The sequence below is a fragment of the Macaca fascicularis genome, chromosome 10 (assembly GCF_037993035.2).
Source record: "Macaca fascicularis isolate 582-1 chromosome 10, T2T-MFA8v1.1".
Taxonomy (NCBI): domain Eukaryota; kingdom Metazoa; phylum Chordata; class Mammalia; order Primates; family Cercopithecidae; genus Macaca; species Macaca fascicularis.
Genome location: NC_088384.1, coordinates 16,236,289 through 16,499,275, shown reverse-complemented (window position 1 = coordinate 16,499,275; position 262,987 = coordinate 16,236,289). Strand labels below are relative to the sequence as shown.

Genomic DNA, 262,987 nt, shown 5'->3' with positions numbered 1-262,987 from the left:
GACCCTCCACAACCCTCACTGCTTTCTCGATGTGTGACCTTGGCCACACTGGATGGCCCCTCTGAATCTCAGTCTCTTCATCTGTAAAATGGAAAATGGGAAACGTTTTTGGAAAAAGTAAAATGAGAAAAAAAAAATTGCAGAGTGGTCGAGAGCACCAAATTGTTTAGCACAGTACCTGAGATGCACACCTGATGCTACAGCCACAAACACACAAACACACACACACACACACCAAAACACACACAAACACACACACACGGAAAAACACACACACAAACACACGCACGCGCAAACACACACACACACAAACACTAACACACACACACAGAAACACAGACACACACATGCAAACATATGCAAACACATATACATGCAAACACACACACAAACACATATACATGCAAACACACACACGCAAACACACACAAGCAAACACACACACAAACACACACAGCTTGCTGTTCATCCATCCAGCTGCTGTTACCTCAGGCCAGAATTCCTTCCACTTCTTCATCCAGTGAAATCATATTCCTCCTTCAAGGCCCAACCAGAATGCCCCCTCCTCTCTGAAACCTGCCTGATTCTCCAATATGACATTATTCCTCTGCCCTTTCTCTGCACTCATCCCATTGAATTTTCCCCTATTTCTCTTTGTTCCACAAGCCTTGTTTCCTCTGTGAGTCTGTAATGTCCTTGAGTGTGAGACTGAGCCCAAGACACCTCTGTCACCCACACCTAGTGCAGGGCCTGGTATCTAGTAGGTGATTAATACAAGGACTCAGAAGGGGCAAAGGCAAGCTGAGCAGGAACCTAGGGCATAGGCAGGAGCCCAGGTATATTCTGGTGAGCTCTTGAGAACCAGAACACACACAGCACAGCCAATGAGGAAACCCAAACATGGGTGTGACCTATCCACACGCAGCCACCTGTCCCTTCCACTTTATTTTCATCGTCTCTTTATCCCCATCCTCTGTTCTGATTCTGCCCTCAGTCACTAATCCAACAGCTATGAATAGATTCCCACAATATGCCAGATGCTAAATATGCACAGTGAACCAGAGACAGCCCCTGCCCTCATGGGCTTACAATCTAGTGGGGACTGTAGTACACAAAGAAGCACACAAATGAGTAATTACAAATTTGAGAAGAGCTAAGAAAGCCAAAGAGGGAAGTGAGAACTGAAACAGCAGGGAAGACCTACTCCAGAGAGGATATTACGGAGGCCTCTCCAAGTGTCTTAGTCTGTTTGCTGTTGCTGTAACAGAATACCTGAAACTGGGTGATTTACTTGAAAAGAGGTTTATTTAGCTCATGATTCTGGAGGCTGGGAAGTCCAAGGAGCATAGCGCTGGCATCTGCTTGGCTTCTGCTGAGGGTCTCGTGCTGCATCACAACATTGCAGAGAAGTTGAAGGGAAAGCCAGAGTGTCAAAGGGCAAACACAAGAGGCAGCCATTCTCAAAGGTAACTATTCCAGACCCTTGAGAATAAACCCAGTCTTAAGAGAACTGCATTAATTCATTCATGAGAGCAGAGCCCACATGACCCAAAGGCCTCTTAAAGTCCCCACCACCTCTCAGTACTGTAACATTGGCAATTAAATTTGAACATGAGTTTTGGTCTGGACAAACCACATCCAAACCACAGCATCCAGGAACTAGCATTCTAGCTGAATGGTGAAAGGAAGCAAGGGTTATTCATAGTCAGGATACCAGCCAGTCTATGTGGCTTTGTGTGAATCAGGAAAAAAAAGGCGCCCTTCTCCAGGCAGACACAGCCATGAGCAAGCACTCATCATGGGAAGAACGCAGGCTGATTTCAGTCACCACTTGCCCCCCGTGGTAGGAGTGCCCTTGTACAGTGTACAACCTACACAACTGAACACAGTGTATGAGTGTCCCATCTCTCCATTTCTGGATTTGATGACCCCATTGAATTTCCTGATTTTAACCTTTTGGGTGTCTGAAGGTCTAAGTTCACATTTGCCATTTGTCCCCTCCCATTCCTGGCTGCCCTGGATTACACCCCACCCCACAGATCCAGCTGTTGACTCTGGAAAGCAGATCTTGATTTAAACATCTGACTGTTGTTTCTAGGAACTCCTATCAGCCAGCAAATAAGAGGATATAGACACCAAAGCAGAAAATTAATCATCAGGTTATAAGTTAGCACACAGAGAAAGCAAAGAGCACTGACTAGAAACCCCCTAAGGGCAGGGATCACAGTAGATCTCCAGCAGCCACACAGTGCGTGGCACAAAGAAGGCACACCGTTGCATGAGTAGAAATAGACATCTGTCAGATAGATAGCTGTGTAAATACATCTGTAGTTCAAATTTTTCCAGGCAGAGGATATAAACTGGAAAGGAGTCAATGTGAAGAAGTCCAGGGGTAGGGCAGCCTTTGGAAACTGGAGAAGAGGAAGAGCCAGACAAGGAGAGTGAGTGGAAATGAGTAATGGGAAGAAAACCAGGAAAATATGGTTTCCTGAAGCCAAAAGAAGGGAGTGCTTCTAGAATGACAGAAAGCTGTCGAGAGGTCAGTTAAGACAATAACACAAATATCCACCAGATGTGACTGTCTGGGAGTAATGTTTGTGGGAGAGTAGAAAAATGCCTGATTAGGGTGGATTCAAGAGCAAATGGGAGACACGGAATTGGTGACAGTGAGCATAGTAAACTCTTTCAAAGAGTTTAGCTGTAAAAGGGAGTAAAGAAAAGTGGGAGCAATGGGAAGGGACGTGGGGTCAAGGAAGAGTTTGGTTGAAGTTGGAAGATATTACAGCCTGTTTGCATTGTGTGTTCATGGGAAGGATCCAGAGCTTAGAAGGAAACCTGATGAAGCAGGAGAGAGAGAAGAGAGTGGCTACAGCGATGTCCTTGAGAAGCACAGGTGGAGAAGGTGGCCTTAGATAGGAGCAGGGATAGCCCATCCAATCTGTTACCAGGAAGGAAACAGAATAAATGGACAGAGACACCAGCCTCACACACATAAGATGCTCAGTATATGTGAAAATTACACTATCCCACCCGCCTGATCCCAGGTGGCTCAGCTGCTTGCCACCTGTCTCCTTGGCCCAGACCCACAGACCTGTGGCTGCCTGGCCTGATTCCTCTGTGCCTCCCAGGCCCGCTTTTTCTCACTGCCCCCTCCTGGCTTTTCAAGAGCTGGCCTCCATTTTTAGCATGCCAGCAAGCAGCCTCCTGGACATGCACTGACAGACAGAAGAACGTGGCCAGGCCCTTGGCAGCCACCGTGGAGCTTCAAGAAGCTGGCAGCCTAGGCACTGGGCTGCCTGCACAGCCACACAGAGTCGGGGACCTTTTGCCAAATGTTGGTGAAATGTCTCAATGGCAAATTTAATTGTGCCTGAGTCTCCATTCTCTGTTTCCTCTCCTCTCTGCAACAAGCCCCTCCACTGCCATGTCTCCCAGAAATTAGAGAAGTGAGGCTGGGCAGGGATGTCTGCCAATACCAGGCGCAGACTTGATGGAAAAGGGAAATTGCAGGGCACTGAACATCTCAGGAATACTAGGAAGATGAGGCCAACCTCCTCTGTGGAGTCTCAGGGTTGGGGCATCCACACGGGCACATCTAAGTGTCCCGCACTGCACAATGGTAGAATGGCTGGCAGAGTGGTATAGCACATTCGGGGAAGCTCCCGGTGATTCCAAATGGCAGGTGATTCCCTGTCTTCCTTATAGGGAGCTGCCATAAACAACACACAGCTGGCAGGGGAGCCCAGATGGAGCGAGAGTTACAGGCAAGCACGGCATCTCCCCACCCACCCAGGGCACCACCGACTCTGGGGCCAGCTCTGGGAGGACCATTCCCCGGCCCGGTGCAGGACTCTGCTGAGGTCAACCTTGCAGCAGTGAGCAAGAGCCACGGTTATTTTGTCTGTAGATATTTCAAAATAGGGAATGATGGTACTGAAATCCCTGTCTTTAGTGAGTCTGAAAGAACATGGTTCCTGACTTATCTCTCATCAGAGTTCAAATGTATCTGTCTCTCTATCTCTTCCTCTCCTCTTCTGCTCTCTCCCTACGTGTCTTTCATTCTTGTTCTCTCTTTAACTTACCTCTCTTCTGCCTCATCAACCTTCCTCCTTTGACTATTTCTCTTTCTTCACCATCATGCTTGTGCTCCCAAAATAATCAAGATGGGACAGTATATTCCTTAATATTTACTAATGAGCCTCTATTCCATGGCATAACTGTAAGTATCAATAATTGAACTAAAATCATTAGATAATAATACATATAGAAAATAACACTATATACATTTATATATACAGTCACACATTGCTTAATGACTGGGATATGTTCTGAGAAATGTATCACTAGGCGATTTCCTTGTGCAAACATCATAGACTGCACTTACACAAACCTAGATGTTATAGCCTACTACACACCTAGGCTATATGGTATGGCCTATTGCTCCTAGCTACAAACCTGTACAGCATGTTACTGTACTTTACTAGTCCAATCTCGCATTGGTATAAAGAAATAACTGAGACTACCTAATTTACAAAGAAAAGAGGTTGAATTGGCTCATGGTCCGCAAGCCGTACGGGAAGCATGGCAGCCTCTGCTTCTGGGGAGGCCTCAGGGAACATACAGTCATGGCGGAAGGCAAAGCGGGAACAGACATGTCTCACATGGTGGGAGCAGGAGAAAGGGTTGGGGGAGGTGACACCCACTTTTAACCAGATCTCACGAGAACTCAATTACAAGAACAGCAACAAGAGATGATGCTAAACCATTCATAAAGGATCCACCCTCACAATCCAATAACCTCCCACCAGGCCCCACCGCCAATACTAGGGATTACAATTGAATATGAGATTTGGGTGGGGACATAGATCCAAACTGTATTATGTACTGAATACTGGAGGCAACTGTAACATAATGGTGTTTGTGTATCTAAATATATCTAAACATAGAAAAGGTATAGTAAAAATACAATATTACAATCTTATGGGACCACTGTCATATATGCAGTCTGTCATCAACCAAAATGTCATTATGGGGTTCAGGACTGCATATAAAATCTGTATCATAACCCCACAAGGCAAAATAACATTATTAATCATTATAATAATAACCTACATACTTACTGTGTTTCAGAAACTTTTCAAGGCCCTGTCACAAGTAATAATATGTTTAATCCTCTCAATAACCCTAAATCCAGGTACTATTATTACCCCTATTTCACAAAATAAAAATATCGAGGCACAAGTAATTTGCCCAAAGTCACACCATTATGTATTTTGAAGAGACAGAATTCAAATTCAAGTAGTCTAGATTCAAAGCCTGTGCCATTGAAACTCAAACTGAGTGACTTGTGTAAAGTCACACAGCCAAAAATGTGTAGGAACAGGATGCAAGCTCAGGAATGTCTGATCCCAAATCCCAATTTTTCCCTCCCATCAGAACATATTGTCCCCACTTCTAACTTGGAATGCAAGAGATGGACATTTTACACATTACTTTCTAATTCCTTGTCAAACTTCCAATGTTTCTTTTATAAATGATGCTGGATGAATTATTTTCTCCCTGTGGATCCCAGATTGCCACTACAATTAAAAATTCCCCACTCCTTAACCTACCTGAATTACCTCTCTTCAAAGGACCCATACAACGAAGTACACTTCCTACTAAAGTTACCATGAACAGGCACTAATCTTTTTTTCCCCCTCTGAAGATTTATAAGTCCCAGTGGTTCACATGAATTAAATCACTTAACCAACATATTTTGAGTATTCACGATGTGTCAGAAGATGAAGTGTTTCCCAGCCCTCAAAAAGCTCATAGTCGGCCGGGCGTGGTGGCTCACGCCTGTAATCCCAGCACTTTGGGAGGCTGAGGCGGGTGGATCACAAGGTCAGGAGATCGAGACCATCCTGGCTATCACGGTGAAACCCCGTCTCTACTAAAACTATAAAAAATTAGCCGGGTGTGGTGGCGGGCGCCTGTAGTCCCAGCTACTCGGGAGGCTGAGGCAGGAGAATGGCGTGAACCCGGGAGGTGGAGCTTGCAGTGAGCAGAGATCGCGCCACTGCACTCCAGCCAGGGCGACAGAGCGAGACTCTGTCTCAAAAAAACAAAACAAAACAAAAACAAACAAACAAACAAAAAAAGAAAGCTCATAGTCTGGTAGGACAGAGAAGTCAAGTCCATTAACTCAAAGTCAAGGTAAGAAAGTGATATGAGCCCTAAAAGTGGAACAGATAAATATTACAATGGGAGCTGGGGGAGCTAAAAGGGTCTTAGAAGACTTTCTAAGGGAGGAAGCAAGATAGCTGGGAAATCTATAAGAATACACTGACTGGATTTGGAAGGTAAGAGTCTTGCAGCGTCTCAACACCACCACTGGAAGCCCTGCAGATACAAGGACATAGAAGGTTGTAAAGATCGGACATACTTTACATCATGCTCTGAGAGTTGGATTTTTATTACTGTTATCCCCTCTATGACCATCTGACCCACATCACTTTATATAAGCTAATTCATCTCTTTTTTTCTGAAAAGAAAAGCAAAAAAATACATTTTGTTGTTGTAGTTCTTTGTGTGTTTGGGGTTTCTTTTAAGCTTCCTGGTTGTCTCAATACCAGAAAAACAAAACTAGTCTTCTTCAAACACCATTTTTATCAAGCCTCTTCTAGGCTTAAAACTCTCAGTGCCTCCTCACCCCACATGCCTGCAGGATCTTGTCCAAAAACATCAGCTTGGCATTGAGGTCTTCCATGATCCAGTTCCAAATGACTGCTCTGGCCTTATCTCCTGCTATTTCTGCACATGCATTTCCTCTAGGTATACTGTGGAAGTAACCTACTCGCTGAAAAAGAATACAGACTGTGCTGAAGTTTGATTAAGAAGGAGAGTTTAAAAGTGTTACTGGATCTAAAACCAGAAATACCATTTGACCCAGTAATGGAATTACTGGTATATACCCGAAGGATTATATATCATTCTACTACACATGCACATGTATGTTTATTGTGGCACTATTCACAATAGCAAAGACTTGGAACCAACCCAAATCCTCATCAATGATAGACTGGATAAATAAAATATGGCACATATATACCACAGAATACTATGCAGCCATAAAAAAAGGACGAGTTCATGTCTTTTGCAGAGACATGGATGAAGCTGGAAACCATCATTCTCAGCAAACTAACACAGGAACAGAAAACCAAACACTGCATGTTCTCACTCATAAGTGGGAGTTGAACAATGAGAACACGTGGACGCAGGAAGGGGAACATCACACAATGGGGTCTGTCAGGGGGTGGAGGGGTAGGGGAGGGATAGCATTAGGACAAATATCTAATGTAGATGACGGGTTCATGGGTGCAGCAAACCACCATGGCACATGTACAACTATGTAACAAACTTGTACGTTCTGCACGTGTATCCCAGAGCTTAAAGTATAATTTTAAAAAAGTGTTCCTGGTAGTAAGGGGCAACACTAAAGACCTAGAATATTCCCCAATGAGCTTCCCCTTCCCCATTGAATTTTCCCAACCGGCTCCTCCCTAAATCACAAGTAGTGGCCTAAAAACATCAACCAAGCACTGAAATAGAACATGAATGAGGCATCCGAAGACACAAACCAGTGCAACTTTTTTTGGCCCAATAGGTCAAAAATGTCAACCATGTGTTTCCACCATTATGAAACATCTAATAAATCACAGGAACAATAAAATATAATACAACAGATAAAGAGACTTATGAGGCTTGCTTAAAAAATTGGACAGACAAGGAGGACTAGAAAGTACAAGGTAAAGGGCATAATATCCTAATAATAATAATACATAAAAACCCTAGAAGAAAACCTAGGCAATACCATTCAGGACATAGGCATGGATGGGCAAAGACTTCATGTCTAAAACACCAAAAGCCATGGCAACAAAAGCCAAAATTGACAAATGGGATCTAATTAAAGAGTTTCTGCACAGCAAAAGAAACTACCATCAGAGTGAACAGGCAACCTACAGAATGGGAGAACATTTTTGCAATCTACTCATCTGACAATGGGCTAATATCCAGAATCTACAAAGAACTTAAACAAATTTACCAGAAAAATGAAAAACATCAAAAAGTGGGCAAAGGATATGAACAGACACTTCTCAAAAGAAGACATTTATGCAGCCAACAGACACATGAAAAAATGCCCATCATCACTGGTCATCAGAGAAATGCAAATCAAAACGACAATAAGATACCGTCTCATGCCAGTTAGAATGCCAGTCATTAAAAAGTCAGGAAACAACAGATGCTGGAGAGGATGTGGAGAAATAGAAACACTTTTACACTGTTGGTGGGAGTGTAAAATAGTTCAATCATTGTGGAAGACAGTGTGGCCATTCCTCAAGGATCTAGGACTAGAAATACCATTTGACCCAGCCATCCCATGACTGGGTATATACCCAAAGGATTATAAGTCATTCTACTGTAAAGACACATGCACACATATGTTTACTGCGGCACTATTCACAATAGCAAAGACTTGGAACCATCCCAAATGCCCATCAATGCCAGATCGGATAAAGAAAATGTAGCACATATACACCATGGAATACTATGCAGCTACAAAAAAGGATGAGTTCATGTCCTTTGCAGGGACATAGTTGAAGCTGGAAACCATCATTCTCAGCAAACTATCACAAGAACAGAAAACCAAACTCCGCATGTTCTCACTCATAAGTGGGAGCTGAACAACGAGAACACATGGACACAAGGAGGGGAACATCACATACCGGGGCCTGTTGTGGGGTAGCGTGCTAGGGGAGGGATAGCATTAGGAAAAATACCTAATGTAGATGACAGGTTGATGGGTGCAGAAGACCACCATGGCACATGTATACCTAGGTAACAAAACTGCACGCTCTGTACATGTATCCCAAAACTTAAAGTATAATAAGATTTTTTTAATAATAATAATATCAGCAATAATAGTCATCATTACAGATGAAATCACAACCCAAAAACTCAGGGATATAATAAACAAAACTTTTATTTTGCCATCACTTTATTTACTTATTTATTTTTATTTTATTTATTTATTTATTTATTGAGATAGAGTCTCACTCTGTTGCCCAGGCTGGAGTGTGGTGGCGCAATCTTGGCTCACTGCAACCTCCACCTCTCAGGTTCAAGTGATTCTCCTGCCTCAGCCTCATTTATTTATTGAGATAGAGTCTCACTCTGTTGCCCAGGCTGGAGTGTGATGGCGCAATCTTGGCTCACTGCAACCTCCACCTCTCAGGTTCAAGTGATTCTCCTGCCTCAGCCTCCCGAGTAGCTGGGATTACAGGTGTGTGCCACCACACCCAGCTGATTTTTGTATTTTTAGTAGAGATGGGGTTTCACCATATTGGCCAGGCTGATCTCAAACTCCTGACCTTGTGGTCTGCCCGCCTCAGCCTCCCAAAGTGCAGGATTACAGGTATGGGCCACCACACCCAGGCTTATTTTATTTTTTTGAGATAGAGTCCCGCTCTGTCACCCAGGCTTGAGTGCAGTGGCACGATCGTGGCTCACTGCAACCTCCGCCTTCCAGGCTCAGACGATTCTCCCACCTCAGCCTCCTGAGTAGCTGGGATTACAGGCACATGCAGCCACACCCAGCTAATTGGTTTTGTATTTTTAGTAGAGACAGTGTTTCATCATGTTTGCCAGGCTGGTCTTGAACTCCTGACCTCAGGTGATCCACCTTCCTTGGCCTCCTAAAGTGCCGGGATTATAGGCATGAGCCACTGCGCCCGGCCCACCATCACTGAATTTAACTACTTTCTTAAACTTCATTTTGCTTGGTGGCAAAAACTGAACATCACTCAGTTTCTGATCTACTTTCCTGCTAAGGATTATCTAAATTCTCAAAAATTTAGTAATGTCAAAGTACAGAGTACAGAGAGCAGAATCTGATCCTCAGTCATTACCTTCTGGCCACTTGACATCTTCAAAGAGTCTGTACTACTGTGTGTCTTTGTCCCAACAGCAAAGCCTCCAAGCTTTCTCACAGCTAACTTCCATTCAGGTCCTTCATCAAGCTCTCTGAGGATGACTAAGGCTTTTCTTGACATCAGGGCTACAATTGGGTTCCCAAAAAAACAGTCATTGCTCTGCTTTCCAGGAATTTTATGAGGCTCACCCAATAATCTCTGTCTGGACACCTGAAATCAATTCTATTCAATTCTTCCGACCAAAACAGGGCAGAGAGAATCATGGATCTTGCCATGTTCCAAAGTCTTATGCAGGAAAAGGGGCACATGTTTCCTCTACTATGAGGCACAAAAACTAATTGGGAAATTCTATCGCCACCATTATTTCCCTTTTATTCTTTCCTAGAAAGAAGTAGAGGTAGAGGTCTTTCTAGGGACTAGACATCCAAACCCCAGTCTTCACTGACTATTCTCTCTTTCTTAATTCCAGAAGATTTGTATCTCTGCCATAGTGGGAAAAGTTTTAAATCATAATGCATTTTTTTCAATATATTGAGAAGAGTGGAAACTTTATGTGATGATTGGTGAGTTGATCAAAGTTTAATTTTTTTATTTTTGTTTTAAACTTTATCTCCATATGAAATTCAAAAGTTTATTATAGGCCCACAGATCCAAGAAGAACAGTGAATTCTAATCAGAATAAATATAAACAAATCCTCAGTGAAGCACATTATGGTCAAACTGCTGAAAAGACAAAGCCAATATGCTTAAAATTTGATAGAGTGTAAAAATACGAGTATCTTAAAAAGAGAAAAATGTCACATCATATGTAGACAATTCATAAGAATGACAGCTAATGTCACAGTGGAAACCAAGGTGGCCAGAAAACAGTAGAACTGCATTTTTGTAGTGCTGGAAGAAAAAAAAAAAAAAAAACTGTCAACCAAGTCAATCAAGATTTCTATATCTAATGAAAATACCCTTCAGAAACAAAAGTGAAATGACAACATTTTTAGACAAGAAAAAAGCTAAGAGAATTTGTCTCCAGCAGACTTGCACTATAAGAAATGCTAAAACAAGTTCTTCAGGCTGAAAGGCAGATGAAATCAGACGTGGAAAGGAATAGAGACATAAGAATAATAAACATCAAGGTAAATATTTATATGTTAACTATATTTGTTTTATATATTATATATTTTAAATTATTTTAAAAGACTGTTTAAGGCACAAATAATAACTACTGTGGGATTTAGAATATACAGAGAGGAAAAATATGTAAAAACAAGAGCACAAAAGGCAAGAAGTGGATAAAAAGAATTGCTTTAAGGTTCTTACATTGTTTGTCAAACAGTATAATATCCTTTGAAGGTACAGTGATGAGTTAAAGATACATATTGTAATCTCTAGAACAATCCCCTCCAACAAAAGCAATTATAGCTAAGAAGTTAATAAAGGAAATTAAATTGAGTAACAAAAATTACTCATTTCATCCAATAAAACTCAAGAAAGAAGAAACAGAGAAACAAAGAACAGATAACTCATCAGGCAGGTCCTCCAGGCCTCGGCCTCCAGCCACCCCCCACCAGAGCTATCAGACCAGTAGCAACTCAACAACTTCCTGGACAGAGCCTCCAGGGGCACGTGAAAGCCTCTCTGCCACTTCCTCTGCGGTGGAACTGCCCTTGCCACCCTTGGACTAATGAAGGAGCAAACACCCTAAGTTCTTTATCCACACCTCCAACCAGCTGCCATCGACCAAAGGAGAGGAGGCCAGTCTATTTTCCATGAGTCCCTCACATCCCCAACTGCTCATCACCACACAGGGAACTCCTGGCTTGGGTCCACCGCACAGACCCTCCATCCTGGGTTGACTGCACTGAGTGATTACTGACCTGAATCTCTCTGAGGAGGAGCCCCCAGGAGACAGGCAAATGACCCTTGGCCATAACCACTACTAAGATCCCTTCCTCTGCTGCCTCCAAGTTGAGGAAGAAACATAAACACTGAGATCACCCCAGAGCTGCAGCGGGCAGCCCAGGAGTGCCAAGTCACGACCTACAGCTAGCACTCAAGGGAGAGAGAAACCCACACCTTCAGAGCATTGAGAGGGAAAATGGCTGCAACTGTGAGGAAACACGGGGGAGCCACATAATTGAGCAAGAGTTTACCAACTGACCAATAAGCCTAAGTGTCACCTGCTGAACCACACCCCAAAGCTTCCGCACCAAAAATACCTCACTAACAGACCCCCTCTGAAACCAGAGGAAAGAAGACAGCTTCAAATGAAGACCCTGAATAAAACCTCAGCCCAGTGAAAACATCTAGAAAAGAAGTCTATCAACTGTACTCAATCTACACTGCAGTTAAAGGAACACTCACACGCAGAGGTGTAAATGAACCAATGCAAGAACTCCAGTAATTCAAATGACCACAGTGTTGTATGTCCTCTGAACGGCTGCACCAATTCTCCAACAAGAGTTTTGTTTTTTGTTTTTGTTTTTCTTCTTTGCGACAGAGTCTTGCTCTTTCGCCCAGACTGGAGTGCTGTGGTGTGATCTTGGCTCACTGCAAGCTCCACCTCCTGGGTTCACACCATTCTCCTGCCTCAGCCTCCCAAGTAACTGGGACTACAGGTGCCCACCACCACGCCCAGCTAATTTTTTGTATTTTTAGTAGAGATGGGGTTTCACCGTGATAGCCAGGATGGTCTTGATCTCCTGACCTCATGATCTACCTGCCTCGGCCTCCCAAAGTGCTGGGATTACAGGCATGAACCACCGCACCCGGCCCCAACAAGAGTTCTTAACCAGACTGAACTGACTAGAATTACAGATGAATTCAGAATATGGATAGGAACAAAGATCATCAAGATTCAGGATGGCAAAACCCAATCCAAGGAAGATAAGAATCACAATAAAGTGAAACAGGAGCTGAAGGACGAAATAGTCAGTATAAAAAAGGACCTAACAGGTCCTTTTTTGAATAACATAATATGTATAAATAACATAATACAAAAATTTCACAATGCAATCAGAAGTATTAACAGCAGAATAAACCAAACTGAGGAAAGGATCTCAGAACTTGAAGACTGGTTCTCTGAAATAAGACAGTCAGACAAAAATAAAGAAAACGGAATAAAAAGAAATGAACAAAACCTTTGAGAAGTATGGGATTGCGTAAAGAAGCCAAATCTATAAATCATAAACAACACTGAAAGGGTGGAGGAGAAAGCAAACAACTTGGAAAACATATTTCAGGATATCTTCCATGAAAACTTTCCCAACCTTGCTAGAGGGGCAACAGTCAAATTCAGGAAATATAGAGAGCTACTGCAAGATTCTACACAAGAAAATCATGTCCAAGACACATAATTGTCAGATTTTTCAAGGACAAAGAGAAATAATGTTAAAGGCAGCTAGAGAGAAAGGGGGCAGGTCACCTGCAAAGGGAATGCCATCAGGCTAACAGCAGACCTCTCAGCTGAAACCTTACAAGCCAGAAGAGATTGAGGGCCTACATTCAACATTCTTAAAGAAAAAAAAATCTTCAACCAAGAATTTCATATTTAGCCAAACTAAGCTTCCTAAGTGAAGGATAGATAAGATCCTCTTCAGATAAGCAAATGTCGAGAGAATTCACTAATACAAGACCTGCCTTACAGGAGATCTTGAAAGGAGCATTAAATACAGAGGAAAGACTGCTACCAACTAACACAACACTCTTAAACACACAGACTAGTGTCACTTTAAAGCAACCACACAAACGAGCCAACATAATAATGACAGCTAACAGCACAATGACAGGATCAAATCCACAAATATCAATATTAACCTTGAATATAAACAAGCTAAATGCCCTACTTAAAAGGCACTGAGTGTGAAGCTGTATAAAACAGCAAGACCCAATGGTATGCTGTCTTCAAAAGACCCATCTCACATATAATGACAAATGAGCTCAAAATAAAGCTCAAAATGAGCTCAAATTAAAGGGATAGAGGAAAATCTACCAAACAAATGGAAAACAGAAAAAAGCAGGGGTTGCAATCCTAATTTCAGACAAAACAGATTTTAACCAACAAAGATCAAAAAAGACCAAGGAGGGCATTACATAATGCCAAAGGGTTCAATTCAACAAGGAGATCCAACTATTCTAAATATGTATGCATCCAACACAGGACCACCCAGATTCATAAGGCAAGTTCTTAGAGATCTACAAAGAGACATAGATTCTCACACAATAATAGTGAGAGACTTCAGCACTCCACTGACAGTATTAGACAGATCATCAATCAAGGCAGAAAATTAACAAAGATATTAAGGACCTAACAACAATGTATACATTCTTCTCATCACCACATGCCACATACTCTAAAATTTACCAAATAATTAGACATAAAACAATCTTTACCAACTGTAAAAGAACAAAAATCATACCAAACAAACTCTTGGAGCATAGCACAATAAAAATAGAGGTCAAAACTAAGAAAATCGCTCAAAACCATGCAATTACATGGAAATTAAACAGCATAGTCCTGAATGACTTTTGGGTAAATAATGAAATTAAGGCAAAATCAAAACGTTCTTTGAAAATAATGAGAACAAAGATACAACATGCTAGAATCTCTGGGACACAGCTAAGGCAATGTTAAGAGGGAAATTCACAGCACTAAATGCCCACATCAAAAGCTTAGAAAGATCTCAAAACAACAACCTAAATTCACAACCAAAAGAATTAGAGAAGCAATAATAAATCAACCCCAAAGCTTGCAGAAGACAAGAAATAACAATTCAGAAATGAATGAATGGGAAGAATGATGAAGAAGCTATATTTAAAGAATAAAAACAAAATGATTAAGATTATGCCGGCACTGATAAAAGACATGAAACTAAAGATTCAAAGAAACCAAGAAAGCCTTAACCAGGATAAATTTAAAGAAATCAATCTCTTCATACATCAGAGGCAAAGTTCAAAATGCCAAAGACCCTAGAGTGTAGGTTCCATGATGGGAGGGGGTACCTAGCACATAATAACCATCAATAAATACTTGTGCAATTAATGAATTAAGTAGGAAATCTTAATTCAGAGAAAAGGGATATATGGTATTACCTACAAAGGAGCAATTAAACTGACAACTGACTTTGTAGCAACAATGAAAGCCACAAGAAAATAGATTAATATTTTCAAAGTGTTGAAAGTAACTACCAGGTTAGAATTCTGTATCAAGAAAAAAACTATATTTCAATCAATAAAGGTGAAATAAAGGCATTTGTAGAGAGAAAAAAAGACAGAGAATAGACTATTAACAAACAAGGACATGTTTCACAAGGAAGGAAAATGATCTCAGAAGGTTTAAGATACAAAAAGGAATAGAAACAAATAAATGGTAAATGTATGGGGAAATCTAAACAAACATTGATTTTATAAGACATTCACAATGACATGCAATATGTGAAGTTAAAAAACCAAGAGAGAATTGGTGCAGCACACCAACATGGCACAAGTATACATATGTAACAAACCTGCACGTTATGCACATGTACCCTACAACTTAAGGTATAATAATAATAAATAAATTTAAAAAAAAATCAAGAGAGAATTAAAATACAAAACAATAACAAATAAGTCAGGAGGCAAGTAATCAAAGTATTCTAAGGCTCTTGCTTTGTTCAGGAGAAAAATAAAATTGTTAATTAACTTTAGAATGTTGATATATACATAAACTTACATACTATATATTATATTCTTATATGTGTACAATTATATGACAGTATATACTATTACATATATTTTATACAATTATGTGTTATAATATAATGCACATATATTTCTAGAGAAGCCAGAAAAACAGAAAATAAGTTTAGTATAACTTCAAAACAAGTGGAGAGAAAAGTAAAATAAGGAGAAAAATATCTCAAGGCAAAAGAAAATAGAAAATAAAAGAAAAAGCCTAGAAAATGTGGGTCACAGAAAAGTTAAAATCAGCAGAAATGAATCTAAATAAATTAAAAACCAGTCTGGGCCTGGTGGTTCACACCTATAATCCCAGCATTTTGAGAGACCGAGGTGGGTAGATCACTTGGGTCAGGAGTTTCAGACCAGCCTGGCCAACATGGTGAAACCCCATCTCTACTAAAAATACAAAAATCAACCAGGCATGGTGGCACAAGCCTGTAATCCCAGCTACTTGGGAGGCTGAGGCACGAGAATCACTTGAACCCAGGAGGTGGAAATTGCAGTGAGCCAAGATTGTGCCACTGCACTCCAGCCTGGGTGACAGAGCGAGATTTCATCTCAAAAAAAAAAAAAATTAAAAATCAAAATAAATGTAAATGGGCTAAACTCTCCAATTAAAAGACAGAGACTATAACACTGTATTAAGAACTCAATCATGGCTGGACATGGTGGCTCACATCTGTAATCACAGCACTTTGGGAGGCCAAAGCAGGTGGATCACCTGAGGTCAGAAGTTTGAGACCAGCCTGGTCAACATAGCAAAATCCTCTCTCTACTAAAAATATAAAAATTAGCCAGGCATAGTGGTGCACACCTGTAGTCCCAGCTACTTGGGAGGCTGAGGTACAAGAATCACTTGAACCCAGGAGGTGGAGGTTGTGGTGAGCCAAAATTGCACCACTGCACTGCACTCCAGCCTGAGCAACAGAGTGAGAATCTGTAAAAAAAAAAAAAAAAAAAAAAAAAAAAAAAAAAAAAAAACCAACCTCAATTATATGCTATTTATAAGAGGTACAAAAAGGTTGAAAACAATGAAAAAAACTACACAAATTCCAACAAAGAGATAGCTGTCAGACTGAGAAATATTAAGGCAAAAAAATGCTATCAGGAAGACACAACAATTCTAAACTTGTATGCAACTAATAACATGCATTCAAATACATAAAGCAAAATGTAACTATTAACCTAATATTCACCAAACACGTCAGTTAATATACCAAACATGAAAGAATACAGTACCACTTATTGAGCACTTATTGTGGGTGCTCATTTCCAAAAATCATTTTGCTTAGTCCTTATATCAAGCAGGTACCATAATTATTTCCATTTTATACATAAAGAAATCAAGGATTAGAGAACTTAATGTTCTCAATATCACATAGCTAGTAATGGTAGAACTGGTATTCTAACTTTAATCTATCTAGCCTTATAACTCAGAACCTTAAAGTGGGTAGTATACAGAAATATAAGGTCGGCACAATACTGCTAAATAAAACTTGCAGATGGCATTGGGGAATTTGTTATAAATAGGCGATTTCCAGCCAACAGAATGAAATTCTGGGAAAATGTCTTCTCCCTATACAGGAGACTGTCCAGAACAAGGAAGAGATGAGGCAGGAACACAGTCCAAGGCAGAAGAATTGGTACCATAATAGGGTACAGAGTAGGTTCACAGGGACTTACAACAACCAGAACTGGACATCTCAGTGGAGCTAAATCAGCAGCCAGAGCATGTTGGTGTCACCCTCAAGGTTATGGGGTTATAGCTGGACCAAAGTCCTGTTTCTCCAGTATAAGATGGGCCTGGTGAGTGGAAGATAAGACTGAGCCTAAGATGGGATCAAATGGTTCCAACTGTGAGAAAGAAACATTAAACAGGGGCTTATACCAAGACTGATCTCAACAATGCATAGAATAGTACTTCATAAATGTTTGCAGAAGTGAGTTAAACGCAAGAGAAACCCTGTGATTCTATCAATGTCAAAATCTTAACAAATTTTTTCCCCAGGATGTGTGTGCCTCTTGTGCCTCCCTTGCTAAAGGTACAACTTGGGTCATAAAGTAAATAGCTTCCATCACACAAAAGTCTCTCTGAAATGATGCCATGATGGTGTTACATGGTTGACCTCATTAATGAAAAGTAGCAATTTCACACAGAGCCAGCATGGGTGATTTCCAGTCGTGGAACGGCTTGGCCTTAGCAGAGTCATCAAAACTCTCTGGGGTCACTGAACTCAAGTATGCATTGAGACATGGTTTAGCTCAGAAAGCCACTTAACATGCTTAGAAAATCGTGGGTCTAAGTCCCTGCATAAAAATAATACTTACAAGGGGTGTATGAAATTATGCTCTAAAACCAATTTACCACATAATAAAATAGGTCTCATAAACAAACATATGACCTGGCCCCTACAACTTCTCTGATCTCATCTTCTATCACCCTTTCATCTTCTCATTTCCCTCTAACTCATTGCACTCCTTTCAGTTCATTGACCCTGCCAGAAACTCATGCATCTCGGGTTCTTTGCATGTGCTATTTCCTCTCCTTGGAATGTTCTTCCAGATGGCCTCATGGCTCACTCCATTCCTTCAAGCCTTTGCCCAGTGTCTCCTCATCAGCAAGGCCTTCCCTGACAGCCCTGAATAAAATAGCAACCCTATCCATGCCATTTGCATCCTGACCTTTTCCATTCCATTCTCCTGTTGTATGTTTCTTTACAACACCTACCACCATCTACAGGACTGCTAAATAGGGGAGTGTGGATTGGGCCTGGGGTAGCAGAAGAGTGACAGGATGAAGTTTTCTTTTACAGTCACCAAGTGCCCACTAAACTGTGAACCAGCCATGTTTGCCATCAGGGAGGCCACGTCTCTAATTTACACAAAAACAACAAATGGGCTGTCAGATACCCTGACCATCTACTACATTGTATGTATCTTTGTCTATTTGTTTTTATCTGTCTCCCTGTACAGAAAAGAAAAAAATTTTAACCTAGCACTCACAACTGCCATCCTTCAGAAGCCCTGTTTATAAGGTTGGCCCTTGGCTGGCATCAGAGAATTTGGAAAGCAGAGTCTGAGGCAAAAGCACATGTGCTATGACTTTATTAGGGAGTGTCACCTAGGGTCATTGGCATGGCTGCTGCTTGTTATCAAGTGCAATGGATTGCTCAGTCGCGTGGGGCTGTCACTGGAGAAGGAGGAAAGATGTGACTGAAAAAAGTCCACTTGGGGGACAACAGAGGAAGCCCTTATGGCTGGTTCCCATCTCCTGTTGGTCAAAGGCTTGCACCAAGTACAACTTTCCTGTACTTCTGGGCAGTGTGGGCACCAAGAGGGTCCCACAGAGTCTGCTGTCACACAGGTGTGGCTGTCAGAGAAGCACTGCTGGATTGTGCCACTTGGAGCCAGGCAGAAACCATACATAGCTGGTTGCTACAGCAAGTGGAGCAGACCAAGTCTAAATGCATACCCTCTCTGATGTCTGGCTTGACCCAGGGACAAAATTGATAAGAAATAGGTAATGATTCTTTACTACTTACGAGTTGTGGGCCACTCTGAGAATTCAGTTATAGAGGTGTGCCTAAAACATGTCCTGAAAGAGATAACACATTTTCTGAGTCCCAGTTCCAGTTCCCAGGAAGTCCTGCTGTATTGATATATTATCCTGGGATTCCATTAGAGCAGAATAATAACAATAACAACAATGACATTCATAATAAATGATAATAATAAAAGCAGCAAGAACAAACACTTATATAGTGCTACGTAACAGGTTTGTTTTTAAGCACCTGGATGAATTTTGTAAACTCTTCCCCCAGGCACACACTCATTTTTCTTGAGCAAGCTTGTGCAGATTTTCTTTCCTTAGGCAAGGTGTAGGCATATCTTTTTTTTTTTTTTTTGAGACAGCCTCGCTCTGTCGCCCAGGCTGGAGTGCAATGGCGCAATCTCGGCTCACTACAAGCTCCGCCTCCCAGATATATATATATTTTATATATATTACATTTATATATTATAGATAATATTTATGTATATATTGTACATATTATATACATGTATGTATATAATATAAATATAATTTTGTATTTATATTTATAATTATAATATATAAATATATGTATAAACAGAAGCATTAAGAACATCTGATAATTTGATGAAGGGAGCTGTGGAGAAGGAAGTTAAATATAGGTGTCCTTGCATACGTTGCTTTCTTCTGGGCTTCAGTCTCCCCATTTGTAATACAAAGGACTCAAACAGTCTCTGATTCTCTAATAATATGAGCTAGCACTTGGGAGCAGAGGCAGTGCAATAGTGGGTGATGTTATTGTGTGTTGATTGATTTAAATTGCTGGCCTTGAGGTGCTACAAGAGCCTTCTGAACACAATGGAAAGATTAAATTACAGTCACTCCAGCTTTGTGGCTGAGTGTCTTTTCTTTTTTTTTTTTTTTCTTTGAAAGGAGTCTCACTCTGTTGCCCAGGCTGGAGTGCAGTGGCACAATCTCAGCTCACTGCAAGCTCCACCTCCCAGGTTCACACCATTCTCCTGCCTCAGCCTCCCAAGTAGCTGGGACTACAGGCACCCACCACCATGCCTGGCTAATTTTTTTTTTTTTTTTTTTTTGTATCTTTAGTAGAGATGGGGTTTCACTGTGTTAGCCAAGACGGTCTCGATCTCCCAACCTCATGATCCGCCCTCCTCGGCCTCCCAAAGTGCTGGGATTACAGGCATGAGCCACCGCGCCTGGCTCTTGTCTTTATTCATCAAGAAGTTCTAGAAAGGCTATTACGTGCAGTACCCTGAGCTGGGGACTCAGATAAAGATGTAGTCCCCGGCCTGGAAGAGCATCTAGGCTGCAGCCCCTACCTGTGGGGGAAGAGCAACGTCCTGCAGGTGCTCAAAGCCCAGCCTAGAAGACAAACATACAAAGAACCAGTGGAGACCAGACATGGGTGAGCTGCCTGAGCTTGTACCTGGGCTCTGGGGGCTCAGAAGAGGGTCTGATGGATTCTAATGCTGCTGCTTAGAAACAAGCTGTTGTTCAGTGGAAAACAGGAAAAACCGTGAAGATGATTTCATTCTCCTGAAAACAAGTTAAATCTTGAAACCTTATTACATGGGGAGAAATGTCACAGGGATTTGAACGCCATTAAAAAATAATCAGGGCTCTTAAGCACATTTGGCTTTTTTATTGCCTATGTTCCAGCAACCACAAACTTCTGTCAAAAAAGAAATAAATAGCCAAATGCCAATGTCAACTTTAAGAGATGGCCTGGTGGGGCAGGAAGAAAAAAGGACAGGGACTTCGTCTAGTCTGTCCTAGGCAAGTTATGACAGCTCCTTGGATTTTAATTTCCTTGAGCATAAAGTATCTGTAACTATTTCTGCCCCACTTCTCTCATAAGCTTCACAACTACCATTTATTGAACACATATGATGAGGCAGACACCGTACTAGGAAGTATGCATGTATTTATCATCTTGATTCATCTCCACAGTGTCAGAGCAAGGGCAGGTGGTCATTATTCCGCTGTGACCAAGGCCACAGAGGGTTGATGTAACTCTCTGAAGTTCAAAAGCTGTGTGGGGTAGAGCTATGTTCTGAAGCAGGGCTGTCTTGCTTCAAAATCTGGGCAACTGAAGCCATCTTTGGGAGTCTGGAACTCCAAGAAAATAAACCTGGTGGATCCACCCTAATTGTGAAGCACCTTGACCACAGAGCTGAGGAACATGCCTGAAGCATGTCCTCTCCTTACCTAGGCAACTCTGAAGATGACACTAAGGATTCAAGTGTCCAAAGAAAGACATAGGTTCTGGCGAGGTGCAGTGGTTCACACCTGCGATCCCAGCACTTTGGGGGGCTGAAGCAGAAGGACAGTTTGAAACCAGGAGTCAAGACCAGCCTGGATTCCACCTCTACAAAAAGTGAAAGAAAAAAAAAATTAGCCAGGCATGGTGGCACATGCCTGTAGTCCCAGCTATTGGGGAGGCTGAGGCAAGAGGATCCCTTGAGCCCGGGAGGTGAAGGCTGAAGTAAGCTATGATCATGCCACTGCACTCAATCCTAGATGATAGAACAAGACCCTGTCTCAAAGGGAAAAAAAAAAAAAAAGACATAGGTTCTTAGCACTTGCAACCAAGTCAGCAGGTGCCTATGAAGTCACAAGTGGATGGAGTTGGATGAAATATTACCTCCCACCTCCACTGCCCTCCCTCCTGCCTCAGCCCCCTCTAATGGGAAGGGGCTGCGCTTTCCAGTCCAGCCCCCACCTCCACGGAACCAAGCATGCAGGCAGACCCACACAGGAATCCTGAATTAGCTCGACCTGCCTCCCAGCTGCTGGATGAGCCTAATTAGACCAAATTAATAATTTATTCAAGCAAAATGAGACATGCCAAGACACTCCAGGGAGGCTGTAAAATGATAATGCCTTCTTATTAGGGAAATGTGTCAACACCCCATGCAAACTCTGGGTCTGGGATAGAAGCAGGAGGCTTAACTTGATTCACCTTCCGAGGACAGTTCCTGGGTCCTTCCACCCGCATCTCCCCATGTGTGGCATCTCCTGTCTCACGACTCACTCCTCCTCCTTCTTCATCCCCCCTCCTCCTCCTCTTCTTCCTCCCCCTGGTAATTCTCCCCCTCCTTCTGCTCCTCCGCCTCTCTTCCTCCTCCTTCTCCTCCCTCTCCTCCTTCTTCATCCTGACACCTCATTAACCTAAACTTTCAAATCATTCTCCCCCACCAGAAAGGAAAGCCGGATGACAAGCTAATATTTCCATGTCACACACTGAGTGATTCTTACATAAAAATTAACAGGCACTTGACAAAGTCATAATTACTAACTAATGATGCATTATGCAATTTCCATAATTAGTGGTGTTATTGATATATCCTCCCAACCACAGAGATGGGGGGGCCACCTTTATTTATAGCCAGAGAAATGGCTAATCTGTGTGCAGGTTGTTGAGAGATAATCTATAGAAAACAGTTCCCTTCTCACCCATGCCCAGACCCAGCACCTGCCCCTCCAGTCCCCTCTGGAGCTGGTTTCTGTCTTCAGAGCAACAGGAACAAACTGATTAATCGTGAGGAAGGATTAATTGAGGATATTGAGATGTAGCACTGGGGCAAAGTTTTCAAGTATCCCAGCCACGCGAGGCATACCACAAAAGCAGATGTGGAGACTGAAAACTTTCATAGAACTTTGCAAACAGCCTCCTTCACCCCTCATCTCACAACGATCCTCCTGGAGGCTGCATCTATTAATCCATTTTTCAGGTGCGAAAACTAAGGCTTGCAGAGGTGAAACAATGTGCAGTGGGCATGCGCAAAGCTGGGATATTAATGCATATCTTCCAGTTAAAAGCCTGGGAGGCAGAAGCTGTAAGGTGGATTCAGATAGCAAGTTCAAACACTCCCTCCCAGTAGCTCTGAAGGCTTAGGCAAGTTACTAACTTCTCTCAGCCCTAGTTTCCTCCCTTTAAAATGAAGGGGGAAAAAAGCCAAAACAAAAACCATATCACAGAGTGTTGTTATGATTAAATAAATCCCTCACCATCACATAATTGGTATTACATGTGACATTATATGACCCTATATTACATTATATCATGTGATGTTTGCTATATATCTTTTTCATTGTTCATTGCTTGTCTTCCTCCCTAGACTGTAATCCTGTGGGCAAGTACTTGGGTTGTTTGCTGTTATAGTTCCCTGTCTAGAACAGTGTCTGGCACATATTAGGTGCTCCAAGAATGAAATAATAAATGAAATGCTTAGTACATTGCCTGGGCCATCATTGACACTCAGTAAAATAAGTCCCCTTCTTTCCCTGTTGCCACAGTCAGAAGCTTTGCCTGGCCATGGTCAAGCTGGACAGGGCTTGGATTTCCCTAACATAAACTGGCCTAATTTGAGATGAGGAATCTCCCAGGGACAAGACCAAGCCTCCAATCCAATCAGCCACTGTTTGTTTGATGACCATCAGCTCTCTGGATGATCACACAAGCAGATGCTGCAGGCCCCTTGTCTTTGCTGCTTACCCACAAGGGGACAGACTGCAGGTGAAGATCAAAAATAGCAACCACCGGGCAGGGTGCAGTGGTTCACACCTGTAATCTCAGCACTTTGGGAGACCAAGGCAGGCAGATGGCCTTGAGCTCAGGAATTCGAGACCAGCCTGGGCAACATGGCAAAACCCCATCTCTACAGAAAAAAAAAAAATTAAAAATTAGCCGAGCATGATTGCGCATGCCTGTGGTCCCAGCTACTCAAGAGGCTGAGGCTGGAGAATCGCTGGAACCTGGGAGGTGGAGGTTGCAGTGAGCTGAAATCGCACCACTGCATTCCAGCCTGGGTGACAGAGGAAGACTCCGTCTCAGAAAAAAAAAAATAGCAACCACCATGACAGGTGTGCAAAAGGCTAAGTGAATAACAGAGATAGTGAGTGACCTGAGATGCTGGGAGGGAGAGACAGGGACAGTTAGGTTTGATCTAGAAAGGTTTTATGCCACGCAGAGACAGTGGATTGGGGTTCCCAGAATGCACCATATTTCTTCATCTCCACACATTTGCACATGTTGCTCCTTCTACCTGGGATGCCCTTGTCCTCTTGTCTACCTGCTGAACAACTACTCAACCTTCAAGATTCAGCTCTGATGGAGCCTCCTTTAGAGAGAGTTCCTTGAGCCCTCTAAACACAGATAAGCACCTCCAGTTGATGTAAACTCAGATCACTCTATAGGAAGATGAATTATCAAAATATACACATGCAAGCATCTACTGTATGCACAGCAGTCTGCTAAGCTTGGTGAAGAATATCATGACTGCCCTCAAAGAACTTACCAAAGTACTCTAGTTATGGGGCAGGGCAAGGGATGCAAAACCTACTTTTAGGTGGAAAAATATTAGATTAAATCATATGAAACTGCCATTTTAGTAGGTGATATGGTTTGGCGTGTCCCCATCCAATTCTCATCTTGAATTGTACTCCCATAATTCCCACATGTTGTGGGAGGGACCCAGTGGGAGATAATTGAGTCATGGGGCAGTTTCCTCCATACTGTTCTCATGGTAGGGAATAAGTCTCACGAGATCTGATGGTTTTATAAGGGGTTTTCACTTTTGTGTCTTCCTCATTCTCTCTTTGCCTGCTGCCATCCATGTTAAGATGTGACTTGCTCCTCCTTGCCTTCCACCATTACTGTGAGGCTTCCCCAGTCATGTGGAACTGTAAGTCCAATTAAACCTCTTTCTTTGTAAATTGCCCAGTCTTGGGTATGTCTTTATCATCAGCATGAAAACAGACTAATACAGTAGGTCAAAATGGCTGAATATTGGTAATTCCATATGGTACAACCTAATAATTAACAATGCAAGCTTACCTATAAGCAATCTCATTTTCTAATATCTGCACAGCATTTTCACTTTGCAGGATGCTTTCATGCCCATGATCTCATATGAGCCTCACACTCTCTCTGTGCCTTAGGCACTTTCATTTATTTAGAGATGGGGTCTCGCTCTTGCCCAGGCCAGAATGCAGTGGCACAATCATAGCTCACTGCAGCCTCAACCTCCTGCCCTCAAGCGATCCTCTTGCCTCAGCCTCTTGAGTAGCTGGGACTACAGGCGTGTATCACCACACCTGGCTAAGCTTTAGACACTTTTGTTGTCCCATTTTACAAATGAGAAAACTGACGCACAGGGTCAGTGACTTCCCCAAGGTTCCTGCAGTTAGTAAAAGGCCAAGACAGAACTTGATCCCATATCATCTGAATCCTAATATGATGCTCATGTGTATTGCTCAAAGTTAAACAGACTACTCATGTTGAAGGGGCTGGAGAAGGTATACAAGGAGGAAACCAGAAAAATATAGGAAATATCATAAAATTGAGAATTGTGCAGGGATGGGAACTCATCAATCATTCATTTGGCCAACACTTATTATGCAACTACTAGATGGTAGGCCCTAAGCTAGATACCAGAGAAACAGAAGTGATCTAGGAAAATAAGGTTTCTACCCCCACGGCGGGCAGGGAAGACAACTGTACGCAGGTAAATAAATGATAAGACACACTCAAAAAATCATTAAGTGCTATGAAGAAAATAAAATAGAGTATGTAATGAAGAGTAGGGGATGGGTGAGTGAAGGAAGCCTGAGAGAGGTGAGCAGGGAAGCCCTCCTAGGCATGTTCCCTGTGTGCCAAAAAGTACGGAACCAAGCAGAGTTCTAAGGGAAGAGCATTTCAGGGAGGGTAATTGATATGGTTTAGGCCATGTCCCCACCCAAATCTCATCTTGAATTGTAGCTCTCACAATTCCCATATGTCGTGGGAGGGACCTGGTGGGAGGTCATTGAATCATGGGGGCAGATCTTTCCCATGCTGTTCTCGTGAGAGTGAATAAATCTCATAAGATCTGATGGTTTTTTAAAGGGGAGTTCCCCTGCACATGCTCTCTCTTGCCTGCCACCATGTAAGACATCCCTTCCTATTCTGCCATGAATGTAAGGCCTCCCTAGCCATGTGGAACTTTGAGACAATTAAACCTCTTTCCTTTATAAATTACCCAGTCTCTGGTATGTCTTTATCAGCAGTGTGAGAACAGACTAATACAGTAGTCAATGCAAAAATTGAGGTTAGAATGAGTTTGGTGTCCAAGGTCAGAGACAAGGGCAGTGTGACTGGAGCAAGGGACAAAGAGGGAGTGGTATGAGATGAGGTCTCGGCTTGCATGAGTCAAGTCAGAGAATAGTTCCTGGGGAAAGTAAGCTGTAACCCACACTGCAAAGATGGCGTAGGATTTGGAGAGGGAGCAGGCAAAGAGGGAGACAGCTCTACCACGAGCATCGTCTCTGATCCCTGGCTAGTCCACTGACTCAGTAGGGGCAGTGATCCTCACCATCCACAGTTTCTTGACGAAGAAATTTCATCAGGATGAAGTGGTTGGATTTAGACTGCAGAACAGACACTTCTAGGAGATTCAATCCTTGTCTTCATCTTCAAACCATAGAAGAAGAATAAAGTTTGTGGCACTCCAAAGTGTTGAATCTGGAGCCTTGACCAATGGGTGGAAGCTTCAGAATAGCAAATTTGGATGCAACAGATGGAGAAACAAGCAGAGCTGAACTCCAAGACAGTGGGCTTATGCAGAAAGCAAGGAGAGTTCCATCCTTGGAGGCATGCCAGCCAAAGCCCAAGCAGCATCTAACAGGGATCTGAGAGAGAGCTGAGTGTCAGAGGAGGTTCAAAAAGGATGACTTTAAGTAGAGTGATCCTGTATTGCAGTTCACCCAGCAGGCCCTGTTATGCTTGTTGTCCCCATGTAGTTGTCCCCATGTAGTTGTTCCCATGTAGTTGTCATTACTGCTACCTTCCTTCATGGAAGTGTCCCAGAATGGGAAATAAATATATGGACCCCTAACTGTAAGGCCTCTCTCAACTCTGACACTCTGTGATTCTCCTCCCTACCACGTTGCCTCTCTCCAGCCTCTTCAGCTGTCATCCTACAAGACTTGCTTAAATGTCCCTTCCACCAGGGGCCCTGTCCTCGGTCCTCTGAGCCTGCAGGGAACACCTGCTGGTTCCATCTGCCCAGCAGTCCTTCTGCTGTAATGCCAGCCTGAGTTTCCTTTGGGAAACCTACTCTTCATTCTCTGGGAGTGGGCACAGGACTCCACCTGGCCAATCAGAGCATGCTGACCATCCTCCTGACCAGGTCATCAGTGTGGGGTTGATGACGCCACTTTGACAGTCTGCTGAGAACAAAGCTCACACAGGGGCAAACTGAGCAGAGGCATCGTGCTAAAACCAATTTGAACAACAGGATGCAGCCATGCCTGAAGCCAACCCCAACCCCAGCTTGTCACTTACCTGAGCCAGTAACAACCCCTTTTGGTTAACCCAGTTGAGTGGGGTTTCTGTCATTTGCAGACGAAAGACCATCTGGCCCCTACCCAGTCTAGCCCCCCTGCTGTGTGTCCTCAGAGCACCCCGCACTTTTCCTCTGAATATTTATGTCATCCTTCATTCTAAATCCAGGCTGCACATCTGACTCCTACAAAAGCAGAAACCCCATGAGGGCAGGAACATCTGCCTAAACCCTCCCAGTCCAGTAGGGAGCATGGTTCACTTCTTCCCATCCTGGAGAACTCCACTCAGAAGTGACCTCCTTGGAGAAGCTGCCTCTGAGCACCCTGTCTAAAATAGCTCCCCCAGTGATGCTTTTCTTCCCAGGCCACCAGCTTCTCTTCAGAGTGCCTTTCTTGTCACTTTGCAACGTGTCACTCTAGATTACCTCTCTGTTAACCTATCATCTTTCTCCCCGCAAGAACGTAACTGAAGTCACTGGCTCATAGCAGGGACCTTGCTGTTTGATTTTCCACTGTCTGCACAACGCCTGGCATAGCCAGAGCTTCTGATAACCATGGTGAATGAATGAGTGGGAGTGAATGAAGGAATGAAGTGTCAGCTTGGGAATTCGTTGAAATCCTGGGTGGAACAAGCATAACAAAGTGCCTTGGTAAAGGTGAGGGCTCAATAATTGTCAGCTGTTCTTTCTACTACTTCTACTGTAGTCATTCTTCCTGGGCATTAACCATACCCCAGGTCTGTGCCAGGCACGGCACAAGAGCCCTGCTCCTTGCTCTGGAATTGGCAGCCCAGTTCCTTGGTACCAAGTGGTAGGCTGGAGACTCTAGAGCCTAGTTTGAGAGGAAGGGAGTTCAGACCATAAGAGAGACTAGGGAATCAAGATTCCTGGGTTCTCTTTCCTTGTCCTAACACATTAAGTACTATAGCTTTACATACATCATTTCACTTAAGCTTCCTAACAACCTCAGGAGGTAAGTAGTAGTATTATTCCTGGTTTACAGATGAGGAAACTAAGGCACAGAGAGGCATAATTAACTTGCCCTGAGTCACACAGCCAAATGGCAGAGCCAGGGCTGGGATACAGGACACCTGGTACACCATCTGTCACTTAATCACTAACTAAATGGCCTTTGCATCATGGAGGTTACAAAAAAAAAGGCAGAGCCACTGCTCTCCGAGTAGCCCAGATACATGAAATAGTGTGAGTGCCCTGCACATAAGTGCTTAATAAATTAATGCATCATTCATTGAATTGAGGGGAGGGAGAGAGAGCCAGTCTGACCACAGAATTCAAACCTACTTTGTCCCCTCTCTGGTCAGCATACATTTACCCTCATTCAAGCTAAGAGGTCATTGACGCCATAATTTCAGCTTCCTGCAACTTCAGAAGAATCGATGGAAAGGCAGCCTTCCCTAAGATCTTTTCCTCTGAAAAGAGACGTGGGAAGAGGTGGGCGTGCAGAGAGGAGGCAGAAAGGAACTGTTGATTATATTCAAGATTATATTTGAAATAATTTATAAAGTGTCACATGGTAAATGGGCCTTTAAATGGAGCCTGATACTCCTTCAAACTGCCATTTCTCTCCTTTCCATTCATGAGAAGTGTTCTCGCCTCACTCCCTCCGCCCCCAACGTCTGAGCAGTGTATAGGCACATTTCAAGAGGAGCCAAGAATTAAATCACAATTACATTTCTCTCACCGTCTCTTGGACAAGTGCAACGGTTCATTCTTACTGGCTCCTGGAGGCTCAGGGGGCCAGGGGAGGGTTAATAATAATGCTGTGTATTCATAGCCCACTGTTCAGCAAGGAGGGCCTGCAAGCATTATCTTGCAGCAGCCTGTGTTATTAACTGGTAACTGAGCTTTCAGCCCTAAGTCACAGGCTGGAATGAGGCCCCTGAGGTGAGTGAGAACCGAAAGCTGTTTCTAAAAATGGCTAGATCAGGCCAGGCACAGTGGCTTATGCCTGTAATTCCAGCACTTCGGGAGACTGAGGTGGGAAGATTCCTTCAAGCCAGGTGTTTGAGACCAGCCTGGGCAACAAGGCAAGACCCCATCTCAATTAAAAATAAAAAAGAGAGAGAGAGAGAGAGAGAGAAATTAGCCGGGCATGGTGGTGCATGCCTATAGTCCCAGCTACACCGGAGGATGACTTGAGCTCAGGAGCGTGAGGCCGCAGTGAGCTATGATCTTGCCACTACACTCCAGCCTGGGCAACAGAGCAAGAGCTTGACTCTAAAAAGAATAAGAAAAGAAAACGGCAGGTTCCCTCTCCTGTCTGAAGTTTCTCCTGTAAGATGGAGCCCACAAAGGGACAGGCAGAGAGGCTGTAGCAGTTAGGAATGCTTTCTGCTGCCAGTAACAGCACGTCTGACTAATACAAACAAGGAGCTCACAGGTCGATTCAGTAGCTCAGTGATGTCAGGGCAGCGTCCCGCCAATCCTCTTGGCCTTTCCCTCGTGGTTATTAGGTGGTCACTATAGCTCCAGACATCACACCGAGGTTGGATGAAAGGGAGGGAAGAGCTAAGACAAATCCACCCATCCCTTTTACCAGTAAAGCAAAAGCTTTCTCAGAAGCCCTACCCTCACCTCCCAGCAGACTTCCACTCACATCCCACCGGCCAAAATGGGGTCACGTTAACATACCAAGCTGCACTCTAAATTAGTTATTAAATGAGAAATAGTGGGGAGAGGCTGCTGGATTAGCCAGCTAACAGTGCAGGGGAGTGAAAAGAGCACTGACCCAGGAGGCAGACAGTTGGGCTCTTCTACCATCTAGGTCCACGATCCCGGTCTGAGTCTCAGTTTCCTCACCTGTAAAATGGGAAGCACTGAACCAGATGAACTATCTCTCTGACACCGAGTCAGTTTATGACTTCTACAGAAATGACCGTGCTGACCTCATGGGGGCCTCCACTCAAGGGTGACCTCCTTGGAGAAGCTGCCTCTGGCCACCCTGTCTAAAATAGCTCCTCCCCTGCTCCTTGCTCTGGAATTGGCAGCCCAGTTCATTGGTACCACCTAGTTTGAGAGGAAGGCAGTTAAGATCATAAGAGAGACTGGGGGATCAAGATTCCTGGGTTCTCTTTCCTTGTCCTAAGATTTTGAGCAGGTCCAGAATAGAGTCTTCCAATCAAAAGTCATGTAACCTGAAATAACAGTAATAACAATAATGATGCAGACTTTGAATGAAACTTTACTATGCACCAGACACTATGCAAGAGCTTCACCAGCATAATCTTCTCAGATTCCAACAATCCCACAATGTAGGTGTTATTAATACACCCATCCGATAGATGGGTAAACTGAGGCTCCACATCATGCCCTCGCCTGATCTCACACAGCTAGGAAGTGGAGGAGCTGGGGTTCAGCTCAGGTTCTTACCAACAGCCCAGGTTCTTAACAGAACATTTTATCCTCTACCCATTCCAGCAACTCTACCGTTATCCTGCTTATCCTTCTTCCCATCGCAACCCTAGAAGGTTGTTTTAGTCCTTTCAGGGTGCTCTAATAAAATACCTTAAACTGGGTAATTTATAAACAATGGAAATGTATTTCTCATAGTTCTGTAGGCTGGGAAGTCAAGATCAAGGGACCAGCATATTCCATGTCTGGTGAGGGCCCATTCTTGGATGGCAACTCCTATATCCTCAAATGACAGAACGGCAAAGAGGGGCAAACAAGCTTTCTTGAGCCTCTTTAATAAGGACACTAATCCCATTCACAAGGACCCCACCCTCATGATTCATTCACCTCTGAAAGGCCCCACCTCTTAATACCACCGTATTGGGGTTCAGGTTTCAATATATGAATACTGGAGAGATGCAAACATCAGGCCATTGCATTCCACCCCTGGCCCCCAAAATTATGTCCTTCTCACATGCTAAATATATGTCATCTCAATAGCCCCAAAAGTCTTACTTCTTTCCAGCATCGACTTTGAACTTGAAGTCCAAAGTGTCATCTGATTATCATCTAAATCAGATCTGTGTGAGACTCAAGGTATAATTCATCCTGCGGCAAGTATCTCTCCAGCTATGTGCCCACTAAATCAAACAAGTTGTGTGCTTCCAAAACACAAGGGTGGGACAAGCATAGGACAGACATGCCCATTCCAAATAGGAGAAATAGGAAGGCAAAAAGGGATAATTTGTCGAATGTAAGTCCAAACCCCAACAGGACAAACAACATTAAGTCTTAGGGCTGGAGAAGAATCTTTGACTCCGTGTCTTTGGAACATATTGGGGCAGGGGTTGAGCTCCCAAGGTTCCAAGTGGTCCTGCCCCATGACTTTGCCAGGTACAGCTCATGCAGCAGCTCTTACAGATTGGAGTTGCGTGCCTGTGGCTCTCCCAGACTGGAATCACTGGCCAGTGGCTCTACCGGTCTTTTTCTTTTTTGGGGGAGCTGGGGGAGGTCTGGGGTCTCAGCCCCACCCCCATGGTTCTGCTAGGTTTTTCCCTAGTGGGGATTCTCACAGGTATTGTTCTGCAGCAGTTCTCTGCTTTGGCCCTGAGTCTCTCTAGGGAATACCTTGAAATCTAGGAGGAGGTAGCCATGCTGCCACAGTTTGTGCACTCTGTGTGGCAGCAGAGGTGGCACTATGTGGACATTTATAAGGTTTACCACCTGAACCCTTTGTAGAGAGGGAACAAGGCACACCTAAGGCTTCCAAGGAGTGCTGCACCAGAATGCAGGCAGCAGAGTCCTGAAATCATTCTGCCCCTAAGGCCCTAGCATTCTGGGCCTGAGGTAGGTAGTGTAGCCCCAGAGATCTCCAAAATATCTTCAGGGTCATTTTTTCCACAGTCTTGATGAATAGCACCTGGATTCTTCTGAGTCATACTAATCTCCTATCAAATGACAGCCTTGGCCACACACTCCATGTGCTCTCCTGAACATGCTTTTTCATTCTTTACAATATGGTAAGGATAAGAATTTTCCAAATCTTTAAGTTCAGCTTCCCTTTTGATTATAAATTCCATCTTTAACATGTGTCTCTCTTCTTGCATTTTACTATTAGCAGTCAAGAGAAGCCATGCCACATCCTCAACACTTTGCTTAAAGATTGATTCTACCAAATATCCTATTTCATCACTGTATTCATCCATTTTCACACTGTTATAAAAAAATACCTAGTCTGGGAGCGGTGGCTCATGCCTGTAATCCCAGCACTCTGGGGACCGAGGTGGGCAGATCACGAGGTCAAGAGATGGAAACCATCCTGGCCAACATGGTGAAATCCAGTCTCCATTAAAGATACAAAAATTAGCTGGGCATGATGGCACATACCTGTAGTCCCAGCTACTTGGGAGGCTGAGGCAGGAAGATCGCTTGAACCCAGGAGGCGGAGGTTGCAGTGAGCCGAGATCATACCACTGTACTTCAGCCTGGCAAGAGAGCAAGAATCTGTCTCAAAAAAAAAAGAGAAAGAAAAAGAAATACCTGAGACTGGGTAATTTATAAAGGAAAGAGGTTTAATTGACTCCCAGTTCAGCGTGGCTAGGGAGGCCTCAGGAAACTTACAATCATGATGGAAGGCAAAGGAGAAGCAAGGTGCCTCTTACATGACAGTAGGCGACAGAGAGTGTGCGCAGGGAAAAGCACCAGACACTTATCAAACAACCAGATCTCATGAGAACTCCCTCACTATCATGGGAACAGCATGGGGAAAACCACCCCCATGATCCAATCCCCTCCCACCGGGTCCCTCCCTCGACATATGGGAATTATAATTCAAGATGAGATTTGGGTGGAGACACAGAGCCAAACCATATCAATCACTCAGATGTTCTACCTGCCACAAAGCACTAGGACACACGCACAGTTCAGTCTCATTCTTTGCCAGTGTATAACAAGGATGGCCTTTCCTCTCATTTCCATCTGAGACCGCATCATAATGCCCTTAACCATTCATGTTTCTACCAGCATTCTGTCACAACCTCTTCGGTAATCTCTAAAAAGAAGGCTTTCCCCACAGCTGTCCTTTTCTGAGCCCTCCTGAGAATCGCCCTTAATGTTCCATTCACAGTACTCTAGGCTTTTTCTAGCTTGCACCTCCACCTTCTTCTATTTTCTATCCATTACCCAGTTCCAAAGCCACTTGCACATTTTTAGGTATTTGTTAAAGCTGCACTTCACTTCTCAATACCAATTTTGGTCTTAGTCTGTTTCTGCTGCTATAACAAACTACCATAGACTGGGTGGTTTATAAATAGCAGAAAGTAATTGCTCATAGTTCTGAATGCCAAGAAGTTCAGGATTAAGGCACCAGCAGATTCAGTGTCCGGTGAGGACCCGTTCCTCACAGATGGTGCCTTCTGTGTCATCATATAACAGAAGGGCAAAAAGGGACAAACAAGATCACTTGAGCCTCTTTTATAAGAGCACTAATCCCATTCACGAGGGCTCTGCCCTCATGACCTAGTCACCTCCGAAAGGCCTCAGCTCTTCATATCACCACATTGGGGTTTAGGTTTCAACCTATGAATTTTCTAAGGAACACATGCAGGGGTATGTATCATCCTCATCTTTTACAGAAAAGCAAGTCTCAGAGACATTATGTGATTCATCTGAAGTAACTGCTGCTAAGTGCTAGAGGCACTCAGCTAGAGGCCACGTTGGAATGGAGCATTCAGTCAGAGCCATGCTCTTCCACAATACCATGCCATGCAGGCGTCCACCCAGGCAAGGGCCTCTGGGAGGCTCCTCATCTTTGGAGCTGCTCTATATAAACCCTTGCCAGCATGGCAGGTTCCAGAAAGCCAATCAATGCTGACCCTGCTTGTCTTTCCTGCAAACTCTGGAATTTGTGTTGTCAAGAAGAGCCTGGGAGGGGCATACTGAGTGGGCTTTGCTCCTGTGGGGACTCCTGGGGGTGAGGGGATGGTCTTTGAAGCACTGCATCACGACCAGAGGCTGACTAACACCATGATTCAACCTCTGCGGCAACCAGTTGTTCCAGGGCTCAGGACAGCTGGTAATGGGGTATAAGAAGGGAGACTCTGAGCCCCACAGTCCCCTCTGTTTCTCTCAACCTACAGAAGCAGAAAATAGGATGATGGCCATAGGTTCCCAGATGACAAAACACCAACACACTGACTTGAGGACTTCTGGAAGCCTAATCCTTTGGGGCCATACTCAGTTCCAAGGTGGAAGGGACAGGAATATTTCTTATGCGGACGTAGTATCACTCAGATGCCTTTGGGAGTCAAGAGGAAGCTTCGGAGATCTGCTGTGCTCCATCGCCCCTCTAGGCTGCACATTCCCATGAAGCAAAGAGGGGGCCCTGAAACAATGCAGGCTCCTGACAACACCCCTACTTTTCTCTCCCTTGGCCCAACACCACCTCAGACTACCAATTGTCTGGAGACCCCCAGGAACAGTCCTGGGGGGACTGTTCCCATCAAGCCCTCGATCCCTGTTTGTGTCAGCCCTGGTGAGCAGCCCAGGACTCCCAGGGTAGCCTCATCCTCTGGACTCATCCTCATTCAGTTTTACAGAGAGGAGAGGTCACGCCCAGGATCCCCTTCTTGACATTATTTTTCTCCACAGCACCCATCCCCATCTGAAATTCTCTATGCCTTACTGGTTTGTCCCTTTCTGCCTCCCATGTCATGAAAGTAGGCTCCAGGAGGGAGAGACATCACGGCCTTATCCCAAACCCTTGGAAGGTCCTGATACATAGTGGGACTTTGACAAGTATTTCCCACATAAATGAACTACTGAATGAATGATGAACGGCAAGCTAATAGATGCCAAACTAAAAGTGGCCTTCTATGTTGGATCAAATAGCAGCTCCATGCTGTGAGGTGTCTCTGTGGTTCTCCTGGCTTTCCCATCATGCTTGTGAGATGGCTGCCCCAACCCAAAGCACTGCACCTTCATGTGACAATGCCCTAGGACAGGAAGGACAAGTCTCTGCCCTCTGCCCCTTTAGAGGGATGAAGAAAACCTGCCCAGTAGCCCCCAGCAGCCTCACTGGGCAGTTTGTGTCACATGCCTGTGCCTCAACCCATCACTGGCCAAGAGAATGGAATTCTGTGTTCTGTTTATACCAATCAGCATTTCCTGCCCCTCCTCCAGTAAAGGAAGGGACCTGAAGCACCCGGGCTTGAGGTCCCTTGAGCAAAGCCTGGATGCTCTAAGAAGAGAGGAGGTGGGAAGACATTGACTGTGGGGAGGCAGTGCTCCAAGTCTGCCATGAATGCCTTCATTTTAAGTGCAATCTTTTCTTTGAGAGGATGTTTGTGTCCCTCCAAAATCTCTTCCTTAAGAGCTTTATTTTTCTGTGCTTCTTTCTCTTCCCAGCATAAACAGGTCCAGCCAGCCTCAGCAGCTTTCTTTCCTTCCCCCAACTCATTATCGCAGCCCTGCACAAGGGCCGAGGAATCCACCTGACAAAGACAAAATGCCCTCAGCAGCTGGAAGGCAACAAGGCTGTACAGTTTCACATGGTCAGCCATGAGTCAGAAGTTCCGAGAGCGTCTCCTGCCAAAGTTGCTTCTAGGAACACCTGGTGAGGAACTGCTGGCTCAGAGGAGAAGGATCTGGAGGGCATGGTGAATGAGAAAACATATATAATCTTCCCCCACATTCCTGGTAGCTTCTTATAGTCTAAAAAGAAGTTTGCCTTAGATTTCATCTAACCTTTATTAGAAGCCCAAGAGGTGACCATTATGTTCACCCCCATTTAACAGATGCAGAAATAAAGAATCAGAAAAGTAAGAGTGGGTTGCCCAAAGCTAGGATCAGAGACCTAGAAGGACCCTGCCACATCACCATTGCACACATGAATGCCTGCTTGAGTGCGCACGTGCATACCTGCATCCATGAACATATGCCTCCAACACATATACATTTTTCAACATTTCACACTGCCCCCAAGGCAAATACTACTTCTGAAACCATCCACAAAGGACCCTTCTCTGAATTTCCTTCTCACGTCCCCTAGCTGAGATGGCTGAACTGGATTGGAGGTGATTCCCTGACCAGGAATTCCAGAAACCATTTTCGATGGTGGCATGAGATTAGTCCTGGGGCTCCACCAAAAAAACAGGTCTTGGTTTCTTGCTGGGGTCCCAATCCATAGGGCTCTCCTCTTTCCACAATTCTGCCCCTGCTGTGAGTTCAGCCCCCATCAAAACAGACACAGAGTAAGAAAAGAGCCTCAGCAGGGAGGACGTAAGTGCTTGAAACTCAGTGTGGTCCCTAGACTGGCAGCATCAGAATCACCTGGGAGCTTGTTAGAACTACAGAATCCCCGACCTTCTGAACCAGAATCTTCACTCTTATGAGATGCCCAGGGAATGCCCAAGAGACAGCAGCCTCCAACTTTAAGATGCAACCTCCAGTTGCCCACACGTCTTGCCTGAACCTTCCCCCTGCTGACTTGTGTAACTAGAGTATTGCATACTTTCCAAGACAAATTCCTACCTGCATTCCACTTATGATAACTATATACCTGAGATGTTCCCTGTGACTAAATGCTTTTACAGGGGTTGGGAGGGCTGTCTACCAGCCCAGGCTGTCTGTGACCAGGAGCCTCAGTCTAAAATCCCACTATCTCATCAGAAAAGAAAGGATGCTGCTGTGGTATATAGATCATGGAGAGACTTTGAGATTAAAAAGACTTGAGTTTGAATTTGCTTGAAGTAAACTGCAAACTTCCTGTGTCCTACTTATGAAATGGAAACAATAAGCCTCCGTTGCAGGACTTTATGAGATCACATAAGAAAAGGTGTTGGCCCAAGGTAGGTGTTCAATATATCTTAGTACTTCTTCACTGACCCACCCATAGATGGTTGTGGCAAACCTTCAGACAAACCTCTATAATCTTGACATCACAAACCAGTGATTATTCCCCCAAATCTGTTAGAATGCTCTGGGCTACAGGTAACAGAAGACCCAACTAAAAGTGGCTTAGATGATGATATGGTCTGGTTCTGTGTCCCCACCCAAATTTCATCTTGAATTGTAATTCCCACGTGTTGGGGAAGGGACCTCGTGGGAGATGATTGAATCATGGGAACTGTTCTCATAATAGTGAGATCTCACAAGATCTGATGGTTTGGGAGGGGCTTTTCGCCCCACTTCACTCTACACTCCTCTCATTCTTCTCCTTCCTGCTGCCAAGTGAAGGACATGTTTGCTTCTCTTTCCACCATGATTGTAAGTTTCCTGAGGCCTCTCCAGCCATGCAGAACTGTGAATCAATTAAACCTCTTTTCTTCAAAAATTACCAAGTCGCAAATATTTCTTCACAGCAGTGTGAAAACAAACTAATACAGATGATAAGAAATTCATCATCTCACATAACAAGCTGTCCAAGGAAATCCAGGGTTGGTTAACTCAGTGGTCTGACACCAGCTTCAAGGACTCAGGTACTTGCCTTCTTTCTGCTCTGTGAGCTTCAGCAGGCCTCATGGGCATAAAAAGACTACAGCTCTTCTAGGCATCACATACTGCATCCAGCAAAAACAAGGGAGTTCCCTACAGCAGACTTCCTCTCAGTTCCTTGGGCCAGGATTGGTTCGTACGTCCTTGCCTAAACCATTCACTAGCCTGGCCAATCTTGATCTCCTCCCTGAGGCTGAGAAAGGACCCAGCATCTACTAAAGCACATGGTTTCTCTGAGAAAGAAAATAAGATAGGAGAAGCTATTGGCTCCTCAGCCAACAGTGTCTGCCACAGGCCTGCTACCCAGGGCGTGCCTTTCTGACATTGCCTGCTGCACTAAGGCAGCTTCTGGGGGCTGGGGGACCACACTCTTGATAAATCCATTCTTCCCATAGCACTGGTTCTCAAACTCACCTGCACCGTGGAATTGCTTGGATAATTTTTTTAATGCTGATGCCTAGGTCTGTATCGCAGAGATTGTGATAATTGGTCCAAGGTGAGGCCGACGCCTGGGGATTATTTAAATCTCCTCAAATGAGTTAATGTTTGAGAACCACTTGTCTAGATCAGTGGTTCTCAATGTTTAAGGCACCTCAGGGTCATCCAGAGTTTCTGATTCAGCAGGTCTGATGTAGAGCCTGAGGGTTGCATTTCTAAAAAGCTCCCAGGTGATGTGATGGTACTGACTTAGGGACCACACTTTGAGAACTGCTGGTCTGGATTAGTGCTTTATAAACTTCAATGTGCATATAAATCAGTTTGTAGTATCTCATTAAAATGAAGATGTTGGTCCCATAGGTCTGAATGGGGTCCAAGACTCTGCACTTCCAACAAGCTCCCAGGTGATGCTTGTAACCCAAACTGTGTAGCAGGGTCTAGAACAGACAGAGGTCAGCAAACTAGATCCCAAAGGCCAAACTCAGCCTGTCACCTATTTTGTAAATAAAGTTTTATTAGAACACAACCTCAGTCGCACATGGTGGCTCATGCCTGTAATCCTAGCACTCTGGGAGGCCAAGATGGGAGAATCTTTTGAGCCTAGAAGTTCGAGATCAGCCTGAGCAACATAGTGAAACCCTGTCCCTACAAAAAATAAAAAAATTAACCAGGCATGGTGACACTTAACTCCCAGCTACTTGGGAGGCTGAGGCAGGAGGATTGCTTGAGCCTGGGAAGTCAAGGCTGCAATAAGCCACTGCACTCTAGCCTGGGCAACAGAGCAAGATCCTTGTCTCAAAAAAAAAAAAAAAAAACCACACATACACACACACAACCGCACTCATTTATTTACACATTGTCTGTGGCTGTTTTCACAACAACGGCAGAGTTAAGTGATTACAACAGAGATTTCATGGCCTAAGCTGAAAATATCTACTATCTGGCCCTTCACCAAGAAGATATTTGCTGACTTCTGTCTACAGTGATCACAGGTTCTCAAATGTGGCTGTACATTGGAATCACCTATGGAGTTTTAATGTCTAGATCCCACTCCTAGAGATGTCTGGTATCTGATGTCCGATGTCTGATGTCCTGTGTAGCTGGTGTGGGATTCAGCTGGGGCACTGGAATTTTTATAAACTTCCCAAATGATGATAATGTGCATTTGAGACTCACTGGTCTAGCAGACATCGCCCTAGCCCCTGCACCCACACCTGTCCTTACATCCAGTGAAGACTTCACTTTAGCAGAGGCTCTGCTTCCAGATGTCTGCCTTTATCAGCTGTTCTAGGAAAACAAGACAGGTCCAGCTCAGACCTAAGATATGTCCCTTTCCAAAGGGGCATTTTGGAGATGTATCTTAGTCTATTCAGGCTGCTATAACAAACAGCCATAGACCAGGTTGTTTATAAACAACAGAAATGTATTTCTCACAGTTCTGGAGGCTGGAAAGTCCTAGATCAAACTGTGGGCAGATTTGGTGTTTGGTGAGGACCCACTTCCCAGTTCCTAGACGACTGTCTTCTCGCTGTTATCTTCACATGGCAGAAGAGACATGAGAGTTCTCTGGCATCTCTTTGATAAGAACCCTAATTCCAGTTGGCAGGGGTCATGCGGGGGTGTGGGACACAAACCCTCAGTTGATAGCAGTAAGTTCCTGTGGATGTGTAAAGTTCGGCATGCCCATTTACAATAGCTCAGTATGCATTCTTGTCCCTTCCCAGCTAAACCTCACCAGGTTTGACTTTGCTAACAAGTCCATCTGGCTCCCAACCCTACTGAGAGAGTCTGAACCATTCTCTGGACTGAACCATAGCATGAAGCCACACACCAGATATCATCTAGAAAGAAAATGTGAATTGTCCTTTCTGGAAAAAAGGAAAAGAGAGAGAATTGTCAGCAGTAGAAAGTGGGTTTTCAGGCCTCAGTTTCCAAGTGCAGTGTATAGGTCCTTGGCAGCAAGTCCCAACTGAAGTACCCAGGAGTCCCCTGGTTAAAACACTTGCATAGTCCTGGCGGGGCACAGTGGCTCACACCTGTAATCCCAGCTCTTTGGGAGGCCAAGGCAGGTGAATCACCTGAGGTCAGGAGTTTGAGACTAGCCTGACCAACATGGAGAAACCCTGTCTCTAGTTAAAAAAAAAAAAAAAAAATTAGTTGGGCATGGTGGCGCATGCCAGTAATCCCAACTATTCAGGAAGCAACTGAGGAGGAGAATTGCTTGAACCTGGGAGGCAGAGGTTGCGGCAAGCCAAGATCATGCCATTGCACTCCAGCCTGGGCAACAAGAGCGAAAACTCCATCAAAACACACACACTTGCATAGTCCTTTAGAAAACCTCAAACATTAGCTTTAGAAGAAGAAACATTTTTTTAAAAAGTCAAATAGATGCTGCCGACAAGTCAAAGATAAAAATGGTCCTCCCACTTCTCAATGCACCCTTAAGCTCGAGGGCTTCAGGAGATAGTGGGTAGGGACACATTACTTTGTCTGAAATCACAGCTACATCCTGGAGGATGTTTCCATACCACCCAACCATGGGAGCTGCCACTTGCTCAGCCTTTCTGCTCCTGCTCTAACTCAAGGTGGGCCAGGTATAGGAGCTCATTGCCCTGGCCTCAGTCAGGGACTGGCCCAGAGTTGGCCTTTGATTCACACCAAGCCAATCAGAACCCTTCCCCTGGATACTGGGCAGAGAAAAGAAATCTCAGCCCCTGTCTGGTGGTGAAATTAAGGAACGATGGTCCCTACGATGGGGATGAAGCCAGCCTGAGGAATGAAACTGACAAACAAATGCAGCAAAGATGGGATGGGGAGAGACTCCTTGCAGCATTCAAAACCCCCATTCCTATTGTTCCTGAAGTACAACCGAACCCCTATGCTCCTTATGGTCATCTGAGCCAAATATTCCTTTTTCGCCCAAACTAGTTCGAAGTGAATTTCTGTCTCATGTGACTGGCTACTGTAAAAAATGCAGAGTGGTGAAGTGTGTCTAGGAGGGGTGGCTGTGAACCAGGGATCCCTCCAGTGGGGTCAAGTGTCACACTGTTGAGTGGGGCTTAGGGGAAAGAAAATGAGGAGTCCATGTTTTTCTGCTTTAATGTTATAGGAAGGAGGAAAAAGCATGTATTAGTCATGTTTCTGCAACAATAAAGCTGCACAATTAACTCCAAAACTCAGAGCCTTTATTAAGCATTTATTTTTTGCACACAAGGGATAATAGTGTTATTCCACCGAGATGGATTAGATTATTGTTCACAATTCTTCATGCTCTCCCTGTAATAAAAGTGCAAGCCCTTTGTTGTGTGATTCCTCAGGGCCTCCCTATAGAGTATATTTCCCCACCCCATTGATGTTCAGTCTCATTGTGTGACTTGTCTTGGCCAATGGAATGTGAGCAGACATGAAATGGACAGACTTTCAACATACTTGCAGGGCTTGGCTTGGCTTCTCGGGTTCCATTAGTGCCTTGAAAAGAGCATGTCCTTGGTGCTGCTAGTCCCAGAATAGACATGTGCAACAGGCCTGAACCTGGAGCCAAGCCCAGCTAACACCAGAAGAGCCCAGCAAAACCACAGCTGACCCTCAGGACCGTGCAAAAAAAGTAAATGCTTGTGGCTGTATGCCAGCAAGTTTGGGGAATGTTCGTTACTCAGCATTATTTCAGCAGATGCCTGACTACCGTAGGAAGTACACACTACACAGTAGGCACTGTGCTAGATGCTTAGCATGTGGTTTCTTATTCAGTCTTCACAATAACCATATGAGGTAGATATTATTATCCCCATTTGACAGATAAGGCGATTGAAGCTCACAGGGTTCTGTTCTTTTCCCAGTGTAACGCTGCCGATAATGACAGGCCAGATTTTGACATCGACTGACTCATTATTTTGAGGTCCACTATCATTTTATAACGCATGTGCATTCTTTTCATTTGAGTTAGGGGAAAAAGACATGTTCAAAGGGGTCCCAGCCCTGAGAATTGGGTATCTGTTATCATCAGATGCACTGCACTGCATTCCACAATGCAGTGGGAATCAATGGTGACGACAGCTGTCAGCCAGAGGGAGAAAAAGTTCCTTCTAGCTCCTGCCAGGCTGAAGTAAGAGGCCTGATGTGCAGGCTTAATGTGTGGAAAAGGTCATATATAACCCCCTGTCGACATGCAGTATTGACCTGGCAGATACTGACGGTGATCACTCTAGTTGTCATTTCTCCCCTCTTTCTTGCTAAGAAAACATCAGTTTTATTCCAGTAGCAAACTACCCAGCCTCAGGATATGAATTGTGATATAGTCCAAAAGAGTCCTGCAATCTTATCTCTCTTTCCCAGATACTAGGTCCAGGTATGGGCATTTGACCCAGTTCCGGAAAATGAGATGCTCAGGGAAGTCTGCTCGATGCTTCTGAGAAAGCTATTTCTCCCTAGTAAGAGAAAGACACCCTCTTCCTTACTGCTGGGTCATTGTGGTGAGGACCCGATGCCTCACTTAGAAGAAATCCCCTGCATGCTGAGAATAATGGAGCCAACAGATCAAGATCTGGGTCTAGGACAACATCACTGAGTGGTTAAAACAGTTCTGGAAGTATCTACTTTCCTGTTCACTAACAATCAACCTCCCTACTCTTTAAGCCACTGCTAGCAGGTTCTCTGTTACTTGCAGCCAAGCCTATCTGTATTAGTTATCTACTGCCACATAAAATGACTACAAATATTTCGGCCAAGAAGAAAAAAATGAATAGAATAAATGTGGTAAGGCCGGGCGCGGTGGCTCAAGCCTGTAATCCCAGCACTTTGGGAGGCCGAGGCGGGTGGATCACCAGGTCAGGAGATCGAGACCATCCTGGCTAACATGGTGAAACCCCGTCTCTACTAAAAATACAAAAAACTAGCCGGGCGTGGTGGCGGGCACCTGTAGTCCCAGCTACTTGGAGGCTGAGGCAGGAGAATGGCATGAACCTGGGAGGCGGAGCTTGCAGTGAGCCGAGATCGCGCCACTGCACTCCAGCCTGGGTGACACAGCGCGAGACTCCGTCTCAAAAAAAAAAAAAGAAAAGAATAAATGTGGTAATTATTTCATATGAGTGATGGATATATAAATGCTTGTACTATCTCAACTGTTAATTATATTCACATTTTTTATGATTTTTTTAAAAAAATCTGGCTACACTTTTCTGATCTGCATAGAGCTGATAACTCCACATTAAACATAGAGAGTTAAGGGAAACTATGTTGAGAACATCAAGAGTGGCTCTGAACTAGGGAGGGGGTTGCCCTCTGAGGTCTGCCGTTGCCTCCCCTCCACTGTGGCTCTGCGACACATATGCTCCAACCCTGCCATCCAAATACACACCCAGTTTCCCAAACAGACCAGGCTCCTTCACGCCCTACCCACATGCTTTTGCATTTTCTCTACCCTTACCTGGGAATGTCTTCCAACACCTTCTTCGATGCCATCTACCAGTTCCACCTCCAAAATTCAGCTCAGCAAGTATCAGTTCTTCAGTAAGGACTTCCCTGATGCCACCCGCTAAGCAGAATGGACCCTGCCCCCACCCCCACCCGGAACACCCATTGTTCCTTATGAAGATGATTATTATACGACATAATCACATTATGTTGCAACTATTCACCTTCTTGTCTGTTTCCCCCCACTAGGCTAAGAGCTCCTTGAGAAAGGGGTTCCCCATTCATCTCAGTATCACGTTGTTAACATAGAATTTGGCACGTGGTAAATGCTAGTTAAATGTTTGTTGAATAAATCAGTGGTTGAATGAAAAATTCATTAAATAAATAAATGAAAAAATCTAGCAGCTAGCAACAACATTTATACATCCAATTTAAATCTGTAGCTTGGACAGTGATGAGCCCTGAGAGATAGTCAGCTTACCATATGATTTCTGCAGCCCTACTATGCCCTCCCTAGACCTCTGAGTTTCCCTTGGTCTAAATACGAGATCACTACAAATCCCAACACTGAGAAAAGTCTCCAAGACACTAAATTAAAAAACACCAAGCTAGATTCCTCGGTGTGACTCAGAAATAAACACCAAAAGCAATTCCTAAAAGGAACTACAGCAATTGTCTTAGAATCCGACCTGGAGAGGACAGCTTTGCTGGCAGCTGCCATTCTGTGCCGGTAGGGCTCAGAAGGATGGAGCTATGTTACAGGAAGGCAGATTTGGGCTCAATGTCATGGATTTTCTTTAAAAGTTACAGTTGTCCAATCATGGCACAGGCTGCCTCCTAGAATCAAGAGTTCCTCATTCATCCAAAAGTCAACAATTGTTCACTGATCACCTCATGGTCCAGATGTGGGGGTTACTAGAGTGAACAGTATAGGAAAGGCCACTGTCCCCTGCAGATGATAGGCTGGATTAGCCAAGGCAAAGCCTAGGTAATTCCAGGAAGACTGCAGACGGGGGTCCTCTCAGTCTAGACCCCTGGATACCGGGCCAGATGACCTCCAAAGCTCCTTTCAAATATAAGATCAGGCCGGGTGTGGTGGCTCACTCCTGCAATCTCACCACTTTGGGAGGCCAACGAAGGCAGATCACCTGAGGTCAGGAGTTCAAGTCCAGCATGGCCAACATGGAGAAACCCCATCTCTACTAAATATACAAAAATTAGCTGGGCATGGTGGCGGGCACCTGTAATCCCAGCTACTCGGGAGGCTGAGACAGGAGAATCGCTTGAACCTGGGAGGCAGAGGTTGCAGCGAGCCAAGATGGCGCCATTGCACTCCAGCCTGGGCAACAGGAGCAAAACCCCATCTCAAAATAAAATAAAATATAAACAAATATATGATGATCCTTTCCAAGTTATCAATTTCATGTAAGACCAGTGGCTTTTAGGAATCTTCCAGGGGAGGGTGGAAAAGATACTAGATACCCACAACTTCAAAGGATATAAACTTGAGGAAGCAAGAACCATAACTCTGTTCTGTCATCATGTTCATCACACATCTTGGCACTTAGCAGAGACACAATACAAATTTAAACAAATAAAGAAGTAGTTTAACTACACAGAAGGGGGAAGCAAGAGTAATGACAGCTGGGAAGATGGAGTTAAGAAGGCTTTGTATTGGGGAGATATTAAAACTATGAGAAAGAAGGATAAAGGAGTTTAAAGTTTTTCTTTGCCTTTTTATGTAAATTCCCCACACCTTTTTTTTTTTTTTTTTGAGACAGTCTCACTCTGTCACCCAGGCTGGAGTGCAATGGCACAATCTTAGCTCACTGCAACTTCCGCCTACGGGGTTCAAGCAATTCTCTCGCCTCAGCCTTCTGAGTAGCTGGGATTACAGGCATGCGCCACCACGCCTGGCTAATTTTTGTATTTTTAGTACAGACAGGATTTTGCCATGTTGGGCAGGCTGGTCTCGAACTCCTGACCTCGTGATCCGCCCACCTCGGAATCCCAAAGTGCTGGAATGACAGGTGCAAGCCACCACGCCTGGCCTCCTGCACCATTCTTAAAAGGAGTATACTAAAAAATTAAATTGCCTTTTCAGTTGCTTTCTAGACTGAGGTTTCTTTGCAGTATGAGATTTGTGTTGAGCCTGGACACAAGGTGACCTACAACTCATATGAGTTATCAATTTTTTAACATTGTCAATAGTCAGTTGGAAGCAACAGCTTTGAGATGCGAGTCTTGTGCAAGATGGGACTGTTCCATACACGACTACTGCCATGCTGTAAACCCGAGCCACTAAAGACCATTCCTGAGGTTCATGGATCTATGGTTGGCTTGTTGTCCAGCCTTGTTGGCTTATCCAATTTTCCTTTTCAGGTTGCATTCCTACTCTTGCTAAGGAAGGAGTCAGAATGTACTCAACTGAGAAAGGACTGATGAGATTAGTCATGTCTCATTTCGATTGGCTGGTGGCACATACAACATCTTTTGATACAAAAGGCCCCCATAGCTCTTGCAGCATGGGTTGTCCACAGCAACAGAAGTGGAAGTCTTGGACAGGTTCAGTTAAAATTTTCGTACACACCTGAGTACTGACTGCTCCAGAGACTCTGTGGGTCACTGGGACAGGCAACCTCTTCACTCGTGGGTGCCAAAAATGCTCCTGTACCCCGACTGCTCTCCTCCTGCTGCTGTGAGGCGTGTCCTGCTCTATCACTTTCCCAAACAACCCCAGGCTTCAACATTTCCTGTCACTCCAACACAACATATTCCCTGGATTAATCCACACAAAAGTCCCAAGAGTCAGCCACTATTGACCTAATTTTATAGATCCTAAGGTCACACAGCTACTAAGTAGGGAAATATGCCATAGATGGAGTATTCCAGTGATTCTGTCATAGACTGAATGTTTGTGTACCCCCCCACAAATTATATGTTGATGCCCTAACCCCTAATGTGACTATATTTGGAGATGGGATCTTTAGGGAGGTGATTAGGGTCATAAGGGCAGGGCCTAATCTGATAGGATTGGTTTCCTTATAAGAAGAGAGGCTGGGCACTATGGTACATGCCTGTAATCCCAGCACTTTGGGAGGCTGAAGCAGGAGGATCACTTAAGCCAGGAGTTCAAGACCAACCTGGGAAACACAGTGAGACATCGTCTTTATACAAAATTTAAAAATTAGCCAGGTGTCACAGCATTCACCTGTAGTCCTAGCTACACAGGAGGTTAAGGTGGGAGAATTGTTTGAGTCCAGGAGTTTGAGGCTGCAGTGAGCTGTGGTTGCACCACTGTACTCCAGCCTGGGAAACAGAGTGAGACCTGTCTTTAAAAAAAGATAAAGAAGGGGCTGGGTGTGGTGGCTCACGCCTGTAATCCCAGCACTTTGGGAGGCCGAAACAGGTGGATCACCTGAGGTCAGGAGTTCAAGACCAGTCCAGCCAACATGGTGAAACCTCGTCTCTACTAAAAATAAAAAATCAGCCAGGTGTGGTGGTACATGCCTGTAGTCCCAGCTACTTGGGAGGCTGAGGCAGGAGAGTCACTTGAACCTGGGAGGCGGAGGTTGCAGTCAGCCAAGACTGCACCACTGCACTCCAGCCTGGGGAACAGAGTGAGACTATCTCAAAATACAACAAAAGAAAAGAAGAGGAGAGACACAGAGGTCTCAATTTCTGTTTGCACATGCACAGAGGAAAGGCCATGCAAGAACACAGCAAGAGGCAGCTGTCTGCAAGCCAGGAAGAGAGTCCTCACCAAAACGGAATTGGCTTGAACCCTGACCATGGACTTCTAACCCTGAGAACCATGAGAAAATAAATGTCTGTTGTTTAAGCTTCTGCCCACTCTGAGCCTTTGCTCATCCTTCCTCCTCTGCACTTCAGTCCCTTTCTTGACTCAGGTGCACCAACACTGCTCAAATCTCTAAATGAGCATCACCTCCTCCTCTGTCAAAATGTAACCCAGGGTCCCCGGATTTGGGGATACTCACTGTGAAAAAGTACCCACTTGTAACTGTTGCACTTTGAGTTTTTGTTGTTTCAAAAGTTTCAAAAAGAAGCCTAACCCTGGCAAAACAAAAACTGGTTGGCTCCAGAGATGCCTGAATTCGAGTGAACTTTGAGGAATTCTCCTCATCACCAAAGTAAAACACCCCACCCAGGGAGGAGCTTATTGGCCATCTTCTATGGCTGCAATGTCTGTAGAAGCATGCTCAGCAACTGCACCTGTACATATAATGACTCAGCTAATCAGCCTAATAAATGCCCTGTTTTCACCTTTGTTTGGGAAGGCACTGCTTTGGACACTGTCTCCAATGTCCTCCTTCCTTGTTGCAAGCAATGAAATCCCCATGTTAAATCTTCCTTTGCCTGTGGTCATTGGACTGTCACCCACCTGATGTGTGTATAACAAAAACATTCCTTACTCCTTACATTGAGCTCTGTACGGATATCAGTAACAGGGGTAGCAACAACTAATATTTATTGAGCACTTACTATAATCGGGCTCTCGGCTATGCTTTTTTTTTTTTTTTTTTGAGACAGGGTCTCACTCTGTCACCCAGGTCAGAGTGCAGTGACGTGATCTCGGCTCACTGCAACCTCCGCCTCAGGGTTCAAGCGATTCTCCTGTCTCAGCCTCCCAAGCAGCTGGACTACAGGTGCGTGCCACCACACCCAGATAATTTTTGTATTTTTTACTAGGGACAGAGTTTCACCATGCTGGTCTCGAGCTCCTGACCTAAAGTGATCTGCCCGCCTTGGCCTCCCAAAGTGCTGAGATTACAGGTGTGAGCCACCACGCCTGGCCTCTGCTATGCATTTTATCCTCACTATGTCACCTCACATCCACCCTTAGGCAGACAGTATTTCTTTTTTTTTTTTTTTTGAGACGGAGTCTCGCTCTGTCGCCCAGGCTGGAGTGCAGTGGCGCTATCTCGGCTCACTGCAAGCTCCGCCTCCCGGGTTTACGCCATTCTCCTGCCTCAGTCTCCCGAGTAGCTGGGACTACAGGCGCCCGCCACCTCGCCTGGCTAATTTTTTTGTATTTTTAGTAGAGACGGGGTTTCATTGTGTTAGCCAGGATGGTCTCGATCTCCTGACCTTGTGATCCGCCCATCTCGGCCTCCCAAAGTGCTGGGATTACAGGCTTGAGCCACCGCGCCCGGCCTAGGCAGACAGTATTTCTAGCCCCATTTCATAAACGAGGAAACCCGGGTGAAGCATCTTCCGCATCCAAGTAAGTGGCAGGGCCCAGATTCCAACGCTGCTGGTCCGGCTGCAAAGCCTGCAACCTTGCCTGCTTTTGCAGCATGCTAACATTCACCACCTGACCTGCCTGCTGCTCTTGTCCCCACCACCAGACTTTGAGTCCACAGGGCAGACACGTTGTCTGATTCATCTCTGCATCTCTGCACCTTCAATGCCCCGCACAATGCTTGGCACATCTGGGGCCTCACAAAGGCTTGAAGAATGAATGAATGAATAAAGGAATGAATGAATGCCTCCCCTCACACTCGGAGCCACCTGTCACAGTGATCAGGAAATATCCAGTTCCTTTGACTGTGGCTATTCACAAAGAATCTCAGTGTGGGATAACGGAAGTTAGAAGCATGTGCTGTCTGTCCACACAGCCTCCAGTCTCCACGTGTGCATGTCTGAGTGAACAGATAACTCATGCTGAGATTTACTTAGAAGGCATTTAACTCAGCTCACACGTCTGCCGACCAAGCCTATTACTTGCAGAAATCTATTCCATGCATTACCATTTTGATTTCCAGTGCTGAGACAGTGGTGGTTTGGTAGGATCCTTTTTTTTATGTTTTCTCCTCTCACTAGTTGAGTTACTGTCTGCGTTTGTGGAATAAATTGCTATAAATTGAGTTACCAGCACTCTAGAATGGGGAAATATATTCTCGATGCTCTATGGGCAGCTGACAACATTATGGAAATACACAAAGTGTGTGTCAAAGTTTATGTGAATGGTGATGAGTTGTGATGGATGTCGGAAGAATGGGGGGCAGAATGGGGGGTGAATAGCGGTGGCCTCAGAAAGAGTGACACTCTCTGTATACCCTTTTCTTCCCACTGCAGCTGGCCTCAGCCTCTCAGACAGGAGTTTTAAAGGTAGAAAGCTAGGGTCAGACAAACAGGAGGAGCTGGTCACTGGAAAAACAAGTTTGGACAATAAAATAAACAGCCCCCAGAGCCCAATAAGCATGATGTTGGGGACACTGTAGGTGCTCTACTTGTATTTTTTTATTATTATTATTATTATTATTATTTTTGAGGTGGGGGTCTATGGAGTCTTGCTCTGTCACCCAGGCTGGAGTGCACTGGTGCGAACTTGGCTTACTGCAGCCTCCACCTCTCAGGTTCAAGCAATTCTCCTGCCTCACCCTCCTGAGTAGCTGAGATTACAGACGTGTGCCACCACACCCAGCTAATTTTTGTATTTTCAGTAGAGACAGGGTTTTACCATGGCGGCCAGGCTGGTCTCCAACTCCTGACCTCAAGTGATCCGCCTACCTCAGCCTCCCAAAGTGCTGGGATTACAGGCGTGAGCCACCGTGCCTGGCCTTTTTATGATTCTTACTGGGTCCTGTGTGCCTTTGCTTTGAAAGACTGCAGCTGCTGAGTGTTTCTGGAAGCCGGCCCTTGGGCACCTTCACAGGCCCCTGGGTGCAACCCTGAGCCAATGACTGGGTAGTGTGGGAACATGAAAGGCCTGAAACCTCACTGAGTCAGAACGAACTCCGAGGTCTAATACACACCGCAGAGCTGCCCACAGAATCAGACTGACGCTGGGGCTTCACCTGAAGTGATTGCCTTGCTTGGCCTTTCTCCCTTCCCTTTCCTTCTGTCCCAATGTGCTCACAGCCTTCTCCTGGGAGCACCTCCTGAATACACCATTTGTCCATGAAACGTTCATCTCAGGGGCAGCCCCTGAGTGTGCCAGTCAGGGGATCTCAACCAACGGCGAGGGTCTCTGCATCTGTGTGAGTGGGTTCTGGAAAATCCAGCAGTTGGTGGGGCAGCAGTGCCCAGGGGCACAGGATGGGAGTTAAGGGCAGCAAGGGAATCTCCAGAAAACCCAAGTGCCCGGCGGACAGTCAGCTCCCATCTCATACCAAGTCAACGGATTCAGAGAGGAAAGAACGTCTTCCCCCACATAAGGAATACAGCAGGAGAAACAGGTTTCAGTGGTAAAATCAGAGGTGCGTCATCATCATGTCAATAAGCTGCTTTGGACCATGTTGTGTTCCCCCGAATTCCTCTATTGAAGCCTTAACTCCCAATGAGATGGTGTTTGGGGCTGGGACCTTTGGGAGATAATTAGGCTTAATGAGGTCATGAGGGTGGGGTCCTCGTGATGGGATCGGTGCCCTTATAAGAAGAGAAGGACACATCAGAGCTCTCCCTCTGCCTTATGACGACACAGTGAGAAGGCAGCTTTCTGCAAGCCTGGAAAAGGGTCCTCACCAGACCCAACCACACTGCACCCGTATCTCTGACTTCCAGCCTCCAGAACTGCAAGAAATTAATGTCTGTTAAGCCATTCCGTCTATGGTATTTCATTAGGGCAGTCTGAGCAGACTAATGCGTAAATGCTGTGCATTGCTAAGAAAACAGGTTTTCCCTATTGTCCCAAAATTGTGCATAAACCCCCAAACTACGGACAATGGACACGAAATCCTCTCGTATTCTAAAGAGCACAGTGACACAGCCATGCAAGATGAGCCAAGAAAGGACAGAAGCACCTCTGCTCCGTGGCCATTACCCCTTCCCAAGCCCCTCCAACCTTCATCAGCAAAAGACCTGGAGGAATTCCAGAGGACTCACGAGACAAGGGAGTATTTGAATTACGGTGAGAGCGCTGTGTCTTTTCCTTGCCTGCTGTACAGCCCTGGCCCCCACCCAAGCCAACTTCAAGAAGGCCATCTGCAAAGATTAGGGTTACGGCATCATTTGGGTTCCCCAGAAGGAGACCTTGAGGCAAGAATCCGAGGACAAGTGACTAACTTGAGAGATTATCCAAGGAAACTCCAGGAGGGGAATAAGAAAGAGGGCTGGAGAAAGAACGACAGTGAAAAGGGTGTGCTTGTTCAGAAGTGACTACTATGGATGACCGGGAATTCATCCTGCTGTGAAACGCTGGGAGCCAGTGAGGAACACGACTCTCAGAGTCATCCCACCAGGGGGGCAAGGGACCTGGGCATTTATTCATACGCGCCAACACTCACCGGGTCAACATGGAGGGCTGCTGCTGCGGTGTTAATTTCCTGGTACTTAGGTTCACTACTCTGGCTGGGAGCCTGGCCACTGTAGAAAGCCTTCAGGCAAAGAGATACAGGGGCCGCCCTGGAGGTTAGCCAGGGAGCACTTTAGCAGAGACAAGGAACGTAGGTGGGAGACATCACCCATGCCCCAGCATCTGCTAGGGGCTGCCTGAAAGAAAAGGACCCTAGATCTGTTTTCTGTAGTAGACTCTCTGATCTGCTCCTTAAGTCTAACAGAACAGGGGAGGAAAGACCTGGAGCGAGGCACAGGGAAGCAGGTGGAGGTGCAGTGGCAGGTGCTCCCGCTATAGCATGGCAAACATGCATGAGTCTCCCACAGGCAGAGAGAACACCACAGAAGGACCAAGGCTTGAGCAGTTTCCATGTCCAAAGATCTTAAACATCAAGATCAGGACTTCAAGACCAGGCTGGGCAACATAGCAAGACTGTATGTCTACAAAAAATTGTTTTTAAAATGAGCCGAGCATGGTGGTGTGCACCTATAGTCCCAGCCCCTCCAGAGACTGAGGCAGGAGGATCACTTGAGCCCAGAAGGTCAAGGTTACAGTGAGTTATGATCACGCCACTGTGTTCCAGCCTGGACAACAGAGTGAAACCCCCCGTTGAAAAAGAAATGTTCTATGTCATGATCATGGTGGTGGTTACACTATAGTATGCATTTGTCAAAACTTAAAATGACTGATTTTATATAAATGTTTGCCTACATAGAGCTGATAAAACTGTTGGATGCCTTGTGTTGAAGGTCTCAGGGGAATATGATGGCAGAGATGGGCCCGGAGCTCAGAGAAGGCATGTGGGCTGCAGAGACGCGCAAGTCCTAGGGATGTCTATGAGAGACACCTGGGAAGTGAATGAGGTTACTAGAGAGAGTTCAAAGGGCAAGAAGGGCAGAGGAGAGGAGGGTGCAACCTTGCAGAACCCCAACATTTATGGGGCAAGCTCAGGAAGGAGACTGCAAGAAAAACATCAGAGCAGTGGAAGGAAAATCAGAAGTAGTGTCCAAGAAGTGAGCAGGGGGGCTGTTATCTAAGTTTTTGGCTTTTCCCAGGCTGATGTGGCCTGCAAAGCCTGGTTACAAGATGGGAAGACGGGTGGAACTCATGGAAGCGGCAGAGATGGATCACGGAGGAAGGGAGCAGATCCCTTTCCAGTGGTGAGGAAAGACAGACTGAGCTAGCTCCCTCTCCCCTGCCCACTGCATTCACACAGTGCTATCCTTGGTTCCTCAAACACAAAAATCCAGAAAACCACTCCTCACTGAGAGCTCAAGACCTCCCTCTAAAGAAAAAGCTACACAGTTTGCTCAGGATCATACAGGCTATGCACAGCAGAGTCTAAATGCAAACTCGGGCCATTTTCATTTTGGTGCCTCGTTCATCAACTGGAAGGTAAATTATGGTATGCCCATGCAATACAATACAGTCAGTAACAAGAAGAAATGAATGACAGATGTATGACAGAACCTGGATGAATCACAAAAATATTAAGCTGAATGAAAGGAGGCAGACACAAAAGACTACTTTCTGTAGGATTCCATGTATATGAAATTCTAGAAAAGGCAAAGCACAGTGCCAGGGACTAGATCAGCAGTTGCCAGAAGCCAGAGACGGGAGAAGCAATGGGGCATGGGGAAGATTTTTGGGGTGGTAAAAATGTTCTATACCATGGCCAGATTCTGTGGCTTATGCATGCAATCCCAGCATCTAAAGGAGTTAGCAGAGCCAAGGAGACTCTAGCCGTGTGAAGGCATGGGCTGCAGAAGAGGACAGAACTAGAGAAATAAAATGAAATGACGGGTGGTACTGTTGAGAAAGGGATAGACAGGGAACAAATCCTAGAGTAAACATCTGACTGGAAAGAGACTTAGAGATGAACTCTAATCCAATGCCCACCCCCACCTTTAAAGTTGGGGAACTGAGACCCAAAGAGAAGATTGAAGCAGCGGCTGTTTACCTCTGTATTAGTCCATTTCACAGACTATAAAGAACTGCCTGAGACTGGGCAATTCATAAAGAAAAGAGATTTAATTGACTCACAGTTCCACGTGGCTGGGGAGGCCTCACTAAACTTATGATCATGGTGGAACGGGAAGCAAGCGTGTCTTACACGGCAGCAGAAGAGGAAGCTTGTGAAGAAAGTGAAGGGGGAGGAGCCTCTTATAAAGCCATCAGATCTCGTGAGAACTCACTCACTATCACGAGAACAGCATAGGGGAAATCGTCCTCATGATCCAATCACCTCCCACCTGGTTCCTCCCTCAACACCTGGGGAGTACAGGTCACTCTGAGGTATGGGTGGGGATACAGAGCCTAACCATCTCAACCTCCTTTGTTTCATTCATTCAACAAACATTTACAAACAGCTTGTTCTACATAGCAGACAGTCCAGGTCAAACAGGGCAGAGCCCCTGCTCTCCGGGAGTCCACAGCCAGAAGAGGGACAGCCAGATGCCCTGGAAATCCACACTTCATGATGCTCAAGACGGTCAGTGTCCCAGTCCTCCAGGCTGAGTTACCAAAGTATTGACATAAGCAGGGGGTACTACAGATTTGAGGAGCCTGCAACTTATTCAGGAAGCTCTCTTATGGGGAAATTATACAAAATTATAAATGCAAAGTTGGGTACAAAAGAAGAGGTCTGTACAGGTGAGAAGTCCTGAAGCTTAAGCTTGTTTAGCTTTTTTTTTTTTTTTTTTTTTTTTTTTTGAGACAGAGTCTCGCTCTGTCGCCCAGGCTGGAGTGCTGTGGCCGGATCTCAGCTCACTGCAAGCTCCGCCTCCCGGGTTCCCGCCATTCTCCTGCCTCAGCCTCCCGAGTAGCTGGGACTACAGGCGCCCGCCACCTCGCCCGGCTAGTTCCTTCCCTGACCACACCTGAATTCAATCACAAAAACGTACTTCTGAACTGGGCCAACAGCGCCCTCTAGTGGATCCACAGAGGAAGGCCTCAAGGAGTTCCGAGCTTCGGACACACCCACGCAGGCAGCGTAAAGCTAAGCAGGTAAATTTGGCCATCGGCTTCCTAGACACTTTCTCATCAGCCCATAGACCTGCCCTTCCTAACCCTAGAGGTATGCAATTACTATTAGAAGCTCAGAGCTCAGCGTCCAGATGGACAGTTCCTTGTAGTTCCTTGATTTGGGGCAAGTAACTTTACCCTTTCACGCTTTTTTCCTCTCCTGCAAATAAGTTGCGCCTTAATAAGATTAAATAAGTCCCTACTTCAGAGGATGGTTGTAAAAATTAAATTAGATGACTCACTTTCATGATGTCTCTAAAATAAATTTTAAAAAGACTCACTTCTAAGTGGTTTATACAAAGGGCACTTTGATATGTCTTTTTTTTATTTTTTATTTTTTATTTTTATTATTACTGTTATTATTGAGACGGAGCCTCGCTCTGTTGCCCAGGGTGGAGTGCAATGGCGCGATCTGGGCTCACTGCAACCTCCGTCTCCCAGGTGCAAGCGATTCTCCTGCCTCCGCCTCCTGAGCAGCTGGGACTACAGGTGCATACCACCACGCCTGGCTAATTTTTGTATTTTTAGTACAGACGGGGTTTCACCATGTAAGTTACTTTTCAAGGAAAATGTATTCACCTGGCCATATTTTTCTGCTTCTGCATGAACTCTTCTACACTTCTACAAATTACCCTTACTACACACTCACAAAGGACCACACAAGGCCCAGTTTACACAGTGCAGGGTAGAGACAAAGTGTGTGTCTGTCTCATCCATCACCCACAGACCCCCAAAGAGTGAGTTGGGAGTTTATTCATTTCCCCATTCCCCCCAGCACATCCCTGGCTCATGGTCCATCACAGGAAAAGTCACTTCACGGATGAATGTCTGGAGAGGATACAATGTTGGTGTGAGATTAATGAATACTGAGTACTCTTTATGTTTTCTTCTAACTTTATATTTTGACATAATTTCAGATTTAGAAAAAAGTTGCAAGAATAATAAATTATGAATTCTCAGGGGCTCTTCCTCCAAATCCCCCAAAACATACACATTAAACTCAGAACCTTCTGTGTCCTCTGCCCCTTTCTCTCTCGATATGCTTGAGTGTGTATGCATCATCTTCTGAACCATCTCCAGTTAGTTGCAATGTGGTCCTCTTTTGCCCCCAAATCTTCAGTACATAGTTCCTAAAAAGAAGGACATTCCCTTATATAACCACAATTCAATTATCAAAATCAGGAATTTGGCATAAATTCAATACCATTATCTACCCCACAAACCCTATTTAGATTTTACCAACGGATCCCAATAATGTCATCTATCCAAAAGAAAAATCCAAGATCGTGCACTGCATTCCACTATTACCTCTTTTCAGTCCGACCAGATTCCTCCCTCAGCCCCTGGGGGGTACAGGTGAAGATGAGATTTGGGTGGGGACACAGCCTAATCATCTTAACCTCCTTTATTTCATTCATTCAACAAACATTTACAAACAGCTGACCCTAAGCAAGCAGCTAGAATTGAGAGACCAGCAGAAAAGTAATGGGATATCAACCCTCCCTCATCACACCATTTGCTTTTTACTTATTTATTTGCAACCATAGTTTTACATATGATAAGTTCCTCCAAAGAGAAGAGGGAAGAGAACTCTGATCTCTCCCCTCTGAAGTTTAAAATCATTAAAATACACCTTATGGTCTGGGGTAGCCTCAACTGGAGCCCAATTGCTGGAAAGGACACGACAGACCCTGGGAGGAAGTCTGCCCTGGAATGGATAGCTGGGAATTAAGGGGCGTGATGATAGGAGCCTGGACAAGTAACCAGGAATCAACCCTGAGAATTCTGTCCTCAGAGAATTCTGATCCATCATAACCTATTCATGGTCCGTCCAGCCCCCTGGCACTGTGGTCTTGCCTTGGAAAGAAGATATGGCGTCCATCCTCCTCAAGGAGCTCATCACTGAAGAGCTCCTGGGACACTTGGGGACCATGTTTGTCGTGTGATCATGTGCTTGCCAGGTGACTCCCCTAACTAAGCAAAAGCAAAGAGCTGAGGAAGGTGAAGCTGCGCTCACAGGAGGTGGGCAGCTCTGTTGGAGCCATATCAGTGCAGATGTTCTGAAGATCACAAGGTCATCAGGGAAGGGTGCTTCGGGCAAATAGAGGCAGATTGAAAGCCAAATCCTGAGACTGCGCAAGAACCTCTAGGCACCTGGGAAAATTTGGGGAACTAGAGAAAGCTGGACCCCTTCTGAGTAAATTAAGTGAGGGCTCAGAGCTATTGCCATTTGAACAGGCTTCTGTAGGAGATTGTGCTTGGGTCCAGGGAATGGAGAACTTCAGGTACATTCCCTGAATCCCTGGTCATTGCAATAGAGTTATCAGCCTTCAGACAGAAGGAAAGGGAGAAACAAAATTTGTGTCTCGGAATCCGAGTTCCCAGACACCAGCCGAGGACCAAACCTACAAGTAGCCTTTTCTAAGGACAGCAGTCTTCACTTTTTTCTACATATAGATCTTTTTACTCTGGCTGTTTTTTGAGATTTTCTCTTCATCATTGGTTTTAAGCAATTAGATTATGATATACCTTAATGCAGTTTTCTTTACGTTTGTAGGTTTGGAAATTTTTGACCCATTATGTCTGCAAATTTTTTTTAGTATTCATTCTCTATTTTTTCTTCCAACTTTTATTTTAGGTTTGGGGTACATGTGCGTGATTGTTACATGGGAAAATTGTGTATCACAGGGGTTTGGTGTACAGATTACTTCATCACCCAGGTAACAAGCATAGTACCCACTAGGTAGTTATTTGATCCTCACCCTCCCCCCACCCTACACCTTCAAATAGGCCCCAGTGTCTACTGTTCCCTTCTTTGAGTCCATGTGTACTCATTGTTTAGCTCCCACTTGTAAGGGAGAACATGTGGCATTTGGTTTTCTGTTCCTGCGTTGATTTTCTCAGGATAATGACCTCTTGCTCCATCCATGCTGTGGAAAAAACAAACAAACAAACAAACAAACATGATTAACATGATTTTGTTATTTTTGTGGCTGTGTAGTATTCCATGGTGTAAATGTACCATATTTTCTTTATCCCATTTACCATTGATGGGCACCTAGGTTGATTCCATGTCTTTGCTATTGTGAATAATGCTGTAATGAACATATACATACATGTACCTTTATGGTAGAATGATTTATACTCCTACGGGTATATACCCATTAATGAGATTGCTGCATCAAATGGTGGTAGTTCTGTTTTAAGTTCTTTGAGAAATCTCCAAATTGCTTTCCACAGTGGTTGAACTAATTTACGTTCCCACCAGCAGTGTATAAGCATTCCCTTTTCTCTGCAACCTCGCCAGCATCTGTTATTTTTTGACTTTTTAGTATTAGTCATTCTGACTGGTGTGATATAGTATCTCACTGTGGTTTTGATTTGCATTTATGTAATGATTAGTGATATTGAGCATTTTTTCATGTGCTTGTTGGCCGTGTGCTACGTCTTCTTTTGAAAAGCGTCTGTTCATGTCCTTTGCCCATTTTCTAATGGGGTTGTTTTTTGCTTGTTAATTTGTTTAAGTTCCTTATAGATTCTGGTTATTAGACCTTTGTTGGATGCATAGTTTGCAAATATTTTCTCCCATTCTGTAGGTTATGCAGAAGCTCTTTAGTTTAATTAGGTTCCATTTGTCCAGTTTTGTTTTTATTGCGATTGTTTTAGGTGTCTTTGTCATGGAATCTTTGCCAGGGCTTATGTCTAGAATGGTATTTCCTAGGTTACCATCAGACCTGCCTTACAAGAGATCCTTAGGAAGTGCTAAATATGGAAATGAGAAACTATTACCAGCCACCACAAAAGCACACTTAAGTACACCATTGACACCATGAAGCAACTATACACTCAAGTCTCTCTCCTCATTCAGGTACTCAAATAACACTTACATTAAACTTAAAATTGTCCCACAGCTCACTAAAATTCTTCATTTAGGGGTCTTTCTTCTATGTTTGATTTTGGATGGTTTCTATTACTGTATCTTAAAAAAATACTTTTCTTCTTCAGTGTCTAAATGGCTATTAATTCCATTTAGTGCATTTTTCATGTCAGGCATTGTAGCTTTCATCTCTGGAAATTTAATTTGAGTCCCTTTTTTGACATTTTGACACCTTTATTGAAGTATATTTGACGTATATTTAAAGTGTGATATTTGATGGATTTGTAAACATCAATAAAATAATGATCACAATCAAGATAATAGACATATTTAATCACACCCAAAAGGTTTTTCTTTCCTTACCATTTTGCCATATTTGCTGTTATCTCCATTTCTTTCTCCATATATATTCATTTTTCTGAACCATTTGAGAGTAAAATACATACATCATGTCCCTTTACCCCAAAATAGTTCAGTATTTCTTTTCTGGAAACAAGGACGTTCCCTTACATAATCACAGTGCAGTTATCAAATTCAGGAAAAATAATACCGACACTGTTACTAAATCTATAGACCACATGCCGATTTTGCCAATTATTACCATCATGTCCCTTATAGCAATGGATAGACTTTTTAATTAAACTTTTTATCTTGAGATTATTGTAGATTCACGTGTGGTTGTAAGACGTAATATAGAGAGCTCCATGCACTCTTTACCCAGTTTCTTCCATTGGTATCCTCTTGCAAAATGAGAGTACAATATAATAACCAGAATATTGACATTGATACAGACAGGATTCAGAATATTTCCATCTTCACAAAGATCCCTCATTTTGTCCCTTTATAGCCATACCGACTTCCCTCCTGACACCCTTCCCTCTTTAATCCCTGACAACTTCTAACCTTTTATTCTATTCTTAATTTTTGAGGAGCCTCCACACTGTTTTCCATAATGGTTGTACCGATTTACATTCCCACCAACAGTATAAGAGGGTCCCCTTTTCTCCACATCCTCACCAACATGTGTTAGCTCTTCTGTTTTTGATAATGGCCATTCTAATAGGTTTAAGGTGATAACTACTTGTGGTTTGGATTTGCATTTATCTTAATGAGTAGTGATGCTGTGCACCTTTTTGTATATCTGTTCACCATTTTTATATTGGAAAAATATCTATTTAGGTTCTTTGCCCATATTTTAATCAGGTTACTTGGGTTGTTTATTTGCTATTAAGGTGTGTGAGTTCCTTATATATTTTGGATATTAACCCCTCATGCAATGTGGAGAAAGAAAAACAAAATTGGAGGCTTCACACTTCCTGATTTCAAATTATATTAAGCTATAGTTATCAAAACATATGGTACTGGCATAAACAAACACATAGACCAATGGAACAAGAATAGAAAGCCCAGAAATGAACCCAAGCATGCACAGTCAACTAATTTTTGACAATAAGAAGACACAAAAGGAGAGTCTCTTCAATAAATGATGCTGGGGAAACAGGATCCACATGCAAAAGAATAACACTGGACTCTTATCTTTTACCATATACAAAAATTAACTCAAAATATATTAAAGACCTAAACATAAGACCTGAAACTGTAAAACTCCCAGAAGAAAACAGGGGGAAAGCTCCTTGATACTGGCCGTGGCAATGATTTTTTGAATATCACAACAAAAGTTCAGGCAACCAAAGCAAAAATAATTGAGTGGAATTACAGCAAGCTAAAATGCTTCTGCACAACAAAGGAGACAATCAACGAAATCAAAATGTAGCCTACAGATGGGAGAAAATATTTGCAAATCATATAGTGTTGAGAGTTCTTTATGTATTCTATATTCTAGTCCTTTTTCAGATATGTGCTTTGTTAATATTTTCTCCCACTGTGTAGGCTGGAGCACAGTGGCAGCATCTCGGCTCACATATATACACACACCATAGTTTCTTTGTCCATTCGTTGATTGATGAGCATTCGGGTTGGTTCCATGATTTTGCAATTGTGAATTGTGCCGCCATAAACATGCATGTGCAAGTATTTTTTTTGAATAATGACTTCTTTTCCTCTGGGTAGATATCCAGTAGTGGGATTGCTGGATCAAATGGTAGGTCTACTTTTAGTTCCTTAAGGAATCTCCACACTGTTTTCCATAGTGGCTGTACTAGTTTACATTCCCACCAGCAGTGTAGAAGTGTTCCCTGATCACTGTATCCATACCAACATCTACTGTTTTTTTATTATGGCCATTCTTGCAGGAGTAAGGTGGTATTGCATTGTGGTTTTGATTTGCATTTCCCTGATCCTTAGTGATGTTGAACATTATTTCATGTTTGCTGGCCATTTGTATATCTTTTTTGAGAATTGTCTATTCATGTCCTTAGCCCATTTTTCGATGGGATTGTTTGTTTTCTTTTTTTTTTTTTTTTTTTTTTGAGGCGGAGTCTTGCTCTGTCGCCCAGGCTGGAGTGCAGTGGCGCGATCTCGGCTCACTGCAAGCTCCGCCTCCCGGGTTCCCGCCATTCTCCTGCCTCAGCCTCCCGAGTAGCTGGGACTACAGGCGCCGCCACCACGCCCGGCTAATTTTTTTTTTTTGTATTTTTAGTGGAGACGGGGTTTCATTGTGTTAGCCAGGATGGTCTCGATCTCCTGACCTCGTGATCCGCCCGTCTCGGCCTCCCAAAGTGCTGGGATTACAGGCTTGAGCCACCGCGCCCGGCCATTTGTTTTTTTCTTACTGATTTGTTGGAGTTTGTTGGAGATTCTGGATATTAGTCCTTTGTCAGATGTATAGATTATGAAGATTTTCTCCCACTCCATAGGTTATCTGTTTACTCTGTTGACTGTTCCTTTTGCTGTGCAAAAGCTCTTTAGTTTAGTTAGGTCCCAGCTATTTATCTTTGTTTTTATTGCATTTGCTTTTGAGTTTTTTGTCATGAAATCCTTGCCTAAGCCAATGTCTAGAAGGGTTTTTCCAATGTTATCTTCCAGAATTTTTATAGTTTCAGATCTTAGGCTTAAGTCCTTACTCCATCTTGAGATGATTTTTGTATAAGGTGAGAGATGAGTATCCAGTTTCACTCTCCTACATGTGGCTTGCCAATGATCCCAGTGCTATTTGTTGAAAAGTCTGTCCTTTTCCCACTTTATATTTCTGTTTGCTTTATCGAAGATCAGTTGGCTGTAAGTATTTGGGTTTATTTCTGGGTTCTCTATTCTGTTCCATTGGTCTATGTGCCTATTTTTGCACAAGTACCACACTGTTTTGGTGACTATGGCCTTACAGTATAGTTTGAAATCAGGTAGTGTGATGCCTCCAGAATTGTTCTTTTTGCTTAGTCTTGCTTTGGCTATCTGGGCTCTTTTTGGTTCCATGTGAATTTTAGAATTTTTTTTCTAATTCTGTGAAGAATGATGGTGGTATTTTGATGGGGATTGTGTTGAATTTTTAGATTGCTTTTGGCAGTATGATCATTTTCACAATATTGATTCTACCCATCCATGAGCATGGGATGTGTTTCCATTTGTTTGTGTCATCTATAATTTATTTCAGCAGTGTTTTGTAGTTTTCCTTGTAGAGGTCTTTCATTCCTAAGTATTTTATTCTTTTTTTTTTCAGTTATCGTAAAAGGGGTTGATTCCTGATTTGATTCTCTGCTTGGTCACTATTGGTGTATAGAAGAGCTACTGATTTGTGTACGTTAATCTTGTATTGGAAACTTTGCTAAATTCTTTTATCGGTTCTAGGAGCTTTCTGGAGGAGCCCCTAGGAATTTCAAGGTAAATGATCATATTGTTAGCAAACAGTGACAATTTGACTTCCTCTTTACCGATTTGGATGCCCTTTATTTCTTTCTCTTGTCTGATTGCTCTGGCCAGGACTTCCAGTACTATGTTGAAGAGGAGTGGTGAAGGCAGTCATCCTTGTCTTGTTCCCGTTCTCAGAGGGAACGCTTTCAACTTTTCCCTTTTCAGTATTATGTTGGCTGTGGGTTTGTCGTAGATGGCTTTTACTACATTAAGCCCTTGCATGCCGATTTTGCTGAGGGTTTTAATCATAAAGGGATGCTGGATTTTGTTGAATGCTTTTTCTGCATCTATTGAGATGATCATGTGATTTTTGTTTTTAATTCTATTTATGTGGTGTATCACATTTATTGACTTGCACATGTTAAACCATCCCTGCATCCCTGGTATGAAACCCACTTATCACAGTGGATTATCTTTTTGATATATTGTTGGATTCAATTAGCTAGTATTTTGTTAAGGATTTTAGCATCTATCTTAACCAAGGACGTCGGTCTGTAGTTTTCTTTTTTGGTTGTGTCTTTTCTTGATTTTGGTATTAGGGTGATGCTGGCTTCATAGAATGAATTAGGGAGGGTTCCTTCTTTCTCTGTCTTGTGAAATAGTGTCAAAAGGACTGGCATCAATTCTTCTTTGAATGTCTGGTAGAATTCTGCTGTGAATTCACCTGGTCCTGGACTTTTTTTGTTGGTAATTTTTCAATTATCATTTCAATCTTGCTGCTTGTTATTGGTCTGTTCAGGGTATCTAATTCTTCCTGATTTAAGCTAAGAGGGTTGTATTTTTCCAGGAATTTATCCATCCCTTCTAGATTTTCTAGTTTATGCACGTAAAGGTGTTGATAGTAGCCTTGAATGATCTTTTGTATTTCTATGCTGTCAGTTGTAATATCTCCTGTTTCGTTTCTCAGTGAGGTTATTTAGATTTTCTCTCTTCTTCTCTTAGGTAATCTTGCTAATGGTCTATCAATTTTATTTATCTTTTCAAAGAATCAGCTTTTTTATTCATTTATCTTTTATATTTTTTGTTTGTTTCAATTTCATTTCATTCTGCTCTGATCTTGGTTATTTCCTTTCTTCTGCTGTGTCTGGGTTTGGTTTTTTCTTGTTTCTCTAGTTCCTTGAGGTGTGACCTTAGATTGTCTCTTTGTGCTCTTTTGGACTTTCTGATGTAGGCGTTTAGGGCTATGAACTTTCCTCTTAGCACTGCCTTAGCTGTATCCCAGAGGTTTTGATAGGTTGTGTCATCATTGTTATTCACTTCAAATAAGTTTTTAATTTCCATCTTGATATTGTTTTTGATCCAATGCTCATTCAGGAGCAGGTTATTTAATTTCCAGGTATTTGTGTGGTTTCGAAGGTTCCTTTTGGAGTTGATTTACAGTTTTATTCCACTGTGGTCTGAGTGAGTGCTTGATATAATTTCAATTTTCTTAAATTTATTGAGGCTCATTTTATGACCTATCATATGGCCTATCTTAAAGAAAGTTCCATGCACTGTTGAATAGAATGTGTATTCTGCAGTTGTTGGATGAAATGTTCTGTATATATCTGTTACATCCATTTGTTCCAATGTATAGTTTAAATCCATTGTTTCTTTGTTAACTTTCTATCTTGATGACCTATCTAGTGCTGTCAGTGGAGTACTGAAGTTCCCCACTTTTATTGTGTTGTTGTCTATCTCATTTCTTGGGTCTATTAGTAATTGTTTTATAAATTTGGGAGCTCTGGTGTTAGTTGCATATATGTATAGGAATGTGATATTTTCCTGTTGGACAAGGCCTTTTACCATTATATAATGTCCTCTGTGTCTCTTTTAAACACTGTTGCTTTAAAGTTTGGTTTTGTCTGATACAAGAATAGCTACCCCGGCTTCCTTTTGGTGTCCATTCGCATGAAATGTCTTTTTCCACCCCTTTAAGTTTACGTGAGTCCTTTTGTGTTAAGTGAGTCTCCTGAAGGCAGCAGATAATTAGTTGGTGAGCTCTTATCCATTCTGTGGTTCTGTATCTTTTAAGTGGAGTATTTAGGCCATTTACATTCAATGTTAGCATTGAAATGTGAGGTACCATTGCATTCATCATGCTCTTTGTTGCCTGCATACTTTGGGTTTGTTTTTTGGTTTTGCTTTTTAAACTTGTATTTTTGTTTTATAGGTCCTGTGCGATTTATGCTTTAAAGAGGTTCTGTTTTGATGTGTTTTCAGGATTTGTTTCAAGATTTAGAGCTCCTTTTAGCAGTTCTTGTAGTGGTAGTTTGGTTATGGTGAATTCTGTCAGCATTTGTTTGTCTGAAAATGACTGTATCTTTCCTTCATATATGATGGATGTTTCACTGGATACAAAATTCTTGGCTGATAACTGTTTTGTTTGAGAAGGCTGAAGATAGGACCCCAATCCCTTCTACCTTGTAGGGTTTCTGCTGAGAAAGCTGCTGTTTATCTGATAGGTTTTCCTTTATAGGTTACCTGGTGCTTCTGTCTCACAGCTCTTAAGATTCTTTCCTTTGTCTTAACTTGGGATAACCTGATGACAATGTGCCTAGGCAAAGATCTTTTTGTGATGAATTTCCCAGGTGTTCTTTGTGCTTCTTGTATTTGCATGTCTAGGTCTCTAGCAAGGCCAGGGAAGTTTTCCTTGATTATTCCCCCAAATATGTTTTCCAAGCCTTTAGAATTGTCTTCTTCCTCAGGCACACTGATTATTCTTAGGTTTGGTCATTTAATACAATCCCAGACTTCTTGGAGGCTTTGTTCATATATTCTTATTCTTTTTTCTTTGTCTTTGTTGGATTGGGTTAATTTGAAGACCTTGTCTTCAAGTTCTGAATTTCTTTCTTCTACTTTTTCAGTTCTATTGCTGAGACTTTCTACAGCATTTCACATTTCTAAAAGTGTGTCCAAAATTTCCTGACTTTTTTACTGTTTTTTCTTTAGGCTATCTATTTCCTTTAATATTTCTCCCTTCACTTCTTGTATCATTTTTTGGATTTCCTTGCACTGGGCTTTGCCTTTCTCTGGTCCCTCCCTGTTTAACTTAATAGCTAACTTCCTGAATTCTTTTTCAGATAAATCAGGGATTTCTTCTTGGTTTGGATCCATTGCTGGTGAACTAGTGTGATTTTAGTGGGGGGTGTTGATGCGCCTTGTTTTGTCATCTTACCAGGGCTTGGTTTTCTGGTTCCTTCTCATTTGGGTAGGCTCTGTCAGAGGGAAGGTCTAGGACTGAAAGCTGTTGTTCAGATTTTTTTGTCCCATGGGGTGTTCCCCTAAAGTAGCACTCTCCCACTTTTCCTATGGATGTGTCTTCCTGTGAGCCAATTGCAGTGATTGTTGTCTCTCTTCTGGGTCTAGCCACCTAGTGAGTCTACCCAGCTCTGGGCTGGTACTGGGGGCTGTCTGCACAGAGTCCTGTGATGTGAACTGTCTGTGGGTCTCTCAGCCATGGATACCAGCGCCTGTTCCAGTGGAGTTGGCGGAGGGTGCAGTGGACTCTGTGGGGGTCCTTAGCTTTGGTGGTTTAATGCTCTATTTTTGTGCTGGTTGGCCTCCTGCCAGGAGGTGGTACTTTCCAGAAAGCATCAGCTAAAGTAGTGTGGAGAGGAACCGGCAGTGGGCAGGGCCCTAGAATTCCCGAGATTATATGTCCTTTTGAGAGGTGAAGCTGGCTGGGCTTCTGGGTCAGGTGGGGACTTGGAGAACTTTTCTGTCTAGCTAAAGGATTGTAAATGCACCAATCAGTGCTCTGTAAAAATGCACCAATCAGTGTTCTGTGTCTAGCTAAAGGTTTGTAAACACACCAATCAGCACTCTGTAAAAACGGACCAATCAGCACTCTGTAAAATGGACCAATCAGCGCTCTGTAAAATGGACCAATCAGCAGGATGTGGGCGGGGCCAAATAAGAGAAATAAAAGCTGGCCACCCAAGCCAGCAGCAGCAACCCACTTGGGTGCCCTTCCAGGCTGTGGAAGCTTTATTCTTCTGCTCTTCACAATAAATCTTGCTGCTATTCACTCTTTGGTTCCGCACTAGCTTTATGAGCTGTAACACTCACTGCAAAGGTCTGCAACTTCACTCCTGAAGTCAACGAGACCATGAACCCACCAGGAGGAACAAACAACTCCAGATGTGCCACCTTTAAGAGTTGTAACACTCACTGCGGCTTCACTCCTGAAGTCAGTGAGACCACGAACCCACCAGAAGAAAGAAACTCCAGACACACCATCTTCAAGAACTGTAACATTCACCACGAGGGTCCGCGGCTTCATTCTTGAAGTCAGCTAGACCAAGAACCCACCAGAAGGAACCAATTCTGGACACATTTTGGCGCCCAATGTGGGGCTATCACCAAGCGGTGAGTACCACCAGACCCCTTTTGCTTGCTATTCTGTCCTATTTTTCCTTAGAATTCAGGGGCTAAATACCGGGCATTTGTCGGCCAGTTAAAAGTGAATAGTGCAGCCACCGGACTAAAGACATGGGTGTCAGGCTTTCTGGGAAAGGGCTCTCTAACAACCCCCGACTCTCCAGAGTTGGGAGTGTTGGTTTTCCTGGAACCAGCTTCCACTTTTCCTGTACTTCTGGGCTGAGCTGAGGGTCGACAGAAAGGAAAGCCATTCAGCTCTGGGGTCCTTACAACAAGTTGGTTGACCCTGCAGCAGCCATGAGCAGAACTCTCAAAGTCATGTCGTCCAAGAGAGACTTGCCCATCTGTCCTATCTATCCTGACCCTTGCCTCCTGGATCCTAATGCCTGCCAGACAAACTTCCTCTCACCTCTCTTCTCCGATTCTAGTCCCACTTCTAAAAACCACTCCCTGTCTCTGGTGCTTTTCTAGTTTCTCCTATAAGAAAGATTTCTAGTATAAACTTCAGGACTCTGTTACCTTCTTTAGGCACCCAGGCTCACCAATCAGAAAGACATAATTTTTGCCCAAAGCCCCATCGTAGAGGGGACTATCTGGAAGTTTAGGATCCCTCCTCAGGCAAGCAGGCCTAACAAAAGCTATTCCTGAAGCTAGGATATGGGGAGCCTCAGAAATTGTATCCTTCCTATTCATACAAGTGAGGACAAAAGGCATCACTCTTCCAACTCTCTCGAATGGTTCCTAGTAGATACACAATGGTTTTTTCTCCAATGGGAAAATAGAACACAGGGAGCCATTCAGTTTGCTCCCAACACCCCTTTCCAGTCACTCACCGAAGCTACCTTGGCAAGTACTCTAGGAGTATGGGAAAATGAAAACAACAAACTCACACACCTTTTTAACATACACAACCAGTTCTATCTACCCAGCCAAGGTATATTCTTCTTATGTGGAATGTCAACTTATATTTGCCTCCCCACTAACTGGACAGGCACCTGCACCTTAGTTTTTCTAAGTCCCAACATTAACATTGCCCCAGGAAATCAGACCCTATCAGTACCCCTCAAAGCTCAAGTCTTTCAGCACACAGCCATACAGCTAATACTCCTACATAATAGGGTTAGGAATGGCTACTGCTACAGGAACCAGAATAGCCAGTTTATCTATTTCATTAACCCAGTACCACACACTCTCAAAGGATTTCTCAGACGGTATGCAAGAAATAATGAAATATATCCTTACTCTACAATCCCAAATAGACTCTTGGCAGCAGTGACTCTCCAAAACCACCGAGGCCTAGACCTCCTCACTGCTGAGAAAGGAGGACTCTGCACCTTAGGAGAAGAGTGTGGTTTTTACACTAACCAGTCAGGGATAGTACAAGATGCCACCTGGCCTTTATAGGAAAAGGCTTCTGAAATCAGACAATGCCTTTCAAACTCTTATACCAACCTCTGGAGTTGGGCAACATGGCTTCTCTTCTTTCTGAGTCCTGTGGCAGCCATCTTGCTATTACTTGCCTTCGGTCCCTGTATTTTTAACCTCCTTGTCAAATTTGTTTCCTCTAGAATCAGGGCCATCAAGCTACAGATGGCGTTACAAATGGAACCCCAAATGTTAGTTAGCTCAACTTACAACTTCTACCGAGGACCCCTGAACTGACCCGCTGGCCCTTTCACTGGCCTAAAGAGTTCCCCTCTGGAGGACACTACAACTGTAGGGCCCCTTCTTTGCCCCTATTGAGCAGGAAGTAGCTAGAGCAGTCATAACCCAATTCCCAACAGCAGTTGGGGTATCCTGTTTAGAGGGGGGATTGAGAGGTGAAGCCAACTGGGCTTCTGGATTGGGTGGGGACTTGGAGAACTTTTCTCTCTAGCTAAAGAATTGTAAATGCACCAATCAGCGCTCTGTGTCTAGCTACAGGTTTGTAAACGCACCAATCAGCACTCTGTAAAATGGACCAATCACTGCTCTGTAAAATGGACCAATCAGCAGGACATGGGCGGTGCCAAATAAGGGATTAAAAGCTGGCCACCCCAGCCAGCAGAGGCAACCCACTCGGGTGCCCTTCCACGCTGTGGAAGCTTTGTTCTTTCACTCTTCAAAATAAATCTTGCTGCTGCCCACTCTTTGGGTCTGCACTACCTTTATGAGCTGTAACACTCACTGCGAAGGTCTGTGGCTTCACTCCTGAAGTCAGCAAGACCACCAAACCCACCCAAAGGAAGAAACTCTGGACACATCTGAATATCTGAAGGAACAAACTCCAGACACACCATCTTTAAGAACTGTAACACTCACCACGAGGGTGCGCAGCTTCATTCTTGAAGTCAGCAAGGCCAAGAACCCACTGGAAGGGATGAATTCTGGACACACTTTGTCTATAGCTACCAGGTTGGGTAGGGAAGGACCATCAGGTGGGGGCAAGGCTAGGCATGTATGAGCTCAGACTCCCCTTGGGCAAGTCTTGCTCTGGCTGCTATGGGAGATGGGGGTGAGATTCCAGGTCACTGGAGTCGTGTACCTGGGAGGATTATGGCTGCCTCTGCTGAGTCATGCAGGTTGTCAGGGAAGAGGGGAAAAGCCAGTCACAGGGCTTATCCAGCTCCCATGCAAACCCAAGGGCCAGTCTCACTCCCACCGTGCCCCCTGCAACAGCCCCAAATCTGTTTCCAGGCGGAGGGTAAGTTGAACTTGAAAACTTGCCCAAGGCTTTCTGCCTCCCAGTGGGGAAAGAAAAGGGCTTTAGTTCTTCCCCTGCCTGTGAAGTCTGCAAGCCAGACTTGTGCCCTCCCCCGAGTTCTGGCCGAGAGGCTTCTTGCCCCGTTCAAATTGTTACAAAGTTCAGCTAGAAAAGTCCTTGCCCCTGTGGAGTTTCACTCCCTACTCTTCTGGCCACCCTCCTGATGGATCCCGGTGGTGCCAGGCAGGAATGGGCTGCTTGGGGATCCATTGAGCTCCCAGGGCCTCCCTGCTGCTTCCTCTACCCCTGTATTTCGCTCGGTTCAGCTCTCTAACTTGACTCAGCTCCAGGTAAAGTCAAGAACTTCCTCAAACAGACCTTCAGTTTCTCCCTTGGGGGTGTGTGTTCACAAGAGGGGGGTCTCCCTTTCCCACTTCTGCAATTGGGGCACTCACAGTATTTGGGGTGTCTCCCAGGTCCTGCAGGAGCAGTCCACTTCCTTCAGAGGGTTTGTGGGTCCTCTCAGGATTGCTGGATTGTTCTTGCAGTCGATCTGGGGCTAAAATTCACAATGCAAGCCTCCGCATGCTGCTCTATCCAGAGCTGCAATCTAGTCCTGCCTCTTGTCCGCCATGATCCCTTGTCTTGCTAATATTTTACTAAGGATGTTTGTGCCTATATTCACAAGGGATATTAATCTGTAGATTCTTTTTTTATACTGTCTCCTCTGGTTTTGCTCTCAGGGTAATACTAGCTTCATAAAAGAGACTTGAAAGTGTTCTCTTCTGTTTTCTGGAATATATTTTATAGATTTTTAAAAATTCTTCTTCAGACATTTAGGAGAATTCTCTAGCAAAATCATCTGGGCATGGAGATTTAATTTTTGAGAAATTTCAAATTAAAATTTTTGGTTTCCTTAATAGTTTGTAGGGCTAGTAAAAATATCTATTTGTAATAGTGTGTGTTTTTTGAAGAATGGATCCATTTCATCTAGGTTGTTAAATTTATAATTTCGATTTCTTAATAGTTATAGGGCTAGTAAAAAGATCTATTTGTGGTAATAAATGTTCGTGTTTTTTTGAAGAATTGATTTATTTCATCTAGGTTGTCAAATTTATGTGTGTAGAGTTGTTCAAAATACTCCCTTATTATTCTTTTGGTGTCTGCAGGTTCTGTAGTGCTATCTCCTGTTTCATTACTGATAATAGTAATCTTCTCTCTCATGCGTTCTCTCTCTCTCTCTCTCTCGCTCTCTCGCTCTCTCTCTGGTCTTATCAAGGAACTAGTCCTTTGTTTCACTGATTTTCTCCATTGTTTTCCTGTTTCCAATTTCACTGATTTTGCCTCTTATTTGTATAATTTGTCTTCTTCTGCCTTGGATTTAGTTTTCTCTTCTTTATCCAGGTTCTTGAGATGGGAGCTTCAATAACTGATTTAGACCTCTTTTCTAATATATTCATTTAGTGCTATATATGTCCCTCTCAGCCCACCTTTAGTTGTGTCCCATAAATTTTGATATGTTGTGTTTTCATTTTCATTCAGTTTAAGGTACTTGTTCATCCTTTTCAGACTCCCTCTTTGCCTCAAGGACTCTATAGAAGTGTCTTGCTTAGTTTTCAAGCGTATGGAGATTTTACTATTATCTTTCTATTATTAATTTCTAGTTTGATTCCATTTTTGTCTGTGAACAAAATTGTCCCTGTATGATTTCTTTTAAATTTGTTGAGATTTGTTTTATGGCCCAGAATGTAGTCCATCTTGGCATATATTCTGTTGGCACCTAAAAAGAATGTATAGGGCCGGGCGTGGTGACTCACTCCTATAATTCCAGCACTTTAGGAGGCCAAGGCGGGTGGATCACCTGAGGTCAGAAGTTCGAGACCAGCATGGCCAAAATGGTGAAACCCCATCTCTACTAAAAATACAAAATTAGCCAGGTGTGTTGGCTCACACCAGTAATCCCAACTACTTGGGATGCTGAGGTAGGAGAATTGCTTGAACCTAAGGGGTGGAGGTTGCAGTGAGCCGAGATCACGCCATTGCACTCCAGCCTGTGTGACGAGAGCGAAACTCCATCTAAAAGAAAATAAAAAAGAAACGCTGATCTTCTCCAGAAACACATTCACAGACACACCCAGAAATAACACTTTACCAGCTATCTGGGCATCCCTTAACTCAGTCAAGTCGATAAGTAAATGAACTGTCACAGATATTTAACAGTTGTTGTTGTTGTTGTTGTTGTTGTTGTTTTTGTTGTTGTTGTTGATGACACAGGGTCTCACTCTGTCTCACTCCACCCAGGCTGGAGTGCAGTAGTGTGATCTCAGCTCACTGCAACCTCCGTCTCCAGGGTTCAAGCAATTCTTGTGGCTCAGTCTCTCAAGTTGCTGGGATTCCAGGCATGTGCCACCACACCCGGCTAATTTTTGTATTTTTAGTAGAGACAGGGTTTCACCATATTGTCCAGGCTGGTCTCAAAGTCCTGGCCTCAAGTGAACCACCCAGCTTGGCCTCCCAAAGTGCTGGGATTACAGGTGTGAGCCACCGTGCCTAGCCAACAGTTCTTTCCTTAATGCACCTGAAAAATATTGCTCCACTTCCTTCTGGCCTCCATGATTTCTGATGAGAAACTTTTTTCTCATTCAGGTTGTTTCTCTTGTATAAGGAAAACATTTTTCCTTGGCTGCTTTCAAGGTGTTTTTTTTTTTTTTTTTGTATTTAGTTTTCAAAAGTTTAGTTATGATGCGTCTTGGAATGAATTTCTTTGGGTTTATCTATTTTGGGATGTGTTCACCTTCTTGAATATTTAGGCTTATGTCTTTTGCCAAATTTGGGAATTTTCAGCCATTATTTCTTCATATACTCTTCCAGTCCTGCCCTTTTATTTCCTCTCTCTAAGACCCATGATAGGAATGTTAGATCTTTTGTTGTAGTCCCATGAATTCCTGAGACCCTGCTCATTTTATTTTCAGTCTATTTTTTTTTCTATTGTTCATATTGGTTTATTTCTTTTTTTCTTTTTTTGACAACGTCTTGCTCTGTCACCCAGGCTGGAAGTACAATGGCGCGATCTTGGCTTACTGCAACCTCTGCCTCCTGGGTTCAAGCTGTAAAAAGTAACATAGAGGTTCCTCTTCAAAAACTGTCCTCCCCATCTAATTAAGAATAAATAGTAACTTCTCTTAAAAACAAAATGTATTCAAAGACCTGTGCTAATAACATTCTTAAATATCTACTAGCCGTAATAAAGAAATCAATGTACTTTATGTTCTTAACTCCCACAATTTAGCCTAAATATTTGCCCTGGCATACTTATAACTGGTCCAAGCAAGCATTAGGTCATAGCCTGTTCCTCTTCCTTACTTAAAGGTGTTTTTACCTTTCTCAGCATTCCACAAGTTACCTCCTCCTTCCTTTGTTCTCCTCTGCCTTTGCCTGTTTTAAAAAGTTCTAAGTTGCTAGCCAATCGGGACAAATACAAAATACGAGGTACTGTTCCAGCCAATGGAAACCGGACACAGCAGAAGGGTAAACACGTCAGGCGTCAGATTATAAATGACCCTGCCTCCTTTGTTCAGTGTACTCTCGTAACAAAACTGGTGGCAACTGTACCCTTTCTACAAAAAGTATAAAAATGACCTTACTGAGAACATTAAATTTATGTTCAAGTACTATTTCTTTACAGCACCGGGGAAGAAACATTTCAAACAAAGCGATTATCCTGCCTCAGCCTCCTGAGTAGCTGGGATTACAGGCGCCTGCCACCACGCCCAGCTAACTTTTTCTATTTTTAGTAGAGACGGGGTTTCACCATGTGGGCCAGGCTGGTCTCAAACTTCTGACCTCATGATCCACCCACCTTGGCCTCCCAAAGGGCTGGGACTACAGGTGTGAGCCACCACGTCCGGCCCATATTGGTTATTTTATAATATTCTGTCTTTGAGTTCACTTGTCCCTCTACTTCCTCTGCTCAGCCTCCATTCTGCTGTTGAGCTCATCTATTAGGTTTTTTGTTAGCTCTTCTATGTATTCTTTATTTCTTTTCATCTTTTATTTTATGAAACTTTCTCTTTTTTTTGCTGAGACTATCTTTTTTCTCTTTTTAATATTTTGTATTTATATCCTAGTTTTTTATTTTACTGCCTACAGCCCTCTTGAGAATTTTTTTCTTTTTTTAACTCATGTTCATAATTGCTCACTGAAGTATCTTTATGATGGCTGCTTTAACATCTTTAACAGTTAAATGTAACGTCTCTGTCATCTCGCTGTTGGTATCTATCAATTGTCTTCTTTCATTCTGCTGGAGATCTTCCTGGTTCTTGGTAGGATGAGTGCTTTTTGGTGGAAATCTGCACATTTGGGGTATTATGTTAGGAGACTCTGGATCTTACTTAACCCTTCAGTTTAGTTACCTTTTCCTGATACCACTCCAGCAGGGGGAAGAGAGGGCTGCTGCCTCATTACTGCTAGCTGGGGGTAGAAGTCCAGGTTGCCACCATTGACACCAGAGGGGGGTTCCTCATTACTGCTGCCCAAGAGTAGGAGCTTCGGCCCTCTGCTAGGCTTCTGCTGCTCTCTCCTGGGTGGGAGGGGCAGGAGCGCCTTGTTATTGATCCCCACAGGGTCCCACTGACACCAGGTCCAGGGTGACCTCATTACTGCCAGGCAGTGGTGGCAGTCCTGACTCTCTCCTTGGCCGCCTCTGACACTGCCCCAGCCAGCTTCCTCCTAACCTTCCCTGACACCACCTGGGATGGGAAGGGGGTGCAGGAGGGCAGGGTTGAGGTGCTCAAAGAGGGTGGAAGTCTGGGCTCCCCACTCAGCCTTTGCTGGCACAGGTGGTGTGGGTCCACCACCTATTCTGTGGTGTTTGACTGGAGTGGAGCAATTATTTTCTCAAAGTTCTCTGTCTTGCTAGGCTGCCACTTTTCTGGTGGCTGGCTAGAAAGAGCGCACTTCTGTTGGGCCTTGTGTGCCCCTGTTGGCTCTTATACGTTGCCCACTCCTCCAGCACCCCATCTGGTATATATCAGGCAAAAAGAAACCCCAAGGAACTTCTTCAGGTCCTGAGGTCCCCAGTTGTTCTGCCTTCTCCCCACCTTGAAGTATCGTCTTGCATTTGTTTTGTATATAAGGTTCAAGGTGTTTAGTTATACTTAGCAAGGATAGGAAGAAGCACACCCACGTCATCTTCCTGGAACTAGATGACTTCTTGAGTCCCATTTACATCTTCTGTGTCCCTGCTCGGCACACTTAATCTTCCCTCCCCCTTCTTGAACATATGGAATATAGTTATAATGACTGCGTTTATTGTCCTTGTCTTCTAATTCTGTCATCTGTGTCTTTTCTGGGTCTGTCTATAAGGATTGATTTTCCTCCCCATTGTGGGTCACATTTTCCTGCTTTTCTTCATTGCGTGGAGATTTTCTTATTGAATGCCAGGTATTGTGAATTTTACCTTGTTTGGGCACTGGATATTTGTATTCCTAGAGACTATCTTGAGCTTTGTTCTGTGACGCAGTGAAGATACTTAAAGACAGTTTGATCCTTCAAGGTTTGTTTTTAAGCCTTGTTGGCTGGATCAGAGAGGCCTTTACTCTAGGGCTAGTTTCCCCTACTCCCAAGTGCACCACCAGATGTCCGTCCTGGCTGATGGGAACCCAAATGATTCCAGCACGCCACAAGCTATGGAGATCGTTCCCTCCAGTCCTTGAGGTGGCCTTCTCCAGCCTTGAGTGCTATCTTTGCATGCATTCGCTGATCAGTATTTGCTGAAGATGCAAGAGGGACTCTCACAAGAGCTGGAACTGTCTCTCTCCAGTTAGCGCTCTCCTCTTGCATGTTCTGCGTGTGAATGCCAGCCACTGTGGCCTCCCCAAACTCCCCACTCCATCTCCTCAACTCAGAGACACCATGGGGCTCCAAAGAGGTCACTCCTTAATAAACTGTTCTGGAAACCCTCTAGGCAGTAAGCCAAGGCAGCGGTAGAGCTCACCTTGTTTGTCTCCCTGTCTCAGAGGTCACTCCCTTGTGCTGCCCAATACATAATGTCTGAAAACCACTTTCAGACTTTTTTTGGCTGGCTTTTTTTTATTGTTATTATTATCTCAGGCAGCAGGGGAAATCTGGTCCCTGTTACTCCAACTTAGCTAGAAGCCAAGTCTCCCAAAGACATCATTTTAAGTGAGAAAAACAAGTTGTTAACAAAATCACGTGTCACTTAACAACAGGGACACAGTCTGAGAAATGCATCATTAGGTGATTTTATTGTTGTGCAATCACCAGAGTGCACTTACACAAACCTAGATGGGATAGCCTATCACACACCAGGCTACATGGTATAGCCTATTGCTCCTAAGCTACAAATGTCTATAGCATGTAACTGCCCTGAGTACTTCGGCAATTGTAACATAATGGTATTTGTAACACGAATACCATTGTATCTAAAAGTATCTAGACACAGAAAAGGCACAATAAAAACACAGAATAAAAGGTTGCAAAATGGTACACCTGTATAAGGCACTGTGTTAGCCAGTTCTTTCATTGCTACAAAGAAATACCTGAGGTTGGGTAATGTGTAAAGAAAGGAGGTTTAATTGGCTCATGGTTCTACAGGCTTTACAGGAAGCATGGTGCTGGCATCTGCTTCTGGTGAGGCCTCAGGAAGTGAACAGTCAATCAAGGCAGAAGGCAATGGGAAGCCAACATGTCACATGGCGAGAGCAGGAGCAATGGGCAGGGGAGGTCCCAGACTTTTTTTTTTTGGAGATGGAGTCCAAGAAAAAGAAAAGAAAAAATTATTTTAATGGAGAGAGTCACCATGAGATCCAAATGTACCCATGGGAGGGAGAGGCAGCAGTTCTGGAGGAGAAGGTAGGGGCTGGTCCAGGTCCTTCTAGGTTAAGTATAAACCCTCAGCATTGTCCCAACCTTCCCTAAGAACTCTCAGGAACTGACACCACAGACCAGAAAATGCCACGGCTTGTCATTCCAAAGACACAAGGCAGTACTGACCCTCCTTCCCTCCTTCCACCCAGTTTCTCCCATCAGGAGTGTCCTCCCATCCTACCCCACCACACTCCAACCCACAGACAAGGACCAGCTCAAAGGTCCCCTCTTCCCTGAAGCTGCATGTCCTAGTTCATTTGCATTACTATAAAGGAATACTTGAGACTGGGTAATTTACAATTAAGAGGGGTTTATTTGGCTCACAGTTCTGCAGGCTGTACACGAAGCACAGTGTCGGCATCTGCTTCTGGTGATGGCCTAGGAAACTTATAATCATGGCAGAAGGGGAGTCAGCGTGTCACATGGAGAGAGCAGGAGCAAGAGAGAGGAGGGAGTTCCGGGCTCTTTTAAACAAGCAGATCTTACATGAACTCATAGAACAAGAACTCATTCATTATGCATATTTAGAGTGAGAACTCACTCATTACACGAGCACACCACCAAGCCATTCATGAGGGATCTGCCCCCATGACCCAAACACTTCCCATTAGGCCCACCTCCAACCTCGAAGGTCACATTTCAACATGATATTTGGAGGGAACAAGACATTCAAACCATATCACCTTATCAAATGGGAGGTCCTCTTGGTTCCAAATGACAGAGGAGCAAACCAGCCAGCTTACACAAAGGGGAGAGGGAGGAGATGCTTGGCTCACGTGACATAACACGGAAGGGGCAGGGGCAGGGACCTCAGGGATGACTTGAGACAGGCACTGAGCATCTCTGAGCCTCTCTCTGTGTCTTTCTCATTTTCACAGTCTCTCCCCACATGGCTTGGGGCAGCCTCAATTTCCTTATAATCCTCACCACTTGATGAGAGCTACAAAGTGCCTTTTGCCTCCTTCCGAAGTTTTCAAACACCTGCAGGAAAGCTCAAGTGGATGTATTGTGATTCCCTTGGCTGGAGTTACCTGCTCACTCCTGTAGCCTGGGCAGCGGCCTTTTCTGCTACAGACAATGGGGGATGGACTGGGCAAACCAAACCAATTGCCAATACAACTCCTATCACTTTCTTTTTTTTTTTTTTTTTTTCCTTGAGACAGAGTCTCGCTCTGTCACCCAGGTTAGAGTGCAGTGGTGCAATCTCGGCTCACTGCAAGCTCCGCCTCCTGGGTTCATGCCATTCTCCTGCCTCAACCTCCCGGGTAGCTGGGACTACAGGCACCTGCCACCATATCCAGCTAAATTTTTGTATTTTTAGTAGAGAGAGGGTGTCACCGTGTTAGCCAGATGGTCTCGATCTCCTGACCTCGTGATCCGCCCGCCTCGGCCTCCCAAAGTGCTGGGATTAAAGGCATGAGCCACCGCGCCCGGCCTACAACTCCTGTAACTTCCCAAAACAATTCTCTTCTCTCTCCTCTGAGTCCCAAGAAAAGTTTTTTGTCCCACTCTTCATTCAGTGACATCTAATCAAAAGGATTCATTGAATACTGTGCTTACCATGTGCCCAGAGGGACAAAGATGACTTAGAAACAGGCCATGTCCTTGAGGAACAGGGGAACAAGGTGTGTAAAAGGATTGTTGCAATGCAATATGGGAAGTGCAGTAATAGATGCATGTTACTAGGTGTGTGGGAAAATAAGATGACTTGGAGAGGGGGCATTCAAATTAGATTCTTTTTGTGGCTTTATCTAATCTTTTTTAAACAGTTTTATTGAGGTATAATTGATATGCAAAGAAGTACACATATTTAATGTGTAAAATTTGATGACTGGGACATATGCAGACACCCATGATACCATCATCAAAATCAAGGTAATAGACATGTCCACCACCTCCCAAAGTTTCCCTGGGTCCCTTTGTTTTTGTTTTTGGTGTTTTGGTTTGGCTTGGTTTTGGTGGTTAAAAAAACACTTAACATGGTAGTTTTGGCCAGGTGCAGTGGCTCATTCCTGTAATCCCAGCACTTCAGTAAGCCAAGGAGGGTGGATCACCTGAGGTCAGGAGTTAGAGACCAGCCTGGCCAACATGGTGAAACCCCAACTCTATTAAAAATACAAAAAAATAGCCGGGCATGGTGGTGCATGCCTGTAATCCCAGCTACTTGGGAGGCTAAGGCAGGACAATCATTTGAGCCCAGGAGGTGGAGGCTGCAGTAAGCCAAGATCGTGTCACTGCACTCCAACCTAGGCAGCCGAGAGAGACTCTGCCTCAAAAACAAACAAACAAAAAACACTTAACATGAGACCTACCGTCTTATATTTTGAAGTTCACAAGCTATATTGCTAACTGTGCACACTATGTTGTATAGCTGGTCTCTAGAACGTAGGCATCTTGCATAACCGAAACCTTATACCCACTGGACAACTTTCCATTTCTCCCATGCTCCAGCTCCTGGCAACTATTGAATTCTCTGTTTCTATGAGCTTGACTATTACAGAGACCTCATAGAAGTAGGATCATGCAGTATTTGTCCTTCTGTGATGGGCTTGTTTGACTTCGAATAATGTCCTTCCATGTTGTCACAGATGGCAGGATTTCCCTCTTTTTAAGACTGAGTAATATCCTACTGTATGTATATGGCACATTTTTCTATTTATCTGTCAGTATCAAGTTAGATCTTGAAGAATAAATAGGCGCTTTCTAGGTGCATGGTGCTAGCTAGATGCATGAGCTGGCAAAAGTGGTGGAGTGTGGGGGAACCATTAGAGACAAGAAAATGTGGCCAGGCATGGTGGCTCACGCCTGTAATCCCAGCACTTTGGGAGGCCGAGGCAGGTGGATCATGAGGTCAAGAGTTCGAGACCAGCCTGACCAACATGGAGAAACCCCGTCTCTACTAAAAATACAAAAATTAGCTGGCATGGTGGCACTCACCTGTAATCCCAGCTTGGGAGGCTGAAGCAGGCAGATCACCTGAGGCCAGGAGTTCGAGACCAGCTGGCCAACATGGTGAAACCCCGTCTCTACTAAAAACACAAAAATTAGTTGGGCGTGGTGGCACATACCTGTGATCCCAGCTACTCGGGAGGCTGAGGCAGGAGAATCGCTTGAATCCAAGAGGCGGAGGTTGCAGTGAGCTGAGATCACGCCACTGCACTCCTGCCTGGGTGACAAGAGCAAAACTCCGTCTCAAAAAAAAAAAAAAAAAGAGAAAGAAAAAAGTCATTAACTGGAGTATAAGCTCATGTTAGCAGTGCTTTATCCTGATGGCAATGGCAGATGGACTTGGAAGTGGGGAGGGGGCCCTGAAGATAAAAATCAGTTAGGAAGCTATTGTAATAGCCCAATGAGAGATGGGGCACATCCTGCTTTTACATTTGTACCATGGTAATTATGGACTTGGACTTGTTTTACATTGCCCACAAAACACATACACAGAAGATAATAAGTTGTTCAAAAGCAGGAAAACAAGTATCATTGCTTCACCATAGGGGACATTTATTATTTGTCTTCCCAGAATAGATCCCCTTTCCTTTGTGGAAGGACTAATGCCCTATTGCAACTTTGTGGTGTGCCAGGAACTGTCTATCACAATACTGAATGATCACATGACCCCATCCCAGCCAATTGGAATTCTTCTCTTGGATTTAGTGCGTGCACATGTATGTATGTGTGTGTGTGTGTGTGTGTGTGTGTGTTGCTCATGTGGGATCATGTTCTTTCCTCTCTGGTCAGGAGACTATAAAGATGTAAGCCTGAGCTACCTGTGGCCATGATTCCAGACCCCTAAGAACTGCTAGCCTGAGAGAACAGAGGGAAGAGGGAAGGATTTGAATCCCCGGACCCAGCTGTCCAGAGGGCCTGCTTCTCTCTGGCTCTGAGTGGGTTTTTGTTTTGTTTTGCTTTGTTTTGGTTTTTACATGAGTTACATATTTTCTACTGGTCTCTTTATTTTTTTATTTTGCAATTTAGGGCACACACACAGACTGAGTATCTGTGGTATGTCCCTCTCCCTGTCTCTTAAGGCAGTTTTAATTAGGTCCTGTCACTTCTGGCAAAAGGCCCTGGCCTAATGTATGTACCCAGGATGGCATCCTCCCATCAGACCTAATACAAAGAAGCTGCTCAAAATACATCTGGAAAGAAAAGAGCACAGAAAAACAGTCTGAGGGAGATGCCCAAACGAAGCACAATTTGATAGGCCCCACCTGTTGCTGCCATGCACCGGGCAGTTTTCCTTAGGTCAGGTGGACCAGAGAACAGCCCCACCCTTAGGGAGTGCCCCCTCTTCACATATCCTAGATGCCATCCTCACTTGCCATGGGAAAAGGCATTCTTACTCACAAACCCCACCATGACTAGGCCTGCCCAGGGAGTCCTCCTTTCTCTCTTTCCAAGTTTCAAACATGCAAGAGAACTGTGAAAAGATATTCAACAAGGAATACTTTTCCATCAAGGTACAGAGGAAGCACTTGAATCCATTCAAGTAACTATGACCTCCTGGCTCCCACCACCAACCCACTTCTAGCTGAGCTAGCTCCGGTGTGCACCTTAACAGAGAAGCCTCCCTGATTACTATTTTAAAGAACAAGCTGTTCCTACCTTCATCCCCTGCTGGTACTCTCTTAGCCAACCTGGCATTATTTTCTGCACCTCTGATTATCACTGAATATAGTATTCATATCTTAATTTTGTGTGCCCCAACCCAACCGGAATGTAAGCTCCCGGGGAACAGGGGCTCTCAATTCTCTTCACTGTTCTGTTCCCAGCACCTAAGACAGCACCCACCACATGCTGTGTTTTCGACAAATATCTGTTTAATAAATGGACGTGCAATGATCCAAGACTGGGAACAAGTTAATAGCATTTTGTGATTGAGAGAGTAGGCTGAGGAGAGATCTGACTTCAGGTCTCCAGGAGCTTAAAATGAGCAAGAACTTGATATGCTCCATCTTCAGGTGGACTAAAAGAAGAAATGGGACCAATAGGGCTCATTACACTTTTAGGTCCAAGCTAGTGGTACATTGCGTGGACAGCTACTATGTTTGCCTACTTAACATGCACTTACTCTTCTGACAGCAACCCCTGATTTTCCTGGTGTCTACCCCGACCTACCTTTGGAGGTAAGCAGGTGACCTCATTTGGCCAATCAGCAGACCCCACACCTTTGCTCACAGTGATTGCTTTTTGTCTGGGCACATGATCCAATTCAGGCAAGAAGAATCAATCCCATTGCTTTTGCCAAAACAAAAGGGAAAACGAAACCCCTTCCAGGGCCAGGCATGGTGGCTCACACCTGTAATCCCAGCACTCTGGGAGGCCAAGGCAGGTGGATTGCTTGAGTCCAGGAGCTTGAGACCAGCCTGGGCAATATGGTAAAAAAAAAAAAAAAAAAAAAAATCTCTACAAAAAATACAAAAATTACCTGGGCATGGTGGCATGCACCTGTGGTCCCAGCTACTTGCGGGGGCTGAGGTGGGAGGATTGCTTGAACCCAGGAGGTCGAGGCTGCAGTGAGCTGTGATCGTGCCACTGCACTCCAGCCTGGGTGACAGGGCAAGACCCTGTCTCAAAACAAACAAACAAACAAAACCTCCCTCCACAGGGACACTGCTAGCAGGAAAGATGATGAAGCTTGGAGCTGCTGGAGTCATCACCTGAATCTGAGAATAAAGGTAACTCAGAGGAGAGCACCACAGAGATGTCAAGGGACCAGCCTGAGTTATCTCCCTGGATGTAACCCTGTCTGCAGATACTGGAAATTTCAATCATGTGAGCCAATACATTTTCTTCTGGGGAACCACATGGAAATGGCTTTCTGTCACAACTGAAATCATCCTGACCAATGGATTTAGGGCTCTGAAGAACAAAAAGGAAATACATCATTAGGGCTCTTAAATGCCTCAGAGGAAAGCCTAACATCAGGCAAGGTGTCCCAGCAATGCAATCTAACACCTTTTGGTGAAATTCATTGCCTGTCTTTTTGGTGAGTAGGATAGGAGCTGCGGAGAAAAAGGCCATTCTACTTTTATTAAGTATGTGCGGTTACATTTTGCAAATGATTTCAGCAACTTTATCTCAGGTGTTTTAACATCGCAGCACCTCACAGTTGTAAGGAACAGAATCAATCTTGTACTCAGTGCACAGGGGGAGAGAGCATGATAGAGCAAAAAGAGCACTGAACCAAGAGTCCAACAATCTGGCTTTTCATCTTTATCTGATCACTGATGAGCATGTGGTCTTAGACAAATCACCTTGCTTCTGTTGGTCTCATGACTACCTCGTCTTCAAGCACTCACCCAACTCTGCAATGGAAAATCTGCTAGGACAGGGGTTCTTAATTTTTGATGGGGCCTGAGTCCCAGGAAAACACACATTGCGCACATGATTTTACGTTGCATGGGGTTGACAACTCTAGAAGCCAGTCTACATCTCTAACCTCTCTGCTTTACAGTAACACCAGCTTTTGCTTGAGCGCTCCTCCAGTGAGAGGGAGCTCACTTCTCACAAGGAAGCCCATTGTACTATTGAACTGTACAAGAAAAATAAGTTCTTCATATATATATATATATATATATTTTTTTTTTTTTTTTTTGAGATGGAGTCTCGCTGTGTCCCCCAGGCTGGAGTGCAGTGGTGCGATCTTGGCTCACTGCAACCTCCGCCTGCCGGGTTCACGTGATTCTCCTGCCTCAGCCTCCCGAGTAGCTGGGATTACAGACATGTGCCATGCACCACCATGCTCGGCTAATTTTTTGTATTTTTAGTACAGACAGGGTTTCCCCATATTGGCCAGGCTGGTCTCGAACTCCTGACCTCAGGTGATCCACCCACCTCAGCCTCCCAAAGTGCTGGGATTACAGGCGTGAGCCACCGCCCCTGGCGTTCTTCTTCATATTAAACCAAGTTCTATACACTGTAATTTCTACTCATTGGTCCAAGTTCTCCACGGCAAATCAGAAAACTTGTTTCTCGCCTGTAAATGACATCTCTTCCTCTCTCTCTGAAGACTGTTTCTAACTAAAAAGTGTAGATGATTCGCCATGAAAATTATTTTACTGTACATTGTCACAAAGATAAGTTCTTCCACCTCACCCCTAATATGCCAAATGCTCAAATGTAGATGCTGAAGTCTAAATAAGCACGCTGCTATTAATCTGCATAGATCTAGGTTTTGCAAAGAGGAAAACTGCTGTATAAAAATATCTTGAAAGAAAACAGCATAGTATTTTGGGGAAAGCACTGCATTCAGAATCAGAAGACTTGGAGTAATACTCGGTCTCATATTCCAACTACCTGTGTATCCTTGGGCACTTCACTTCTCCCAGCCTCGTTCTCTTCTGCAAAATGCGACAGGAATGCAGTGAGGATCAAGTGAAATAATGTTTGTAAGCTTCTAGCGCAAGGCTGGGAACGTAGCAAATTCTCAATAAATAAATGCCAGCTCCCGCGCTCAGCAAGCTCCGAGTTTTATTCGATGCGCTCGGCGCTCTTGGTCGAGCGGGATTCCCCCTCCGGAGCCCGAGTCTGCGCTCTGGGCTCGACTGAGGCTCCCTGGCCGCTCGCGCTTTTCTCTCCTTCTCCAAGATGGCGGCGATCGGCGGCGCTGAGGCGGGATCCGGGCGAGCCGAGTGAAGGTAGCGGCGAGCGGAGACCCCAGGAGACCGGGCTGGACCCCCACCCTGAGGGGGCAGCAGCCCCGCCCCGCCGCCACCTGCCGCCCTGGGCCCGCGACACCACCTCTGGGGTGCCCCAGGCCCGTCGCGGCCTACCCCAGGGGCCAAGCCGGGGACTGGAGTAGCGGCCGCAGCCGCCCCCAGGAAGGGGCTGGAGCGGGCAGAAGGAGGAGGGCGGGCGGGAGCTGTTCAAACGGGGAAGGCGGGAAAGCTGCGGGGCCGGGAGGGGGCGTGCGGCCGCCCCGGGGGCCTGCGGACCCGGGCCGCCCCTCCCCCTGCCCGGGCCGTCTCAGCCCTCGGGGGCGCCGTAAGGCCGCCGGGGACGCGGGAACCCGGGTCCAGGTCGAGCTGTGCGGCTCGGAACCCGCGATGCGGGGGTCCCTCGGGCTGTCAGGGGATAGGCGCTCGTGGCCGTGGCCACGGGAGGGCTGGGGCCGCGGCTGGCAGGAGAAGGTACGAGGAGTTTTCTTCTTTTCCTTTTCATAGAGCTTTGTTGAACTAGCTGTTGCTGCAGAACTGCCGGGAGAATCCCACTCGTTTGCCGTGGGGACCACAAAAATGGTGGTCCTGGGGGCTGTTTGTGTAAATCACCGGGTATTGTGTGTATTCTTTGCGTGCAACCCGGCTTGGCCATGCCTTCGTGGTGGGAGCCTTCTCCGTGCAGGCCCATTTTCCCTCCACCAACTACTACTTGTAGATTCACTTTATAGCGTGCAAAAGCGGAGAAACATCTCTGTCCCCTCTTGCTGAGGGCTAAGCTGGTGGCTGATTATATTTCCTCCTAATAGAACAAATTAAAAAAACTGAATCCCAAATAAAGCCTGTTGATTGGACAAGGCTTGTCAAAATTTCTATCGCTGGTCTTAGGGAATGTGTGTTGTCAGCCAATCTGTGCGGTGGTCGTGGTTCCGCTTAATTGCACTGCAATGAGAGGATTCCATCCCCATCCCAGGCTGTCGGGATCTCTGCAGCTTCCAGAGCTGGCAGGGGCTGGGAGTGCTGCCTAGGTAGGTCCCTGGAGAAGGGAGTGGCAAGAGGATTCGTAGTCACTGTGTTCGGAGATTGGAGGAAACCTGGACGAAGATGAGAAGGCATCACTTGCCTGTATCCTAGAAGTAACAAGAAAATTTCCGAAATTGCCAACCGGCGGATGTGCCTCTTCCTTTCCCTGCACTGACTGGCATTTTGAGTTATTGAAAGGAGTGTTGGAAGAAGAGAACGCAGAATCTTGGACCTGGCTCTCATCCTGGAACAGACCTGGATTTCAGAATTTCTCTTACTGCCGGTTTGCGGGACTCACTTTGTTTCCTTTTTTTCAATGCTCATTTACATTATGGGGTGAAGAAGCTTGTTGATTGCGGGAGCTCAAGTTACCTCAAAAAAACAAACATCTGAAACCTTTTTTTTAGTATAATTTGAAGTTGCGAAATAACAAAGTACTATATGTGAGGATTTTTTCCCTCCTAAATACTTTGGTCATCCCAAAGGCCTATGCCTGAACATAACTTGTATACTTGTCTACAAGAGAAAGAGCAACTCTGCCGCCTCCTTTTCATATCCTAAAGAAAAGTCCCCGAAGAGCTATTTAACAATTTGTGCATTTCATAAGTATACATTTTTATGGTACCAGTTTTTTACTTGTATCAGCAGTATGAAATAATGAACTTACGTTGTCATACCTTGGCACACTGAGACAAACAAAATTATTCCTGCCTCTTGGGAGTTGACAACATTGAATTTTATAAACTCCCAAATTATTGACTTGAGAATGGGTTAACACCTGTTTCACATTTGCCAACATGTAATGTAATTATGACCTCCCTTTTCTAATGTGAAAATCAAACCTAGTATTTTTCATTTTCTTTAATCCTCACAATCTACTCTCTACCCCTGGACTCTGAATTTTCACAGATCGTATTCAAGACCTGGAAGGAATACCAGGGGTTCGTCTGATCTTATAAATGTTGCCTGAACTCTGCCTTTCTTTCACACTGTTGCTTGAGATTTATCTGGTATCTTTCTTCTATGAGTCAGCAACCAAAACTAAACCCTGAGCTGCAATAATATCCTGATTTTAAAGAATGTAGAAATTCAAGGCCCATGATCTGCCCAAGCTGTGAGTGATAACAGTCCGTTGTGTTTAATTTTAGTTTTCCAACCTCTTGGCTGCCCCAGTTCTTTAGTGAATTGGACTTGTCTTCAGGCCTCATTCCTTTTTTTTCTTCAGGTTATTTAATCCAGTAAATTATAAAGTGCTCTTCGGTGTTTTAAAGAAAATGTAAACAGTGGCAGACCTAATCTAATATGTAATGCTAACACATTTTCTGTGTTGGCCTGTGCCTCTGAGAAGCAGTTCCTAATTTTCTATTCCCTTTCACACAACTTTTTAATCCACAAGTTTTTTAAAGCAGCCAGTAACAAGACCACGATACAGTCATCTTCTTTCTTTCTGTTTTCAGAGGTACTTATTTCTGTTCTGTTAAGTTGCCCAACTCTGTTTTATGTTGATTTTGACGTTACCAAAGGGAAGGCCTGTTTGTAAGTCTCAGGACCAGCCTCTGCTTATATTTACAAGTGCATTTTGTTGTTGACAAAACATTGATGACTGTATGTATGACATGGAATATTTAAGTTTTTTGCCATTATTTCTTAAATATTCTTTGCCAAAATTCATGCATGAAAATTCATGCACAGAAAGTGTTTAATTTGAGGTCTCCAGTGGTTCTTGGCGTTATCAGCCTATGAAAACCAATATAATCTGTATATTTTTCTTATACACTCAGTATTTTAGTGCCTTTGAGAGGGTATGCTGTTTTCAAATAAATGGATATAATTCCCTATATTTCCCTTGTCCTACCTGCACCCCTTTTGGAGTCAGCACCACTTGGGTGGAAAGGGGAGGACAGTAGTTTCCACTGAGAAACTTTCATCCTTAAATGCTGGAACATGAAAAACTGGCTACATTATGTATCTTGCCTCCTCACATTTTTATCTGAGGCCTGACCTTATGTCCCCTTCGTTTCCTGTGAAAAGGCCCTTCGAACAGGCAGTTCTCCAGTTTATCTTTAAAACAATCCAGTTAATGTAGTTTCATTACTCTAGCTTCTGTTACTTTGACCAAATCCATTCTTTATTTCACTTCTCAGAGAAGTGAAGAAATGCTTTATGTTTCTTTTCTTATAAATCGTTCTTCGTAATGCTTCATTTTCCTATTCAGGCCTACCTGTACATTGTATTTTATCTGATTTGTGCAAATAAGTCTTTTTAATGTAACTTATGAAAGCTTCCCTTGTTAATCAAATTCATCTTTTCTTTCACAAAAGTTCCATGCTTCAGTATTGTCCACAGTTGCCTGAAGGAATTAGTAATGTGTCATTTAAGTGTCCTTCAGTATTTCTAAGTCCCCTTATAATAATGAAGGTCAAATTAAATTTAAATAAATGATCAATTAGATTAACTTTGTAAGCATCTGACTTAACTGGATGAGAACATTGCCAAAATATTTAATATGTAATTTTAAATTTCCTGAAGGACTTGTGACATTACTTGTTCTTAAAACTTTTAAAGAACTTTACCTTGGCTGGGCACGATGGCTCACACCTGTAATCCCAGCACTTTGGGAGGCTGAGGCGGGTGGATCATGAGGTCAAGAGTTCAAGACCAGCCTGGCCAAGATGGTGAAACCCCCATCTCTACTAAAAATACATAAATTAGCTGGGCGTGGTGGCAGGTGCTTGTAATCCCAGCTACTGGGGAGGCTGAGGCAGGAGAATCACTTGAACCTGGGAGGCAGAAGTTGCAGTGTGCCGAAACTGCCACTGCACTCCAGCCTGGGCAACAGAGCAAGACTGTCTCAAAAAAAAAGAAAAAAAAAAAAAAAAACTTACAGTGCATTTTATAGCATTGTTATCGTCAAAGTCAAAATGGACATATAAACTCAAATGCCAAAAAAAGATTGTAAAAATTCAATAAAACTCAATACAATATCTAGAACATTTAAATTATAGCAATTCTTATTAGTGAAGATCTTATTAATCATAAAAGTTTTATGACCAGTGGACAAATGATAAATATCTCCATTTTCACCTAGCCTTTAAGAAAGCCTTGGTGGTGGTGACAGCTGTCACATGGTCAACTGATGTAAGGAGTGTACCTGCTTTTACAATTACATAAATTTGAACAAATTCATGTAACCCCCCCCCAAAATGCAAAAGAAATTATGCTCTAAAGATATTTAATATTCCTATACAGTTAATCATTTCTGTTTAAATTACAATGCAATAGATGTTACCAGTTCACCAATCCAGTTGGTAGGATTTTATGGTCTTCAAATGTTTGGTGTGATCTGTCTTCTCTGCATCTTGCTTTACCTGTGTATTTTATAACCAAGATTGAACCTATCCCTCTAACTTAATGTTGGTTTCTACCCTGTCTCAGTGTTGTCAGTCCTGTTGGCATTTCAGAAATTCTCATTAATTTTGAAAATATTTTTTGTATTGGAGGTATTTTATATACTTCCCCAAATGACAACTTTAATTCATGACTGAAATCTAATTAAGCCTAGTGTACTTCCTGCAGTATCAACCCCACTATATTTACAAAGAGAATGAGGAGGTGACAAGACACTCCTTTATTTCTTGCTGCCCTTCCAGTCGGCCCTTGGATCACTACACATTTCCATCTGGAAGGTTGCTTCTCCTCTGATTTCGCATTACAGGAGGGTTTTCCTTCTTTGTTTCTCAGACCTGGTCCTGTAGACGGGAAGGAGCCTGGACACAGTGACACATTCTCAAAGGCCCTGCAGGACCACCATGGCTTATGATGACTCCGTGAAGAAAGAAGGTATGACCCCATAATCTGAGAAGCATTCCAAAGGGGGTATCCTCTTCAATCCTTGCAGCCCATGGATATAGAGACCAGGACTGGGCACCACAGCCTGGACTCCCAAGTGATGGTCTAGAGCACTGTTATGACACTCAGCCTCCACGCCATCCCCAGACTGGGCCCATGGAAACGAAAACCAGGACAGGGGTTCCAACACGAGAGTCTGAAATATGAGTCTCTTAGTTTATTGGGGTGATCCCCTGCAGCACTCTTGGTCCTTGCCAGCTCCAGTGTGCAGGAGTCTGGGGATAGGAATCACATCCTGGACTCCCACAGAGAGCAGCACAGCACATGAATCATGAATCCTTATTCTTTTCAGCCTTTCGTCTGCAAGTCTGTGTCCACCTACCAAATCACAACTAAGAAATCATATCTGAGGTCGCACATGGGGCCTTTGCATAGCGTGGAAACATTGTTTCTTCAGGTTTGATTCTTGTATTTGCAGCCAGGTCATCAAGAAATATTCTGTTCCCCTGGGTCTAGCCCTGTATTTCAGTGGACTTGATTGAAACATTGTTTTAATTTGGAAATAGAGGAACTGTTGCATTACCTGCATGGTGATTTGGTCGTTACTTACTTGACTTTCTCATTTCCTTTCCCAAATAAACCTGTGCTTCTCAGATTGTTTTGATGGTGATCATACCTTTGAGGACATAGGACTTGCAGCTGGCCGAAGCCAACGAGAGAAAAAACGTTCTTACAAAGATTTTTTAAGGGAAGAGGAAGAAATTGCTGCTCAGGTCAGGAATTCTTCCAAGAAGAAGTTGAAGGTAAGTCCTAAAAATTTAAATTAGGAAAGTCTTAAACTACCTTTTTTTTTTTTTTTTTTTTTCTGATGCAGAGGGTTTTTTTGCTCTTGTGGCCCAGGCTGGAGTGCAGTGGCGTGATCTCTGCTCACTGCAACCTCCACCTTCCGGGTTCAAGCGATTCTCTTGCCTCAGCCTCCCGAGTCGCTGGGATTAACAGGTTCCTGCCACCAAGCCCGGCCAATTTTTGTATTTTATTAGAGACAGGGTTTCACCATGTTGGCCAGGCAGGTCTCAAACTCCTGACCTCAAATGATCCACCTGCCTCAGCCTCCCAAAGTGCTAGGATTACAGGCCTGAACCACTGCACCAGGAAAGTCTTAAACTACTTCTTACCATATTTCCTAATATTTGAAGAAGGAAGTGTTTTTTAATAACTTTAGAAAAGAAAAATAAAATGTTGTGTGCATCTGTTTTTATTATTTCTTGTGCTTTGTTTCCCAAAGTCAGAAATCATCAAAGACAAGAGTGGTTCCAAACTGCATTTGCCTCATCATCTTATTATTGGTCAATTCTTCTTCTTTAATTATAGGATAGCGAACTTTACTTCTTGGGGACGGACACACACAAGAAGAAGAGGAAGCACTCCTCTGATGATTACTACTATGGAGGTGAGGATGGGAATGGGCAACAGGTGGGATAAACACATCGCTGGTTCTTGGAGTCGGGGTAGGGGAAAGGGATCCAGATGTTGCTGACTCAGTGGCCTATTTAACAGGACAGTGGTTCTTGTTCTGAGTGCCGATAAACCAGTGTGAAGGAGGAGAGAGGTGGAGGGCTGGTATTTTGGAGGATTCAGCATAGAAGAACAGTCTGCATTTGTGATACACCAGGTACCAGGTTCCTTCTCCCCCCAATCATCCACTTATCTTGTGCCCATTGTTATCTAGCATCCCTTTTGCCATATGTAGTCCTCTGGCCTGCACCTGTGGGTCACTTCTCAACAAGTGTATATCCACTCACAGAACCAGTTTTCTTAGCTGTGTTATGCACGTAGCTGACGAGACTCAACTTTTCCCAGAATGGGTTTGTCCTGAACACAGAAACAAATGATACTCTGTCTGCACTCTGAATTGTTAACTTCCCACAATCCCACAACTATAGTCAATTCTTCTGGGTATGTGCTCTTTGGTTGCTTCTGAAGACTCAATGAAGAGAAACAACTTTAGTGGCAAGAACTATATCCAGGGTCAGAGGCAGAATCCACCAAGCCAGGAAGCACGAGGGCATCATTTCTTAATGTTAGGAATCAGTTAAAGGGTCTCCCTTCAGATCATTCCTGTTAGCCTCTTTCTCATGTTAGCTAGGTGCTTTTGATGAGAGAGGAAGCTTGTTAGAAGTTGCTTCCCATCATATTGACAGTACTTCTCCTGATTATTTCTAGACATTTCGTCTTTGGAATCGTCACAGAAGAAAAAGAAAAAGTCCAGCCCACAGTCTACCGATACAGCTATGGACCTGTTGAAAGCTATCACTTCCCCACTGGCAGCAGGCTCCAAGCCCTCCAAAAAGACGGGGGAGAAATCCTCTGGCTCTTCAAGCCATTCGGAGAGTAAAAAGGAGCACCACAGGAAGAAAGTCAGTGGAAGCAGTGGGGAACTACCCCTGGAGGATGGTGCCTCCCACAAATCCAAAAAAATGAAACCTCTGTACGTGAACACAGAGACACTGACCCTTCGGGAGCCTGATGGTTTGAAAATGAAACTTATTCTCTCACCAAAGGAGAAGGGAAGCAGCTCTGTTGATGAGGAGTCTTTTCAGTATCCCTCTCAACAAGCAACTGTGAAAAAATCCTCAAAGAAATCAGCTCGGGATGAGCAGGGTGCTTTACTCCTAGGACATGAGTTACAGAGCTTTCTGAAAACAGCCCGGAAAAAGCACAAGTCATCCTCAGACCCACATTCATCTCCTGGCCCTGAAGGCTGTGGGTCTGATGCCTCCCAGTTCCCAGAGTCCCACAGTGGTAACCTTGATCTTTCAGGGCTTGAACCTATTCTGGTAGAATCAGACTCATCTTCTGGTGGGGAACTAGAGGCTGGGGAGTTAGTGATAGATGATTCTTACCGGGAAATCAAGAAGAAAAAGAAGTCAAAGAAGAGCAAAAAGAAGAAAGACAAGGAGAAGCATAAAGAGAAGCGACACTCCAAATCCAAGAGAAGTTCAGGACTTTCTGCTCTGCCAGTGGGAGAGGTCACAGTGACATCTGGCCCTCCTCCCAGCATCCCTTACGCTGGAGCAGCAGCACCTCCCCCACCACTTCCTGGCCTCCACACAGATGGGCATAGTGAGAAAAAAAAGAAAAAAGAAGAGAAGGACAGAGAGAGAGAGAGAGGAGAAAAGGTAAAGCATCTTTTAAGTGTGGTGGGGATAAGAGATGAAGCAGGTTCTTCCTGGATAGTCAATGGACTTTTAAGTTAAGTAGTTGAGGTAAGCCATTGGGAATTAAGCACATTTGGGGGATATGTTGGAATGATATAAAGTATAAAATATTACCAGTGGCCCAGTCCGTCTGATACAAAAATAGGAGCAATCTTCTTTTTCTTTTATTTATTTATTTTTTTTGAGATGGAATCTTGCTCTGTCGCTCAGGCTGGAGTGCAGTGGTGCAATCTGGGCTCACTGCAACCTCCTCCTCCCAGGTTCACGCCTCACCCTCCCAAGTGGCTGAAATTACAGGCACCCACCACCACACCCGACTAATTTTTTTTTTTTTTCGTATTTTTAGTAGAGACGAGGTTTCACCATGTTGGCCAGGCTGGTCTCAAACTCCTGACCTCAAGTGATCCACCCACCTTCACCTCCCAAAGTGCTAGGATTACAGGCATGAGCCACCATGCCCGGCCTAGGGTTTCTTAATAGAGTTACTCTCCCATTGTGCCAGGAATAGGTTTAGTTACACTGTGGCTTATTCCAACTAGTTCTTAGAATTCATAGAAGGAGCTAAACCCAGTTTCTTTCACTTAGCATCACTGTCTGCTTAGGGCAGTTGGGAGATGTCAAAAGGTGTTCTTTGAGTTCATTTTGAAAAATAGACTATCGGCCGGACGCGGTGGCTCAAGCCTGTAATCCCAGCACTTTGGGAGGCCGAGACAGGCAGATCATAAGGTCAGGAGATCGAGACCATCCTGGCTAACACGGTGAAACCCCGTCTCTACTAAAAAATACAAAAAACTAGCGGGGCGAGGTGGCGGGCGCCTGTAGTCCCAGCTACTCGGGAGGCTGAGGCAGGAGAATGGTCTAAACCCGGGAGGCGGAGCTTGCAGTGAGCTGAGATCCAACCACTGCACCCCAGCCTGGGCGACAGAGCAAGACTCTGTCTCAAAAAAAAAAAAAAAAAAAAGAAAAGAAAAATAGACTATCAAAATTGGTAGAACACTGAGCAATCAAGTTAACAGAATAGCTAATGACTTTCCACCAGCTGGTGTTGGCTACTTTCTGGTATTCTTTTCAGTGTCGAATGTATGTTCTTTTACTGTCTGAGTGCTTACTGTATGCCAAGCTCAATGCTGTAGATAGTACCAGGAAGTAAAAAAACAAGCAGGACATAGTTGACTTTAGGGAGCTCACTGCTGATTAGAGAGATAGGAATGATAAATCAGTCACCTTCGTTTGATTTCTTTCCTCACAATTCAACAATTTCTAGCAGTGAACTTTAGGGTCTCGTAACTATGTCATTAAAGGTTTCTTTTTTTATTTATAGTTCTGCAAAATGCAATGTGAAATAAAATCTGGAAGAAAAGCTACTAAGAATGAGAAAATCAAATGTATTAAGAATCTGGGGCTGGATGTGGTGGCTCACGCCTGTAATCCCAGCACTTTGGGAGGCTGAGGCAGGTGGATCACTTGAGCCCAAGAGTTCGGGACCAGCCTGGGCAACATAGCAAAACCCAGTCTCTACAAAAAAAAAATACAAAAATTAGCCTGGTGTGGGGGTGCACATGTATAGTCCCAGCTACTCAGGAGATTGAGGTGAGAGGATTGTTTAAGCCCGAGAGGTGGAGGCTACAGTGAGCTATAATCTTGCCACTGCAACTCCAGCCTGGACAACAGAGTGAGACTCCCTGTCTCAAAAAAAAGAATCTGGGAATGGGAATTCTCTGCTGTAAAGGTTGCCTTTTAAGAAAGTCTGTTTATATCTATCTGTTTATGTCTCTCTATAGATCTATATCTGTTTATATCTATTGGTATGTATATACATATATATATATACACATATCTGTTTATATCTGTCTCAAAAAAAACAGGACTCTACGACTGAGCCAGGAATCAGTGTGAACATAAAGACCTGGATATTCCAATACTAAGTCAGGTGTTATTCAGTTGTTTATTTGAAAATTGCTTTATGAAATAAACACTATGTGTTCTTTATAAGATTCTGTTTATCCTAAGAATTTCCAGTCTAGTGACGTGATAATGCCATGAACTAATCATCCAATGCTGAATGTCGGAGCACAGGGTAGTCAGGGAAAGCTTGAAGAAGGAAAAGGTTTCAGTGGAAGTGGACACATGGAGGCAGAGAGATGTTCAGGAAGCAGCAGAGTAAAATAACTCTACCTATGCAATTCCAGCTGCCTGGTAAATATTTCTACTCGAATGCCTTGGGTACCTCAAACCCTTACTTATGTCACTAATGGACATAACCTGCCTACATCTTCTGTATTGCCAGTATCCCGCCAGTCAACCCAAACTCAAAACTGAATGCTTATCGCTTTTCTCAACATTTTATTATGAAATTTTTCAAACAAAAAGGATTGAAAGAATTGTATAATGAAAACTGCATATTCTCCACCAGGAGTTTACAGTTAATATTTTCTTTTTGCTTTATCATATATCTGCCCATCTTTTCATCCACCAGACCATGTTATCTTTCTTAATGTATTTCAAAGTGAATTGCAGGTAACATACACTTCACCCCTAAACACTTCAGCTTACATATCATTAACCTGAGTTTAATATTTGTTTTCAGGAATTTGTAAATATGAAATTTACATATAGGGAGGCTGAGGCAGGAGAATAGCTTGAACCCGGGAGGCAGGTGCTGCAGTGAGCCAAGATCACGCCACTGCACTCCAGCCTGGGCGACAGCGCGAGACTCGGTCTCAAAAACATAAAGATAAAATTTACATATGGTGAAATGCATAGACATTGAGTATATAATGAGTTTTGATAGATGTACTCACCTGTGTGGTGAAGCCTCTATCAAGATACAGACATAACCATCATCCCAGAGAACTCTCTCATACCCCTCTCCAATCCATCCCCAATCCCAGAGCTGACAACTGTTTGGATTTTTTCCAGTCTCATGGTTCACTTTTACATTTCCCCCTTCCCTGCTCCCTTCCAACTATTTCTGCACAAATATTAAGCTTGATGGTCTTCCTTCTTAATATATTTCAAGCCTTTAGCTCCTCCATTACCACTGCCACTGTCTTAGGCCTCATTCCCTTCTAAACTTACTGTAATAAGTGGCCTTGTTTTGTTTTTTTATTCTTCTACCGTGCAGTTAATCTCACACATTGATGCCAGAGTAATCTTAATCTTAAGTAGCACCTTGATGATGGCAGTCCTGTGTTCTGCATCTTCAGTGAATTCTTACTGCTTTTATGGTAGACTCTAAGCTCCAAGAGGACCAGGACCACGTCTGTCTTGGTATCCCTAGCGTTTAACCTGCCATCTGGCCTATTGTAGACAGTCGGTAAATACTTGTCAAAGGAGTAAATATCAGGTAAGTTCAAACCTTGGCCAAGCATTCATTAAGTGTCTGGATTTAGCCTAATCCTCCCTTTTCAGCTTTACCTTTTATTAGTCTATTGTACATACACTGTGTGGAAATCAGACTTGTTTCCCATACATTCTTATCTCTATTCCTTTGCTCATTTTTTACAGTGACCTTCCTCTTCTTACATATTGAAGCTCTGCCCTCTTTGCAAGACCTAATCAAATGCCACCTCTTCTAAGACATCCTGAACACCCCCCATTAGAGTTAACATCTAAACTCCCATATTACCTTGCTGTCTTATTGCACTTATTTTCTTTCTTGTATTGATTGGCATTATCTTTATACATATTCTCTTTCCCTTACTAAAGACTATAAGGGAAGACTGGTTCTTAGAATTCATAGAAGGAGCTGGTGCAGTGGCTCACACCTGTAATCCCAACAGTTTGGGAAGCGGAGGCAGGTAGATCACTTGAGGTCAGGAGTTCAAGACCAGCCTGGCCAACATGGTGAAACCCCATTTCTACTAAAAATACAAAAATTAGCTGGGTGTGGTGGCATGCGCCTGTAATTTCAGCTGCTCTGGAGGCAGAGGCAGGAGAATTGCTTGAACTTGGGAGGCGGAGGCTGCAGTGAGCCAAGATTGTGCCACTGTACTCCAGCCTGGGCGACGGAGTGAGATTCCATCTCAAACAAAATAGAATTCATAGAAGGGGCTACACCCAATTTCTTTAACTTCTCAGCGCTGTCTGCTTGGGGCAGAACATAAGCTCCTTTACCACCTTATAGTATCTTCAACTCCTCAATGTCCTTAGTAAGCACTTTGTAAGTATATGTCAAATGAGTGAATATGTGGATGAAAACATAGTACTGAAAAGGTAGGTCAGGAGCAAATTGTAGAGAATCTTAAATGCCAAAATAAAGGACTTGGCAGCGGGCAGTGTAGGGTTTATAAGCAAGATTTAGTTATGATCTAAATGATAAGAATAAAAAGATAGAATTGTACAAGGTAGATTAGACTAGGGAGAGACTAATAACCAAGAGAGTTATTATAGTCCAGAAGGTTAGTAATAATAACCTAAGAGACAGGAGGATCGCTTGAGTCCAAGAGTTCAAGACTGGCCTGGGCAATCAAGCAAGATCCAGGTGTGGTGTGTGACTGGAGTCCCAGCTACTCCTGAGGTGGAAGTGGGAGGATCACTTGAACCCAGAAGTTCCAAGCTTCTGTGAGTTTTGATTGTGCCACTGCACTCTAACCTGGTTGACAGAGCAAGACCCTGTCTCTTTAAAAAAGAATTTTTTAAAAAAAGCTTGAGAGAAATAAAATTGAAGAGATCGATTCAGGAGAGGCTCTGAAGGAAAAATTGACAAGATCTACCTAGAGCAGGGGTCCCCAATCCCCAGACCACAGACCAGTAGCCATACATAGCCTGTTAGGAACCAGGCCACGTAGCAGGAGGTGAGCGGCGGACAAGCCATAGAAGCTTCATCTGTATTTACAGCCACTCCCGTCGCTCACATTACTGCCTGAACTCCACCTCCTGTCAGATCAGCAGGAGCATTCGATTCTCATAGGAGCACAAACCCTGTCATGCTCTACCCTGTCGCAAACCCCAAAAGGCTCCTTATGAGAATCTAATGCCTGATGATCTGTCACTGTCTCCCATCACCCCCAGATGGGACCATCTATTTGGAGGAAAACAAGCTCAGGGCTCCCACTGATTCTACGTGATGGTAAGTTGTATAATTATTTCATTGTATGTTACAATGTAATAATAATAGAAATAAAGTGCATAATGTAATGCACTTGAATCATCCTAAACTCCACCCCTGCCCCTGCCCCTGCCCCTGCCCCAGGTCCATGGAAAAATTGTTTTCCATGAAACCGGGCCCTGGTGCCAAAAAGGCTGGAGACTGCTGACCTAGTGGGCTTGTATCTGGGAAGCCAGAAATATAAATGAGTCTAAGAAATATCTCTTCAGCTTTGAACCTAGATACGTTGGAAAAATAATAAGCTCTTCAAAGTTAAGGACTTACTTATCTATAATTTGCCCATGTGGCTAGCAGTTGCTAGTGAAAAATGAATTTTAGTTTATAGCAAAAACTTAATTAAGAGTTAATATTTGTGGCTGTCCAAAAAATCTGAAGTAGTCATAATCTGAATTTAATCATTTATTTGTCCAACAAATATTTGTAGTGTATACACTGCGGTTTTTAAACCTGATTTATGCATAAAAATTCCTGTAAACCTTTTTAAAAATATATTTTCCTGGGTTGTGTTTCAGTGTAGAAAAGAACTATATAAAAGTCAGGGACAGGCAGGCACAATGGCATGCACCTGTAATCCCAGCTACTTGGGAGGCTGAGGTAGGAGGATCACCTGAGCCCAAGAATTTGAGACCAACCTAGGTGATACAGCAAGACTCTAGCTCTTAATTTTTTTTTTTTTTTTTTAATTAACCAGGCACGGTGGCAAACACCTGAGTTTCAGCTACTTAGGAGGGGGAGGCAGGAGGATTACTTGAACCCAGGAGTTCACAGCTAGCTGGGCAATATGACAAGACTCTGTCTCAAAAAAATAAATAAAAAGTCAGGGACGAAGTTCACCCAGAGATAGAAAAGAATGATTTAGGAGCAGTGTTTCTTCAGCCTACAGTGAGCAGAGAGTGGAGAGAAAACTGTTAGAAATGCCACAGGCCTCTGTGGGCCCCTTCTACCTTCAATTCTAGGACGAGGACTCTAATAAAAATAGAGAAGGTGAGAAGAATAGCTGGTTTTGGGAGAAGATAAGTTACATTTAGATCAGGAGATTCAGCATAGCTAAGTGGTTGAGAGCATAGGCATGGAGCCCACCTGAGTCCAGTTCCTGGCTCTATTTGACCACTTAGAAACAATGTGATGTTGGATAAGTTACAGAACAACTCTAAGTTGAGGATAATAACAGACTTACCTCCTAGGGTTGTGAGGATTAAATGAGGCAATACATGCAAAAATGTTTAGGACCTGGGTGTGCCAAGGTGCTCTGGGATGCCACATCAAACTCACCAGGATAATGCTTGATATTTTAAATACATTTTGAGACACACAGCAATACTTGACATCTCTCAGATACCTTATGAACTACTAGTTCAAAGTAATTCCCAGTTTCAACGAGGTATGTTACATTCTTTTCAGTAGTGCCCTATCTTTTCAAAGCCAAATGTGTGTGCTCTAGAGGTAAAAAGCAACTACCACATTGAAAACCCACATGAGCACTGTGAACCAAGAACATTGGAGAACTTTGTCTTTGCACAATGCTCAGCACATTAGTGAGCCTTCAGTAAATACTATAATCATCTCAGTGGCAATGGAAGTTCAAGACCTAGAATTTGGCTGGAACTTGGGTGAGAAATTGGGTGTTCGTGTGTGATAAATGAAATAGGTAAATGGATAAGAGGAAATTGAGCCCAGAGCAGAATTTTATAGAACAGCTATGTTGGAGGAGAAACACAGAAGGGAGGAGAAAGACAGCTTCAAGAGTAGACTGATCTCATGCCAGAGAGGCCAAGGAGTTCAAGTGCGGTAGGTAGGAATGGAACTGGATCGGGGGTTGAGGAAAGAGTGAGCGGTGTGGAAGTGAACGTAGCAGCGGTGGGCTCTTACTCGAGGATTTTGACCAACACAAAGAAGGGAAATTGCACTATTTCCTGGGTGAAAAGTAGCCTTTCCGTTGTTTCGGAGGTGGTTTTTGTTGTTTGGTTGGTTGGTTGGTTTTATTGGTTTTGAGTCCTGCTTTCTAAGGAAGAGTAGAGAAATCATGTGGTAATATCTTGATGATTTCCCACTAAAAATCATCTCATTGAATTGGAAGCTTTTTGTTGGAACAGCAAGCAAGCCTGTAATCCCAGCACTTTGGGAAGCTGAGACGGGCGGATCACGAGGTCAGGAGATCGAGACCATCCTGGCTAACATGGTGAAACCCCGTCTCTACTAAAAAATACAAAAAAGCTAGCCGGTTGAGGTGGCGGGCGCCTGTAGTCCCAGCTACTCAGGAGGCTGAGGCAGGAGAATGGCGTGAACCTGGGAGGCGGAGCTTGCAGTGAGCCGAGATCCGGCCACTGCACTCCAGCCTAGGCGACAGAGCGAGACTCCGTCTCAAAAAAAAATAAAAAATAAATAGGAGGAGCAGGATACAGTTACATTTTAAATATACCTTACTTTTGGTTTTACCCCAAATAAAAGCCCATTTTTTATCACTTAATAGCCAGGTGCAGTGGTTGACACCTATACTCCAGCACTTTGGAAGGCCGAGGTAGGTGGATCATGATGTCAGGAGTTCAAGACTAGCCTGACCAACATGGTGAAACCCCGTCTCTACCAAAAATACAAAAATTAGCCAAGCGTGGTGGCACGCGCCTGTAATCCCAGCTACTCAGGAGTCTGAGGCAGGAGAATCGCTTGAACCCAGGAGGCGGAGGTTGCAGTGAGCTGAGATCATGCCACTGTACTCCAGCCTGGGTGACAGAGCGAGACTCTGTCTCAAAATAAATTAATAAATTAATTAATTAAAATCCCGTAATGTTGCCATTTCAGAGACTTGCCTTTAGTTATCTGTATGTTTCCAAAATATGCACATTTTCTCTAAACCTACAGCTGGGCCAGGTAGCCTAATGTCTGACACAACCAGACACTGTTGATCTACTAATAAACAAAAGTTTGAAACATAACTAGACTTGTGATGCTATTACATTAGTTCTCTCTCTGGCAAACCTGAGGCTAAGTAACAGCAACAATAAATGGTAGAAAGTAGTCACTACCATTTACTGAGTGGCCACTAGGTGCCAGGCTCTCCTAGGCATTTTCTGAATGTTACCACTCTTGATTAATAAGTAGTATCATTTGCCCCACTGACAGAGGAAGAAGCTGTAATCTCTCCACTATGCCACATGCCTTTCCACAACTTTAAGACATGGTTACTTGGTGCCATGATACATCTTTGACTCAAATTCAGCAGACTTGGATTCTTACTCTGGTCTGCTACTTACTAGGTCTGTTCTCCTGAGATTGCTTTCTCACTTCTGCTCATTTGTAAATTGGGGTTAGATTAAATTAGGTGGTACATGTAACCTGCTTAGCACAGGGCATGGCTTAGTAAATGTCAGCTGTTACAGTTACTTTCGCTTACATCTTAAGTTCTTCAAAAGCACAAAATATATTTGAAAACATTTCAGCCACTCATTTCACATATTAGACTAAGCAAAGAGACTATGTTTTATGCATATAATACCCTACCTTAATATAACCTCCCACCTTTAGGAACCAAACTCTGTGGTTATGTCACATATTTGGAAAATAGTTAAGAACCAGAAAGAAAACAGGGCCTCTAAGGGGCAAAAGCAGATGTTATAAAACCTACAGCTCATTGGAGAGCTTCATCGTCACTGGAGAAGGACCAGTGAGGTGAGTCATGTGACCTCTGTGCCTCTGTTCCTTTATGCTTAAAATGGGGAGCTAGCACCCAGCCTACTTCACTTACAAGGATGTTGTGGAAATCAGATGAGGTGCTACACATGAATACACACTTGGCCTCTTCACGCACAGTTCTGAGACTTTGCTATTCAATAGTACATATTTACTCTGCTCTTACATCCTGCCAGGCAGTAAGGACACAAAGATGAGGATACAGTGTCTGCCCTCAAAGAGCTTTCAGTCTAGTAAAAGAGGTTGGAAAGGACTTGGTGTGTTAAACCTCAACAGAGGCATGGGCGGAGTACTGAGAGAGTGCAAGGAAAGCCCGGAATGGCTGGCTTCCTGGGAGAGCTGTCGTAGGAACCAAATCTTAAGGCCAAGTAGGAATTATCAGGTGGAAAATAGGAGTAGGCACCTCAGTTATGGAATGGAAAATATTTGTGAAGGCCCTGAGACACCAGAGGGCACAGGACATTCAGAGAAACCCAGGAATTTGATACGACTGAAGCAAAGCCAGCAAAAGGTATGTAGAAGGCAGGAAGAATTGTTGCCAGACTGGCCTTCTAGGAAGGGGCAGGAGAACTGAGTAGGAATTGGCAAAGCACAATCCTAACAGCTGTACATGTAGAGTTCCTCGTATGTTCTAGGCACTGCACTAGTTTTTTTATCTACTGTATATCACTGAATCTTCTTTTTTTTTTTTTTCGAGACCGCCCAGGCTGGAGTGCAGTGGCCGGATCTCAGCTCACTGCAAGCTCCACCTCCCGGGTTTACGCCATTCTCCTGCCTCAGCCTCCCGAGTAGCTGGGACTACAGGCGCCCGCCACTGTGCCCGGCTGTAGTTTTTTGTATTTTTTTTTTTAGTAGAGACGGGGTTTCACCGTGTTAGCCAGGATGGTCTCGATCTCCTGACCTCGTGATCCACCCGTCTCGGCCTCCCAAAGTGCTGGGATTACAGGCTTGAGCCACCACTCCTGGCCTATCACTGAATTTTCACAAGAACCCAATGAGGTGTAGGTATTGTCATCTCAGTTTCACAGAAATAAGCTTAAATAAATGAAATAGCATGCCCCAGGACATACCTGTTACTGGCAGAACAGGAATTAGAACCCAGGTTTTTCTGACTACAAGAACCATGCTCATTTCAATATACAGAAAGTGGTTAAATTATATTCATTGATGTGGTATGAGGGAGAGCAGAAGTATAGAGTACATGTGGAAAGATTTTCATTCAATGTAGTTAAAATAAAAACTTTGGCATGGAAACCTTACTTATCTGCTATTTTTCCTTTTAGCCAGATCAGATTTGGGTATGTCAGTCAAGTTAGTTCAGAAGAGCATCAGGTGGTAAAATGGTTACAAGTCCAGGCTCCGAAGCCAGGCTGTCTGTGTTTAGTTGCCCTGCCACTCCATGGAGTTGTGAGTCTGGATCTCAGTTTCTTCATTTTTACACTGGCAGGAATGATGGAACTTACTTCATAGGGTTGTTATGATGTTTAAGGGAATTTCTATGGGTAAATGTCTTATAATAGTGGCTCCTATGTAATATTAACGTCACCAAATTTTTTTTTTCTTTCTTTTCTTTTCTTTTCTTTTCTTTCTTTTCTTTTTTTTTTTTTTTTTTTTTGAGAGACAGAGTTTTGTTCTTGTCACCCAGGCTGTAGTGCAGTGGTACGATCTCAGCTCACTACAACCTCCGCCTCCCGGGTTTAAGTGATTCTCCTGCCTCACACTCCCAGGTAGCTGGAATTACAGGTGCTGGCCACCACACCCAGCTAATTTTTGTCTTTTTAGTGGAAACGGTTTCAACACCTTGGCCAGGCTGGTCTTGAACTCCTAACCTCAGGTGATCCGCCCGCCTCGGCCTCCCAAAGTGCTGGGATTACAGGCTTGAGCCACCACGCCAGGCCAAAATATTGTATTCTTTAAAACAGGATCTTAAACTGGAGTTATGAGGAGAGATTTTTCAACAGGTTCTTGGAGTTCTATGACCCAAAAGAGTTAAGCAGGACACTTTATAAAGAGCATTAAGAAGTTGCATTTTGGGCCAGGAGCAGTGGCACACACCTGTAATTGCAGAGTTTTGGGAGGCCAAGGCAGGAAGATCACTTAAACCCATTCAGGGTTGCAGTGAGCCATAATGAGCCACTGCACTCCATCCTGGGTGACATAGCGAGACCCTGTTGCTTAAAAAGAAGTTGCTTTTTGAATATTCTTGATACTGTGACATACCTCATCAAATATTTAAAAGGAGATCCTGGCAGTAAAAAACGGTCATCTCATGAGTCACATGTAGTTAAGTGGACTTGTTGCAAGTAATTTGCTACTAATAATAAAGTGTCCAAGTTTTTAAAATACTAACATTTTATTCATGAAAGAAGCTTCTGTGTATCCCAGCTGTAATCTACTTCCATCCTGTATGTTTTCTTTCATGAGAAAATTTAGAGTGGAATTATTGACCTTGCATTTGGAATCTCATGGAAATGTTTTGTATTTGTAGAGATCATCCTTTATTTGTATATTTTTAATGTATAAAAATGTGCCATGGAAAATTTTTAACCCTTAAGTTTGAAATCTGAACTTTAGGTCCACAAACTAGAGTTGCATCTTACATAACGGTTAGGTTTTAAGTCAGCTTGTAAAGCGAACAGTGTAAGTAGTCAGAGTTTCCCTTGAAAGTCCTTTAGGAAGGCTCTACATTGAAGGCTGACAGAGTCTCAGTTCAACAGAATGTCATTCCAGCGCAGCTAGATTTTTCTCTCCACCACCAGATGAAGTCATTGGCCTTGTTCAGGAACCACGATTTTATTTCATTTTTTAAACTACCTTAGCTACAAACATCAGAATCACACTTGGGTGGTGAGTTGCCCACACTGAGAGAGACACAGAAACTATCTGGGGAGAATAGATTTATATCTCCTGTCCCACTCATTCCAGGTATAGGTTCTTAGAGTGGAATGAGTGGCAGGTGGAACACCCAGACTAATTAACCCATACCTCGCCAAATGGCCACGAGTACCCCTTACATGAACTCTTGTGCGAGCGTGTGTATGTGTTTGGGTGTGCATGTGGTGCCTCTCCATTGTATCTTAGGCCCAATAAAGGAGGATTTGAAAGAGGGGATCTTTAAAACACTTAAGATGTTGGGAAATAAAAAGCTGATACTAAATTAATAAATGAAATCCAGCACCCACAATATACTGCTTTATCATCTCTAAACAGAACTGGCTTCACCAGAAGAATACTAAAATTTAGTATTTTTAGTTTGGTTTGCTATTTCAGTGAAAAATTAAAATGGCTTGATACTATTTGTCTGATAAAGGTCAAATGATTTCACCCTATCCTCCTTCACCACAATTTTTATTTTTTCAAAAGCTTGTGTTGGCTTTTTGGGTGCCACAACTGCTATTTTGGAAAATGCATAGGGAATAGAAAAGAATTCATACTAGTTTTCTCTTGTGTCATAACAAATTATCACAAGCTTAGCAGTTTAAAACAATATCCATTTACTATCTCACAGTTGTGTAGCTCAAAGTCCTCCTGGAGGACTCAACTGGGTTCTCTGCTCAGGGTCTCACAAGACTGAAGTCAAGGTGTCCACTAGAGCTGGGTTCTCATCCAAGGTTCAAGCTCATTCAAGTTGTTGGCCACTTTCAGTCCCTTATAGTTGTAGGACTCATGGCAATTTGTTTTCTAAAAATTCGAGACCAGTCAGAGACTGTCGTGCCGCCTTCTCTCATTTTGTTTCTGTGTTTCTTAATGTTGGTTTGATGTGGGGTTTTTTTTTTGTTTTGTTTTTGTTTTTGTTTTGAGACACTTTTACTCATGTTGCCCAGAGTGGAGTGCAATGGCACCATCTCAGCTCACTGCAACCTCTGCCTCCCAGGTTCAAGTGATTCTCGTGCCTCAGCCTCCCGAGTAGCTGAGACTACAGGCACATGCCACCATGCCTGGCTAAGTTTTCTGTTTTTAGAAGAGATGGGGTTTCACCATGTTGGCCAGGCTGGTCTTGAACTGCTGACCTCAGGTGATCCACCCGCCTTGGCCTCCCAAAGTGCTGGGATTACAGGTGTGAGCCACCGCGCCCAGCCAGTGTGGTTTCTATTCATGTGAAATTTGTTCAGGAAACTCTTTTAAGATTTTAATTTTTTGCAGCAGCAGCAGCTTTAGGTTAACAACAAAATTGAGAGAAAAGTACAGAGGTAACCCATATATCTCCCATCCCACAGGTGCACAGCCTTCCACACTATCAACATCCCCCACCAGACTAGTACATTTGTTACAACTGATGAACCTACACTGACACATTATTATCACCCAGAGTCCATAGTTTACACTGGGGCTCCCTCCTGGTGTTGTCCATTCTATGGGTTTGGACAAATGTATGATGACATGTATCTGCCATTACAGTCTCAGGCAGAGTATTTTCACTGCTCTAAAAATCCTGTAGTCCACCTATTCATTACCTCCCTGGCAGCCACTGAACTTTGTACTGTCTCTATAGTTTTGCCTTTTCCAGAATGCCACATAGTTGGAATCATACAGTATCTGGCCTTTTCAGATTGGCTTCTTGCACTTACTAATATGTACTTAAATTCCCTCCATGTCTTTCCATGGCTCGACAACTTTCTTTTTTTCCTTTTAGCACTGAATAATATTCCATTGTCTAGATATAGTACTACAGTTTATTCATTCACTGACTGTAGGACGTCTTGGTTGCTGTCAAGTTTTGGCAGTTATGAATGAAGCTGCTATAAACTTCCAAGTGCAGGTTTTTGTGTGGACATCAGTTTTCACCTCCTTTGGGTGAATACCAAGGAGCACAGCTGATGGATTATATGTTAAGAACATTTAGTTTTCTGAGAACCACCAAACTGTTTTCCAAAGTGGCTGTACCATGGGATCTCAGCCCCATTCGGACAAAGATCTTGGTCTGTCTCATTTGCCATTGAGTCCCCAATACCTTCAATATTTCTTGCCTCAAAGAATGAGTGACTGAAAAGTCTACCCAAGAAATGTCATTAAGCCCCTTCCAAACCACCACCTGGGGTCTAGGGCTTTTAAATTTTATGTATTTTTTTTAATGTTATTATTTTTTTTAAGATGGGGTCTCACTCTGTCACCCAGGCTGGAGTGCAGAGGTACAATCCTAGCTCACTGCACCCTCGAGCTCCTGAGCTCAATCGATTATCCCACCTCGGCCTCCTGAGTAGCTGGGGCTACAAGCACATACCACCACACCCAGCTAATTTTTAAATTTTTTGTAGAGTTGGAGTCTCACTGTGGCAACACAGCAAGACTGCATTTCTACAAAAAAACAAAAAAAAAGTCAGGCATGGTGGCATGTACTCGTAGTCTTAACTACTCAGGAGGCTGAAGCCGGGGACTATGATCACACCACTGCACTCCAGCCTGCATGACAGAGTGAGAGCTTGTCTTAAAAAAAAGAGATTTTTGGATAATAGTTCTTTATCAGCTATGCCCCTTGTAAATATTTTCTCACAGTCTGTGGATTGTCTTTTCATTTTCTTTTTTTTTTTTTTTTTTTTTTTTTGAGACGGAGTCTCGCTCTGCCGCCCAGGCTGGAGTGCAGTGGCCGGATCTCAGCTCACTGCAAGCTCCGCCCCCCGGGTTCCCGCCATTCTCCTGCCTCAGCCTCCCCAGTAGCTGGGACCACAGGCGCCCGCCACCTCGCCCGGCTAGTTTTTTTTTTTGTATTTTTTAGTAGAGACGGGGTTTCACCATGTTAGCCAGGATGGTCTCGATCTCCCGACCTCGTGATCCGCCCGTCTCGGCCTCCCAAAGTGCTGGGATTACAGGCTTGAGCCACCACGCCCGGCCTGTGTTTTCATTTTCTTTCTTTTTTTTTTTTTTTTTTCTTTTTTTTTTTTTTTTTTTTTTTTTGAGACAGAGTCTCGCTCTGTCGCCCAGGCTGGAGTGCAGTGGCCGGATCTCAGCTCACTGCAAGCTCCGCCTCCTGGGTTTACGCCATTCTCCTGCCTCAGCCTCCCGAGTAGCTGGGACTACAGGCACCCGCCACCTCGCCCGGCTAGTTTTTTGTATTTTTTAGTAGAGACGGGGTTTCACCATGTTAGCCAGGATGGTCTTGATCTCCTGACCTCGTGATCTGCCCGTCTCGGCCTCCCAAAGTGCTGGGATTACAGGCTTGAACCACCGCGCCCGGCCTCATTTTCTTAAGTGACTTTTGCAGAGCAGAAGTTTTTGATTTTTTTTTTTTTTTTTTTTTGAGACGGAGTCTCGCTCTGTCGCCCAGGCTGGAGTGCAGTGGTGTGATCTCCGCTCACTGCAAGCTCCGCCTCCCGGGTTCCCGCCATTCTCCTGCCTCAGCCTCCTGAGTTACTGGGACTACAGGCGCCACCACCTCGCCCAGCTAATTTATTGTATTTTTAGTAGAGACGGAGTTTCACTGTGTTCGCCAGGATGGTCTCAATCTCCTGACCTCATGATCCGCCCGCCTCGGCCTCCCAAAGTGCTGGGATTACAGGCGTGAGCCACTGCACCTGGCAGAAGTTTTTAATTTTAATGAACCCCAGTTTATCAGTACCTTCTTTCATGGATTATGTCTTTGGTTTCTGTTTCTGGAAGGTAATTGCCAAGCTCAAGATCATCTCCTGTGTTACCATCTGGGAGTTTTATAGTTTTGTACTTTACATTTAGGTCTGAGACTTATTTTGAGTTAATTTGTGAAGGGGATAAGGTCTGTGTCTAGATTCCTTTTTTTTTTTTTTTTTCTTTTTTTTTGGCATGTGAATATCCAATTGTCCCAGCATCTTTTGTTGAAATACTATCTTTTCTTCATTGTATTGTCCTTGCTCCTTTGTCAAAGATTCGTTGACTTTATTTAGGTAGCTTGTTTCTAGGCCCTCTATTCTGTTCCATTGATGTATTTGTGTATTCTTTCGCCAGTGCCACACTGTCTTGGTTATTGTAGCTTCATAGTAATATTGAAGTAGGGTAGTGTCAGTCCTCCGACTTTGTTCTTCTTCAATACTGTGTTGTCCATTCTGGGTCTGTGGCCTCTTCATATAAACTTTAGAATCAGTTGATGTCTTCGAAACAGCTCACTGGGCTTCTTGTCTCTTTTATGTGCTCACCTGCTACGATCAGGCCCAGTCAGGATAATCTCCCTTTTGACTAACTCAGAGTCAACTCACTAGAGACCTTAAGTGCATCTGCACAATCCCCTAGCCATATAACATGACATGACCATGTCTTGCCCACCCTTACGGGAATGCAAACCCAGGAGAAGGGGTCTTGGGGGCCATCTTATAATTCTGCTTGCCACAGAAATAACATTGAGTACCTACTGAAGTGCCACACACCAGTGGAGTAATTCCCACCTTTGAGTTAAATGGTGTTATCCAAGTTTTACTTGTAGGGAAACGAAATGTCAGGCAAATGAAGCAATTCACGTAACTAGTAAATAGCATGGTCAGGATTCTAACGCAGATTTGCTGGTCTTCAAAGCCATTTTTGCCACACTATCTCTAACAAATCCTGTCACATCTTCCTCCTTCCCAGTTTATTTGCTTTACTCCCAACCCACTGTCTTGATTGCGGGTCATCATCATTCATCCCTTCCCCGCACTCCTGCAGCAGCCTCCTGATTGGTCTTCCTGCCTTTGCTCTTGTTCTTCTCCAGTTTGTTCTCCATAGTCCTTAAGTGTAACCCTGACTATATAACTTCCTGCTTAAAATACTTGTATGGCTTCTTCCAGACAGAATCCATACATTTTAATATGGGTTACATGGCCTCAGTTTATGGACTCTGCCTGCTTCTCTAACATCGTCTCTTACCTCTCTCTTCTTTGATAAATGTGCCCCCATGTTGTTTCCTCTGCCTAGAACACTCTTAACCACCCTTCATCTGCCTACTTCTACCCATCTCTCTGGTTTAGATTAAATGTCACTTCCTCCAGAAGGCTTTCTTTGACTCCCTAACTTGGGAACGCACTCCTACTACATGTTCCCATAGCACCAAATGCTTTCCCTATAATAGCACTGTGTTTTATTACAATGACATATTTAACTGCCTCATTTGTTAGATTCTACATCTGATCCTTATCTGTATTCCCAGTGTCTGGCACATATGGATACTCAGTAAATATTATTAATACATGAATAGTAGAATACTTTAATGGGTTACTTTTTTTTCTGCTTCCTTTGAAATCTTAGTCTCTGCTTTTCCTTAATTGCCATTGAAATACTTTTAATATCACTTATTAGAAAAGCTGTCCACTTCCCATGTGTTTTATTCAGGATCAAATAATTAGTATATGGGGAAGCTGAGACAAGATTGTGGGTCTTTAAACTATAAATTTCATGTGCTTTCCACTATTTTATGCAGCTTAACTTCCTTATAATTAGATCTAGTCTTCAAAAGCTTATCCTCCTAACTACTTGCTATACCACCACCCAGCACAGGTACTCAATAAACGCTAATCTGTTTTCTACATAATTGAATAAAATCCTGTGTAAGAGTCATGAAGGAAACCTTTTTCTTCAATATGTGAATTTGAATCTATAGTATATTAGCCAAGAATTGTGATTAGTGTGACAGCTATGGATAGCCTTATAGAATAGGAACATTAACCTTTTACAGTATTATATTGTGTTTGAGAAAACGTTGTTAAATGCCTTCCTTGTAAGTTTTATAATATGGCCAAACAAGCTATGAAATCTCTCAAGCATATATATTTTCTAATGTTCTCAGTATTTAGAAGTGAGATTGATTGTACAGTTGGGAAAGATTTGGCAGCGTATAGACTTCCACAAATTATTCTTTCATCATGTATTCTAGTAAATTTCAGGCATATAGATAAGCCATGATTAAAAGATTAGTATGAAATTTAACAAACATACCACAAATTTTATCTCAAATAAGTGCAATCTCATTCAAAGCAGTTACCTTGGAAAGTGTTCTAGGAATATTTCCATTCATCAAATGATTTCAGAATAGCTTTTGGAATTAAAGTCAGAGTCATCACATGAGCTTTTTACTGCCATCAGCCTCAGTCAGTCTTTGTCCTTTGAGGGTCGTTATTTTGTGGGAACAACATGAAGAACTAGGGCAGCTAGGCAGAGTGCACGATCGAGCTTTGTTTAAAGCAAGATACAACTCTGAAGTTATGAGACAGGACTGTGTGACTGGTTTAGTTTTCGTCCCAAAATCTCACTCTTAAGGCAAACAAAAGCTCCCAAGGGCATTGAAAGCACCAAACACTCATGTCTTTTTTTTTTTTTTTTTCAGGCAGAGTCTCACTCTGTCGCCCAGGCTGGCGTGCAGTGGCGCAATCTTGGCTCACTGCAAGCTCTACCTGCTGGGTTCACACCATTCTCCTGCTTCAGCCTCCCGAGTAGCTGGGACTACAGGCGCCTACCACCATGCTGGCCAGTTTTTTGTATTTTTAGTAGAGACGAGGTTTCACCATGTTAGCCAGGATGCTCTTGATCTCCTGACCTCGTGATCCACCCGCCTCGGCCTCCCAGAATGTTGGGATTACAGGCATGAGCCACTGCGCCTGGCCACGTTCATGTCATTTTAATAACTGTAGGGCCAGAAAGGACTAGGAATAGATGAAAGACTGAGAATCACATTTTGATGCTTCCAGATAAGTTTTTGCGGAAAGCCATACTGAAAATATTTGTTTGTTAGATTAAAATTATTAAGTGATAACCCTTTCTTTACGTTAATAGCTAACTTTTTCTGTAAGGGAGCAACATATATTCTTTCTTGGGCCCATAACCCTGAAAGTCAGGGCTACCTGGGTTGTGGTTATAACTGCCAGGGTCTAGTGTTACTACTAGCTTAGTGATGGTACCCTCAGCAAGTTACAATTTCTCTGACTTTATTTTTTCCCATCCTCACAATGAGAAATTTGGATAGATGAATCTAATTGCATGTCTCTTTCTTGATAGAAAAAACTTAACTTTTTCCCCTTAGACCATGTATAATTGTAAAATGGAATGCATAAAAATATAATCATCTGTTTTATATGTCTCTTATTGAACTGACTTTAAAAATAATTTGATTTTGTTTCTCAAAAATCATATATTCCTTTTCCATTGGGTCAGAATATAGTGAAGAACAAACATGCCTCAGGTAGTACAGAGCAGTTTGTTGAAGTGAAGACATTTCATCTGACAGTGACTACCAAAGAATTGTCTTCAGTTATTTATTCGCTTCTTACCTTGAACCCAAAGAATGTGAATAGTCCAATAATGAGAAGCTACAAATGACAATAAAAGCAGGATGATGGAAATTACAAGATTAGAAATCAAAACCAGAGAAGCAAAAAGAACATAGATTTGGCTCTTGCATTTCTGGCTCCAGAGTTTAAAAGGAAATTATATGGTTCAGATTTTCAAAGGTGAGAAAAATAGATACCCCAGGAGTGATAAAGATTTTCTTAACACTGAATTCTGAAAGAAATATGTAACATGGGATTGTATATAGGGAGAAGGAAGGTCTTTACAAATAATTTAGCATGTGGTTTTTACCTACTAAAATTAAAACTGATGCTCATCTCTGAGTGGTAAGTAACATGGATTAAAAATGTATTTTCCTGGCCAGGCACGGTGGCTCACGCCTATAATCCCAGCTCTTTGAGAGGCCGAGGTGGACGCATCACCTGAGGTCAGGAGTTCGAGAACAGCCTGGCCAACATGGTGAAACCCCATCTCTAGTAAAAATACAAAAATTAGCCGGGCATGGTGGTGGGCACCTGTAATCTCAGCTACTTGGAAGGCTGAGGCAGAAGAATCGCTTGAACCCAGGAGGGGAGGTTACAGTGAACCAAGATTGCGCCACTGCACTCCAGCCTGGGCGACAGAGCAAGACTCCATCTCAAAAAAAAAAAAATTATTATTCTGTTTAAGAAAGCTGGTTAGTAGTTTGCAACTCTTCCCTTGATGAAAAAGTTTAGGTATCCTTCTATTTTATTACTGTGGTTTCAGGGTTACTAAACTTGGGTTCTAATCAAGTCTTACCCTGTTGTATCTTCTATGTGGCACTAGCCAAAAAAGAAGAACATGTCGGCCTACCAGGTGTTCTGTAAAGAGTATCGCGTGACCATTGTGGCTGACCATCCAGGTATAGGTAAGAACTTTGCTGATCTGTAGCGCTTTTGCTTTCCATTTATATCTTGAAGCAGTGCAGTTAATTTCTTCTTCCTGTAGCATTAGAGCATAGATAATCTTGTTTCTTTCCTCAGCTCTGCAAATCACTTCAGATTTTGCCTTAGTTTACCTCATCTGTAAAAGAGATGAACTTTCTATACATATCTCTTAAACTGATAAGGTGGGAAACTACGTAAAAATAAATGTTATAAAGCACATACATAAATGCACAAAAATAGGCCGGGCGCGGTGGCTCAAGCCTGTAATCCCAGCACTTTGGGAGGCCGAGACGGGTGGATCACTAGGTCAGGAGATCGAGACCATCCTGGCTAACACGGTGAAACCCCGTCTCTACTAAAAAATACAAAAAACTAGCCGGGCGAGGTGGCGGGCGCCTGTAGTCCCAGCTACTCAGGAGGCTGAGACAGGAGAATGGCCCGAACCCGGGAGGCGGAGCTTGCAGTGAGCTGAGATCCGGCCACTACACTCCAGCCTGGGCGACAGAGCGAGACTCCGTCTCAAAAAAAAAAAATTGCACAAAAATATACAATTGTTTATTTCCAAGATTCTACAATTGGCCTTTTCCTTAAACTGCCCTTGAATATAAAGTTATAATGAGATGTCTTGTATTATATTGTTGTAAAGATGCTCTTCAAGTTACGATAGTGTTACATCCCGATAAACCCATTGAAAGTTGAAAATACTCTAAGTCAAAAATGCATTTAATACACCTAGCCTACAGAACACATTTAAGGTGGGCCTTAAATGTGCTCAGGACACTTAACATTTGCCTACACTTGAGCAAGGTCATTTAACACAAAGCCTGTTTTATAATAAAGTGTTGAATATCTTGTGTAATGTATTGAATACTGTACTGAAAGTGAAAAACAGAATGGTTGTATGGGTACTAGAAGTACAGTTTTTACTGAGTACATATTGAAAAATCAAAAGTCAAACCATCATAAGTCAGGGACTGTCTGTATTTGTCTCTGTATTAGAAGTTAATGAGGTGAGACACATGTCACTTAACCGCTACAGATTTCCTTTGCCTAATGTGTAAAATCGCTGCCCTACCAACTCCAAAAGGCCGCAGTGAGGCACACATGAATATGCTTTATAAAGCATAAAACTGTTATACAGTGGAAGAGTAAGATTACACATCTAGAGGATTGCTTCTGAGCTACTCTAGGGAAATCCTTCTTTGGTTCTAATTGTTCAGAAATTTGGTAAAAGCCTAACACCTTTTTTCAAATTCTACACATATTTTTTAACCTAAGTTGATAGGCCTTGTATTGTGGGATCAAATTAAAGACACCAGAGGGAGGATGCAGTGGCTCATGCCTATAATCTCAGCACTTCGGGAGGCTGAAGTAGGAGAATTGCTGGAGCCCAGGAGTTTGAGACCAACTTGGGCAACATAATGAGACCTCATCTCTACAAATAATAATTTAAAAAAATAGCCAGTCACAGTGACTCATGCCTGTAATCCCAACACTTTGGGAGGCCGAGGTGGGTGGATTACACGAGGTCAGGAGTTCAAGACCAGCCTGGCCAACATGGTGAAACCCTGTCTCTACTAAAAATACAAAAATTAGCCTAGCATTTTGGTGCACACCTGTAATCCCAGCTACTCCGGAGGCTGAGGCAGGAGAATCACTTGAACCCAGGAGGCAGAAGTTGCAGTGAGTCAAGATCACTCCATTTCACTCCAGCCTGGGCGACACAGCGAGACTCCATCTCAAAAAAAAAAAAAAAAAAAAAAAAAAAAAAAAATTTTTTTAAATTAGCTAGGTGTGGTAGGTAGCCCGTGCCTGTAGTCCCAGCTACGTGGGGGGGTAGAGGTGAGAGGGTGGTTTGAGCCCAGGTGGTTGAGGCTGCTGTGAGCTATTATCACACCACTGCCCTCCAACCTGAGCAACAGAGCCAGACTCAGTCTCAAAAAAAGACACTAGAAAGATGCTTAAGGAATAAATCCCTAGGGAATAGATGGGTTAGGAGTTGAGACTGTCTTGTGACCATCAAAACATCCCCTTCCCTATAGAAAAAAATCAAAGAAAAGCCATGGGATTGGGGTTGGTTTTCTCAAAGAATCTTGCAATATTTAAATCTGACCTTCAAAACCCTTTTCACAGTTTTCGCTCTCACCAATCTTCTGTTTTGTTAATGGCTAACCTTTTACTGTATTGAGTGTTTTACTCTTTTATGCCAGATTTTGGGGAACTTAGTAAAAAACTGGCTGAAGTGTGGAAGCAATTGCCAGAAAAAGACAAACTGGTAAGTACACTTTCTTACAAATGTATTTTTCAGTGCTTCTTGCCTTCCAAAATACCTAATTCTTCCATAGACCAGCCAGCCAGACAGCACTGAAAATAGTGAAGAAAATTACAAATCAATAGAAAATGGTTTAGCAGAGGACATAACACTGTTAGTGCCAGTTCACTGTACGTGAGGATTTAGCTATAGCAAGGCTGTCTTTTCTAACCTGGTCTAGTTTTTTCCAACAGTGTTACATTTGAGCCAAAAGATGTTCTAAGTTGAGGCATAACTAAAGTGTTAAATTATAAAATCACAGCCCTTTACTGAAAACACCTAGTAATCAGTCATGGTCTGAGAACTGAGGAAAGTTATCCACTTAGCAGTCACTGCAGACAATAAAAACATGAGAATGTGCTTACTAGGTAACCAGGTTCAAGGTCATTATCCTCATCAACCATTACCAAATAATGTACCCTACTGTCAAGAAGCTAGTAAGACACTGATAAACAGTCATATCTGGACTGGGCATGGTGGCTCACGCCTGTAATTCCAGCACTTTGGGAGCCTGAGGCAGGTGGATCACCTGAGGTCAGGAGTTCGAGACTAGCCTGGCCAACATGGCGAAACCCCGTTTCTACTAAAAATACAAAAAATTAGCCAGGCTTGGTGGTGCATGCCTGTAATTCCAGCTACTTGCGAGGCTGAGGCAGGAGAATCGCTTGAACCCCGGAGGCAGAGGTTGCAGTGAGCCAAGATCTCGCCATTGTACTCCAGCTTGGGCAACAAGAGCAAAACTCCATCTCAAAAAAAAACAAAAATCAGTCATATCTGAATCATTGAGACTTATGATATGAAGGTCATATAGGAGCAATATGTCATCTAGATGAACAACTATTTTTCACCCAGATAGATTATCCTTAGTTTTTGTTTTCCCTTAGTTTTTGTTTTCCATGTTATTGTTATCCTGCTGTTGTGTTGGTATTGCCAACCAGCAGATTAGAAGAACCACAGAGACATTATATTGAACCAGATGTTTAATCTGTGATTTTACATTTCAACTTACAGTGATCTAAAAATCAGTGCCAAGATTTGACCATTAGCATTGAGGAATGTTTATAGTCCTCTACTAAGATGTTAATGTAGGCCGGGCGCGGTGGCTTAAGCCTGTAATCCCAGCACTTTGGGAGGCCGAGACGGGTGGATCACAAGGTCAGGAGATTGAGACCATCCTGGCTAACCCAGTGAAACCCCGTCTCTACTAAAAAATACAAAAACAAAAACTAGCCGGGCGAGGTGGTGGGCGCCTGTAGTCCCAGCTACTCGGGAGGCTGAGGCAGGAGAATGGCGTAAACCCGGGAGGCGGAGCTTGCAGTGAGCTGAGATCCAGCCACTGCACTCCAGCCTGGGCAACAGAGCGAGACTCCGTCTCAAAAAAAAAAAAAAAAGATATTAATGTAGTCAGCTGTCTGAAGTCAGTTCAGTGACCCCCAGCTTAAAAGTTAGCATTAACCCTCTGTCTGCCTGCCTCCTACTATTGCCTTTCTTTTCTCCGTTTTGTTCTTTCATAACTGCTTTTCCTTTTACTTTTTTGTCCTTTTAAATTTATTTTAATTTAATATTCACTGATGTGATTGCAGATTTGGAAGCAAAAAGCTCAGTATCTGCAGCACAAACAGAACAAAGCAGAAGCCACAACTGTGAAAAGGAAAGCATCCAGCTCAGAAGGTTCCATGAAAGTCAAAGGTATTGACCACATCCCCATCCTGCTTTTCTCTAAAGCATGTGAATTTTGCTTCCTTGCTAAGAAACTGGGAAAAAAGCTTGCAGTATTAGAAGTGGACCTTGATTCCCAGGTATTATTACTGAATGTTACAGGCTACCAAAAAGAGATGTTCAAATTTTGAAAATGTAAATCAGAAGTCAGCAAACTTTTACTTTGCCAGAGAGTAGACCAGGCGCAGTGGCTCATGCCTGTAATCCCAGCACTTTGGGAGGCCAAGGTGGGTGGATCACCTGAGGTTGGGAGTTCGAGACCAGCCTAACCAACATGGAAAAGCCCTGTCTCTACTGAAAATACAAAATTAGCCAGGTATGGTGGCGCATACCTGTAATCCCAGCTACCAGGGAGGCCAAAGCAGGGGAATTGCTTGAACCCGGGAGGTGGAGGTTGTGGTGAGCTGAGATCGTGCCATTGCACTCCAGCCTGGGCAATAAGAGCAAAACTTCATCTCAAAAAAAAATAGGTCCAGAGAGTAAATATTATAGGCCTTGTGTGCTGTATGCATTCTCACATTCTCTGTCACATATTCTTTGTTTTTCTATAACCCTTTAAGAATGTAAAACTATTCTTAGCTCACAGGCCGTAAAAAAAAAAAGGAGACCAAGGACTGAATTTAGCCCACAGGCCGCAATTTTGCTAATGCCTGGTATAGTTCATAAAAAAGGAAAATCAGGAAGAACAATTTTGTGTTGTTCAAGGCTGTAGGCAAGTTTTACCTGTCTGCCTCATTGCTCTGTTCTCAGCCTCTTCTGTAGGAGTACTGTCACCCCAGAAGAAATCCCCACCCACCACCATGCTCTTACCAGCCTCACCAGCCAAAGCCCCTGAGACAGAGCCCATTGATGTTGCTGCTCATCTTCAGCTGTTGGGAGAGTCCCTAAGCCTCATTGGACACCGTCTGCAGGAAACTGAGGTGAATACAACTATCAGCAGTGTGACTACAGTTTCCCATATAATTTGGATTCATTCACTCATTTTACATACATGTATTGAGCATCTACTTTATGCTAAATTATGCCAGATACTCAGGATGCAGTGATATAGAAGATATAATGATAACAGAAATATCTATAGAGATATTCAATCTACCTATTAGCTCTCAAAGTTTCACTAATGATATCCTATTGAAACAATGGCACAAAAAGAAATTGGAATACCCTGTAACTTATTTTTATTTTTTTAAAATGCAGTGGAGACTGGGCGCAGTGGCTCACGCCTGTAATCCTAATTTGGGAGGCCTAGCTGGGAGAATCGCTTAAGGCCAGGAGTTCGAGACCAGCCTGGCAAGCATAGTGAGACTCCATCTCAAAAAATACATATATTCAAAAAATTTAAAAGAAATAAAAATGGGGCCGGGCGTGGTGGCTCATGCCTGTAATCCCAGCACCTTGGGAGGCCGAGGCTGGCGGATCACAAGGTCAGGAGTTCGAGACCAGCTTGGCCAATATGGTGAAACCCTGTCTCTACTAAAAGTACAAAAATTAGCCAGGCATAGTGGTGTGCACCTGTGGTCCCAGCTACTCGGGAGGCTGAGGCAGGAGAATCGCTTGAACCTGGGAGGCGGAGGTTGCAGTGAGTCGAGATCGCACTACTGTATTCCAGCCTGGGCGACAGAGTGAGACTCCATCACAAAGAAAAAAAAAAAAAAAGAAGAAATGCAGTGGCGGCTGGGCACAGTGGCCCATGTATGTAATCCTAGCAATTTGGGAGACTGAGGCAGGAGGATTGCTTGAGGCCAGGAGTTGGAGAGCAGCCTGGGCAACATAACGAGACCCCATTTCTACAAAAAATTTAAAAATTAGCCAGGTATAATGGTGCACACCTGTAGACCCAGCTACTCGGAAGGCTAAGGCAGATGGATTGCTTCAGCCCAGGAGCTCAAAGGCTGTAAGCTATTATTGCTGCACTGCATTCCAGCTTGAGTGACAGAGCAAGACCTTATCTCTTTTAAAAAAACAAAAACAAAAGGCAAGAAAAACGATGAGTACAAATTCCATAGCAGTTTTGATTACTTCTATCTACTTCTAAGAGACTTTGCATTTTTCTGTGCATTTCCAGCAAAGTCTTGAATAGATTCAATTGTATAGGAGATTAAGAGTTCTTCTATTTTGAAAATAGGTAGCAAATGGAGAAGTTAAGTACCCAGCTCTCCAGTACTCTGCACTTAAATTATACAGTGCTATGTGCCCTTGGGAGATTTTTGTCCTTTTAAGCTTCGATTTCAAAATCACTTAACCTGCACAGCTGTCGTGTTTTGCTTCTATCACCATATTCAATTTCTAACTATACTGTCCCCTTAGCTAACTCAGTAGTACAGTAGTCCTGCTTTCTACCAAGTTATAGTAAGACATTTCAGCAAAGAAGCCAGTCTAAGCTACTAAAGCCATTTTTAAGCTAAGAAATTAGTGTAGGAATGTAAAACTAATCACTTGCTTCAGTGTGGAAATTGAATTATTCAACAAATAAAATGCCAAAGGCCACAAGAGCTGAAGCTGTATCTAAATTCTTTGGCTAGTTTCTAAAAAACTTAGCAGGAGTCAAAAGAACTTCAGCACTTTCACATAGTCTCGATAACCGAATGGATATAGGTATTTCCAGAAGAAATATTCTGTGACCTTACTTATTTTTCATATTTAATCATTCTTAATTTCATAAGAAGTAAAAACGGTTTATTTTAAGCATATTCTGAATTTTCCCAGATATTTCTATTCAGTTTAGTAAGCACAAAGTTCACCCCTTTAAAGTGCAGAATTTAGTGATTTTTAGTATATTCACAGAATTGTGAATCACTACTATTTCATTCCAAAACATATTACTACCCCTAAAAGAAACCCTGTACCCATTAGCAATTTTTCCCCATTCTCCCTCTAATCCACTTTTGGCCTGAATTTAATCATTTGCAGAGATCCCCGTAATTTTACAATTTCCACATACCACTTACACTATTATTTACTTTACAGTTTTATTTAAATAAACTTGTCTGTGCTTTTATATGACATTCATGACATCTCAAGGGTTATATTCTATTTTTTTAATGTACATCATAATGGACATATAATTATCAAAATAATATGTTCAACAGTAAATTAATGTTCATCATTTTAGCAGTAAAACTAGAACATACAATGCATAAGTTAGATAATTAAGGCTAGAGGCTGAGCACTCTGGCTCATGCCTGTAATCCCAGCACTTTAGGAGCCAGAATGAGAGGATCACTTGAGGCCAACAGTTTTGAGACCCGTCTGGCCAACATGGCAGAACCCTGTCTCTACTAAAAATACAAAAATTCGCCAGTCGTGATGGTGCACACCTGTAATCCTAGCTACTTGTGAGGCTGAGGCAGGAGAATTGCTTCAACCGGGAGGTGGAGGTTGCAGTGAGCCGAGATCACACCACTGCACTCCATCCACCATCCAGCCTGGGCAACAGAGTGAGACCCTGTCTCAAAAAAAATAAAAATTAAAAAATACATATATATATATATATATCTTAAGAAAGTTAAGGCTAGAACCCAAATTGCAGAGGGACTTCATAGACATTCTGAAGTGTGTATACTTTACTGTTGGGGAGCTACAGGGGTTTTTAGAGTGGAAAGGGATGAGATCAGAGCTCTCATTTACTTTTCTCTGAGAATATCTTTTATTTTAGATTGGAAGTGAAAAGAGACCAGAATTGGGGAGAAGTTATAACAACAATCCAAGTCTAGATGTGACAAAGATAAATTAGCTATAAATAACTATAGGGCAAAGGTAATGGAATAATATTGCTAATTACTTACATTTTTGGGGTTTTAGATATTATCTTCCCTATATATTAACATTTTATTGAATGCTTACCCAACTTTGGTTCAGAGTGCTTAATATGAATTACATCATTTAATTCACACTGCAGCTTTGTAAGACAGAATTTTTGTTCCCCCTATTTTACAGAAGAATAAACAGACTTGAAGAGGTGAAGTCACTTTCTCTAGACTTCAGCCCCTAAGTGGTAAAGCAGAGACTTGAATTTGGAGTGTGACCTCAAGGTCCGGATTCTTAACCTCTTACTGCACTGCTGCCCTCAGAAAGTATAGAGGGGAGATGTTGACAAGGAGGATGAGGGAAAGGAAGAGTCATTGATGGCTAGGCCTTGAAACTGGGCAGTTATGTGAATGGTGGTGACTCGGGCAGAGAAGTGGATGCTAAAAGGAGGGCTAGATTTGGATGGGAAGGTTATTCTTCCTTACAGCATGTTGAGATGGAGAAATATCCAAAAGGAGAGACCCAAAAGACAGCCAGAAATGCAATTTTGAAGATCAAGATGTTGATAATAATAGTCATAATTACTGATATTTTTTGAGTACTTAACCATGTATTAAGCACCATCCCAAGTATAGTATATCTATTATCTCAATCCCATCTGCTGCAGATGCTGTTAGTATTTTACAGGCACAGCATAGTAAGCAACTTGCCCAGGTACAAAACAGTGAGTAGTGGAGCCAGGATCTGGACCCGGGCAGTCTTGAATCCAGAGCTCATTTTCTTAAGGACTCTGCTGTGCTGCTTCCCAACATGACGTATCCTCACAGTGTTTCTAGTTAAAGCAGATTATACAAGAACTGGGCAGTAGCAACAGTCTTTCTTATCTCTTTGAATCACAAATATATAACTATGAATTACATAAAATGTTAAAATTTGAACCAAATTCACCTCTCTTTGAGAGTGAACAACTCAACCTAGAAAAATTCTATCATCAGCTATCAAAAGCTACATACATGTAGGGTTGTAGGATTCTCATAGTAATCACATCTGAGCTATATTTGTGGAGTTTATAACAGAGACACTTTGCATACATAATCACAAATCTTACCAACAGCTCTCCAGAGTAAGTAAAGCATTTTTTACTATTCCTGTTAAAGAGACAGAAGTTAAGTATTTCACCTCTCCAAGGTCACACAGAAGGTAAGATGGGCTAGGATTATAGAAAGGAAACCTGGGAATGTGTTGTAAAAGTTTTCTTTCTAAACAACTTACAGAGTTATCAGAGTAAACTTTCCATTTCTGCTATAAAGTTTCGAATTGTAAGATTAGAACTGCCTAGGATTTAAAGTACTGTGTGAGGAAGTCAGCCCAAACACAGAGAGAGCATCAGGAGTGTGACTCAAGCAACAACCTCCTCTCCTTTTCAGGGTATGGTGGCTGTGTCTGGCAGTTTGTCAGTGCTTCTGGATTCCATTATCTGTGCCCTTGGCCCCTTGGCATGTCTCACCACACAACTACCTGAATTGAATGGCTGTCCCAAACAGGTCTTGGTGAGTTTTCCCTGGATTTTTAGGGTCAGACCCATTGGGCATCAGAGATGCCCTGCCTTAATGAACACTGTCAGACACAGGCTCATAAGGCTTTGTGACACATAGTGCTTCCTTTATCTGTTAGCTCATGGAACATGATGCTATATTATCAAATGCATGCTGTGCTTTCACTGAAACTAGAAAACAAGCCATTTACCAAAATAGTGCTTAAGAAAGAAGCATTCTAGCCTTCGAGGTACTGCGATTCCTGTGTTTCCTGTTTGCTATTCTACACCCAAGGACGGTACAGGAATTGTCTCCCTCTTTTTTTACTAGGATTAATGGGAGAAGTCAGCAGAAAAGTTCCTAGCATAACAAACAACAGGATGCCGTCTTCATTCTCACCTGTTTTTCTAACTCCATTTGATTTTTTTTCTCTCTCTCCTTGAACAAAGAAACATGTCAGGAAACCAAGGTAAAGTACTCTTCAGTTGAACATTTTTCTTTGTTTTGCAGTCAAACACACTAGACAACATTGCTTACATCATGCCTGGACTGTGACAGCAAAGAATCCTGGGACAGAAACCTTATCCTACACCATTGCTGGTTTGTGTATATATGACTGTTCCAGATTCCTTCACTGGCCTCTGGGTGTAGGTTTTAAATTTTTATATCTATACATACATATATACATATATATATAATGTACAGTATATACATAGGACTGTAACTACTTTGCTTTTAATAATTTTATGAAATGGCAAAGGTTTAGCCAAGAGGAAATTTTGGCATGAATACAGGCTTGGGATTCTTTTTTCTCCTGCGGTGGATAAATCTGCCTTAAAAATCAATGTAACTTGGGGGCTGGGGGCTTGTTCTGGGTGCCAAGCGCATCTCTTTATGGACAGCTAAAATGTGATTATTTTCCAAACTCAGTTGGACCTCCAGACCCATCACTGACCATTTGCCTTACCTGTCTTAGTCTGAAATATGTAATAGAAAAGATAACGGGAAGATGCCAGTTGACTGAAAATTCAAAGCCTTTCAATTTGAAGTGACCTAGGTGGGAGGTGATAAAATTTGTTCCCATTATAGTTAGGAAGGTGGCTTAGGTGAATTGAGTAGGGGGTTCATTCCAATTCCTACTGTATAGGTGTCCATGTCTCAAAATTTATTGTAATCATTGGTACCATTGGCGGCCTCAACAGAGGCCAAGGAGTTCTGTGAGCCCTGGCAGCATAAAACACCTTGGAGGGTGAAGCTGTCAGTGCCATCAGTTGGACCTCCATACATTCTGAGCTAACCCAGAATATTTAGTCTGCAGAACTAAGAGCTAGTGTCTTTCACTGGTGGCATGAAGTTAACCACCAAGTCCTCACAAGCCGTGCTGCTTAGTGACTTGGTGGTTATGGATAAACTTTGCCCAGCATGATTTTTGGATTCATCTTATCGGTTCCCCTGGTGGGCAGATACACAGTGTTCTGCATATTCCACATGTAAGTGAATTGCAAAAACAGAACAAAACTCACTCTCTTGTAGGTTTATTTATGTGTGTGTGAATGTGTATTTTAATTATGTGTATTTAACTCTTTAAAATCTCTTAGATTTTAATTTATCCTGTAAATTTCTGTATATATAATTTAATAACAAAAGCCTCCACCAGCAACAGCATGTGGAAGATACATATTTGTCATTTCTCCTTCCTTCCCTCCCTTCCTTCCTTCTTTCATTCTTTCTTTCCTTCCTTCCTTCCTTCCCTCTTTCCTTCCTTCCTCCTGATCTGTTCCAAAAACTCTGAATCATCTACATATTAAGGTATTTTACCTCAAAAATGAATCATTGTGTTAGGATTCTAATTCTTTACAAAGAACTTCATGGGCTTCAATAATGTCTAGAAAGTAAAATAAAGAGGAATGTTACCATCCCCAGCTGCCCTCATTTCCAGAGAACCAGACTTTTGCTTCCCAGTTGGAAAGAAGACAGTTGAGCACTTCAGGATGGTTTTTAAATCTGTTGTGAGATTCTCTGCCAACACCAAGCTCTGAGCTAACTGTGCTTTCTTCTCCTGGCCTAGACAGCACTACAGCATCAAAGTAGATCTTCGGGGACAGTGTAGCCCGTCTGCATCCTATTTAATTTCTTCCCTTCTCCCCACCAGTGTTGTCACAGGGCTATGTTGCTTAAAGGTATTCTGGCTGCTGAATCCCTTTCTCAGCTCAGAGCAGTTTTGAGATTTAATTGGGAATACAGAGAAAGAAACAGGATTGTTTGGGAACCAAAATCAAGAGGAACAGAAATCTTAACTTGATTTCATGTATTAGAACATTGGGCCGGGCGCGGTGGCTCAAGCCTGTAATCCCAGCACTTTGGGAGGCCGAGACGGGTGGATCACGAGGTCAGGAGATCGAGACCATCCTGGCTAACACGGTGAAACCCCGTCTCTACTAAAAAATACAAAAAAAAAAACTAGCCGGGCGTGGTGGCGGGCGCCTGTAGTCCCAGCTACTCAGGAGGCTGAGGCAGGAGAATGGCGTGAACCCGGGAGGCGGAGCTTGCAGTGAGCTGAGATCCAGCCACTGCACTCCAGCCTGGACGACACAGTGAGACTCCGTCTCAAAAAAAAAAAAAAAAAAAAAATTGTACCATGCCTCTTCTCCATCTGGAAGTTTCCTGTTTGACACAGGGTATCTAGGAGGGGCGGAGAAGACATGGATAGTACAGGAAGACATTAATCCTAGCATTGTCATTTATATACATTAATGAAATCCTGATGAGGACCTGCTTTTTGTTTGTTTTCCTTTGAAACCCAGCCCTATTGTATTTGTATTTAAAATTTGTACACATTTGTATAATAATCTGTACCTTGTGGTATTTGGTACTATTAGAGGAAAAACTTTGGATTCAGACCTTCTTGCAGTTTTTATATCATTGTTTTATTTTGTTTTTTAAATAAATTCTAGTGGTTTGATCCAAATCCCATTACAGTTGTATAAAGAAATAAAATTTTGTACTTATATTATTAAAAATCACATTTTTAATATTTGTAGTCCAGTCTCAGCTGTCTTTTCCCTAATCATGATAATCATAGTTGCTATGAAATTATGAAACCTGTTTTTCACTTTATTCTACCATTATTTTCTTAAGAAAAAAACCCACAATGGAGATTAAATTTCTAATCTTAGCCATTTTCCTAATATACTCCTTACTCTGTTTCTATTAATTTTAACATTGTAGAGGCTCTCATTTTCTCTTTTGCAAACTGCAAATGTAGTGAATCTGATAACGGCACCTTCATTTATTGGCAAACAAAACTATGTGCATTATGGTGTTGGCCTAAATCAAGAAAATGTTCGTTCATCTTATATAAGGGTTGCATCTGAATCATGTGCTAAATGATATGTTTCAGTACTGTCCTGGCTTAGTCAGTAATGCTATTGATAAGTTACTTAATCTTGATAGGCTTCCAAAGTCCCATCTATAGAACAGTGTTAAAGTCACTTCCCTGTCTCTAGACCTGCAGCCAGCCAGCCTGACATGAATGTTTTAATAATATGAACATTGGATATATGGAGATAAGACCTTTCAAGGTAAAAATTTCAGTGCAAACACAAGGTGTTAAAAGTCATAAATAGTGAAATAATATGATTAATTAAAAGGCTAATGTCTTATGGAAAGGCAGCAAGGAAGAGACCACTGTATCACTGACTGACTGTTAGAGAGAGTGATTTGCATACCTGGTCTCACTCATCCCCCCACAAAGCCTTATGAATATTATCTCCCTTTATAGATGCGAAAATGTACTTTTCCCAGGAAGGTTTATACTGCTAGTAAATGGCAAAGGCAGAATAAGAACAGTGGAACGGGTGACCTCAAACCCTAGGCTCTTTTCTACCCCAAGCTACTTTCAGATTTAAATCGTGCATATAATTCATCAGAAGGCTTTCCATTATCTCAAGTCCCGAGCAAATGTGATTGTAGGAATGCCATCTGAGATCTTTGCATTGTTCAGCTATCTAGCTGGCTTTCACTCTTGTCATACTATTGTCTTTAAATTTTGAAGGCAAAGTATCTTGATTTTTGTCTGTAAGCGCTTAAAGGATTTAATAGATTACATTTATGCAGACTGTCAGTCTTAAGAAATTTGAACATTTTAACCCTCAGTGAGGCATGATATTAATATTACTAAAACTCTTGAAGTAAATTGAAACACTTTTTACTAAATGAGTTTGCTCCTTATTAGCACACTTCTTTTTTAAGACAGTTTTAATCAGTTTTGTACTAACTTAATGTTTGCCATTTACATCCCTATCTACTGTGTTGATAAAATCCATATACTGGCCAGAGGCAGAGGCTCATGTCTGTAATCCCAGCACTTCGGGAGACTAAGTCAGGAGGATCGTTTGTGGCCAGGAGTTTGAGACCAGCCTGGGGAATATAGCAAAACCCCACCTCTACAAAAACTAAAAGATATTAGCCAGGCATGGTGGCATGCATCTGTAGTCCCACCTCCTCGAGAGGCTGAAGTGGGAGAACACTTGAGCCCAGGAGATCGGGGCTACAGTGAGCTACAATTGCACTGCTGTACTCCAGCCTGGGTGACAGAGAGTATGTCTTTAAAAATAAATCCATATAGTCCCATTTCTGTTTGGATAGCTATATAGTAAACATTCTGCATGGAGTTGTTTTTGTTTGTTTTTTTGAGACGGAGTCTCGCTCTGTGGCCCAGGCTGGAGTGCAGTGGCATGATCTCAGCTCACTGCAAGCTCCGCCTCCCCGGTTCAGGCCATTCTCCTGCCTCTGCCTCTGGAGTAACTGGGACTACAGACGCCCGCCACCACGCCTGGCTGATTTTTTCTATTTTTTAGTAGAGACGGGGTTTCACCGTGTTAGCCAGGATAGTCTCAATCTCCTGACCTCGTGATCTGCCCGCCTCGGCCTCCCAGAGTACTGGGATTACAGGCGTGAGCCACCGCGCCTTGCTTAATTTAGGTTTTCTATCATCCAAAATTTGTGCAGTCAATTTACTAGTCTTTCAGATTTAAAAACCACAAACATTACAATAAATACTAAAGCACCCACAGTAGCCAGACTACTAAGGCCATGGTTATTGTATTTTTGGAGTACATGTCAGAAGAAAAGGTCATAACCCATAGATAGGTTATCTAGTGTGTGGGGTCAGCAGACACACCACACACAGCCAGGAAGGCTGAAGAGATTAGTCTCAACGCTGGGAAAGGCCTTTGAGATTCTTAGCTTGGGGTCCACGGTTGTACTTCAGGGACGCCAGAAACTCCCTGAGGTTATAAGCAAAATTCTATCGCTGCTTTTTTTCTTCAGAAAGCCTCATGGCTTTTGTCAAATTCTCCAAGGAGACTGTGACCTAAATAAAATATTTTTTTAAAATGCTTACGAGTCCTTGATCTAATTCCAGTATCTAGAGAAAATGGGAGCTGTGTTTGGCTCACACAGTAAATTTATGGCAGAGATGGGTATCAAAGCCCCACTCGTGACTACATCTACGCTTTCTGCCATCCTGGGCGCTAGAGGGAATTGCGCTGCAATTCATTCAATTATTTCTCAGTCTCAGTAGATGACAAACCCCTTGCCCTTACCTCTGATTGAAGGTAAGATAATTTGGGCTGCAAGCAGGGTGCATCTTGGAGCGGGGAGACCTTGACATCAAACAGGAAGAGTCCTATCGGGGCAAGGAGACAGCAGCCCAGAGAGGCTGTCACCCAGAGTAGGTGTGCAGTCACAGTGAGGTCCCAAGGACTAAGGTCTGTGACACTAAGAGTCTCGGCTTCTGTGTAATCTCACCCAAGTCACTTCCCTGGTCTACGACCCAGTTTCCCAAATGTGTAAAGGGTCCTTTAGACCCCGCCCTAAAAGGTCAGGGGCGTGGCTTAAAGAGGACCGCGCTTCCCGGGCCCCGCCCCCAGGCTCTACGTCGTGCGTGACGCCCGCCGCCGCCTAGGAAGCGACGATGAGGTCATCGCCCTCCGCCTCGGGGGCGGGACCCTGGCGCGTCAGGGCGGGGCCTGTGGTCCAGCTCCGCTCTGCCACCGCTCCGCCCACGCCTCCTCGCCGGCCTTCGGGTGCGTCACGTGACGGGTTGGCGGCGCTGGCGGTTGCTGTCAGCTGATTCCCGGGGTTGGTGGCAGCGGCAGTAGCAGCAATGGACTTTCTCCTGGGGAACCCGTTCAGCTCTCCAGTGGGACAGCGCATCGGTGAGTCCCTGGAGCCCCCCACAGCTCCGCCCCGGTGCTCCGCACCCAGCTTCGGTCCCCTGGGAAGCCTCCGGGTGCCTAGTCACTGAGGCAGGGAGGGCAATGAGGCTGGCGTGTAGCTCTCCGACTTGGCCCCGCCCAGCTTTCCTCCCACTCTTGATTGACAAGAACTTGGGCCATTAGGAAGCCTTGGCTTGTGATAGATGTATACGACAGCCAGTAGATAAGGAGAGAGGGCGGGTCCGGATGCCCACCTCGCAGCCAATGTGTGTCTGCTGGGGTCCCGAATCGAGGGAGAAAGTTTTCGGGGTTAAAGGGACTGCGTGGTTGGCAGTGGCTGGGCCGCTGTGCTGGGTCCCGCCGGCTGGGCTTTGGCCAGCTCCTTTCTGGCTCTCCGGGCTCTCCGGACATGGACACCTGAGAAGGGCTAGAAGTCCATTCTCCCAGGACCGCGAAGCCTGGGGCTTGGCGTCTTGGGGGCGACTGGCCAGAGGGGACCCAGCGCCAGACAGCCCGCGGCCAGGCCTCACAGACCCGGATCTCAGGACGTGTCCGCCTGGGCTCTTATCTCGACCCAGCCTCAAATGGACCCGCACAGACTCTGAGAACCTGAGCAGAAAGTGGTCGGAGAAACCCTCCGGGTCAGCCCACCTCGGTGCTCCGTAGGTGGGGCAGCCCGGCGCTCGAGCCAAGCCGAGCCCAGGGCACCTGGCGCCTGAGTGCTGGTCCGTGGTTCTTTGCACCCTGGTGACAGGATACTTATAGTTCTATGACGCAGCCTCCCTGGGCGGAGGTTTCCTCACCTGTAATTGGCGGGTAATAATGGTCCTTACCTCCGTGGGCTTGTTGTGAAAATTAAATTCCTTAATAAATGTGAAATACTTAGAACAATGCCTGGTACGTGGCCAGTGCCATATAAAAAAACAGTTGTGATATTTATTAGCATTGGGCTGGGCGCAGTGGCTCCCGACTGTAATCCCAGCACTTTGGGAAGCCAAGGCGGGCAGATCGCTTGAGCCCAGGAGTTCGAGACCAGCCTGGGCAACATGGCGAGACCCCCGTCTCTACCAAAAAAAAAAAAAAAATACAGAAATTAGCCGGGCGTGGTGGTGTGTGCCTGTGCTCCCAGCCACTCGGTAGGCAGAGCTGGGAGGATTGGTTGCACCTGGGAGGTCAGGGCTGCGTGAGCCCTGATGGCGCCACTGTACTCCAGCCTGGACGACGCAGGGAGATCCTATCTCTTGAAATACATACATACACACACCCACATTATATATAAATATACACATACATACATGTACATATACATACACATACATACATGTATATATTTACACACCCACATTGTTCCTGAGATACCACCAAGTGAAGGTTAGGAATCCCTGGAAATCACTGGGCAGTAGGTCTCATAAGTGCTCGTTCTTGGACACCAACACCGTGAGAACCGACATGCCTTGACCCAAACAGCCACACTTCTCCAGAGGATGGTCTGGGTGTTCCCCATTCTTGCATGAAGAAACCATCGCATTTCCGTGAAATCACTCTTTATCTTTTTTGATGATGACTTTTGGTCTTAAGTCCATACTGGGAAAACTTTAAGACGAGACATTCTTTCCATTCTTACTGTCTTGCCAAACCTCACGAAAGCTTGTCGACCCGGCTCTGTGTTGTAATCGCCACCGTGGCTGTTGGTGGCTCTTCCGAGGGTTTTGTAATCAGTGCTCTCCAAGGGGGGAGGTGGCAGTCCAGGATTTACACACCAGGAAGCTCCTGAACCAGGGAGAGGAACTGCCCTCTCAAAGGACCCCCGACCTCCCCTAGACACACCCACCCCACAGTGAGTCATGGTTTTTTGGAGCTGAGAAAAGAAAGCAGCTCTCCTCTCATCTTTATTTCTCTGACTACAGAAACCACTGCTTTTATCACATGCCAAGTTTAAGACTTACTACTTAAAAATAAACAAGTAAATAAAAGACCCGGCTTCAAAGTCAGCCGCATACTCTTAAGGCTTTCTGGAAAGCTCACCTGGGTTCTGGATTTCAGCTAGTCAAAGCAAGCTTCTCTTCTTACCCTGAAGGGTTGCCTTTCTTGGGCAAGAAATACTCCCGTGCAAAGAGAATGCTATTAAATCATCATACCTTAGAGCACAAATAGAATTTTACAGCTAAAAGAGCTTTGCCTTTGGAATTTTCTAACCCAGTGGTTCTCAGCAGCATTCCTAGGAAGGCGTGTTAAAGCAAATGATATCTGGGCCCCAACTCCAGTTTCTGACCCTCTAGGTCTGCAGTGGGACTCTAGCATGTGAAAATCTTTTTTTTTTTTTTTTTTCTTTTTTTTTGAGACGGAGTTTCGCTGTCATTGCCCAGGCTGGAGTGCAATGGTACAGTCTTGGTTCACTGCAACCTCCGCCTCCCGGGTTCAAGCGATTCTCCTGCCTCAGCTTCCCAAGTAGCTGGGATTACAGGCATGCGCCATCACACCCAGCTAATTTTGTATTTTTAATAGAGACGGGGTTTCTCCATGTTGGCCAGGCTGGTCTCAAACTCCTGACCTCAGGTGATCCACCCACCTTAGCCTCCCAAAGTGCTGGAATTACAGGCATAAGCCACCGCGTCCAGCCTAGAATGTGAATTTCTGGCAAGTTCCCAGGTAATGCTAATGCTGTTCCAGCCCATCGCCTTCGTTTCACACTGGCAGAGACTGAGATCCAGAGAGGGGAAAGTGGAGGCTGTGACTCACCCAAGACCACCGTGAACTGACAGCGAAACTGAGCCATTGAAATTTAAACCAAAGCTGAAGAGGCTCCAAAAGTAGAATTAAGAGTTTGAGTTAATCCCCTCAGTATCCCATGTTCTTTTAGATAAAGAGGCGGAGGAAGTACTGCTCACTGGCTGTGATTACTGATGACATAGTATAGCTGCTTATACTTCTGTAAACCAGGCCCCTCCTTGCTGCAGGAGTACCGTCCCTTCTCAAGCCTGCCGACTCCCATGCCCTTGTTGAAAGGAGAGCTGTAGAGCCATATGGAATTGACATCCCTCAGCTGGCGGGTTCTAATGCTGCTAATCAGGAATGAGTATCAGGCACTTAAATCACAAAGTTCTTATTCACCTCCCCTCCCAACACACACACACACCCCTTTGTGCTTGCTGGTCCCTCTGCCTGGGTTGCTTCCTCCTGTGCCCCCACTGAGGAGCTCCAGATCACCATTCAAAGTACAGGATATCATCACCTCCTCCCTGAGGCCTGCCCCAAGCCCAACATTGCTCTTTTACTCTCCCGTTATCCCAGGTCCTCGGACCCCCTTACCGTATGACTTTGGGCTCTGACTCTCAGCTTCCTCCTTGGTAAAGTGTTGCAAACAGCATCTGCCTCACAGGGTGGTTGCTAGAATGAAACAAGATAGTCCTCTGAGAGTGCCTGGCACAGTGTGAGTGTGTGGAAACGTTAGCTCTTCCCGTCATCATCACCACCATCATCATTTTTATTATTTCTTTCTTTTTTTTTTTTTTTTTTTTTTTGAGACAGAGTCTTAAAAAAGGCTGGAGTGCAGTGGCACAGCTTCAGCTCACTGCAACCCCTGTGCCCCGGGTTCAAGCAATTCTCCTGCCTTAGCCTCCCGAGTAGCTGGGATTAGAGGCGCATGCCACCACGCCCAGCTAATTTTTGTATTTTTAGTAGAGACGGGGTTTCACCATGTTAGCCAAGCTGGTCTTGAACTCCTGACCTCAAGTGATCCGCCCGCCTCAGCCTTCCAAAGTGCTGGGATTACAGGTGTGAGCCACCGCGCCTGGCCTATTTTTATTATCTCTACCCTCATCATACTAATATGCCACCATCCCACTCTCTTAGTGGTTGTGCATGTGTGTCTCCACAGCTAGGCTGAACTTCTTGAGAGCAGGAGCTGTGCCTTATTTCTCCAGACCCTCAGCACCTAGCACGGTGCCTGGCACATAGCAGGAAGGAAGAAGGGAGAAAAGGAAAGTAACATTTTGTGAGCAAACACCATAATAACTCTGCCAGGTATTCTGCTAGCGTCCTGGGTATTAATCTCATGGTGACCCTGTGCAGTTTTGCTATTTTTTTCCCATTTCACCAAAAGTCAGTGTAAGGGAAAGCATCACTTTCCAGGGTTCCACAGCTACTCAAGGTCAGAATCCAGACCCAGGCCTTCTTTTGTATTTTTAATAGAGATGGGGTTTCTCCATGTTGGCCAGGCTGGTCTCAAACTCCTGACCTCAGGTGATCCACCTACCTCGGCCTCCCAAAGTGCTGGGATTACAGGCATGAGCCACTGCGTCCGGCCTAGAATGTGAATTTCTGGCGAGTTCCCAGGTAATGCTAATGCTGTTCCAGCCCATCCCCTTCATTTTACACTGGCAGAGACTGAGGTCCAGAGAGGACCTCACCACACTGCCTCGAGCTGCCCAGTGCCTCTTTTGAATTGATGTCCATCCAGCCTTCCAGGATCCACAACTCTTGTTCTACCCCTTGTCCCAGATAAGGACATGCACGTGGGCCCCACACTTGCAGGTCCCTCTCCCTTACCGATGAGTAGGGGAGCTTCCCAAGGGCAGCACCCGTAGCTGAGAGGATTCCAGATCCTTTGTACCAGCTGGTGTTACCACAGCCCTCTTCTTTCAAGGATTTCAAACCCTTTCCAGGTGTTCTCTGCAGACAGATCTTACTGGCTCTGTTTTATAGACAGATGTCAAGAATCCCAGTTTCCATTTCTGGCTATCAGCCTACCCCCTAAGCACTTGGAGTCCAAATCCTAGCTGATTGCCGAGAGCAAGTTGCAAACAACAGAGATGGTAAATGTGAGCAGTCCCTGGGGATGAGCCTCAGTGATTGGGGTGGTGGGAGCTGGATGTGAGGGGAGAAGAGCCCAGAGCCTGAAGACTGAGCCCTGGAGGGGAAAAGTGAAAAAGTCAAAGAGAGCTGTCTTTGATTCCACAAAAGCCAAGCCAGGGGAGCCACAGGAAGGAATCACAGAAGTGAGAGACCAGTTCAGGCCCTTGGGGGGCCAGTTGGGGAATGATGAGCTGGAAAGTGGACACTTAAGCAATGTCGAGGAGACACCAGGCTGGGAGGCGGGACACCTGGTTCCAGCTCTGGTTCTGCTCCTCTGTCATGATCCCTCTCCATTGCCTGTCTCCCCTATTGGCAACACAGAAGTGCTGTCATTCTCCCTCTGCTTCCCAGAGGATTGGTAATGAACAACAGAGGGCATATATAGGGACAGGGAAGGGTTGATGCCAGAGGGAAGAAAGAAACAGATGGCGGGCTGGGTGCGGTGGCTCACGCCTGTAATCCCAGCACTTTGGGAGGCCGAGATGGGCAGGTCATGAGGTCAAGAGATCGAGACCATCCTGGCCAACATGGTAAAACCCCGTCTCTACTAAAAATACAAAAGTTAACTGGATGTGGTGGCATGCGCCTGTAGTCCCAGCAACTTGGGAGGCTGAGGCAGGAAAATTGCTTGAACCCAGGAGGTGAAGGTTGCAGTGAGCCAAGATCATGTCAGTGCACGCTAGCCTGGTGACACAGCGGGACTCAATCTCAAAAACAAAACAAAACAAAAAACAAAACTGATGGCTGCTGGGGAGGACTGATAGAACTGATTGTGCAAGGCCCCAAGGGCAGAGTGTGTGGTTACAGGAATAAGCGATTCGGTTTCAGTATAAATAGCTATCCCTAGAGCCTTGCAAAGATGGAACTGGCTGCCTTGTTCGGTAGTGAGCTCCCCACCACTGGAGCTGTGAAGGCAGAAGCCGGGGTGAGGAGGGCGAACTAGAAAGAGGATTCCTGTGTCAGTTAGCAGAGTGGACTAGGCCAGGGTCAGTGAGCTTTTTCTATAAAGGGCCATTAAGTAAATACTTGTGGCTTCGTGAACCAGATGGTCTCTGCTGCAACTACCCAGCTCTGCCATTATAGCACAAAAGCAGCCATAGGCCATAGGTAAATGAATGAGAGTGACTGTGCTCCAGTACAACTATTTATGGGCAATGGAATTTGAATTTCACGTAATTTTCACATATCATGAAATAGTATTATTATTCAGCTTTTTTTTTTCCAACTATATAAAAATATAAAGACCACCTGTAGCTCAAGGACCATACAGGTGGGTCTGAACTTGGCATGTGGGTTCATAGTTTGCTGACTTCTGAATCAGAGCAGCTGGCCAGAGGCAGAATGATGAAGCACACTGTTCCTCAAAGTGGGGTACCAGAGCACCCACACTGGGGATGCTTGAGGTTGCTTATCCCCACAGTGTGCCTGCGGGAGCCCTAATACCTTGAAGCTTCTGGTTGCTGATCCGTAAGTACAGGACCCACATTAGAGCCCGAAGTTTCTGTCTTGAGTATGACAGAGCTTTGTCTAGAAAAGACTTTGTATCAGGTGTACATGTATTAGTAGAGCCCAGGGTGAGCTTGAGTCAGACTGAATGATCTGATTTGTGGTTCAGTCCTCACCAGCTTTGTTACCTGGAGCAAGTTACTTAACCTCTCTGTTCTTCAATTTCCTCATCTGTGCAATGAGACTAGTAATAGCACCTATCAAATAGGGCTGTTGTGTTGTGTTGTAAAGAGCTTCCTGCCAGACAGGAAATGTCTGCAATTATTAGCTGATGTGATTTTTCACTGATGTTATCATTCCTGGGACACAGTCTAAGTTAGTAGCCAAGCTAAGTGCCAGCCCAGGATTCTGGCTCCAGTGCAGCCTTTGTGATGGTCTTTGTGTCCCTGGCAAATGAGCAGTCACTGGCTGGGTGGCCGCCACATTCACAGACAGGTCAGGTTTCAGGCTGTGGGGAGGAGCGGATTCTTACTTGGAAATTAGGGCCTTTGCCTGCCCCTGTGGATAGAACTGGCGAATAGGTTTTATTCTTAACCTTAGTGAGCTCAAAGAAATAAGAGTAAGGTCCCAGACTTCCACTCTTTTGGTTTTAGAAAAAAGAAACCCGGCCGGGCGTGGTGGCTCAAGCCTATAATCCCAGCACTTTGGGAGGCCGAGACGGGTGGATCACGAGGTCAGGAGATCGAGACCATCCTGGATAACACAGTGAAACCCCGTCTCTACTAAGAAATACAAGGCCGGGCGCGGTGGCTCAAGCCTGTAATCCCAGCACTTTGGGAGGCCGAGACGGGCGGATCACGAGGTCAGGAGTTCGAGACCATCCTGGCTAACACGGTGAAACCCCGTCTCTACTAAAAAATACAAAAAACTAGCCGGGCGAGGTGGTGGGCGCCTGTAGTCCCGGCTACTCGGGAGGCTGAGGCAGGAGAATGGCGTAAAAACCCGGGAGGCGGAGCTTGCAGTGAGCTGAGATCCGGCCACTGCACTCCACCCTGGGCGACATAGCGAGACTCCGTCTCAAAAAAAAAAAAAGAAATACAAAAAACTAGCCGGGCGAGGTGGCGGGCGCCTGTAGTCCCAGCTACTCGGGAGGCTGAGGCCGGAGAATGGCGGGAACCCGGGAGGCGGAGCTTGCAGTGAGCTGAGATCCGGCCACTGCACTCCAGCCTGGGCTACAGAGCGAGACTCCGTCTCAAAAAAAAAAGAAAAGAAAAAAAGAAAAAAGAAACCCAAACCCTCAGTGTCTCCTGATTAGCTTGAGGCCATCACCCCGTGAGAAGCAGGAGGATTCAGGACAGGTGTAACTCTTTACTCCCTTACTAAGGAGATCTTGATCTAGGCCGGTGCCCTCCAAACTTCTGTCTTTCATGTAGCTCCTTTATGATTTGTGTCTACCCCCACGCCATCTTCATTATTATTTTCTTTTTTTTTTTTTTTTTGAGACGGAGTCTCACGCTGTTGCCCAGGCTGGAGTGCAGTGGCGCGATCTCGGCTCACTGCAAGCTCCGCCTCCCGGGTTCCCGCCATTCTCCTGCCTCAGCCTCCTGAGTAGCTGGGACTACAGGCGCCCGCCACCGCCCGGCTAATTTTTTGTATTTTTAGTAGAGACGGGGTTTCACTGTGGTCTCGATCTCCTGACCTTGTGATCCGCCCGCCTCGGCCTCCCAAAGTGCTGGGATTACAGGCTTGAGCCACCGCGCCCGGCCTTCATTATTATTTTCATAGGGTTTTCTTTTCATTAGCTTATCTGTTAAAATTTGACCTCATCCTATGTAATTATATCCGTGAAATCATGGCTTTGATGTTCTTGTTTTTTTCCTATCCTGCATTAAAGTAAATATGTCCCTCTAAAAATGTCTTTAAGTTGCCCGTGAGCCCACCTGGCGTGATCCCAGGTAGCTCATTTTGATCGCTGGGACGTAAGCAGCCTGAAATGGGGTCACAGCTTAGTCTCCGCATCAGAAGAGCTGGGTTCAGGTGCCAGCTCCACCCCTTCCTGGCTGTGTCCCCCAGGTCTCCACCTCAAGGGACATGGGCAACTTAGAAGCTGATCGAGCACTGCAAAGTGCAGTGGAGAAGCACGGTGCAAGACCTGAGGAGGGGAACTAGGCCTCGCTCCTGCTGGGGAAGATAGAGAAGGGAAGGACGGAGCCAGGGGAGGAGGGAGCAGGAGAGAAGAACCAGCCAGACCGCAGGGGCTGAGACAGACAGAGAATTTAGGGACAGACAGAGGGGTCTACTGTTTGAACTTGTTTGTGTTGGTGCAGTATAAACCCTGTAGTGGTTAACTTTATGTGTCAACTTGGCTAGGCCAGGGGAGACAGATATTTGGTCAAACATTATTTTAGATATTTCTGTGAACGTATGTCTTAGATGAGATTAACACTGAAATCGCTAGACTCACGTAAAGCATATTGCCCTCCATAATGTGGGTGGGCTTCGTCCAATCAGTTGAAGGCCTGAATAGAAAAAGACAGACCTCCCCAGAACAAGAGGAAATTTGGCCAGCAGCTCCCCTCGCCCTTGCACTCAGACAGCGTCTGTTCCCTGGATCTCCAGCCTGTCAGCTCACCCTACAGATTTTCAACTTGCTAAGCCTTCACAACTGCATAAGCCAATTCCTTAAGTGCTCGCTTGCTCTCTCTTTCTCGCGTGTGTGTGAGTGTGTGTATGTGTGTGTGTCTGTCTCTCTCTTTTTCTTTCTGTTACTTCCTTTTCTCTTATTTATTTATTTGAGACGGAGTTTCACTCTATTCCCAGGCTAGAGTGCAATGGGGCAGTCTTGGCTCACTGCAACCTCCACCTCCCAGGTTCAAGCAATTCTCCTGCCTCAGCCTCCCAAGTAGCTGGAAGTACAGGCACATGCCACCACACCTGACTAATTGTTATATGTTTTGTAGAGACGGGGTTTCACCGTGTTGGCCAGGCTGGTCTTGAACTCCTGACCTCGTGATCCGCCCGCTTTGGCCTCCCAAAGCGCTGGGATTACAGGCATGAGCCACCACGCCCAGCCTAGTTCCTTTTTCTGGAGAACCTTGACTAATACAAACCCCACTCCACCCCTAACCATCCAGATTGTCAGCAACACCTTTTACGCTCCCAAGTGGGGAGTGAAAACAGTTGCCATCTATACCTCAGCCAGCCACTTCAAGCCTCTGCCTTCACAGCCTCTCTTCTTCTTACCTGGGGAGTTTTAGAAAACCTTTCTTTATCTCACTGACATTTCCTTTTATTAGGTACTATAGTTAGTTACATCAACTTTAAGATTGTAGGCTGCCGAAGCAATACCCTCTGTAAGGTATTTTAGGTTTCTCCTGTGGTTTGTGGTTAAAAAAAAATAACAGGGGAGAGGCAGCCAGGGTTTTGAGGAAGGGCGGCTCAGCAAATTAGGAGGTGGATGGAACTTTCCATGCTGGGTCTGGAAAGAGTTACTCCATTGGAAAATAGTTTTCAAGACAAGTTTCTGGCTGAAAAAAAAATGGCTTCTGCATATTTGCGATTTAAAAATCTCTTATGGGAGTGCTTGAAATTCTCAGTCATGTTGTGGTTGATATGTTTGTAGAGGATAGCATTTATTTTGGTGCTTGAAATGTATACTCTCCTCCTCACACATCCCTGGAAGGTGAGTGCTTTGGTCATCTTTATTCTGTAGAGGAGGAACTGAGGCACAGAGAGGCCGAGGAGTCACCCAGGGTCACACAGCTTGTAGGTGCTTGAGTCTGGGCAGGATTTGTCTGTGTCTGCATCCCATCCTCCCAACTCTTCCATCTCACTGATTCTCCCTTGGAACTGAAAGAGGCCAGACATGGTGGCTCACGCCTGTAATCCCAGCACTTTGGGAGGCCAAGGCAAATAGATCGCCTGAGGTCAGGAGTTCGAGACCAGCCTGGCCAACATGGTGAAACCCCATCTTTACTAAAAATATAAAAATTAGCTGGAGATGATGGTGAGTGTCTGTAATCCCAGCTACTCTGGAGGCTGAGGCAGGAGAATCGCTTGAACTGGTGAGGCAGAGGTTGCAGTGAGCCGAGATCGCACCACAGCACTCCAGCCTGGGCGACAGAGACTGCGTCTCAAAAAAACAAACAAACAAAAAAAGAACTAAAAGAGACGTGCTGGGTTTCCCTTTGAGTGAAAACATCTGTGTCCATCTAGAATGAATGCGTTCAGTAATGACTCCTTCTGCATTTTTGCCTAACCTTCTTGACCACATTGGTTTCATCCTCGTGCTTGCATTCTCATGGTAGGAAGCACAGGTGAAGGAACCAACTGTCTGTGTCTCTGTTACCAAGAAAGCAAAACTTTCCCCAGGAGCCACGCAAGAGACATCCGCTTCCATCTCAGTGGCCGTAAGTCCCACGGCCACTTCTGGCTGCAAGAGTGTCTAGAAAAGCTAAATGCTGCGGGTCCAGGGGGATCATCTTTCACAACTAGTGGAGTCAGCTCCGTATGGTGGGGTTAATGAAAATTTCACATAGTCACTGGATGCAGCAATAGAAATACAGTATCTAACAAGGACAGGATAAGTGTGGCGTGTGGGTTCCCACGCTGCATTTCCAGATGGACAGCACAGCTGGCCTATATCCAGAGGGGTCGATCAGAATAGTGAAGGCTCTGGAGATCATTACCAGAGTAGAGTGGTCACAGGTCCTGAGGATGTTAGGTTGGAGGACAGATTAAGGAGGGACGCGGTACTTTTTAAAACTATTCAGAGGGGCGCGGTGGCTCACGCCTGTAATCCCAGCACTTTGGGAGGCTGAGGTGGGCGGATCACGAGGTCAGGAGATCGAGACCATCCTGGCCAACATGGTGAAACCCCGTCTCTACTAAAAAATACAAAAAAATAAAAAAATTAGCCAGGTGTGGTAGCAGGTGCCTGTAGTCCCAGCTGCTCAGGAGGCTGAGGCAGGAGAATGGCGTGAACCCGGGAGGCAGAGCTTGCAGTGAGCCAAGATCAAGCCACTGCACTCCAGCCTGGGCGATAGAGCAAGACTCTGTCTCAAAAAAAAAAGTATTCAAAGGGGCACGGCGGCTCACGCCTGTAATCCCAGCACTTTGAGAGGACAAGGCGGGCGGATCAAGAGATCGAGACCATCCTGGCCAATGTGGTGAAACCCCGTCTTTACTAAAAATACAAAAATTAGCCGGGCGTGGTAGTGCATACCTGTAGTCCCAGCTACTTGGGAGGCTGAGGCAGGAGGATCACTTGAACCCGGGAGGCAGAGGTTGCAGTGAGCCAAGATGGCGCCACTGCACACCAACCTGGGCAACAGAGTGAGACACCGTCAAAAAAAAAAAAAAAAAAGTATTCAAAGGACTGCAAGTTGGAAGAAAGATTAGGATTTCCACACAATAGTTTCTAAAGGATCCATGAGTGCCAAAGTGTGGAGGTATTTTATTTCATTTACATTGTTATAAAGGTTTATTGTGCTGGTGAATATGGCCTCATCCTTCATTCTGTCATTCAGCAAACAGGCACTGCAGGTTTATCATGGGCCAGGTCCCTCTGGGGTAGACAATTGGACCATTCGTGAGCTATAACCTCCACCCTTAAAGGGCTCACAGACTCCTGGGAAAGAGAGATGTAGAAACAAAGAAATCACCCAACAGAGTTACTGTAATCACTCCACGAAGCAGTGCTTAGAGTTGTGGTCTGTGGAAAATGCTCTTGGCCGCTGGCTGGAAGGAATAGGCCCTGAGGGGGTGTCAGGGCGGACTCCACCAGGAGACCTGACCTTTGGTCTGGGCTTAGGAGCATGAGTTGAGGTGGTGAGGAGTACGTTTCTTCCTGGAAGGAGGGCAGCATGTTCAGAAGCACAGAAGCCTGAGGAGGGTGATGGGGCGGGTGCAGGTGGTCAGCTGAGCTGGAGATGAGAAGGAGTGGGAGGAAGGGCTGGGCCAGGTCTCAGCACCGGCTCCCGAGGGCTTCCGTGGAGCCCAGTGCCTTCAGGTCTGTGCCCTAGTTGTCCATCGCGGAGCAGTCCCATGGGAAGGCCAGGGCAGCTGGGCCTCACTCCTTAAAGAGGAAAATTAATCATGAATCCTCTGAGCTGCAGGTAACAGGAAACCCACCCAGCAGAGTCTGAAACCACCACCGCAACGCACTTCGTTTACCTAGCGAGAAGCCTGAAGGTCTGCAGTTTCAGGGTGGGTTTGACAGCTCCACGATGTCTCGAAACACGCAGGCTCTTTCTTGTTCTGTCCTTAGCCTGGTGGCTCATCAGTGAAATACAGTGAATATTGTTCTGGGAAGGCGGGGTAGGCAGGGGCGGTCAGCCTCAAACTGAGCACCTGGGCAGTCTGAAGCCTCAGTCTGTCATTCCAGGAGTATGTAATGCCCCGCTCTGCTCTGTCCCACCAGAAGGTGAGCCCCCAGTGTCTGCCCCAGACAGGCAGAGGCAGTCTTCACGCGGACAGAGCAGAGTGGAGAGCGCACGAGTTTGGAGCACGCAGGCCTGGCTTTGCATCGAGCAAGTCACAAACCTCCGCACATTGGCTGCCCCCACGACAGTCGGGGATGTGGGGAGGTGACACGAAAGGTGGGCACCCAAGCATCCCGCACAGGCTGACACTTGTTCACTGAATGATGCTGTTTGTCATTGTTCTCCATGATGATATTGTCATGGTGCAGGGTGAGGAGTGACATGGTCTGCCCAGAAGGAGGCACCACTGAGGAGCCAACCCTGGGTGGGGATTAGAAGATGAGGGGTGTTCGGCTGGGCGCGGAGGCTCACGCCTGTAATCCCAGCACTTTGGGAGGCCGAGGCAGGTGGATCACGAGGTCAGGAGATCAAGACCAGCCTGGCCAAGGTGGTGAAACCTCATCTTTACTAAAAATACAAAAAACTTAGGCAGGCACTTGTAATCCCAGCTACTTGGGGGCCGAGGCAGAGAATTGCTTGAACCCAGGAGGCAGAGGTTGCAGTGAGCCGAGATCATGTACTGCACTCCAGCTTGGGCGACAGACTGAGACATCGTCTCAAAAAAAAAAAAAGATGAGGGGAGTTCAGGAGTTCAGCTGACTCATGCCTCCTCTTCAGCAGCATGCCTGGCACTGTCTCAGCACCTGGTCTTTCCTGCCATGGAACCTTGACCTTTTGGAATTGTCAGTCGTGGCCTCCCACTGGACTGTAAACCATCGCTGAGGCAGGACCTTGCTGAATTTGCTCACTGACATCTCCCTGTAGCCTGGAAGACAAGTGTGGAGAATGCCTGAGAAGCACATAGCGTAGTGGTTACGAATATGGACTTGAGAACCATACTTCTCTGGCTTTGAATCTGCTCTGCATCTCACAGACTGTGTGACTGCAGGCAAATTGCTGACTTCTCCATGCCCCTCAGTTCATCCTCTGTCTTAAAGGTTGTGGTGACGGGTACTGTGCTGAGGGTGTGACGTGCTTATTAAGTCCCATGCCTGGTGCGTGCTAAGTGCCAGATGAGCATGTGAATGGGATGAGCCTGACTGAATGAGGAGTGGCATTGCAGACAGGAGCTCAGAGGCGTGAGAAGACAAGCCACATAGAGGGAGGGGATACAGCTGACTGTGGCTGACACCAGTCCCTGGAGAGTTCAGGCTTTCGATCTTCAGGCAGTGGGGGTGATGGACAATGTTTAAACAAAGGAAGTCGTGCTTGGAGTTATGTTTGAGTAAAGTGTGGAGGTGACAGTCCAGGCCTGGGGAGGTGGCAGCCTGAGCCAGAGCTGTCTCAGTGATCATGAGACTGTTGGAATGTGCAGGGTGGGAGCAAGAGGGCTCCAGGCTGCTTCCCAGAAGGCTGGCGTGGAAAGGGGTGATACTGGCCAGACACAGTGGGCGGTGGCTCACACCTGTAATCCCAGCACTTTGGGAGGCCAAGGCGGGCGGATCCCTTGAGGTCAGGAGTTCGAGACTAGCATGGCCAGCATGGTGAAACCCCATCTCTACAAAAAATACAAAACTGGGCCGGGCGCGGTGGCTCAAGCCTGTAATCCCAGCACTTTGGGAGGCCGAGACGGGCGGATCACGAGGTCAGGAGATCGAGACCATCCTGGCGAACACCGTGAAACCCCGTCTCTACTGAAAAATACAAAAAACTAGCCGGGCGAGGTGGCGGGCGCCTGTAGTCCCAGCTACTCGGGAGGCTGAGGCAGGAGAATGGCGTGAACCCGGGAGGCGGAGCTTGCAGTGAGCTGAGATCCGGCCACTGCACTCCAGCCCGGGCGACAGAGCGAGACTCCGTCTCAAAAAAAAAAAAAAAAAAAAAAAAATACAAAACTTAGCCAGGTGTGTTGGCAGGTACCTGTAATCCAGCTACTCGGGAGGCTGAGGCAGGAGAATCGCTTAAACCCAGAAGGCAGAGGTTGCAGTGAGCCAAGATCGTGCCACTGTACTCCAACCTGGGTAACAGAACAAGACTGTCTCCCAAAAAAAGAAAGAGCCAGGCGTGGTGGCTCATGCCTGTAATCCCAGCACTTTGGGAGGCTGAGGCGGGCAGACCCTTGAGGTCAGGAGTTCGAGACCAGCATGGCCAGCATGGTGAAACCCCATCTCTACTAAAAATACAAAACTTAGCCAGCTGTGTTGGCAGGTACCTGTAATGCAGCTACTCAGGAGGCTGAGGCAGGAGAATCGCTTAAACCCAGGAGGCAGAGGTTGCACTGAGCCAAGATCATGCTGCTGTTCTCCAACCTGGGTGACAGAACAAGACTGTCTCCCAAAAAGAAGAAAGAAAGAAAGGGGTGATACCATGTCATGGCCCCCATCTCTGATGCTGCCCGTGGTGTGGCGTGTCTTTGGTCCGTTGGGCGATTTCTTTGTTTCCACATCTCTCTCTCTCCCCCAGGAGTCTGTGAGCTCATTCTTTCTCTTGGCCCAAATCATAGTCATTGTAGCTCGGTTACTCATTGCTAGCCTTTCCTGATGTCATACTGACATTGTCTGGCTGCAAGGTCACAACATCCTGTGAAGCAGGCAGTCTTACCCTGATTTTATGGGTGCAAAAACAGACTCAAGGGCTGGATCTTTGCCCATGGTCTCTGAGTTAGGTCAGGCCAGACTCATCCCACTCCATCCTCATCTCCATGAGGGACAAGTGGGTCTTGCCATCGTGCCAGGCAGGTTATCTGGAGCCCTCCAGGGAGGTGGTATCTGCACCAGGCCCAACAGGGAGAGGACAGACTGCCGTACAGATGCACAGGTGCCCAGTGATCCGAAGCCACAGACTTGCCAGCCATAGACAACCGCAAAGCCGCCTGATGAAAGGTGGAGGATTGCAGGGCCCGGCTCTGACAGGAGCTGGAAGACAAGAGCACGGCTGCTACCCAGAGGCCCTTGAAGTTTATTGCCAACAGCTCCGAGGTCAGGGAATCAGTTGTCATTCTCTTGGTAACTGGTAACCACTGTCAGTATTTTTATTCCCCCTTCTTAAAATAGCAAGCTGAATTACTTCTGTGGTTAAGAGCAAAAACAAAGCAAATATTGCCAGGTTCCTGTGGGTTTAAAATTCTGCCCTGATGGAATATGCCTACCCTGTGGGCATCTGAAGGAAATCCATGATTCTCCCCGGTTCTGTAGTCCATACCTGGACCTGGAGGAACCTGGAGGAACCTGGAAGGGGTTGGCAAGTGATGGTCTGGGCAGATGTGTCCCACAGCCTCCCAACAGCTGTCTTGTACTGCGCACAGATTGGCCTTGTCCCAATTTTGTCTCCTCCTCCTCTTTCTCTCCCCTTTCTCTTTTAGGCCACATGTCCCCTCCCACCCCGCAGAAAACCTCCATCTTCTGATTGGCTCTGCCCACTGCTGCCTGCTACCACTCAGGGCTAAGGAGCTTGCCCACACTGCTTGGGTCACATCAGACTCGCACCAGGGCAGGGCGAAGGGGAGGCGGTCTTTCTGCACCCACCTTATTCCCGGGTATGGGATTTCTCTTATTTATCAATGTCCCCGCTTCCCTTTAAAAGCCACTTGCTTGCCTTTCCAAAACACCCACAGCCTCTCCTGAAACACTGATGTTCTCTCCTCCAGGAGATGAGAGGTGCCCATCGTTTTCAGGGGGTGCTAGGGACAGAAGGGGATCTGATGGAGGGGACCACGGAGGGGCCTGCCAGTGGAGCTCAGGGAGGAGAGGGCCGACGGCCTGCGTGGTCGGGAAGGACACTTCTGGGAAAGCAGAGCTCCCCGCCCCCGCCGAGAGATGCGGATGGCACAGACGCCTCAGGCACCTGCGCCACAGCCTCAGCAGCCGCCCCGCCCTTACCTCTGTGTACCCTTTGCAAGTTGGTGACCTCTCTGTGCTTCAGTTTCCTCATGAGATGAGGGCAATAATGCACACCTTACAGCGTGTGAAAATTGAATCTCATTCTTCATGTGAACAGCTAATGCTGCTTGACATTCTACGGCATATAACTTGGAAAGTTAAAATATCGTGGAAGGGCATGCAGGCCAGGCCGAAGACTAGGGAGACGCGGAAGGATTTGGGCAGGAAGGACACTGTCATTTTCAGGTTTCAGAAAGTTCCCTCTGGGCAGCGTGGAGAATGGGTGGGAGGAGGGAGGCAGGAGGAAGGAATAAGCTGAGGCGGTGGTCTAGCAGGTGGATGGTGACCGGGCTGGGGCAGGGACCGTGGCAGAGGGGTGGTGAGAAGGGGATGGTGTGATGGACAGAGATTTGGGAGCTGACTTGGCAGGACTTCGTGGCCTTTAGATGTGGGCGGGGAGGGAGATGACACTAACCCTCTGGCCCGTGTGACTGGGGCTCGCTGAGATGTGGCCTGTGGCAGAGGAGCAGGTTCTGTAGGTTAACGCTGACGTGACTAACCCCTGCCCCCAAACCCTCCAAAGCAGGACATGGCCCTCTGCTCAGAGGGACACTTGTTCAGCCCGCTCTGTTCTTCCCATGTGGTTCTTTAAGTGTGGAACCCCCAAGGGCAGGGGTGTGGTATAAAGAAGCCACACTCAGTAAACCTTCGCAGGATGGACGACTCTGTCTTTCAGCCCTGTCAGAGGAGCCTTCCTCATCCCCTCCTCCAGGCCTGATCTGGGGGTAAAGCAACTGCCCTCTGCCTCAGCCGCCTGGCATGTGTCCTGGGCCACCCTGGCATCCTTCTGGCTCAGGACCTAAGGGTGGAACTGAAGTTGGGCCAGTTGCAAAACCAAGGTCTCAGAGCCACAGTTTTAGAGTTGGGTGAGCCAGCGTGGCTAGAAGAGGGCCCTGTCCAGTCCCATGGAAACTGCCCTCCTCTGTCCTCTGGCAGACTGGGTTTGGCATGCCCTGTAGCTTCTTTTGGGCACCCTAAGGCAGGGACCATGCCCACCGTGTCCACCATGGTATCCCAGTGCCTGGAACCGGCCTGGCTTACAAATAGCTGTGTAGCAAGCAAGGAGTCACCCACCCTCTCCGAGCTGGGGCACAGCCGTGAGGGGAGAGCCTCCCTTGCAGGACAGCATGACATCATATCACGTGGAATAACAAGTTCTACATGCCTACCCAGGCACACACTCCTGATAGATAATAGCCAGCAGCACTGTGCCCAAGTGCCAGGCCCGCCAGCCAGCAGGTGTGCCGAGGCCGGCAGGATGGCTACAGAGGACAGCAGGCGGATGAGTACTCCGCATGTGACCCTTGCCGGGGAGAGAGCCTTGGGTAGTCCCTGCGTCAGAACAGGGTCTCACCCTTAAAATGCTGAGCAAGGCCTGTCTCATCACACAGTCCTCCATGTAGTCACAGTACATACCAGCCAGAGTGATGTGCGTAATAGAACGTTACCTGCGAGAAACAGGGCACATTTCCCGTGTGCACGTGAACTGGTCTGCGTGAAGATGGCATCTAGGAAGGCGCAGAGAACAAAAACACAGGCCATGCAGCACCTCCCTTTCCTGAGGACCATTTACAAAGGTGCTGGCATTGCCAGTTCCCGCGTTCATCTTTCATGTCATACCAATCAGTGCTTCCCACACTACAGTTTACAAAAGGCTGCCAGCCCGGTACTTGCCACCGTGCGGACCTGCAGCCAGTGGTCCAGGCCATGGCCCTGACGGGCTTCCAGAACTCTGCAGCCGACTCCCGGCCTGGAAACCTTACCCTCGGAACTGCCACAAAGTGAAAATTTTCTGGAACTGAATAGAGGTGGTGGTGGTTGTATTTAGTGTTACAAATGTACCAAATGCCACTGAATTATACACGGGAAAATGGTTAATTTTATTTTATGTGACTTTCGCCTCAACTTTCTTAAAAAAGAACCACCGCCACTTGCTGAGTGTTTATTTTGGGCCCATACCGTGCTGATACCTTGCATGAATCATCGCCTCTCTTTGGGGCAGTTCTGCCGGGTGGCTTGGCGTCTGTGGGTGCCTCAGAAGGGTACAGGAGGGCAGGGTGACCTATTAGTAATGGAGCCTTTGCTTCCTAGGTAAAGAAGGTCTCTGTGAGATTCTAGAGGAAACTGGTTACAGGGGATGCCTCTAGGAAGAGGGCGCTGGGGCAGGGGCAGAGATAGATCTACCTAGCTGCATCGTATACCACTTGAGAACTTTTAGATTTTGTATCCTGTGAATGGTTACCAACTCAAAAGATAATTCTTTTTGTTTGTTTGTTTGTTTTGGAGATGGAGTTTTGCTCTTGTTGCTCAGGCTGGAGTGCGATGGCTCAATCTCGGCTCATTGCAACCTCCGCCTCCTGGGTTCAAATGATTCTCCTACCTCAGCCTCCCAAGTAGCTAGAATTACAGGCATGTGCCACTATGCCCGGCTAATTTTTTGTAGTTAGTAAAGACGGGGCTTCACCATGTTGGTCAGGCTGGTCTCAAATCCTAACCTCAGGTGATCCACCTACTTCAGCCTCCCAAAGTGCTGGGATTACAGGCATGGGCCACCACGCCCAGCTCAAAAGATAATTCTAGTCAAGGGAGAACGTCTTATCTACAGAAATGAAGCAAAGCATTGTCACCATATTATATCATGTCAGGAACAAGCACACGGAGACCCGCCTAGATTCCCCTCTGGTGCATCCCTTTGGTACACTCAGAGCCATGGTTTCCTCATCTGTTGAAGGACAGAGGTACTCCCAGCCTCACTGGCTACAAAAATCTAGTGAGGATGGGATGATGTGTGTAGAGCAGTCTCACACAGCGCCAGGCCCTGTGCCCGAAGCGTCTCATCTTCCTCCTCCCCATCTCATCCGGCCCTGCACCCCGCTCCCCGCCCACCCAGGGTTCAGGACCCCCACATGCCTTTATGACTCATGGTTTCTTCTCAGAGAAAGCCACAGATGGCTCCCTGCAGAGCGAGGACTGGGCTCTCAACATGGAGATCTGTGACATCATCAACGAGACGGAGGAAGGGTAAGGGCCCCCCAAGGAGAGGTTGCGGGGCACAGGCAGAGACGGCCATCCACCACGCAGCGCATACCTGCACCCTGCCAGGGAGCCCCTGCCCCAGCCCCATTGCTGCAATAGCCAAGTCTGACCCACCCCGCTTGGCTGCAGAGGCCATCTGAGCCCCTAGTACCTGAGCGCCATCCAAGGTAGGCATTCACAGCAGGAGTACAGCAGGCCCCCGAGGGCTGCCTCCCCACCCCGCCTCTCTTAGTGGCAGTACAGATTCCACACGGATCTGGAAGCCCAGCCTTGTGTTCAGCGTCTCCCTAGGACAAGGCAAGCTGGAGACTCTTACAATCAGAGTTGACCCCAAGCGCCATCTGCATTCTGCAGGCGGGAGTATGCGCTAAAGACACTCCAGCTTTTCTGTGAGCAAAAACAGACTTCCATTTCCTTAAGATTTGAAACCAGCCTTGAGTGTAGGGGAGATCACAAGGATGACAGGGAAAGTGAAGCTGAACCGTGAGCCTGAACAGCACTGGCATTTGCCAGGCATTTCTGGTGTTGGGGTCATGGTATCCTCTTGCTCAGTGCCAAGGAGCCAGGCACGTGGTGTGGGGGAGGGATTGGGATCTTGGCCTCCGATGTCTGACTTGTTGTCACTGACCTGACATGTGACCTTTGGAAGTCACTTTACCTCTCTCTCTAGGTCTTTGTCCTCAAAGGTGCTCTGTTGGATCCTTCCAGCAATAAGCCCGAGTCCCTGGAGGGAACAGAATGGGGATGCGAGGGTCCCTGTCCTCTCAGGAAAACCCAGTGAAGGATGGGGAGAGGTGTGGGGCCCATGGGCAGCAGGAAGTGCTGCCGGGCGAGGCCTCCATCCTGAGAAATCGGTGTGGACCCTCCTTTTCGTCTCCAGTTCTCACTGGGATCATCCAGCTGTCCCGTGGCCAGCGCAGGGTTCCTCAGCCCGGGAGGGCTTTGCATGGAGAGGGGCAGGCCGGACGCAGGTGGAGAGCAGGGAATGCTCAGCTCTGAGCTGGAGGGAGGCTGTGGACATCTGAGTCACACAGTCAAGGCCCAGTTAGGAGAGGGCATTGGCTGCCAGGAACCTGCCGGTGTCTTCCTCAGCCCTGCTCCCTGGTCTTGCCAAGGACTCATGAGAGTGAGCGTGAGGGAAGGAGTGGTGGGCAGAGGTCAGGAGAAAGAAAGCAGGAGGCAGAAAACTTCACCAAGCTTCTAGACAGGCTTGGGAGCTTCATGGACGTCGCAGCTGCAAGTCACTGCAGTATCCTTGGGGACAGCAAGCCCCCATGTCCCTTGTAAACATGGGGGGATGGGCTCAGCGTCATTCAGGTGCATTGCTGTTTATTTGAGCACCTTGTGTGTTCCAGGCACCATAGGAGGCACTAGGGACCCAGCAGTGGTCAAAGGCGGGTGTGACCCTTGACCTCACCAAGCATGGCACCTAAACTTAGCCTCATTACTAAAGTGTCTCCCCCATTGGGTTGTGGCCTCCTTGTCATACACGCTCCTAGCAGAGTACTGGACATCATGGGCCCACAGCAGTGGCAAGGCCAGAACTTCCGATTCCCAGTGCTTCCCTCTAGGGAGGGAAGGCGTCCAACAAGCATGCTGTTCCTGCACTCTAGGAGGCTTCTTCTCTCCCAGGGCGGGCCCCCAGGTCAGTGGCACATGGCAGATCACGCCAGGGAACGATTCTGATTCCCTTGTCTCTAGGCCACCCTAGAAGAGGTGGAAACAAGTCCCTATAAAGCGCTGAAGTAGCCCGTGGGTCAGTGACCAGGCCAAGACCAGGAGCCAGGGACAGGCGAGGGGCTGCCCAGAGAGGCAAGGATTGGAAAGTGCTCTCAGGCTTCTGGGCCAGGACCCCCGTTGGTGGGCCACCATCCCTTTCCCTACCATGTCCCTTCCACCCCAGGCCTGACTGTCTCCACAGCCCTAGCCCCCAGGCAGCCTCCGTCCCTAGGAAGCCTTGCCTCTGCCTTTTCTCCTGCTGAGAACCAGTGCCAGGGTTCCGGGCTCTCCTGCCTTAGTCCTGGATGGGGTCAGCGCTGACAGCCAGGCAGACAGCAGGATGGGCCCCAGTGGCCACTGGCCAGGCTGGGAAGTGTTACTTATGCTTCAGCAGCGTCTCTAGGGGGAAGCTGTCCAAAGAGGACACCATCCCTGCCCTCTAGCAGGCTGCTTCTCTACCCAGGGCGGGCCCCAGTTCAGTGTGGCAGGGCAGAACAGCCAGGGAGACTGGAGGACCTGGGAAAGTGTCATGGATGGGGTGGATTTTAGCTGAGGCTTCACCTCATGGATGTGGAGGTCAGGAGCCTTCAGGGTGCAGGTGGGGGCCCACAAAGGCTTTTAGACAAGGGCAGTGAGGACAGCACTGAGTATATCTGTATAGGGCTGAGGATGAAGGGTGGTGGGAATCACAGAGGGGACAGGGAGAGCAGACTGGCACCCCAGCTTCCAGGGGCCTCCCACCACCGTGACCCCTAGGCTTCTTCAGCCCTCCCCGACCTCCCCCACACTCACGTGGCCTCCTCTTAGTTCCTCCAAGGCACCAAGCTCCTCTGCACCCATGACCTTGGTCCAGCCTCTGACCTTGACCCAAACTGCTCTGCCCCCACTCCCCACGGCTGGTCCTTCCCATCTTTCAAGGCCCAACTCGGAGGTCTTTTCTGACCACCCCCATCCTCACCTCTGCTCTTTTTCCAGGACCAGCTTATTCCCTGCTCTTCTTTGGGTCTCCCCACAAGGTGGGGAGGAGGCAGGGCCATATGGTCTCGTTTGCCACTGTCTCCCCAGCACCTAGCATGGTGCCACGCACACATTGGTGCTTAATAACACTTGAATGGGCCAGACATGGTGGCTCACACTGGTAGTCTCAGCATTTTGGGAGACTGAGGCAAGAGAATCACTTGAGCCCAGGAGTTCCGGGCTGCAGTGAGCTGTGATTGCACCATTGCATTCCAGCCTGGGCGACGGAGTGAGACTCTGTCTCAGAAGGAAAAAAAAAAAAAAAAAGACTTGAATGGAAGGATAAATGGGCAGATAGAGCAGCTGGCCAGGACAGGGCATCAGAACACTATGCTGGCTGGGCTCAGGGACTCATGCCTGTAATCCCAACACATTGGGAGGCCGAGGTGGGTGGATCATTTGAGCCCAGGAGTTCAAGACCAGCCTGGGCAACATAGCAAGACCCCGTCTCTATTTTTGTGATGAAAACACTAGCCTCCAGGTTCTTTGTTCTTAAACTTGAGCATGCATAAGAACCCCCTGGGGAGCATGAGAGCATTCAGATTCAGGGGCCCCACTGCCTGAAAATTTGGTTCAGGTGGTATATAGTGTGGTGACCTGGCGTTCTGCTTTTTTTTTTTTTTTTTTAAATGTCTTTTGTTTTTTTGAGACAGCGTCTCACTTTGTCACCCAGGCTGGAGTACAGTGGTGTAATCTCGGCTCTCACTCTGTCGCCCAGGCTAGAGTACAGTGGCGCAATCTCAGCTCACTGCAACCTCTGCCTCCTGGGTTCAAGCGATACTCCCGCCTCAACCTCCCAAGTAGCTGGGATTACAGGCTCATACCACCACGCCCAGCTAATTTTTGTATTTTTAGTAGGGACAGTGTTTCGCCATGTTGGCCAGGCTGGTCTTGAACTCCTGGCCTCAAGTGATCCACCTGCCTCAGCCTCCCAAAGTCCTGGGATTATAGGCGTGAGCCACCGCGCCCGGCCAGGTTCTGCACTTTTAACAAAACACTCTCACCTTTTCTCAAAGTGACTCTGCTGCAGGAGGTCCAGGGGCCACAAGTTGTGAGTCCCTGCTGAGCAATGGGCTAGGAAGATTCTGATGTGATCAGAACCTGACTGGATACACCAAACAGGTGGGGCACAGGGAGGATGGGCCAATAAGAGCTGTTCCAACTCTCCAGGGCCTCTGCTGTTGGGTAAGAGGGCTCTATTCCTAAGCCCACCCTTTTTCTTGTCCTTCTTCTTAGTCCCAAAGATGCCCTCCGAGCAGTAAAGAAGAGAATCGTGGGAAATAAGAACTTCCACGAGGTGATGCTGGCTCTCACAGTGAGTGCCCCATCTGTCCGTCCCGTGGCAGGACTGCAGTCCACTGAAAGTCACCTCCCCTCAGACCCAGCAGAACTCCCAGCCTCCCCTGAGCTCCTCATTTGAGTGCTGGAAAGGAAAGGTCTGTGGGCAACACACTGTCCTGTCTACACTGCAGGCGGATGTAGAATGGCAAGAAGCCCTTTGGAAAGGTTCTCCCCGATCCCCCAGCATGGGAACAGATGCTTACATCACTCCAGAACCACTGGCAGGGAAAGCCTGGGCCAAAGGACCTGCGGGTGACATTGAAGCTCAGTAAACCCAGGCCTCCGTGGGGGCAGGGAGGCTGGCAGACTGAGTTGGGTGCTGCCTGGCACTTTGGTGCTCTGGAAAATGAATGTAAAATAAATACCAGTGGCTGAGAACAGTCTTGCCCACACCACTGAACCAGCCCAGATCTCAGGACGGCCAGACACGCGTGGGCCTCCTAGCTGTCAGCATGGGTTTGGCTGGGGAAGATATAAACGCTGTCCCACCCTCCTCCACAAGGAGCATTTATATCCAGGTGAATTGGCTTAAGCGAAAAGCAAAGGCAATTCCTGCAGTGGGAAGTGGAGAGTGGGGAGGGAAGTTCAGTGTCTTTTCCCTGGGCCACAGGCTTACCAGTCAATTGACATCTCAGATTCTTGATTTCCTCTTGGAGAGCCCCTTCTGTCTAGACCATGCTCAGCTCAGAGCCAGCACTGGGATTCTGTGTGCACTGACACCAGTCAGGGAGGGAAGTCCAGCCCACACACCACACCGCTGCCCACCCTAGGCCGTGCCCTCCAGTAAACAAGTCCCCCAGTCCTGGCATTGTCCCAGTCCTCCACATTCAAGGGTCTCACTCCAGGAAGTCCCATCTCCTCTTCCGGACCTCCCCTCTGGGACACAGGAGGAGCCACAGAGGTGGGGGTCCTGGGCACCGCCTCTCCTCTGACCAAGGTGCCTGACGGCACCTCTCGGCCCTCCAGGTCTTAGAAACCTGTGTCAAGAACTGCGGGCACCGCTTCCACGTGCTGGTGGCCAGCCAGGACTTCGTGGAGAGTGTGCTGGTGAGGACCATCCTGCCCAAGAACAACCCACCCACCATCGTGCATGACAAGGTGCTCAACCTCATCCAGGTGAGTGCCAGGACAGGGCAGCGCCAGGAAAAGCTGTCAGCGCGGGAGCCTCCTGCCCAGTGGAGAGCTCGAGGCCATCGTGCTTGTCCCAGGCTCCACTTCTCATTTCGGGGTGTCTCGGTTGTCTGCTGGTGGGATGTCCTGTGGGGAGGGAGGCTTGCCAACTGTGTGCTTTGCTGTGGAGTGGGCAGGGCAGATGTAGTAAAGAAAAAAAAAGAAAGGAAAAAATCAGGGAAAGAATGTCTGTTCTCTGGGTGCCAGGTGGGAAGGCTCACAGGTGAGCTGTGGTTACCAGCTGTGTCCCCTTGTTCCCCCTCAGTCCTGGGCTGACGCGTTCCGCAGCTCGCCCGATCTGACAGGTGTGGTCACCATCTATGAGGACCTGCGGAGGAAAGGCCTGGAGTTCCCCATGACTGACCTGGACATGCTGTCGCCCATCCACACACCCCAGAGGGTGAGAGAATTGCCGCACCGGGAACCGAGGGAAGGCAGGCAGGACTCCTCCCCAGAGACATCACCGGGCCGGCCCCTGACTTCCTGGGCTCTTGGCGTTCCCAGGACCCCTCACTGATCCTGTTTTCCTCCCACTAGACCGTGTTCAACTCAGAGACACAATCAGGACAGGATTCTGTGGGCTCTGATGCCAGCCAGCAAGAGGACTCTGGCCAGCACACTGCCCCTCTGCCCACCCCGCCCATGCTCTCCGGCGACACACCCATAGCACCAACGCCGGAGCAGGTACGCAAGCCTGGGGTCAGAACCGTCAGGTCCAGGCAGGTGGGCCACACACGTCAGGGAGGGGCCCTGTCAGAATTTACCGTCCACGGAGCCTCCGCTTCTTCCTCACAGCAGCCCACAGGGTATGTGTGATTCTTCCTGTTTGAGCGATGAGGCTCAGACAGGTCCATTCACTTGCCCGGAGCACACAGTCATCGGAGACAGTTGGGATTCAAGCTCACGCCTGTCTAACTCCTGGCAGGCACTGCCCTGTACCTTGGCCATTTTCCAACCTGTGTTTTCTGCGGGGCCCTCTGACAGCACCATGGAGAGGAGGTGTCCTGTAGGCGGCTCCTTCAACCAGGCCAGCTCCACCTGTGTGGTTTCTTACACACTCACAGCTTTCATTTGAGCTGAGCATAGTCAGATGTGTCTGTGATCTCAGCTTCTCAAAGGTTCAGGCGGGAGGATGGCTTGAGCCCAGGAGTTCGGGACCAGGCTGGACAACGTAGACCTGTTTAAAAAAAAAAAAAAAAAAAAAAAAAAGACTTCATTTGAACAGAGGTTCTGCCTGAAAAGTTTTAAAACATCTGTGCAAAAAATAAATAACAAGCCGGGCGCGGTGTCTCAAGCCTGTAATCCCAGCACTTTGGGAGGCCGAGACGGGCGGATCACAAGGTCAGGAGATCGAGACCATCCTGGTGAACACGGTGAAACCCCGTCTCTACTAAAAAATACAAAAAACTAGCCGGGCGAGGTGGTGGGCGCCTGTAGTCCCAGCTACTCAGGAGGCTGAGGCAGGAGAATGGCGTGAACCTGGGAGGCAGAGCTTGCAGTGAGCTGAGATCCGGCCACTGCACCCCAGCCTGGGCGACAGAGCGAGACTCCATCTCAAAAAAAATAAATAAAAAATAAAAATAAAAAATAAAAAACACATGAACATTGTACCATGCTGCTTCCCATGAAGTCTCAAGAAGGTTTGAAACTTTCTTGTTTGTTTTGAGACAGTCTTGTTCTGTTACCCAGGCTGGAGTGCAGTGGCATGATCTAGGCTCACTGCAACCTCTGCCTCCCAAGTTCAAGCAATTCTGCCTCAGCCTCCTGAGTAGGTGGGACTATAGGCATGAGCCACCATGCCCGGCTAATATTTTGTATTTTTAGTAGAAATGGAGTTTCACCATGTTGGCCAGGCTAGTCTGGAATTCCTGAGCTCAAGTGATATACTCATCTCGGCCTCCTAAAGTGCTGGGATTACAGGCATGAGCCACCACGCCCAGCCAAGAAGGTTTGAGGCTTAGTATGAGATTCTAGGGGACAGATTCTCCCAGCCTTGTGACTAGCTTTGAAGGATTACCCACCTCAGAGCAGGTGGCATCCTCTGACTGAGGCAGCCTGGGCATCTCCCTTCCTTCTGTGGCTGGAGGTGGGACGATTTGCCCACTGGGCCATGAGTTGCTTGTGGAGTGCCATGGCTGCTGTATCTGCTGAGTGACTTCTACAGCCATGACCAACTCGTAGAGCTGGGGGCTTGTCATTCTAGACTTTTGGCTGCTGGGGTGGGGGCAGAGTCCTGCACACTGTGGGAGCACCCACATTAGAGGTGTTGTACACGCATCAGACCCATCACATCAGTGCAGCTTAAAGGCGGAGCTACTGCGTGTGCTGGTGAAGAAGACACGGATGCATGATGGAGAAAAAAGTGAAGCTTAACTTTCCCAATAAGCGTCCTCAGGACCCGCTTTATGTATCATTTGAACTCATTCTAACCCTAACCTATTTGAAGAGAAACTTCCGTGACTTGTTTTCTCTTAGCAAGTTGTGAAATCACCCCCCAGAGTTACAAATATTACTAGAAAATGTTGCTAACTGGACAAAATTATTAACACATTGCCTGTTTACCCCAAGGATACTCTTGTCTCTAATCCTAATGTAACATCATATACATTTCTGTTACATTAGGATTGGAGACGAGTTCTGTTTAGAAATAACTCCAAGAACAGTTTTTATGTTTTATTTTCATGTTAAAAATAGTCAGGTTTACTTCAGCCTCAAAGAGCGTGTTTATGTAAAATTAAATGAGTGCTGACAGCGAGCTGCACTTTTTTTTTCTGAATGGGTTAAAAGTGTGTAAAAAATTGTAAAAGCACCTTATGATCCAAAAAATTGTCTAACTCAGTTACGATTTTAACCAGTTGCCTGTAGTCTAGCATCTATGTGGATTAAGATGCTAATTACTCCTAATTCAAGAAGGTGCTTGCTAAACAAAACTAATCTTTGTTTAATTCAAGAGTCCCCTTTTGTCTCTTGGGACATGTGAAGACATCAGGTGTGCAGTGATGTTACTCCCAGGCTCCTTTGTAATTAAGTCTGATTTGGATGCAGGGGGTTTGTGATCAGTAGTTTTTCCACTCACTCATACCAAGAGTATTCATTAAGTCAGCCAAATAGATCAAACATTTTGCAGGTTTTGGAAGGTGTCAATGAACCATAGTGGATATACTACTTGTCTCTACATTCTATTTCTTCGTCTGTAAAAGCAGGGGTATTGATATCTACCTATGGCAAAAAATTAAGTTAGCAATATATGTTCAATGCTTGGCACTTATTAGGTAGTCTATAAATGGTAGCTACTATCACAATCATGAATGTATATAGTGACACTCTGAAATCAACTATAACTCAGCCACATGATTTACAATGTACCAGCATTTCTCAAAACGTAAAAAGGTGGCCGGGCGCGGTGGCTCAAGCCTGTAATCCCAGCACTTTGGGAGGCCGAGACGGGCGGATCACTAGGTCAGGAGATCGAGACCATCCTGGCTAACACGGTGAAACCCCGTCTCTTCTAAAAAATACAAAAAACTAGCCGGGCGAGGTGGCGGGCGCCTGTAGTCCCAGCTACTCAGGAGGCTGAGACAGGAGAATGGCCCGAACCCGGGAGGCGGAGCTTGCAGTGAGCTGAGATCCGGCCACTGCACTCCAGCCTGGGCGACAGAGCGAGACTCCGTCTCAAAAAAAAAAAAAACGTAAAAAGGTTCTTCAGTCAAATAAATCTTGGAAGCTTTCGTATCGATCTTTTCCTGGGCATCCCCAGTATGCATGAGGGTATTAAACACGCTACAAGGTCCCACAGCATAAGATCCTTATACCAATGGCCTTCCCCAACCTAACCTCTTTGAGGAGACTACAGCTTTATTGAAAATGTTTCCCCAAGCCCAATTCCTTGGAACCCTTTGACCATTGAAAACCTGCCCACATCCCTTGGAACAAGTGCTAAATCTGAGTTTCATATTCAAGGTGAGGGACACGGCAAGGACTATCCTTAGAAGAGCCTGAGACACCAAAACAGACAGAAACAAGACAAAATCCCAGTCCTTTAGGAGGAGAAAGAGGGCAGAAGCCTCCTAAGAGATAGAGAGAGGGCGGAATCCCAGTCCTCCGAGGAGGAGAGAGGGCAGAATCCCAGTCCTCTAAGGGGAGAGAGAGAGAGGGCCTGCAGCCTCCCTCCTCCTCCTGTGGGGAGCCACCCTCCAGGGCCTCGTTAGCTCCCGTGTTAGACCCAGGAGATGCTGGAGCCTTCCAGCCACACTTGGTGGCTCATTTCCCCTCAGTTCATTTCCTTTCGGCTTCTCCCTGCACCAGGCTCCCCGGTGTAGAGATGGTCACGGTTGGTAGTGCCTCTGTGAGGGGTCTGTAGGAGGGGTGGGGCAGGTCTCTAGTGCAGGGCTGTCACTGTGGGAGCCAGGAGGGAGGCTGCCTAGAGAGTCTGCTAGGAGGTGGGCTCCCTGGTGCTGCACCCAGGATTGGTGGTACTGGGTTCTGTCCCTGTGAGTGACATGGGCTCCAAACCCCTGGCTTCTCTCATCACGACCAACCGTGTGTTTCAGATTGGGAAGCTGCGCAGTGAGCTGGAGATGGTGAGTGGGAACGTGAGGGTGATGTCGGAGATGCTGACGGAGCTGGTCCCCACCCAGGTCGAGCCTGCAGACCTGGAGCTGCTGCAGGTGAGCAGATGGCACCACCCCGTGGGGCTCAGATGACTCCTGCCCAGTTGCCCACGTGCGTTCTTTCCCAGTCCTCATGACGGTCTTCATGGCTTACTCCATACTCCTTGGTCACAGTTGGGGCCATGTTACCACCAGGGACTTTGGACGCCATCAGGTTGGAATCAGACCGCAGCTCTACCACTTTCTGGTTTGAACAAAGTAGCCCCCCCTTGCCTCAGTTTCCTCATCTGTAAGGTTGCTCTAACAATAGCCTTTATGGCACAAGTTTGATGTGAGAGTTAAATAAGGCATTGCATGGAAAACACCCAGGCTTGTCCCTGGCATCCAGTACGGGGTCCTGAGAAAAAGCTGGAAGGTGAGATTTCCACCATTCACAATCCGAGACTCAGCAGGCAGGTGTGAGAGGCTGGTGCCAGCCTTGAGGTGCGCCAGCCACTGGTCTTGGGGAGCCGAGGCAGGTGGAGCTAATGGTGCCTGCTCCCGTGTGTCACGTGGTATTGCCATGGCCCCAGCCCAGATTGGGGGTCACTGGAGCGGAAGGGGCACTGAATTTGGCAAAAAGCACCCTCCGCGTGGAGGTCGGTCATAGAGGCACCAAGAAAGCTAGGAATCCCCAAGGCCCAGGAGTCACCAGAATTCATGAGGGGACGGAGTGCTTTGTGTAACTGTGTGAGTTCCTGCTGCTTGTCCACCAGGCCTCAGACTCCTTGAGGGCAGCGCTGTGTCTTCCTCGCCACCGTGTCTGTGTGCCTGACCGAGCCGACTGTGCAGGGGTCCTCACTTGGTGGTGCAGGGTGGGGAGAAAAGGAGCAGCCTCAGAGTCGAATGAATACGCAAACTTGAAACCCAGTAAGGGCTCCGGAAGAGAGAAGACTGCGCAGGCAGCTTCGTACGCCCCAAGCCAAGGCCGTGAGGTGTGAGCAGTTTGGGGACTCAGAAGGCTGAGCAAGGTGGACGCAGAGACAGCTCCCATGCATTGGGCACTTCCCCTGCCCCGAGCTGTATGTGGACAGTTGGTTCACATCACTCACGTAATCCTCACCACCCCCATTTTCCAGGTCAGGAAACAGGCATAGGGAGATCAGATAACACGTCAAGGGTTATATGGCTGGTAAATAGCAGAGCTGCGATTTGAACCTGGCTCCAAGTGCTGCTCTTCTGCTCTTGAGAGGAGCCAGCAGGGAAGCAGAAGCAGAGCCACCCTGTGCTTAGTCATGAGAGCAGGAGGGGAGCCCACAGGATGTTGAAAGGACCCGCCCTGCCCCCGTGCTAAGGGCAATGAGGAAATCCCAGAGGCCTGACCTTGGAGGGGGCGGGGGACAGGGTCCACATGACAGCCAAAATAAACACTGGGCAGTGCCTAGCCTCAGCGTTGCCTCCAGGAGAAAGGCATGCTGGCGTGAGGCCGCAGTCGGCAATGCCAGGCAGCTCCCTGGACCTCAGGACCCAAGCACCTGCCCTGACCCAGGCACCTTCACCTGGTGACAGGTACCTGAAGAAACAATTGAGCAATCTTAAAAATGAAAACCCGTATGTCTATGGTTTTTTATTTTTTATTTTTTATTTTTTTTTGAGACGAAGTCTCACTCTGTCACCCAGGCTGGAGTGCAGTGGGTGCGATCTTGGCTCACTGCAGCCTCTGCCTCTTGGTCAAGCTATTCTCCTGCCTCAGCCTCCCAAGCAGCTGGGATACAGGCATACGTGACCACACCTGGCTGATTTTTGTATTATTAGTAGGCACAGGGTTTCACCTTGTTGGCCAGGCTGGTCTTGAACGCCTGACCTCAGGTGATCCACCCGCCTCGGCCTCCCAAAGTGCTGGGATTATAGGCATAAGCCACTGGGCCTGGCCAATATTTTTCTTTTTCATAAGTTTAAATATGATGCTTACTGGTTAAAAGTCAGTGACGTGATATCTGAATGCACTGTGGGATCGTAGAACAAAGGACCTAGTGAAATCTGAATAAAGTCTGCAGTTTAGTTAATACTATTTTATCAGTTTTAATGTCTCAGTTTTGACAAATGCCAGACTAAGGGGAAGCCAGGGTCAAGGGTATATGGGAACTTGTGGTACTATCTTTGCATCTCTTCTGAAAAATCTGAAATTATTCCGAAGCTAAAAGTTTATTTAAAAAGACAAAAAAATCAGCCAGTGAGAAAAGTGAGGCAAAAATTCGAAATCGAGGTTTGTGGCTAATGGTCGCAGTCATCTAATTCATTTTGTATGCTTTGGTTGCAAAAATCACAGCGTACTTCCAGAAGTTGCAGTTTGTTCAACGTCAGCCTTTGCAGACTCAGTTTTTTCCGACTAAGGAAAGGTGGCGGCACAACCTTTATTCTGGAATCTGCACGAAGCCAAGTTAAACCGGCAGTACAGTTAGACATGTTGATGGTTTCCTGTGGATTAAATTTTAGCATCTAACACTTGGAAGTGAAGTTCAAGTTCATGTGTGCCTGATCAAAAAGCTGTTCCGTGGAACCTTGAAGTCCAGTTTGGACACCTCTCCCTCCTCCAAGGCTTGTGCAGGGGCTGGAGGCCCGTGCATGAGAGATGGCCTCACTCTGAGTCACGTGACTGTGGTTGCCTCACTTCCTTTCCTGGCAGGAGCTCAACCGCACGTGCCGAGCCATGCAGCAGCGGGTCCTGGAGCTCATCCCTCAGATCGCCAATGAGCAGCTGACAGAGGAGCTGCTCATCGTCAATGACAATCTCAACAACGTGTTCCTGCGCCATGAACGGTAGCCCCAGCACCTCCCCTGGCCTCTGGCCAACTGCCCCAACCTTCTCCCTTCCCTTCTGCCTTGTTCTCCTGGTCTCATACCGTCTGAGCCTTCTCTCGTCCTCCTCTCAAACACAAGGCAGGCTCCTAGGGGCGTGTGGCCTCAGCTCTCTTCTTCCAGGATGTTTTTGAGGGCCCGTCCTTACACCCACCCTGCATCCCCCGCAAGGGTCAGCCCTGCTGCCTGTGCCCAAGTCCAGCCCTGGGGGATGGTCACAGGTCACAGCTGAGAGCGTGGCCCTGCAGCCAGACCGGCCTGGTGTGTCCTTACTCCACCACTTCCTGGGTCTGGGGCCTTAGACAAGTGACTTCACTGCTGCAAGCTACACAAAACATTTCCGGCTAACTTAGGCAGAAAAAGAATTTGTTAGGATAATAATCTTTATTAAATGGGTAGCTTTCAGAATCCAGAGAAAAGTGAAACTGACATCTCCCAACAGAGCAAGAAAGACAGATCCCAGAGCAGCTCAAATGTCTCAGGAGCAGAAACTTCTGGACCATGTCCCCAGGGTGCTGCCATCAATAAATGGATCAGCGCAAACACCTGTTCACAAACATCTGCCCCCCCCGCTTTTTTTTTTTTTTTTTTTTTGAGGCACGATCTTGCTCTGTCACCCAGGCTAGAGTGCAGTGGCATGATCACAGCTCACTGCAGCCTCAACCTCCTGGGCTCAAGCAGTCCTCCCACCTCAGTCTCCCAGGTAGCTGGGACTACAGGCATGCACCACCACACCCAGCTAAATTTTTTTTCTTTTTTTTGTTGTTTTGCAGAGACAGGGGTCTCACTGTGTTGCCCAGGCTGGTCTCCAACTCTTGGCCTCAAGCAATTCTCCCTCCTTGGCCTCCCAAAGCATTGGTATTACAGGCATCAGCCACCACACCCGCCTGCCCACCTTGTATCATTCTGTTCAAAAGTCACATTCCCAAGAGAGAGTTGGATTGGCTTAGCTTCATTGTGTCTACCAGCTGGGGTGGGGGAGAGGGCCCTTTGATGGCAGCCCCACCGGGATGATGTGAAATGGGGGAGGAGCAGTTCCTCTAAGGAGCACTTGGGTGCTATTACAAAAGAAGGAGAAGGGCTGGGCACAGTATCTCACACCTGTAATCCTAGCACTCTGGGAGGCCGAGGCGGGAGGATCACTTGAGGTCAGGAGTTTGCAACCAGCCAGGCCAACATGGTGAAACCCCATCTCTACTAAAAATACAAAAAAATTAGCCAGGGGTCGTGGCGGGTGCCTGTAATCCCAGCTACTTGGGAGGCTGAGGCAGGAGAATTGCTTGAACCCAGGAGGCTGAGGTTGCAGTGAGCCAAGATCACACCACTGCACTCCAGCCTAGGTGACAGAGCAAGACTCCGTCTCAAAAAAAAAAAAAAGAGAAGGAGGACTGCTGGGTCTGCAGAAAGTGCATGCCCATCACACCTCCTCTCTATCTATAAAATGAGGCTTGTAGCATAACTGAGAGTCCATGAAACAGTGCCTATAAAGCACTTAGCAGTCCAGGGTGTCCAATAAATGACACGAGTTATTCCAGCCTCCTCCAGCCCCTTGTTCATTTTTTATGTCATTCTCCATCAAAAGACACTCACTGATTGATTCTAAAACAGTGGAGAGTAGGGGGTACGCTGCAGGTCACATCTGCCTAGCTTCTCCTGCTCATTGGCCCAGTGGAATGAAAGTCCTCTTCCCTGCCATTTTGGGGTTTGGGCTGTGAGGTGACTGAGGGGCCCCATCTGGTAGCAGCTGGTTCTCTTGGATACCCACAGTCATTAGGCTTAATGTCTGCCAGTGCTTTCAAGTTCACAGTCACTTATACTCATGTCCTAATTTGGGCCTCACCACTTCTGGGAGGCAGGTGCCTGCAGATACTAGACAAGGAGACTAAAGTTCAGAAGGAACATAATTCACCCAGGGTCATGTGATAAGTGACAAGGCCACAACTCAAACAGACCCCAGACTAAAGTCTTCTCCATCTACCTCACTGACCCCTAAGTAGCTCCATAAAGCAAGGTTAGAGATACATGTATCTTTCTTACACCCCTGAAGAGAGCCACTAACCCACACACACACACAAATATGTAATTGAAACAAGTTTCATGAAACAGCCCTTACCTTTCCTGTGTGCCATACATTCCTATTTTCTTTGCTGTTCTATTTGCTTTCTTTGCTGTCCCTATTCCTGTTTATTTGTTTCATGCTACTCACGACTAAGGTTGCCTTATAATTGGTCATCCAAATTGGGACACTTTTGCAAGTGAAAGAGGAGCACTGCTAGTTATCCAGGGACAGCAGGCATGAACTGGATCTGTCCAGGGCACACCAGATGTATCATCACCCTGATCATAACCCAGTGTGTTGATGTTGAGACCCACGGTTTGAAGAGCTCTTCCTGGCCATGCGGCAGGGGCCTGTCTCAGTCTGTCTCCATAACTCGCGTCTTTTCTATCTTGTAGGTTTGAACGGTTCCGAACAGGCCAGACCACCAAGGTAAAAGGCTTCTTTTCTGTGACTAGATCAAGCCACGTTCATGGGAAGAAGGAGTGTCGTTCTCAACTCCCTCCCCCAGTAAACCAGACAGGGTGGTGCTGTTTTATCCAGGCCTAGAGAGAAATCCCCTTTTAACTTTTTACGCCCCTGTCCCTTTAAGGTAAATAAGGCTCCGCCACCACCTGATGCCCAAGGGTCTCCCCAGCCTCCCAGGGAGTCCAGTTAAGCTGGAGCCAGAGGGGAGGAAGGAAATCTCCTGATGCCCAGTCCTAGCTACTGAAGCCCTGGTGACAGATCCTTGGGCAAAGCTTGCAGGCCCCAGTGCTTGGGACAGCAAGGAACGAAGCTGCAGACAGAGGGGATGATCAGGGCATCTTCCTTCCCACTAGGCCCCAAGTGAGGCTGAGCCGGCAGCTGACCTGATCGACATGGGCCCTGAGCCAGCAGCCACCGGCAACCTCTCATCCCAGCTGGCAGGAATGAGTAAGTGTGGTTTGGAGGGCTCCAGCTGAGGGTACATTATGGTACTGTTGGCACCCCTGCAGTTTTTGGGGGTGCCCTTGTTATACACCCACGGCAGAATGTCAGTCTAGACCCCACCTTGCTGGGGTCCCAGGCTGAATCTTGCTGCAAGATGGGACACTCAGGGTAACTGCCCCTGGCAGCCGCACAAGTCCTGGGCCGCCTTGGATCTCAGAATCCCACCATCCTAGGACTGGCCCTCGACACTGAATTCTCCATGGCTTCCATCATCCACGTGAGCCTGGGCAGGTTCCTTAAACCTCCTGAGCCTCCCTTTCCTCCTCTGAAGCCGGAGTAGGGAGCTCGTGTATGAGAAGCGCTTAGACCGTGCCAGGCCCAGGTTGCACTCTGGCTGAGTAGCTGGCCATTGTCATTGTTATCACTGTGATAGGTTTTAATATAATTTACTGTCTGCTTCATGCCAAGCCCTAGGAAATCATTAGCATCCCGTTTTGAATCACTAATGCTATACTTTTGGAAACATTGGACTACCCATCTGATTACTGTCCTCCTGCCCAGCCACTTCCCCTAGCAGAATCAGTGGATAGCATTTTGCCTGTTCTCTGATGCTCACAGCAGCCCCAGGAGGGGTGAGTAAACTAAAGCTGGAAAGAGGAAGCCGCTTGCCCAAGGCCCCACAGCCAGCAGGTGGCCTGCCTCGCACATTCCCCCACCCACATGCCGCTTCCCCAGCACCAAGCCCTGGGCCTGGCAGCAGGCAGCTCAGCAGCAGCTCAGCACGCAAGGATGGCATGTGGATGGGTCCTTCAGGTGGCCTTTTTGTCCCTGCAGACCTGGGCTCCAGCAGTGTGAGAGCTGGCCTGCAGTCTCTGGAGGCCTCTGGTCGACTGGAAGATGAGTTTGACATGTTTGCGCTGACACGGGGCAGCTCACTGGCTGACCAACGGAAAGAGTGAGTGTCCTGGCCCTGCCTTGGTCCCCTGCAGTTTAGGTGGCTCTCTGCTGGGGAAAGCCTCTCTTGGGGTCCTTGAACCCGGCTTGATGGTGGGCACACCATGAGAAAGGGTATACGGTCCCTGCTGCACTCCCCTTAGGATCCCCTAAGTCAGTGCAGCATGGCCTGGGAGCCCAGTGGTCAGTTGACAGACTGCGTTCCTCACAGGCCGTGCTAGGTGGGGGATGGGTACCTAATGACCCACTGTATGCCAGAGTCTTACACAGTCTGATCAGAGGGGGAAACTGAGGCACAGAGAGGGGCAGGGTCGTTTGCCCCAGGTCAAGCAGCTAATATTTGGCAGCACTAGGTTAGGAGCCTAGGGCTGTCTGGTTTCAAAACACAGTGTCTCCACCCAGCCCCCTCTTCCCTGCACTGTGTATTGCATAGTAAGCCCTCCAGGAGCAGGGAAGTTTCCTGATAAATCCTCAGGGACTTTCAAGTCAAGTCTTTTTCTGTTGTTCCATAGCCACCGTTAATTTCCAGAGAAGATTAAGCAGGTTCTGTTGGCCTTGTCCCAGAACTGGGGCTCTGCCCTTCCCTGTGCACCATGCGTTTTCAGGGGGTGCTTTCAGCAGCATAGGCACGTGGCCTGAGTGTGTCCACCAGGGTCCAGCCCCTTGCCAGGACCTGTGGGAGAGCTGGCCCCATACAGGCTTGTAAGAGGAACAGTCTGCTTGGTCTTTTCTTCAGCCCTTTGCTTGTGACCCCCAGGGCTGAGCTCTGGGCAGCCAGGATTCTTTTTTTTTTTTTTTTTTTTTTGAGACGGAATCTCGCTCTGTCGCCCAGGCTGGAGTACAGTGGCACGATCTCCCCTCACTGCAGGCTCTGCCTCCCAGGTTCACGCCATTCTCCTGCCTCAGCCTCCCGAGTAGCTGGGACCACAGGCGCCGCCACCACGCCCAGCTAATTTTTTTTTTTTTTTTTTGTATATTTAATAGACATGGGGTTTCACCGTGTTAGCCAGGATGGTCTCAATCTCCTGACCTCGTGATCCACCCACCTCGGCCTCCCAAAGTGCTGGGATTACAGGCGTGAGCCACCGCGCCTGGCCGCCGGGATTCTTTTAGCTAAGGAAAGGTCTACATTATGGGATCCTCCCACTGACCCCACGCAGCTCCTTAGAGGTCGTTCTGGTGTCTTTTGAAACTTTGTCAATGGGCCTCCAGAGAGCCCAGGGATAGCCTCTCCAAACCCACAAATCCAGGTCAAATCTGACAGGCTGCAGCCTGCTGGGTCATTAGGGCTGCCCCAGCTGTTAGCTATGTCGTCTTTAGTCTGGGCAGAGTCCGTACTTTTAAGCCCAGGTACCCTGGGACCAGCAGCTCATGGTTGCCATGGAGTTAGGGTTGCTGCCAAGGCTACCCTGCAGAGACAAGCTAATGAATGTGGTGCGACTTGCAGCCAGGCAGGTGGCCCGTCCACAGAGGCCCCAGCAGGCAACACTGCTGGCCACACTGGAGAGTCCTGGCGCCTGCCCTGGTCACCAGCCTGGCTGAGGTTTGCTGTTGCACCATCATTCCTCTGGGGAGCAGGCCCTGGGAGACAGGGAAAAGCACACCAGGAGCTTGTCCTCTAGGGCCTGCAGTCTCACAGGAGTGTGACGTGCACCGAGACCACCGCTGTGAAGGCAAAGGGCTGCCCTGGAGGGGGCGCCAGGCTCTGTGGACACAGAGAAGGGGGCATGCAACTCTGCAGAGGGCACTCAGGGCTGGACCAGGTGCTGGGTGATAGGAAGGCCATTTCAGGCACTAGGAACAGCATGTGCAAAGGCTCAGAGGCAGGGTGGGAGAGAGGTGCCCTGGCTTCCGCACAGCAGCTGGGAAAGACGCCCTTCACACAGGGAAGGGGGCAGGATGCTGATGGGGCCCACTGGGCTACAAAGAAGCAATTGATTTTATTGTAACATGAGCAGGAGGGAACATGAGCAGGAGGGAGCACAAGAGGGATTTTTTTCTTATCAGATTTTCATCTTTGAAATTGTCTTCAGTTATGCACAGCTGAAATGACATCACGCACCTTCTCAGGCCATTGGTTCTCCTGCAGGCGCTCCCCAGGGCTTGGTTTCCACCCTGGCAGAAAACATCCCGCAGGCTCAGGCATGGACCTGAGCATCCATTTCCTCTTCCCTGTGTTCTCCTGCCTGGCTGACCCCTTTATGTTTCTGGTGGATCTTCCAGCTCTGGTCACCTGACTGGCCTTTTCTGCCTGCCTGGTGTCCAGCCTGCCCCTCCCTGTACCTGCCTGGCTCCCCACTTCACACCAGCCTGCAATCGGCTCTGCCTTGGCTTGCAGGGAAACCGGCTCCTTATCAGCCGCTGTTTCTGCTCCAGCCTTGACCACAGCTGGCACCGTCAGCCTTTCCTGCAGCCAGTCCCGTCCACTCAGTGCCAAGGAGCAGTAGGGCTTCCAGGAGAGCCACAGCAGGGATGCCTTGGCCAGGCCTTCACAGAGGCAGGGGTGTCCTTCCACCCTCTTCGCCAGTGCTGCTGTACACAGAGGCCTTGTCCACAAGGAGCACTTAGACAAGTGTCACCCCAGTGGCCCAGGTCCAGCCCCTGCCCACAGCCTCACTGGGACCACCTAAGGAGTGACCCTCCGCCCTCCTGCGCTGGGCGGGGGGCAGCAGGCGCAGGCCCAGGCCCAGGGGCCACCACCCAGTGCAGGAAGCGCAGGCTTCCTCCAGGGGAGTACTTGGCCCTCTACTGCCACAGGCGTGGCCCTCAGGAACAGCCAGGCTTCAGGGCCATGTGTGGGCAGGAAAGAAAGAGCTGGCAAGGAGCGCTTAGGAAGGGCAGATAGTTTTTTTGAGTGAAGGGAAAGCATCGGTTTCTGCGTGTTCCTGGGGCTGGGCGTGTCTTCTTCAGCCTTGCCCACAATGCGCCAAGCATGTCTTAGAGACCGCAACGTGCCACCGCCAGACCCTCAGTTAGCAGGCCTTCTCTGGGTCAGAACTGAGCGACCTGACGCCCCACCTCCCCAACCACTGGCTTTAAGGTTGGCTCCAGCAGAGCCCTGCCGTAGTGACTGGCCCACTTGCCATGGATGGGAGCCGTTTAACCAGGGAATGCCCCAGCTAGTGGTCACACTCCACCAGCAAACTCTGCCCCTGGTGGGACGGAACAGACAGCAGCACTCTTCAAAATGACTGCGTGGGAACTGGGGGTCATATTCAGTAAGCCCTTTTCAGTGGCAGCCTACTCCATTCCTGGAAAGCAAGCTGGTACTGCAAGAGTTAAACGTGATGCAGTCCCAGTTCCTGAAGCCTTCGGTGAGACCAGCCCCGCTTCGCTAGGCTTCACTAGCTTCACTAGCGTGTCAGGTGGCCTTGTTCATAACAGGAATCCAGGCCTTCCCCTTTGTGACCAGAATTCTGTGGGTTCTTCGCCTCAAAGCTGGACTGAGCCGGTGCTGATATCCTCTCTGGCGGCAGTTCAAGGCGAGAATAACGGGGCTCTTTCCCTGCAACAGGGCTGGGTCCCCAACACCTGCCCTGGACACCCCCACTGCAGCAGCTGGGAAAGACACCACAGCCGCCTCTCCTCCTCAGCCAGCTTCTCCTCTCACTTGGGCTCTTCTCTTGCTCCCCAGGAGACTTAACCTCACACACAACATGCCCCTCCTTGCCTCTCCTCATCTGCCCAGCAGCTGCAGGGTCAGCCTCTGCCGCTCCCAGCCCATCAGCCTTGCGTGCCGTCCCAGTTCCTGCCTCCCCACCCTGCCTGGCTGGCTGGCTGGCATCCCCCAGGGAGACATTTAGAAGAGCTGTAACGAAGCCACCTCCCATGCTGCTGAGACGGGTGGGGGCAGAGTATGGGTGGTCGTCTTTGTGCTGGTGAGCCAGTGCCAGACAAGATGGCACCGCACCCAGCAGTCTACGGATGTGTTTCAGCAGCAGAATGGAATCCCCTGTTCAAATACAACCTCATACAGAACCACAGTCTATCAAATAGGAAACAAGACTGCTCAAGAAAGGGTCTGCGGGGATTCTCATGAGCCGAGCGGCACTGGAGCTATTTCCCAGTCTCCTGAGTTTGGCCAATCCCGATCCTCGTCACTTATCAGATCCTAATTTCCAGAGGCAGGAAATGAGACCCTTTCTACCATTTGCGGGGAGGCCTGGAGGCTGGGAGCCCTCAACCTGTGCCCCAACCTGCTCTGTTCTTGCATCAGCCATCGGTAAGGGCAGTATCCAATGGCTGGGTGGTCTCTGTTTCAGGGTAAAATACGAAGCCCCCCAAGCAACAGACGGCCTGGCTGGAGCCCTGGACGCCCGGCAGCAGAGCACTGGCGCGGTAAGCAGAGGGGCCCTCCTGAAGGAGGTGAGGGAATGCTCACCCACTGGGTGCCGTTATAGGCCGAGCACTGGCCCAGCACATCCGCAGGCCCTTCCTCGTTTGGCCCTCAAGTCGGTTCTTTTTGGCTAATGTGGTTATTGCCAGTTTACAGCGGAGGAAACCGCTAGAGAGGCCAGGCCATTTGCCCCAGCTCGCAAGCAAGGATTCAGACCTGAGCCTGACTTGAAACTGGAGACCAGTGGCCCGGGCTCCACATTCCAGCTCTGCCACTTACCAGCTATGTGTCCTTAAGCAAATGATTGGCCTTTCTGACCCTCAGTCTCTTAATCTGTACATTGGGGCTTATCCTAGCACCTCTACTTGTTTATAATAGAAGTGTGAGAGGATGCATGTAGGGAGCTTTACATGGAGTTAGAGCCCGTTCCATAGTACTCCTCTCTGCCTCTCAGGAGACTCTTGATTTGCAGGAGTGTGGGCAGAGAGGAATAGAAGAGCAGACCCTAAAGCGGCGGGGAGAAATGCAAGGGTGCTGTTTGAATTCCGTTTAGTTCCTTGACTGTGTGTTGAGTGACAGCCACTTGTCCAGCACCAAGCACACTTTGTGGGTGACCCCCACACCCTTTGGCAAGACCTCCAAGAACCATTCTCTCATGCATTTCAACGTGTATCTGGATGCCTTTCAGGCTGTGTGAGAATTTCTGCTCCAGTAAGTGAGAGACAGAGCAGGTCCTATGGGAGACGGTTAGAAACGGCAGGACCTGGGAGTCAGGGGGAATGAGGGTGGCGGACCCGGGGCTGAGGAGGCTCGAGGCAGCATGGGGACTTCTGAGGCCAGTGTGGGGTTGTGGGTAGAAAATGAAGCTCTAGGGGTATATCAGGGACCAGGGGACCTCAGGGCAGCTAGGAGTCCTGTGGATAGCATCCTAAGTGAGGTGGAGGCCGCAGGGTAAGTCTTGAGCACAGGAGGGACTTGACTTGCAATCTAAAAGATCAGGATGGAAGCTCGGAAAGCAGGGAGGGCCGGGCGCGGTGGCTCACACCTGGAATCCCAGCACTTTGGGAGGCCGAGGTGGGCAGATCACTTGAGGTCAGGAGTTCAAGACCAGCCTGAGCAACATGGTGAAACCCCATCTCTACAAAATATTTAAAAATTAGCCAGGCATGGTGGCGCACACCTTTAGTCCCAGCTACTCAGGAGGCTGAGGTGGGAGGATCTCTTGAGCCCAGGAGGTGGAGGTTGCAGTGAGCTGAGATTGTACTACTGCACTCCAGCCTGGGCAATGGAGTGAGACCCTGTATCAAGAAAAGAAGGAAAGCAGGGAGGGAGGAGTTGTGGAAACCGTCCAGGCCAGTCCACTGTGGGCAAAGTCCTCGTGACTCCCAAGGGCACTCTGTCTCCGCTCCTGGGTCTCCCAGCATCTCAGGAGCCATTCCCAAGTGAGAACAGGGCAAGGTAGGGGACACTGGGGTTGGCCACCTGGGCCTCTCATGTACAGAGGTTGACTCTACCACCCAGTGGGCAGCAAGAGAATCCGGTACCTTCCATGTGTGGTGGTGTGTGACCTGCCACCAAGCAGAGCACGTTGCACACCCATGTCACATCCACTGCACACACCAGTCAGAGCCTCGTCCTTTTTCGGGTGTAAGCCATCATTTGCTGAGCCTGTGCTACGGGCCAGGCCTGCACTAAGCACTTTGCATCCCCTCTCTTAGCGAGTCAAACCCTTAGGGTATGTTATTATCCCATTTTACAGATGAGAAAACTGAGTTCCAGGGAGCGGTTAAGTGAAACCACAAGTGTGATATCCTCAGCATGGTGCCTGGCACACAGTATAGTATTACGGCACTTAATTTTTACAGTACCTCCATGTCCTGATCCCTTTACAGATGAGAAAACTGAGGCTGAGGACTGGGAGATACCCTGCCCAGAGTACAGGTGTTGTTCTGCCTGCCTCCTAAGCCACGCTGGTAACCTTAGAGCTGTGAAAAGCCCTAAGTGCAAAGGAGAGTGAGTGGAGGTGTGTGTCTCCCTCCTCAGCCTCAGGCTTCCAGTGTGTCGGGATTCATCAGAACTGACATGCTGGTAGCCTGCCGTAGGAGCTCTCCTCTCAGGCCACCTGGCCTCTTGTGGTCAGAGGTTGACTTCACCGCCCAGTGGGCAGCAATCCCAGCCAGTCCACCCCCACTGTAGCCCAGAGACAGGGTTCACTTCCCCAGGGATGCACAGCAATTCAGGCATGACTAGAACTAGCGCCCAGGTGTCCTGGCTCCCACACCAGCTTGCAACCCGCCCACAGAGAGAAGACACACCACATAACTCCACTGGCAGCAAAGAGAAGCTGAGAAACCGGTTAGCACTCACTTCTCTCTGATATAACCTGGGAGATTTAAGCCATTTCTGCCAAATCAGGGTATGATTTCTTAAAACTGTGAGCAAATGCCTGCTCCTGGGGTGCTGGAGTCTGGCTGGTGGTAAGGCCTTCACCCACTAAACCGTGAGAACATGATTCCCAACGGCAAAGTACAAAACGGCATCGAGACCAGGCGTGGTGGCATGTACCTGTAGTCCCAGCTACTCGGGAGGCTGAAGCGGGAGGATCACTTAAGCCAGGAGTTCGAAGTTATCATGAGCTGTGATTGTACCACTGCACTCCAGCCTGGACAACATAGTGAGACTCTATTTCAAAAAAAAAACAGAATCAAGTGCCAATTGTGGGCAGCCCATGTTCGCGCCCTGGGATTCCGAGCAGGACTCACAAGTCGTGTGACGAGGTGGTGGTGCATGCTGTGTGCCAGGTTGTAGTTCCTTCACTCCCTGACGTGCCCGCTGTGTGCCGTGTGCCATGTGCCAGGCCCCATGCTGGTCTGAGTAGGTTGGGCCAGCCAGGCACAGGGCGATGGGCTGGGAGCAGGACTCTCGTCTCCCTCCACTCTGGGGCCCTAGGAAACTGCTTGTGTGCCATGGATGAATGTAAGAAGGTTGGATAAACTGATGTTTATAAAACCTGAGTGCCCATCACACCCCACTGGGAGCCTCCAGACCATCTCCAGCCGCCTGCCCTGCTGTCCTGGGGTCGCTGAGGCCCAGCCTCTGGGATCTTTGTGGAGAGAGTTGAGAAGCTTTGTTTAGTTTGCTGTCAGCTCTGCCCCAGCCTACCCAGGGCGCTGGCATCCCAGAGTTGTTGTGGTTCACCCCCCGGTGGGTACCGCAATGCCTGCCTCATCCCTCTGCACCGGCCGCCACATCCACCACACAGACCTCCACACACCACACCTCCACTCATACACCTACACACACACCCCTACACACACCCCTACACACACACCACACACACATCTGTACCCACCACACACCCCTACACACACACCACACACATCTGTACCCACCACACACACCTACACACACACCACACACACATCTATACCCACCACATGCACCTACACACACCACACACATCTACACCTACACACGCACCTACTACACATAAACACATACACACCTACACATACACCTATACCACACACATCTACACCCACCACACACACCTACACATACGCACCTACATTCATACACCTACATACACACCCCTACACACACACCTACATACTCAAACACCTACACACACCACACACACATCTATACCCACGACACACACCTGCACACACATCACACACACACCTATACCCACACCTGCACACCACACATACCTACACCTACACACATACACACCTACACATACACCTACATACACCACACACATCTACACCCACCACACACACACATACACACCTACATTCATACACCTACATACACACCCCTACACACACCATACCTACACATGCACCTGCACACCTGCCACACCGCACACCTATACCCACCACACACACCTGCACACACACCTACACATTGATACACTGACACCTACACACACCTACACACCCCCTACACACACCTACACACATACACCGACACACCTAAACACACACCCCTACACACGTCTCCCAAAGTGGCAGCAGGCCTCCTGACCCGAAAGGCGCACCCCTGTTAGAAGCTGCGCCCTCCAGTGGCCCTGGCGTTGCCGGCCCTCCACCATCATCGTGACTCTCTCTCACCCAGATGGGAGGCGGCTGTGAGAAGAGCCTCAGTGACTGGATGGTGAGACAAGGCATGGTGAGCAGGGGCCAGGCCCGGCCGCCAGGAAAGCTGGGGTTGCTCGCAGGGCTCCTGCCAGGCGTGGGCGTGGGGCACTGTGCTGCTGTCCAAGGGAGTGGGACCCAGGAGAAGACCCAGAGGAGCGAGGAGGGGCAGCTGAGGGCCCTGCGGCGCCCCAGGGCTCAGGCTGTTCCCGGGTTGGCCCGGCTAGCCCAGCTTCCACAGCTCCTCTGTGCCCAGTTCCCACTCTTGAGTCTCGGGCAAGGGCAAGGTAGCCCCTCTGGCAGCTAAGAGGCGATGGGGATAGCGGAGCGGGAGAGGGAGCCGGTGTGGGCAGCTGGGCGCTGGCTGCTGCCACTGCTGCTGGGAAGTCGGCTCCTGCCTTCTCTCTGGGCTCTACTCCTGCCTCAGGGGTCCTCAGGTGCTGGGTGACGGAGCTTGGAAACCAAACTGGCCTGGTTGGGGAAAGACTGTCTTTTCTAAAGTAGCTAACTAGTAACTAGTGCTATTAGTGCCATCACTGATTAATTGTAAATAGGAACTGGCCTATCGGTTTCTTGAGCATCTCCTCCATGCCAGGCCCTGTGCTAAGCTTTTGACATCCCATTTCATCCTCACAGCCACCTGGACGGTAAGTACTGCTGCTAGCCTCACCCTAAGGACGAGGGAAATCAGGCGCGGAGAGTTAAGTAACCCGCCCAGAGTCACACTGTGTTAAGGGGTGAGCCAGATCCAGCTTTTTCTGAGTCTGAAGCCTGTGCCCCTGACCTCCAACTGGAGTCTGCCACCGCAGAAGCCGCTAGAGGAGAAAGCCCCCAACTCCTGCCCCTGTGTGGGACCATCGTGGCACAGCCCATGTCTTTGTGGCCCAAAGTGAAATGTCGCCATCTGTAATGCCGCCTCTCTGGGTCTACCCACCTGGCCTTGTCTGGTCAACTTGGCACCTCTGCTCTCAGGCCCTGCTATGCCCCCTTCTATCGTGAAGTCTGCGTCTGCAGAGGCAGCAGGGAATGGAACCTGGGGACCCCCGGCCCACTAACCATGTCCCCACCCCAGCCTTCATGGCTAGAGAAAATGCCTGGGGTCCGTCCCTGGGCTTGGTGTGTCTTTTGTCAGGTGCTCCTGAGAACCTGCGGCATAGCCCCTGCCCCAGGCCGTTGCCCAAAGCCCCTCCTCCAGCCTAGAACGCTTACCCGCAGGGTGTGTCGGAACTGGGGTTCCTCTCCTCAAGGGGAGGGAGCTCCCTCTGACCCCTGGCCCTGCTCCAGCTGCTGGGAGCCCTGTCCCCTGCTTACTCTCCTGGCTCTGCACCTCCCTCGCCCACAGCCTGGCACAACGGGCCCAGTGGTGGGTCCGGGCAGCTAGGCAGCTGAGCCTGGGCTGGGAGGCTGCCCAGGGCCACTCAGCTGCCGGGCGCTGAGCTAGCACGTCTTCCACCTTGTCACCCAGGGCACTGCCCTCCCTGCCTCACCCTCTGCCCTTCCTTCCAGATCCCAGTCACCCAGGCCTGCCTCATGGAGGACATCGAGCAGTGGCTGTCCACTGACGTGGTACGTTGGGGCCCAGTCAGCTGGACGCAAAGGCTCAGGCCCACTCCTCACCCACACAGCAGGAGGACCCGTTGTTCTCACCAAGAAATGACCCACGGGGCCAGGGTATTCTTGTATAGCATATAGCACCCTGAGAGCAGAGGGGCACACTTAAAGTCCCCATCTCCTGCCACCTGCCCACTTTGTGTTTGGCACACCCCCTCCCCCAGAGAAGGCCTGGGCACAGTAGCCTCTCAGCTGCTTCCCAGAGCCTGCTCCCAAGGTGAGGTGCCAGTGGGTGTCGGCCCACCTTAGGGATGTCGGGGCAGGCTAGAGAGGCTAACCGAGGAAGCATAACGGCGCCAGGCTCCTACCTGCAGTAGCTCAGGAGACTCCAGCCACTTGCAGAGAAAACCCATCCCCACCCTGTTTACAGATCAGAAGACTGATAAGCAGCTGTCCTCTAAAGGGAAGCACCCGGGAGGAGGAGGGCGGGTGCCAGTCATGGGGACCCCAAGCCCTGCCACCCTCTCAGGGTGCAGAAGAGGCAGGGCCAGACCCAGCTTCTCCATCCAGGGCTCCTACCCCAGCATCTGCCATCCCCTCTCTGGGCACCAAGGCCCACATGGGCACCTGGGCACTTCAGGCCCAGAAGCCGCCTTCTGCAGGTGAAGAGACCGTTTCTGCCCAGGACTAAGCCACAGGGCACGGACTCAGGCTTTCTGTCTGGTGGCAGAAGCCTCACCCCTCCCTCGTTTGCAGTGTTAGCATGAATGACCCTCAGCCTCTGGGTGTCAGCCTTTGCCCCCAGGGGTGAGGACCGTCCACCCCTTGTGACCCTCCCAAGGAAAGGAATCAGCACTCATCAAGGACCCGCTGGGCACCAAGTGCTGGGCTTGGCGTGTGACATATTATATCATTTCAGCTTCCCAGCAACCCTCCAAGTTAGCTTCAGCCCCCACCCCGCCCCCATTTTACAGAAGGAAAAACAAGGCTCAGGAAGTCAGGTGCCACCCAAGGAGGGCCCACGGCTCAGGGAGGAGCCCAGGTCCAGGTCCTGGGACCTGGGTGGCGGGGGCATGCAGAGACTGCTGGGACCCAATGCTCAGGTTCAGCAGGGCCGGAGCTGTGGCCCCACTGCCCCAGGCTGACTGTGCTGCGGGCCCCGCTAACCTCTGCCTCCTTTCTTCTGCCTTCCCAGGGGAATGATACGGAAGAGCCTAAGGGGGTCACCAGCGAAGGTAGTAGTCCCCGCCCCTGCCCGCCCGTTCCTTTCCCCAGGGCTCTGGCCTCAGAGCCCACCCTTACCCTCACCCTCACCCCTTCCTCTAGAATTTGACAAATTCCTGGAAGAACGGGCCAAAGCCGCGGATCGATTGCCCAACCTCTCCAGCCCCTCAGCTGAGGGGCCCCCGGGTCCCCCACCTGGCCCAGCACCCCGGAAGAAGACCCAGGAGAAAGATGATGACATGCTGTTTGCCTTATGAGTGTGGGGTCTGGCACCCTGCAGCCCAGGTCCCCACTGCTCTCACACCCTTAGGCTGGGACCTCCCCCCCTCCTCTGGTGTTAAGGCTGCTTTGGGGGTGGCTCGTTACCCCCTTTTTCTCCTCTTTGAAGATGGAGCTGCCTCAGCTGCGGCTGGGGGTGTGGAGGCAGTGGGATGAACTGGGGACAGGTCTGCACTGCAGTGGGATCTGGTTGCTCTGCCTCCTTTCCCACCCCAGCTGACCATGAGACTTTGCTGAGAAGTGGAGGCCCCAGGACAGGCTGGCTGGCTGGCTGACCCAGTGTGACTCTCCTTCACTGAGTGATACCCTGCTCCGGGCCCATGCCCCATGGAGCCCTTCAGAGCCCACACTGCCAGTCGAGGCCTGGCTGGAAGCTGGCCACAGTGGAAATTGTGCCGAGCCTGTTGTCCATTCCCCGCTCTGCTGCGTGGGGCCCCATGGCTTTGGCTGGCCATCAACGGCAGGGTGTGGAGGTGTGGAGACCCTCTGAGGAGCTGCAGCGGCCCAGGTACGAAGCTGCAACTCTGCTCGCAGTGGGCCAGATCTCACCAGCCCCAGCTGCAGGTGAGGCTTCAGGGGCCGCTGGGGCCCCACTGCCCCTCCACTGCCTTGTCCTCCATCCTTCCTCTGTTCCTTCTGGCCGGGCACCACAGCACTGGGGCTCACCTCTTGGTTGATCCTCTTGTACTGGGAGGGGTGCCTTTTGTGTCCCCAATTAAAGGTAGAAAACCACCCTGCTAGCAGCATTGTCGAGTCTCCCGGTGAGAAATGACTTCTTGGCCTCACAGAGGCAGCGACTACTTTGGGCAGGGCTGGGGGCCACCCGAGAGGTGAGCATCTGTAGATGGTGCAGGTGGAAGGACAGGAGCAAGCACCCAGCTACACTACACAGGTGCCGCACCTCCCACCTCACATGGCAGGCTCCAGCCACCGCCCCTGCCCGGAGGATGCATGCCCTCCCCAGCTGACATCCCTCCCTCCTCGAGGCACTTCACGCTGCTGTCCCGTGAGGCCAGCTTCTGCCCTGCACAGAGCACACTAATCACAAGGGCTGGGGCCCGTGTGGACTGCGTGGGCATGTGGGGTACACAGGCCACGGGAGGAAGCTGGCCTTCCGAGGCCGGGTGCCAGGCACTACCTGGGGCTACGCACTGGCTCGTATCATCACAACAGCCTGGGAGAAGCAAAGTGAGCATCCTCGATGTATGCACGTGAAGTCGACGACTCCATGAGCCACTCAAACCGCCCAGCTCGCAGGAGGAAGCTCCTACAGTTGTTTGTCATGTGCCAGCACTTCCTCGTGCCATTTTCCAGGCACCGAGGCTAAGTTGGGAAGACATGGCACACATTTCCAGACGCTGGGCCCCAGGTCAGGTGCTGGGGGTCAGCTCTTACCTCCATGGCAGCTCAAGAGCCCCAGGACTTGGGGTGCCACCTTTTCAGGTGTGGGATCTCTAGGCCAAAGTCCCCGGGAGTCACTGCCGAGGCATGTTGGAGCCTCCTGGCCCAGGACACGGTCGGGGAATGGAGGGGGGCTGGTGTGGGGCCGAAGCAATTGAGTCCACAGGGTCCTGGGCTCCTGGGAGAGGGCCCGGGTCTGTGTGAGCAGCCACTGGTTCCCATGGGCAGTGGGCAGGCAGCACCTGCCATCTGAGGTATGGTCTGGAGCTGGGCATACAGGAGACCAGGCCCAGCCCAGCCATCAAGATGGAGTTGGGGCAAGGAAAGCAGCTGAGGGCAGGCACAGTGGCACCAGGCAGGGGAACGGGAGGCCCTGCCGCCATCAGGATGCTCATGGTCCAGGCCAGGCGCTCTCTGCCACATCCAGGGCATCTGTGAGCCCCTGCCAGGTGCCCTACCCTGGCCCAGCCCTTTCCGTACCTCACAACAGCCCTATGGGGTCAATGATGTTGGCCACCAGTTACAGCTGGGGAAACAGGCTGGGGGAAGAAGGGAGTTGCCTGGTTATACACTAAGTAATGGAAGACCGGGACCCCCAGCCTTCCTCACTGCTGCCTCACCTGCCTGCCCCACCCACACCCCACCACCTGCTTCCCTCATTCTCTCCCTACTTAACTGGGGACCTCTTAGAGGGGAGTTGTGATTTTACAAGGATCAAAGCCGAGGCCTCGTCTCCCTTGTGTTAGCTGGGAAACACAAGGAAACTTCCACAGATGGCTCCCAGGGCTGGGGGTGGGGGTCTCAGGGCCCTGCTAAGGGTGAAAACTGCCAGGTCGTTCATTCGTCCCTGTGGGTGCATCCCCTGGGAGCCAGCTGCACACAGCATAGCGCTAGGTGCCTGCCAGACAGAAGTGAGGCGGCCAGGTGCCAGCCCTGTGGGCTCACGTGGGAGGGAAAGGGACGAGAAAGACAGGCATAAACTCAATCATTGTTTTGCACTGTGAAATGAAGAAGATGGGACTGGATGCCCAGGGCCAGGAGGCTCTCTGTGAGGACGGCCCAAGGCTGCAGAGGTAAGATGGGGTGAGCCAAGCCATGGAGGGCCTTGAATGACAGGCAGGAGGTGGCCTCTGCAGAGGTCTCAGCTTGTCTGGCTGAAACAGTCCTGGACTGCCTGAGGGCCTCCTTTAGAGAGAAGGCTGCTGGGGCTGCGTGGGGGCTGGGGGGCGCTGGCAGAAATTCATCAGCGCAGTCAGGCTGGGTTTCCTGGCAGCAGGCTGTCTGAGGCCGCAGGCCTGGGCCAGATCACTTTACAGCTGCAGGAAGTCTTGGCCCCAAGAAAATGAGGGCCAGCTGCCTGGTGGGGGCCTTGGGCAGCAGCGGGGCCTCCACCTGGGACCGCAGGGCAGGATTAATGAGGTGCGGCAGCTCCTGCTGGGCCCAGCTGCATCAGAAGGCACTGGCCCCGGGGCATGGGGGAAGGGGTTGAGTGGAGCTGGGAGGGACTGGTGGGCAGGGGAGTGGGCACCCCGGGCCTGCCTTTGAAGAAGCCTTTGGCAGAGCCTCCACCGAGCCCTCTCCCTCCTGGCTCCCCTGGGCCACCACCATCCCACTCTGGGCCGGGACACTGACCCCTCCACGTCCTGCCCCAGTGTCAGTACCCACCCCCTGACCGGCCACTTCTGGGCTGTGTGATCTTAGGCAAATTACTTAACCTTCTGTGCTTCTGTTTTCTCACTGGTAAAATGGGCAAATAACAGTCGCCTCCTCATACGGTTCTTAGGGTTGACTGAGCCAACAAGTAACCCAGCACCTGCCATGTAGAAAATGCTCTGTACATGTTGTTATTGTCACGGATGGTCCCCCCTCACTTCCAGAATGGCCTCTGCTCCAGACACCTGGCTCAGAGCCCTGCCCCTCAGACTCCTCAGTAATTCTAGGGACCCCTGCTCTGCCTCTGGTATTGCCTTCCCAGCTCCAGAAAAACCTCTGTCCCTACTCCCCACTGGGGGAGAACCAAAGGACGGTGTCTGTCTTTCCTCCTGGTTCTGGGCTGCCACCCCTAAGAGGGTCAGGGCTGACTTGATCCGGGCAACGCGGCAGGGTCCCTCTGGAGGTCCTGGATTGGGCTCTCCTGACTCTCAGTAGGCGCTTTAGGAAGCCTCTGACCTCTCCAAGGTGGCTGGCTGGAGGTAGGCCCAATTCTGAGCCCTGAGCACGTGCTATCGCCCCGGCTCAGGGTCAGTGTTCCAGGGCGACCACGAGATGGCAGCAGCGCTGCATGTACAGGGCTTGCCGGGGCGCTAGGGCGGAGTCCGCCGCGGCCAAGTCAGCCCCTCCCGGGTACGGACACATCTCTGGAAGTCTCAGATCTTCTTAGAGCTCCCGACTCACAGGGTTGTGGGGAGGATTTGGTGAGACAAGCTGGGAGCTCAGCCACGGGAGCTTTGGGTGGGCAAAAGCCAGCCTGGTCCGCTCCTTCTCTTAACAGAGCCCCGGGTGTGCGGTCCCTGGGGCCCCTGCTCCCGCGCCTTCTCGCCGACACACATCCGTGTGCATTGCTGTTTCTGTCTGCACGTGTAGACAAATCATGAGCTCGCCCAGTAACTCCAGCTCCACCACAGATTCCTTCTTTTCCGCCCTTCCCCTGTGTGTAACTCCCTCCTCCAGCAGTAAGAAACCTGCTTCCCGCCGTCCTTCATTCCTTCTCTCCCTCCATCCCCGCAGTAGCCTATCTCTGTTGCCACCACTGTCCCGTCCTGCCCAGTGCCTCCCACCCTCTCCAGGTGGACCGCCACCACCCTGTCCCACAGACAAGCCCCTAGACACAGAAACCTTCTTTCTCACAGTTCTAGAGGCTGAAGTTCAACATCAAGGACACGGAGTCCATCTGCTCAGTTGGTTCCTTCGGGCCCCTCCTTGGCTGTAGATGGCCATCTTCTCCCTGGGGCCTCACGTCATCTCCTTTCTGCATCTCTCTATGTTCAAAAGTCCCATTTTTGTAAGGACACTATTCATCAAGGATTAGAGTCCACCTAATGATCTATTGTACCTTAATCACCTCTTTGTTTGTTTGTTTGTTTATTTTGTTTTTTTTGAGACGGAGTTTCGCTCTTGTTGCCCAGGCTGGAGTGCAATGGCGCGATCTCAGCTCACTGCAACCTCTGCCTCCCAGTTTCTGGCTGAGGCAGCGATTCTTCCTGCCTCAGCCTCCCGAATAGCTGAGATTATAGGCATGCGCCACCACACCCAGCTAATTTTGTATTTTTAGTACAGACAGGTTTTCTCCATGTTGGTCAGGCTGGTCTCAAACTCCCGACCTCAGGTGATCCACCCTCCTCAGCCTCCCAAAGTGTTGGGATTACAGGCATGAGCCACCGCGCCCGGCACCTTCATCACCTCTTTAAAGCCCCTACCTCCAAATACAACCAAATAACAATTGCATTCTGATAGGCCGGGCGCGGTGGCTCAAGCCTGTAATCCCAGCACTTTGGGAGGCCGAGACGGGCGGATCACGAGGTCAGGAGATCGAGACCATCCTGGCTAACATGGTGAAACGCCATCTCTACTAAAACATACAAAAAACTAGCCGGGCGAGGTGGCGGGCGCCTGTAGTCCCAGCTACGCGGGAGGCTGAGCCAGGAGAATGGCGTGAACCTGGGAGGCGGAGCTTGCAGTGAGCTGAGATCCGGCCACTGCACTCTAGCCTGGGTGACAAAGCAAGACTCCGTCTCAAAAAAAAAAAAAAAAAAAAATTGCATTCTGATATGCAGGGGTCAGAGATTCAACATATGAATTCAAAGGGACAAAGGAGCCCTGTATTGCCCTCTGCTGCCCTCTAGGCCCTGGGTCCATTCTCCCAGGCACACTGTTCTTTGGCAGGTGGCCACAGTGTCTTCAGAGGGGCTGTCACATGAAACACCCGCCTCCACTCCCTGCCCCCTGCCCTAGTGGGAGTTTGAGAGTGGCTAGATTCATACTAGGGCAGCCTAGCCTTAGATCCAAGGATTAGCCATGGGACCAGGAGCGAGCAGGGGTGCTGGCAGAGTGGAGGGAGATACAGACGCTGGGAGCCGGGCTAGGGGCTGCTCCCCTGGTCCCCACGGCCGCTCGTTGTTTCAGAGCAGACCCAAGTGGGTGAGCTGGCAGGTTTCACTTCCACCCACCCTGGTACAGGGCGAGACCGGAGGAAGCAGTGTCGCCAGGCCGCATCCTCACCCCTTGCCTCTGACTCAGGACTCCTCTGATGTCTTCCTTCCCCTGCTGTAGGCTGGCCCTGCACCCTCTGTGCACCGTGGACCAGGCTGGCCAGCAGAGGGAAGGAACCCAAGCTGACCAGGGCCCCAAATCCCCAGTGGGTCAGAGTCAGCTTGTCAGGGCACTTGGACCTCTTGAGGCCAGTGAGAAATATACAGACAGGGAAACGGAGGCCAGGGAGGGGAGGGACATGCCCTGGCCGGTGTGCTGCCTCCCTACCTGATGCAGGGGCCCAGGAGGCTCCGTGTGCCAGCCCAGCCTGCCCGGGGAGGGAGCAGCCCACACCCACCCACGAGCACAGGGAAGTCAGTGCAGGACAGAGGGTGGGGACTCCTGGGTCACCAGTGTCAGGCCCAAGCACTGCCCAGGAGTCAGCCAACCTGGCTTCCAGCCGTGCACAGCCACTGACTTCCTGTTTGATTTGGAGCAAGCCTTTTCCTCTCTCTGGGCCTCAGTTTCCCTATCTGTTAATAGGCTTGAATTAAGAGAGCCTAATGCCCCTTTGCACTCTGCTTTTCTTTTTTTTTTTTTTTTTTTTTGAGATGGAGTCTCGCTCTGTCGCCCAGGCTGGAGTGCAGTGGCGCGATCTCGGCTCACTGCAAGCTCCACCTCCCGGGTTCACGCCATTCTCCTGCCTCAGCCTCCCGAGTAGCTGGGACTACAGGCGCCCACAACCGCGCCCGGCTAATTTTTTGTACTTTTAGTAGAGACGGGGTTTCACCGTGGTCTCGATCTCCTGACCTAGTGATCCGCCCGCCTCGGCCTCCCAAAGTGCTGGGATTACAGGCGTGAGCCACCGCGCCCGGCTGCACTCTGCTTTTCTGCCCTAACAACCCCCAAATTCCATAATCCTCCTTCCAAAAAGGAAAGAAATACGAGGACAGACACTCAAATATCTACAAGAGGGGGAAGTAAGGCCCCTGGGTTCATCTCCCCTTCCAGGACCAACAGGGGTAGGAGAACACCTGCCCAAGGTTCAGTGGGACCAATGGGACAGCACAGGAGGTGACCACCCACACCCTGCTGAGTGCCTGAATGGGAGCTGGCTGCCTAGGGGCAGGAGGGAACCGAAACCCAAGCCAGGGACATCCTTGCACCTGCCCTAGGGTACCCCTGGGAAAGGGGAAGTGGCTGAACTGAGGAGTGGGCGTGCTGCCCATGCTCCCCACAGGACCCTGCCCTCACTGGAGCCCTTGGAAGCCCTGTCAAAACTGAATCTTCAGCCGGGCGCGGTGGCTCACGCCTGTAATCACAGCACTTTAGGAGGCAGAGGTGGGTGGATCACCTGAGGTCAGGAGTTTGAGACCAGCCTGGCTAACATGGCAAAATCCCATCTCTACTAAAAACACAAAAATTAGCCAGGCGTGGTTGGGGGCACCTGTAAATCCCAGCCACCGGGGAGGCTGAGGCAGGAGAATCGCTTGAACCTGGGAGGCAGAGGCTGCAGTGAGCCAAAATCACCCCACTGTACTCCAGCCTGGGCAACAAGAGCGAGACCCCATCTCAAGAAATATATAAATTGGCCGGGCGCGGTGGCTCAAGCCTGTAATCCCAGCACTTTGGGAGGCCGAGGCGGGCGGATCACAAGGTCAGGAGATCGAGACCACAGTGAAACCCCGTCTCTACTAAAAATACAAAAAATTAGCCGGGCGCGGTGGTGGGCGCCTGTAGTCCCAGCTACTCAGGAGGCTGAGGCAGGAGAATGGCGTGAACCCAGGAGGCGGAGCTTGCAGTGAGCCGAGATCGCGCCACTGCACTCCAGCCTGGGCAACAGCGTGAGACTCCGTCTCAAAAAAAAAAAAAAAAAAAAAAAAAAAAAAAAAAGAAATATATAAATTAAAACAACCACCACCACCAAAAAAAAAAAAAAAAAAAAGAATCTTCATTTTACAAAGGAGGGGTGAGATCAGAAAAGTCAACTGACTAATCCAAGGCCACATAGCTGGCAAGTGGAAACACTGAGTCCTCTTTTCTGGGGAGAAAAGGTCCCTGGGGGATCAGGGTAAAGTTCATTTTATTCTGGGCCTGGAGCTGCGCCTAGGGCTGCCTTGGGCTGGAAAAGTCACTGTGTACATGATCTGTGTGAGTGGCCCTGAGCCCTGCAGGCCGCTTAGGCTGCAGAGGCCGCTGGACCCCTGCAGGGAGAGGGCTGGCTGCTGAGGTGGGGCCCTCCCTCAGGATCCCTTCTCAGGCCCAGACTGGTGCAGAGACTTGCCCAAGGCCACACAGCAAATTTGTATCAGAACTGAGACTAGAAACCCGGTCCTCTGCAGCACCTGCCCCGCGGGAGGGGGGCGAATGGAGGACACTGGGAAATCTGTCTTCAGAAGCCCCTCCCCAGCACCCTGCACCCTGCTCTGGGCTCCCACAGAACAGTCAGCCTCAGAGACCAACGAGGCCAGTGGGTTCCAAAACCTTCTCTCCCCAAGGAATTCTTCTATCGTGGTCTCCTCAAGACTCTGGATTTAGAAGAGTTTTGTTTGTTTTCATTTTTGGCCACAAAACATTCCGGAATGCATTAAGTTGTTAATATTTTTCCCTTTTGGGCATCAGTAATCAGACTTTTTTTTTTTTTTTTTTTTTTTGAGACGGAGTCCCACTGTGTCCCCCAGGCTGGAGTGTAGTGGTGTGATCTCAGCTTACTGCAACCTCCATCTCCCTGGTTCAAGTGATTCTCCTGCCTCAGCCTCCCAAGTAGCTGGGATTACAGACACATGCCACCACACCCGGCTAATTTTTGTATTTTTAGTAGAGATGGGGTCTCACCATGTTGGCTAGGCTGGTCTCGAGCTCCTGACCTCAAGTGATCCACCCACCTCGACCTCCCAAAGTGCTGGGATTACAGGCGTGAGGCACTGCCCCCGGCGGTAATCAGACTTTTAATACACCAACGCAGTATCTCATTCCATCCAAAAGTGCTCCAATTGCCTGGGCAGCCTCATCCCAGGGAACTAACAGCACAGCCTCTGTTTACCCAGCCCCTCTAGGCCCACCCACTGTTTGGAGCAGAACCCCAACCCAAAAGGGCAGGAGCTGAAGATGGCTGTGCTCACTTCCAGCCAGGGGCTCCACCATGGCTCCTGCCAGCCTTGGCCTTCACACACTCATTGGGCACCTCCATCGATGGCCACCCTGGGTTCTGCGCCCTCCCCACGTAAACACAGCCCTGCCCTTCCATCCCCTCACCGCAACTCTGCAACACAGGGACCCAGGAGACAGAGGCAAGGAAAGGGGAGCAAAGGAGCTGGCCATACCCTTCTGTAGTGCTAAGGGGAGGAAGAAGGCGATATTAAATTCGATGTGAGATTAAACTTCAAGACCGGACATTTTTTTTTTTTTTTTTTTTTTCTGAGACGGGATCTCATTCTGTCGCCCAGGTTGCAGTGTAGTGGCACTATCTCGGCTCACTGCAGCCTCTGCCTCCTGGGTTCAAGTGATTCTCCTGCCTCAGCCACCCAAGTAGCTGGGATTACAGGTGTGCACCACTATGCCTGGCTAATTTTTCTGTTTGTAGCAGAGATAGGGTTTCACCATGTTGGCCAGGCTGGTCTCAAACTCCTGAGCTCAAGTGATCCACGCACCTCAACCTCCCAAACTGCTGGGATTACATGCGTGAGCCGCTGCGCCCGTCCAAGACTGGACTTCTTCATACTTAAAAGTGAGAAGAAAGTTAGCAAAACCACCCAAGATGTCACAAAGGACTCTGGTGGAGGCTGGCCATGGTTGAAGACAATGGTTGGAGAAAAGGAAGCTCTGTCATGTCCAGGTTTGTGCACAGTGACTTTGGATCTGCAGGCTTGGGGAGGGAGCTGGAGAGAGCTGGACTGCTCTCCTGGTAAGAGGGAGGTGAATCATACCGGGCCATCTGGAAGAGGGCCTGAGAGCACAGAGACAAGAACCGGGAAGGGGAAGAGAGAGAAGGCAGGAGAGGGTGAGCCACCGGGCCCCAGGCAAAGAGTTGGGGGAGGATCAGAGGTGAACTGCTGGGGTGGAGGGAGGGCAGGGAGAGGAGTAGCCAAAAAAGATTCAGAAGAACAGATGCTGTGTTAAATTGTTCTCTAGGTTCTGTCTAATGTCACCCCTCTCTGTGGCCCTGAGATCTTTAGTAAATGCTCTGCTCACAAGTATTTGTCAAGAGCAGGATTTCGGGCCTGGTGCCGTGACTCACCCCTGTAATCCCAGCACTTTGGGCGGCCGAGGCAGATGGATCACCTGAGGTCAAGAGTTCAAGACCAGCCTGGCCAACATATGAAACCTCATCTCTACTAAAAATACAAAAAATTAGCCAGACGTGGAGGCGGGCACCTGTAATCCCAGCTATTTGGAAGGCTGAGGCAAGAGAGTTGTCCAAACCCAGGAGGTGGAGTTGCAGTGAGCAGAGATGGCACCATTGCACTCCCGCCTGGGCAACAGAACGAGACTCCGTCTCAAAAAAAAAAAAAAAAAAAGGGTTTTGGGGAACAGGGGAAGGGGCAAGTTTCATTTCTGAGTCAGCACAGTTCAGAGCAGAAATAGGAAGAAGCTGGGACAGCGGGGCGAGGGAAGTGGTGAAAACACAAGTACCAGGGATCGCTGGAATCTTCAGGAGGACTTTGGGCTTTTACTGGACATGAAGTTAGGGGAGGACTCTGCCCTTCCCTCAGTGACTTCTTCACATGCTGCCAAATACATTTCATTTTTTGTTTTGTTTTGTTTTTTTTTTTTGAGACGGAGTCTCGCTCTGTCGCCCAGGCTGGAGTGCAGTGGCCGGATCTCAGCTCACTGCCAGCTCCGCCTCCCGGGTTCACGCCATTCTCCTGCCTCAGCCTCCCGAGTAGCTGGGACTATAGGCGCCCGCCACCTCACCCGGCTAGTTTTTTGTATTTTTTAGTAGAGACGGGGTTTCATCGTGTTAGCCAGGATGGTCTCGATCTCCTGACCTTGTGATCCTCCCGTCTCGGCCTCCCAAAGTGCTGGGATTACAGGCTTGAGCCACCGCGCCCGGCCCATTTTTTGTTTTTTTAAGAAATGGGCCGGGCGCGGTGGCTCACGCCTGTAATCCCAGCACTTTGGGAGGCCGAGGCGGGCGGATCACAAGGTCAGGAGATCGAGACCACGGTGAAACCCCGTCTCTACTAAAAATACAAAAAATTAGCCGGGCGCGGTGGCGGGCGCCTGTAGTCCCAGCTACTCAGGAGGCTGAGGCAGGAGAATGGCGTGAACCCGGGAGGCGGAGCTTGCAGTGAGCCGAGATCGCGCCACTGCACTCCAGCCTGGGCGACAGAGCGAGACTCCGTCTCAAAAAAAAAAAAAAAAAAAAAAAAAAAAAAAAAAAAAAGAAATGGGATCTTGCTCTGTTGCCCAGATTGGAATGCAGTGGCATATGATTGTGCTCACTGCAACCTCGACTTCCCCTGTCCCCTCTTTCCCCCACCCCTTGCTCAGGCAATCCTCCCACCCAGCCTCCTGAGTAGCTAGGACTACAGGTGCATACCATCATGCCCAGCTAATTTTTATTTTTATTTATTTATTTATTTTTAGAGGGAGTCTTGCTCTGTCACCCAGGCTGGAGTGCAGTGGCACGATCACGGCTCACTGCAACCTCCGCTTCCTGGGTTCAAGCAATTCTCCTGTCTCAGCCTCCCAAGTAGCTGGGACTACAGGCGCACACCACCACACTCAGCTAATTTTTGTATTTTTAGTAGAGACAGGGTTTCACCGTATTGGGGTCAGGCTGGTCTCGAACTCCTGACTTCAGGTGATCCACTTGCCTCGGCCTCCCAAAGTGTTGGGATTACAGGCGTGATCCACCACACCCAGCCATCATTTTTTTTTTAATATATTTTTTTAGAGGTAGGGTCTCACTATGTTGTCCAGGCTGGTCTCCAACTCCTAGGTTCAGGTGGTCCTTCCACCTCAGCCTCCCAAAGTGCTGGAATTACAGGCATGAGCCACTGCACCCAGCCGAAAATATATTTCAAAGGGCAAATCCAACCGTGTTTTACAATACCCTCAGTCCCAAACCCAAGACACACACCTAAAGCCTTTCACTTACTCTCAGGCTAAAGACCCACCTCTTGGCCTGGCCTCCAGGGCCCCTGGAGTCTATCCCCTGCCACATTCTTCAGGTTCTCTGCATTCCAGACAGGCTGTCTTTCCCACCTCAAAAGTTTCATGCTGGGCCGGTGTGGTGGCTCACGCCTGTAATTCCAGCATTTTGGGAGGCCGAGGCAGGTGATCATGAGGTCAGGAGATCGAGAGCAGCCTGGCCAACATGGTGAAATCCTGTCTCTACTAAAAATACAAAAATTAGTAGGGCATGATGGTGCATGCCTGTAATCCCAGTTACTCGGGAGGCTGAGGCAGGAGAATCACTTGAACCTGGGAGGTGGAGGTTGCAGTGAGCCAAGATCACGCCACTGTATTCCAGGCTGGGTGACAGAGTGAGACTCCATCTCAAAAAAAAAAAAAAAAAGGTTCATGCCCTGACCACAGGGCCTTTGTAAGTGCTATTTCCTCTAAAACAGACCCCCCGACCTTACTTAATTCATTCATCCTTCAGGGCTCAGCTACAACGTCACTTCCTCAGACAAGCTACTCTAACTTCCTGGCTGGTCATTCATCCATCATGGAATTCACCTGAACAATTACGCTGGCAAAGAGGAATGGGATGACCACAAGATGGCTTAGAATCTCTGCCTCAGAGTAACCATGACTCATCTCTGGCACTGGGCACACCCTCCCTAAATCTGTGATTCCATCTGGATCCCAAACAAATTGGGGTTCTGTTCCCGAGGGGAAAAGGAGATGACTGTTGTGTAGACAGTCGACAGTGTCCACCACATTGCCATACACTGCACTTCCCAACCCACCATCACTTGCATAGGAGGAAGGGGGCTATTAGACCTTTCTGGAAGGTGATGGCAGGAGCAAGAGTGAGAAGGAAGTCGCCATGCCTGGGCACTGGTCCCAGACTGGCCTGACAAGATGGGAGGCTGGGTGATACATGATGAAGCCTCACTATTGGACAGCTTGTTTTTAATACAGGTAACTGCAGGTCAAATCATGACCTCTGGGACACACACATACCAAACACATAAATAAATAAATACACAGGAAAACCTCCCAGCTTAGTTAAGAATATGTAAGGCTTTTCGTCTCCCCCTCCAACAAAAACCTCATAAAGACTCACTTAGAGTCAGACTGATGGTGCTGTTTCAGCCAACCCGTATCCCACGCTTGCATACCTCCAGTGACAGGGCACTCACCACCTTTAATAGGAGCCATCTCACCTGGCCAGCCCCCCAATACTGATCCATAAATTAAGCTATAAAATCTAGTTGGCATATTGTTTAATAGGTACAGAGGTTTAGTCTGGGATGATGGAAAAGTTCTGGAGATGGATGGTGGTGATGGTTGTACAACAATGGGAATGTACTTAATGCCACTGAACTGTACACTTAGAAGTGGTCAAAATGGGCTGGGGGTGATAGCTTACTCCTGTAATCCCAGCACTTTGGGAGGCTGAGGCACATGGATCACCTGAGGTCAGGAGTTCAAGACTAGCCTGGCCAACATGGCGAAACCCTGTCTCTACTAAAAATACAAAAATTTGCTGGTCATGGTAGTGCTCGCCTGTAATCCCAGCTACTCAGGCGGCTGAGGCAGGAGAATCAATTGAACCCAGGAGGTGGAGGTTGCAGTGAGCCGAGATCATGCCATTGCCTGGGTGACAAGAGTGAAACTCCGTCTCAAAAAAAAAAAAAAAAAGTGGTCAAAATGTTAAATGTTATGTGTATTTTACTACAATTAAAACACACACACACACAAGCACCGTCTCTGAGGCTTCACAACTTACCAGCTGTGTGGTTTTGAGTAGGTTACTGTTTTTAAAAATCTGATTGGCAGTTAAGGCAAACACTTAGGCCCACTCTCCCCTTTGATCCTGGTTTGCTTTGGTTCAGCCTCATCTCCCAAGCTCAGAAATTTGGGCTCCATTTTTAGAGCTTCAAATCCTCCCTCTTTTCTCTGTAGAGGCTATAGCCACGGTCATCCTCGCCTGCTAGGGGCCTACTGTGTGCTAGGCTCTGAGGATGTAAGTAGCAAGAAATGGGTCATAGCCTTTGTCCTCCCAGACACAGGGAATAGTCAGGGGAAAACGGGTCAATCAGGTAGGTAGGTAGGTAGGTAGGTAGTGGAAACCTACCAGACTCCGGTCTCCATGAACCCCAGCCCAGCTGTGAAACTCCTGAGGACTGGCCCCTGATGACCCATGTCCCCAGATGACCTCATTTGGGTGGAATGACCACAGCACAGGATGACACTGGTCCCTGAGCTCTTGGCATGAACAGAATGTGTGTGGGGAGCCTGTGACCTGGGAATGTCCACTGACACAGGTGATCATGTGCCCAGGAAGAGGAGGCAGGAATTCTCATCTCTGAGGCCCACTCTGCCCCGGGAATCGCAGAGGAACCAAGCAATTTGGGATCAGAAAAGCCAGCCAACCCAGAGCAGTCAAAATGGCGGCCCCAGGGCCATGTCACGTCTTGTGGCGGGTGGTGGTGGTTCTTTTTTCTTTTTTTAACTGAGTCTATTGTCAATGTTTAAAAAACTGAACATTTCTTTTTTTTTTTTCTTTGAGACAGAGTCTCACTCTGTCACCCAGGCTGGAGTGCAGTGGCACAATCTCACCTCACTGCAGCCTCCGCCTCCCAGGTTCAAGCAATTCTCCTGCCTCAGCCTCCTGAGTAGCTGGGACGACAGGCACCTGCCATCACGCCCCGCTAATTTTTGTATTTTTAGTAGAGATGGGCTTTTGCCACGTTGATCAGGCTGGTCTTGCACTCCTGACCTCAGGTGATCTGCCTGCCTCGGTCTCCCAAAGTACTGGGATTACAGGCGTGAGCCACTATGCCCAGCCACAAGTGCATTTTGGTTACATGGATATATTGCCTGGGCTTTTAGTTTAACCATCACCCAAATAACGTACATTGTACCCAGTAGGTAATTCCTCATCCCTCAGTCCCCTCCCACCAATTATTATTAATTTTTTCAGACTGGGGTCTTGCTTTGTTGTCCAGGCTGGTCTCCAACTCCTGACCTCAAATAATCCTGACTCAGCCTCCCAAGAAAGAGCTGGGATTTCAGGCATAAGCCACCATGCCCAGCTGTGGTTACTGATTTTTCAGCAAGAGTCAGCCCTCCCCTTGAAAAGAGAAGAGTGTCCCCAGCTGAACACCTATTGTGTACCTCACACTAGGTACACCAAGCTCCTACACCCCAATCTCATCTGGCACTGGTAAACTGGGATTGTCATTCCCATTTTCCTGATAAAGACATGGAGATGGCCGGGCGCGGTGGCTCAAGCCTGTTATCCCAGCACTTTGGGAAGCCGAGATGGGTGGATCACGAGGTCAGGAGATCGAGACTATCCTGGCTAACAAGATGAAACCCCGTCTCTACTAAAAATACCAAAAAAAAATTAGCTGGGCGTGGTGGCGGGCGCCTATAATCCCAGCTACTCGGGAGGCTGAGGCAGGAGAATGGTGAGAACCCAGGAGGCGGAGCTTGCAGTGAGCTGAGATTGCGCCACTGCACTCCAGCCTGAGTAACTGAGCGAGACTCCGTCTCAAAAAAAAAAAAAAAAAAAAAAAAAAAAAAGAAATGGAGACTCTACAGAGTGAAGAGGTCACAATATGGGTTAAGTACAGAGTCCAGCACCCAGCTCTGTCTGATGCCAAAGGCCAGGGGCTTTCCACCACACCCCCATGCCCTCTTCCCAGGGGATGCCGCTTCTCCAGAAGTTCTGAAATTTCTTCAGGGAGGACCTTGGACCTTCATAGAGGTCCTTTCTCACAGCTGCCTGCTGGGGAGGCCCTGAGAACTAAACACTTCCCAGCACTGGACAGGTGACACAGTGGGTCCACAGACACTGTCCCAGGTGGCCGTCATGATGGTCAAGAGTCAGGTTTTTGTTTTTTGGTTTTTTTGTTTGTGTGTTTGTTTTTGAGACGGAGTCTCACTCTGTCACCCAGGCTGGAGTGTAATAGCATGATCTTGGCTCGCTGCAACCTCTGCCTCCCAGGTTCAAGCGATTCTCCTGCCTCAGCCTCCCGAGTAGTTGGGACTATAGGCGCGTGCCATCACGCCTGGCTAATTTTTGTATTTTTAGTAGAGACGGGGTTTCACCATGTTGGTCAGGCTGGTCTCGAACTCCTGGTAAATGATCCACCCACCTCAGCCTCCCAAAGTGCTGGGATTACAGGCCTGAGCCACTGCACCCAGCCTAAAAGTCAGTTTAATTAGCTCCAACTTAAAGGAGGAAACAGAGGCTCAGCCGAGTACTCCATCTGGGACAGACCCCCTTCTGTTCCCCACAGTGGAAACTGGCAGGGCAGGAGACGTGAGTTGTGGTCCCACCTCTGCCACTCACTCTCACACCATTGGCAAGTCCCCTTTCTCTCTGACTTCAGTTTCCTCACCTGCATAACAAGGAAGGAATTGCTAGAGTACCCTTGGGATAGATCCATCCCACCCTGCTGGGCCGCCTGTCACCTGTCACCTGCAGCACCACGCAGGCTCTGCGCTGCCCAGCCAGGGCCCATTCACATGGTCCAAGTGTGGACGGTGCCCCTGCAGTTATATAACCCAGTGTCCTGCATCCTGTGCTCCTCAGAGAGGCCCGGGACATCCATGTCTTTCCTCCTCTGTGGGGCTTGGCTCAAGTTCAAGCTCTGGGCATGTCCCTCTCTTCCGCACCTCCACCTCACTCTGCTCATTCACTTTGGGGAACAGGGAAGGAGGCAAGTAGCAGGGCACTTTTATTTGTCAGTAATTGTAAGTATTATATATATATATAGAGAGAGAGAGAGAGAGAGAGTTTCACTCTGTCACCCAGGTTGGAGCGCAGTGGAGCAATTTCGGTTCACTGTAGCCTTGCCTCATGGGTTCATGCGATTCTCCTGCCTCAGCCTCCTGAGTAGCTGGGATTACAGGTTCCCGCCACCACGCCCGGCTAATGTTTGTACTTTTAGTAGAGACAGGGTTTCACCATGTTGGCCAGGGTGATCTCAAACTCCTGCACTCAGGTGATCTGCCCAACTCAGCCTCCCAAAGTGCTGGGATCTAAAAATACAAAAATTAGCCAAGTGTAGTGCATGCCCATAGTCCCAGCTACTCAGGAGGCTGAGGCAGAAGAATTGCTTGAACCCGGGAGGCAGACATTGCAGTGAGCCGAGATTGTGCCACTGGACTCCAGCCTGGGCAACAGAGAAAGACTTCATCAAAAAAAAAAAAAAAAAAAAAAAAGGCCGGGCGCGGTGGCTCACGCCTGTAATCCCAGCACTTTGGGAGGACGAGACAGACGGATCACGAGGTCAGGAGATCCAGACCGTCCTGGCTAACATGGTGAAACCCCGTCTCTACTAAAAAAATACAAAAAAAAATTAGCTGGGCATGGTGGCAGGCGCCTGTAGTCCCGGCTACTCGAGAGGCTGAGACAGGAGAATGGCGTGAACCTGGGAGGCGGAGCTTGCAGTGAGCTGAGATTCGGCCACTGCACTCCAGCCTGGAAGAAAAGAAAGAAAAGGAGAGGAGGGAAGGAAAGAAGGAGAGAAGGCCTCCCAGAATGCTAGGATTACAGGCATGAGCCACGGTGCCTGGCCATTAAGCAATTCTTAATCAAAAAGCGTTATGATTCCAATGTCAGCGATTCTAGGGCTACGTGACTTTCGGTTACGAGGAAGTGGGTCAAAGAGCAGCCTGATTAATTATAACAATATTTCTGTCCAGAATCCTTGTTAACACTGTGAGGATGGCTTCAGTTCTTCTTAACCCTGTGAAGACAGCTTCACTATTATTATCCCTATTTTACAGATAAGAAAACTGAGGCCCAGAGACATTGAAAGACTTGCTCAGGTCATTATTAATGAGATTCAAAACCAGGTCTAAGGATGTTTTTAGCCACCAGGCCTTATAATAAAGGAAATGTATCATTTCTATTAACAGATCCCGGCCAGGCGTGGTGGCTCATGCCTGTCATCCCAGCACTTAGGGAGGATGAGGCGGGTGGATCACCTGAGGTCAGGAGTTTGAGACCAGCCTGGCCATCATGGTGAAACCTTGTCTCTACTAAAAATACAAAAATTAGCTGGATGTGGTGGCAGGAGCCTGTAATTACAGCCACTTGGGAGGCTGAGGCAGGAGAATGGATTGAACCCAGGAGCTGGAGGTTGCAGTGAGCAGAGATCGTACCATTGCACTCCAGCCTGGGTGACAAGAGTGAAACTCTGTCTCAAAAAAAAAAAAAAAAAAAAATCCCATTTCCCTTTGTTTAGCAAGGGTCTCCCACTTTACACAAAGACACTTGTCTTTATTACATAAACAGTCATGAGTTCAAGCACATAATCTAGTGTCGGGGAACAGTATGTCATGCCTGTAATCCCAGCACTTTGTGAGGCCAAGGCAGGCAGATCACTTGAGCCCAGGGGTTCAAGATGAGCCATGGCAACAGAGTGAGACACCATCTCCACAAAAATTACAAAAATTAGCCAGGCATGGTGGTGCCTGTAGTCCTAGCTACTCAAGAGGCTGAGGTGGGAGGATCACCTGAGCCCGGGAAGTGGAGGTTGCAGTGAGCCAAGATTGCACCACTGCACTCCAGCCTGGGTGACAAGAGTAACAGCTTGGCTGACCCTGTATCAAATAATAATAATAATAATTATATATATATATATATATATATATACATATATATATATATATATATTTTTTTTTTTTGAAACAGCGTCTCCCTGTCTCCCAGGCTGCAGTATAGTGCTTCAAGCTCTGCTCACTGCCACCTCTGCCTCCCGGGTTTAAGCAATCCTCATGCCTCAGCCTCCTGAATAGTTGGGATTACAGTTGTGCACCACCATACCCCCACACCCGGCTAATTTTTGTATTTTTTTGTTGTTGTTGTTGTTGAGACAGAGTCTCGCTCTGTCGCCCAGGCTGGAGTGCAGTGGCCCATCTCAGCTCACTGCAAGCTCCGCCTCCCGCGTTTACACCATTCTCCTGCCTCAGGCTCCCTAGTAACTGGGACTACAGGCGCCCGCCACCTCGCCCGGCTAGATTTTTTTTTTTTTTTTTTTTTTTTTGAGACGGAGTCTCGCTCTGTAGCCCAGGCTGGAGTGCAGTGGCCGGATCTCAGCTCACTGCAAGCTCCGCCTCCCGGGTTCACGCCATTCTCCGGCCTCAGCCTCCCGAGTAGCTGGGACTACAGGCGCCCGCCACCTCGCCCGGCTAGTTTTTTGTATTTCTTAGTAGAGACGGGGTTTCGCCGTGTTATCCAGGATGGTCTCGATCTCCTGACCTCGTGATCCACCCGTCTCGGCCTCCCAAAGTGCTGGGATTACAGGCTTGAGCCACCGCGCCCGGCCTGGCTAGATTTTTGTATTTTTTAGTAGAGACGGGGTTTCACTGTGTTAGCCAGGATGGTCTCGATCTCCTGACCTCGTGATCCGCCCATCTCGGCCTCCCAAAGTGCTGGAATTACAGGCTTGAGCCACCACGCCCAGCCTAATTTTTGTATTTTTAGTAGAGACAAGTTTTCACCACGTTGGCCAGGCTGGTCTCGAACTCCTGGCCTGAAGTGATCTGCCCCCCCCCCCCCAGCCTCCCAAAGTGTTGGGATTACAGACACAAGCCACCAAGCCCAGCCCAATAATAATAAATAATAATCCGGTATCAAAATGTATCAAAACTCTGCCACCAACTTGCTGGACCTTGGTTTCATCACCTCCGTTATGAGAGGTTTTGTTTTTCCTGAGATACAGTCTTGCTCTGTTGCCCAGATTGGAGTGCGATGGCGCAATCTCGGCTCACCGCAACCTCCGCCTCCTGGGTTCAAGCGATTCTCCTACCTCAGCCTCCTGAGTAGCTGGGATTATAGGCACCTGCCACGACACCCAACTTTTTGTATTTTTAGTACAGACAGGGTTTCACCATGTTGACCCCGCTGGTCTCCAACTCCTGACCTTGTGATCCACCCACCTCAGCCTCCCAAAGTGCTGGGATTACAGGCGTGAGCTGCCACGTCCGGCCTGAGGGGTTTTACTATCACCATAAGAGCATTCTTGCCTAAAATGGTTAACCAGAATCTAATTTGAGGAAAAAGACAAATTTAGAATATGGGACATTTTTAAGACAACTGATCTGTCTCTGTAAAACAATCTTCGAGTCAAAGTCATGAAATACACGCAAAAGACATGAGTGGATGGTGGGTGAAGGGAGAGCAGACCTCTAGAGAACAGTTTTGGAGATAACTGAGGAATTGTGACTGTGGACTGAGAGTAACGAACATTGTGTGATATTCTTAATGTGCAAATAATAAGAAGGATTGATGTCCTTGCTCTTAGGAGCGAAGTGTCATGATGTCTGCAACTTACTCTCAAATGGCTCTGAAAAAATTAACACATAAAAACGAAAGCGAGGCCGGGCGCGGTGGCTCAAGCCTATAATCCCAGCACTTTGGGAGGCCGAGACGGGCGGATCACGAGGTCAGGAGATCGAGACCATCCTGGCTAACACGGTGAAACCCCGTCTCTACTAAAAATTACAAAAAACTAGCCGGGCGAGGTGGCAGGCGCCTGTAGTCCCAGCTACTCGGGAGGCTGAGGCAGAAGAATGACGTAAACCCGGGAGGCGGAGCTTGCAGTGAGCTGAGATCCGGCCACTGCACCCCAGCCTGGGCGGCAGAGTGATACTCCGTCTCAAAAAAAAAAAAAAAACGAAAGCGAGAGGCTGGACACAGTGGCTCATGCCAGTCATCCCAGGACTCTGGGAGGCTGAGGTGGGTGGATCACTTGAGGCCAGGAGTTTGAGACCAGCCTGGCCAACATGGTGAAACCTTGTCTCTACTAAAAATACAAAAAGTAGCCGGGTGTGATGGTGGGCACCTGTAATCTCAGCTACGTGGGAGGTTGAAGAGGGAGGATCACTTGAACCCGGGAGGCAGAGGTTGCAGTGAGCCAAGATCATGCCACTGCACTCCAATCTGGGTGACAGAGTGAGACCCTGTCTCAAAAAAAAAAAAAAAAGCAATTTGACTTCTGGGTATACATCCAAAAGAATTGCAAACAGGAACACGAACAGATTTTTGCGCACCCACATGCATAGCAACGTTATTCACAATGACCAAAGGTAAAAGCAACCTGTGTCCATTGATGGATGAAAGGATAAACAAAATGTGGTGTGTGTATACAAATGAATACACACACACATACACACACGGAAACATTATTCAGCCTTACAAATTAAGGAAATTCTAACACATGCTACAAAAGAAAAAAAAAGAGAAAGAGAAAAACCAAATAGCAAACTGCTGACCATGGGCAATGTGGGTGGAGGGTGTACTGTTGTGTTCATGGTGCTATTCTTTTTTTTTTTTTGAGACAGAGTCTTGCTCTGTCGCCCAGGCTGGAGTGCAGTGGTGCGATCTCGGCTCGCTGCAAGCTCCGCCTCCTGGGTTCATGCCATTCTCCTGCCTCAGCCTCCCGAGTATCTGGGACTACAGGCGCCCGCCACCACGCCCAGCTAATTTTTTTGTATTTTTAGTAGAGACAGAGTTTCACCGTGTCAGCCAGGGTGGTCTTGATCTCCTGACCTCATGATCCGTCTGCCTCCCAAAGTGCTGGGATTACAGGCGTGAGCCACCGCGCCTGGCCTCATAGTGCTATTTTTTTCAGCTCATTGGTATGTCTGAAATTTTTTTCAAAATAAAAAGGGAGAAAGAGAGAAGAGAGGAAAGAAGAGTTGGAATGAGCCTCTGTATTCAAAGCCACTCCCAGTCTTAGAGTCTGGGACCCTGTGCTCGTTGGCTTGGGCCACCATAACACAGTACCACAGGCTGGGGGCTTGGACAATGCAGATTTATTTCTCACACTTTTGGAGGTTGGAAGTCCAAGATCAAGGTGTTAGCAGGGTTGGTGATGAGAGCAAAAGATCACCTGGTGGCCATCAAACAAACCATCCAGAGGCAAAACTCCTCATCTGAGGAATGTAGAAGTAATTAGACTTTCCTATTATCTGAAGCCAGCATCTGGCGCCAGGCTTCTTTCTCAAAAATTTATAAGTAATTAGAATTTCTCTACATCTCCGGAATGCATGCATATAGAAACTCATCATGCAACCCTTGCTGACATCAAGGCACTGAAATGTTTACAAATGTAATCATGTACCATGACCTACGTGGCTAACATGGTCCAAATTACCCTTAAGTTCCTGGTTTAAGGTCCATAAATGGTCCTAAGGAAAATCTACCCTGGCACGCCCAGTCCTCTCGCTGAGGCACCCTGCTGAACTCTGCTGCGGCGTTCTTTCTGTCTAATACAACTTCCCTTTTCAAACCTATACTGTTGTTAGTAAATTCCCTTTATTACCCGTGAGCCAACCATTCTCTGCTGCCAGCGCTCTGACACCTTGCCAAGCAGCTGGTTTCTTTGGAAGCCTCCCTCCTCAGTTTGCAGATGGCCACCTTCTCCCTGTGACCTCACAAGGCCTCCCTTCTGTACCTGTGTCCTAATCTTTTCTTATAAGGACACCAGTCATATTGGATTAGGGTTCACCCTAACAGCCCCATTTTAATTTAATTATCTCTTTAAAGGCTCTAATACGGGCGGGGTGTGGTGGTTCATGCCTGTAATCCCAACACTTTGGGAGGTCAAGGTGGGTCGATCACCTGAGGTCAGGAGTTTGAGACCAGCCTGGTCAACATGGTGAAACCCCATCTCTCCTAAAAATACAAAAATCAGTGACGCATGGTGGCAGCCGCCTGTAATCCCAGCTACTCGGGAGGTTGAGGCAGGAGAATCACTTGAACCTGGGAGGCAGAGGTTGCAGTGAGCCAAGATCACACCACTGCACTCCAGCCTGAGTGACAGAGTAAGACTCCATCTCAAAAAAGAATAAAATAAATAAATAAATAAATACCTTAATACAATCTCCAAATAGTCTGAGTTCCTCCAGGTTAGGGTTTCAACATGTGAATTTGAGGGGTTTCAGCTATTCCCGTAACAGCCTCTAAAGCCACCTTGAGCTTCAGCCCTCCCCCATATTCCACAGGGGCGCAGAGAGGGCTTTGCCAGCCAATTCCATTTCTCTTTCCTGCACAGGTCTGAGGCTGAGCTCTGGGCAGGAGGGCCCCGCTGCAGGCATCGCTGGGAGGGAGAGGAAGGGAGAGCCTTCCCCCAACCTTCTCCTCATCCATTCCCAGCCAACTCCCCCGACCACGCCCAGCTGCCCAGGGCCCCCGTCCTGCCAACTCTCCTTCAAGGAGGCTTCTCCCTGCCCTGGGCTCCAAGGAACAGGCCTCTTCCTGGAGCCCAGGGTCCTTCCTGCCTTCCTTGGCAGGTGGGTTCCTGACCTTCTGCATTGTAGTCACTCCCAGTCAAACGCCTCCTGGGAGGCAGAAGTTGCAATGAGCCAAGATCACACCATCGCACTCCAGCCTGGGCAACAAGAGTGAAGCTCCGTCTCAAAAAAAAAAAAAAGCAAAAAACAAAAAACAAAAAAGTTGCCCTTTCGAATCCAAGGGCTACTGTTTTTGCAAGTGGATGAAGGCTCTCCATGAGTATTCCTCTTGCTTCCTCCCACCTCCTCCTGTAGCTGAGGGATTGTCCTGTCCTCCTGAAGCATTTTTTCTTCATGTTACCCCAGCCGGACCAGGAACCCCAAATACAAATTTTCCTCCATTCCTCTAATCACTTCCATGCCCTTCTCAAGATGTATCAAGACCCTCAAGGTCATATTCAAAGGGAGGGTAGTCCAGTCCCCTTGAGGCAGCTGGCTGAAAAACAGATTTCTCATCTACTTAAAGAACGTGGGAAATGGGAATCAGAAATGGATAATCACTTTGTTACTAGAATGCTCCAAGCCGGGGTCATTACAAGGTGATGGAGTCAAGGATATAGGCTGGCCCAAGCCCATAGGCACAGGAGACAAAAAAGCCCACAGGACAGAAATGAAGGCTGATCCCAGGCTAACAGATGACCATTAGAACAGAGATAATGGCCAAGTTAAACTGGTTTATTCTGGACCCCCAAGGATGAAGAGGGTGCCCCGCCACCCCGTTCACTTCAGTATCTCCTCTGTTCTCAGTGGGTAATTATGATGAGATGGGGCTAAGGTTAAGGTTAAGGTTAAGTAAAACTGGTTCATTCCAAAACCCCAAGGACGAATGGGGGACGCCCTGTTCAGGAAAGGAAAATAAGAGGATGCCTTCTTTTCTGTTTTTTTTCTGCTTTGTTCTCTCTTTGCAGGTGAGTAATCACGTCATCTTATGTCAGAACATGCCCCTGCATTCTCAAAAACTGGGAAGTTTGATCACCCAAATCTTAGAACAAAAAACTACTTTTCCTTTTTAATACCATTTGGCCTAAAAATGAACTGCGAGAAAATTACAAAAGTCAACCTTTCTTTCTCCAAAAGAATCCAGTGCCCTCTATGCAGGAAATCCTCAAATTAGCCTTCTCAGGTCTTTTATAACCAACAGCAGAATAAGGAGGACAGGGATAAAGAGAAGGAGAAATGCAGGCAACAGAGAGAGGCTCAACTATTGGCTGCTTGATAAGCCCTCTAGTTCCATACAGGCTGCCCTCAGAATACCCTCCGAGGTAATGGCCATCAGTGCCAGAAGCCAGGCCACTGGCAGAAAAACTGCCCCCATGGGATAAATGGGGAAAAGTCCCACATGGCTTGCTCCCTTTGCCCCAAGCTCAGCCACTGGAAATGGGACTGCCCTGAGGGCCAAAGGACCCCCAGGACAGAATCCCAACCCCTGATGGCCGTGAGCTGAAGGGGTTCTCTGCCCTGGCTGGCTTCCAAATCAGACACTGTCATTAACAGGACAAAGCCAAGGGTAACTTTGGAGGCGGCAAGTAAAATTATAAATTTCCCTCTTGCGTTCAAGAGCTGCCTACTCGGCCGGGCGCGGTGGCTCAAGCCTGTAATCCCAGCACTTTGGGAGGCCGAGACGGGCGGATCACGAGGTCAGGAGATCGAGACCATCCTGGCTGACACGGTGAAACCCCGTCTCTACTAAAAAAATACAAAAACTTAGCCGGGCGAGGTGGCGGGCACCTGTAGTCCCAGCTACTCGGGAGGCTGAGGCAGGAGAATGGCGTAAACCCGGGAGGCGGAGCTTGCAGTGAGCTGAGATCCGGCCACTGCACTCTAGCCTGGGCGACACAGCGAGACTCCGTCTCAAAAAAAAAAAAAAAAAAAAAAAAAAAGAGCTGCCTACTCTGTGCTAATCTCCTCATCTGAGCAACTCTCCTCCAAATCCTGTTGGGTAATGGGGGAAAATGGCACCTTCTTTCTCCAAAAGAAAAAATTCTTGATATTACTTAAGGGACCAAGGAGTTTGAGACCAGCCTGGGCAACATAGTGAGACCCTGTCTCCATCAGAAACACAAAAAAATTAGCCAGGTGGATGTGGTGGCACAGGCCTGTGGTCCTAGCTATTTGGGAGGTTAGGGTGGGAGGATCACTTGAGCCCGTGTGATGGAGGCTGCAGTGAGCCAAGATCGTGCCACTGCACTGCAGCCTGAGTGACAGAGTGAGAACCCATCTCAAAAAAAAATCAAAGATGATGATGATAATAGACTCAGGGAATATCATTAAGAACGATAAATTATCTTTATTCCTCACTTTTAACATGGGGAAACTGAGGCCCCAGGAAGACAATCAAGCATTGGCTGAATTGAACTGAGGGAGAGCTCCAGTCACTCGATAGGGACCACCAACTTCCCAGGCAGCTATTGAAGTTCTCATAATGGGCAGGTGGATCACCTAGGGTCAGGAGTTCAAGACCAGCCTGGCCAACATGATGAAACCCCGTCTCTACTAAAAAAATACAAAAATTAGCCGGGTGTGGTGTAATCCCAACTGTAATCCCAGCTACTAGGGAGGCTGAGGCAGGAAAATTGCTTGAACCTGGGAGACAGAGGTTGCAGTGAGCGGAAATTGTGCCACTACACTCCAGCCTGGGCAACAGAGAAAGACTCCTAAAAAAAAAAAAAAAAAGTTCCCACGGTGCTGCCGAGCCTGTGATTGGCAGAGGCATTGGTTATTCGTTCAAGGTTTTTTGTTAAGGGACCCGGTGAGTATCAACTACTTGGCAGTTCTCACTTCAGCTCACTTCTGGGCTCACTTAAGCCTCCCAGCAGCCCTGCAGGCTATTAACCACACTTTAGAGGTTAGAGAGTCGAAGAGGCAGGGGCCAGGTCCTAAAGAAAGGCACGCTGTCCCCAGAGCCTGGGGCGCGATACCACCACCCTGCCCCAGGCGCACCCCCACGCCAGGCGCACCCCCACGCCAGGCGCACCCCCGCTTTCCCCCCAGCTAGCCACGTCCAGCCCGTCTGGCGCCACTCTGCCCCTGCTGACTAATCCTTTTCCGAGCCACGTGGCTGTGTTTTTCCTGCTGAGTCACGGTCCCGAGGTCTATTTTCGCTAAGTCACCGTCCCGAGATCTGTTTTCGCTGAGTCACGGTCCCGGTGTCTGTTTTCGCTGAGTCACGGTCTAGAGATCTGTTTTCTCAGAGTTCCAGCTGCTCCAGGTTTAATCCCTTGGGGCAAAGTCCGGAATGTCCGGGTGAAGTCTGGAGCCTGGACGTGCCTCAGCCGGCACGTCCTCGGGCTCGTCTTGCGCCTGAATCCTAGGGAAGCCACAGCAGCTCCTCCACCCTTCCTCTCACTCCTCTAGCCTCATGCTACTTCCCGCACCACTGTTTTAGGGAACTTCTATCTCCTGACGGCCTGCCACAGGCCAGGCACTGTGCTGGGGGCTTCACACTTTAAATCGCTGTTGAGCGGGGCGCGGGGGCGCTACAACTTAAAGGTGGGATCTACTCAAATGGAGGGGCATCTGTAAAATGGCCGTCCTGTCATTTTCAAAAACTTCAAAGGCTGAGGACCCCAAAGAGGCAGGACAAATAAATGCAATGCATGCTCTTGGGCTGGAACCTGGACTGATAAACGGCTAAAGAGGAGGTTATTGGGGCAATAGGGGACATTTGAATATAGGCTTTATATTGAAGGAGTTCAGGATATGCCACCCAAAATGTGCCACTTTAGATTAAGGATTATTATTAATATTATTATTATTATTTTGAGACAGGGTCTCACTCTGTCACCAAGATGCAGTGCAGTGGCACGAACTCGGCTCACTGCAACCTCTGCCTCCTAGGTTCAAGTGATTCTCGTGCCTCAGCCTCCCAAGTAGCTGAGATTACAGGTGTGTGCCACCACGCCCAGCTCATTGATTAAGGATTCTTTTGAGCTGGCCAGGCATGGTGGCACATGCCTGTAATCCCACCACTTTGGGAGGCCAATGTGGGGGGATCGCTTGAGCTCAGGAGTTCTAGACCAGCTTGGGCAACATGGTGAAACCTTGTCTCTACGAAAAATACAAAATATAAAAATTTGCCAGGCATGGTGGTGCATGCCTATAGTCCCAGCTACTTGGGAGGCTCAGATGGGAGGATTGCTTGAGCCCAGGAGGTTGAGGTTACAGACCACTGCACTCCAGCCTTGGAAACAGAGTGAGATTCTGTCTCAAAAAAAAAAAATAATAATAATAATAAAAAGATTATTTTGAGGTAAAGGCACTTAAAAAAAAAAAAAAAAACAGTGTAAGAAGGTTGCTCTGGGCTGGGCGCAGTCGCTCACGCCTGTAATCCCAGCACTTTGGGAGGCGAAGGCCGACAGATCACCTGAGATCAGGAGTTTGAGACCAGCCTGACCAACATGGAGAAACCCCATCTCTACTAAAAATACAAAATTAGCCGGGCGTGGTGGCACACGCCTGTCATCCCAACTACTTGGGAGGCTGAGGCAGGGGAATAGCACGAACCTGGGAGGCAGAGGTTGCAGTGAGCAGAGATCACGCCACTGCACTCCAGCCTGGGCCACAAGAGCGAAACTCCATCTCAAAAAAAAAAAAAAAAAACGTTGCTCGGTTGCTCTGACCTTTTTTCCTTCCTGAAAGCAGGAGATGAAATTCCATATGGAAGACTTTTCTCTGTAAGAGGAGAAAATTAGCATTCTTCTCATCCATGGCAGGAAGTTGAAGCCAAGATAAATCTGTACAAACAAACGTTGTTAAAGCCAGTTCTTCCTAGTCTGTTCTCTACCCAGTCAGTTAACCACCCTAACCCACGCCCATGCCACTTTGCCTTGTCACGTTTTCACAGTTTACTACTCTGTGTCCAAATCAGCATGTGTTTGGTTCTGTTTCCTTGAGTCTTCTTTTCCTTAGGACGGCTCACGTGTTATGTAAATGCACGTTAAATAAATGTGTATGCTTTTCTCCTACTAATCTGTCTCATGTTAGTTTAATTCTTAGGCCCAGCAGAAAACTCTAAAAGGGTACAGGTAAAATTTTGCCTCCTCCACAATATAATGAATTTATCTCGAAGTCAGATTTCCTGCTTGTCTTCCTTGCTGAAGAAGGCTGTTTTCCAGCCTGTCACACAGCAGTTAGCCTGCAGACCCCCACAGGATCGAGCATGTGTTCTTTCTCGGTCTGTGTGGGGTGTGGGTGTGGTCAGGACACCCTCTGTGACCTTATGTACTGGGGATATCCCCTGCTTGAGGAGGATATCCAGGCAGGGTCTCCTCATTCTCCTTAGCCACCATCCAGCTTGGCCAAGAAATCTCCCCATGATTCCTCCCATGCCAGGGCCTCGCCTTGGTTTTTCACTGTTAGGGGCTGGTGAGCCACTGACCCTCCCCCTCCCTGCTGCCCAAACCACTTCTGTTTCCTGAGGGCGCCTTGGGGAATGCTGAGTCGTGATTTCCTCATTTCCCTCGTGCAGCTGCATTTCTGCTGTGTCATGGTTGGGAGGGGGGACTCGCGGAAACAAAGAGAAGGCGGATTTTGCTAGATTTTGCTGAGTCACCAGTGCTGTCTCAGCTTCTCTTTGGGTGGGAGGCGAAAGGGCAGATTTAATGGTAGGCAGGAGGAAGTGAAACTTCTAGAAAAAGGCAGAAGCTTCTTGTTTGTCTTTTCTAAGTCTGTGCCTTTCCCGTGCTGGGTCCCCAAGCTCCCACCCTGTGAAGTCCACCTCAATCTGCCCCGATTTAAGGTTGCAATCCACCGAGGCCTTCTTATGTTTCACATCTCTCTGACTTCTTCTGTATCTGCCCCATCTGTTCTGCCTCCAGCAGGAGAAAGTTCTCTACTTTCTTTTTTTTTTCTTTTTTTTTTGAGACAGAGTTTCGCTCTGTCTTAGGCTGCTCTGTCACCTAGGCTGGAGTGCAATTGTCAGGCCTCTGAGTCCAAGCCAAGCCATCGCATCCCCTGTGACTTGCACGTATATGCCCAGATGGCCTGAAGTAACTGAAGAATCACAAAAGAAGTGCAAATGCCCTGCCCCACCTTAACTGATGACATTCCACCACAAAAGAAGTGAAAATGGCCAGTCCTTGCCTTAAGCGATGACATTATCTTGTGAAATTCCTTTTCCTGGCTCATCCTGGCTCAAAAAGCTCCCCCACTGGAGCCAAGCACCTTGTGACCCCCACTCCTGCCCGCCAGAGAACAACCCCCCTTTGACTGTAATTTTCCTTTACCTACCCAAATCCTATAAAACGGCCCCACCCTTATCTCCCTTCACTGACTCTCTTTTCGGACTCAGCCCACCTGCACCCAGGTGAAATAAACAGCCATGTTGCTCACACAAAGCCTGTTTGGTGGTCTCTTCACCAAACAGACGCGCGTGACAGCAATGGCATGATCTCGGTTCACTGCAACTTCTGCCCCCCAGGTTCAAGTGATTCTCCTGCCTCAGCTTCCTAAGTAGCTGGGACTACAGACACTTGCCACTATGGCCGGCTAATTTTTGTATTTTTTTAGTAGAGATGGGGGTTTCACCACGTTGGCCAGGCTGGTCTTGAACTCCTGACCTCACGTGAGCCACCCACTTTGGCCTCCCAAAGTGCTGGGATTACAGGCATGAGGCACTGCACCTGGCTACTTTTTTATTCTTGAGACAGGGTCTTGCTGTTACCCAGGCTGGAGTGCAGTGGCATGATCATGGCTCACTGTAGCCTCCACCTCCTGGGCCCAAGCAATCCTCCCCACTACGCCTCCCATGTAGCTAGGACCATAGGCATGTGCCGCCACACCTGGCTAATGATTTTATTTTTGTAGAAGTTCTCTACTTGTAAAAGCTCCTGTGATTAGACTGGTCTTACCCAGAGAAGCTAAGATAACCTCCCTATTTTAAGGTCTGTAACCATAATTACATCTGCAAAGTGTAATCAAGTATTGCAAGGCAATATAATATATTCCCGGATTCAGGTATTAGGGCCTGCGCATGGAGGACCTATTCTGTCTACCGCGTCCTAAGGATTACATGGCTGGCCGCAGTGGCTCACGCCTGTAATCCCAACACTTTGGGAGGCCGAGGCGGGCGGATCACAAGGTCAGGAGATCGAGACCATCCTGGCCAACATGGTGAAACCCCGTCTCTACTAAAATATAAAAAATCAGCCAGGCGTGGTGGTGCGCACCTGTAGTTCCAGTTACTCGGGAGGCTGAGGCAGGAGAATGGCGTGAACCCGGGAGGCAGAGATTGCAGTGAGCTGAGATCATGCCACTGCACTCCAGACTGGCAAAAGAGCGAGACTCTGTCTCAAAAAAAAAAAAAAAAAGGATTACATGAGACCGTGCTTGGGAGCGTGCTTGGCTCAGAACAGACCTCAAACAAGGTATCTTTCCGACTTCTACACCCATTTTTATCTTCTGTGACTCTGCCCCCTCTGTGGGTCACTTTCCCTATTTCGCAGGCTTCCTCCACTGGGAACCTGAGCTTGTGCGCATGCGCTGTCAAGCGGGCTCCCATCTCCTATCCTCTGCAGCCTTGTATCCCCAGCACGCACACAGAGCTGGCCTGTTCCAGCTGCCTAAGCATTCGGCTCTGAAAGGAGAGCTGGGAGAAGGAGGCGGTGGATTACTGACAGAATAATTACTTTCATAGTGGACAGCAGACCGCACATTGAAAGATGCATCCTGGGAAAACAGGAGTAGTTGAGGAGAACACCGCAGGGTCCCTAGGGTCGCTATCTGTCCTACCTTGCTTCCCAAAGCTGAGGGTCTGCCCCAGGTATGAGCAAGGCAGGCTTTCGGTAGGGGAGAATTCATTTCCTGTTGCTGCCATAACAAGTCACAAACATCGTGCCTTAACACAGCATGAATTTATTCTGGAGGTCAGTAGTCCTAACATGAGTGGGCAGAGCTGCCTTTCTCTGGAGCTCCAGGAAAGAATCCATTTCCTCACCTTTTCTAGCTGCTGGAAGCTCCCCACATTCCTTGGTTGGTTGCTTCATCCTCCATCTTCTTTTTTCTTTTTTTTTTTGAGACAGGGTCTGGCTCTGTTGCCCAGGCTGGAGTGCAGAGGCATGATCTTGGCTCACTGCAACCTCCGCCTCATGGATTCAGGTGATTCTCCTGCCTCAGCCTTCCGAGTAGCTAGAATTACAAGCATGCTGCACACCCTGCTAATTTTTGCCTGGATAATTATTTTATTATTAGTAGACACGGGGTTTCACCATGTTGGTCAGGCTGGTCTTGAACTCCTGACCTCAGGTGATCTGCCCACCTCAGCCTCCCAAAGTGCTGGGATTATAGGTGTGAGCCACTGGGCCTGGCTTCATCCTCCATCTTCAAAGCTAGCAGCATGGCATCTCCCAGTCTCTCTATCCTCTGCTTTCCTTGTCACCTTCTGTATGTGCAACTGTCCAGCCTCCCTCTTATAAGGCCCAGGAGGATAATCCAAGATAATTCCCCATCTCAACATCCTTGACTTAATCATGTCTGCAAGATCCTTTTACTACGTAAGGTAACAAAAAGGTAACCTATTCACAGGTTCTGGGGATTAGGATGTGGACATCTTTAAGGGGCTTTTTTTTTTTGGCCCACCAGGAGGAGAGAGAATAGCATTTGGATCATTCTGTTGCTTGACTAGAAAGAAGGGGAAGTCAGGAGGCTGAATCAGCATGTGAAAGGGCCACAGGCTCAGCCCTGGGACAGCAGAGAGGACCAGAACAGCTCTGGCCTGGCCTCTTCCACCCCAGCAACCTCTGTGTGGGGGGGTCTGTTCTAACCAAGTCTGGGGCTCCCAGAGAACAGTTAGAAAAGAGAGCAAGCCTGGACCGGGAGCCAGGAACGCTGGGTCTCTGGAGGTTCTCTTTCCAATGTGGGGCATAGCCTGGCCAAGTCCCTCCTGCTCTTGGGGGTCTCTGCTTCCCTGTGTTAAATAAAAAGGGTTCAGATCTCACGAGTTTTACCCTGTAGGGTCGCTGAATGGACAGACTCTGGATCTCTACATGCAAACTCATCTCCCCTAAACTCCTGGACCGTCTGTGAGAGGGATTGGGGTGTGGTAGTCAGGACTGTGGGGACTGGCTTCAAAGGGCCGTAGTTTGAATCCTGGCTCTTCCATCATTAACTGTGTGACTTGGGAAAATGACTTATCCTCTTTGTCCCTCAGTGCTCATGTGGGCAAAATAGAGACGAAAACGATGATTGGCCATAGCTTGCAAGGCTGTTGTCAGGATGGGCTGAGATCGTGCGTATAAAGTCTCTTTGCACATAGTAAATTCTCAGTCAAGCCTGGTTAGAATGACAGTTTGGAATTGTAGCTTGGTTCCAGCCCATTCTATCAGCCCAGTAACATTACAGCCTAACAATATTATTTTTTCCCAGAAAGAGACTTTGAAGCATCTATTCGTTGAGGCATGCATTCAGTATTAACTGTCTGTGACCTGCCAGGCACTATTCCAGGAACTGGGAATTTACAAAGCAAAGTAGGCAAGGTCTCCATCTTTGTGCTTTACATGCCACTGTTGGGGCTCAGAAAGTGACACCAGGACAACTGGTGATTTGACATGATGAGAGGCCTTAGAGCTGCCTCAGGGTCAAAGTCCCTCTGGAATTTCCTTATCTGACCAAGAACACTTCTTTCCAAGAGAAATGCAATTGTATTAAGTCCTTTTTCTTTTGAGATGGAGTCTCGCTCTGTTGCCCAGGCTGGAGTGCAGTGGTGCTATCTCGGCTCACTGCAACCTCCTCCTCTGGGGTTCAAGCGATTCTCCTTCCTCAGCCTCCCAAAGTGCTGGGATTACAGGGGTGAGCCACCGCGCCCAGCCAATGTTAAGCCCTTTTTCTAGGAATCTCATCAAATATCCAGGAAAGATCCTGGAGAGAGAAAGAAACTGGGAGTCATCACCAGACCCAGACAGATTTACCCGTTCTTCTGAGGGCAGTGCCCAGAGATAACCTGGGCGACTTTATCTGCCTAGGACAACCTTTGTTCCTGTGCAGCTTCACCTCCACCTTCCCTTAAAGTCTGCCTTTCACCTCCAGGGCCATTCCTTCTTGCTAATGATTTACTGACTTTCAAAAGAATTGTCTGTATTCCCTATCTCCCTTCTCCCCTATAAAAAAGGCTAGATAGCCACTGTACTGCACTGGGTTACAGGGTTACCATTCTTCCGTGATTGCCCCATTACAATACATTTGTGTACGTCTTCTCCTCTTAACGTGACTTTTGTCAGTTGATTTTCAGGGAACCTTCAGAGGAAGAAGGGGAATTTTTTTCAAGGCCATTAACTCACCTTTGGGAGAATGATCCTTTCCAATACAATCTCAGAAGTGCCTCTGGGCTGTAGTGGCCCTACCTTGAATTCCAGGAAGTTGTTTTTTGTTGTTGTTGTTGTTTGTTTTTTTTTTGAGAGACAGGGTCTTGTTCTATTGCCCAGGTTAGAATACAGTAGCGTGATCACAGCTCACTCCAGCCTCTACATCCCAGGCTCAAGCGAACCTCCAGCCTCAGCCTTTCAAGTAGCTGGGACCACAGGCATGTGCCACCATGCCCAGCTAATTTCTTTTCTTTTTTTTTTTTTTTGAGACGGAGTCTCACGCTGTTGCCCAGGCTGGAGTGCAGTGGCGCGATCTCGGCTCACTGCAAGCTCCGCCTCTCCTGGGTTCACGCCATTCTCCTGCCTCAGCCTCCTGAGTAGCTAGGACTACAGGCGCCCGCCACCGCGCCCGGCTAATTTTTTGTATTTTTAGTAGAGACGGGGTTTCACTGTGGTCTCGATCTCCTGACCTTGTGATCCGCCCGCCTCGGCCTCCCAAAGTGCTGGGATTACAGGCTTGAGCCACCGCGCCTGGCCTTTATTTTCTATTTTATAGAGACAGGGTCTCCCTATGTTGCCCAGGCCAGTCTCGAACTCAAAACAATCTTCCTACCTCAACTGGGCTCAAAGCAATCTTCCCACCTCAACCTCCCAAAGTGCTGGGACTACAGGTGTGAGCTACCATGCCAGGCCTGAAAGCCATCTTATAAAAAACAAAAAAACATTAGAATGAGAATCATAGCATTGGGAAATGACTCTATGAAATCTATGAATCATCTGGTCCATTTGTTTTGTCCTCTGGGTTCACCCAATGACCCTCTTTTCCCCAAGTTCTCAGCAGTGCACCTCATGCAGAATTGATTCAATAGGCGATCAGCAAGGGCCAGCTCTGCTCTGGGCCCTGAGCAGGCACTGAGTATAAGTCAGACCTGAATGTGCCTGGAAGAGTGTCCCACGCAACCCAGCAGGGAAGCAGTTTGTATGACAGGTGTCCCAGTCCAGGCGGGCACCAGGTGCTGCCGGAGTGTGGAGGAGGCAGGCGGGGACTTAGTCTCCTCCCTGGGTTTGGACACTGGCTTCCTGCTTTATGTGTGACACCACTGCACCCCTCTGAGCCTCAGTTTCTCCAGCTGCAAAATGGGAGCGATCTACCCCCACAGGTCAGTTGTAGGGATGAACCATGAAAATACTGGAGTCTCTGTTTTTTGACAGGAACTAAAAAACCAGATCCTAAATGTACATTTAAAGGGGGTGTGAGGAGGCAAGCAGTCAGCAGAGGACTCCAGAAGGTGGCAATTTAGGGAGCTGGAGACAGCAGGGTCTGGGGTTGCTAAGTTCCTGATGTTACCCACCAGCCTCCTGCTCTGAGCAGCGCTGCCTCCCAGCTTTCTGGAACCTTCTGGGATGCCTGGGGTGCATCAAGTCCCAAGGGGACAGGGAGCAGAAGGTGGGGCTCTGGAAGGAGCAAAATCACACCCAGAGGCTGCAGCTTCTCAGATTTCCTTAAGGTGTGTGTGTGTGTGTGTGTGTGTGTGTGTGTGTTTTCTCTAAAAGTCTATGGCCAGACTTTGTTTCCCCAGGGTCATATGACTGCTCCTCTCCACCCCACACTGGCCCGGGGCGGGCTGGGCGCGGGCCCCTGCGGGTGTTGCAACGCCCGGCCAGAAAGTGGGCCTCAGCTGTTCCGCCTGGCCCACGTGACCCGCCGAGCATAAATGTGACCGGTCGCGGCTCCGGCACAGTCAACGCCTGCCTCCTCTCGAGCGTCCTCAGAGCAGCCGCCGCCCGCGGAGCCAGCACGAACGAGCCCAGCACCGGCCGGATGGAGCGTCTGCAACCCGACAGGCAAGCGCGGGGCGCGGGACGGGCGCCTTTCCCTCCCCTCCCAGCTGGCCTCCCAGTCCCACCCGGGACACTGCCACGCAGCGACAGAGCCCGGGAGCCAGAAACTTGGGCCCTGGAGTCAGGAGGCGCGGGGTTCTGATCCTGCCTGTGCCCGTAGGGTGGCTGGAGGGAGGAACGGTGATTTACATGCCTGGCACCCTGGTATGCGGTTGGGGACCAAGATGGGAGTGTCCTTAGAGTATCCAGCCTTTGAGGTAGCCAGTTTTTGTTAAATCCAACTTTCGAGGTGTGTTTGGAGTTGCTCTCTGCTGAATCTAGATCTCTGGGGCTTCCCTGTGAGGGAGTCAATTTTGTTTTAATCCAACTTTTGAGGTGTGCTTGGAGCTGCTGTCTGCTGAATCTAGATCCCTGGGGCTCCGCTAGCCTGGGAGAGCATGCTTGGTTCTCTTGGTGGCATCTGTCCCTCACTAGCTACGGAGGACCTGAGCCAGACATCACCCTGGCTACGTTGTTCCGCGTCTCACAAATAAGGATTGCCCAGTTCAGGCAGGCGACACGCCCTAGAGTACTCAGTCAGCAGGTGTCAGAACTGGGTGTTGAACCTTGGCCTGCCCACCTCCAGGTCTCGCTCGTTCCCTTCTTTCAAGAATTTCTTAGTTTTTTTTTTTTTTTTTTTAACTCCTGGGCTCAAGCATCCTCCCACCTCAGCCCCCAGAGTTAACTGGGACTTACAGGCGTGTGCCGCTTCTCCCAAGAATTGGACCAGCTGTGTTGTAGAACAGGGGATGATGTTCCGGGAAGCAGGGCGGGAGGAAAGGGAAAAATGACAGTTCTATGGGGACGCAGGGATACGGACCCATGACAGAAATACTCCCGGAGAGATTTTTTCTTTAACTAAAGCAGAATTTTTCAGAATTTTTAACCCTGACGTCTTCATGATGAGCATAACATGATAGGGGGGTCATGAGATTTGCATCTGAAACTTTAACAAAATAACTGAATTAAATATTGGGTCTAAAAGCCAATCAAAACAATTACAAACTTTGAGATGCGCGTTCATGGGGCCTCTGCTTTTTCCTGGGTTATGCTGTACCTCCTCCTCCTCTCCACTGGGAACTACCGGTACCAGGATTTCCCCCTTGGTTTGGGGGACTGTATTATTCAGTGTTTTATTTTATTTTATTTTATTTTATTTTATTTTTTTTTTATTTTTTATTTTTTGAGACGGAGTCTCGCTGTGTCTCCCAGGCTGGAGTGCAGTGGCGTGATCTCGGCTCACTGCAAGCTTCGCCTCCCGGGTTCACGCCATTCTCCCGCCTCAGCCTCCCAAGTAGCTGAGACTACAGGCGCCCGCCACCACGCCCGGCTAGTTTTTTGTATTTTTAGTAGAGACGGGGTTTCACCATGTTAGCCAGGATAGTCTCGATCTCCTGACCTCGTGATCCACCCGCCTCGGCCTCCCAAAGTGCTGGGATTACAGGCTTGAGCCACCGCGCCCGGCCTATTTTTTTTTTTTTTTTTTAGACTGAGTCTCGCTCTGTCACCCAGGCTGGAGTGCAGTGGCCGGATCTCAGCTCACTGCCAGCTCCACCTCCACGGTTCACGCCATTCTCCCGCCTCAGCCTCCCGAGTAGCTGGGACTACAGGTGCCCGCCACCTCGCCCGGCTAGTTTTTTGTATTTTTTAGTAGAGACGGGGTTTCACCATGTTAGCCAGGATGGTCTCAATCTCCTGACCTCGTGGTCCGCCCATCTCGGCCTCCCAAAGTGTTGGGATTACAGGCTTGAGCCACCGCGCCCGGCCTGGCCTAGTGTTTTAATGACTGAAGAGTGTTTACAAGGCTGCAAGAGTCACCATGCCCAGCCTGAATTTGTTTTTTTGTTGTTGTGGATTCTGGGGTTTTTTTTTTTTTTTTTGCTTTTTTTTTTTTTTTTGAGATGGAGTCTTGCTCTGTCACCAGGCTGGAGTGCAGTGGTGCAATCTCGGCTCACTGCAACCTCCACCTCCTGGGTTCAAGCTATTCTCCTGCCTCAGCCTCCTGAGTAGTTGGGATTACAGGTGCCCAACACCACACCCGGCTAATTTTTTTTTTTTTTTTTTTTTTTTTTGTATTTTTAGTAGAGATAGGGTTTCACCAATGTTGGCCAGGCTGGGCTCAAACTCCTGACCTCAGGTGATCTGTCCGCCTTGGCCTCCCAAAGTGCTAGGATTACAGGTGTGAGCCACCATGCTTGGCCTTTTTTCTTTTTCTTTTTTTTTTTTTTGAGATGGAGTTTCTCTGTCACCAAGGCTGGAGTGCAGTGGTGTGATCTCAGCTCACTGCAACATTTGCCTCCGGTGTTCAAGCAGTTATAGGCATAATCGCCGGGATTACAGGCATCCGCCACCATGCCTGGCTAATTTTGTATTTTTAGTAGAGATGGGGTTTCACCATGTTTGCCAGGCTGGTCTGGAACTCCTGACCTCAGGTGATCCGCCCACCTTGGCCTCCCAGGTGCTGGGATTACAGGCGTGAGCCACTGCACCCAGCCACAAGGCTGCATCTTAAAGCGATTGGGAATGTGGCCTGAATAAGAATGGGAGTCCTTGGAGGCCTGCTTATAGGTGGGTGGCTCCCCTGAGCTCAGCAGTTGGGAAGGACCCCACCCCCAGCCAGCTTTGTGTTCACCTATCCCATTTCCTCCTCAGCATGCCCCAGGATTTGTCAGAGGCCCTGAAGGAGGCCACCAAGGAGGTGCACACCCAGGCAGAGAATGCTGAGTTCATGAGGAACTTTCAGAAGGGCCAGGTGACCCGAGAGGGCTTCAAGGTATGTGGCTTGGTGGGACTAGCCCTGGTGGAGGGTGTGGCAGGTGTGGGTGGGCTCAAGGCTCAGGCCAGTGGTTTAAGTGGGGATGCTGAGGGACCAGATGAGCATATCCAATGGAATCATCTTAAAAATGACACTGAGGCTCAGAGAGGGAAGGTGAGTTATCCAAGGTCACACAGCAAGTTCAGCCTGCTCTGTAGTGTTGTGGAGGGACTGGGGCAGCAGTGCCATTGACTGAGCACTGGTTCCATGTTGGGCATTTTGTACACTTGGTTTGTAATCTGTGCTTCAACCCTGATGAGAAAGATGAGGACTGGAAGGCTCAGAGAGTGACTAACAGAAGGTCATACAGCCAGTAAATGGAAAAGGCTGAAATCAACCAAGAGCTTGTACTCCTGACCTAACTCTAATTTGCCTCTGAAGATGAGGAGTAATATAGGTTGGAGCCTTAACAGAACCCTTTTCTAACAGTGAGACTGAGGGTGCCTCATCTAATCTCCCTAAGCCACCTTTTCCCCATCTGTAAAAGAGGATTTCAACAGCAGGGTTTTCATAAGCACCCACTATATTGCCAGGTACTGATTTTGCTGTTTCCCAGCACTGTTGTGAAATTCATGCAAATAGAAGGAAGCACTTGACGAAGAACCGGGAAGATACTGGGTGTTAAAACATCAGTGTGGGGAAAGGCTTGTTCAGGTTGAACAGAGGGTGTGGGAGTGGGGAGTGGGGAGCTATATCCCACCACCTTCACCCCAGTCCCTTTTGCAATCTGTACCCTCTGCCACCCCCTACTTCCAACATGAGACATGCTTTATTTTTATTTTATTTTATTTTATTTCATTTGAGACAGAGTCTCACTCTGTTGCCCAGGCTGGAGTGCAATGGCAAGATCTCGGTGCCCTGAAACCTCTGCCTTCTAGGTTCAAGCGATTCTCCCGCTTCAGCCTCCAGAGTAGCTGGGACTACAGGTGCCCACCACCACGCCTGGCTAATTTTTGTATTTTTTTTTTAGTAAAAATGGGGTTTCACCATGTTGGCCAGGCTGGTCTTGTACTCCTGACCTCAGATGATCCATCTGCCCTGGCCTCCCAAAGTGCTGGGATTACAGGTGTGAACCACCGCCCAACGGAGACATACTTTAATTAGGAGAGATTTAACCTGTGGTTCCGGGCTGGGTGGGGCCCTTGGGCCCGTAATGGGTCTTCCTCATCCTCCTCCCCTCTCCATTAAAAAGATGAGGTACGCCCAGTTGCTGCAGTGTGGCTGAAGGCAGTGGGTGCAGGGAGGTGAATGCTGGAATATGCTATCCCCAGCCAGCTTAGACTTTGGATTTTGCCTCTAAGTCACAGGGTTCCAAGGAGGCACCAAGATCCGTGAGAGAATCCAGTGCTTGCTTACATTAAGCTGGTGGATGTGGAAGTTATCACAGCCTTTCTCACGGGAGCGCTAAGTGCCAGGCTGCCCTCTGTGCTGGCCCAGACCCTCTCACTTAATCCTCACACCAGCCCCATCTAGTATGTGGCAGGTGAGGGAACGGACTAGCACAATTGGCTAGCACAGTCACACAGACCTCTGACCATCTGCTCCAGGATAGGATAGGAAGCTGGGACCAGAGAGAGCAAGCGGGTCACCCATGGTCACACAGCTAAGGACCGGCAGAGCTGGGTGAGAACGAGGTCGGTCACACTGAAAAACCCAGGCTCTTTTGTACCAGGCTCCCTGGCTTTGTCCCCTCATGGAACAGAGCTGCTTTGAATGTTTACGGCTCAGAAATTGGAACCTCCAACCTGAACGTCTTAACTTTGTCCTCCTTCAAATTCAAACGGGCGTATTAATGTGTAATGGGAGTTAGTGCCCCAATCCAAGGTACCCTCAGGACCTGTTGCCCCAGCCCAGCATCCAGAGGTGGTGGGGTTCAGAACAGGCCTCTAGGAAGGAGAATTGTGCCCTGTAGTTGGTCATGTAGAGGTCAAAAGCCAGAAGCACATGGCCAATCTCCTTTAACCACTTCCATTTCAGCTATTCCCCTCTCCTGAGCCATGGTGGGTCCATAGCAACGCCCGGTCTTCAATCCAGTTTCATTTCTTACTAGCTGTGCAACCTCCATGTGTCATACCCTCTCTGAGTCTTAGTTTCCTTTTCTGTAAAAAGGGAATAGCAATTCCTTTGTTGGAGGTTTTTTTTTTTTTTTTTTTGAGACAGGGTCTTGCTCACTCTGTTCCCCAAGCTGGAGTACAGTGATATGATCACAGCTCACTGCAACCTTGAAATCCTGGGCTCAAGTGATCCCCCTGCCTCAGCTTCTGGAGTAGCTGGGACTACAGGCATGCAGCACCATACCTCGTTAATTTTTTTTTTTTTTTTTTTTGAGTCAGAGTCTCGCTCTGTCACCCAGGCTGGAGTGCAATGGCACGATCTTGACTCACTGCAATCTCTGCCTCCTGGGTTCAAGCAATTCTCCTGACTCAGCCTCCCGAGTAACTGTGATTATAGGCGTCCACCACCATGCCCGGCTAATTTTGTTTTTAGTAGAGATGGGGTTTCACCATATTGCCCAGGCTGGTCTGTTGGCTATGTTGGTCTTGAATTCCTGATCTCGTGATCCCCCCGACTCAGTCTCCCAAAGTGCTGGGATTACAGGTGTGAGCCACCACACCCAGCTGGCTAGTTTTTAAAATTTATATGTATTTATTTACTTATTTATTTTTATTTTATTTATTTATTTATTTTTGAGATGGAGTCTTGCTCTGTCACCCAGGCTGGAATGCAGTGGCCGGATCTCAGCTCACTGCAAGCTCCGCCTCCTGGATTTATGCCATTCTCCTGCCTCAGCCTCCTGAGTAGCTGGGACTACAGGCGCCCGCCACCTCGCCCTGCTAGTTTTTTGTATTTTTTAGTAGAGACGGGGTTTCACCGTGTTAGCCAGGATGGTCTCGATCTCCTGACCTCGTGATCCGCCCGTCTCGGCCTCCCAAAGTGCTGGGATTACAGGCTTGAGCCACCGCGCCCGGCTATTTATTTTTGAGACAGAGTCTCGTTCCGTCGCCCAGACTGGAGTGCAGTGGCGTGATCTGGGCTCACTGCAAGCTCCGCCTCCCGGGTTCACACCATTCCTCTGCCTCAGCCTCTCAAGTAGTAGCTGGGATTACAGGCACCAGCCATCAAGCCCAGCTAATTTTTTTTTGTATTTTTAGTAGACACAGGGCTTCACCGTGTTAACCAGGATGGTCTTGATCTCCTGACCTTGTGATCCGCCCGCTTCGGCCTCCCAAAGTGCTGGGATTACAGGCATGAGCCACCGCGCCCGGCCCAGCTAGTTTTTTAAAAGAATTTTTTGTAGAGGTGGGATTGCCCAGGCTGTTCTCAGACTCCTGGCTTTAAGCAGTCCTCCCACCTTAGCCTCCCAAAGTGCAGGGATTACAGGGGTTTGAGCCACTGCACCAGGCCAGTTTGTTGGATCTTTATATAAGGATTCAATTAGGTTGCTTGTTTTGCCCAGTGGGGTAAAAGGGTTTTAGGCTGAGAAAGTGCATGATCGTCTTTTTCTCTTATAAAAATCCCTCTGGCTGCAGTGTGAAAAGGATTGTAGTGAGGGGTGGCAGAAGGAGTCAGAGCCCAGCTGAGAAGTGATGAGGGCCTTTCCAAAGGCAGTAGTGGAGGGGACGGACAGAGGTGGGGGTCTTCTATGTGGCTGGCGGCCTGACCTGCTCACTCTGCTTTCAGCTGGTGATGGCCTCCCTGCACCACATCTATGTGGCCCTGGAGGAGGAGATTGAGCGCAACAAGGAGAGCCCAGTCTTCGCCCCTGTCTACTTCCCAGAAGAGCTGCACCGCAAGGCCGCCCTGGAGCAGGACCTGGCCTTCTGGTACGGGCCCCGCTGGCAGGAAGTCATCCCCTACACACCGGCAATGCAGCGCTATGTGAAGCGGCTCCACGAGGTGGGGCGCACAGAGCCCGAGCTGCTGGTGGCCCACGCCTACACCCGCTACCTGGGTGACCTGTCTGGGGGCCAGATGCTCAAGAAGATTGCTCAGAAAGCCCTGGACCTGCCCAGCTCTGGCGAGGGCCTGGCCTTCTTCACCTTCCCCAACATTGCCAGTGCCACCAAGTTCAAGCAGCTCTACCGCTCCCGCATGAACTCCCTGGAGATGACTCCCTCGGTCAGGCAGAGGGTGATAGAAGAGGCCAAGACCGCGTTCCTGCTCAACATCCAGGTGAGGGTTGCGCAGCCTGGGGCAGCCTCTGCTTCCCCCCACTGTTCCTCCAAGGGATCCTTCTCATTGTAGGGAAGGGTGGTATGGGTCATGGTTAACACAGGGAACCAGGGTTCCAGCACTGCCACTTACTAGCTGGGTGATCTTGGGCAAATGCTTAATCTCTCTGTACCTCAGTTTCCCTATCTGTAAAATAGGGATAATAATGGTACCTCTATCTTAGACTTTTAAGGCTTGAGTGAGTTTACAGCAGTGAAGTCCCCACATCAGTGTCTGGCACAAGAGGAAGCCCTCAAATTTTCACTGCTGTCATAATGGGACATGAGAATCAGTTGTAGCTCTCCGTGACAACTGTCTGTGGCAACGTATAAGTTGTGTGTGCACTAGTGTGTAGCCAGGTTGGCACTCCCAGGGTTACAGGTGGCCTCTGCCTTCCAGGGACTCTCAGCCTAGCCAAAGAGGTTTACCTCTTTCTACAAGTGTCTCAAATCCAGGGGGAAGGTGGGGTTTGGGCAAAGCCTGGAAGGATGAATTCTTAGGCAGAGGTGGAGGGGATCCTTCTAACCAGATGTCATAGAGCCTTCTCTCTCTGCCAGCCCCTGGAGGTGCCATGGGGCCTGGGGCTAGGGCTCATGCCCTCCTGGCTCACTAATCCCAGCCTTGGATTGCAGAAGATTCTGGTCCTGGCCCCTGTTACGGAACAAGGCCTTTCCCTTCCACCACACCCCCTCAGAAAATCCAATCAGTCTTGGAAGAAGAAAATCTGTGTCTTTCAGAGAAGTGTAGTCAAAAGAAAAGGGAGGCCAGGTGCAGTGGCTCACGCCTGTAATCCCAGCTCTTTGGGAAGCCAAGGTGGGTGGATTGCTCAGGAGTTTCAGACCAGCCTGAGCAACATGGCAAGACCCCTGTCTCTATCAAAAAAAAAAAAAATTAAAAAAAAATTTTTTAAAGAAAAGGGATTGGGGTCAGAACTGGCTCTCAGGCTCGCGCCTATAATACCAACACTTTGGGAGGCCAAAGCAGGAAAGTGGCTTGAGCCCAGCCCTGGTAACACAGTGAGACCCCATCTCTACACAAAAATGAAAAAAAAAAGCCAGATATAGTAGGGTGCAGCTGTAGTCCCAGCTACTTGGGAGGCTGAAGTGGGAGGATTGCTTGAGCCCAGGAGGTCAAGGCTATAGTAAGCCATGATAGTGCTACTGCACGCCAGCCTGGGCAATGGCAACAAAGCAAGACTCTGTCTCAAAAATAAAAACAAACAAACGGCTCTTGGTGCCTGACCTGGGTCAGTCCTTGGGCAAAGCACTTAACCTGTAGGAGCTACAGTTTCCTCATCTGCAAGGCTAACAAATACCATTCAGCACACCTCACCAAGGCTGAATTTAGCAAATCTAAATTCAAGGGAAGAAAGCAGCCGCAGAAGAGTGCATATACAAGGATACCACTTAATATTATTTCAAAACAAGCAACGCAGCCTTTTGCACGGAGACACAGGCTAAGGACATGGGTGGCCACAGTGATCCAGGATCATTGTTATCAGTTGGGAGGGCAAGAGCAGGCAGGGGAGTCAATTGGGCTTGGAACATCTTATCTCTTAAGGTGGATGAAAGGGACATGAATATTATTTATTTATTTGAGACAGAGTCTCGCCCTGTCACCCAGGCTGGAGTGCAATGGCGCAATCTCAGCTCACTGCAACCTCCGCCTACCAGGTTCAAGCAATTTTCCTGCCTCAGCCTCCCGAATAACTGGGATTACAGGCATGTGCTACCACACCCAGCTAATTTTTTGTATCTTTAGTAGAGATGGGGTTTCACTATGTTGGCTAGGCTGGTCTCGAACTCCTGACCTCGTGATGTGCCCACCTTGGCCTTCCAAAGTGCTGGGATTACAGGCGTGAGCCACTGCGCCCGGCCAATATTTTTCTTACCATCTTGTTATTTCCAGAATATTTCCTAACACAACTTGTCTTAAGGTCCTACCTTCAGCTGGGACCTGGCAGCATCTCTTACTGAGATAGGCATGTGTGTCTTTTGTCTTTTAGCTCTTTGAGGAGTTGCAGGAGCTACTGACACATGACACCAAGGACCAGAGCCCCTCACAGGCACCAGGGCTTCGCCAGCGGGCCAGCAACAAAGCGCAAGGTGAGAGCATCCAGGGAGGGGCACTTCCTCTGGGCTACAGATGGAGAGGGACCTGACTGTCTGACTCTAGTATCTCTACTCTTTTTTTTTTTATTATTATTTTTTATTTTTTTTTGAGACGGAGTTTCGCTCTGTTGCCCAGGCTGGAGTGCAGTGGCACGATCTCAGCTCACTGCAAGCTCCGCCTCCCGGGGTTCACGCCATTCTCCTGCCTCAGCCTCCCAAGTAGCTGGGACTACAGGCGCCCGCCACCACGCCCGGCTAATTTTTTTTGTATTTTTAGTAGAGACGGGGTTTCACCGTGTTGCCAGGATGGTCTCAATCTCCTGACCTCGGGATCCACATACCTCGGCCTCCCAAAGTGTTGGGATTACAGGCGTGAGCCACCGCACCCAGCCTCAGTATCTCTACTCTTCTGTTTTCTGAATGTTTGCTGGTGGTGGGTGTTGTTTCCTGCTGCCTCACCCCATTGCCCCTGTAAGGACAGGTTCCCCCTGCGTTGCCCAGGCCAGTCTTGAACACCTGACTTCAAGTGATCCTCCTGCCTCTGCCTCCCAAGTGCTGCAATTACAGGCGAGAGCCACCATGCCAGCTTGAATGTTTTTTTGGGTGGTGGTGGTTTGTGGAGATAGAGTCTCGCCCAGGCTAGAGTGCAGTGGCGCTATCTCAGCTCACTGCAACCTCCGCCTCCCGGGTTCAAGCAATTCTCCTGCCTCAGCCTCCCGGGTAGCTGGGATTATAGGCACCCACCACCATGCCCGGCTAATTTTGTTTGTATGTTTAGCAGAGATGGGGTTGCACCATGTTGGCCAGGCTGGTCTCGAACTCCTGACCTCAGGTGATCCGCCCACCTCGGCCTCCCGAAGTGCTGAGATTACAGGCGTGAGCCACTGCGCCTGGCCACCTGCATGTTTTTGTATGAGAAGTGGAGGGCAGGCAAAAGGGCCTGGGGTCAACCTTCAGTGTGTGGCTCTGGGCAAGCCATGAGACTTCTCCCTGCCTTAGTTTCCCCACCTGGAAAATCCAGTGAGGTTCAGCTACTTCTAGTTCACTGGGTCAGAAGTATACAAGAACCCCTCAGAAATCATGGGAAACTCCCGCCCCCTTAATTTAGACTCCTTTTTAGGCCTTTGGTCCCCTGATGTGGGCCAGGGAGGTGGGGACCTGTATCCAGCTGTGAACCCGCCACAGGGAGATGTCCCTTCCGAGTCTTGTTGTGTGTGAGCCCCTCCCTCATGTGCCTAAGAACGATCGAGGCTGGCTGCAGTGAGAACATCTTGGAAACTTCCAAAAAGACCAAAATGCTCCACAAAATGTACCCTCACTAAGCCTAAAACACTGAGGCAGGGAGTGTGGCTTTGGGATGGGTAGCAATGAAGGGGTAAGGCTTAGCGCTACCTCCTGGCAGGTTATATTAGGCCTCCCCTCCTGTGCCACCGTAACCTGGCTTGTGGCTTTCTCACTTGTGCCAGACCACACGGACCCCTCTACTGGGGGGCTGTAACCCCGGAGGGCTTGGCTATCTAGTGGGGTAGGGAGACATCACCCTAATGCAGCAGTTCTCAAAGTGTGGTGTCCTACCTGTGGGGGGTGGTAGTCCTAGTATCCCCTCAAGGGGTCTGTGAGGACAAAGCTATTTTTATAACACTACTACTATTTGTTTGCTATTTTTTTTTTTTTTTTTTTTGAGACAGGGTCTTGCTCTGTCACCCAGGCTGGAGTGTAGTGGCACAAACACAGCTCACGGCAGCGTCAACTCCCAGGTTCAAGTGATTCTGCCACCTTCTCCTGAGTAACTGGGACTATAGGCACGTGCCACCACACCCAGATTTTTTTTTTTTTTGGCTTTTTAAAAAAACTATTTTCTCATGAATATGTGTTGGCATTTTCCAAAGGTTATGTGACATGTGATGCTCTCTCATGGATTTGATGGCTCATGGAATGTGTGCCTGTATGTTCTTATATGTTAAGAATTTCTCAGTTTTGGCCAGGCACAGTGGCTTATGCCTGTAATCCCAGCACTTTGGGAGACTGAGGCAGGGGGATCACTTGAGGTCAGGAGTTTGAGACCAGCTTGGCCAATGTGGTGAGACCCCATCTCTACTAAAATATAAAAATTAGCTGGGCATGATGGTGCACACCTGTAATCCCAGCTACTTGGGAGGCTGAGGCAGGAGAATCTCTTGAGTCTGGGAGGCGGAGGTTGCAGTGAGCTGAGATTGCACCACTGTACTCTAGCCTGGGCAACAGAGCAAGACTCTATCTCAAAAAAAAAGAAAAAGAAAAAAAGAAAAAAAGAAAAGAAAGAATTTCTCAGTTATAATTTCTAATTTTGTAAATAGTGATAGCTATACTCACACAAACAAAAGCTCTTCTGGATCCTTGGTTGCATTTAAGTATAAAGGGGTTTTGGAACCAAAACATTTGAGAACTATACCCCTAATCCATCAGAAGGAGCAGGAGCCTTTAATATGAACAACACACATGTAAATGTCACAGTGTACATGCTTGCTTTTACTTCCTGTGACCGCAGCCCTGGGCCACCAGACCTACAGCCCTATTTTCTCTGGGAAAGCCCCTCATAGCCCAGGGCGGGGCTAGGATTCAAACCCAGCTGTTCTGGCTCCAGAGACCTGCCCTGGACTCTGTCCTCCTTCTAAAGACCTAAGAGCATCCACTCTGTGCCTGAGGAGGAGGCACATCTACCCAGGCTGCATGGCTGGCTCTGGCCTATCATATTTTAATAACCAGGGGTGGAACTGAACTTGAATTTTGACCTCAGAGCTCCTGCTTTTTTTTTTTTTTTTTTTTTTGAGACGGAGTCTCGCTGTGTCTCCCAGGCTGGAGTGCAGTGGCGTGATCTCGGCTCACTGCAAGCTCCGCCTCCCGGGTTCACGCCATTCTCCCGCCTCAGCCTCCCAAGTAGCTGAGACTACAGGCGCCCGCCACCACGCCCGGCTAGTTTTTTGTATTTTTAGTAGAGACAGGGTTTCACCATGTTAGCCAGGATAGTCTCGATCTCCTGACCTCGTGATCCACCCGCCTCGGCCTCCCAAAGTGCTGGGATTACAGGCTTGAGCCACCGCGCCCGGCAAGAACTCCTGCTTTCTAGCTCCTGCTCCATCATCACCATACTTAGCAAATGTGTGAGTTTGAGAGGAAGATTTACAGCTCTGACCTAATCGCTGGCAAAGTTTAAGGAGAAGAAAGGGAGCAGGCAGAAGTCTGAAAACCATGCCTGGGCCCAAGAATGTTTTCACAATGTGGCCTGGCTGCACAGGGAATAACAGACAGCTTGGAGAAGTAGTGAGCTGCCTGTCTTTGAAGGTATTCAAGCAGTGGCTAGAGGGACACCTGTTTGTGGTCGTGCAGAATCCTGGCGTTGAGCAGGGACTGTACCACAGATCCTGAGGCCACTCTGCTTTGCTTTTCTATGACGTCAGACACCCTGATGCATGCCCACCTGTTATTGACCTTGCCCCATTTTCTCTTTCAGACTCTGCCCCCGTGGAGACTCCCAGAGGGAAGCCCCAGCTCAACACCCGCTCCCAGGCTCCGCTTCTCCGATGGATCCTTACGTTCAGCTTTCTGGTGGCAACAGTTGCCGTAGGGCTTTATGCCATGTGAATGCAGGCATGCTGGCTCCCAGGGCCATGAACTTTGTCCAGTGGAAGGCCTTCTTTCTAGAGAGGGAAATCTCTTAGCTGGCTTCCTTATCGTGGGCACTGGAGGCTTTCAGGGCCTCCATCCCTCTCACTGTGTCCCTCTCTCTGGAAAGCAGGAAGGAGCCTATGGCATCTTCCCCAACGAAAAGCACATCCAGCCAATGGCCTAAACTTCAGAGTGGGCCAAAGGATCCAGCCCTGCCCTTCAGCATCCTCAGTTCCTGCAGCAGAGCCTAGAAGACACCCTAGATGTGGCAGCTGTCTCAAACCTCCAAAAGTCCTGAGTTTGAAGTATCCTTGTTGACACGGCCATGACCACTTTCCCCGTGGGCCATGGCAATTTTTACATAAAACTGAAAAGATGTTGTGTCTTGTGTTTTTGTCTTATTTTTGTTGGAGCCACTCTGTTCCTGGCTCAGCCTCAAATGCAGTATTTTTGTTGTGTTCTATTGTTTTTATAGCAGGGTTGGGGTGGTTTTTGAGCCATGCGTGGGTGGGGAGGGAGGTGTTTAACGGCACTGTGGCCTTGGTCTAACTTTTGTGTGAAAAAATAAACAACATTGTCTGATAGTAACTTGAAGTATTGTTCATGGGTTTTGTTATTCTTGGGGAGCCGATCTTTTCCTCCCTGGCTACTTGCGTGCTCAGTAGGAGAGGTAGTGATGGGGGGTTGGCAGGAGCTGGTCTGTTTGAGAATACAGAAGGTGAGCTTTTCTTTTTATCTTTTTTTTTTTTTTTGAGACAGTCTCACTCTGTTGTCCAGGCTGGAGTGCAATGGCGCAATCTTGGCCTACTGCAACCTCTGCCTCCCGGGTTCACTCGATTCTCCTGCCTCAGCCTCCTGAGTAGCTGGGATTACAGATATTCATCACCATGCCTGGCTAATTTTTATATTTTTAGTAGAGATGGGGTTTCACCATATTGGCCAGGCTGGTCTTGAACTCCCGACCTCAGGTGGTCCACCTGCCTCAGCCTCCCAAGGTGCTGGGATTACAGGCGTGAGCCGCTGTGCCCGGCCCAGGAGGTGAGCTTTAAGCAGCTGGTGGGCGAATATTTGTGTTGAACCCTGCTTTGATGCAAGATTCGCCTTTATGGAGGACGGGGTTGCCCTGTTTGGCTGAAATGAGCAGATTCTGGGGCAAAATTTGTATTTTCTCTCCAGTGACAGGGACTGGAGTGAAATTCTTAGGTTCAAATTCCTGCTACACCACTTTGAGGTTAGTCACTTAACCTCTCTGGGGCTCCATTTTATCACTGGTGACATGAGTACAGTGATACCTAACTCACCTATCTTGTCCTGAGAAGCAAATGAGATGCATGTGAAATGCCAACGCCATACACGGTTAGCTGCTATTATGCAAAGAAGGAGACCAGTGTTTGGTGATTCTTGTACTGCGGAGTCACTTCACCTATGGCATCCCTATGTTCGGGCGTGTCTGACGGTCAGGATGGATTTCACTGAGGTCTGTTCAGCTCTAAAATCTAAGCCCTTCCTATGACCCTAAATCAAGAAAATACTGAATATGTAGCCTCCCAATCTGGGAAAGTGAAAAACCTTTGCTGAAGGTGTCCTGGGCAGAGCACAGGACAATTTTTTTTTTTTTTTTTTTTGAGACAGGGTCTGGCTTTGTCATCCACATTGGAGTGCAGTGGTGCGATCTCGGCTCACTGCAACCTCCGCCTCTTGGGCTTAAGCCATCCTGTGGTTTCAGCCTCCTGAGTAGCTGGGACTACAAGTGCACACCAGATTTTTGTATCTTTTTGTAGAAACGAGGTTTTGCTATGTTGCCCAGGCTGGTCTCAAACTCCTGAACTAAAGTGATCCTCCCACTTTGGCTTCACAAAATGCTGGGATTACAGGCGTGAGTCACTGTGCCTGGCCAAGGTGGTTTTTTTTTTTGAGATGGAGTGTCATTCTGTTACCCAGGCTAGAGTGCAGTGGCACGATCTCAGTTCATTGCAACCTCTGCCACCCAGGTTCAAGCAATTCTCCTGCCTCAGCCTCCCAAGTAGCAGGGATTACAGGCGCCTACCACTGCGCCTGGCCAATTTTTTTAGTTTTAGTAGAGACAAGGCTTCACCATGTTGGCCATGCTGGTCTTGAACTCTGGACCTTGTGATCCACCTGCCTCAGCCTCCCAAAGTGCTGGGATTACAGGTGCAAGCCACTGTGGCCAGCCAAGGTGTTTCTTTATAGGACCAGTACCTGAGGACTGGGAGTCAGGAGACCTTTGTCCCTAGTCCGATTTTCCACTTCAAGGCTCATTTTGTTCACTGGTAAAATGAGAAGAATACACATACCTTTCACAGCTGGTGGGAGGATCCAGCGATGTCTAAACACCAGTCTGTGCATGGTGGCATCAGAATTACTTGGAGATACTTAACCACGGAATCCAGGGCTCCACACGGAGAGATCCTAACTCTGGAGACCTGGGATGGGGCTCTAGAATTGTTTTTTTTTTTTTTTGAGACGGAGTCTGACTCTGTCGCCCAGGCTGGAGTGCAGTGGCATGATCTCAGCTCACTGCAAGCTCCGCCTCCTGGGTTCACGCCATTCTCCTGCCTCAGCCTCCCGAATAGCTGGGACTACAGGCGCCCGCTAACACGTCCGACTAATTTTTTGAACGTATGTATGTATGTATGTATTTATTAAAAAAAATTTTTTTTTTGAGACGGAGTCTTGCTCTGTCGCCCACGCTGGAGTGCAGTGGAGCCATCTTGGCTCACTGCAACCTTCGCCTCCTGGGTTCAAGCAATTCTCCTGCCTCAGCCTCCTTAGTAGCTGGGATTACAAGCGCCCGCCACCAGGCCCAGCTAATTTTTGTATTTTTAGTAGAGACGGGGGGTTTCACCATGTTGTTCAGGCTGGTCTCGAACCCCTGACCTCGTGAACCACCCACCTCGGCCTCCCAAAGTGCTGGGATTACAGGCATGAGCCACTGAGCCTGGCCCAATTTTTTGTATTTTTAGTGGAGATGGGGTTTCACTGTGTTAGCCAGGATGGTCTCGATCTCCTGACCTTGTGATCTGCCTGCCTTGGCCTCCCAAAGTGCTGGGATTACAGGCGTGAGCCACCGCGCCTGGCCTAGAATTGGTATTTATGAAAAGTACCTTAGGAGATTCCATCACACACCCAGGTCCAGGAGCACATATGGTCACGTATGCAAAGCACAGGCATTCAAATAGCAACTGGAGCCGGACGCAGGGGCTCACAACTGTAATCCCAACACTTTTGGGAGGCTGAGCCAGATGGATTCCTTGAGGCCAGGAGTTCGAGAGCAGCCTGGCCAATATGGTGAAAACCCATCTCTACTAAAACCACAAAATTAGCTGGGAGTGGTGGCGCATGCCTGTAATCCCAGCTACTCGGGAGGCTGACGCAGGAGAATCACTTGAATCCGGGAGGCTGAAGTTGCAGTGAGCCGAGATCGCAACACTGCACTCCAGCTTTGGCAACAGAGCAAGACTCCGTCTCAAAAAAACAAAACAAAAACCAAATAGCAGGCCGGGCACGGTGGCTCAAGCCTGTAATCCCAGCACTTTGGGAGGCCGAGATGGGCGGATCACGAGGTCAGGAGATCGAGACCATCCTGGCTAACACGGTGAAACCCCGTCTCTACTAAAAATACAAAAAACTAGCCGGGCGAGGTGGCGGGCGCCTGTAGTCCCAGCTACTTGGGAGGCTGAGGCAGGAGAATGGCGTAAACCTGGGAGGCGGAGCTTGCAGTGAGCTGAGATCCGGCCACTGCACTCCAGCCTGGGTGACAGAGTGAGACTCCGTCTCAAAAAAAAAAACAAAAAACAAAAAACCAAATAGCAGCTAGGACTCTCCTGCCCTGGGCCCAGTTTCCTCATCTGTGAAAGGGGCATAGATATTCACTGTACTGACAAAGAAAGGAAGGGAGAGGGGAGGGGAGAGAGAGAAATTATCTTGCATTCTACCAATAGGAGAATGGCTGAATATTTTTTTCCTATCAATTGTCGAACAAAGCCAGACGCTAGTTAAAGTGGTAAGCACAGATTTTAATCAGTAATGATCTTTTCCTTATTGCAATAGGGAAAAGAGTCCAGTATGAACTGAACTCAGCTTTAATTTGTACAGAGGTATTTTAAAGGGAGGTTGACCAGCCTGGGCAATATGGTAAAACCCCATCTCTACAAATGAATAAATAAATTCGCCGGGTGTGGTGGTGAGGTTGAGGTGGGAGGATCACGTGAGCCTGGGAGGTCAAGGCTGCAGTGAGCTGTGATCGCACCACTGCACTCCGGCACTGGCAACAGAGACCCTGTCTCAAAAAAAAAAAATATAAATAAAATAAAAAAAAGGAAGATTGAGGGAGGAAGGGGTGGGCAAGTGATTAGCAGAGTCAGTGAAGTGAAAAATTACAAAAGGTTAAGTCAGTGTAAATGCATTGAGGCTAGCTGTGTCTGCCAGTTGGCAATGATCAAAGTTAGAATTTTTGCCTCCCACAGAGACTGGGAGACAGAGGTCACATTCTCAGTTGTTGCCTGGAATAAACGGTAAACATTTATCAGAAGCCTTGAGTTTTCTCAGGCAGGCACCTTAGCGGGGGCTGGCTAGAGTCATTTCAGAGATGTTAGCAGCTGTTAGAAACTGTTAGTGTTTAAGTCTTTTTTTTTCTTTTTTTTTGAGACCAAGTCTCACTCTTGCCGCCCAGACTGGAGTGCAGTGGCATAATCTCAGCTCGCTGCAACCTTCGCCTCCTAGATTCAAGCAATTCTCCTGCCTCGGCCTCCCAAGTAGTTGGGATTACAGGCGCCTGCCACCACGCTTGGCTGTTTCGTATTTTTACTAGAGACGGGGTTTCACCATGTTGGCCAGGCTGGTCTCGAACTCCCGCCTCAGCCTCCCAAAATGCTGGGATTACAGGCATGAGCCACCATGCCTGGCCTGTCCTTTTTTCTTTTTGGAGATGAGTCTCGCTCTGTCGCTCCGGCTGCAGTGCAGTGGTGCAATTGAAACTCACTGCAGTCTCAAACTCCTGGGCTCAAGCCATCTTCTCACCTTGGCCTCTTGAGTAGCTAGGACAATAGGTGTGCTCCACCATGCCCAGTTAATAAAAAAAAAAAATTTCAGGCTGAGCGTGGTGGCTCATGCCTGTAATTCCAGCACCTTGGGAGGCCGAGGCGGGTGGATCACCTGAGGTCAGGAGTTTGAGGCTGGCCAACATGGTGAAACCCCATCTCTACTAAAAATACAAAAAACTAGCCAGGCGTGGTGGCACACACCTGTAATCCCAGCTACTTGGGAAGCTGAGGCAGGAGAATTGCTTGAACCAGAATTGCCATTGCACTCCAGTCTGGGCAACAGACCGAGACTCTGTCTCAAACAAAACAAACAATAACAAAAAAAAAGGCCCGGTGTGGTGGCTCACACCTGTAATCCCAGCACTTTAGTATGCCGAGGTGGGCGGATCATCAGGTCAGGAGTTCCATGACCAACATGGTAGAACCCCGTATCTAATAAAAATACAAAAATTAGCCAGGCGTGGTAGTGCCCACCTGTAGTCCCAGCTGCTCCGGAGGCTGAGGCAGGAGAACTGCTTGAACCTGGGAGGTGGAGGTTGCAGTGAGCGGAGATCATGCCACACTGCACTCCAGCCTGGGTGACAGAGTGAGGCTCTGTCTCAAAAAAAAAGAAAAAAAAACAACAACAACAAATTTCTAGAGAGGCAGGATCTTGCTATGTTGCCCAGGCTGGTCTCAACTCCTGGACCCAAGGGATCCTCTCATCTTGGCCTCCTAACAGTGCCTGTAGATCAAGGTTGAGGCTTAGGAGTGAAGGGAGCCCAGAGGAACCTGGCTAGAGTTTGGTCAAGGAGGGTCTTTGTCGCTATACTACAGAAAATTAAGCATCTGTTAAACAGAATGAGGTCGGGCCAGGCGCGGTGGCTCACGCCTGTAACTCCAGCACTTTGCGAGGCCAGGGGGAGTGGATCACTTGAGGTCAGCAGTTCGAGACCAGTGTGGACAACATGGTGAAACCCTGTCTCTGCTAAAAACACAAAATCAGCTGGCCGTAGTGGCGTCCGCCTGTAGTCCCAGCTACTTGGGAGGCTGAGGCAGGTGAATCGCTTGAACCGGGGAGGTAGATGTTGCAGTGAGCTGAGATTGCCACTGCACTCCATCCTGGGCGACAGAGCGAGACTCCGTCTCAATAGATAAATAAACAAATAAAAGCAGTGTGTCAGGCTGCGAGAATCCGGGTCAGAGACGCGGGTGAGTCGCGATCGCCCTGTCCCGCCACCAGCTGGAGGACAGGGGTTCCTCAGAGCCTCAGGCCCAGAGAACCGGCCTCAAGACGGGCAAGCGGGAGGACAGGGGTTCCTCAGAGCCTCAGGCCCAGAGAACCGGCCTCAAGACGGGCAAGCGACTACTCCTCAGGGCACGGTCTCCCATTGCAAAATGGGCACCTGGACCCAATAATTTCTGAGCTTCTAGTTTTTTCTCCCTATGGCTATGAAACGGGTTATTTTTTTTTTTCATAAGATTTTAAAAGAAGGCTTAAGAAAAACACGCAAGCCCGGCCCGGTAGTTCAGGCCAGTAATCCCAGTGCTTTCGGACGCCAAGGCGGGCGAGTCGCTTGAGAGCAGGTGTTCGAGACCTGGGCAAGATGGTGAGTCTCCGTCTTTATGAAATATTTTAAGAAAATCACGTACGCCTGTGGTCCCAGCTACACCGGAGGCTGAGGTGGAAGAATCGCTTGAGCCCAAAGGTTCAGGCTACAGTGAGCCGTGATCGCGCCATCCTCGGCGACACTCCATCCTCGGCGACAAAGCGACACCATGCCTTAGGAAAAAAAAGCAAGAAAATTAAAAAGAAAGCACATAAAGGTACCCTCCGAGCGCCGGCCCCTCCGCCATCTTTGCGTCCGCCCAGTCCAGCGCCGCCGTTTCCTTCCCAGCCAGAAGTTTCGCGCCAAATTGTTCCGCACACAAAATGGAGCCCGGAAGGAGGCGAGGTCATGCACCTTGCAGCCAATCATCTTCGGCAGCCCGTCCGGGAGGCGGGGCTGGAGGGCTCAGAACGGTCCAATCGCTGGCCGCGGGTCTCCGGCGAACCAATGGGAGCGCAGCGGCTGTGGCTTCCGAACGCCGCCTCTAGTTTTTCCCGCGAAACTCGGCGGCTGAGCGTGGAGGTTCTCGTCTCCCCTGGTTTGTAAAGTGCGGAAAACCAAAGGTGAGGTCAGTGGGACTGGGACTGGGGGCCAGCAGGCATCAGGGTTTCTGGGCGTAGTTGGAGTGGGACAGGGGTTTCTCGGGAACTGGGGTTGGAGTCCGGGAGCGCAGCCCGGGTCCCCTCGGCTCCGGACTCCCGGCAGGGACCCAGGCGTCGGAGGGGAGGAGGTGCCAGGCGTTGCCCCCAGCTTGTTCTGGCCGTTTGTTCCCACGCCAGGCGCAGTGATGTCGGGATTCGACGATCCTGGCATTTTCTACAGCGACAGCTTCGGGGGCGACGCCGCGGCCGACGAGGGGCAGGCCCGCAAATCGCAGCTGCAGAGGCGCTTCAAGGAGTTCCTGCGGCAGTACCGAGTGGGCACCGACCGCACGGGCTTCACCTTCAAATACAGGTGCGGCTTCTGCGGGGCCGGGGCTCGCAGTTGCAGTGTGGCCGCACACACGCCTCCACCAGCCTGCTAGAGTCCTGGACAGTCCGAGCACAGATGGGCCCAGACGGGGGAAAGAGCCGGTCCTGGCTCACAGGGCTCATCCCGGCAGCCTCACCCCTTGGTATAAGGCTTTGTGTATTTTATTTTATTATTTACTTATTTATTTACGTTTATTTATTTAGTTAGAGACAGAGCCTCACTTTGTCGCCAGGCTGGAGTGCAGTGGCGCGATCCCGGCTCACTGCTCCCGGCTCACTGCAACCTCTGTTCAAGCAGTTCTCGTGTCTCAGCCTCCCGAGTAGCTGGGACTACAGGCACCCGCCACCACCACGCCCGGATAATTTTTTGTAATTTTAGTAGAGACGGAGTTTCGCCATGTTGGCCATTCTGGTCTCGAACTCCTGGCATCAAGTGATCCATCCCCCCTTGGTCTCCCAAAGTGCTGGGATTACAGGCGTGAGCCACCGTGCCCGGCCTGCTTTGTGTATTTTATCTGTACCTGGAGTTAACTTCTGGGTGAGTCACCTGTTGAGTGGGCCACCAGCAACCAGCCAGTGCCACTTGGACCGTTTGGTTCTTTATCCAGATCTTCTTCCTGTTCATCTGCTTCCTATCATCCTTCCATGTCACGTCTGAGACTTTACAAACTCAAGGTCCCTGTAGGTGTAAAAGGTGAAGATGGCAGTTAGGATTCACTTCACTTCGCTCATTCATTTATTTATACCAGTCTTGCACCTTCATTGATTGAGACCCTACTTCCTGCCAGATACTGTTCTGGGTGCTGGGCTACAGCACTGAAGCTGGACCTGGCTCCTGCTTCTGGTTGATTGTACGACCTGTGACATCATGAGAATCCTCACAGGCCCAGCCTCTATCCCTGAGACTTTAAAATGCAGAGAACATGCGGTTGCAGGCTCAGCATTGGGCCGTTATTAGCCGAGTGACTTCCAGGTGTCAGTGTCTCTGGGCCTTACCAGGCCAGAAATGGGCAAAGCCATTCCTGCTTTCACTTATTCATGTAGCAGCTGATACCGCCCACCTGTGTGCCAGGCACTACGATACAAAGAAGAAAAGACATGCTTCTTGTCCTAGAGAAGCTCGTAAGTCAGGGGAGTGAGTTGTGAAGACCAACAGATGAATTCCACGGGGGTCATTTCCTCCACGGAGGAAAGTGAAAGGACTTAGGGAAGTTTTCCGGAGGGCGGGGCTGAAGTTTGAGGTGACCGGTGAGCTAAGGGCAGAGTTGCAGGTGTAGAAAGCATTCTGTCTAGGTAGGAGCAATTGCTTGTATAGAGGTCTGGGGTGTCCTCGCAGCAAGCGGCTTTCAGTGCCAGTCTGGCCATTTTACTGGCTCCTGGACATAAGGGAGACGGGGCTCAGGCCTGTGACACTGCGAGGCTGGGGAGCAGCCTGTGCGTTGGTCAGTGGTCCCCAAAAGTGTTCTTGCAACAGGAGTCTTATGGGATGCTCTGCTAAGCATCTGGGTGGGACGCAGTGGCTCTTGCTTGTAATCGCAATGCTTTGGGAGGCCGATGCCAGTGGATCATTTGAGCCCAGGAGTTCAAAACCTGGCTAGGTAACATAGTGAAACTCAGTCTCTTTTTTTTTTTTTTGGGACGGAGTCTCGCTCTGTCGCCCAGGCTGGAGTGCAGTGGTGCAATCTCGGCTCACTGCAAGCTCCGCCTCCCAGATTTACGCCATTCTCCTGCCTCAGCCTCCCGAGTAGCTGGGACTACAGGCGCCCGCCACCTCGCCCGGCTAGTTTTTTTGTATTTTTTAGTAGAGACGGGGTTTCACTGTGTTGGCCAGGATGGTCTTGATCTCCTGAGCTCGTGATCCGCCCGTCTCGGCCTCCCAAAGTGCTGGGATTACAGGCTTAAGCCACCGCACCCGGCCGAGTCTCTATTTAAAAAAAACAACAAAAAACAGTCTGACCAGATGTTGATAAGGCAGATGTGTTTTCTGCTGCCTTGGCGTCTCCAGTTTTTTAAATTATTTTGGTTTTTTTTTTTTTTTTTTTTTTTTGAGATAGAGTCTTGCTCTGTCACCCAGGCTTGAGTGCAGTGGCATGATCTTGTCTCACTGCAACCTTTGCCTCCCGGGTTCAAGTGATTCTCCTACCTAAGTCCCTTGAGTAGCTGGGATCTCAGGCTTCCACCACCATATCCACCTAGTTTTTAAAAAGTATTTTTAGTAGAGATGGGGTTTCTCCATGTTGGCAAGGCTGGTACCTTTTTCTTTTTTTTTGAGTCAGAGTCTCAGTCTGTCACCCAGGCTGGAGTGCCCTGGCAAGACCTCTGGTCACTGCGGCCTCCACCTCGGGTTCAGGCGATTCTCATGCATCAGTAGCTGGCACTACAGACTTACGCTACCATGCCTGGCAAATCTTTGTATTTTTAGTAGAGACTGGGTTTTGCCATGTTGCCCAGGATGGTGTTGAGTTCCTGGCCTCAAGTAATCCACCCTTCTCAGCCTCCCAAAGTGTTGGGATTACAGGCATGAGCCACTGCGCTGGGCCCCAAGTTTGAGGTGTGTGCATTGTCAGTCTCCAAGAGTAAGTTAAAGGCTCCGCGGAGTCCTTCAGTGACAGAACTGGTTTGTTTTGTGCACACTGGCCTGAGTGTTAAAACATCCTTTGACTATCTTGTGAACCCCTTCCATGGAGCTTTTTTTTTTTGAGACGGAGTCTCGCTCTGTTGCCCAGGCTAGAGTGCAGTGGCCGGATCTCAGCTCACTGCAAGCTCCGCCTCTCGGGTTCACGCCATTCTCCTGCCTCAGCCTCCCGAGTAGCTGGGACTACAGGCGCCCGCCACCACGCCCAGCTAGTTTTTTGTATTTTTTTAGTAGAGACGGGGTTTCACCGTGTTAGCCAGGATGGTCTCGATCTCCTGACCTCGTGATCCGCCCGTCTTGGCCTCCCAAAGTGTTGGGATTACAGGCTTGAGCCACTGTGCCCGGCTTGGAGCTTTCTTTAGGGCATGCCTGTGCCAGCAGTGAGTAGCCTCTGCGGGGTTAAATAATGGATCTGGAATTAGATGTGTGTTTGGGAAGAGGAATGGTGAGGTCATGCTGGCTGTGGTGTGGGGAGATTCAGGGGTGCAGGCACACCTCAACCAGTGTTGGTTTCCTCTTCTTTGCACCCTTCCTGCCCCACCCTGCTGTGTGCCCACTCCAGGGATGAACTCAAGCGGCATTACAACCTGGGGGAGTACTGGATTGAGGTGGAGATGGAGGATCTGGCCAGCTTTGATGAGGACCTGGCCGACTACTTGTACAAGCAGCCAGCCGAGCACCTGCAGCTGGTGAGTGGGACCCCATCCCTGAGCTCCCCAGGGCTGCTCTGCCCCAGCTACTAACAGCCTGTGCTCTTCCCTTTCTCCAGCTTGAGGAAGCTGCCAAGGAAGTAGCTGATGAGGTGACCCGGCCCCGGCCTTCAGGGGAGGAGGTGCTCCAGGACATCCAGGTCATGCTCAAGTCGGATGCCAGCCCTTCCAGCATTCGTAGCCTGAAGGTGGGTCGGGGGGCAGTGGCTGCTGCGTGGTACAGAGGGCTTTGGATGCAGGCAGACCTGAGTGCCAGCTGTGTGACCTTGAGCAAGGCACTTGACCTTTCTGAACCTGTCTCCTCCTGGAGACAAAAGGAACTTTTCTTGTTTTTTTTTGCTTTTCGTTATGAAAAATTACACACCCAAAAGCAGAGAGTAGTATAATGAACCCCATATAGCTTCACCTAGATTTAATAATTAATATTTTGCATTGTTTCCTATTTTGTCCTTTTTATTTTTTGCTAAAGAATTTTAAAGTAAAGTGACGCACGGTGGCTCATGCCTCTAACCTTAGCACTTTGAGAGGCCGAGGGAGGAAGATTGCTTGATACCAGGAGTTTGAGACCCTGGCTCTCCAAAAAAACAAAAAACAAAAACAAAGCAGCAAAGCTAGGTATGGAGGCATATGCCTATAGTCCAAGCCACTTGGGAAGCTGAAGTGGGAGGATCAAGGGGCCCAGGAGTTTGAGGTTACAGTGAGCTCTGATTGTGCCTCTCAGCACTTCAGCCTGGGTGACAGAGCAAGACCCTGTCTCCAAAAATGAAAAATATTACAGATGTGACACTTTATCCTGGAAAAAAACAAAGTTTTCTTACATACTCTCAATACCATCATCAGAAACATCAAAGATCTCTTAGTATCATTGAATATGCGGTCTAGGTTCAGATTGATCTAATTACCTCACATGCCTCTTACAGCTTGTGTGTCTCAGCCAGGACCAGGCATTGTATGTATTGGATTATTTAAGTCTCTTTCAATCCAGAGCAGCTTCCTTTACTCTGGGTGTAAGTTCTTTCACAAAGACATTATTGATTTGCTGAAGAAACAGGGGCCATTATCCGGTAGAATGTGCTGCCTTTTGGATTTATCTGAAGGCCTCCTTGGGGTGGTTAAAACATGCCCCTTCCCCCTCTGTGATTTTTGGAACCTGGAAGTTAGATGCAAAGGCCTGACGGTGTTTCGATTTCACATACCGGGCAAGAATGCTTGTGGGTGATGCTGGATCCCTCATTGCATCCTACCATCCACTATGCTGAGACTGACCAGGTGCTAGGTTGAGGTGGTGATGGCCACTTCACTGTAATGACGCAGGCATGGAGCCATGAATTACGCCTCCCCAGCCTCGCTTCTACTTCCCACAGCCTCTTCCTGGTTTCTTTGAGAGCCCCAGCCAAACTTCTGCTCATGTCGGGTTCTCTTGTTCAGCCCGAGGAGGGCGTTGAGGAATGGAGACAAGGTGGAGAGAGACTGTCCCAGTCCTGTACACTAGTGGCCCAGGGGCTTTGTGAAGGGCGAGGGCTGACCATAGGGAGGAGCAGATTGGCTGAGAATTTATGTTTTACTTTTTATTATGGATAATTCAAACATTAGAATATAAAGAGAACAGTATAACGAATGCTCTTGTACTCACCACCCAGCTTGATAATGATCAATTAGAGGCCAAATTTTTTTTTTTTTTTTGAGGTGGAGTTTTTGCTCTTGTTGCCAGGCTGGAGCGCAGTGGCGCGATCTCGGCTCACTGCGCCCTCTGCCTCCTGGGTTCAAGCAATTCTCCTGCCTCAGCCTCCCAAGTGCCTGGAATTACAGGCACACACCACCATGCCCAGCTAATTTTTAGTAGAGACGGGGTTTCACTATGTTGGCCAGGCTGGTCTTGAACTCCTGACCTCAGGTGATCCATAGAGGCCAAATCTTGTTTCATTTGTGGCCTTGAAGTTCTTTTGAAACAAGTCCCATACATCACATAATTTGATCCGAAACTATTTTGCCATGTGAACCCCCGGGTCCAGGTAGCCTGGTACTGGGTGGGTGCTCTGGGAGCAGTTTTGGAGCTGAACAGAAGAGCTGTGGCTCTCCCTGCAGCTCTGTGCCCACCTCCTGCAGGCCCCTGCCCAGGACATTTACTGGCATATCTCAGGTGTGTCCTGGCTCCCCTTAACCAACAAGCCTCCCGATGGCTCTGTTACAGTCGGACATGATGTCACACCTGGTGAAGATCCCCGGCATCATCATCGCGGCATCTGCGGTCCGTGCCAAGGCCACCCGCATCTCTATCCAGTGCCGCAGCTGCCGCAACACCCTCACCAACATTGCCATGCGCCCTGGCCTGGAGGGCTATGCCCTGCCCAGGAAGTGCAACACGTGAGTGTGTGGCCAAAAAGGACTGTGGGAGGTGACCTGAGTGAAGATCAGAAAGGATGAGAACAAGTAGCAAGCACTACCTGTAGCTGCTTCTAGAGACCCACTGGGATGGACTGGGCAGGGGTGTGCCCTTGGGATTGGCACAGATCTGATGCCCTGCGGCTCTGAGACACTCTGAACAGTGTCGCTCTACATTGATGAGTTCTGTCGCACCAGGATACCCAGACAGCCTTGTAGGGAGCCCAGGGTTGGGAGGGAAAAGCAGCCCAGGAGAATGAGTCTACTTGGAATCTTCTGAAGCAAACTATGGTTTGCTCACTAGGCCAGATCTAGTCTGCTGACCCTATGGCCCAGGAACATGATCGTTCATTCAAGTATTGCCCACAGCTCTTCGCACTACAAAGGCAGAGTGTGTGGCCTCTTGGCTTGCAGAACCTGGAATACACACCCTCCGGCCCTTTCTAGAAAACATTTGCTGACCCCAGTCTGAAGGAGCCCCACCCTCTTCACTGGCTGCTCTTTCTTGGCTTCTTCACTGGTGCCTCCTCAGCTTCCCGGGACGGCAGAGCTGCCTCAATCCATGCTGTTGGCATCTCTCACCTGGAGTGGCACGGCACCTCCTCCTTGATTCCCTGCATCCACCCTCTGCCCCCTCAGTCTGTTTTCTACCCAGCAGCCAGGTGTCCCTTGACACTGCAGGTGGTCCAGTCATGTACTTTTTAGTCAAGTCCTGCATGGCCCCCCAGGGTCTGCTCCCGGCTCCCCCAGGCCTCACTGCCCCTCCTCTCTCCAGGCCCGGCTGCACTGCCTCCTTCCTGTTCCTGGAATACACTGACTATCCCCAGTCTCATGGCCTTTGACCTTGCTGTTTCCTCCACTGGGAGTGCTGTTCCTCAGGCCGCCATAGTCTGGGTCCTCACTTCTTTAGGCTCCTCTTCACATGTCCCCTCATCAGGGGCATCTTGCCCGACCCTTTGTCGTCAGTTTGGTGCACACACACCTGGTCTCTCCCATACCTGCCTACTTTTTTACTTTTCTTCACAGCATGTAGCTGTCACTCTGTTATGTGGTTATTTACTTGTATGTCTTTTCAGCCTCCCTTGATAGGAACTTAGGCTCCACAGGAGCAGGGACATATTATTCACTGCTGTGCCCACTGCACCTGGAATAGTGCCAGACACATAGTAGGTTTTGCTATGATGTTTGCTTCTTTATGTTGCTACAATATTTACTGAATAATGACATAATTACCTAGGGATACATAGAGGCTTAAACCCTCAGAATGGTCTAGAAGTGCTTGGAATCTCACTGGAAAAGATCTTGGGATTTGAGTGGGGCATTAGTAAGAGAATTGATGATCTAGCTCTTCTTCACCCATGAGGACACCAAGACCCTGCAAGAAGACCGAGTGTGACCTGTCTGCCTCCTCAGCAAGTTAATGGAAGAACCCAGCCTCAAGCAGTTCCCTGGACTCTTAGTCCAGTGCTGGGTCCGTCAGCGTTACCTTCCTTTAGGGCTTTTCTCCAGCTTATCCTGGAGACCCCATAGATTGCTGCTGGCAACATCTGGCTGGCTCCTGGGATGAATGAGCCCTGCTTTGGATTCTCTGGGTAGCTCTGGTGACTCTTTTCCCTTCCCCTGTACAGAGATCAGGCTGGGCGCCCCAAGTGCCCACTGGACCCGTACTTCATCATGCCCGACAAATGCAAATGCGTGGACTTCCAGACCCTGAAGCTGCAGGAGCTGCCTGATGCAGTCCCCCACGGGGAGATGCCCAGACACATGCAGCTCTACTGCGACAGGTGAGGCAGACAGGGGCTAGGAGGTGGGCATCTACGAGGGTGGATGTCCCAGCCGTGGCCCTAACCCGAGTGTTGGGAGTGGGTCATCTGGAGCAGGGTGAGTGGGGTGGAAGAAGGTGGCCAGTTGCAGAGCACGTGCTCTGTGCCTAATGCTTCCATAAGTTCCTCTCATCTCGTCTTTCCATAATCTGCAGGGGCATGTCAACCCCATTTTGCAGATGAGGAAATGTAACTTGGAGAGGTTAAATGACTTCCTGTGTGGAGGAGAGCCAGGATTTCAGCCTATGTCTGTTGCTTTCCAAAGTCTGTGTTCTTCCTGGGATAACAGGCCCAGGATTCACAGCTAGATAACCAATAGCTGGTAAAGCCTCTTCCCAGCCTGACACCCCACCTCCTACCCCAGGCTTTCTGTTAAGATTCTGCCGAACAGCCATGGTGGCTCATGCCTGTAATCCCAGCACTTGGAGAGGTTGAGGATTGCTTGAGGCCAGGAGTTCAAGACCAGTCTGGGCAACATAGTGAGACCCTGTATCTTAAAGAAAAAAAATGTTATTAGTTGGGTATCGGGGCAGGCACCTATAATCCCAGCTACTTGGGAGGCTGAGGTGGGAGAATCACTTGAGCCCAGGAGGTTGAGGTTGTATGAGCTGTGATTACATTGCTCCACTCTAGCCTGGGCGACAGAGTGAGACTCTGTCTCAAAAAGGAAACAAAAAAAGATTCTACTGAGGGGGAGAGGATGCTGAGCCTGGGCCCCCATAGTAAGCTGGGTGGAAGGTTTTGAGATCTTTGATTAGGGCTCTAACCTGGGCTTGCATATCCTGAAATTGCAGGCAGATGTTCTGAGGAGAACGGAGCCATAGCTTCCATTAACTTCATTAGTGGCAACAGAGTGTGTAGGAGTCAGGCTCTTGCTCTCTTGGGCATTATGTGACTTTGTCAAGCTGCAGTTGCCTCATCAGTAAAATGGGGATAAGGACAGTCCTTAATCTCTCAGAGGGCTGCTTGAAAATGCATGTCAAGTAAGCACAATTCCTTCGTGCAGATTACGTCCTCAGGATGTGTGATTTTCCAAGCAGTTCACGAATCCTGAAAACTTACGAAGTGGGTATGGGAAGAGGGGAGTTGAGGCTCATGAAATGACGGTGATGGTCTTTTCTGGAGCTGTGACGCCTGATGATATAAAACACTTCTATGTCTGCTGCCTCACCTGACTCTACAACATCAGAGGCAGGTCACTTTATCACCCCCCTAGGCTCAGAGAGGTACAATGACTTCTTTGAGGTCACACAGCTACTAAGTGTCCCTCCACACCACACTGGCTCTGACTAGGGGACTTGGAGACTTCCCTGTTTCAACATCTCATTTTTGAAAGAGGAAATGAAAACCCAGAGGCAAAATGAGTTCACAGAGCCATGAAGAGGCAGAAAGGGCAAGTGGCTCCTCAAGGAGGCTGGAGGGCATGAAGAGGAAGGCTTGCCCTGAGAGGCTGAAGGGCGCCACACAGCTAGCTGACAGCAGACATGTGGAGATGGGGCTTTTGGAGGGCGCTGTGGGCTGGCACTAAGCCTCCTTCTAAACCAGCGTACAAATGAGTTAGCGAGTTCAGTGAGAGTCAGGCCACCACCTGCCTTTCTGTTTGTCACCGTCGGCAACACCATCCTCCAAGCAGCTGAGCTTGGGCTGGGGAGTGATGAGGGGAGAGAGGCCATTCTCTGGGCTCCGTGGGGATGGAGCCAGCTCAGCGTGTGCCTGTGGCGTAAACGCTGAGGTGGACCCTGAGCGTCCCGGGGATGGGTGGAGTCAGAGACTTGCTGTCCAAGTCAGAATCTCACCGTTTCTCCTTTCTCCTCTCCCCTCCTCTCAGGTACCTGTGTGACAAGGTCGTCCCTGGGAACAGGGTTACCATCATGGGCATCTACTCCATCAAGAAGTTTGGCCTGACCTCCAGCAGGGGCCGTGACAGGGTGGGTGTGGGCATCCGAAGCTCCTACATCCGTGTCCTGGGCATCCAGGTGGATACGGATGGCTCTGGTGAGTTGGCTTTGGGGTCCTGGCTTAGCCCTGCCAAAAGGCTGTGCTTGCATATCTGGTAACAGGCAGCCCGTTACTTCATGAGGTAGCCCAGGATATCCTTGTGTTGCTCATATCATTAGAACGTTCATTTTTATATTGAGTGATCCCCAGAACTTGCACATGTTGGTCCTTCCTGTGGCTCCTGGGCTGAAGGTGTTTGCCTACTTGCAGGATTAAGGCAAAAGGACTGAGGTCAAATCACTGGGGAATTACTGAATGCCCCGTCTTCACTTCTGTGACAGGAGATGCAAGAGAAGTGAAATGTAGGGTTCCAGGAGGGCAGGCACTTAGCATCTAGTTGGAGAAATAAGAAAACAGTGAGACCCCTGGGGACATGTGGGTAAAGGGGCAGCAGATGTGGATCATGCAGTTCCAAGGAGGTGCTAAAGGAGTAGGAGGAGGTGGGGGCTGGGCCTTGGGGAAAGTTTTCTGGAAGGAGGTTAATCTGAGCTGGGCTTTGAAGAGTGGTGGGTGTGGAAGAACTTCCAGGCCGGAGGGGATGGCAGGAGCAGGTGAAGACCCCAGCCTGGGCAAGGTACTGAGTGGCTGGAGGGCCGAGTGGGAGTCCAGGGGATGAGGGACCAGGCGGTGTAAGAAGCCTTGAGTGCCCAGATAGGGACCTCCTGCTTATACCTGAGGGCAGCAGGGGCCACTTTGAGGGTTTTCAGGTTTGTTGCAGCCCCCTGGCTGCAGTGAGTTGATTTGGGGGAGTGGCTTCCCCAGGGCTCAGTCCATGGCCCACCCCACATTTACACAAACTGCCTAGATTATTACAGCTTTAAAACCACTGACAGGCAAGTAGCTCTCACATTTCCGTTTCTAGCCTGGGCTTCTCCCCATGTTCCAGACTAATAACCAACTGCTGACTTGACATGTTCACTTAGATATCTGAAAGGCATCTTGAACTTTCCATGGCTGAAGCTAAGCTCCCCTTTCCCCACCCTCAGACTGGCTCCCCTCAGTCTTCCCATCTCCACCCTTTCAGTTGCTCAGACAAAAACCCCCAAGTCATCCTTGGTGCTCTTTTCTCTCATGCCCCACAGCTAATCACTCAGGAACTCTGGCCGGCTCCACCTTTAAAACATGTCCAGGATCTGACCACTTCGCCACCTGCTCTGAGCCTTTGTCAGCCCTTCCTGGATCACCGTTAATCCTCCCTAGTGTCCATCTCCACCTTGCCCCTACCTGCTGTGTTCTGCAGCAGCCAGTGAGCGATGCTGCCATGACCAAGACACTAGATCACTCCTCAGCTGAAAGGGGAGACTTTCCAGTGGTTTCCAAGGTCCTATGCCATCTGGCCCTCTGTTTCCTCAGAACCCCCCTGCCCACCTGCCCTCACCTTTTGGACCCCGGAACACACCAGGCCCACTCTTGAGGGCTTGAGAGCTGGGATCTCTATTTACTCAGACAGGTTGTGCTGTCCTGGCCCTAAGGGCTCTGCCCTCTGGGAGGTCCCTGAGCTGGTGCCAGGATGGGCAGTGGGCTGGAAGCTCCCTTGTACTCACTCAAGCGCCTGCTTTGCCTACCCAGGCCGCAGCTTTGCTGGGGCCGTGAGCCCGCAGGAGGAGGAGGAGTTCCGTCGCCTGGCCGCCCTCCCCAATGTCTATGAGGTCATCTCCAAGAGCATCGCCCCCTCCATCTTTGGGGGCACGGACATGAAGAAGGCCATTGCCTGCCTGCTCTTTGGGGGCTCCCGAAAGAGGTAGGGGGCTTGAGTTCCCTTGGGTTTGGGGAGGCAGCTGGTGACGGGGCTCGTGGTAGGATAATTACTGGAAAATCAGGACTGGACACTCTTGTGTTTCCTGGGCCCCTCAGTCTGCCAGGCACCTTTGCCAGCCCCCAAGCTTGCCATCAGCTGGCTAGTGGTTGATCTGCGCACCTGTCTCTGCGACGCCCTGACCCTGGCCAGGGGAGGACTGGTGACCTGGCAAATGTAGTGGGAGAGCACTGAGCTTGGGGTCATGCAGGTACCAGGTCTTAAATCTCAGCACTGAGCTTGGGGTCATGCAGGTACCAGGACTTAAATCTCAGCACTGAGCTTGGGGTCATGCAGGTACCAGGTCTTAAATCTCAACCCTGAGCTTGGGGTCATGCAGGTACCTGGAGTGAGAATCACTTTTTTTTGAACCCAGGTTTCCAATGAATGGAACAGGTGAGAAACCTGACTCTTAAAGAACATTTTGTATCCTTTGGAAACTATAAAATCAGAGTTATGGACAGTAGCAGGGATAGTATTAGCAGCTGCCATTTACTGTATTCTTCCTATGCACAGGCATTCTTCTACGTGCTTTATGTGTCTGAAGCCCAGTCAGTCGTCACAGTAACCTGTTGAGAATGCAGCTGTCGTGCCCATTTTGTGGATGAGGGAACTGAGGCATAGAGAGCTAAAGGGACTTGCTTCTCAGCACATGCAGGGGAACCAGGAGCCTGCTGTCATGGTGCTTGTTCTGCCACACCATGCACAACCCACAGGCAGCTCCCTGTCCTTTTCTTTCCAGCTGGGAGGAACGTTACTCAGATGCTGGGTGTGTCGGAGCACAGCCATAAGAGCCATTTCCTTTAACCCTCCTCTTCTGGGAGGCAAGCTCTGTCCTTATTGCTAGGCAAGACCTAGCATGGTTTGAGAGCTACAGAGCTGGGTAGGAACATGGGTCTCAGGCCACAGCCCCTACCTTGCTGCCAACTCTGAGGCCCATGATAGTTGGGGTGACACTGCCAGCCCACCAGTCTGGTGACTGCATGTGACATGCGATGCCCTCATGGATTCTCACCTTATCCATCTACCCTTCCTCCCCCAGGCTCCCTGATGGACTTACTCGCCGAGGAGACATCAACCTGCTGATGCTAGGGGACCCTGGGACAGCCAAGTCCCAGCTTCTGAAGTTTGTGGAGAAGTGTTCTCCCATTGGGGTGAGTGGTCTGGGATACCTTCTCCACCTTGGTTTGCAGGGAGGAAGGCTGCAGGGCAGGGCCTCTGGGCCCCCAGGACACCTATGGTCGACTGCTTACCCAGAATCTCTTCCTCATTTCTCTTGGCTGTGGTCAGGATGGTCGAGGAGATGGGAGGAAGAAAGGAGCCAACAGGTGTATGTAGGTTTGGGGCAGGGGGTGAGTACACTGGACTGAGAGTCAGGATGGGGTTTGGGTCTCACCCTGGCCAGTGATTGGCTGTGGGCTTTGAGTAAGTCACCCAGTCTCCCTGAGCGCCAGTTCATCCATTTGCTAAATAATGATATTGTTACCAGTAATAGCTAAAATCTGGCTGGGCATGGTGGTTCATGCCTGTAATCCCAGCACTTTGGGAGGCTAAGGTGGGCAGATTGCTTGAGCTCAGGAGTTTGAGACCAGCCTGGACAACATAGTGAAACTCCGTTTCTTCTAAAAATACAAAATAACTAGCCAGGCATGGTATGCACCTGTGGTCCCAGCTGCTTGGGAGGCTGAGGTGGGAGGATCACTTAAGTCCAGGATGGGGAGGTTGCAGTGAGCCAAGATTGTGCCATTGCACTCCAACCTGGGTGATAGAGTGAGACTATGTTTCAAAAATATAATAATAATAATAATAGCTAAAATGAAGGGCCAGGCACTGCTTGAAATACCTTGCATATATTTACTTAGTCTTCATGTCAACTGCGGTAGGTACTATTACCCCTGTCTTATGGGTGAGAAAACTCAGGGGCAGAATGGTTAAGTGTCTTGCCCCAGGTCTCACTGCTGGTGGCACTAGCGTAGGATGTGATTGAACCCGTGTCTGATGAGCTGGGTCCTCGGCTGTACTGTTGAATGGGACTGTGGGGATCAGAGCCAGAGAGGGTCTGACTGTCATGATCTGAGTGGCGGGGTTGTATAGGACAAGATGGTGATCTTTGGATAGATAGGAGGAGTGCCAGATTGGCCACACTGGCACTGTCCAGTAGAAATACGTGAACTGCAAATGCGGCCCATGTATGTCTTCTCAAATTGTCTAGTAGCCACATGAAAAAGTAGCTGGGTGCAGTGGTGTGCATGCCTGCAGTTCCAGCTACTTGGGAGGCTGAAGTGGGAGGATCACTTGAGCCCAGGAGTTTGAGACTAGCTTGGGCAACGTAGCAAGACCCCTTTTGAATTTAAAAGGAAGAAGGGGAAAGAGGAAAGGGAAAACAGGTGAAGTTACTCTGTTTAACTCGCTACATCTAATATCTCATTTCAACATGTTTGATATGTAGATTATTGAGATACTTTACATTCTTAAGAGCTCTGAGTCTTAAATCGTGAGTATTTTGCACTTAAGGACAACTCAGTTAGGACTTTCCCAATTTCAGGGGCTCTGACAGTATGTGGCATGTAGGTCTATATAGAGACGACAAGGGACTCACGATGGGGGCAGCCTTTTCCTGGGAGTCAGGAGTCCTCATCCTAGCCCTGAGGCTAACTCTTCTTCTCTGGGCCTCAGTTTGCTCATCTGTGAGCCGGGCCCCACAAGACTGTGTCACAGGGCTGTGGTGAGGCTCAGGTGAACCATGGATGTGATGCCCTCAGCGGGGAGAACATCTGGGCACACCAAGGCCCAGGGCAGCCTCCCCTTCCAGAGGGAGACGCACTGAGTTGGAGCCTTGAGTCCTATTCTATACTCTGCAGCCAGTTTGATGTGTGACCTTGGGCAAATAACCACCTCAGTGGGTCTTTTTGACTTACTGGGGTCAAAGCATGGAGCTGTTATTGGGCCCTGACACCTCCCCACTGCCCCAGGTATACACGTCTGGGAAAGGCAGCAGTGCAGCTGGACTGACAGCCTCAGTGATGAGGGACCCTTCGTCTCGGAATTTCATCATGGAGGGTGGAGCCATGGTCCTGGCTGATGGTGGGGTCGTCTGTATTGATGAGTTTGACAAGGTGAGTCTAATGAGATGGGTAGTAGCCAAATGGTGGGTGGCACCAGGGTATGTGACCTCCTGTGCTCAGCCAGCAGAAATCACCTCTGACTTGAGAGACATGTTTTCAATCCCTGGGCCTGTCACTCTAGGGTAACTGTGGGAAGTTGCTTAACCTCTCCAAGCCTCAATTCCCTTATCTGAAGAGTGGGGAGAAGAAAGGCAAGCCCACACAGTTGTTCCTGTGATTAGAGGTGACCTGGTTGCTGCCATTGGCCTTGCATGGAGCTGGTATTCAGGAGTAGGGCCTGCCGTTAGTTTTCCTGCTGCCACTGCTCCCTGCTCCCTCACTTCAGTAGGTCTGATGACATTTCTCTCTTCCACTTAGATGCGAGAAGATGACCGTGTGGCAATCCATGAAGCCATGGAGCAGCAGACCATCTCTATCGCCAAGGTGAGTGGCCCTCCATGGAGAGCCCAGCCTGGCCCAGCTGTCCTCAGGCTGCTTTGCCCAGGCCTGGAAGTGTGTGTGTGTGTGTGTGTGTGTAAGCATGTATGTAAGAAGGCATCTTTGCCATCTCCTCCCACTTCTCATCGTGTGTGTGTGTGTGTGTGTGTGTGTGTGTGTGTAAGCATGTGTGTGTGTGTATAAGCATGTGTGTGTGTGTGTGTGTAAGCGTGTGTGTGTGTATAAGCATGTGTGTGTGTGTGTGTAAGCGTGTGTGTGTGTATAAGCATGTGTGTGTGTGTGTGTGTGTGTGTGTGTGTGTGTGTAAGCGTGTATGTAAGAAGGCATCTTTGCCATCTCCTCCCACTTCTCATCGTCTGTTGCCTCTTAGGCCGGGATCACCACCACCCTGAACTCACGCTGCTCCGTCCTGGCTGCTGCCAACTCAGTGTTCGGACGCTGGGATGAGACGAAGGGGGAGGACAACATTGACTTCATGCCCACCATCTTGTCGCGTTTCGATATGATCTTCATTGTCAAGGATGAGCACAATGAGGAGAGGGATGTGGTGCGTCCAGGGGCAGGGCTGGTGGCCATGGGGCCTGCCTCCAAGCAGGCTTGTGATTGTGTGGGGAGGAGAATGGAGAACAAGGGCCTTGGCTGGTGAAGTCCTGACTGTCAGGCTGTGAAATTGGGGAGCACGTGAGAGGGCGGTTGTTGTGGACTGCAGAGGATTGAAGTAGGGGTCTGGAGTCCTGAGGCCTGGCTCTGCCTCTGTTGTGAGTGGTAAGCTGTGTGATTCGGGCTAAATCAGTTTCTCCCTGGGCCTCAGTCCCTTATATGTGAAATAGAGGAGTTGACATTGGGTTATGAGTAATAGAACCTCAGTTCTGGTTAGTAAATTTTTCAAAGAAAAGGACATAGTGGTTTATAGAATTGAGAAGTCCAGCGGCTTAAGGCCCAGGTAGATCTGGATTTTCAAACAACTATCTCTGCCTTTCTCCTCTGCTTCCCTTGGTGGAATCTTTGTACTTGGGCAGCTGTTCCTCTTGTGGTGGCAAAGACAAAATAAGATTTTGTCCTATTAGCTTGTAACTTAACAGCCCCCAGGAAAGAGGAGGCCCCCTCTTTTCCAGTACTTCTAGCAAAAGTCCCAGGGTAGACTCCCACTGGTTTGGGTAGATTAAGTATCCATCCTTGAAGCAGATACATGCCCCAGGTTGGGGTGGACAAGCTGTACCCACCCCTTTATGGACCAGGACAGAGAAGCAAGGAGTATTAACTTCTCTCTAAAGGAGAATCCAGATGCGCCCATCAGAACAAGGGCCTGGTGCTGAGCAAACAGGCTGAGCACGCCTGAGCTCTCAGCACCCTTTCTGGCTCCTTGATGCCAGGGCCCCATCAGCTCTTTCTGGCTTTTCCACCTCAGTGTTGGGACTCAGGCTTGGGAGGGCCTGTGGGATGGCTCAGTATCCCCTCTGCTCCCCAGATGCTGGCCAAGCATGTCATCACTCTGCACGTGAGCGCACTGACACAGACACAGGCCGTGGAGGGCGAGATCGACCTGGCCAAGCTGAAGAAGTTTATTGCCTACTGCCGAGCGTGAGTCCTGGACGCAGGCCCACGGGGGTGAGGTTGCCCAGCTTCCCTGGGTGGGAGAACCCATTCCCCTGTCCTGCTCCTCCTCATGAAGAACAGCCCAGATGTTGCTGTTCTGAGGTCCTCAGCTCTACTGAATCTGCTCTGCTCCCTTCTCACCTTGCACTGCTCACTGGCTCTTGGCTTCAGTTTTTCCATCTCCACACCAAGCAGGTGGGATTAGATGGTCTTGAAGACCTCCTCGAGTCTGACATGCAGGGAGGCAGTGAAGTGTAGACATGGTAGACATGGGCTCTGGGTCATACCCGCCTTCACTGTGTGACTTTGGGCAAGTTGGTTGGCCTCTCTGAGCCTTGATTTCCCCAGGCCGATGTTTGCTAATAAGTGCTTGACATAGTCCTGCCCTGGGTAAATACTCAGTGAGTGGCAGCTACAACTTGATTGTTCTCACATTTTCAATAATAATAATTATATACATAGCACTGGCCAGTTGCAGTGACTCATGCTGTACTCCCAGCACTTTGGGAGGCCAAGGCAGGTGGATCACTTGAGGTCAGGAGTGTGAGACCAGCCTGGCCAACATGGCGAAACCCCGTGTCTACCAAAAATACAAAAATTAGCCGGGTGTGGTGGTATACACCTATAGTCCTAACTACTCGGGAGACTGAGGCAAGAGAATTGCTTGAACCCAGGAGGCAGAGGTTGCAGTGAGCTGAGGTCATGCCATTGCATTTCAGCCTGGGCAACAGAGTGAGATTCTGTCTCAAAAAAAATATATATATGTATGTGTACACACACACACACACACACTCACACGCTATTTTCTCTGTGCCAGGCATTCTGAACTATTATTCAGTACTTTCTATATGAATAAATTATAACCCTCCCCCAAAACCTACCTGGTTAGGTGTGCTATTATTCCCTTCCCTTTGTGGATGGGGAAGCTGAGGCAAAGGAAGTTAAGTAACTTGTCCAAGGTCACATGCCAGAGGTAGTGGAGCCAGGATGTGAACCCAGCTGCTTGCCTCCAGAGGCTGTGCTCTTGACCACAGTGCTTAGATTCTTGGCGTACAGTGCTTTGGTGATCTTTTGAAGAAGCTAAAACCCAGGGGTCGAGGGCTCTTTGAGTGCACTGCCAGTGGGGGCCTGGTAGATCCCTGATTCAGCACCTCTGACACAGTGAGTGGATAGTCCCTGGGTCTTCATCCAAGTCTGAGCTCTGTATGGCCCAGTCTTGAGAGGCTTGTGCCCACAGCTATGAGTCAGGGAGCCCTGGATGCTAATCTTCCCTCTGCACTAAGTCCCCAGGTAGCCTTGGGGAGTTCCCTCCCTCCCTCTGGGCCTCAGTCTCCATGTCCTTAGGATGGTTGAGCTAAGGCTTTCGGTATATCAGTGATTGTCATTTGACCTGGGGGCTAGAGGGGAGGGGATGGGGTAGGGTAGATGCTGATCAGACTTCCCCACACCTACCCTCCCAGGAAAGTCCGAGGTGCTCCCAGCCCCTGGACTACAGTCACTGCCAAGCCTCCTGTGGGTGTCATCAGCTTGTCGTGTCTTCAGATGTGTTGGGTGGAGGAGTTTGAGACTGCTGCAAAGCCCACCACCTAGTGGGCCTCCATGCCACTGTGATTGTGCCATTGTTAATTACATGTATGGGGGACCTTGTGGCAAGACACCACACAACGTCTAACAACGGGGAAGAGGTGGTTTTCACCCTGCACACGTGCCTGGCTTTTCTTCACCTGTTTTCTAAGAGAGGCACCCATATTTCTCCCCAGTGTTGATCTTTGTGGCAGCTGCCCATAGCCAGATTTCACTTAAATCTCTTCCGATTGTTGTCTTCCAGCCCATGTGAGTGGGCAGCTGTGGTGTGGTGGGAAGGTGCATGTCTGGAAGCCGGCAGAGGGCTGGGGGAAAGGGTAGGTGCCCTAAGAGTCCCTGCTGGCCTCACAGCAGCCTCTCCCTCCCGTCCTGCAGGAAGTGTGGCCCCCGGCTCTCAGCAGAAGCTGCAGAGAAACTGAAGAACCGCTACATCATCATGCGCAGCGGGGCCCGTCAGCATGAGAGGGACAGTGACCGCCGCTCCAGCATCCCCATCACTGTGCGGTGAGCAGGCGGGCAGGGCGGGGCCGGGGCAGGTGGGGCTTGCTTTACACGGCAGGGTGTGCCTGGCAACCAGGGGCAGTGTCCAGGTTTTTCACTTGGCACAGGCCCACAGTAGCTCTGGGCGGGAAGAGTCCCTTTGGAGCATAAGCTATGGCCTCCTTGATCTCATTGATCTGTTTTCCTTGATTTAAGGCTGGGCAAACCAGGACCCCTCTTGTCTGAATTTGGCCTGGCTTTTCTCCCATTGCAGGAAGCCTGAAGGGAGGGATGGACCCAGGCCTAGGAGTCAGGAGTCTTGGGTCGCAGCCTCTAGCCCACTGTGTGACTATAGGGAAATTTCATTGCTTCTCTGACCCTCAGTGTTTTTAGCTCCTAACTCTGTTCATTCTTGTGACTTAGTAGACAGTACAGTGGGTAAGAGTTGGGATTTACCTGGTTTGAATCCTGTCTCCAGCACTGACTGGTTGGAAATGGATTTGGCTATAAGTAATGGTAAATCCAAATAAAGTAGCTTAAAGAAATAGGAAGTTGATTTCTCTCTTCTGTAGCACTGTCTGGAGGAAGATGGTATGGGACTGGTGTGAGGACTTCTCAAGTTCCCCCTTACTCTTAGTCCAAGTTGGCTGCTGGAACTTCAGCCATCACTTCCAGGCAGCAGGAGAGGAAGGAAAGAGAGGTTCCCTTTTTAAGGGCACTTCATGAATTCCCACACAATGCTTGGGCTTACAACTTATTGGCCATAGTATGGTCACAAATACAACCTGGTACAAAAGATGTCTGGATGTGTCTTAGTGGATTGCTGTGTGCCAGTCTAAAAACTGGGTTTCCAAGCTAGTTGCAGTGGCCTACATTGTGATCCTAGCACTTTGGGAGGCTGAGGCAGGAGGATTGCTTGAGGCCAGGAGTTTGAGACCAGCCCAGGCAACATAGCAAGACTCCTGTTTCTACAACAAATAAAAAATTAGCCAGGCATTGTGGTGTGTGCCTGTAGACCCAGCTACTCAGGTGGCTGAGGCAGAAGGATCACTGGATCCCAGGAGTTCGAGGCTGCAGTGAGCTATGATCATGCCACTGCACTCCAGCCTGGACAACAGAGCGAGACCCTGTCTCAAAAAAAAATTGCAGTGCTATGACTAAGATCAAAAGGGAGATGGATTATAGGGACACCTACCAGTCTCCACCACAGTCTTAACACTTTGGGCAAGCACCTCCCTGGTAACAGGGTGGCTGGGGAGGAAGGGAATAGCAGACCGAGGCTACCCTGAGCGCGCTGTTGCCCCCACAGGCAGCTGGAGGCCATTGTGCGCATCGCGGAATCGCTCAGCAAGATGAAGCTGCAGCCCTTCGCCACAGAGGCAGATGTGGAGGAGGCCCTGCGGCTCTTCCAAGTGTCCACGTTGGATGCTGCCTTGTCTGGTACCCTGTCAGGTGAGCAGATGCAGGGGACATGGTCTCAGTTGCTCTGGGTTCCCTGGCTCAGAGCTCTGTGGGCAGGGCTCTGGCATGCTGGGGGCCTGCAGTGTGTGTCTTGCTTCTCTGAGTTTCTTTTTGCAATAAGACCCCTCTCCTTTCTCCCCACTGCTGTTTCCTCCAAGATGGGAAGAAGCAGCTTCTCTCCAGATCCTTGAACACAATCCTCGACCCAGGTCGTTGATGATAATTACCCTTCTCACTGGCTAAGAACAACAGTTGACGCTCTGCTTCTTGGGCTCATCGGCATTTTCAGTGCTTCCAGAGCTATTTTTTGCATTTTTCCTTACAGCTGCCTCCTGGAAGTCAGGTGAACAGTCAGTCCTTCCCATGTTAGAAATGAGACAGGTGACACTTGAAGGGGCCTTTACCTGGTGCCCAAGATCACAGTCGCTTGACTGGAATGCAAATCTCCTGACCCCTTAGGCCAGCGCTTCCCACGCCATAAGCCATACTGTCTGGTTGAGGTCAACCTTTCAACAGACTGCCCCAGGCACCGATGATGAGCCAGGCCACGCTGGGGAAAATCTGTTCTTCACCCAGCAGATACTTCGTTAGCGTTACTGTTTGCCAGGCACTGTTCTAGGTGCTGGGAGTATAAGAGCAGTCAATCACAAGGTCCCCGCCCTCCTGGGCTCTCATTCTCATTCTAGCTGGGGAGAGATAGACAGTAGGGAAACCAATGCCAGTGTAGGTAGTGAAAAGGGCAGTGAGGGAGATGATGGCAGGTCCAGGTGTGTTGGAAAAGGAGGGCGTGCTCTTTCCCACAGAGTGAGTGGGCATGGCTTCTGCAAGGAGGTGATGCCAGGCAGGGAGCTGCATGAAGTGGACAGGGTGGCTCCTTGTGGGAAGAGCTGCTCAGGTGGAGGCAGCGCTAAGTGTCAGTTTCCCCAGGAGGGAGCAGGTTTGGTGCATTTGAGTGGGGAGGCACTGGGTGAAGAATGGGGTGGGTGGGGCCTGTTCCTCCTGTCCCCCTTGGTGAAGACTCAGCCTCTGCCCTGGAGACACTTCCTGTCACATGAGACATTTGCTAATGGAGGCCTCTGGGATGCTGCAGGCACAGAGCGCAGGGGTGATATGGAGTGGTGATAATTTGAGTTGGGTCTTGCGGGCTGTGTAGGAGTTTGCCTCACAGACTCCTCTCTCAATGACCTCTTGACCATGAGCCCACCATCTCCTTAGCTGAAACCCCAAGGCCTCTGCAGCAGTAATTGAAAGTCACAAGCCTCCTGGTTGCCGAGGGCTCCTCAGAGCACGTCGTAGATGTGTCCAGGGCAGCCTGGCTTCCCTCCTGGGTCACTGATGGGCCCCTTCCAACTCTCTCTCTAACCTGCTCCAGCAACAAAAGGAGTCCTGTTGTGACCTCCAAGGGCCCGCAAGACTTGGTCCCTAGTGACACTCTGGCCATGTCTGCTGCACTGGGCCCTGGTCTGCTTTTTTTTTTTTGAGACGGAGTCCCGCTCTGTCGCCCAGGCTGGAGTGCAGTGGCGCATCTCTGCTCACTACAAGCTCCGCCTCCTGGGTTCACGCCATTCTCCTGCCTCAGTCTCCCGAGTAGCTGGGACTACAGGCGCCCGCCACCACACCCGGCTAATTTTTTGTATTTGTTTTTTTAGTAGAGACGGGGTTTCACCGTGTTAGCCAGGATGGTCTTGATCTCCTGACCTCGTGATCCACCCGCCTCTGCCTCCCAAAGTGCTGGGATTACAGGCGTGAGCCACCGCTCCCGGCCACTGGGCTGTTTTTTGAATGAGACAGGTGTGTTCCTGCCTCTGTGCCTTTGTGCTTGGCTGGAGTGTCCCCACATGTGTGCCGTGTCCTGTCTACTCAGTCAGGCCTGCACCACCCTGGCACACTTGGTGCCCTTTTCTGATTTATTCTTCAAGGCCTGGCTCAGGCTATTCTTCTTGGGCTAGAAGCTGTCTCTCTCCAAGAACTCCCACTGTCCCAGCCCCTCTGACCCCGGCTGCCTCACTTCTCAACACCCGCAGGGGTGGAGGGCTTCACCAGCCAGGAGGACCAGGAGATGCTGAGCCGCATCGAGAAGCAGCTCAAGCGCCGCTTTGCCATTGGCTCCCAGGTGTCTGAGCACAGCATCATCAAGGACTTCACCAAGCAGGTGAGCCTGCCTTAGAGTGGGGGTGTGAGTCCGCACGGGGTGCCGGGCTTCTGCTGGTTCCCACCCACTCAGCACTGGTGTCTTACTCAGCAGACAGGCCCTGAGTGGGGGTAGGGTGGACAACTGTCCCTTTCTCAGACCTCTTCTAGCCATCATTCCTTCCCTAGGAACATCATCAGGAGCAGGAGTGGGGGTATTTTTTCTATCCCACGAAGGGGAGGGGAGAGGAGAGGAGAGGTGGTTGGATTCTGGTGAAACCCCATACAAGTTCCTCACAGCCCTTCCTGTCTGTTCTTTCCCCGTTGGCGGGCGTTTCATGGAGCGGGAAGGGGCAGAGCCATGAGGGTGAGCTTTCTAGCCCACTGAGGAGGGTGCTGTTGGCCCCATAGAGAGAAGATGGGATTTTCCAGATGCTCTGGAGAACCTGTCACCTTTAAAATCTCAGGAGCAATCCTAGTTTCCGGTCTCTGCTCCTTGACATCATCTCATTTTGATTCAGGGCAGTTATATGTAATGGGTGGTACCGGGCTTTTCTACAGGTGAGCAGACTGAGGCTTAGAGAAAGGTTTAGAGCTTCAGTTCTAGAATCAGATGGACTTAAGTCGCAGCTCTACCACTTAATTGCTGTGACCTTGAGCAAGTAGCTTAGCGTCTGTGTGCCTCAGTGTCTGGTGTACAGTAGGCACTCAGGAAGTGTGGGCCCTTTAGTTCAAAGGAGCCCGAGTACAAAGTTCCCAGTGAGCCTGGGGATGTCTGGACTCTGATGGGGTCCCCTCGGGCAGCACGCGCCTTCAACCAGCCATGTGCTCCCACAGAAATACCCGGAGCACGCCATCCACAAGGTGCTGCAGCTCATGCTGCGGCGCGGCGAGATCCAGCATCGCATGCAGCGCAAGGTTCTCTACCGCCTCAAGTGAGTCGCGCCGCCTCCCTGGACTCATGGACTCGCCCACGCCTTTCGCCCCTCCTGCCGCTGCCTGCCATTGAGAATGTTGCCGGGACCTCTACCTCCCCACTGCAGTCCTCGAACTTCCCAGGCACCCTCCTTTCTGCCCCAGAGGAAGGAGCTGTAGTGTCCTGCTGCCTCTGGGCGACCGCTTCTAGCGCAGTTCTGGCAAGTGTGCTTTTGGCATCTGTTAATAATAAAGCCACGATGTGTTCGGGTATCTGTGGGTTTGTGCACTCGGTGACCTGTCACCTCCATCGGGCCCTCATGGCAGGGTAAGTATGGGGGAACAGAGCCAGACACACCTGGGTGTCTTGACTTGGGTCTGCCACTCAGACTTCCGGGCAAGTCACGTGACTTTAGTGCTCCGGTTTCTTCATCCGTTTAAGGGGGCTCCTAAAGCCACTGCCTTGATGCTGGGAATCCAGTGAGACCAGGGAGTGGGGAAGTGCTTCTCAAAATGTGTGAGTCTGATCCGCCTCACCTGTCCCCTTTGCAACTTACTGGGGGACTGCGAGCCGTGGTGCCGCGGTCAGACTGCTTGGATTCATTGACTCTCTCCATGCCTTAGTCTCCTCATCTGTAAGCAGGCTGACACCAGAACCGGCTTAGAGAAGGTGCAGAGCTTCAGTTCTAGAGTCAGATGGACTTAAGTCTGTGTGCTGCCAGAGGGGACCCCAGCAGAGCCCAGACATCCCCAGGCTCACTGGGAACTTTGTACTCAGGGCTGTGCTTAGGGTCGGTGAGCAGCTGTTAGTGAGGGGAGTGTAGTGGCCCACCAGGCAGGAACTAGGACTCCAGCCAGTTCTTTCCTGGTGGGCCACGTGTAACTGTATGGCCTTGGGCGAGACGTTTCACTTTTCTGTGCCTGAGTTTCTCAGTGAACTGGAGATGGGGGGGTTCCTCACCCTGAGTTGTGAGGATTGAATGACAGAAAGCACTAGTGACAGTGATGTTGGAGGAAGGAGTGTTGCCAAGTGTCTTGGTCACTTTGCCTAATTTCAGAAAGTCACTCTGACTTGGTATGTTTTGTTGTGTTAAAAAAAGCTAGGATTCGGCCGGGCGCGGTGGCTCAAGCCTGTAATCCCAGCACTTTGGGAGGCCGAGACGGGTGGATCACGAGGTCAGGAGATCGAGACCATCCTGGCTAACACGGTGAAACCCCGTCTCTACTAAAAAATACAAAAAACTAGCCGGGCGAGGTGGCGGGCGCCTGCAGTCCCAGCTACTCGGGAGGCTGAGGCAGGAGAATGGCGTGAACCCGGGAGGCGGAGCTTGCAGTGAGCTGAGATCTGGCCACTGCACCCCAGCCTGGGCGACAGAGCGAGACTCCGTCTCAAAAAAAAAAAAGCTAGGATTCATAAAATTAAATAGAAATCAGTGAAATAAAATATTTGATATTTAAAATACATTTAGAAATATAAAGAAAGTGTCAAGCAAAACATGAATTTGGAAATCTGCGAAGCTTTCTAATTACTAGATAAGGTATTTAAAAGTAATTGCCATGTAAAAATGACACAAACTTGAAGAAAGATTATTTGATTTTTCTAAAAATACAAGAAAGTTTGGTGCATCCGTGTGGTCATTGTTGAATCACAAGTGTATTTTTGTGCAGAAGATGTGTGCAGCTCAAAGCCCTTTCTGACTCCATACTGTTCCGGGAAATGGAGAGATGAGAGCAGCTAAATCAGCTTTCCTCTGACTCACTCATGTTCAAAGCCCGTTTCTTTTTGGATAATGTTGAGAATGTCTGCAACAGCTTTTGTTTTCTTGGTGGGGTGGCAACCTTACTGGGTGCGCTGTAGGTTTTGTGCTCGAGGCCGCATCTCCGGTTCCTGCTAGCCTTTCATCTTGCTCAGATGGGAACTTGTGTGCATCTCAGGCCCAAGGTCTTCCTGTCCAGATTGTTCGTGGAGTGTGGGACTCGCATGAGATTCACCCTGCAGCGGCAACTTTGCTGGTGGCCTTTTCTCCACCCCTGTGGTGGGTGGTGCTGCTGTGGTCACCTCTGTTTTACAGGTGGAGAAACTGAGGCTCAGAGAGGCAGGTGTCACAGTGAGGGAGTGTAGCGTCAGGCTTCACACCTGGTGGCTCTGATCCCCACTCATGTCATCTTTTCTGCCACATGCTCTCTGGGCAGTCCCTGATCCCGGTCTGAGTGGGACACTGGGCAGAGACAGTCCTGGCCTGGGGGAGGCAGGTGCCCGTTAGGTGGGGGAGGCTGACCCAGGGGTAGGTTCCCAGGGGTAGGTGGCCTGACTGGCAGGCACAGGACTGAGAGGCCAAAGGGGACCCAACTGGCTTTGCTGTGGTGGGTGGGGGAGCTCCTAGGAGGAGCAGTTGTGCCAGTCTCCTTCCAGATCGGGGCAGCAGCATGAAGAGAGGCCCGGGGCCAGGGAAACTGCTGCTCATTCGGGGAAGCAAAGGCTGAGGGGAGAGCCTGAAGGGAGACCAGCAGAGCCAGCCTCTTGCAAGGATTGGGAGGCCAGGAGAGGGGAGCACTCAGGCTGTGAGTAGTAGTGGGGGCTGGCTTAGTGGACTCTCCAGGCAGGCCTCAGTGACATCTAGGGAGGCGGAGAGTGCCAGGGGGGCTGGATTCCCGAGTTGCTGCTGCCACTCACGGTGGCTGAGCTCTTCCCTCACCTGTGACCTGTCTCCCGTAGGCCTGTCTTCTCAGATCTGTCCCTACCCTCATCAGCTACAGGCTGCAGCCCAGCGGACATTTCTCTCTGCCGGGCACAGCACTTCACCCCTCAGCCTCCTGTCATCTGTAGAAAGGGCACAGCAGTAAAGTAGCCCTTCCATCCTGGGGTGGCTGAGAGGATTAACTGAGAGGGTAGACATCAGAGCAGCTGGGTCTGGCCCCAGAGAGGTGCTCCCAGGAAGGTCTGGGTGCCTGTGGTTTTCCCTGCCTCAGCCTCTGCCATCTCAGGTTTCACCTTTTCATGCCTTCGTGTGCGCAGAGGCAGAGCCTCTCCTGCGTTCCCTGCCCCACTCTACTCCTGGCTGCATGGGTCTCTTCTCTTCCCACCATGAGAGCCGCTCCACCCCTTCTCCAATTCCGGGTCTGGGAAGGAGAGAGCAGACAAGCTTGCTCGTGATGGAGTCCTTTTACCTGGTTTCTCTCTCCATTCACGGATACCACCTCTGTGTTGATTTGGGAACTAAGACCATGTTGCCTGTCCTTAGTCACATATGACTTAATTTATACCCGTTGTGGGCCACTGGTGTCAGGCAGGAAGCCTAAGCAGCTATCACTGAGGAGGATACACATGCCAACCACATGATCTTCACCAGACCTGTGAGCTTCCAGCCATCAGATCTGAAGTCACAGAGCACAGGGACTTACAAACCCAGTGTTAGGGAACTTCGCAAAGGTTCTATCCAATTTAGGTTTTTCTTTATTGGAAATAAAGATGGCCCACACTTCAATTATGTTATTTAGAGAATGCTTATAAAGAGCAGTCTAAAACCCCGTTATCTTGCCTATAAGTAACAAAATCACAAAAATGTTGAATTTAAAAAATGCAGAAGTTAAGCATTCCAAACAGCAGCTCATGGAAGAAGGTTTTATGTTTTTGGACGTTGGACTTATTTTTCATATGTTTGTAAACATGAATAAGTCTGTTTGGTGTTTAACAAATGTTTAATTAGGGGTGTCAAGTCTGGATTTTAACACATTACAGTATGGCCAAAGAGTACATTAAGATGGTTTTCAATGTGACTCTGGTAATATATAGATCAAAAACAAGCATTTTTTACTAAAAATATGAGGCAATAAAGCACAGCGGTTAAGAACATGGAATTGGGGCCAGGTGTGGTAGCTCATGCCTGTAATCCCAGCACGTTAGGAGGCTGAGGCAGGAGAATCGCTTGAGGCCAAGAGTTCAGTACTAGCCTGGGCAACATAGTAAGACCCCCATCTCTCTTTTTTTTTTTGAGACAGAGTCTTACTCTGTCGCCCAGGCTGGAGTGCATAGGCACGATCTCACTGCAACCTCCGCCTCCCAGGATCAAGCAATTCTGCCTAAGCATCCTGAGTAGCTGGGATTACAGTCATCTGCCACCACACCTGACTAATTTCTTTGTATTTTTAGTAGAGATGGGGTTTCACCATGTTGGCTAGGCTGGTTTCGAACTCCTGACCTCAAGTGATCTGCCTGTCTCGGCCTCCCAAAGTGCTGGGATGACAGGCGTGAGCCACTGCTCCCAGCTGAGACCCCCATCTCTACAAAAGGTAAAAAAAAAAAAAAAAAAATTAATCGGGTGTGGTGGTGTGCCTGTAGTCCTAGCTACTCAGGAGGATGACGTGGGATGATCGCTTGAGCCCAGTAGTTTGAGGCTGCAATGAATTGTGATTGCACCACTGCACTCCAGCCTGAGTGACAGCGAGACCGTCTCTCAAAAAAGAACATGGACTTGGAGCCAGACGGTCTGAGTTTGAATCTCAGCTCTGCCACTTGAGCCTTAATTTCCTTACCTGTAAACTGAGGCAAATACTAGTGCCTATCTCCTGAAGAGAAGAGAGCAGGGCCAGTGGGTGTGGCAGGCCGTTCCTCAGACCAGTTGATCCGTTACCTCCACTGAGTAATTAAGACATCCTAGCACTTGGCCGGGCGCGGTGGCTCAAGCCTGTAATCCCAGCACTTTGGGAGGCCGAGATGGGCGGATCACGAGGTCAGGAGATCGAGACCATCCTGGCTAACACAATGAAACCCCGTCTCTACTAAAAAATACAAAAAACTAGCCGGGCGAGGTGGCGGGCGCCTGTAGTCCCGGCTACTCGGGAGGCTGAGGCAGGAGAATGGCGTAAAAACCCGGGAGGCAGAGCTTGCAGTGAGCTGAGATCCGGCCACTGCACTCCAGCCTGGGCGACACAGCGAGACTCCGTCTCAAAAAAAAAAAAAAAAAGAAAAAAAAAAAAGAAAGTTATTTGGAAACTGAATTCCTTGCAAGAGGCAGTTGATTTTTTTTGTCCCCTTTTCTAAGTCTTCAGATTCCTTTTAGTGAGTGGTCAGAGAATTGGCTGTGAGTAGTAGATTGATAACTAGCACCTTCTCCCAGAATTCTGCAAAAGGCCAATTTGGAGGAGTTTGTGCTCTACCCTTTGGATTTAGAGGGTGCTAGTGGTGGCGGGTATGTATTAGTCTGCTAGGGCATCCACCACAAAATACCACAAACCGGGCAGCTTCAACAACAGAAATTTTTTGTCTCGCTGTTCTGGAGGCTGGAAGTCCAAAATCAAGTAGCCAACAAAGTGGGTTTCTTCTAAGGCCTATCCGTGGCTGTAGATGGCCGCCTTCTCTATGTTCTCACTTAGTTGTCCCTCTGCGCATGTCTGTATCCTAATGTCGTCTTATGAGGACACCAGCCATTGGATGAGGGCCCACCCTTATGACCCCATTTTAATATACATTACCTCTTGAAAAGTCCTGTATTCAAATATTCACACATTCGGAGGTGCTGGGGGCTAGGGCTTCAACATACTGATTTTGAGGGTCACAGTTCAGCCTCTAGCAGAGGGATTAGGGCAGAACGGATTGGAGGGACCAGTGACAGGGAAAACAAAGCAAGTCCCCTTTGCCCACAGAATGAGTTTTCATGGATGCAAGGTAGGAAAGTGCCAGCTAAGTATGTCTTAGGTGGTCCCAGCCTTCATCCGTCATCCGGGGTGGAGGAAGAGGGAGAGGCATTTGAGACAGAGGGAACAGTGAAGGCTCAGAAGTCAGAAATGTGTGGCAGCTCAGTCAGGAGAACCAAGGCCCGTCCCTGTGGCATAGGGCACATGTAGAGGATTTGGGAGCGAGCCTGGAGGGGTTGCTGGGGATAGTTCTGATTTTGGAGGCCAGGGGTGTCTGGGGCTTCCCTTTGCCCTGGGCCGCTCCCTGACAGCCCATGTGTAGGTTGTCGAGTTCCCTAAAAAATGCTTGTCAAATGAATGAAGGAAGGAGTGAATGGTAACAATAGCTCATAGTTATTGAGCACTCCCTATGTGCTAACCACCCTGATTCCATCCTCCCCACGACCCTGTGAGTTAGTGGCTTATGACTCCTGTTACAGATGAGGAAACTGAGCACAGAAGGGGTGGGATAACCCCCAAAGTCACACGGTGGGATCAAACCGAGGGCTCTGCCTCTCACCATGAGCAAATGAGCTGCCTGAAAGAGGTGTGGGTGTAAATGGTATCCCAGTGAAGAAAAGACTGCAGGACAAGGATCTGATGTGTCCACCCTGTGTTGTGCCATCACTGGGGCCTGAAGACCCCTGGGGCCTTTGCCGGGGTCTCTTCTCAAGCTTCTGCCACTCCCAGGGAGGACTTTGCAGATATCAAGTCCGGGTGTTCAGCCTTGTCCTGACACACAGTTGGCCCAGGAGGCCTCTAGGCCTAGGAGGGGCCTCAGAAGGTGAAGGAATGTCTCCTGGTCAATGTGGGGAGTATGGTGGGGGCTGGGGGGTAATGATGGCGGATTCATCACTGGAAGGGGTGGGGTACTCAGAACCTCCCTTCTCAGGGAGCCCCGGTGGCAGGTTGATCCTGCCAGTGGACTGGGCCGGGGGAGGGGCAGGGCTGGGAGCCAATGAAGTATTCCCTTGAGGAAGCAGATCAGTAACAGGACCAGGCTCTCTCAAGGGAGGGTGAGCCCCAACTCAAGCAGGACAGGCAGAGAGAAAGCGGGAGGATGCCTCATAAGTCAGAAATCTCTCCTGTGCTGGCACAGATAACTCCAGCCCAACCCCCGCCCACATGCTGAGGATTAAAGGAGTTATTTTTATTTTATTTTTATATGTTTTTAAACATATAAAACATGTATTTTATAATAATATAAAACGTATTTTTGGAGACAAGAGTCTTGCTCTGTTGCCCAGTCTGGAGTGCGGTGGCACGATCTCGCCTCACTGCAACCTCTGCCTCTCGAGTTCAAACCATTCTGCCTCAGCCTTAGCCTCCAGAGTAGCTGGGACTACAGGCTCAAACCACCACACCTGGCTAATTTTTGTATTTTTGGTAGAGACAGGGTTTCACCATGTTGGCCAGGCTGGTCACGAATCTCTGACCTCAGGTGATCCGCCTTCCTTGGCCTCCCAAAGTGCTGGGATTACAGGCGTGAGCCACCTCGCCTGGCCTATTTTATTATTTTTTTAGAGACGAGGGTCTCATTGTATTGCCCAGGCTGGTCTCAAAGTCCTGGACTCAAGCTATCCTCCTGCCTTGGCCTCCCAAAGTTCTTAGATTACAGGCGTGAGCCACTGCACCAGCCAGGATTAAAGGAGTTAATAGGGCCAAAGCACTCAGAACACCGCCTGGCCCAGGGTAAAGGCTATTTCAGTGTTCTGTATGTAAACTATCTATATATGTAGATAGGTTTTTACATATGTAAAAAATATATTTACATATGTAAACCTGCACGCATTGGCTTGCTCTCACAGAAAGGCTGTGTTGTGAGGTAGTAAGCTCCCTGTTTCTGCACGTGGTCAAGTAGAGGCAACCCAGCATCTGTTGGTGGGCTTGGTCTTCTAGGTTGGGGAGTGGAGACTTCTCCCCGGCTCCTACTCAGGGCTCACCACCACCTATTTCATAGATATTATCTTCTCTTTTATTTACTAGTTGTTTTAGAGACAGGCTCTCTCTGTATTGCCTGGACTGGAATCCTCCAGCTCTGGGTATTCACACAGTCATAGTGCACTACAGCCTTGAACTCCTGACCTCAAGCGATCCTACTGCCTCCACCTCCCAAGTAGCTGGGACTACAGGTGCATGCCAGTGTTCCCAGCTCTTTTCTTTGACTTTATTTATTTATTTATTTTTTGTTTTTTGAGGCGGAGTTTTGCTCTGTTGCCGGGGCTGGAGTGTAGTATCGTGATCTCAGCTCCCTGCAACCTCTGCCTGCCAGGTTCAAGCAATTCTCCTGCCTCAGCCTCCCAAGTAGCTGAGGCTACAGGCATGTGCCACCATGACTGGCTAATTTTGTGTGTGTGTGTGTGTGTGTGTGTGTGTGTGTGTGTGTTTTTTTTTTTTTTACTAGAGATGGGGTTTCACCATGCTGGCCAGGCTGGTCTCGAACTGGTGACCTCCTGATCTGCCCACCTTGACCTCCCAGAGTCCTGGGATTACAGGCCATTTTTTTTTTTTAAAGTCGTATTTCCATGCAGGACACAGAAGGACCAGTGGGGACTCTTATCTTGTCTCTAGCCTTGGTCCTTTTAAAAAAAAGTAACCCGGAATAATCAGGAGATTTTTTTGATGGAAGAGGGCACTCCTCTCCAACTCTCCCAGGGGTGTGAGGAGGACAGTGTCCATGAGGGGGCGCCAGAGCACCAGGCTCAGGCCTGCAGCCTCCCACACCCGCCCGTCCTGGCCTGCAAGGCCAGCTCTCCAGGCGCTCCCAGGGACCTCCTGGCCTCCTACCCTGGGAATCTGGAAACTCCCTGGCTCAGACTCAGCAGCCCAGACACTGCGTGG

At 48.0% G+C, this 262,987-nt stretch overlaps 4 protein-coding genes and 3 long non-coding RNA genes across 25 annotated transcripts; 5 read left to right on the top strand and 2 right to left on the bottom strand.

The window, feature by feature from the left end:
• Positions 1-57,724: 57,724 nt before the first annotated feature.
• Positions 57,725-84,239, bottom strand: LOC123567201 (uncharacterized). The gene is made up of 3 exons (XR_012418800.1): positions 84,048-84,239; positions 76,421-76,612; positions 57,725-58,064 (listed from the first exon to the last, which is right to left on the bottom strand). It is a non-coding gene; the product is annotated as an uncharacterized lncRNA (long non-coding RNA).
• A 72-nt stretch (positions 84,240-84,311) lies between these two features.
• On the top strand, positions 84,312-124,771 carry HMGXB4 (HMG-box containing 4). 7 transcript variants are annotated; one of them, XM_074003884.1, is made up of 12 exons: positions 84,312-84,388; positions 89,171-89,269; positions 89,933-90,081; positions 90,650-90,728; positions 90,836-90,950; positions 91,502-92,457; positions 112,319-112,400; positions 114,630-114,694; positions 116,314-116,419; positions 117,200-117,369; positions 121,624-121,746; positions 122,242-124,771. In XM_074003884.1, exons 6-12 carry the CDS (start codon positions 91,570-91,572, stop codon positions 122,284-122,286), a joined length of 1,479 nt encoding a protein of 492 aa, XP_073859985.1. In that variant the 5' UTR covers positions 84,312-84,388; positions 89,171-89,269; positions 89,933-90,081; positions 90,650-90,728; positions 90,836-90,950; positions 91,502-91,569; the 3' UTR covers positions 122,287-124,771. The 7 variants fall into 7 exon arrangements, with proteins under 7 accessions (XP_073859985.1, XP_065378282.1, XP_005567522.1 ...); XM_065522210.2 differs by lacking the exon at positions 89,171-89,269; XM_005567465.5 differs by lacking the exon at positions 90,836-90,950.
• A 3,094-nt stretch (positions 124,772-127,865) lies between these two features.
• Positions 127,866-176,540, top strand: TOM1 (target of myb1 membrane trafficking protein). Of its 12 annotated transcripts, none has more exons than XM_074003888.1 (16): positions 127,866-127,952; positions 144,033-144,206; positions 147,546-147,630; positions 151,618-151,696; positions 152,689-152,838; positions 153,158-153,292; positions 153,430-153,576; positions 157,443-157,559; positions 160,168-160,301; positions 162,795-162,828; positions 163,218-163,311; positions 164,143-164,263; positions 168,525-168,600; positions 174,247-174,306; positions 175,487-175,526; positions 175,618-176,540. In XM_074003888.1, exons 3-16 carry the CDS (start codon positions 147,593-147,595, stop codon positions 175,770-175,772), a joined length of 1,380 nt encoding a protein of 459 aa, XP_073859989.1. In that variant the 5' UTR covers positions 127,866-127,952; positions 144,033-144,206; positions 147,546-147,592; the 3' UTR covers positions 175,773-176,540. The 12 variants fall into 12 exon arrangements, 11 of the variants coding, with proteins under 11 accessions (XP_073859989.1, XP_073859988.1, XP_005567527.2 ...); XM_074003887.1 differs by having other exon boundaries at positions 175,487-175,529; XR_012418799.1 differs by lacking the exon at positions 144,033-144,206 and having other exon boundaries at positions 172,721-174,306.
• LOC141407845 (uncharacterized) lies at positions 153,637-156,620 on the top strand. The gene is made up of 2 exons (XR_012418801.1): positions 153,637-156,282; positions 156,590-156,620. It is a non-coding gene; the product is annotated as an uncharacterized lncRNA (long non-coding RNA).
• A 34,314-nt stretch (positions 176,541-210,854) lies between the features above and the next one.
• On the top strand, positions 210,855-224,372 carry HMOX1 (heme oxygenase 1). 2 transcript variants are annotated; one of them, XM_045363731.2, is made up of 5 exons: positions 210,855-210,959; positions 213,648-213,768; positions 217,492-217,983; positions 220,028-220,127; positions 223,624-224,372. In XM_045363731.2, exons 1-5 carry the CDS (start codon positions 210,937-210,939, stop codon positions 223,752-223,754), a joined length of 867 nt encoding a protein of 288 aa, XP_045219666.1. In that variant the 5' UTR covers positions 210,855-210,936; the 3' UTR covers positions 223,755-224,372. The 2 variants fall into 2 exon arrangements, with proteins under 2 accessions (XP_045219666.1, XP_073859984.1); XM_074003883.1 differs by having other exon boundaries at positions 210,855-211,160.
• A 3,422-nt stretch (positions 224,373-227,794) lies between these two features.
• Positions 227,795-230,750, bottom strand: LOC135965433 (uncharacterized). Its single transcript, XR_010578364.1, has 2 exons — positions 230,474-230,750; positions 227,795-228,078 (listed from the first exon to the last, which is right to left on the bottom strand). It is a non-coding gene; the product is annotated as an uncharacterized lncRNA (long non-coding RNA).
• Positions 230,751-230,926: 176 nt separating this feature from the next.
• MCM5 (minichromosome maintenance complex component 5) lies at positions 230,927-254,746 on the top strand. Its single transcript, XM_005567462.4, has 17 exons — positions 230,927-230,993; positions 231,210-231,384; positions 234,599-234,725; positions 234,806-234,934; positions 236,938-237,110; positions 238,757-238,912; positions 240,780-240,946; positions 242,519-242,690; positions 243,787-243,898; positions 245,717-245,860; positions 246,227-246,292; positions 246,678-246,854; positions 247,776-247,888; positions 249,863-249,991; positions 251,277-251,419; positions 253,453-253,580; positions 254,396-254,746. Exons 2-17 carry the CDS (start codon positions 231,218-231,220, stop codon positions 254,495-254,497), a joined length of 2,205 nt encoding a protein of 734 aa, XP_005567519.2. The 5' UTR covers positions 230,927-230,993; positions 231,210-231,217; the 3' UTR covers positions 254,498-254,746.
• The last annotated feature ends 8,241 nt before the right edge of the window (positions 254,747-262,987 follow it).

Coding starts and splice junctions, on each gene's coding strand:
- HMGXB4 (XM_005567465.5), top strand. CDS start 89,239: ATGGCTTATGATGACTCCGTGAAGAAAGAAG. Junction 92,458..112,318: donor AGAGAGAGAGAGGAGAAAAG/GTAAAGCATCTT, acceptor ATGTGGCACTAG/CCAAAAAAGAAGAACATGTC. Junction 121,747..122,241: donor GCTGTCCCAAACAGGTCTTG/GTGAGTTTTCCC, acceptor TTTGTTTTGCAG/TCAAACACACTAGACAACAT.
- TOM1 (XM_005567469.4), top strand. CDS start 127,901: ATGGACTTTCTCCTGGGGAACCCGTTCAGCTCTCCAGTGGGACAGCGC. Junction 147,631..151,617: donor ATCAACGAGACGGAGGAAGG/GTAAGGGCCCCC, acceptor CCTTCTTCTTAG/TCCCAAAGATGCCCTCCGAG. Junction 151,697..152,688: donor AGGTGATGCTGGCTCTCACA/GTGAGTGCCCCA, acceptor TCGGCCCTCCAG/GTCTTAGAAACCTGTGTCAA.
- HMOX1 (XM_045363731.2), top strand. CDS start 210,937: ATGGAGCGTCTGCAACCCGACAG. Junction 217,984..220,027: donor CGTTCCTGCTCAACATCCAG/GTGAGGGTTGCG, acceptor TTTGTCTTTTAG/CTCTTTGAGGAGTTGCAGGA. Junction 220,128..223,623: donor GGCCAGCAACAAAGCGCAAG/GTGAGAGCATCC, acceptor TTTCTCTTTCAG/ACTCTGCCCCCGTGGAGACT.
- MCM5 (XM_005567462.4), top strand. CDS start 231,218: ATGTCGGGATTCGACGATCCTGGCATTTTCTACAGCGACAGCTTCGGG. Junction 238,913..240,779: donor ATGCAGCTCTACTGCGACAG/GTGAGGCAGACA, acceptor CCCTCCTCTCAG/GTACCTGTGTGACAAGGTCG. Junction 243,899..245,716: donor AGAAGTGTTCTCCCATTGGG/GTGAGTGGTCTG, acceptor CCACTGCCCCAG/GTATACACGTCTGGGAAAGG.